The sequence below is a fragment of the Melospiza melodia genome, chromosome 4, assembly GCF_035770615.1.
Source record: "Melospiza melodia melodia isolate bMelMel2 chromosome 4, bMelMel2.pri, whole genome shotgun sequence".
NCBI classification, from domain to species: domain Eukaryota; kingdom Metazoa; phylum Chordata; class Aves; order Passeriformes; family Passerellidae; genus Melospiza; species Melospiza melodia.
Genome location: NC_086197.1, coordinates 17,153,527 through 17,403,288, shown reverse-complemented (window position 1 = coordinate 17,403,288; position 249,762 = coordinate 17,153,527). Strand labels below are relative to the sequence as shown.

The window sequence follows — 249,762 nt, the reverse complement described above, 5'->3', positions numbered from 1 at the left end:
GAAGCACACTTGACAAGTACATCTGCCTCACATGTCCAAAAAACTACAGCAAATAACTTGCATATCATTTCTTATCATGCTGCTCAGCCACAAAGAGGAGGGGCAGGAAAGAAAGTTGCTGAAAAAAATTTTGCCAAGCATCAGCAGTCACCAAGGGATTCAGAGGGCATTCAGCAAGCTCTTGGAGCAGTTTCTGAAGGTGAAGTGTTAAGTTGCACAGACCCAGGGAAAATGAGAAGTGCATTACTGTGGGGTTGGGTTTTTTGCTTGGGGTTTTTTTGCCTTTTTTTTTTTTTTTTTTTAATTTTAAGAGCATCTATTGCCATGGAAGCAGAAAGCAAAAGTGAGTTTTAGAAAGGTTTCACTACCCAGCAAAAGTAACCACACTGCAGATATGAAAAGCACAGTGCAGGAATTACAGCAAAATCACTACAAGGTTAAGGATATTTTACCTTTTATCCATTTCCATAGGCAATTTATCCTCAATTCCAGATTTTCATCATTGATCTCCAGCCCACAAGTAACCACTCTCAAGGAAAGAAATATGCAGGTAAATTGCTGTTTTCATACTAGAATTTGAAATAAGAATGAAAAACTATCATGCTGAGCCAATTGTAACCATTTAACAATTAATCACAGATTAATCTGTGAAAGAGTAACCTTTGAATTAAATCTGTGGGAAACAAGCCTTTGCTCTACATGTTCATATTTCCTTCACCTGATCATAAAAAGAGCAGGTCTGATTTTATGCAAATATGCAACAGGTCAGAAATCCCTTCACCTTTCATGTGACATGGCCAATTTACTCAGCACAACCATTTGTATTGAATTTCAGCAGTATCAGGGACAGCATATTTGCAAACAATTCACAGTTAAACCCAACCTTAGAAAAATTAAACCTGATTTACTGGCTGTAGGTCAGTACTCAAGATTTTCAAAGAGTTCAAAAAAGTTCAGTGTGTGAAAATGCATAAAATTATAGAATGGTTTGGGCTGGAAAGGACCTTAAAGATCATTTCATTCCAAGCCCTCCCCATGGGCAGGTACAATTTCCACCAGAGCAGGTTCCCCACAGCCCCAACCAAACTGGCCTTGAGCACAACTTCTCCAGGCAACCTGTGCCAGTGCCTCACCACCCTGTGAGTAAAAAATGTGTTCCTAACATCTCATCTAAATCTCTCCCTTTTTTATTAAAAACTGCTCCCCTTGTCCTATCCCCATCAGTTTCTGTATTAAGTTCCCTTCCATACAAGTCAGCTTGTTGTTTTGTTAAAAAATACGCTAGAACGAGGACCTCCATCTGAAGATACATATAAATAAGATAGAGGGAACCATATGTAACTAATGCTGTTATCAGTTTGCCTTTTCCCCCCGAATATGAAAGCTCAGAACCTCTAAGGAGTTTAATATCACACCCCTAAACACTGTTAAACACTGTCTGTAGCCCAAGCCCACCACTGCCAGTGCAGGAAGGGAAACCAGAGCAGCTTTGCTGAGCCAGCTGGAAATGGAGCAGCAGCCCCTGGTGCCAGAACCCAGCACTGCCCCAGCCCCAGCCCAGCCCAGGGGTGGCAGCAGGATGGGGAACTCTGCCAGAACCCAGCCCCAAATCCTGCCATCATCCCCCTGCTGCTGCGGCGAGCACGCGGCATCCTCCCCTCCCTGGCAATTTGTTACGCTTTTCTGAGTAAAGGCTGGTGGAGAATTCAGTGAGATGCCATAAGGAAAATACGATTTTAAATTCAATTACAAAGTAAAAAAAAAAAATTACTGCATTTACTTTGCCTGCCTGATTTGAGCCTAATAAGTGCAGGATCACTATTCAGGTCTGTGTACAAACATGGAGTTAAATATTCATGTGTCAGGACTTGCCTACATGTTGTTTTATTGATATTTGTCAATAAAGAGCAATATGCAGCTGCTCATATCTTAAATTTACATAGGCATCATGTACTAAGACTGAATTTTCACATTTTCAACACAGGGCACAATTCTGTGAGTAAACCCAATGTAGTACAGGATCCAGCATTTTGGCTTACAATTTGACAAAACAATCCTAAAAATCATTTGTTCTTATTTAAATGGAAGCACACTTGACAAGTACATCTGTCAACATGACTAATGTTTTGAAAGACACTAAAGTAGAATAAACTTATTAAACATAAATTACCTTATTAACTCTCTATTAGAATTACCTTAACAGAAGTAAAATAAAATTCTGCATTAGATTTCAAAACTCAGATTCTTGTCATAGATATAATGTTGTTAAAGTTACCTTCCTTTTAATCTCTGAGGAGCTGAAAAATACAGGTGTGCTTTTATCTTATTTTTTTAATTCAAACACCTGAATTAGAATTAATAGAAAGAATTCACACCTGCTTCCTTTTTAATATGAAATAAATCAGAATAAATAAATAAATCAGAGAAGACATGCAGTCATTCCCCACAATCCACTAATCAGGAAACAAACATTATGCATCTTTTCAGAAAGTTATTTTGCCTGCATAATCCTAAATGTATCTGCTAAGTCCTAATTAGGGAACAGAATAGTATTTAAAAATAACAAACAAAAAAAAAAAAAATCCACCCCACAAACCCAAAATCCCACACTGCCACATTAATAAGTAGAAAAGAGTAAAAGAGTTGATTTTCTACACTCACCAAATAATTAATTACACAATCATAATTTAAACTGCAGATTGTTCAAAGTTATAACATCCACATATAGAAAAAAAAAAGGATAGGGGGAGAAGCATACATTCCACACATAATTTGGTTCTGAATTGGCACACAGGTCATTCAAAAGCTCATGGTAAAAATGGAGGTTCTTCTTCATGATCAGAGTTTCGTTATCTCTATATTATTATATATTATCTTTATGTGGTTTGCTAGCAGACCCTGTAATGCAGTTCAGAAGTTTTCACTTAGAGTTTAACATGCTTAATAATTATCAGAGTTCTCCTTCCTTCTTTCAATACTTGCCCATGCACCAAGAAAAAAAAAAAAAAGAAAAAAAATGAAATCCTTAGGAACTGAGTCCTTTCAGCACCATGCAGTCCTCTCTATAGTTACTAAATAGCTTCTGCTTTTCTAATCCCTTGTATAGTATACCTGAAAAAAACTCCTTATCAGAAAGCTGATCCTGCTTCTATATCCTGTGCCACAGCAAATATTGTATTTTAAGTTCAAACAACCTTCTCTCCCACACATAGCAAAACAAAACCAAAAAAAAAAAAAAGGAATCCAACTGCAGGATTTAAGATCCCCCAGTTCTGTGTACTTCAGTTTCCAGCTCTGCCAGCCTTACTCACATTTAGTGTTGCCTGCCAGCTCACTGAATATAATAAGCATGTAGTCCTTGTCAGTCTCAGGAAGGATAATATATTCTCACTTCTCATATTGAAAAAGCATTTTTCCTTCCTGAAACTGAGGCTAACATTTGACAGCAAGCAGCTACTTTGTTTGACTTCCTGAAGGAGGAAAAGTACTCGGAGAAATTCCTCCATTTCCAGCCCAAACTATAGATTCAGGGTGGGGCAGGGGCACGAAGAACCCCCTGAGAATGAGTGCATGGGAAGCAGAGAGGGGCAGGAGTGGCTCTTTTCTTCCCTAAGTGCTTTTGTACAAGCAAACAGAGCTCAGTGGAGCACTGTGGAAAATGATGATTACTAAATATATGCACTCTTGTGGTGTCCAGAGAGAACAATTCATCTACTTCTGCAGTGAGAGGAAGGAAAGAGTGAAAAAATTTTTATTTTGTTTTCTGTTAAGCCAGCAATGGTGTGAGCAATAGCACTTGCACACCACAGGGCAGCAGACTGAACAGAATTCTTCTTCCTGCAGAAAACTCTCTCCAAAAACACACTCTAACTCAGAATTCTGGAATTTTTTCCCCTAATCTATCAAACCACCTCCACCTCTAGGCAAAAGGAAACAATTGGAAAGGCTGGTGCTGCAAAGGAGCACTTGTGACACTTTATGGGTGCCAGCAGAGTAACTGGAGTTTTCACTTGCATTGCTCTGGAGTCACCAAGTGAGGGTTTGGGTTCTGTAACTTCACCATATTTGAGTATTCCTAATATCACACCTAAACAAATGAACAGGAAAATTGTTACAAACTGTTGTGCCCTGGAGCTGTTCCCCGTTGCAGGTACTTCAGCAGCATTACCAACCCACATTTATAGACACCAGTCATTTCCTCTATGTCCAATTTAAAACCTCTTTGTTATTTGAAAGGACTACATTAATATTTTCTCAGAAAGCCATAGTGAAAATAATGAGTTTTTTGAGAAGAAGACTCTGAAATATCTGGATCAAAGTAGTTTTAGAAGACTCTGAAGACTTTCTGAAGACTTTTTGATGTCTCCTATACCAGAATCCTGTCCACTGACATATACTGCATGCTACTTCAGATAAATGCTGGTCACAGGTGCCTTGACCCCAGCAGAACACAAGCAATCAGTAAAGGGCTTGGCACATGCCTTTAATCAACACTGTTTAACCCTGTGGGGGGGGAAAAGTAATGTGACAGTTTGAGATGCACACAACACCCCTAAAACACTCCTGTTTTCTAAGGCTTTAAATCAACAAATCATAAAACATGCATGGTGAAACTACTTAATCCCTTTTTCCTTTAGAACCTACCACTGTCCTATCTCAACATTTTCTGTAAGCTACAAGAGGCAAAAAAACTCAATTAAGATTCATTTTAATCAGGATCCAGTCCCATACAAGACCTAAATGGCACTTGGCACCTAGCAAAGAGGGCACAATATTCACAGTGATAAGGTACATGAAATATACCACATTACAACATCCTGATATTGCTCAGGTTTTAAAAAGGAAGACCTACTTCTCTCCAGCAGCTCAACTGCATTTGGTGACAACAGCCCCAAAAAATCCCATAAAAAACTAGTGAACTTGACAGTTGGCATTGGCCACCTGGGAAAATTAACCATAACAGTGTTAAAAGGTAACAGTTGTTAAAACCAGGAAGCAATAATTCTCCACAGTTATGATGAACAGACAACTTGTTTGTTTGAGCTCCACGAAAATCCTTTGAAGAGGTAACTCTCTTGGGTTTTGAAGTTCCTTTAAGTTCCTTATTAACACACACAATGTTGATATTGTTCTCATTTCTATGAACAGAAAAGCTTTTCATATATCCAGTGCACAAGCAGCCCTTATACAGAAAAGAAGTAAAAGGAACAGTTAAAAGGGGCAATTCTGCAGGCTGAAGTTGAAGACCAAGGTTAGCCCACACCAGAGCCAGCCAGATCTCCTGCTGGGTATCCACAGCACTTGGGTATTTCTCTCACCCTCGACTGCATGTCAGGAATGTTGCTCTAAGGACACCCTCTATGCTTGATCCAGGACAGGGAAAGGATGTAGGGAAGTTTTTAGAAGCATGTGCACAACCCATCTCTTGGGCTGCTGTGTTTGGACCCCTCCACAAACACAAAAGCCAGGGCAATGTCCCCTGCAGCCTCACCTACCTTGGCAGGCTTAAACATCCAGCCCAGGCACCTGCCTGCCCTTGACTTGCAGGTCTGGTGAGCCTCTTTGCCCCCTGGATCAGTTACAGATTAATAAATTATGAGGAACACTGTTTCCTGCATTATCATGCATAACTCAAGAGGTAATTACAGAGCAACAGTCAGCTCAGATTACCAGAACATGGTCAGCTCAAGCTGCTGCACTCCAACCACTCTGCTTTCTAAAATGGAAAATGATTTTTAGCAGCAGATTGGTGCAACTTGGTCTCAAGTTTAAAGTACACCTTAATAGAATTCACACTGTTCTATATTTGGAATTAAAATAAGCCAAAACACAAATGCCAAATAATTTTATGCACTGATAACAATTCTGATTTTATTGTACATACCACAAAAAATAGGTGTTTTGCAAAGCCTTCCCTAAAACCACATTTTCACCCAAAAATTTCCAAGCTTTTGTTATAAAGACATAAAAGCCCTCTTTTAAAGTTTCAAGAATTAAGAATTTTCAGGCTTTTGAAAGCCATCCCCAGGTGTCACATCTCACATTACTTTCTTGAATGCTCTAGTACCACTAATCCATAGGAGAATAATTCAAGTACAAAAGGATTCTACCCTCACAGATTAAATGCAACCACTTATTAAGGAGAGTTAGTGTCAGACTGAATAAAAAGCAATGTACACTATGTTTGCATTAAGACAGGGACACTTTGGCAAGAGTCAGCTGAAGAAAAGGCTGATAGCAGTGTAATTGCATAAAACTGATAAAAAATTCAATTCTATCAAAAACAATTGACTTTTTCTGTATCAGTGACTTTGCTTTGATTCTTAACTCACCAATTCTGAAGAGAGACCTAATTAGTCAGTAAGTTTAATTTCCTGACTCAGTTACTGATGTTAATATAAATAATGCATATATACTAGTATTCAATTAAGGAAATGAAGTATCACAGACAAGATAGCAAATGATGGTAAGTGATGGCAAAAAGGAAAAACATTCTAATAACTCACTACAACAAGTTGTCATCAGACCCTTGTGATACAGGACAAAATACTTAAAAAGCAACCTTCCTTCAAATATTGTTTGCTTTAAAGATTTTACAATTCAGGGAATAGGTCTCTTCCAACCTAGAAATTCTGTGATTCTGTGAATAGATGGAGTTGGGAGTTCTTTAAGTCTGCTGTAGACACTAACTTAGATTTTTGATTTAAAGTACCTGTTTCATGGGAGAAGAGCAACCAGGAGCCTGCTCTCCTGTGAGCTGGCAATACTACAGCATTCAAGACAGTCATGTGGCATATGACAGACTCCTGAGCATAACCAACCAAATGTCTCAGCCTAGTAGGAGGATGAAGCCTTAAGTAAAAATAAAAAATAAAATAATAAAATAAAATAAAATAAAATAAAATAAAATAAAATAAAATAAAATAAAACAAAATAAAATAAAATAAAATAAAATAAAATAAAATAAAATAAAATAAAATAAAATAAAATAAAATAAAATAAAATAAAATAAAATAAAATAAAATAAAATAAAATAAAATGTTTCCCTGGTCCAGCTTTCTAGCTGGAGCTTAAAGGCTGGACAGTCCCCAAAAGGAACAGCAGCTGGTCAGGTCAGGATGCTGAGCCAGCAGCAGAGGCAGTGCCAGGGAGCTCTGCACTCTACCCTAGGTCTTCCACCTTGAGAAGCCATAGGAATGGGCAGGGGGATCTACCCTCAGGTTTTCCAGGTTGAGGCCTCTCATGCTTCACAGAAACAGAAGACACCCTAAAGATGCAGTCGAAACTTCTCTGCTGACTTCTGCTTCTCAAGTGCCACAAAGTCCCCAGCGGTGACCAGCAGTGCCAAAAGCCTGGCACAGAAACATCAAATGCTCAGCTAATAAAGAGCCAAACCTTTAAAAGGGCCAGAAGAAATTCAGCCACTGAACCAGTGACTTTTAATCGTTGTTCACCATTGTCCCTCTCCCAGCCTCATCCAATTCTGGCCATACCAGCATCTATGTGTGCCTGCAGTTACCCATGGGGGGAAGGCTGCACCTCTAAGCTACATTGTCACCTGTGCTGCAAGACATTAGTTCAGAAGTCATTAACAGATCACAGAATTTCCCATGCCACAGTTCAGTTCCACCACATTTTTCCTTCTTTCCAGGCTATTTCACTTGTTTCACACTAACATCTGACATACTTAGCACTAATACTTATAATGAATGCTATTTCATTGCTCTGTCCTCCCTTCCACTCAGTGTCTTTTGCCTCTAATTTTAACACATTTTATGCTCCATTTTATTAAGTTTCAGTGCAATCAGAGATGTTCAATTGCTCTGAAACTCATTAGAAATACATTTCTTTACGTATCTAGTTTTGCAGACTACTGTAGCAGTAATTTTCCTTCTCTCCTGTTTTTACTCAATTCTCCTCATATTCTGATATTACCTTACTGCTGTGTATCTGCACCCTGGGACCACACCTGATTTCTACATGGCTTGCCAACATCTCAACAGAACCCCATCCTCCCTTCCCTACATTTACTTCAAAAGTCTTTTCTTCTGCTAAAGGCTTATCTCTGTTAAAATGCTATTTCCAAGGCAGCTGGGTGAAGAAACCATTAAAAATTCCTTTCAGTTTCCTCCTTTATGCTCAGGTTATTTACACAACCTGGTGCTCTGGGGACACACTCCCTAAGCAGCATTCTCTCTCCCTTTGTCAGGAGGAGTTTGTTGACAATGGGGTGAATCTATCGAGCTGTCCTCTGCTATGCATTTGATTAAAATGTTTTGACCACCAATAGCTGGAGGCAAAGTTTATTCACAGATTTAACACAGATGAAAAGGATCATTCTCATTATCTGAGTGTAAACATTCATCCCAGATCCCCTTATATTTAGGGCAGCTAATATACACAGCATCCCATTCTGGAACAGAAAGATTTTTTCCTCTCATAGAAACAGAGTTTCAGCTACAAAATTCACAGGCAGTAATTTGACTAAAATACTGAATTGACAGAAATGTTTTGAAGAAAATCCACCCAATATTAAGAGAACTGGAGGAAAAAAGCCCACAAGTGCCTCATTTTAAAATTTCCTTGCTTCATATTTTTCCTTTCCCTCTGACAAATCCTTCATCCTGGGAAGACAACTTATCTATCAAATGCATAACACTGCTTTAAGACACAACGGTGCAAAACAGAGCAGTTGGAGGGTTTTACCACAGATCTGACTGTACCCAAGACATACTGACAAACACTGCCCAGTTATGAGCAGGATTTTTCCTGCAATGCTGGGAGATGAGATAGTCTCTCACTGGTACTTAGAAGTGGGGGAAAGTCTGATAACTGCAGTTTCAAGCAGATTGGGTGTTGACAGAAAGAGGAACAAAATAATAGCCAAGGGCAAACCACTGGGTTTTGGGTTTTTTTGTTATTAACAGCTTCCTTTGTCAATATCTGATTTTACTTGTTACCCAAAAGTAACACATTCCCTGAACAAGCTCTCCTCTTCCAATCTAGAAATCTCCCAACCACATGCATTAAATTATCTACAAAAGAAATCAGCTTTATGATCCTGTACAACAAACTAATTTGTACTGGGTGTGCAAATTATTACTTTCAGTTTCAGCAATGCCTAGAAGCATTCCAGCAATGTTACTTACCAGAACCTTACCTGACTTTGGCCTCTCAGGCTACATTGAAAAGAAGCTTCTAGAGAAAGGAGCAGGCAAGTTTCAGCAAACCCATGTCAACTGCAACTCTCCTTTGAAATCTTTTGTGTACTGTCACTTGAAAGCCAATCAGTGAATACAAGTTTTAATTAATTTCAGGAAATCAACACTCAGATCACCAGGAAGTCAATATTACAGGGCAAACAAGAATTATTGGGTAAAGTTGACGTTGTCAGACAAGAATTAAATAGAAACATCAAAGCAACCCAAAATACACACAGACATGACTGGACAGTGTATGAACTAAACAGTACACTCTTACTGGCTTTAAGGGGATGATTTTGATCCTAAATGTTTGGAGGAGAAGAAATGGTAAAAGCAAAGTTCCATTTCTTGTCTCTTCCCCACCTTTGCTTCAATAAGAGGCAGAGGTGATTAGTTTGGCTTAAAACAGGAAGCTCTCTAGTGAGAGGAAAATGTATTTTCATGCAAGTTCTGCATAAAACAATTTGTTATGCTTTACTTTCCCTCATTTCTGAGGAGAGAGGAATGTTTGGAAGCAATTTCCTCATATTCACCTTCCTCGCCCAACATTTTAAAGTATCAACACTCCTTGATAAAGCTCAGCTTTAGAAAAATGTCAAAAAGCCTCTAATCCCCAGGAAAGCTTGTAAAGCAGCTATTTTTCTTTGTCAGTGGTCCCTAACATACCTAGAGATGCAAATCACTGCTAAGATTAGCCCTAATGATTGTATAGGCTTTCCCTGAACACACTGCATAGCAAATTTCCAGTCACTGTAGACCAGTTAACAAAATGCAGTGGGTTATACAAAGCCAGGAACAAGCAGAATCAAAATCCAATGTTCATTGCTGTATTTTCAAAGGTAAAACAACAACAATGAGAAACTGTCAGGCAGGGCAGAGTCATCCTTCCAGCATTTAAAAAATAAACAACAAAGACATTTTTCATAGACTAGAGCAGCATGCTATTAGAGTCTCATTTATTTATCTCCCACTGCAAGGTGGAAACCCAAAAGATTACTGAAGTTTCTTTAACATAATCCCATCATTTCATACCCATTTACATTTACAGGCAGAGCTACAACAGCAGCAGCAGCAGGGAACTATTTTTTTTTGCTGTCAGTGTTAGAAGACACCTTGCTGCAGTGAATGCTGTCCTGAATGCAGATTACCTCAGCTCCCCACAGGGCACTCTGCAATGTCTGAGACTGCCAACAAACAGCACACAGCCAGCAGATGTACAGTCAGAAGTCAGTAGTCAGAGGAAAACTTTCCAGAAAGGGTGAAAATTTGCACTGCAGTGGGCAAAGCCATGGAAGCAGTGCAGGATTTGGATGCCACCACAGTTAATCTGGTTTATGTGCAGCGAGGCCAGAGGTGACTGTGCTGAGGACAGGAGTGAGCTGTTTCTTGCTATGACAGTGAGTTACTGTGTCCCTGCATCCTGAGTGATGGCCTCACTCCTGGATTAAGTGTGCTGTGTGGAGATAGAACCTCCCAGGACAGCTGGATCCTCTGCAGAATCCAAGGGGTGCCACTCTCACACCTTGCAGGGCTCTTGGCTTGTGGAAGTGCTGAACAAGCAAGCTGTGAAACACCTGTTTCCTGGTGGGAGGCTCATTTTGAGTTAACATGCACACACACATTTCAAGTAAAGCTTCACTCAAGTCACACAAAATCTGAATTATAATGCAGCATGGAAAAAGGCACCAAATCCACAACAGCTATTCCCTTCAAAAAGAGATTGTTAATCATGTTACTCCACACAACACCCCTTTCTAAACAGTTTCCAGATACCTAGTTTGGCATTTTCCATCCATTTTAAAGTATCTCTGAAGATTCAAATACTCTTTTGTCTAAACTTTTAAATTAATGTCAACTTCTACTGACAGATAAATTTTGCTTTGTCCTTCGGCAGTTAAACACACTAAACCTTTTCAAACTCACAGGTTAATAAAACATAATTGCCACTCTGCACACGACAATGAAGGTGAATTTGGGCTATAGGAAGTAGAAGGACAGAAAGATTTTTCTGTTGCATGTCAGACACTTTGATTGCAGTGCACAACAAAAGGCTGATGCTGTAACAGAAAACTTCAGTAGCTCGTATCAGCATCAGAAATGTTTTCAAGCAACACCAAGAATGGAAATACTCCTTGATCTTCTGGCTCCCAGCACATAAAAGCTGCACATACCCTCTTTCATCAGCCCAATGTCAAAAGCTGTGAGGCAATATTGAGTGTACAGGAGTTACAATAGTCTTTATTATGTCATTGCACTAATTAACACACAATTTACTAGTTTGAGAAGTGTTCTGATATGCTTGCCATGTGCATCATCCAGAACTGTTTCAAATGCATTTACAGCTCATAAAACAGATCTACTTTCTCAGTTCCTTTCCAGATACAGATCTGAGGGAATTGCCTGAGAACTGTCCCTCAGGCAGCAATGTCAGTAACTCTCATATTGCACAACTTTGGCAGAGACAAGGATTGGGGATGGACTACACTAACTCCTTTCCTGTAAGATTTTCAAGCATGGTGCTGCATTAGAAAACCCTTTTCACATCCAGTTAGTATTTTATAAGCCAGAAAAGCATAAACACCTGCCTTTCTTATTCTTTTTAATAGAAGAAGTAACACATCTAGCTTCATGTTGCAACTGTGAATTAATTTTATTGCAGAATCAAGGCAGTCTGGTGAGCTCTTGTCAGCCACACTGCACAGAATGTGCAGTCACATTCTGACTACAGAGAGGGAAGCTACAAAGCTATCCTGGGTTTGTGGGATGCTGAAGCACTGGCTCCAGCAGCTTCTGCAACAGGAAGAGCAGACAGGGGGCCAAAGTTCTCCTCTGAGAATAGAAGTCCTGTTCAGAAGGTTTCTTCATCTCATTTTCTGGGAGAAATGGATTATGAATGGGGAAAAAAAGAGAGCCTTTATGCACTTACACGGAGAAATCATCACCAAATCTCCCTTTTACTCCCCACATATTTGAAATTCATTTCCTCATCTTAATTTGTGAGGTTTTCATACTTAGAAGTCACAATACAGGAAACTGCTGTGAGTTTGGTTGTTGTAGTGCAAGGACATTTGATTAGCAGGATATTGCTCCTATCATGACCCTCACAACCTTCCTGCAGCCCAGCAGCTGACGAGAGCAGTCACACTGAAAGGCTGCATCCTGCGCAAATGTTTAGTGGATAAATCACCTGGTGGAGCTGGTGTGAGTAAAGATGAAAAGAACAACAATGAATAGATTGTAGATGAGTAAAAATACACTGCCCAGGAGTCTAAGGTAACAGACAGCCACTGCAGAAAACTAAAGAAACTAAATTGCAAACTAACAGAAAACACAGAGTCCTGGCTGTAAGTATACCTCTGTTTGAGGAGATGAAAAATCCAAGTCTACATGCTGCAAACACAATTACCATTTCCTCTTTCCCAACCTAAATGAACACATAAAGCCTTGAGAAAAAAAAAAACAAAAACAAACACCACCAGTACAAAATTGTGGTTTCCTGCACAAATCCAAAGTCACTACACATTAAAGCTAAAATAAAGGATCCTGAACAGCATTGTGGTAGTCTGTTCTTCTCTGTGCATACTCATTGTTTAATTAAGCAGGCCCCTTGCCCAGGAAGTCATGGGATGACTGTGCCCAAGCAAAATACCCCATCCTAGTATTTGACATGTCATGATTCCCAACATTTTAACAACCATATGGCTGAGATCACAAGCTTTATTTGACCCACTTTGCCCTTACACACCCATAAAACCAAGAGGCTGTGACACCACAAGCATGGGGACAGCACAATCGCGCTTGCTGTCACATCACAGAGTTCAGACCTGGAAATGCGCCTGTGTGTTAACTTGCTGATAAAGAACACCCTTCTGAAGCTCAATTTTACTTTTTCAGGGTGGCCAAGGCAACACAGGTAACCAGCCTGAGTCTGCCTGTCCCTTTCCACATTATGCAGCTGCCTCCTGAAGTGTAACGTGCCAAACAAGTCCAGCACAGGTTCCTGCTGCAGGGGGAAAAGAGGGAGGCACTGGGCAGGTGCCAGACACGGTCTGCGACATGGGGGACATTGCTTTCCTGCCATCCTAAGAACTGCCAGCACAAAACTCTTAAAGATATATATGTTACAACAGTCTCATATGTAACAGTGTAAATGGATATGAATAAAAAGTACAACTTGAATAAAACGTACAACTCGAGTAGGTTTCGTGCTGCAGGTGTGAGCTCCGAAGGCCCGGGGGGTCTCTCCTGATGAGCCCCCGAGTTCAGCGGCCCCACGCCGGCCACCAGCCCCGCACGGCAAAGCCGACAGGGGAATCTCCCCGGCTCTGGCCGGTGAACAGCACCCTCAGTTCGTGCAGGAGGAGGAAGGGGGAAGGCAGGGAGCCCAGGGGAGCCCCCCGGTGCAGAGCGATGCTCCCGCTGCGCTGCGCTCTCACCTGCGGCCGCGCTCCGGGCCCCGGCGGGCGCTGCTGCTGCGGCTCCGGGAGAGGCGCTGGATTTCCTGCGGATCGCCACCCTGCTGAAGTGCGCTCCCTCCGCTCCGCTGCTCCTCGGGGCGGCCGAGAAGCGGAGAAAGGCGGACTGGGGCAGGGGCCGGGGGCTCCGCAGGGCCCCCCGCGCTGCCCCGAGGGCCGCGCCGCCCTCAGCGCCCGCCTGCATCGCTCGGGCCTCACCTGCGGCCGCTCCCGCCCGGCCTGCCCGCAGCGCACCTGCCCGCAGCGGCACCGCCTCCGAGCCCTGCCCTCGCTACCTGCCCCGGGACAGCTTCCCCGCCTGCATGGCGAGACACAGCCCTGCTGTGGTCACGGTCCCGGCCCGGAATGAGCGGTGGCTTTGTCCCGGCCGGGTGCCCACGGCGCAAGTTCCCCCTGCGGGCACCGCACCCGCTCCGCTTCCTCCGGAGCCGCGCCGGGAGACCCCGGCCCCGCTCCCCTTCCCCTTCCCGTTCCCGTTCCTGCGGCCGGCCGCGCTCTGCCCCCGCTCACCTCCGCAATGCCGGCCCAGCTCCTCCAGGGCTGTCAGACACCGTACCTGACATCAAAGGAGCTGCCCTGACTGCAACACAGTCCCCCGTGCCCAGCGAGAACATTGGTGTCTCAGTGGTGGTGGAACTCAAAGGTATCTCTGAGTCCCAGCACTTAAAAGTGAGTTTCGATGCCAGGGACGGAGCTGCAATTCTTTCATCAGTAATAATTCCATCCAGGCCAAAGCTCTTGCCTCTTTGCCAAAGTCGCTAAATTTTCATCAATGGGAAAGGCAATCAGCAGGCTGTGCTGCTTTGAGAAATAGTTCTACAGCAGCAGTGTCTGAGAGCAGCTGTTTACCTGGTTAGCCAAAAAACGATGTTCAGAGGAAGAACATCTCCACCTGTGCCACTGTGAGAGCAAGCCTGTTAAGAGCTTTGAAGTCTGTCAGGGAGCTTGATGTGGTGCAGTTTGGGGCAAAGCAGTTAAGAAACAGTGCTCCCACTACACAGGGATTTCCTCACCTTTGGAAACCCAAGGTTTTAGGGCTTCCCTAAAGGTGGCCTCCTGTTTTGGAGCATGCTGGCTCATTTGCCGTCAGCTGCAGCTGGAGGATTTCTTCATGAAAGAGGAGTGCAGCTACACTCCAGGAATGGCATCCCTTTGGCAGCAGTCCCACACAACCTTTAGTTACCAGGAAAACATGGATTGCTGGGGCTTGAGAGAATATTCTGGGGAAGTTCCCCTCTGTACTTACCCTGCTCTTACATCTCTTTTTGATCACTGTCAGAGATAGGAAGTGGGCAGACAAGACCTTTCATTTGACACATACAGCCACTCTTAGGCTTTTATATATTCCAAAATGAGATTTTATGGACTGCTCAGGCAAGCTGCTGACTTCACAACTCCCTTGAGTCCCAAGGGACAAGAATACCTTTTGTCATCACCCACAGAGCCATGTGTACAGCACAGCCACATCTGCAGGGGGGAACCATGAGATGGGGCATCAAAGTCCTGTGCTACAGGGTGAGGATCCTGCTGAGTCTTTTCCAGGAGGCTTTCTTGGCAGGCAGGACAGCTGTGTGAAGCTGTCAGCTTCACTGTCAGCTGTGTGAAGCACCAGCAGTGTGTGACCCCTGGGAGGCACGGCAGGAGAGAGGACGTGGTGGTTTTCCCATACCACACATGAAGTAGTGAAGGACCATGAGGCAGAAGCCAAGTGAGTGAACCTTCTGCTTTCAGTGTCAGCAGTGAGCAGGAGGGGAAGAACTGGTGCAGCTGGGACGTCTGCCACCATCTCACTCTTTTGGTCTCTGTAGTCATTCTCTGCCAGAAGAGGCTTGATCACTTACAGCCATCCCCTTCAGTTCCTGATAAAAATGAAGCAGCCAGATCACCTCCTGGATCCTTTTCGTGTGCTTGCAATTGCAAACATTAGGTTTGACTTATGCAAACACTGAAAAAAAAAAAGCAGTGGCTCAGAGATAAAAGACTGATTTATGTCCTGACTTCAGTCACCTGACTAGGGCTGGGCATATGGACATGTATGAATCACTTATTACTGAACTTTGTACTTACCTCTTTAAACACAGAGCTTTGCTCCTAGAAGGAAAGCAGCTAAGGAAACAAGGGCAAACACACCCTACAAATGGTAGGAACTGTGCTAATTTTGCTCGATGTTATCAGTGAGTGGAAGCTTATTACAGTGTCACTCTGGAAAATAAAGGTCACCTCAGAAAAGAAACTCGTGCCAACTCCGTGGCATTGGGAAATCAGTCACAAAAGCTCCTTTTCTTGAGAAAATCCCCCTGAAGCACACTGACATATTTAAAGCAGTGAGGTGACAGCCTGTGATAGAAGAAATCCAGGCAGACAGCAAATTCCCAGTAATTGCAAAGCATTTTTGCACTGCAGTGTGGTGCAGGTTCCCAGAGCAGCTTACTGTCTCTCTTCTTTTCAGCTAGTTACACACAGACCTGGAGCAGCTGGTTCAAGCTGGCTCTGAGCTGCTGTACACCAGCAGCTGCTCTGTTCCGCCTGCTTTGACAGGGCAAAAAACTTCCGCCGCTCTTGGCACGACCTTCCTCCTTCTCTGTGCTCTCAATCCCTCTTGTTCTCCATCTCCGGGCACACACAGAGTCCTTTGGCAACGTCAGCAAAAGGAAAAACACTTCAAGTGTAAAAGGTCAGTCAGAGATAAGTATTATCTTGGAAATCATCACCCTAAATGATTAAAAGATTAGTGTAATAACTGGAGAAGGGATCTGAGAACAGAAAAATAAGCTTACATGTAGACAGTATTGTGAATGCTGCTTAAAATATATCAAGGTCAGAAAATGGCACTGCTTGGCCAAGAGCCTTGCAGCACATCTCCCAGCCCAGGAAAAGGGCAGGAGGAGTCACACACCCCTCTGGTGCCTGGTCACCAGCAAGGCACAGCCAACCCAGCGTGGGCCATAGCTGGGCCATCCAGCTCCAAGGCTTTTGTGGCAGCAGTGAGAAATGCAGTGGGGCAGACTTGATTTATCTGTACCTTATCTGCATGAGGGAGCAACAACAGAAACCCTGCAGAAGCCACAGAGGTGGTGAAGGAGAGCAAGGGCAGCTGCAAGACAGCCTCAAGCAAAAGTTGAAAGAGCGCTTCTGGTGTGTGAAAGTCATGGAAGCATTCAGCTTGTGCTGCTGGAGACCCAAAGCATTCAGGGAAACAGGACTTTATAGGCAATCTTGGTTCTGTTTGTGAGAAAACAAATGCATCACTTTGCATGTAAACCATTGTTCTTCCAGTAAACCTCTTTGGATTAATATTTTACTAATGGAAACAACCTTCAGAAGACTTGATTTTCACTAACTCCTCAAGTGAGACCATTTCTGTTGTTGCCATTGGTCAAGATTCTTTTTTTTCTGCTGGAATTTAACTTTACTTTCTCCATAGTTGCACTATAAATCTGTTCCATGATTCAGTTCAAGGCATCTAGCTTTGATTTTTCTGAGTACTATCTTGTGCTGTATCCCACAGAAAATCTGTTTAGTAACATATTTTTAGAGCATTAATCCACAGGACCCTGAGAGAGAAGATGCATGAACTCAGCACCTAACACAAGAAGATTTCTGAAACTTTCTAAACATTAAAAACATCAACTTGTTTTATAGTTTATTTTGAACTGATTTAGACAGTAACTTCTCAGAAGTCTGAGAAAATGCTGCCTTTCTGTTAGATATAAAACTCCAAATAAAAACTAAATTAGAATATAGGCTATAATATAGAAAATTCCTATTAGATACATAGCTAACCAAGCCAAGTCCTGCCTAAGCTATTCTTTAATTCATCAGACAGTTTGAATCTTCTGTGAACTGCATTTAAGCCACCAAACCAGTTCTGCCAGCAGGGAAGTATAATGAAGAACAAGAACTGGTAGAGCAGAAGATTGAGTAGGATACTAATTAGAGAAGAATTTCACTCATCTCAGACCCTCATGCACATTCCAGATGAAAAGTCTCTTCCAGTGGCACCAGCAGCCACTGCAGTGTGTGACACTGCAGTGTGTGACACTGATACACAGGTTAAGCAAGAGAATTTGAGGCAGATACTCAGCCTCCCCCAAATTGTGATGCGGGCAAAAGCAGCACCCAGCACCCAGAGCCACAGCTTCTAATAAATATAATACAATACAAATCTCTGTTCTGCCTTGCTTGACTGGGTAAAAGGGAACAATATTGTGTTTAATCTCTTTCTCCCTGTTATCATTTTGAGCCCCATTGAAGATAATGATGGGGACTATCCAGCAGCAGGTTTTGTCCACTTTCAGCTACTGCAGTAAAGAATGCTATTTATAGCCCCCTAGAGCCAAGATTTTTCCCTCTATCACACAGATGGGTGCTAACATGTAGCTTTGCAAGAACAGCAGTATGATAATTAAAGGAAGAAACATCCCTGCTACATATTGCTTTGTTGATAATTTTGTCTCACCCCTTTTTTGCAGCACAGAAGCATTCAGTATATTGCAAGCAAATTCTTGGAATTGACTGGAAATAGGTTGAGATAAAGGTACCAAACACATCCCTTAGTTTTACTGAAGGATTGCTGCTTAGAGGGAATAATTACTCCCTCTAATCAGTTTTGTTAGGTAAGTCTTGCAGAGCAGCACTCATTTAACAGAGACTGATTGCTTTTAGAAGTTGGAATATTCCTCATTATCATCGCCACGGATTAATGAACTGTGTCTCACTATCCAATTGATGTCAGTCATTTAGGTTCCATTAGCAACAGGGCTTTAGCTTTGACTTGCATTAACTACAGGCAAAAACAAACTTCCATAAGGTCATGTTGGCAAGAAAGGAGAGAGAAAGCAAGCTATACTCCAGAAAATGTTCTACTTCTCCATTCCATCTTTTATTCTGTAATGACAATCAACAGCCAGGTTGGAAATTAAAAAAAAGAAAAAAAAAATTAAAAGACCTGGTAATTTAAGACACTAAGTTGGGTTTAGTGGGAAGATGCTCTAGGATTTCCTTGGAGCCCTCTCTCCTCCAGGTGAACAACCCCAACTCTGTCTGTCTCCATAGAAGAGGTGTTTTTTTTGAAGAGTCATGTACTGCTAAAGTGCTGGATACATCAAATATTAACCACTGTCCCTCTGTGAATGCTTACCTAAACAGTAAAGCAAAATGTTTTGGTTCTCTGCTTAACAAACCAACACAGGTAGAGCATATGGCTGATAAAACATGTTGTGAAAATAAAAGCCTAATTATAACTTCCAGCTCTGGAAGAAAATATACGAGTCAATACTGTCCTAACTTTTGGTTTTTCCTTGTTGTAAAAACCAAGCTGTCAGGTACTTCAAATTACTTCTAAAAAGGCATATGGTACATGCACAGGAGTTTCAGCATACTTCTTAATAATTTATGGTGACTTAAAACAGAAAGACTTCAAAGCTGTTGCTGCATTTGCAAACTCCTCTTAAGTTTTCCTCCCTTGTTTTCCTCCATTCTGTTCTGCATTCCACAGACTCCCTTGCGTATTTCTGGGATAAAATGTTATTATATGACTGTGAAAAGAATATAAATGTTGCTTGTATTCAACTTCAACTCGCTGTTTTATCCTGAATCTAAAAAAATAACATTCTATTCATAATTTTTTTCAACTTATTTTTACCCCCAGATATCTAACATTGTCTAATTTTGGAACTTAGTACTTCAAACTATCTTTACAGTGTATATCTATGCTAGGCTTTATGCACTGCAAATGGCTGTACCTTTCCATAATGAAATCTGCCATGTGTTTATATTCCAGCAGAGATAAAATAAGCACATTTGCACAGATGAGGAGTCTGAAACTCCAGAACCTCCAGAATCTCCATTTGTGCTTTGTCACAGATTTATATTCATGGTTTTGAACACCCTTTTAATGGGCTTGAGTCACTTAAAAGAAAATTAATGTTCTTTACCACAATAAGAGCATCTATATTTTACTGAGCTATCATTGTTGGGGAAAGAAAAGTTTTCCCATGTTCAGGCATCATTTTTGTCTTGGGTCTGGTGACTCAAATGGCCATTCTGGTTTACAAGCCTGGCAGACAGTCAGAAGGAGGGCATAGGTCTACAGAAATGAAACCAGCAAGAGAATGTTAAACTCCAGCTATTTATAGTGAATCTCTTTCCATACTAAGCACTGCAGAAATAGGAAAAAAAGCTCTGAGCCAACTCCAGCCCTTGAGCAATGCAGGTTCTGGGGCAGTGTATGTACCACATGGAGTAAATAACTCACCTTCCTGCCCACATCTAAAACCACTTTGGTATTTAACATGTGCAGGTATGTGGAGAGGTGAAGGATTGCACGTAATCACTTCACTCAGTGTTGGTGTTTTCCCATCACACACTCTTCATTTGCCTATCTGCAGGTGAGACATAACAGCACCCAACTCACAGAAGTGTTGTGGGAAAGAATTAATATGCATAGAGTGCTCTGAAGATAAAAAGAGTTACCCTGCATTTGTCTAAGATAACAAAAACCTTTGAAAGCCATGGTGGCTTCACAGAGGCATTTTCCTTTTCAGTAGTGTAGGAATTTGAGATTGTTGGTATTTTTATTGAGTGCATTTATGTAAATTCTGATGTTATGGTTTGCAAGGCTGAAGTTGAATCACAAACTGGTCACCAGATATTGGGCTCACATCCTCTACATTCAGAATTTGCTCTTCAAGGAAGCTCTGCACTCAATGTCGCTTTCCATAACATGTTTCCAATCTGAGTAAATAGCTTCAGTTTTAATACTTCAACCAATATGACAGCATTGAATAACAAAAATCAATTTCCTTGAGAGACATAATCAATGCTTAAAAATATTAAAACCCTCCACAGGTAGGAAATCCTATGAAATAACATAAATGGAAACAACTGTCTCATTATTTATTTCCAAAGTTTCCTGATAACTCAGTTAAAGGATATGAAAATTCTTCTTTCCCCCCTCATATAGAGCTTTCTCACAAATAATATTTTCTCAATCATAAATTGTTATTACAATAAATTAAACTTTTTTTTTCTCTAAAACCAACCAAGAAATCATATTCCTCAAGCTGGATACTTCCACTGTGATACAAGAGAATATATAAATAATAATGAAGGAAATATGTGTTTTCTAATATACCACTCTAGTCAAGAAGGAAGGAAAATCCATCTTGCAAAGGTCAATATTTTTTACTGGTTTATTAAGCTTCTGCTGAGTTGACAACTATAGCACTGAGCCTTATTTTTGTGCAAAGTTAAGACCTTCTTCTTCCATCCGGGCAATCACTCAAACCTTCTACTGAAAAGAAAGCAGTTGTGGCTGTGCCTTTACCATAAACAAACAGATGAGAACTGGCTTTATTCCAAATAATTTTTCCCAGGATGCACATAATTATGACTATCTATTTTAGCTCCATTTTCCCCCTCTGTCTTGTTCTATATAAAAAATCTTCCATGTTTGTCATTCATGGGCTGCTAGAAGATGTGGCTGCCAGGCCCTCTCCATAATTACTATTTCTGTTCTTATTATTGGTAAAATCAACCCAAGGTTTCAACATTGTTGAATACCTCATTTGCCAGTGCCCTGTCAGTGTTTATTTATAGTGTTAGGAGAGTTAAACCACAGCTCCTGCTGCATTTAGGTACAACTGGAAGTGCTTTGCATTTCTTTATGCATAACTGCAGGATTTATTAAGGGAGGTAGCTAGAAACCAAGAATTGCTGCCACAGTCACTGAAAACTTCAGCTTCAGGATCTTTCCCATTAAAATCTGGTGTGTATACAGCAGAAAACCAAGAGTACAATGGTCAGAAGTTACCTCCTGCTCCAGAATGTGGAGTAATGCTTCTTCCCAAGGCAGAAATTACATAGACATTTTCTTTGGAAACAAAAGTTATATTTTTGAGGGGTTTTTCAGTTTGTTGGGTTTTTTCCCCCAGTTTATTTCGGTGACCTTTCTCATACCATTGCCTCTCAGAGCCCTGCACAGGACCAGCTGAAGGGATGACACAGAAAAAGGGGAAGAAGGAATATGGGTTAGAAGTTTCTGAAACCATCTTTGAAATCAGAACATTCCCACAAGGGGTAATCCTCTGTGAAATTGCTTTCAAAACACACTGAAGAAGAGAAGTCTGCTTCAACTCACAGAAACCCTTAACTCAAAATTGAAAAAGAGGAGTAGCCAGTGTGAAAAATTCTAGCAGTCACAGTTCTGCTAAATCATAGTGGAACCTGCTGCCCAAGGCACTTCTGCAATGAGAAAAGGTAATGTGGGAGAGCAACCCCTGCTAGGTGAGAAAAAGGAAGCGACAAGTGGGAAGAACCCAGCCAAACACAGCTCTCAGACTCCATTTCTGTCACCATGCACAATTTGTGTTTCTATCCAAAGCACCTCCCCAGCCAGCCAAAAACCAGCCCAGCTGTCCAACTGTTCCCATTGAGTCAAACACCACAGCAAGCTTGGAGATGCAATCCTTCCCCCAGAATCCTCCTGGCCTATTTCTAAAAGCTGGACATTGTCTACCCCTCAGGGACCCTAAGAGCAGCAAGGTTCACAGAGGAGCTGCAGCAGCACTTTCCTGCCAGGGCTGAGCTCCTGGATCAATGTGGGGGGATTTTCACCTCTCTGCTTTCAGAGCATGACTCTTCTGCAAGGAAAAAGGATGTTCCTTACTGTAAAAAAGCAGGTATGGTACAGCATTGCCAAGCCAAATTTATCTTGATTCAGCTCTTTTGCTTCTACATCCCCTGAGGATGGAGATCTGCATCCTGCAGAGCGTCCTTGTGCTGAAAGTTTGTGCAGATGTTGCAGCATTTCAGAGATCACTCAAATCTGCTGGAAACACTATATGGGGAAACTGTATTTTAGTATCTGCCTCAAACTCAGAAAACAGAGGAAGCATCTTGGCTTTAATTCTGATTCCCTTTCCTCTAATGTTGATTTCCCTTCTTAATTTCCTCTTTGATACCTTTGATTGATCTCTAAGAATGAAATGATTGTGAAAGTCTAAGCACTGCAAACTGCTGTAAATAGAAGCAGACCAGACAGAATGGTGTTAAATGAACAAAAATGGCCAGTTTATTCACTGGAACAGTTATGCATTACACTGTAATTTTAATTGGAACATAAAGATGTAAGAATCAGTATATCAGCTTCTTTAAATTATTTTCTTCAGCACTAGAGTGTTTTTCCCAACCATTTGACTGCATGATCATATTACACATGTACAAGCACAGACTTTATGAATCCCTCACAAGGTATTAATCTAGGATTGTCTACAAGGACAAGGAAAAGTTAACATGAGAATTACTTCAATTTTAAAAATAAATGATGCATTTTTGGAAACAAGAATTATTTAACTTTTTTTGCTTTTAGCATAAAGTAGCAACAAGAAGAGTTTCCAATATTCAGTCTTTAGCAAATGAACATATATACTTTTATATTCTTCACCACCTAGAAACACTTCATCATTTAACCCCAAGAAGGCAGGACAACATAATGTCAATTCAACATAGGAGTAGCTGAGTTATTACAGCAGTAAACATACAGTATACAAATTTGTGTTTGTCACAAACTCCACCAATGCTAAAACTCTTTTGAAAGGAACACAGCAATCTGTATGGTTCATTAAATACAGAACATCATGCAAATGGAAACATTCAATAGATTACAAAAATCACAAAACATCAGTTTTCTTTTTTTTTAAATTGTTTACAAAGGATCAAGTTAATTAACCCTTTAACAGTCAAACCACAGGGCTGAAAATCAATAGGGAAATAAGTAATAAAATGGACTTAATTTAACCACTGGCATAGCACACATAGCCATATCTGTGAACAGGAGAAATAATAATAAAATAAGCTAGATCACTCTTATTTCTTGTTCATAGCTGATAAAATACCAACTAGCTAGCAAGCCAGTTTACTTGAAACTTTTATCAAATTCTTCTTTACTGATTTTCCAAAATATTTTTGAAATCAAGCAACCACCTATTCAATAAAAACTCAGATTACTAACACTGAGAAAAAACATACACTCTTATCCACTCTTTTACAGCTAATCATGATAATCTAAACAAATAGCTTTGTAGAAAGACACTTTTGAAATACAAGGCTCTATCACCCAGAGTCTGCCCACACGTTAACTCCAGTAATGAAATATTGGATTTTTCCTTTACCTTTTGTCACTTTGTCACTTGGGTGCCATTACAGTTCACAAAGGGGATTTTCAAGAACTCCACGGGAAACAGATTAAAAACCAATAAGGATTTAAACTGTGCACCTCCAAATGAAAGATACAGACTCTCTGTGATAGTTCTCTTGCCCTCCTAGCAAGAGGAATATGCATATCACACAAGAAATAAGAATTTTCTAGCTTAGTTATGGACATGGAGAAGCTACACGATGTTAACAATGTCATGCACAGATTTTCCATTGCATATTTTGATGTATTTGTGCCTGAAGGCGAAAGGCAATTGCTTTTTTATTTCTTTTCCACAGGATGCTTAATTACACTAAAAAAAAACCCCTTAATGGTTAAAAAAGTCTGAATAGTATCTATCCCTTTCAGACTCACTGCACACACAGCAAAGGAAAACTGAAGAAGAAGTGATGACTGGAATTTTTAAAGAGGTAACTATAGCAATTATCATACTTCAAAGGTAAAACATCAGTCCCTGCCATTCTCAAACAAAGATTTCCGAGGAACAAAAGAAAGAAATTTACTGTAACTTCAGTGGATATGCATCTTCTGCCAAAGAAAGGAACAGACCTCAGAAAGGCTGATGTAATTTATACCTTATGATGCTGATGGTCAGTCCAGCTGTAAGTGGAGCTGGCAGCACAGCTACTGACTTTGGCAATGCAGGATGAACCACAAGGTTGGTACCAAAATTAGGGCCTGGACTCTTGAGTGTCATTCCCAGTGGGATAAGGTCAGATTTTACTGACAGCTTACTTAAGTAATTCCAACATAATTATGGTGAGCAGCCTTCATAGGTGAGGTCGTATTTCGTAAGTGAGGTTATATTTCATAACATAATCTCCTTTATGTACACACATTAATATGGTAAATGGCTTAAACAACTTTGTCATTGTTTTTAAAATAAAAAACAAACTGAAAATCCACTTGGCATTAAAACTTGCAGCGTTAATTACAGTTTCATTCTACAAACTCTGCTGTATAGCTATGATTACATTAATTTACTATGAAAAATGTGGATAGAGAAAGCACAGAGATGCCAACCTGTCAATCAGATCAATCAGAAAGAATATCACTATTGCCCCCATTTAGAAGGCAGAAAATCCTATACAATTAGCATGAAAAACAGTTATGTCCTCTTTCTTTAAAACCTCCACATATGTTCTGACTGATAGAAAATATATTTTTCCATACTATTACATTTTACAATTTATTTTTCATATTTTTCTCTTTTTATATTTGTTTTTTTTCCTATTTCTTTCCTTTTCTTCTTTTCCTCACACGTTTCCTATAAACTGGATTTCCACAAGCAGATCATTTCACTGAACAAGGAATAATTTTTCACTACATCAGAAAATAAAACCCAAACCAAAATGCTCCTGTTTTGACCTAAATGACCCTATTTTGAGTAGGCTATTTCAAATCCAAAGAAATTTCAAGGCCATCACAGAAAACAAAAGCTGTGTTTCAGACACAAAAGTCAGAGCAGGATTTGAATTGCCTTCTTACTGAGTAGAACACATAGCTGTGTTTCTAAGTATACTCAACCATTACAAATATATCTATAATTTTTTCTTAATCCTTAAAAATCAGAATAGATATCAACACAATGTAAATTAATTTTAAATGGGCAAAATTTTGCAACCCTTAAAAAACCCCAGGCTTTTGTTTCTGGTTTTGTCTGCATGTAAATATTCCCTACAAAATCTCAAAGTTTTATATTATCAATCAATATATAACAAAGAAGAGGTTTTCATCTTAAGTTCAAGGTATGTATTTTATTTTATTTTATTTTATTTTATTTTATACTGGTTAACTGACAAAAGTTGTCCCAGAGACCTACAGAGTTTTTTAACTTACAATGCAATAACTACAACCATTTGTACATCAAAGTTGATTTGTTTCTAGTTTTCTCACATTTCCAACAATTACATTTTATTACATATAAAAAAATGTAAATTGAAAACTTAGGAATTAAAAATTTAAAACTTAAGAGAATAAAAACATTTATTTCTATAAAACAGGGCCACAACTTCTATACCACTGGATGTTCTTTCATAACTCTTGATCCACATGGACATGCATATGTTTCTAAACTTTTTGATAACCTTTTTTTTCCCCAATAAATTTGTATCTATATAGAAAGGAAACATATTTCACTGAACTACTGCTTAACTAAAGTTTAGGAAAATGCCTTTGATTTGGATAAGAAAATAGGAAAAACTATTCCAAGTGCAGTCAGTGGTAACTGCATTCAAAGTGCTATGCAAACTCCTTCTCCTATTAACAATATACAGTAGCTGTCTTTGTTGGACACAGATATTCTTACACCAGTCAGACAAGGTCAGGAACCTAGAGATGCTTTTTGAAACCTGAATTTGCCTCAGACAAAATACTGTGGGGATTTTTTAAAAAATCAAAATAGCAGCTAAACTCAGTGTCAGACACCATGATGGAGCTGAACAAGTTTCACTTGACCTTTCTATAACAAGACAACAAGCAGCTTAATTATGATACTGAATAGTGATGTAAAGGTATATGAGAAAAATCATGTGAACCCCATGGAAACCAAAGTCACAACACTGCCAAGTGTTATCTGTTTGATCTGATCAGGACTGGGTATCAGTTTGTTCCTATTTTCTCTATCTCTGAGTGTTTTGTTACTACAGCTCAGCTGCTTTGCCAAGGTTACACGACAGACGTTGTTGATGACATAAAATATTTCTATTTACAGCACCTTTGTTCTTGGTACTATGGTAATAATGATTTGTTAGGCACACTGAGTGGTCACCGATTCTTTCCTCTGCTGATGTTTTCTGTATTGTAACATTTGGTAAGCACTGTTACTAAAAAATCTGACTTCATTTTCTCAGATTCAGGCAGAATTGGAAAGAATTGTTCCAGCCACACTTGCAGCAATTTTTTTCCCCAGCTGCCCCGTACCTTAGGCTGTACTGTGTTTCCCACTTGTTGGTCAAACATGTGCTGCAGAGAAGGAATAAAGACATGTGGAAATATCCAAGCCTCTCTTCTGTAAATAAATTAAGGCCACCTAACCAAACAAGGAGCCTGCTAGTTACCAACAAGTAGGCAGCACTGCAGACTTGTTGCTCCACCTGATGACTGGATGGGAAACCCACAGATGCTGAACCCTCTGTTTAGCAATTTCCCTTGCTGCCAAGTACTGTGCAAAATAAATTCCTCTATCCTTGATTTTGTTCTGAAACTCACTGCTTTTAAGAAAAAAAAACAGGCTTACTCAGCTTTTGCAGGAAAGAATCTTTAACTAGGAACACTGTGCACTGTTGCGATAGAGTCTGCGTAGTGTTGATCACCTGAGTATTTGTCATAAACTGACATGAGCTAAGGTTCTGTGTCTGTTGATTTTTGGCAAGGAAAAAATGCACTACAGTAAAGTCCTGCTGACTTTGATCCACACCATCAACCCTACGTGCATGAGCTCTTTCTCCACAGAATACTTCACACGAAACGCACACGACTTCCCCACTCAAACCAGCCTTTCCTGGTAAGGCCTTGAGCTAGGATCCTGAATATGGGAGTGGGAGGAAAGAATGTTCTCAATTAGCACACAGCATTTTACTTATTTTAGATTTTCTTTCTCAGATACCAAATAGAAAGTAATCCCAAAAAACAGCACCAATTCATGATGCGAGAAGTATAATTACAATGCAAGCAAACAACTGAAAACAAATCAGTACATTATCCTTTCATCTCCTTCTTAGGCTTAATAATTATCTTTCAGTGAAGAGCTAGAACAAAACCAGAAGGTAGTGTCATAGGAATTAAAAAAAACAAGTGCATAAACAATATCAGTGCAGCAGCAAAATATACAGTCATTGTTAACATTCCAATTCAACCCATTTCCAACATTTTTGTGCAATAAAAATTGGCCATATGCTGGCCAATGCAACAAGCCTTTTTTTTTTAATATTAACACAGTCATTCTTCACTGAAGCTATTTCTGCTTGGATTTAAAAAATAAAATTAGTTAAATACAACTCTCACCAAAAAAAAAAAAAAAAGGATTGTATTTTATAAACACAAAATTCTGGTGCAAATAAAGTAAGAAATAAATATCACACCCTTGAAGACAAAAAGAAATTTGAACTGGTTCCTATGGCTGAACTTAGAGGATGTGAGGGTAGGATTTTTGTAACATATTTTTTTAACATTGGCTTAAGTCTCTCATCATTTCAGAGGTAAAGCCAAGCAGCTGGGAGGAACATTTTTTTTGTTGAGATGTTAAATTTCACTACACTTCAGTTGTGATAGCACAGTTTGAGTACAATCAGAGGAACCATAAAAGAGTCTTCTTGATAGGTTGGGCTCTGTGCTTTGTGGTGTTCTTCTCAACCTTCCCTCAGTTGCCAGAGCAGGGGATATGAATCCAGACTTGCCAATGCAGCAACAAGGCAGGATTGTCCACCCACTTGCTGGGAACAACCCCAACCTTTGTTGCATGAGCTCCACTCTGTTTGCATTCTCTCTTACGTTGCATATGAAGATTAGGGGTAAGGAGGAGGCTTAGAGAGACAGTTGAGAGGGGCACACTGAGAGCTGGAATGTGGCTGCTCTTCTGGAAGAGCATTAGGACTGAAAATTAAAAAGAAAAGAGAAAAAGTGCTTAAAATACAAGGCAAAATTTTACAAGCATGTAAATAGTACAGGGCTGGAAATGAACTTTAAAAGGGGGTGAAGCCTCATCTCTAAATCCATATCCTCAGACACACAGTATACATGCAGAAAACTCTCAGTGCACAGCAAGTCAGTGAGACTTGGATGTGTTTGTGAGGTGGACCAGATATCCCACTTCACAATTCCTGAACACAATTGCTGTTTGCATGCTGGGATGACAAAGACTGTGTGGAGAAAGAAATGCATCTGTGAAATGAGAGCAAATTTGAAGGACAAGATGCAGGTGCCATCTTTAGGTGAGTATTAAAGATTGCCTATTTGTAGCTGATTCCCTTTTTGAAATGAAGGCTGGAAATCAGGTTTCATAGCTCTATAAAAATGTAATGCCTCCTGAATTTGACCTATTTACTAGTTCATTTGTATAAATACAGTGTAGCCTTCTTCATCAGGCCCCTTAACCATTACACGTTATGTAATTTACACTCCCGAAGTGTGGGGATTTCTTATGTTTGGGGTTTTTTTGGGGTTTTATGCTGCTCAAACCCTTTTTGTTCTGTCGTATATTTCTGTCATTTTACTGTTTCTCATGTACAATTTGTCTGATAACATCATTCACCTGTTAATTCACCTGTCTGGAGTGCATTTATAGCACTCACTGGCACATAGAACAGAGAGGTCTGAACCAGCTCACAGGGGCTGGAGTAGCAACAAAGAAAAGGGGCAGCTAACACAAACACACCCCACTTCTTGGTGCAGAGCTGTAGAAAAACAAGATACCAAAACAAAATGCAAGAAAATTTCATTTATAAAGAGAAGCAAAAGGGAAAAAAAGGAGAAAAATACCAAAACCCCCAGTTCTTTAATGGGTCTGGGAAGAGTTTTTCCCCTTAATGCTTCAAATGTTCTACAGTGTTGAAGTTATTCCAAGCTCAGCACTGTGATGTATGATAAAGCACCATCATTTATGTCTCTGTCTTCAAGAGAATTTGCCTTCTCTGTTTTCCTCCTTTAGAAACTGCACTTTTACATATTATCTCTGCAGCACAGACTATTGGAGTTCTGGCTGAAGGAATGCAATTAGCCTATTGCTGGAAATGAATCAATTTGAAATGCCAGAGGTGTTTGGAAAAATGCTACTGGAAATGCCAGCAGTACTGAAAATGTCTTTGGTTTCCACACACAGCATTTACTTAAGGAAACAAAGAGATGACATTGTGTTTGACTGAAGAAAGAAAGAAGTGTGCACCACCACCATTAAGTAACTTGATGGCAATGTCCACATTTTCAAATCAGAAAATCTGAGAGGCTTTAACCCCAAACACACAATTCTACAGGAGCTACAGTCCTTGCACCTCTGGGCTTTTTGAAGATCATAAAATTGCATGTTTTAAGTTAGATCCTGTTTCCCAGTAATGCTCCTGAAGATGAGTTTCCTGATAGCAAAATGGGTGATGAGAGGGGGGTTATAGAAGCTCAGGATCCCACAAGCTTTGTTTTATGCTCAGCTGTCTAACAGTTCAGGCCCAAAGTGTGTAGTGTTATGGACTATGACCCCTCAGAAGAAGTATTTCTTTCCATGGCTATATCCATCCTTTCCTCCTGTCATATTCTGCCACATGCAGATGCAGATACAGCATCCACAAAGAGATCTCATTAAGATCTTGATCTGCTCCACATCAATGACTGTGTCAGAAGTGACTGCAGATTGACACAAAAGCTTTGTATTTACTCTCAAACTTATCCACTCATCCAGAGCCAGCTCCTGGCTTCAGCACCTCCCAAGTTTTCAAGAAAGGCTTAGGAGAAGCACTACCCTTAATTCCTTCAGAGACAGAAAACTGAATTAGAATCTTAACATCCCATTTAGGGAAGACAAACAAGGAGGTGATTACACAACCCTACAAAGACTGGCTTACTCTTCTCCCTTGCTGCCTTGTTTCTTTTTAAACAGGACTCCTGTAATTGCCAGAGAGGAACAGAAACTCAGCACACACATTCCTTGCTCGTTAGCAGAGATGTGTTTGCCTTTTGGGGCTTCCTTCCTAACTTTAAAATAAGCAACAAAAGATGCTCATGCTCTGAGGGAGAGGACTAGTGAGGAAATGGCTGTAGCTGCAACTAGTTATGTACAGCGTCAGTGGCCTGAAAGAACCTCCTTGAGACACATAAGATTCTCCTCTACACAAATATAAACAACTTTATGGCATGACCTTCAGTACAAAGCCAGCCATGACTGTAAAAACTGTACTACAGACTATCCCAGGCTATGATCAGATTAGCAATTTTAAGCACTGTTCCCTGAGTTACATTAATTTTCTTTTCCTGGTAACTCTGCATTGCTTCTTACTTTGAGATACAAGCACACTTTGTGCAGAGAAGAAATAGAAAAATTTGTCTTGCTATCTCCTTTTCAATCAATAATAAACATTCAGGGCACTAGGAAGAGAAAAAATTTCAAGGCTATCAGGCACCTCTATAGCAGCATACATAACCACATCACCTGCAGCTCAAATAGATTCAATCTTTTTCTAAAACTCTGCTGTTATACCTTCCTCTCTTCAGAAACACAATTCATCCAGTTCATTAATGCAGATTGCTGTAGCAGTACATAAACTAAAAATACATCAGAATCAGCAAGTGACACGAGGCATTCAATGTGCTTTTTATGGCAGTAGAGGTGCTGGTAGCAGCAGGTCCTGGAGCTGAGCTATCAGACACACTGGCAGTCACAGACAGCAGAGGATGGCAGGGCATATTAATAACACAAAGCAGGACAGAGACATGGAAGAACTTGAGTTTTTGACTATAAACAGAGAATAAGGAACAATAATGTTACATTCACCCAATGGGATATGTGTGGTTTTAAAAACATTTGGGTTTTACAGACTTTTTGTGAACATATCTTTAAATGCTGGTATTATTTGGGGATGTATTCATTCAATTGACGAATAAAGTCTGTGCAATTTTTTTGTGTTAGTAGTATTGTCTGGCTTTATGCAGCTCTTCTATTTTATTTTCCTGGCACTCAAAATACTAATCATGTATTTCTAAAATTAACTGGGAAATTATGTGCAAAGCCCTTCAGTGTTTGTAAGTGCTCTGCTCTGGCTTAGAGATGCCATTCACATGCAACATTGTCTGGCATTGATTGCAACTGTAACAAACCAGCAAAGGAAAATATAAACAGACCAATTATATTTTCAGAATGCAGAAATTTTGCATGTGTTAAGTTGCACATTTTACCCTTTAAAAATTTTATTTCTTACTTTATATAAATAAGCATTATTTTAATATTTATTTATAATATATTATTATAGTAAATAATATACATATATTCATATTTATTTATTATATATACATAAAAAGCATTTTTTCATATTAAAAGGCAATATTAATTTAATTTGAGGTACTGGGGAGCTGTGGTTTGTTTTTTTTTTTATTAATAAATAATTTGGGCCTAGAGTTTTGGCCTCTGATAATGAAAATGAGGTTTTCAGTGCATTCAACAGAAACCTGAACACAATCCAAACATGGGCATGCTATTTTTAATATTGGATAATGGTAATATTTTAGTCTTGTCCAATATAGTCCATCAGACAGGTAGTTACAGGTGCTGAGAAGGGGGAACAGCACCCAGTAATTGTCAGGGCAGGCCTGGATTTGGGTGCTTGCCCCACATCCCTAGACCTAGAAACTGAGGTGATGTATGGAAGGCAGTGAGACTTTTGGGCACTGCTGCATCAGTTTAATTTAAAAAAAAATCTCTTAAGAATAGTTCTCACAGATCCTCCAATCAAGTTTCAATTGAAACATGCCGATTCAAGCAAAAAGACCAATGTAAAGCTAAAATGAATTGACTAGATCTGCCCTGGAGTCTCATTGGCTTGAAACTGCCTTGCTTATCTAGTGAGATTTACCAAAGCCTCTGTGCTGGAATCACATTTACTAAAGATGCCAGAGTTATAAAGTCCCAGTTAAAAACCACAGTATAGCTAATGAATGAGGGAAAGCTCTCTGTGCATCTCCCTATGCTATGGTCAGGTGTATTAACTGGTTTGAACACAATTAGACACTGCAGGATGTGGAAAACATCTGTGTGAAGCACAAGCTTTAACCAGCTATTTAGTCCTGGCTGAAATGCCATTCAGAGGTCACATTATATTGCAAGAATTGTGTTGGAGACTTTAGAAAACAAGCACAGCTTTCTGTCAAAATGGGTGACTTCAAGGACAGTCAGAGGACAAGGAATGGTGGGACAAGCTCCTGGCTTCCTTCTGTGCTGCATTTAGAAAATCCAAACCTCAGTAAGTCTAATTGGTCCTTAAATGCCCTCAAATTTTACTCCAGATTCCAATTACTTTATATAAACAGCTCAACAATTTATGTCATCATGCTGACTTGCATTAAATCTGTTGTTATGCTTCACTGCTTTACAGGGCTGGGCAGGTAATGTGGCAGAGGCAAGCAAGGCAGCAATGTGAATCTATCAAAATCAGTGCTGTTTTGACTTCACCAGACAAGTACAAATCTAGTGGTAAAAAAAAAAATAGTCACCTGAAAGTCAGTTTTTCAGCTAAGTATGTAAGGTGTATGCTGTTTGTAAGATGACTGATCTGAAGTTTTTCAAATATTAACCATATTTTAAATTATCAGAACAAGGTAATGTTTGCAGATTTTTGAGAAGATAATTTGAAATTACAGAAGGAATTCTTGATTTGCATGTAGAGAGGGATGGTATTTGAGCATATTCATCACTAGGAGAGTAGCTCTGGAAGGAACAGCCTTTAATTAAATTAAATAGGGTTTAAATTGTTGATGTTAACCTTCCATGTGTACAAAAGCACCTATTGCTAATCTCAAATTGCTCTAACATCTAAAATACAGCAGCATCACTTTACTGGCATATTAAGGATTTTAAATGTAACTTGTAATTTTTTTCAGTGAGCTGTAGAACTGCAAACTGCAAATCAGTAAATTATTCTTTCCAGTTATAACGACTTTACACCAACTTCTCAGGAAAATTTTCATATTGCTCTTACATAGTAAAGAAGAGAATAGTACCTCCACTTTGTAGGCAATAAAAGAGAGGCACTAACTTGGTCACTGCAGTTCAGGCAAAGGCCCAAAAACAGTGTAAACTATTTCAAATGAGTGCAGAGACATAAGTGAATATTAGCATAGAATGTGCCATGAACAGATAAAATCATTGTAATGTCCTTTTGCTTTGCTTAGGTTTGGGGTTGTGCCTTGATTAACCCAGCCATCCCAGAAACATGATGTGGCCTTTGCACCACCTATGAGCAAGGACACCAGGAGTTTACTTTTAAAAACAAGATCAAAAGCTGATTGCCTTAGGTCTGAATTTCCAAGTCAGGGAGAACTTTGAAGTGTCTGCTAAAATCTCACCAATGCCTTTGAAATCCCACCTTACAAAAGAGAAGCCTGCACCTACCCCTGAAATTAAAAGTCCCCCATTTCAGTAAATCTTTCTAGCAACAAAATAAATTCATTACTACTTTGGCATCATCGAGAAACTGCATCAAAATATCAAATGAGGGCTGCAAGATCCAGCTTGGCATTTTTTCCATATTTTTACAGGGAAGCAAGTGCACGAATGCTGTGACTCATGTTGGTGCTGTCACTGCAGAAATTACCACTGTTCCTCAAGCTGTTAAAGGTTTGCTGTTAGAGAAAAAGTGAAGAGCTTTTGTCTGAGGAGGAGGAGGAGGAGGAGGAGGGGGGGGGGGTGGCAGGCATGCATGCAGCTCTGTGCAAAGACAGGAGAGTTAGTGGAGTTTACCTGACAGTCTGGCAATCTGGCCCCCTGGCTAGTTGTGAGCCGTGTGGCGGTATGGAGGCAGCAGGCTGCTGACAATCTACAAGAAACTGATAAATTAGACATATATACAGAGAGATTACAGAGCAAGGGTTAGTAACAGCACTACACAGGCTAGGCATCTCAGGGAGAGATTTAGTGAGGAATGTGCTCTTGGTGCCTTATCTGACAAAAACACCTTTTTTCTGATAGCAGTGACATTGGCTGTTGCATTTTTCTCCTTTTCAGAAGGAGCATTGGAAACATTTTTGTTTGTTTTCCCTTAGCACTGACAAATTTTTGTTTAAGCAGACAGCAGTAATGGGCTGTATTCAGGATCTGGGTTTAAACCTTGTACTTATCATTCTTCTGCTCATCATCTGGTTTTGCTCACATCTAATATGAAAAGTGTCAATAAAGCTACTCAAAATTTATCCAAAAAACTCATATCCATATGAAAACAATTATGTCATCTCATTACAACATACAACAAAGAGCTGTAAGAAAGTCTTTTCAATTTCTGAACAATGCTTGTGAGATTGGGGTTTTTTTGTAGGAAAAAGGGAGAAAGTCAGTTTCACTGTTTTGTCTCAACTATTTTATCAATTCCCTGTCAAAGAAGTGTCCACATTAATCACTTGCAAAGCTGTATTATGGTTCCTTATTTATTAAATAACGTAAAGCCAAATAATGCTTCATTGCTATGTTTTCCTGTGACATTCAAAATATGAAGACAGCTTTAGACTGGAAAATACTTGTGGGGCTTCATGGAAGTAGTTGAACAAGGCAACCCTGCTTTCTAAGTCAGTAGTGTTTACTGAGATTTCCAGATCTCAAGATTTGCTCTTTTTCCCTGCAGCATTCTGGCCTTTCATTCCACTGCCTGTGTGATTCAGATTGTCACACATCAGGATCTTTTCAAACATTAGAATCTATGGCTGAAATTCTGAGCCTATGAAAAATTACTGGAGATTATTTTTTGTCTCCAGCAGGATTTGCAGACCTATCATCCTTCCTGCCTGCTCAACCTGATTCTCAACCTCTTTGATGGACCAGGGTTATTTTCCCCTAAACCTTAAAAGCAAGACAAGGGAACTCCACATACTTGGAAAAAATTTTATTTTTTTTTTTCAATTGGTTGCTACTTTAAGCTCAGTGCCAATATTCATTTCTCTTCACGATCTAGATGTGTTTCAAAACCCCTTTCTATTCCTTGCCTCAATCAATGGAAGAACACGCAAGTAACTTGCTGTCAAGAGTGTTGAGTTGACATCAGGTGCCGCAGAGCAACACATCTTCATAGCATACTGAGCATCATATCCACTGTTATAACATTTCCCTGCCATTCCAGCCCACAGGGCCTCTCCCTAGCTCCTGTGCAGATCTGTGCTGACCTCCAGTGGGTAAGAAGCAAGTGTACCCAAAGCACTGGTTTCTTCCTGCTTCAGCACAGAGAAGAAGAGTTTGGAGCTATTTTCTAGAAAAATAACTGCAGAGTTTGTGCTGGCACCAGAAATGGAGTAAGAAAGAATACTCTGGCACTCTCATTTACCAGGACTGTCACTCCAGTCCTCACTGCATCTTTTAGCAGAGGAGTGCAAGAGTTAGCGATGTATTTGAGTCATGAATTTGTTGTTTGTCATTTCAGCACAAAGCTCAATTAAAATAAGTGGTGTCTCAGAAACTGACAGATCAGGCTATCTGCAGAGAGAAAATGATGGCAAAAAAAATTAATGCTTTATTCTAAATAAAATAGTTTGCAGAAGTCCAAAGTAAAGTCATGCCTGACAGGGTATACAAGGTCATCAGTGAGGAAAGAAATACAGAATAGAATGCTGTGTGATGAAAAGGTGCAGAAAGGTTTCACTAATACAGAAGAAATTGTTCTGACAGGCTTTCCCAGAACAACACAAATGTCTGATATATGATCCTGTTCTAATATCTCAAACATGGTGCAAATATTTTATGATGCATCTTGATCTGCTGCATTTGGCAGAATGCTTGAATAGTGAGCCAGGTTCTGGGAGGATTATGCAAGCTGGATAATAATATTTCAGTGAGCATACTCCTTTGACTTTGTGTGAAACACTTTTCTAGCTGGTGTCAGCAAAGCTCTTGCAGTCTGGCTCACGTTCACATCAGGACCAGATCTGGTGATCCACATGTCTTAAGATGACTGAATCGTCCTCCCACATCCTCCAGGAGTGAAGTTTCTGAGGATTATGCTAGGAAAGAGCTAAGCAGAATGCATGTGGCTTACATAGACACATTTCAAATTCAAAGGAGCTTCTTATCTACTTATGTCCAAGGAGCTGTGCGAGAGCTAACTTTATTCCTTCTATATTTAATCCTTTTAAGTATTTTGGAGGATTTATAACACCCTTCTCTAATGTCATGACAATCATAAAATGACTTCTTTCTACTAAGGAATTCCTGCCTGTATTAAGGAAATGTTTGTTTCTTTCTGAAATACTCTAAAGGTTAAAACTCTCAAAAAAGTCTTGACTAATTCTAATGTCACATGCCATAAAGACAAGGTAAGAAAGACTTGTTCGTTTTTACTGAAAAAAAGTAAAAATATATTTTTAAAATCACATTGAAAGAACCCTGTTACTTGTGTTTTTTAAATACCAGGGCCTGTCAGTCAAGCTACAGAGTGAAAGGACAGTCTGTCATCTATGCAGAAGGTACTTGGGGTGCAGACACAGATTACACTTTTTGCTGTGTCTTCTGACACTCCAAGAAAATCATCAATAAAGTTATTAAATACAGACTATCTTATTTCTCCATCATCTTCACTTGCTGTTAGGAAATAAACGACTTTGGGGCAGGGGATGACTTGGCTGATCTCAAGCCCTTTTTCAATGCCATGAACCTATAACAAAGAAATTAATTTTAGTGCTCATTTCAACCAGAGATGGCAAAGAGCAGCAGTTGTACACAGAAATTCACATGCCAGTTTTCACTGAATTCAGCAGGACCTGTGCCTGCAGAGTCTTGTGACAATTTTCAACAACTCCTACCACGGTCTCTATTGGAAATGTGAGCTTTGACTTGTGCTATATGTCAGTCCTGTTTCAATTTTTCAGTTCCTGACATTCTAGCCACTTGCACAAAGATGATGTAAAGGGCTCAGAGATTTCCCCTCTCACAGATTAGCCACTGCTGATTTTCCTTTGGAACCTAATGCCCAGTCCTAATCAGGCTAATCAGCTCCTAGTGTAAGAGCATTTAAAAAAAACCACCAGGCTCAGAGAAACTACATCTGTTCACATGAGCACTGAATGTGCTGCTATAAATTATCTGCTGAGAGCAAATCTCACCAAAAATAGAGTATTTTCCTGTGCTTCCCTTTGGCTCAGCCACAAAAACAACACATTTCCCTGGTGTCACAAGATGTGCTCTGCCCTCCGGTGTGTGAACTGGGTGACTCTAACCAACACAGGTCTGCTTTACTGGGTTATTTGTGTCTGAGATGGGTTTGCCTTCTGTTGACATCAGCAATGTCCTCAGTGAAAAATCTACATGCAAGCATTTCCAGTCCCACCTGCTCAGGACCCAGCACACTGCAATGAACATTTCAGCACATTCTGACTCTCAGTAAATTCCTAATCTCTACAGTGCTCTCAAACAGCAAGACTACTCAGAATCCCAAGATAAGCAAAAAAGACTTTTAACTGCAGTTTGTTCAGTTAATAATTGAAATTTTTTCCCTCTTTTATCTGAAAGGGCAAAATTGAGAGCCAAACAGCAAACCAATCAACAGGTACTGTTACATATTTTGCATTTCTGATATGAAAACATTGGGAAAAATCTGTTCTTGATAAATGAAAATCTGTCAATAAATGTTTATGACCAAATGTGAGACTGAGGCTTTTTCAGTCTGTTAAAACAAACCTTTCCTAGCATCCCATTGATCACTTCAGGCCAACAGAAACTCCTTTCCTAGGTAAAAGTTTTCAGGCTATCTGACTTTGTGTTAGGCTACCCAATGTCAATTGAACTTGCTCCACCAAGTCTGAGAAATTTGATAACATGTCTATGAAGCTGTTATTGAAAATCTACTTGCAAAGAGAAGCTGTATCCATTAATATGGTCACAAATTGTTTTCATCCCTGAAATGTCAATTTAATGGGAAAGAATGAAGGGGTAATAGCATAAGTTCAAAGTACTGGGCAAAGAAGAAATCAGTAGCCTTCTAGATGTGCAGATGTAAAAACATGTCACATCACACAGCAAGACCTACAAAGACAATAAATCAATCCTCTCTGCTCAAAGGTGAGAAACAAGGAAAACATCCAAACCAAAAGACAAATGTGAGATGTCAAGAAGAATGGGGCAGAGGGTACTAAGATGCTTGCCCTCTTTGCAGATTTGTAGAGATGCTTTCAAGCCGCAACCTGACAGGATGAGAAAAGTCCTCAAACTTTTTATCTACAGGAGTGACAAGGACATAAGTTTATACCATTATTTGACAGCTGTTTTCACTTATAATTTATCTTCATATTTTTCTAATGAATGCCAAGAAATCTTTGACCTTCCTCAAGGCCAAGAGGAACTTTAAGAGGCAATAGTTATCAAAGAATAAGAGGGACCTTTAAGAGGCAATAGCTATCACAAAGAACAGCTGGTGAGAGGACAGCTGTGACTTACCTTCAGAAAAAGCCACAAACAATGGCACAGGTCAAAGATTAGAAGTGTGTCTCCCTTCTCCTGCTCCCAGGGTCAGTTTGAGTTTGTAAATAACACAGTTACCTCTGCCCTACACACAGCCCCAGCAGATCAGTCTGTCAGAAAACTGGACACAGCTCCATGTTTCTGCAGGAGGGAGAGGGCTCTGGTGGAGCAGCTACATCTGGAGCCTGGCTGGCCTAACTAACTCCAGCTTGCTCAGACCAGGATTGATTCAGCTTGTCCTGTGAGCCAAAGGAGCAGAGCAGGAGGACTGGCCCTTGTGCAAAGCCATTCTACCACTCCATGAGGGCCAGCCCCATCCTGGCATTGCTGTACACCAGGTGCTGCTTAGCTCCTGCACACTTTCCAGCACCCACATTATCTGTGATTTCCCACTGTCTCAATTCTACCTCAGTTTCATTAAACTGAATAATGGATCACTGCTTGGAGATAGAGAAATGTGTCAACCAAGTGTGTCTTTCAGCTTTCTTCATGGCAAAGATAATCTACTATGAAATTCCTGTGTTGAGAGTGCAAGTACACAGGTAACCCACATCCTAAGCTTGCTATGCAGGAAACCTAATAGCTTAGATTACTTCTAATTGGAGAAGTTGCAACAACAATTAATTCTCCCACTACTTATTTCTTAGTCTTCTTAAAAACTATTTGAAGAATAGGAGATGTGAGCAGGCTGCTGAACTCCCATTAATACCAATATCTATACATTGCCCTAAGATGCAGCAGGATGCATGTAAAATCCTCATCTCCTGTCATCTCCCCATGCTCATCTTCTTTTTCTTGCAAAGCAGGCTCAGGAATGTCCCACTGTTTCTACAATCACAAGCTCCTGACACAGGCCCTCCTTCTGCTCCTCCTCTGAGCACTTTAGGACAAGGTCAGGCAGAGTTAACCTAACAGAGGCTTGCTGTTAAATATTCTCAAGAGTAAGAGCAGGTAGGGAGTTGAACTGCTATTTTCTTCTGGAATTTAGGTAAAGGCTGTCTATCTTGGTGATTTCCTCAGGCAGACTCCTGGAGCATCACTAACCACTTCAGGCCCTGCCTGGCACACAGCACAGACAGCTCTGGTTTAGTAGGTCACTGATTCAGGGGCTTTCCAGAACATGTCACGTTCCTTGGCTATGTCCTAGTGAGTTCTTTCATCTACACAGCAGCTCTGCTATATAGAGTGCTTTTACCCTTAATTTCCTTATTCTGCTTGACTTCACTTGTATTTTCTTTTTAGACCTGAATTATCCAAAATCCAGAGAGCTGTTCCCCTATCAGTTCACTTGTTTCAGTGGTAATGTGCCTGCTAGCTCAAAGTATAATGACAAAGCCATATCCTGGCCTTGCCTTTTTCTGTAGCTCATATAAAGAATAGCTTTTAAAAAAGAAATAATACCTCATTGTTAACAAAATTAGTGAAATGCATTTTTCTCCAGTTACAGGCTGAGAACATTAAGAGGTTCCTTGTCAGCTCTGTAGCCTTTTTCACACTTTCTATATCACGACGTGCTTGTGTTATTTCTCAAATGGTTTCTGTGAATGCTTTAAATAATTCCTCATTAAATCTACTGAGAAGCTAAATAATGGGTTAGTAAAACAGCAGAAATGGAAATGGCATAAGCTGAAAGATATATCTTCAGTTCCTTTCTTTCATATACAGTTCATAAAAAGCACATTTAGAAAGGTCTGATGATTCATGAAATACTAAAAGACACACACATTTTAAACATTTCAAAAGAGGAAAAGAAAGGTCTTAAAATTACATAAATCATCACATTTCAATCTTGTTGTTTACCATGGAAACATAAGGATACCTTTCAGGTCACAAAATCATCCAGAGCACAAATACTTGCACTATTATATGGACAAAGAAGGGCCTGATGCAAAGTTTGAAGTCAGTGGGAACAGTAACTTTAGTAGGCTTTGGAAGAAACAACATAAGTTACAATTATAAGGTTCTTACACCTCTAAAAAATGCAGACAGGGGGATACTTACAATCTAGGACACTAGTCTGGTTTAAAGAATTGCTGTGAGCTTCCTCCAAACACCACAATATCCCAAGGAATGCTCTATTACAGAGCTAAAATGTCAGCATGTCTAATTTAAACAGAGACTCACTTCCCTTTTGCCTAATTTATGAGGCAAAAGGCACAATATTGAATACTCCTGTGTATTTGATGGCAAAAATCAGCAAGTCATGAAACCACTTCAAACCTTGTCATAAAAGAGGATAGAGATGGATGACTTTTGACACCAACATGGTAAGGATATTTTAATCTCTGTTTTACTTAGTTGATAGGACTGGATTCCAAAGCCTAAAATTTTCAGAGAAAGCAACAAATATCTGGTAAAATGCCTTAAAGATTTGATGTGTCATCTGTGTACTTGTTTAGCTAGATAAAAAAAAAAAACAAACCAAACAAACAGAAGTCTAAATAAGACTTCACTGGAGAACTTCAACAAATGATGCTAATGTAAACCATTCCATCCAGCAATGATGTCATAGCTTAGATAGAGAGAGAAATGTCAATAACCTTTTAATGAAAATATACAGCAGTAAGGCATGGATTTCACTGCAGTCTTTTTTTATTATTATTATTTAATGTCTCATCAAACAAATTAGGGCTTCTATGAAAAGCAGATTTTATTTCAGGATTGCTTTCTTTATAAAGTGAAAAAACGGAAATAAAAATTAAACTAAACTTGTAGAACTGCAGTGAATTCATGCCATAATAGCTAAATCATATTGAAGTAGCTAAATTATGTTGATCAGCGTGAAATGTATGGGTTTGGTCGCATCAGTGGCAACTGGAAAGCTAAATGCAAGAGAGGAAAAGCACAGAGTGAAAAGGTCCTGTTCACAGTGGCACCAAGAGGTAAAAGTACATTTAGCCAGCTGAATTCTTCATCAGTTACAGCCAACCAATGTCCTTGGCAAGGACACTGTTCCTCAAATTCAAAATGGCCTCCACAGGGACAACACACCATGCTTGGAGTGCCATAAATATGCACTGCTCATTAAGCTGAGCTAAATGAGCATTATCAGATGCAGGACATGGCCCTGAGAGCAGGAAGATATATACATGGATCTGTATATATGCACTGACACTGCTCATCAAACAGTGAACACACACAGACACAAATATGGCATGTTTACAGAACCCACAGAAAACAGGGCAATGCAGAACAAAAAAAGAGAACACAGATAATAAGTAAATGATTGAATTATCCCTTTTGTGAAGAGCATCATATTCAGGTTTAAAAAAAAAAAAAAAACCTTACACATGACTTTTTAAAAAATCTACTAAAAACACAAAAAATCCATTTTTCATGAAGAACAGAGACAGATTAAACCAATATTGCATGAGTCTCACAATAGCCAGTGGCATGTCTGATTGCACAAGCTCAGAGACATCTTGCAGGTACAGGATCATCATCAACACAAGTACATTTCCAGCAGATAAAAATACAACATACTTTCGTAGGAGAATCATCCATGGATCTCTAATGAAGGAAAGGGCAATTTGTACTCAGATTAAATTCGTGTTACCAGAATAAAGCTGTGAGTTCTTTAAAAAAATAATGGTTCTGAAGAACTTCCATGCTTTGGATTGCTTGGATGAAGGAAATCAAACTTTCCTGAGTGAACAATTCAGAACAGACCAGCCTGACTAGTTAAATATTATATGGCTGCATATTTAATATAATAGTAGGGGCTTAGTTAACCACCTGTCCTGCTTTTCAAGAATAAACTCTTTCACTTAATGTACAGAAAAATCCACATTCTTAAGAGCTCAGTATAAAATTATCTGACTTAAAATCAGCACAGAAAGGAGTATCTAGATCCTAATCATGTTGATTTTCCTCTTCATCAATCTATAAAATTCATTCCCAAAAAAGAAATAAGAAATATTTAAAACTCCTCACTGTGTGACCTGAGCAATCACAAAGATCTACAAAGCACCCCCCTGGCAAAATTAATTTCTGAGCTGAGAGTGCTCCTCAAAGGACTTCCTCCACAGCCATTTATAAAAGAAGCTGTGCTTTCTGTGTGCAAATTTTTGACAGTCCTGCTGTTTCAAAATTGAGACATGCATAAAAAAGCAAAGTAGAGATATTGGAGCAATGCCTACATCAGCAAGGCTTAGAAATCTGTGAGGCACTTTCATTGCTGCTTCAGCTCAAAAGCGAAGCTGAAACTGGTTTTGGTAAAATATTCCTAAACAAACAAAAAATATGCGCAGCTAAAGACCTTGAATGTAAACCATTTTCACCACTCAAGGAAAGTACACAGAAACCTGCTATCAAAAATGTATTTCTCTGACCTTTACACAGGCACACCTCTCCAGACAGCCTCCTCCTCTGCAGAGAGGTGTCAGCCTGAAAATCTCTGCTCGTTTTCCCAACCTCTGCATCCAAATGGGAGGGAAAGGGAGCTTCTACTCACAACACACCTTTTGAAGAGGATTTCCCATCTCTTCACACTACTTAAACAAGATGAAGGGACAAAACCAACAATCTTGCACCACATGCCAAGTTCCACTCTAAGGTTATTTAAATAAAAATACAGAAGGAACATAAGCTTCTGATTACACAGAGAATGGTCTTTTATAGAATATTTTGGAAAGTCAAATCTAAAACACTGTACTTTAAAAAAGCTCAAAATCTAGTAAGAATAAATACTTTAAAATAGCATGAGAGTATATTCCTCATCTCTTGAGCCAAGAGAGGTTACTCAACACCTCATATGGCAAATCAAAAGCCCTTAATTCCCTATCAGAGAAGATCCTCTGATCCTTGTGTTAAATATTTTTTGTGCTACATCAAACAGCTCACTGCACTCCCAGGTTTCTTATCTATTCTTCACATTTTAAACCACTCTCAGTGTAAAGTGAAGTAGCAAAGACAACTCTTAAGCAATTTCCCTTGAGCTCCAGCTTAAAGATTTCATTATAAGACTTCCTAGGACCTCAGCATTTGGGTCATTGAGATTTTTTATTTTCATTTTCCTTGCTAGCTTTAAAAAATACTTTCCACCTACATATGCTGTAAGTTAGTTCTTGGTCACACTCTAGGAATTGCCTTTGGGATAGGATTTTACAAAAGAAGTTACATTTTATGGTAAGAATGCAAACCAACAAACAAGAGCTAGTTATTTGTATCAAATTGTGATTCATATTTGATTTGCTGTAAGTATAGAGCTACATCAGAAATTAATCTTGGATTATTTTTTCAGTAAGAGCAACTATTATATACCCTTAATTATGTATGGTAGGTGGTAAGCTCAGTGCCTGAGCAGTTGCTATACTATTATGTGGCACTCTTTGTGCTGTCTCTATCTTCCACATCAGTCTCTTCTTGTGGGAATTAAATGCCAGGTTGTAAATCACTCTTGAAAGACAGCTGAAAAGCAAGCATGCTTTCAGGTTTAATGTGCTTTCAGAAATGAGTGACCCAACAAAACCACCTAATTTTGCAGATTTGTTCTTTTTTGGGTTTTTTTAAAAGGTTTTTAGAAGAACCATTTTATGAAATGGTTTGTAACAATGAAGAACAATTAATCTAAGCACTACAAAAAATACACAAATTTGATCATAGAAAACTAGCATAGTTCTGTTGAAATCCATGGGTCTATCCTAGCTTGGGTCAACCAAATATCTGACCTCATCTGGGCTTGGAATTTGAGGGAAATGTGTTACATTTAAGGCTGCTACTTTCCTTTTTCTATTGTGATAAAACAAAATGGATACAACCATACAGATTTCTCTAAAAGGAAGGTTTGCTCATTATGATCTCATGATCTGTACTCCTTCAAAATATGAAACACTTTTTTACGGTGTTTTCCTGTGTGGGATTTTAAATACTAAGCATAAACAATAGGGGAAAGAAGCATCCACCACATTTTGTTTGGACAGCTCTCCAACAAAGGAGACTCTCAGGTGGTTTGTTGTTGACCCTGAGTGAGAACTGCAGCCATTGGTAACTGTCCTTCTCATAACCTGTGAGGAAACCTTTCACTTCAGGTACATCTTCTACATAAGGATCTTGATTCGAATTTAAGCTAAAATAGCAGAACTTTATATTCAACTTTTGGAACTTCCATGCTAAAGTATCTGACAGAGAAAAGAGTACTGGTCAAGGCAGATACTACAGGAGGCCTTTTTAGTCTTGTTCTTTCCTTGAAGATGTTGAGAGAACCATATTTCATATTTGGAACTGTGGTATATTAAGAGGCACCTAGTGACTTCATATTCTAGGAGTTTGAACACAACTGCAAAGGAAAGGTCATTTTTCAGTGTTACACACTGCCAAACCTAGCACTAGGCTTTCTATATGCCCTGACTTTTTCGTATAGTTAAGAAAACAAATACAATCCAAAGGTGGGCTGGAATTGTGCTGGGCACATATTGGCTGTAATCAGAAGAATAAAGTCTTGAAAGTAAAAATACAAGTCAGCAGAACAGAAGCAAAGAAGAAACTAACAACCAAGTTAAATGCATGCCATTACCTAGGAGCAAGGGAACACGATACTTTGGAAAAGCACTGAGTGGTATTTTTAGCCCCTGCGGGCAGTTAAGAGCCATTAGTGCAATTAGAAAGCCCAGATCAGGTCGTGCTGTCTCAGCTTTGTGTCAGAGGTACCTGTATGCTGATCTAAAGCCGAAGGCATTCAAGTGGAAACGGAGCAGGACGTGACAATCTCTTGCTTAAGAGGTCTTCAGCTCAGCTGGTCTTCCCCTGCCAAAATCATCTTTCCCTCTCCAGGTATCCAGCGGCAAAGCAAGGGCAGCCTCTTGTGCCGAGCACCAAGTCCAGCAGAAGGAGCAAGAGAAACAGAGGCACAGCTCGCTGCTGCACGGGGCTCATGGGGCAGAGGAACCTGTCCTGTTTGTGCTGCCACCAACTGCAGCTACTTTGGCTCTTGGTCTCCATCTCCAACCAAACAAATTAAAGGCCAGTTAAAGCCTTCCAGTCCCCACATCCCTGGGAGCTCATGAAAGGGCTCTCACAGCACACAGGTGAAAAATTCTTCTGAAGGAAATAATTCACAAATTTAAAAGACCAAAACCAAAACGTGCTTGTTTAATGTAAGTTTGATTAATTCTCACTCTGCTCCTGGGGACTCAGCCTCAAACCAAGCTAGACTTTGCTCCACGGCGTTTGACTTTGCATGCTACTTTTTTGCACTCTCTCTGATGAAGAAACAGGTGTGGGCTGCTACACTTTTTGCTGTCTTGCTTGACTGCAAAAATCGTCTAAGAACAGAAGCTCTTTGTGAGACAAGACTTTTAAACATTCTCAATAAAAGCAGCAGAATAACATTCTTCCCTGTTCCTTACTTTCAGGAAACAGATAATTAGACAGATGGCGAAAAAATCCTATTTGGTGCATCATTCCTTTCATCTGTTAACAACAGTAAGAAATCTTCCAGAAACTGGTAAAAACAATGATGAATAATTCCCTGCTTAATCCTGAACTAACCCTGTCCTGCCAACACTGGAATCTGAATGCTCAGAAAAATCTCAGGTTTGGACCTGTCAGTCTCACAGGCTGAGATTAAAGCATGTGATGGTATAAAATTCTGACAAATGCATTCACAAAGCTGAGATTGTTGCAGATTCATAAGGACAACTGCAACATAAATCACTGACCTGTCTCAAGACCCTTACACTTTAAATATGTAGAGATGTACCTAAAGTGACAGGTAAGAATCCAGATAAAGAACTTTCTGGACAATTCTACCATTCAGGCTGCTTAATCCTTTGGTCTCTGTTACTGGACAAAAAGAGTGTGTCAGCTTTTCTCAGTCTGTGGTCCACACATCTGAGATGTTCCATGAGATATCAGATGCTCCTTTCCCCCCATTCACTTTTTCTTCTCAGGAGACAGCTCTTTGATTTATCTACTGCAACACACCCTAGGAGAATGTCTTGTTTAGACTCTGCAGTTTTACACTTGCACTCTGAGTACATGCTACTTGCATGGCACTACTCAAAGGCAGTTCTGACACTGATGGTACTAAGTAAGAAATATAACCTACTACAGGGTACTGCTCAGCTTCCCAGAATAAAATTTACTCGAGCAGAAACTACTTTTATAGGTTTTAGCTTTCATATTTTCTACTTATGCTTTTTGTGTATAACATATTTCAAAACAAAGAATTAACAAAATTACCACCAGACAAGACTGTGCCCAGTTAAAGGCTAAAGGTCCTGCTCAGGTGTAGAAGATAAGAAATTATTAGCTGTTCTCTCAGGAGAGAGAAAGCTATCACACCTTTAAAATGTCATCCCGGTTTGCATTTTTTCTGTGCCTCATTCGAAGCAGATGCTACATTTTGGCAGGAAATTAAGAGCAAAACCTTCCTGCACAGATTAATTTCATGACTCAATTTGTACAAAATAAGCCTTCTGTGAGTTGAACACCACCCTTTGGAAAAACCTGACTGGGTGCTCCAGGCTGAGAAGAGGGGTGCTGTGGAGGCTCCTGCACACTGCCAGCCGCTCCCTCGCTGGTCCTCACACCTCTGACTCCTCTGTCCAGTGGGATTTGTGTCTTCCCGGGGGAACTACCAATGCCACCAGCAGGCTAAGCTCCACCCAGGCACAGGGGTGCAGCCTCTGTGGATGCCAGTGGGACTGCACCCACATGCACCACAGCAGGACTTTCCACACTGCATCTGAAACCAGTTTGGGCCGCTGCCGGCACAACGTCATCTCCTGCCACCCATGACACAGGAGGAGACATTTTGCTTTTCAACAAGGCGCCCAAATTAAATTGCATCTGCAGTGTTGGGAGGGTCCCCTGCTCTGCTAACCACTCAGCACCACATGCACCCAAGGAAAAAATGTTTACCTGGTATGGCCACGGTTAACCTTTTTTCCTTGCTGAGACGGTGCCCATGGATGAATTCACTCATGGAAGGGGGGCCCCGCAGAAGATATGATTCTGTGGAGGCGGGATGAGGGGGGGCTCTTATTAATTTCTGGAGGTAGGTCCCTGAAGTCCTGGGATGGCTCTGATCACAAAGGGAAGGTGAGAATAGTCTTGCAGGAGATCCAAGAAAAATACATATGGAAACAAAAGAGTTTTACTTTAATTATCTTTCAAAGCCTCATGAATGACAGTATCATCTTAACTTGCTTAACAGGTAAAAATCAACTATCGTTGACACCCCATGTAATTTCCAGAGCAGGACACCATGCTTGCATTGGAGATCAACATGAGGTTGGGTTGTATCTCAGCATCCTCAAGTCACCTTGTACAAGGTTCCCTGATTGTTCTCTTGGTTTTGCATTGTGATTAGAGCATACAAGAAAAGGAGATGATTATCTAGGACTTCTCTAACAGAGTCCGCTTCATCTTCAAAACCATGGAGATGCCCACACCTACAGAGTTTTGGCAGGGGCAGGCACAAGACGTGAGCTCACTGCTTGAACAGCAAAATATTTGCATTAGGTTATGAATGGCAGCCATCCCCTTCAAAAGATTTCTTGCACCCATGTAGAAAAATTGATCTGAGTGAACACATCCATATTGTTTTCACACAGATAAAGAACAAGTGAGCACCAGAGCTTAACAAAGAAATGCAGCTTCTTCCATGTGAAGCACTAAAATGCTCATAGAGCACAATCCTTCTTTTATTTCAGATGCTCATTATGGAAAACCACAGGGAAAACTTAAAGAAAACTTGTTAAAGAAAATACATTCACACTTAATATTAAAGACATACAAGATGCACCGAGACACTGACAGAATATAGTTCAAAACACTGCATTCAGAAGGAGGAAATAACAGTGAGTAGGTGGATCAGAACCACATGTTGCCAGGCTTTGAATTTCATACTCATATCCTCCCCGCCTCCTTCTCCCCAGTCAAAGGACAGAAAGAAAAAAATTAAAAATAAAGAAAGGAATCATTATGTTTATAATTCAGTGAACGACTTTAATGCAAGTCTGGCTACTGCACTGTACTGTAAAGATCACTGCATGCATACCTTTTCCTCTGAGTGCCACTGCTGACCAGTAAGTTTGGTTGCTGTGGGCCCTGACTATGCAGGAGGAAAGTGTCTATGCTTGGCACGGTGGCTGATGCCTCCTCACTTACTTTAGGGCTGCCGATCTTGCTCTTTCCCAGCTTGCCTTTGCTGCGCCGCGACTGCTCGTGGTCGAACTCTAAATCCTCCAGGCGCTGGGTCAGGGCAAGCTTTTGCTGGATAGCCATGCGCAGCAGAGAGTTCAGGGTCTTCTTCTCATCCTCTGCAGCTGCCAGCTGCCTCTGCATCTCATCCAGCTGTGTGACGTACTCATCACACCTGCAGAAAAACAGGGCAGAGATCTGGGGAAGCAGCCCAAGAACTGACCCTACCAGTGAGCACATTCCCGGGCTTCTGTTACAGAGCCAGACTCAGATCCCAGCTTTTGCTGCCCCTAATCGTGGCAGCTGGCAGCCTGAATTCTTCTGTTCCCCTCTGAATCAATTTGGACTTGGATCTGAATGTTCCATTCAGCAAGAATGGAACTTCCCATTCAGCAAGACAACCTGTGCCTATATCAACATAGTCTATGACAACGTAATGTGTTTCTGATGCAATTGGAGGGGAGGTATGGGATTATTTCCAGTTCAGACCACAAATAACAATTTTGGGTGTTGCTTCTACCAGTAAGTCACCATGATAAAAAATGCTACCAATTAGAAAATACTATTTTCCACAGGCAGTCATATCCATTTCAAGGGAGTATTACAAAAAAAAGTGCAAGTAGTTTGAACACTTGACACATCACATTTTGTGAAATGAGAAACCTTCCATTATTTACCCTTGTTAATCACTTACTACCATGACTACCATTAGTTACCATTGATTAAAGGGATACTATTAGGAAGCCCCACACCTGGAAGATATTTCACATTTACTGTTGAATTTCTTGAAGGTGTGTTCATCACTACTCCTTTTTAATCCTTTTTTACCCACATGAAAAATTATCTTTTCATTTGCTTTAGATCTCTGAGAATTAAAACCACCTTTCTTACGATTTTGTTCGATTTAAGACCAAGTTCAATTTATTTCTGCTTCTAGCAAAACTTTCCAAAGTTAACAGGAAAAGCAAGGCATTTCAAAATTGTCTTAAAACACTTTTTGAAGTGAAATAGCTTCAGTTTGATAGCAATAGACCATCTAATCAGTAAGAACCAAGAGCAATAAAAATAAATGTAACCCAGCACTGAGATGCTTCACAAACAGCAGTACTGCCTGACCATCAGACATTTGTAGAAACACCCAAGGATTTTTCATGTTGAATGATGCAGCTTTCACCAGATCTCATTCCCACAAGATCTGGGTGAATCTAAGCAGTTTTGCTGTGTAATTACAATTGTGTAATGGATGAGTATGTAATTCTATCAGTATCACTTACAGAAAGCAAGCACAGAAAACTATTTTAGTCTTCCTTATCAAAATGGATGATGCAATAAACGCTTGAATTATTGTAAACTGAGGGATGAACGTAATTTCTCTGAAATTTTAATCTTGCCCTTGGGAAACAGAATCAAAGTATACTTGAAAATGTGTAGTTAGTTATTCTTCACACACAAATACTTATATATATATTGCACTTCCCTTTTGAACAATTCAGGCACTGCAAGCAAAATTACTGTGTCAGATACAGCTTCATCTACAGTTTCAGTATTATCTTTCTTCTGCAGGACCTTAATAAGCATGATTGCTGCTACCCAAGCCTTGAGGAAAAGAGGAACTTATGAAATGCCAGCTGGCTTAAAGCCAACATGCACACCTATTTCTGCTCCAAGCTGTGAGATGCATGTTGATGCTTAAGTCAGTTTCCTTGACAGACATGAAATCAGCATTCTGAATATTATAGTAATTCCTACTTAAAATTAATTTACTTTAATGTCTACGTTATCAGAGTTTTAAAGCCTCATTCTTGTAACCAGATGGGTCTTGTGTCCTTGTCTTTTATTCTCTCCTGCTTTCCACTTTGTCCAAGAGACCTCATTTGTTTCCAAACATGTTTCCTGTTGAAAATTTTTAGCTGCAACACCTGCAGCAACTCCTGTGGCACACTGCCACTAGAGGAATGGATTGCCTTCCATTAATATGCCAATACATCAATTTTGATTTTGGAAAAAGTTTGATTTTTCTCAGGTATTAGAAGATGTTTTTGGTATTTGCACATCTGATTTGTAAAACAGCCCAAGTGAACAGTTAAGAAACATGTGCCATGAAGGTGGATATTACTAATGCAGTCTTAGATGAACTTGCTATAAACTATATCAAGCTCTCTTGAGAAATCTGCATATACTAGATCCTATTAGCTGTTGTTCAAACAAAACCAATCTCATTAATACATTTTCCAGAGCAAGCCCACTTTTTTTTTTTTTTTTTTTAGAAAGTTTAAAAGAAAGGTTAAACCTAAATCATGCAAGTAGAAGCCTCTATTAACTTCTGCTGAATTAACAGCCTCCTGCAATCTGGCAGCAGAGAAGGTTACTCTGTGTAGTGGGAGGTAACAACTGCCTCCAGCCATAGCTTTTCCTTTCACTGAGATATTCCCAGCTATGTGCAAGTGTGGGATAAAAGGAGAAGTGTTTCCAATTAAAAAATAAAAAAGCATTGCACACATCTATATTGCCTTTCACCCACACATTTGATAAACATTCATCAAGTCTCACAGAAGCAAGAGAAAGGTTAATGATCTCCTAAGAGAAAAGGGTAAAGAGCTCCTAGGAAAGAGGACTTCTGGCACGGCAGAGACCATTGCAGGGCTGCAGGATACTCCAGGGCTCTGAATGAGTGTTTCAGGAGAATTCAAATAGTGATAGCAAAAGTCAGGTTATGTCCTCCTGAATCAGAACTCTCCTCAGTTTCCCTCTTGCCCCAGGACAGGTTGTAAGCTGCAAGCCACTATTAAATAAGCAGCACTGTTTTCTTGCTGTCTGCTGGAGTACTTAGAGCAAAAGTCAAGGTTTCACCTATTTTTCATTCCTCTCATCTCAGAATGGAAGCAGACACATAAGCCCACTTATTTTTTATGAACTGATCCAAGAAGCTTATATAGGATTTTAAGGGATTTCTGGTTCCATCTATCCCTCTCGTCTAGGAACATAAACCAAATACCAAATCAGGCTTATGTGTAATTTAGGTAACATAAATCATAGCAGAGCTTGAGCTAAAACCCAGTGACACTGACAGTGACAGGTCCCTGCTCTAACTAGATAATCATAATTCTCTTCTGTTCAAAAATGTTTTCTCAGCTCCAGGATCTGTTCAATCTTCCTACTCAGTCTGTTCAGCACACATTTTTCTTTTAAAATTATCATAAGAAAATATTTTGATGGATAAAGAATAAAATCCATGCATGCAGTGTCAGGACTATGGCAATATTTCCTGCTCTCTCCAATTACACATCTCAGTTTAGGCTGGCAAAGCAAGCAGACTCGGTGAAGTTTGCTTCCTGAATAGCTTAAGGATCCTGTTCAAAAGTAGTTCCTTCTCTCCTTCAGCTCAGGACTTCCTCTCTCAGGACAACACCTACTCTAGATTGGAAAACTAATGTTTTAAATAATTATTTATTGTTCCTCTGGATGAGTGCTGCTCGTCACTTCACAAACACAGACCACCCTTACCCTGGGTCAGAACTCAGGGTGAGAGTGAGGGGAAACAACAGGAGGGGCAGGAAAGGTTTCTTTGGGAATTCCTCATTTTCTCTGGGAATACCAGAAGCAGCCCATGACAAAATAAGCAGGTTAAAGGCTGCACATGGCACTGGCATCTAACAGAAACTTCAGCTCTGTTTTGCCAACCTTTTGAATCCCACAAAAGTGGTTTACATGCTGTAGCTTTCTTTTTTTAAGAGAGGCATTCCAGGAAATATTCTTGACAAGTCTGAAGCACATAAATCCCAGAAAAGGGATACACAGCTAATGAAAAGGGAAGGAGGAAGCTGTAGAGATCAGAATCTCAGAGATTTTTGGGTCAAATAAGCTGCTCCAGAAGGAAAAAGGGCAAAAGTAGAGTGACAAGCAGGACAGAAAGACTTTTGAGACAAAGAACTGCAAAAAGAGCTTAAGCAGTGAAGGATGAACAAGTGTGAGGAAAAACACAGAAAAGAAGGCTCCTGCTTTCTGCACAGGGGAGCTTTGGAGGAAAGTGTCAACTTTGCTGCTCAGACCAGAAACAGAAGTGCTGTGCTCTCCTTAGGACGTGTGCTATGACCTTTATCTGGTGTATTTGAGGAAGGAAACACACAGTCCCATACAGCACCAGATGAACATCCACCTGGGGGCCAAAGTGATGCTTTATGGAAAGAGAAAGGATATTGTTCCATCCAACAGTCTAAGCAACCATTTTCAGATCTATAATACAATTCTGCTATCAGAAGGATGATCTTCCTATGGTACAAATTCAGGAGTAAGTACCATGTGATGCACTATAACCATGGAAACCACTGTTTTATTCAACTAAAGACTAAACAATTGCTTTTTTATGCTGAGGGCTGCTACTGCATCTAATGTTACTGCACAAAAATCTTAGAGCCTTGTATTTTCAAACAGATTTCTCCTCTTCAAAAGACTTGTAGAATATATCAACTCTCTGTCATTTAAACAAATGCTCTTCCAAATGGACTATTTGGAATGAGTCAATGATTTGACCATTTAGAAAGATTGATTTAATTATAAAGGCCATTAAACTCCATGCTAGGGAAGAAAAATGAATATTTTACAACAGAAAAATCTATAGGAGTATAATGATGTGGAAGACCTTGTAGTGAATCATTTTTTATAACTGTGCTCAGAGAATACTGGGCAAAAACTTAGGATGTCAAGGGCAGGGATATGTCCCATATATTGAGTGTTTAATCACTACTACATGGAGTTTACCAACAGCAGTAAATTCTTGGGGTGGGATTTATCACTGCTAACACTAGAAATTTTTTTAAACTAAAAATGTGTAACTCAGCAGGTCACACAGACTCCTTTTATAGCTCATGGAAGAGCAACAGAAGTTTCTTTACATCCTACACACAAGGCATCTAGATAAGACACCTGGATGAGTGGCATCACTGAAGCCTAATTCTCATGGAGGGGATGCTGCTGCCTCCCATCAGCTCCAGGATATGCCTTGAACCCAACCAAAGTCTGCACTCAGGATGCCCTAATTGAGTAAGGAGCATTCAGTACACCAACAATCTAACATTCCCTCTAAAGCTTTGAAAACCACTTTTACCTCATATGTTGATGATTTATGGCCCATTCAAGACCCTTGTTTTGCTTTATGCTCACGATGCCACTCCTCTGCTCCAGAGTGACTTGCCTTCCATAAGCTCTTCCAGAGTTAGAACATTCCTGCATCTCCTAGAGCAAGGAGCTTGCACAGAAAGGTAAACACATGCATTTCCAACACACACACACACACACAACTCTCCTTTGTGGAAGAAAGCCTTTAGATGCCAATGAAATCAATGAGGCTACCTTGGTTCACACCACCTGCTGAGCTGGGTCTTCGTTTCCATTATGTCGCTACACGCGCTCCTCTGGCGAAGGACCTATGATGAATTTGTACACAGCACCAATGTCACGACATATAAATGGCCCTTTTCTCCTTCCTTCCCACTTCTCCCAGCTGCTGCTGCCACTGTCACTAAGCAAAAAAGCACCTTAGAAGGCTGAAGTGGTGAGATGTCACTGCCAGCAGCACTGAAGAGATGTTGGCTGAAGGCACAAAGATGTCTTATCATTTATGGACTAAAGCACAAACAAGAAATCTGAACTGTGTTTGACCAGAAGAGGGGGGAAAAAAGTCTTTTTGTATTTCCAAAATAAGAATTTATTGATGAAAAAGCTGGAGCTTAAAAAAAAAAAAAAGATTTTTAGGTAACCTTTTAAAAAGCAGCTAAGATGAAAAGACACAGGCTTAAGCTGTGCCAGGGGAGGTCTAGGTGGTCATCAGGAAGAATTTCTTCACAAAAAGGGCTATCAGACATTGAAGTGAACTGCCCAGGGACGTGGTGCAGTCACATCCCTGGGGGTGTTTAAGGAAAGCCTGGACTTGACTCAGTGCCATGGTCTGGATCACAGGTGGTGTTGGGTCATAGGCTGGACTCAATCTCAGAAGTATTTTCCAACCTAGTTGATTCTGTGATTCTGTGTAAAACCAAAAGGTCTTCTGAAGAAGATGTGAGAGAAGGAAAGATGAAAGTTGATTAATTAGTGTCCTGCCAGCAGGAACTATGTTACAGAAGGTAAGTGAAGCTTTTATCCTGTGAAGGAGAAGATAATAAATTGAGTATCACAGTGGAAGAAAATAAGAATTTATGCTGGAGTGGGAAATTACAGTAGCCTTACAATTATTAGCACTGGATTATAGCATAGGTTGGTTGATTAAATAGATTTTACAACTGGTAAGTAATAAATCTCACTGTAATGAAAATGTGGGGTTCTGAAGATCATCATTAACCATACGATAGCTTTACACGACAGAATCACTGCGTACTTCTGAATGGGAAAATCAGCCACATAAACCCTTTATTTGATTTCCACTTTAAAAAACCCTATAAATGCAAATATTCTGTAGCTATATACTGCCATTTATAACACTTTACTCAAGGTTGTATTGACATTGCTATTCTTCAGCTTTATTCTCCAAGACACACGTCTCAGCAGCACTTGAAAGCCTGCAAGTTCTGCACAGTGTGCATTCTAGGACTCATTCACCTTCATCCAAGAAACCCCTGACCACGCAGAAAATAATTTCTCTATCCTCCTAAGCACCCAACATGCACAGCAAAGTGTGTTCTCACATAGCACACACATGTTTGCAGTGCTGAGCCAGGTGGTGACACCTTTCCCTTACCTGGTTGCAAACATTGCTCTCAAGGATGAGAAGGTTGCTGCATCTTCCTTCAGAGCCTTTAGTTCGTTCCGTAGCTTGGTCATGGTCTCAGTCACCATTGCTTTTTCATTTTCATATTTGTTCTTCAAATTGGCCAGAGCCACTTCAGCTGTCTGAAAACAAAAACAAGGATATGTCCTTATGAGACAAAGATCTGAGAACAACTAAAATCCCATGCCTGATTTTGGGTTTGATGTCCTTCATTCACAAGTAAAAGAAATCAAACCTGATCTTCACTGGACTGCACAGTTTAACTTCTTCTTTTAAGTTGTACTCCATGAAAGCAGGAAAAGGAGAAAGCAGCTGAAAGGACAAAGCCCATTTCAATGGCAACTGGCAACAACTCAGCACCTCAAGTATCTCTGCAAAAAGATACAGCTCTATGTGGAGGGCTCAGGCAAGGGAGTAAAGTTACTACAGCAGCTGCTGCCACCTTGTTTGAGCTGCAATAAACACCCAAGTGTGTCCCCTGGCACTTTGCAAACAGGACACAGAGCACATGAGGCTCAGCCTCTGCAGCCAAGTTGTGAATCACCGTGTTTGGCCTCAAGCCTCCTGCCGGCTGAGGCTTTCCTTGGGCACAGGGATGGCCAGGATCTGGCAGCTTGATTTATGCCTGAAAACTGGCAATGTTCACTGCTGTGCAAACCAGCATTATTTCAGCAGTTTTAACCACTAAAAAAAAAAGTGTAAATTACAATTTTCATTTAACAGGAAAGCAAAGCTTTGTATTTGTCCCTTTCCTAAATTTTTGCTGCTCCCTTCTTTCTGTTTTCAATTTCATCCATTAAATTCCTTTAATTTACTACTGTACTGTTTTTAATAGTTACATTTGTCTTATATCTGCAAGACTTGAACATTCTTGAACATTACTTATGAATTTAGTATAATTTTGAAGTTATTCAAAATATATAGTTTTATAGAGGCTTTATACCTGCTGCTGCTTGAGACATTTAAAAATATTGCCTTTGAATGAATTGAAGAAAAATTTGCTTCCTTTTACATTTATTTAGAGGGTGTTATGGTTGTATTTTGCACTTCATTTAGTGCATAATAAGTTGCAGCAATTCATACAGGAAATCAATTTCCTCTGTTGATCTTATGGGCTCTTGAGCCAGCACCACGGGAGAGAAGGTTAGAAGAACATTAGGTTGGAGCAACTAGCAAGAGAACAGGACAAAAGATGGTAATGACCAACCAGCTGGAAACCTATTTCAAACCCAGTTTTCCAAAACTCAATACATTTCTCACTAACGATGTCTCTTAACAAAAGGGCACATTAGAATCTCCTATAAATTACAACTTTATTCACTTGTGTCTTGTTAAATAACAATGTTAAAATAATTAATTTTTAAATTGCATTACTCACCAATAATATTTTCTTCCTTTCACACCAATTTACAATAAGAGAGCAGATTTTTAAAGGGCAGTAGTAACCACCTATCATTTTAAATAGATGTGTTTTTCCAATCCAGATTTGAAATCATCAGCAATACATGTTAAAATTATCAATCACTTAGGGATCTATTTAAATCAATTCTGCTTTTTTCAGCCTTGCTGATATATGCTTTGGTGCAGTGTAGGATGGTGGACACCAGCTTATGTCTTGGCAGGATAAAGCAGAAATAATCAGCTTTTTATCTGTTTTCAGCTGTGACCAAAATGTGCACTCATAAATTACATTAATTTACACATCACTGAAACTGTGCACAATGATCAGACAGACCATGATCCCCATGATTTAGTTTGGATGTCAGGGTAAGTTAATGGATGTGCAACACTAAAGGATGAAATATAGTTTACTTGGTGAATAAAAGTAACAGAGGAAGGAAGGACTGAGTCAAATCTTCAAACATTTTTTTCTTCCTAATAAAGTTTCCTATAAAACAACATAGAAAAAACAAAGCATAAGTTTCAAATCCTATGGGAAATACTTCATGTCTCTCCTTGCACCAGCTAAGCTGCTGAGGATCTCCCTCCTGAAAATCTCCTAAGTGAAGAACAAATGGGAAATGGGCACAAGGACTCTGCTAGAGAAGCAAATTAAATAAACAAAAAAACCCCAAAAAAACAAACGAAAAAAAACTATAAGAAAAAAGTGGATTTAGTTGCAAAAGAAAGAAGGGGAGCACAAACTGAGGAAGCTTCTCTTGGAAATTTGGGGAGCCTGAAGAGACAGGAAAATTGCCTGAATTCTGAGAACACTCTGAAGGCTGAATGTGTAATGGAGAGGGAGACAGGGGCAGAAGAGGATCTCAGCCTCCATCTATCAGAGTGCCTGGTCACCTCAGCTGGACTGTCACACTGTGCCAAACTAACAGGGACAAAATGAACTGAAGACACAGCTTCAAGTTACTCCTCCTCCAGTGCCAGCTCTTGTTGAAATTATTTCTATTTGATCTCCATCTCAGTCAATCCCCAAAATTGTACCCATATGCCTGGTTATGCCCAGTGCCAGTTCCATAGCATAATCTAGATTTTGGTAATCTAGAATAGTGTATACAGAGCATTCTCTGAAAGGAAGGATGGAACAAATAAAAGCCTTCATTTCCAAGCAGTGGGAGCCACAATGAAGCAGGTGCCAGGACCTGGCATTTTTTTAAAGCTGCAGTTAAAGGAAAAAAATTGAATCAGAAAATCAGAGAATTTTTTCCACATAAAAATGCAATCTCACAACACACAAGTAGATGGGAGCACAAGAAAAAAGATGAAAACACAGAAAAAAAAGCATAACTATTCTTCAGTGAAGTAAATAATCCAATAAGACACCAGAGGTGCTCATGACACTGTCTTGTCAGACCAGTCATGCTGAGGAACTGGGCAAGCGAAGCACCCAGGCTCCCAGCCAGGCACCTGCAGACATGGGATTGAGACTGATGGCTCACTGTGCATTTACTGTGGAGCAGAAGTCACCTGGAATTGATGGCTCACTGTGCATTTACTGTGGAGCAGAAGTCACCTGGAATTGACAGCAATGCCAGGAGGGAGCAGAGAGCTCCAAGGCCTGGACTCCAGCAGGGTGTGAAATATCAGTGAGGAAAAGAGAGCTGGGGACATGAGGAGCACAGGTCCCCAGCCCCAAAGCCCAGCCCTGGAGGTGAATAGGCTGAGGTCAGCACACACCTGAGCCCAGGACCTCAAGCACTGGCACAACTAACAGGGTTCTTTTCCACCTTCCTCTGTATCCTTACAGAAGAGAGGTTTGCCTAAACTCAGCCCAAAGGTTGCCATCTTCATCCTGAAATCTGTGAACAAACCTCATTTTCTAAGACAGCTTTGTATCCCATTTACTTTTTATCAGCAGTGTGAGAAGCAGCCCATTTAAAATAATTGTTAATAAATACTAAATAATCCTACTCTGGTGGGATTTTTATGTCACACAAAAAGCAGAAAACTAGCCTGTATTTTTAGAGCAGAAGTTGTACCTTGACTTTTCATCAAGCCTCTCTTTCACAGCAGAAATTCTCCTGTGTTCTGTCCATATAGTATCAGCATTAGTTTATAGATAAAATTTTGTATGTCTGGGTTATCAAGGTATTTTTTCTGAAAGACTTTCATGGGTATTTCAATCATGGAAGCTGCAGACACTACAGTTAATAGCTAATGCAGACATGAAGGTCTTGCTGACTCAATTCTGCCTCATTGAACTATTTACCTATGAAAACAACTGATCAGCTTTCCATCAGGACTTCAGGGTATTAAATTTCCCTCATAGGCAGCTTTGCTTTCTGATTAGAAATCAAAATCAAACCCATTATTGAACCAGTCACAAAAATTACTGCATCATTAATTTGATTTTACATTCCCATTTATGCTACTTGTTAATGTTTATTCCACCAATCAGGTGCAGACACAGTAATTTGGGCTATGAACAAATGGATACATAAATCAAGGCAAGGTAAGCAAGCAAGCCAGCAAGATCTACGTGCCTTGCTTTCTTGAGCTATTGATTTAATAATCCATTTTCATGGACTTAAGTTTGCATTTTCTTACACCAAACCTTGCTCTCTTTTTCCTGCAAGAGCTTTGTGAAAATAAAATAATACTTATAAATAATATTTATTAATAAAATAAAAATGCTTATATGAAATACTACTGACCAACACTACATAGCAACTGTGCTTCCCTAGTTAAGGATGATTTTTCACTTAAGAACAGTCCAAAAGACCAGACCTAAGGAAGGGAAAAGAATCCCCAGTCTTCTGCTGCTTAGAATCTTACTCTTTTGAAGGGGAGAAAAAAGAATAAATTTTAACTCCTGTTTTTTAGAACATGAATCAAAACATGAATTTGGGTTCTGGGATACACCCAGATACACTTGAGGCTGGCACATAATGAACAACTCTTCCCCTCTCCAACATTAAATTTCTCCTTATCTTTACATTATTGTCTTTTAGCTTGAAAGTTTGAGGAAGCTGATATCAGGCTTGCATGGACAAGTATTGCAAATTTCTGTACCAAGTTTTACAGTTACCAATATCTATGCTGCTATCTAATAAATAAAAGATTAGTTAATAGCAGCTCCTTAGTCAGCTAATCTATCTTTTCCATTTCAGTGAGCATGCCTTAGGATAATGCATTATTTCTGACACCAATAAAAGAGAGAGACTGAGATAGATCTTCTGGTAGCAGCAAAAAACAAATGATAGCTCTATGCTAATGGGAAAAATCTTTAATTTGGAATCACAGAATGTACACCCACATACATCAATTCCATCTAAATTACATTTTAATTACATGTAAAATCTACATATAATTGCTTAGAGCTATTATTGCTTAGCTAGAGATGGTATTTAATTACTTGACTTAATATTTAACATGTGTTGTATCAGGGAGAGGGGGAAATGCTATAAAAGACTCAATGTATGTTGAAATATTGCTGCAATTTAAAAATCCCCAGTATCCTTTGCAGCTACAGATACAATTTCAAGTTTAATTGATTGGTGTAACTTCAGAATAGTTGACTATTGGGAATTTTAACACTGAAATCCCATCACTGTCAGCAGAGTGCCAAGCTGTTAACCAGGATTCAAGCCCCCATGTGGTGATCCCTGCACTGTTTTGAGATGGGGAAAGTGCCAGGCAACTTAGAATGAAACCACTGCCACTGCAGCCTTCTGCACTCAGATTTAATTCTGGGCAAAAGGAAATGCATCAAAATAAATAAAACTATTTACGTGTTTAAATTTAGATTTTTTTAGTGTTTTCAAACCTGGAATCTAATGGATGCCAAGGGCTTGGGAGGTATACTATGCAAAGAAAAATTGACAGCACTCTTGAAAAACATAGCAATGAGATGGATTTCTTATCTAGATGGATTTAATATCAAGTACTACAATTTTTGGCTTCTTTTCATTGGTGAAACATCAAAAATAAAGTGGCTGGATGAATTCCTCTTAAAATTAAAAAAAAAAAACCCTCAAAATCATTCCCTGAAGATTTTTATTTCCCCAAATAGAAGAGTATACCACTGACAGCCTCTTCATGGGTTTTCTATTTTGTTTTCCAACCAACAGTTTGTGATAATACCAGCAACATGCCTGGGCTGGTCCCTGCTTACACCTCTGGCCGTCCCTGCCTACACCTCTGATGAGTGAATGGTGGGTGCTGAGAAAAGCAGAACTGAAGTGTTTAAAGAAGAGACTGGGAGGGGAGGGAAGGATGGTGTGCCCTTGCTGTGACTGAGGGAGAGGCTAAATAACCTGTGAGTAAAACCTCTCCTCCAAAACACCCCTGTGAAAGCTTGTAAGTGATCTGTATAAATAACTGACTTTCCTGAGTGCTTTAGGAGCCCCTTACCTGCTTGTTGGCTTTCAGCACCGCCCTCAAGGTCGCGATCTGCTCTCTCTTTGTACTCAGGAGCGACTTGAGCTTCAGGATCTCCTCCATTAAGGCCTCCTTGTCCTTGTCGATCATGGGCGCCAGCTCGCGGGCCGCGGCCCGCTGGCGCGACAGCTGCAGCGACCGGTCCACAGCCTTCTGCAAGTGCTTGATTTGGTCCCTTATTATGGCATTGAGGTTGTAGATGTTCATAGGCTCCTTGCGGATGTCACTGGTGTCAGAGACGGGGGAGGAAGGAGGGGCTGTGATGACAGGAGAAATGGAAGGTGTTTTTGTGGGGCTCTGCTCCTTGCCGGGCTCTGCGGCCTCCTTCGTCACCTGCTCGGTCGGGGTCCTGGCTTCGACGGGCGATGCCACCCCCCGCCTGGCCAGTCGTGGGGAAAGGAGACCTCGAGGGTCATCGGGCCCCTTGAGGCTCCCGCTGCGGGTGACCCTGCTCTGCCTGTAATAGTCCAACATGACCCTGTTGGGCGTCTCGTTGTTGCACAGGCAGACGTGGTGGTAGAGCTGAGCCAGCTCCTCACTAAACGTCACCAGCTCATCCTGGGCAGTGTTAAGGGTATTGTGGTTTTCGTTTGCTATGCTTGTCATCCTTTGTAACTCCTTCTCCATGTGCACCATTTTTTCCTGGCTTTCCTTGGTCGACTTCTCCAGGCTTGTCACCTGCTCATCATACGTCTGGATTCGGCTCTCATACTTGGCCTTCTCTTCAGTGTAGTTTTCCACATACTTATTATATTTCTCCTTTAAGGCTTTGATTTCTGCTTTAAGGTCTATCACCTCAGTAACAGCTACTTTGTATTTACATTCCAGGATCTCCAAGCCGTTGATGTCCACCTCGTAGTCGTGCGCCTCCTCGCCGGAATCTCGGCCCTTCTCACAGTCGAGCTCAACCTTCAGCTCCTTGTTGCTCTGCAGGCCCCTCATGGCATTGACGTGCTCCGTGAGCCTGTGCACACGCTCGTGCTGCTCCGTCAGGGCTCCCTTGGTGTGCTCCAGCTGTGTCTGAGACTCCTGGAGGTTGGCCAGGAGAATGGCCTTCTCCCTCTCCACCTGCAACAGAGTCACAGTGAGAAACCCAGGATCTCATCCCACCCATGCTGAGCACCAAACCCATGCAGTCCCGGTCACCTCTTCCACCCCACCACTGCCTGCAGCTTGAGGGCTTCTGAGAGACTTTAGCCATGTACACCTAAACCACAAAATTAATTTATAGAGCACCTCTCTGTAACTCTCAGAGGTTTAGGAAGTTCCAAGCTCTGTTACAACTTCCAATACCACTAGATCACAATTTTATATTTTGCCCACTGAAGAATTACCAAGTGCCCAAGCACTGTCTCATCAGCTAGAGTGATGATACAGGATTTATTAGGACATATGTTCCCTGAACACAGAAACTGCATCACTGTCAGCTCTAAGACATTTCTCAATAGAGCTTGAATTTATATTTCCCTTTAACAGTTCTACCAATCTTTCACAATATTCATTTATATCTTTGAACTGCTGCACACTTTCATTAAGGCAAATGCAGTAAAAAACTAGCTGTGTACATTTCCACAGATTGAATAACCAATCTTGTGGAAATGTAGCACATATCACACAGTTAACACTGAGCACAGGCAACTCCCAGGACTGTCCATCCCCAGCACTTATCTGTAACCAAAATCCATCTGTTTAAATTCAAGCCAGAAAAAGTAGGACTTGTAGTGTAACTAACAACCCACGGGTTGTGACCTAGTAAGTTTCTTACCAAATATCCACATAGAAAATTGGACACTGAACAACAGAAGACATCATGAAGGACACCTCTAAAAGTTTTAATGCACAGCAATGTTAAAGCAAGTGAACAACACAGACTTACAAGTTTGATCTGCTCAGGTATTTGCTACTCATCATAACACCCCTGAAAGACTTCCAAGTTTAAAGTGTAATGCTCCAACTTTTTCCTGTTCTGAGGAGTTAATTGGGAAGCAGAGGAATGCTTACAGAGATAAGATCCTTCTTCTTGTCCTGAATTCTACAATAAGACCCTGATCCTACCAGGTTTACTGATCTTCTCTCCCCCTGTTGCAGTATCTCAGCACATGCAGTGAAAATGGCACTTCCCTTCATAAGTGCTGCAATTATTAATTCTGAGAATTTAAAGTTTTCAGTTATGAAGAAACCTTAAAAAAAATAAAGCAAACACAAACTTTCCTTTCCTATCAGTAGTATGTGGAAGAGAATCAAATTAGCCACCACAAATCTTAGTAAAGGAAAAGAAAAGCCTTTGAGAAACCAAGAAGGTATTAATATCATCTCACAAAATGTTCTGAGCAGTGCTTCAAACTCTTGTTTTCCTCTTAACCAGGCTTTTGAGCCATGGCTGGTGCTCAGAAGCACTAAGACACTGGAGCACACAGTGATCCCTTGGTTTCACAGACAAGCTCTCAAAACATGGCCTCCACTAGGATCTGCAATCAATTGCAGGCAGAAATGTACAAATAAAAATAGAAGCCATGATAAAACATCTTAAAAAAATCCTACTTTTATTGTATACAGGGGACTGATGCCTTAAGAAATAAAAAAACAGTGCCAAACCTCATCATTATTTTATGATCCAGGAAGAGATTCTCTCTTTAGATACGAAGTGTTCCACTTTTAGCACTACATCATCAGTGCAGAAGAGGACAGCCAAGAACCACAGGTATTTTGGTATCCTCCTCCATTTTTCCTTCCCTCAGTATGTCTACCAACCTCATTGTTGCTCAGCCCCCATGTCAGCCTACTCTTGTAGAGAAACCCCAAAACAGGGTAAAGTTCACTTTTGCCAAGCGCATCTTCTTAAAGGCAACCACTTTCTACAGATCTCCTGGTCAGGTCTGTCCTGGGGACCCTCAGAGATCAACTCAACAGGAGTCTCTTCACCAGCTTTCCTCTTTTTTTTCACCAAGCTGCCTGCCCCAGGTCTGCTTTCCCTAGAAACCTTCAGCTTCACCTCCAGTTGTGACCAATTGGTATCTCAGGCTTCAGTGTTAGCTACACTGCCCTCAGCAGATGAAGGTATTTATTCCTTCAGGCTGGTACAGTGAGCTATGCAAATGCACAAAAAAAATCAGGAAATCAGGTTTTTGGCTAATGAAAGGATCTTCTCACCTTATAGTGAGAAATGGTAGTGATAATAAAGAACCACATATTACACACCAAGGGCAGTTGGATTATTAAAGTCTATGGGTCCACTGTGGGCATGTTCACAACAAAGAAGCCAATTCACTGTATATTGTACCCATGTAAAGATAAATATTTATTTTTAATAATATTTATTATAATAAAGCCTTTCCTTTGAGAAAACACCTGTGTGTTAAAGCAGCACAGTGATTCAGTGCCTGCTTAAATTAATCAGACAGAATTGATCCTGCAGGACTACTGATCTGAGCCATTATACCCTATCAGGAAGAAAAACTGTGGCAGAGCTAATTTGGATCTTGATGATAATTTCTCTTCTGAACATAAATGGGTTCTGGAAACACTCATTTCAAACAGAAAGAATTCTTTCCAAAGAAAACATTTTAAACTTTTAAAACCCATATATCAACTTGCACAGCAAGCAAAAGGAAATACACAGATCTCTCAATTTTATTCATTCTGGACCAGCAATAATGGATTCAGCTAATCCCCTTCTGTTTAAAACCATAAATACATGCTCCTACTGCCAAGGGAAAAACCCCAAAGCTCCAGCTCAGTCCTGAGCACACCTTTTGCATATTAATGACTCTGCTGTTCCCAAATGCAGCAATAATATTTCCTGTTCTAGACAGTACTATATTCTTATTTCCACCACAGCAAACTTATGGCAATTCCAGGTATTTTTCAGCCCAGTTGGTGCATTTTTTTGACACTGGAATTGATAGTTGCAGTAAGGATTTTTATCATCTTAAAATGAAAATAAAAGCAATTCAAAAGTAGCTGTCTCCTATTTTGCAACGCATCCTTCCCTTCAGAGATTTCAGCTTGAGGAGATTTCCTTCCCAATTTGCATCTATAGCTTGCAATTATGGAAAGCAATTTAACCATACCCACTCATGTCCTCACCTTTTTCTTTTCCTTTTTTTTCAACAACATCAGAATTTCAGTGAACAATTCCTGGGGGAGACTGGAACAAATTAACAGGAGAACTCATCTCAAGAACCCTGAATCTCAGCTATAGCATATTTGCCACAAAAGTACAAGGCAGCTGAAGAAGTGTGTCAGAAACTGAGCTGCAGGGACTTTTAATTTTTCTGCCTTTTTAAAGAGAATTTTATCTAAGTTTTCCAAATATGATACTGGCCTCAGAAAAAGGGAAAGCACGACCATGGGAAGAAAAGAAGTCCTAGACTTAAAGGATGAGACAAAGAACTTTTTCTCAACTGCACAACAAACAGGAAGGAAGAGCACAAAGCCCTGATTTTTTCTAAGAAAATCTCAGAAAATGAAATTTTTCAGCAGGACATTTGTTACACAGCAGATATATCTATGGAACAGGAATAGGTGCAATTAAATCTCTCCAAGGACCAGCACAGCCCATGAAACAGCAGCATTCAAAAGCTGTAGAAAGAATTCTATTTGTCATGCTGTTTCAGTGAAGTCTTCTTTATGAGATAGAGGAGCAAAAACAATCTGCCAGACACCCTTACAAAATGGCAAATCTGAAGGTTACTTTTATCCTAAAAAGGAACCTGATGTCCTATAGCCAAAATAGTTCCCAATATATGATCAGTTCCTTCAGAAACTCTGTCCTAGTGCAGCCCCTTCACAAAAAACAGGAGGCACTCACACCAAATACTGAGATACAGCTGAATGAACACCATATGGCAAAGACACTGCAGAGGGGGAAAAAAATCCAATTTTGCTGATGATTTACCTTTAAAACCTGATTAAGTCTCACATCTACCACACAAAAAATTTTTGGCAGAATTTTTCACATTTAATTTGTATGATCCAAATTTAATTTGTGTGATGTGAACTGATGTAACTCAACAGAGAAGGAGATCACTTTGTAAAACATCAGCATTTGCAGTGACCCTTTGTGGTATCTAAAGGAATCAGGCTTTCACTGAGGTCTAGTGTGTCTTTCTAAACCATGAACCTTTTAACGGGACGTAAATGCCAAACAGTGGTGGCCACCATTGGCACAGATGTGCTGGGGCCCAGCACCAAAAAATGCTACAACCAAAAATAGTTATAATTTCTTTCACAGGCTCCTAAGTTTGTTCCTAGTGACTGTGAGAAGGTTGCTTCTTTGTTTAAAAGATATAAGTTTTTAACTCAGAGAAGATAAAGACAATTGCAGTATCCTTCAAGCAGAAGTTTGCTAACTCATCATGCTCAGCACTTAATTTAATAAAATCAAGAAAAAGCATACTCAAAGCAACCCTTCTTCAATTTCTAAGCAACTTTCACTCAAAATTTATATTGCATATATTTCATTGTAAATTATGGTTTAAAACAGTGTATTTTGAAGTGTGAACACTTCAAAGTGTTTCTTTTGAAACTGTTTTTTAATTCTTAACACTGTATTTCTGAATCAAATTAGAAGCTGTGTATAATATATATATATGTATACATACATACATATATAAGGTACGCATATTCTCTGAACAGAGAGAGACACAATTCTCTCTCCCAGGATTTTTCCTGGGGAAGGCAGTGAGAAGCTCAGAGAAGAAGAGGAAACAATTCTTACCTCTATTTGCTGTTCCTGTTGTTTGGCACATGTGGAATGTGTTATGGAGATTATTTACCAAGAATGATTTGTTAATTGGATTCTGCTGATGGTTGTTTGGATTGATTGGCTAATTATGTCAAAGCTGTGTCGTGCCTGTCTGGAGACAGTCACGGGTTTTTCTCTAGTATCTCTTTAGTATAGTAACTCTTTAATATAGTATAGTATTAGTGTAATATCGTATAGCTTAATAAACAATTGTTCAGCCTTCTGGAGTCAGAGAACATTATTCCCTACATTGGGGTCACCCTGCATCAATGCATACATATATATATATATATATATATATAAATATATATATAATGTATGTGTTACATATATTCATGTATATGTTCTTCCAGGTGCATATATATACAATATACACTCTGTTCGCTTTAAAATTGGAAGAGTTTAACTGAATTTGTCATGTAAATAAAATCCTGTAGTTGAAGCTTTCACACCCAAATGATGTATGCTTTGTGTCAAAGTTATTGGTGCAAAGAACTAGATATCATCCATGTTCACCCTGTCACAGCTCAGATCAAAACATCCCACAGTGAATTTGGCAATGAGATAAATAAAACAATTAACTCTTCTTGAAACAGGACAGACCACATAGGGATTTGTTGTTCCCTAGCAAGCATTGAAAACTGGTTTTGCTCTACTTCACTTCCAAACAACCTTCCACATTTCAAGCAGTAAAGGGCTGATATTTCCCCTCTTTAGAAGAGGTGCTTTTCAGAAGCCTGAAGCTGGAAGATGCTGGGCGTTTCCCTGATGGTGCCAAAACCTTTCAAGCTGCTGTGGCAGACAAGATGCTCACCAGCTTGGGCAGCAGGACCCTCTCTCTGCGTGGCACCGCACCCCTTCTGAGACGATGGCAACGCTGGGGCTGCCAGCTTGTGCTTTCCTCTGGCTCACATCCCAGGCTCCTGCTCTAGCTGGGCACGGATGAGCAGGGAACAAGCACTGAATGAACAGGGAACAAGCGCTGGCTGTCCCAGCCCCCGGCACCCCCTGCAGCCGCGCATCCGCCGGGGCTGCCAGCGGGACAAGGGTGCTCTGTGACAGCCCACACGCCACATGCTCCCGGAGCACGGCTGTGGAGAGCAGCCCTCCCCTCCTTTTGTTCTCCCTGACCGCCTGCCAAACCTTGCTCAGGCTGAATTCAACGGCAGAAACTCCCTCTGACTTGCAAGGGACCATGATCAAATCTGTAGATGCAGGTATTGTAATGAGGTTTTTTTCCAGATAGCTTATTCATATTGAAGAATGCCTTATTTCATTTGCAATTTCAGGGACATTCACCACTATGAAAGCAGGAAAAAAGGTATCCAACCTTCTGTAACCCCAGCATCTATGTCCCTTTCTCCCCTTCGTACTAAATATCTGCTCAGGTCACACTGACTTTTATGCAGGGGTACCCCTAGTAAACTCTAGGGGTAGAGTTTACTAGGGGTATTTACAATGTTTACTAGGGATATTTCTGGCAAAACCGGGATATTAAAAAACCACCAAAGACAAAGTCTGGAAAATGGACACACATGGTCAAGAACATCACCACTGCAAAACTGGCACGAGGGTTCATAGGACATGTCTGAACACTCCAAGAATGTTAAATTCAGGCCTTACCTGCATGAGCTGCTGCTTCAGTTTCTGTATCTCTGATATGTTGAGCTCACTGAAGAGGTCAGAGACGGGGTGCAGAGATTCTCCTTTCCTACTCGTGGGAGTTCTGTAGTCACCATTGAGTTTCACCAGGGGCCCGTGGATGTGTCCGTTCATTTTGTCGTCATTGTTGGGCTCACCCCCGTCCTCTGAAAACTTCAACCCATCTACTGATATATTAATATGGTTATTATACATACTATCATTGAGGTTGATATACTGGGCCAGTTCCTTTCTCAGATTGTTCTTTTGCTCTCTTTCATTTTTTAAAGTTTCCAGAGCTTCCTCCAGCTGATGCTCAGCAATCTCCTTCAGCCGAATGGCATCTTCTAGCTGGCTATTAAGCAACACTGTCTCCTCCTCAAATCGTTTAATCTCATGCTTTAAGCCTTCGTATTCAACCTGAATTAGACAAGACAAAGAACATTCATAATACTAAAACTTGAGTTGTGGAAACCTGCCATTCATCAGCCCTGTTGAGATAAGTGTTAGAGAAACTGTGGCTTGGAACACCAGACATTGCCTGCTGCTGCAAAGAACTGACGGAGCAAAAAGTGCAAGTGGAGCTCTCTCTGTTACATACTCCAGTGCTCACTTTTTCAGCAGGTGAGACTCAAGAAATAGAAAACCTCTTTCAGAATAACTTATGATAAGCAATGAAATTTCATGGGAAGAAGGCTGTTTATTAGCAAATGTCCTGGTAATAGCAGATTTACCAGGAATTGCCATAAGCAATGTTGGTATATCATGGTATTCAGAGATCTTAGGTTAATATAGCCTGATATCTTATTTATATATTATTTATATAAATATTCTGAAGATGACCTCGTATCTCAGTTCCTACTGGATGTAAAGTCCCTCAGGCACAGATACTCTCAAGTATCTTGGTAGAGTTCAAAAATATGGATGGAAGGTACAAAACCAGTAGAAGGGTCTCAACTCTCTTCTCTGTACTTTACAAGGCTCTCCATTACCCCAGAGGCATTTAATTTTAAAAATTAAACAGGAATCTATTTGTACAGTCAGTTTAAACTCTAAGATGCCCCAAAATTGCTAGAGATTTTTAAACTGCCAGAGGAATGCTGCAAACAGCTCATGCAGCTCCCCACAGTCCCTGGACAGTGTGTAGGGCTGTCCCTCTGGAGCACACAGGAACCTGCTGCTCCAACCACAGTGCCTGGAATGTGTCCCAGTGACACCCCCTGGCAGCACTGGAGGGGCTCACTGTTCTGTCCTGCCCCACAGAAATATATATTAAAAATACCACCAAGGTGTGATATTTTATCAAGGTATTTATGGGCATTGTGAGCAGAGCTAAACAGCAGCTTCTTCTCTGTCCTTTACAGGCAGCTCCCTTGTTCAGGCCTCTCCATTTCACCTCACAAGAAACCAAGCCTGGAAAAACCCAGCCTAGCTCAAAACCAGTTGATCAACAATACCTAGACAGTGCAGGAGATCCCCACAGCAGAATGCTTCCCCTTTGCTGTCCTTCCTCATCTTCCTTTTCACTGCTCTTGGAAAAACCCCACAGAAATGAGAAGGAAGAGCTTTGTTTGTCAAGGTCCATGCCTACACTTGACAAGCATTCCTGGTAAAAATGATGACACTTTGTTGGGTTTTTTTTTATTTAATGCTAATCATGTTAGTAATCTGCATCTTAATTTCAAAATGGAAAAAAAAATAACATTATCAGGTGAAATAATTTAATAGCTTGGTGAAAGAGGGAAAAAATGCCAAATTTTCATGTTTCCATAAAAAGCCCCAGTTTTTTGCAGTTGATCCTTTTATAGTTCAAACACATTACTATCTGCTAGCTTAATGCCTTGTATGTAATTTTATTATACTTGACATATATGGATTTTTAATCAAACTAAAATAAAGTTCTGGCAAAAAAAAATATGCACCATTCCTATTGAAGTAGAATATTTATCAACCTGTCAAAAGTCTTTGACTCATAAACCTTTGGGAAGGCAAACTCAAAAACCAAAGCACTAATCTTCAAACCCAGAAACTGGAAACATATCAAACAACAAAGTCCTAAAGTCATAGTGGGCATTCTTAAATAGAAAAGGAAAATCCATGAGAGTTTCAAATCTACATTTGGCAATTTAATATCTTTCCTTACTGGAGAAACAGATCCATCTGGAAAAACTGTGAAATGCAATCAAGTACCTATATTTATAACTTAAGTACATGAAAAAAAGCCACACCAAACAAAACAACCAACACTTTTTCAATTTTAAATACACATAAAAGCTAAAGGTCTATATCTCTATGGTTACCTTCTCATTGACTCTAAAAAGCTACAAAAAACCCCAAGATGTAGATAATGACATTTTAGCACCAAGATTTATAACATATGGTTTTGTAAATTCAACCATTAAAGTATAAAGTGCTCTTAAAATTTTATCTTGTAGATTAAAGTAATTTTAGGAATCACAAGTGCATGGATCTGTGATGGAAAATGACTGATTTTTAAAGCCCTTCAAAATGTGGCAATGCTTTTTCTCTCCACAGACTGTTGGCATTTGGTTTAAGTTAGAATGAATTATTATGACAAATATAAACACCTGCAAACAGATTTCATTTTGGGGGGGAAACTAAAACAGTCCATAAAGGAGTCGTTTACTTCCTGAAAATGTGAAAATGTCTCTTATGAGGTTAATGAGAAAAAAATCCATGCCTCAAAGGAGGAATTTGCTATCTGGGTAAATAACTCTGGCAACAAAGATGATCTGCTGTGAATTCCATTTCAGGAGTGTGAAGGACTAGGCATCTTCATAAATAAGGAAATTATGCACCCATTTCTATTACATGTGTATTCCCTGCAGCACAGTTCTGTTGTTTTAAGTGTTTCAATCACATTTGTGCTGCAGCAGTTAAAAAAGCAGTAAAAGAGAGCTGAAATAGCACTGCTTAATCCTGCAGGAATAAGGCAGCTTTGTTCCCAGGCTGCCAGCAGAAACTGTGACAGGGCTGGCTCTTCCACAGAAGCCCCAAGAGCACCAGGCAATAGGTCAGGACACAACCAGGAGCTGCAGAGCAGAGCTGTGACCCTCTGAGGGCAGGTGAGGAGAGGAGCAATGTTATGATGGCCTAGACAGCATCTAAAAGGCAGGAAGTGTTATACCATCCAACATGGATATTCTAATTTTCATCACCACAAGTTAACTCTTCTGACAGGAGACCAAAGCTCTTTTGCTCACTTTAATGGACAGCTGGCTGCTGGGCATTGAGTTCCTGAGGGACAGGAAAAGCATGAAGTAAAAATATCTCTCTTTTAATAATTCCTCTGTGATTCCATAGTTCTGCAATGAAGTATTCCAATTTTTCACAATTTTTCAAAACTGAGATAAGAGCCTGCCCATATTTAAAAAATGGGCACTAACACCATTTTAGAACAAGTGATTAGCAAAAACCCAACTGGAAAAGAAACCCCCAAACATAAAAAGGAACTCCTATCAAACTGCTCTACAGGATCACATAATGGAAATTGGAGAAAATAGTGACAATTTACAGCACAGTGCCTTGAATCTTTCCAGGCTTACTTGATTCTGCTTCAGTGTGGACACCAGTTTCTGTAAAGTGATGTTTTCCTCTTCCAGCTCAGTGTAGTCCTGCAGCAGCCTCGCCTCTCGGAACTTGTACTCTCGAATCTCATCTTTCATCCGTATCCTCTGCAGCTCCACCATCTCGTTATTCTGGCAGGAGAGAACACAAGGACATTACAATCCACACACAGCCACGTTAATGCTGAACACTGCCTTCAGGAAAGGCCAAACAGAAATTAATCCTGAAAGAGAAATGATTTAATGGTGCACATCAAAACACCATCACCTATTAACTTGAGGCCAAGCAATCATTTCAGGTGGGTGCTGGCAATGCAGAAATGACAACATCTGATAGAGAAGCCTGATTAAAACAGTTTCAAAATTAGAGGCTTATTGAAATGGAAACCCTAGAAAGGCTGTAGCATATCTCATTAGTTTCATTCCTCTCCAATACAGCAGGATTTAAATAAAATTACCACCTGTTTTCCACTGCAGGATGCATTTTACATTCATACAGAAAAGCGGTGAGCATTGACATCTGCTCTCCAAAGACATCTGCTAGGGAGCAAGGTGCACTCACATTTGCATCTGCAGGCACCAGAGAGGCTCACAGGCAGGCACAGGGTGGGAAGCACTTGCCAAAAGCCTGACAAACACCTGGCTGTGCTGAGCAGGATCACACCCAGCACTCCAGAACTCACAAGGTCACCATTTTATTTACCCCATTAGCACATACACAGCCCAGACAGCCTTATCAGAGGGAACATGAGGGATCAGTTTCACCAAAAATCAATTCCATCACATTCCAGCTCTGAGTTTGCCATCAAAGGTCAGGTTATTCTGGAAAGACTCTGCTGGCATAACCACGGTGTAAAAGGCACTACAGGAAGGTGGAGTTAACACACAGCTGGAAGAGAACAGTGATCAACACAGCTGGTTGAGAGGAACGACCTCCTGCCCTGCTTTGAAGGGAAGCTTGCATTTTTCTGATTAAGAGAAATGGGCATGGTCAATGACATCTCCTTTCCTGCAGAAGGATCCTGAGCATTGCCACAGCAGAGAGACTTTACTGGCGGGGCAGAGTCCCCTCACTGCTGGGATGTCAGAGAGAGCACACCTGGGAAGCAGTAATGAGTTTCTGTAAAAGATTCCAGTGTGGAGGGGGGAACCCCTGGCCTGACAGATACCCGAAAAAAGTGAAATGTTTAAGGAGAAATTCATCAGGGAGCTCTAAATCAATCAATCTGCACCACTCACTCTGTGGTACATGAAGGATAAATCCCCACATTCAAGGATAAACAAAACTTCACTTTAGCATCTTGGTTAAATAAGTACAAACCCCTGGAAAAGAACTCCACAAAGCATGAAAAAAAAATGTTTTGATGCAAGACTTGACAAAAGAGTTTTCAAAACCAAAAACTTTTTGTTAGAGAAAACTAAAAACCATCACCCTCCTCCTAGCAGCTGATTAAGAAGTAAAGAAACTACCTGATTTCTGAACTGAAAACACCTGAAAAGATTCCCAGCAGAAGAGTCACAGAGCATTAGCTAAAAGTAAATATTCCTGCATCGATCACTGCCTAATAAACCTCTGAACAAAAAGTAAGAGCAACACCACAAAAGGTGAAGGCATTTTATACCCCCAGGCTGTCTTTACACCTTTTGTTTCTGCCAGCCCAGCTAACCTAACCCTCCCCAAAAAGCCAGGCTGGATGGAGCCTTGAGCATTCTGGTCCAGCAGGTGTCCCTGTCCATGGTGGGAAGGGTGGAACTACAAAATCTTTAAGGTCCTTTTTAACACAATCCACTTTCTGATTCTGTGATTCTAAAAGGGAAGAATGAAAGAGGTGGCCAGAAATGGAGGATATGAACAAGGAATTTTTACAGAATCCTGACAGAGCAGTTCCCTGATAGACTACAAGGCTTGAAAGAGCCTTGAAAATGAATTCTGTAAGAAGGACTACTCCTTTGTCCCTCCTGTCACAGCAAACTGCAACAGAAAACATGAGCTATCACCTTGCTGGAGCGCACCACTATTTCTTTAAAAGAGACACCATGTTTCTCCACCATTTATAACTGCTGCTTCCTACAAAACCTTGGAGATAAAAACAGAACCTTCTATCGCTCTCCTCTTCTTACACACAGAGAAACTCTGCAGTGCAGGCTCCATTTGTCCTCACTCATGGCATTTCATCAAGGAAGAAACACAGGAAAAAGGAAGACTTGCCTGTTGGAGCATCCCACGTGCCATGTTCTGCCCAAACACTGCCTGCTACACTTCCCATGGCCAGGGCCTCTACTGGAAGCCATCCCACTGCTCTGACACGGGGACAAACAAAATCAGCACATTACAGAACAGGGCATCACCTTTTCAGAGCAAAATAAAAATGTGTGTTTTGTCACTGCAAACACCCAGGAGTAATTCTTCATGCTTCAGATCCCTCTCCCTACTTGCTAACACCTGCATTATGCTGGCAAACACCCAACTGCAAAGCACTCCAGTGCTCTCTATACCTGCCAGGAAAGGCAATTCCACTCCACAGGCCCAAAACCCAGTGTTTGTGATGTTTACAAGTGAGTAGCCACAGGACATGTGGAGGGCCATTCTGCTTTCCTTTATGAAGACCTCTGTGTATTTTCTGGAAGTGAACTAGTCCTGAACCTATTTTTAAAAAAAATCATGTTGAGTTTATTCTCTTTTACTGTTGGTATGAAGGATATATTGGTTTTCATCAAATGCTTTAACTATATTAACTTTTCACAATCTTATTGTTATTTTGAACAATTCAAAATACACATTTATTAAGTAAAATACCTGCAGTTTTAGAGGAGAGATCTTGCTGCACTGATAAAATGGCAAGAAGAAGCAAATTGTTTTTTGGTGGGCTTGTATGAAAAGAATATGAAAGGATTTAAAAACACAAGGCAAAATGATTTTGCCAGCAGGGCTGTTATCTACATGAGCCACTAGAGGACAATGTAACCCAAGTTATTAGCAAAGGAATTTGCAATTAAACTTTGCTACTCATCAAGCACTGAACTTGCAGGACAAAGCATTTGAGCCAGATGCTTTTACTAGGGCACTGCCTCAGGACTTTTTACATTCCCAGAGAGAATTCCCCTATGAACTATGTACTGGGTCTGCAAAAGCCAATTTAATTCAAGAGGTGGAGCTGATGACACACGAGCAAAGTTTTAATGGCTGAAAATTATTTTCAATCCCAGCCACCCAGCTGAACATGGTGCAACAGCTTTAATGGACTGGTGCCAAAGCAGAAGGAAAAGGCCTCTCAGTGAAACTATAGAAAACAAGAGAGTCCTTGTCAGCAATGCATCTCATTATACATGAGCACTAATTGTGGAAGATGTCAGCCCCACAGCACCTCTAATGAACGTACACATCACAGAGCAGACCATGGCAAAGGAAAAACAGGAGGCTCAGTGGAGACAAAGTCTGTTCAGGTCACCTATTTACTGCTACTCAGATATATTTTCAGAATTGCAATATATGAAAAGTGAAAGACACCTCTAGGTTTTGCAGAGGCAAGGACCATGTCCATATACTACCAGCCATCAATCCTGACAGGTCTCTGAGTATCAGTGGAATATTAAATAATACAAGTTCGTACTTCTTAGCAAATTAAATATCATATATGCTCAGAGAATATTAAATAACAGAAGTTTGTACTTCTTAGCCAATTAAATGTACTATATATTAATATATTATTCATTTTTGATTCAGCCTAGACTTTCAAAATGCTTTATTTCATATGCCACATACAGAGCACATTGGATTAATCATGTGTGGATACATTGCAATACATTGTGTAATATCAATTAATTGCAAGTGAGAAGGTACTTTAAAATGAAGGAACGGAAGTTGCTAATGTTGAACAGCATGAAAAAATACACAATTTTCATGTCAGAAATTCCCAAGTGCTGCCCTAGGAACCAACTGGTTGTGCTCCTGTGGCCTATCAATTCACCTTATAAAACCAAACTGGGCAAGGAAGGAAGCCCTAAAGCTAAGTACTCTCATCTCCAAGGTGAGAAGGGAATTGTGAGTTCCAATGGCTTCTGGCTTCCTGAACTGTGAAAAAATAGACTGAATTTCTTGGGAAAGTGGCAGCCTTTTTCTTTTCTTTTTTTTTCCTTTTTTTCAAGTGAATGCGTTCTCATTAACAATATTGGTCCCCCTAATGCTGAAGTACATAAAGGACTTTTTAAAAATTATTTTTGTATTTTGTCTACTGCTTTTACAGCCCATAAAAAATTGTGGAACTAGTGTTTGGGCTTTTTCCATCCACTCTGTTCAAACAAATGTTCAGAGCCTCCAGGTCCTTACTGCAGTAAAACATACTATTTTCCACACTGAAAAACAGCCTTATAAATCATCAATTAATTATACACCCTGAACTACCCAGACTAAATCCCTAATTATATGTTGGAACATGCAATCCATAGCAGGATGCAGTACAGAGCTTTTTAATTTTCATAACTCACAAGAGAGCAAAAGAACAATGATATATGGTATAAACCAAAATTGTACCCTTCCAATTTAATGGCATTGTTTTCTAGCTGATGCAGGATAAAACCCCACTCTATCTGATGACAGTTTTATTGCACCAAGAAATTGAATATAAGAGAATAAGAATAGTAAATTGAATATAAGAGAAAGTTTATGCTCAGCCTAATATCCATGATCTTATGTGATTGTTGACAAGTCTCACTGTAAATTTCTCTGCCATGTTTACTTTATTCTGCAGAGGAAAATAAAATATGTATTTTTTATGAAGAACAGCAATAGTGATAGAAAATTTAATCTACCAGGGGTTGAGAGGAGAATGAAAGTGACAACAGAAGAGCAAAAACATTTTCTTTTTTTGTCATCAAGCATTTTAAGTCCCCAGAGTCCTCTACACTAGCCTTAAAGTCTCCCTCCTGCATATACAGCAACACTCAACTTGAAGACAAAGAATGGCATTTTCCATGCTTCCACGTATATTTAAAAACATAAAGAGATTTTATGGAGGACCTAAAGTGGCCTTATCTGACCCTTTTGAAGAATTTGCACCCCAATCCTCCTGATTCATACATGCAGATTTCCAGTTAAGCAGGGCTGGACCATCTCTTACAGAACTAACTTTGCTATTTTAATACATAGATATCTCTACCTCCCAAAATAAATTATTTTAAAGATATTTTCATGACTGTCAGAAGTCTGCATCCTCCTTTTTAACCTGAATTTTTCTGGTCTCATCCTTCAAAAAGCTTCATTCGGGTGGCTTTGTTACACCTCATGATATTGTATCTGCTCTAAGCAGCTGTATTGGCATCCTACTTTAAGAACAGAAATTGAGCCCCTATTGTCCAAACCCAGAAATCACTAACTTTTGAAATGATGTACAATTCTGCCATTCCTTGCCTTTAAATACATCACTCACTGTCTAAAAACCAGGAAACAAAAATGCTATTGTGCACAAGATATTTCTGAAGATGTATCTTTGGTATAGCATAAGTACTTACAATCTTTCCATTCTGTGAATATTCTTACAGAATAACAGCAGTATCAAAGGGAAGGATGAAAAAAAGCCATATATGTGTTGGCTATAGCATACAGATTAGAAGCCAGATTATGATAATGTATGTTTCAAGTTCCCTCACCAGCAACAGATCTCAAATAAAGCTTTTACAATACATCTAATAATTTAATCATCTGAAATGCTGAGTTCATTTAATTGGAATAGCTAAATCTAAAGAAGTAGGGTGAATTTGTATCAAGGGCAATTAAATGGCCCATTTATGTACTTATCACAGAGTTTGAAACCCATCATATTTAACATTGTAAATCCTGCCCCATATAAATCCCTACAAAGTAGCTATTTTATTGACTTTCATGTACAATTATATATAAAAAGATAGCAATGCTCTGGTGGTTCAGGTATTAAATTTTCCTGCTGAGTATCATGGCCACATTAAATTATGATGACTTCTTCATAAGATGGTATGAACCACAAATTATGCATATTATATGAAAAATAATGGTTTGATTTGACTGCATTTATAGCAATTAATGCACTACTATTAGTGCATTAATTATACAAAAATTATCTCTTAATGTATTAATTATACTTATTTATAATTAATATCAGCATTCTGTTACAAACACTGCTATAATATTCTTCATTCCTTCAAAGAATGAGAAATTCCACCAAATTACATTTTATTAAAACAGTATGAGAGAAAAATCAGACTCCAGGGTTATAGCACTGTTCAGTTAATATGACTCTTCTAAATCTCTGTGGAATGGATGAATATGTTCATGCATAACAAAAATATGATCATGGCAAATAGCAAAATATCAATTAGCTGGAACAAATTCTGCCATGAGGAGGACATTGTGGATGCTATGTGAGCATCCAGACAGGTCCTCCTGCAATTCCCACCTGGTGTACTCATCTTAGGATAAACCACATTGCCTGTCAGGGATGGCAAGGGAGACAGTGTGCTGGAGGAGGGAGGATGCACATGAAGACCAAAGATGTGACAAGATCGTGTTCCATCACCATCACATCAAGCACTGCCAAGGCCTCTGCTAAACCACCTCCATAAGTGCAACACTCACAGATCTTTTAATTACCTCCACCATTTATGACTCAACAGAAGAGCAAAGTAGAAGAGCAACAACTTCCCTAAGCAGCATGTTCCACTGCTTGACAACCCTTTGGGTGACAAAAATTTTCCTAATATCAAATCTAAAGTGGTGCAACTTGAGGTCATTTCTTCTTATCCTATCAATCTTTACTTGGGAGATGAACCTGATCCTCACCTGGCTGCAATCTCCTTTCAGGTAGTTCTGGAGAGTCATGAGGTCTCCCCTGAGCCTCCTTTTCTTCAGGTCTGCACTCTCTGAAGCAGGGTTGTTGCTCACTCCACAGCACCTTACAGCGGCAGGATAGTAGTAGAATAAAAATACCAAACCTAAATTGCTCCTCACAGATTAGTTAAGGGAAAAAAAAAAAAAAAAAAAAAAAAAAAGAAGGGGTGGATCTGGGGCATTTTGGACTGAATGGATTTTTTCTTTCCCCCAGTTATAACCTTTCCTATTATGTTGTCACTTTCTATATACAATTTAAGAGGCCAACAGCAGTGATTCTACATGACAATGCCTCAAGGCAGGCTTTTTGATGGAGAAGCTGCACGGGCCTTTTCAAGCTCATCAAGAGGCCAAGAGCTGGTTTCAAAGCCTAACTGATCACTTAGGAGAAGCATCTGCCAGTTCCATGTATCTCTTTGAGAAGCCATCTGTCAGGTCCAAAACGCCAAATCTCCTTCCCGACCCAAAAGGGGCACTGGCTAACCAACAAAAGAGAAGTTGTGCTAACGGAGTGTGGGGCTGTGATCAGTTTAAGCTCATCAGTGCCACAGCTGCTGTTCCCAGGTCCTGACCCTCCCTTAGGCCAGTGCTACCTTCCACATCACCAGCCAGATCAAGGGCAGCAAGGCACTCCAGAAAACAAACAAAGATAGTTTTAATGGTGCTTATACTCCCTGACTCTGCTGACAGGCTGGATACACAGGCACTGGTGCTAGCAGGAGGTAGGGAATAGGAAAACATGTCATTTCTAATTTGGGTATGCTTGCTGCTCTGCAATAACTGTATGACCTACCCCAAGTTCCAGAGGTGGAAACCCACCCCTATTGCTATAGATTATAAAATTAAATATAGCTTTCAGAAGGACTAAGATTTCACTGCATGCACTGAAACATTGAGGAGCCAGGAGCAGTAAAGTGAATGCCTGAAGGTGGAAAGGAGGAAAGAGACAAAACACCAAAGCACCCAAAGAAGAGGAGTGAGCTCTACTATTTTAGGCTTCATTATGCTTGGCTGGTATGGAAAAATACATCCTAGTTTATTGGCTCCTTGCTCTCACGTTGCTTTCCTCTGTCTTTCCCTAACTTTTGCTGTCAGGATGGTCTCAGAGCTCCTGTGGCAACCTGTCTCCACATGTGAGAAACAAAGCTCACTCTTTAAAAGTTTCAAAAGCTTAATAAGGTATAAAAGGGACAGTAAACAGCATGCCAGGTGCATGGAAACTGCCAGAGGCATGTCACTTTGTTCTTCTATGCCTTCTGATGTTTACATTCTTGTAATGAACTTTCTCACACAGTTTTATGTAAATAATTATTGGTTTACATTCTTTTCTGAGGAGGAGAATTTTGATGGACTGTTAGTTTGTCCAGTGTCATTGGAGAAGTGGCAAGTCATCCTCCAATCCACTGTCACTTTTGAAAATCTATAAATGTTGGAGTCAGAAATTAAACTTCCCTTTTTTTTTACCTTGGAGGTTCCAGTGTCTGCATGGTTTTATTTCATGTCCTACAGCAACACCAGCACATCAGTTAGCTTAAAACAATTTTTCGTACATATTTTTCTATTGTATTGGTTTAATTCCTATTTATGCAGTTTATACAAATTCAAACATTCTTTTGAGTTTATATGTTCTGGGAATTCTTTTGCTTGGTTCAGCCTTTGATTTGTCTTCTTAAAGGACGTGCCATTCTGCAGATGAAATTTATATATTTTATTTCTTCATGAGGCCCTGTTGTGTGGTTTGACAGTTCTTGATAACCAGAAGGAAGGTGATAAATTTCTACTTGCATTCTTTCTTTGGAAGTTTATTTTCCTGGTTCTGGTCAATGTTATCTTATCATACAGATAAGATACTTCACAAGTATATTTAATCAATATTATCTAATTTATTCCTACCATTGTCAGTTAGTTACACAAATAAAAGCACTACCTACTTCTGCAAAAGTTAACATTACAATGCACAGCACATTGTCTCTATTTTAGTATTTTGCAAAAGCCTAAACTGTAATACACGCTTATCACACTAATACATTGGCCACAAAAGCTGACTAATTATACTATATTAAAGCAGTTAAAAGTGATTACAAACTGTACTATATCAAAATTATTGTGATTAATAATAATTTCCAAAAGCCAATACATAACAGCAAAAGTCAAAAACTCCAGAGTTATTTATTTATAACACAGGCATGCTGGGCAGCAGCTCCACTATCCCATTTTTCAGACACAGAGCTCTGCTCCTTGAAAGGTTTCCATTCCCCACAGTGACTGCCTCTCCTCCTCAGGACTTGGAGCTATTTTAGTTCCAGTGGCTGCCAGCTCAGTGCTGCCTTCCCTCTATTCCTCACACCAGCAATCAGGCTGTGCTGCTGAGGGATGCACATGCCAGGCCAGGGCTGTCAGCTCCCCAACCTGCCACGCCTTGAACTACCACCCAAGATCAGCTTTTCCCAATTTACACACCAAACCAATCTTTGGTCTCATAAACACCAGCTAGGCATTGCAACATCCATGTCTGAGAGCAAGTGTGTGGAAACCCAGGGCATTGGGAATATTACTCTGTCTGCTCTGGGGTGCCCTGACCCCCAGGGGAGCACTGACTGACCCTCATTCATGGAGAAAGTTTCCTACACTTCAAGATAGACTGGAATCCACAAAAGAGTGAAATAGATTATAGAGAGTAGTGTAGGTGTTTCACTTGGTGAGAAATTTAGGTTTGGGGATGTTTAGTATGTTGTGGATGGAAGCAAGATGGAGGGCACAGGGTGTTGTCCTGAGCTGCTTCTTCCTCCTTCTTCTCAGGGTGGCACTCGGCAGTTGGGCAGAAAAGTCCACATTGCAGCTCTTTGGGATCAGTTATTGGGTTAAAAGGGAAAATAATCGGGGTGTCAGTTCTTAATTGGATAGTTTAGTCCTAAAAGACCTTGTAACAAGAGGTTGTTGGCCATTTTGTGCCTTCTAATGAAAAGCTGCCAAACTCATGGTTGTGAGACTGTTTCACTGATAAGAAATAATCAACACCTGAGTCTGAACATGAATTACTGTCTCAAGTGCCTTCAATCCAGACCCAGAGAAACCCACAACTGGTATCCCCACACAAGTGCCTCTGCTCTGCCCTGCTGTGGGCAGGCTGTGCTGCAGGACTGGGTGAGAGCACAGGAAGATGACACAGGTGACATGCAGAGCCAGGGCTGGCCAGCAGTAACAATAAATCTGGACCCTGGGTCAGTGCAGTTAAATTAGCAGAGGGCTGAGTTCAAATTAATCAGACATGGAACTAGTCCTGATCCTCAGCTTACCAAAGATCATAAAAGTAATAAAAACTTGATCTCAAAGGGGCCCCTGGGCAGCATCTAGTAGTCCATTTACCTTTCCCAGGATAAGAGCAACTGCATCTATACAATTCCTGGTAGCTATCTAATCTCTTGTTAAAGACTTCCAACAATCCCATCAGCTTTCCCAGACACTTGCCTCCTGGCTTTACTTTTGCATTTGTCACAGATCTATTTTGAATGTTGAATCTGAAGTGGAGTCTTTCACAGTGAAAGACAAAAACAATATTTCTCCTACCCATGGAAGGCAAGAAACAAATGCATCTGTTCCTCTCTGCATGAGACTTCCATTTACCTACTCTATTCATCTTCAGCATCTCTGTCCTCTCCAACCAGAATATCAGGTAAGAAATGAGGATTGCAGATAGTTCCCACCACAGAGCAAACTCTTTAGATGCCCTTGCATGACATGCAGGGAGATAGGCAATCATCTACAACAAAAAGTAGATATTGGAGGGGGAAAAAAAATAGGAGACCCCAAATAACAGAGTGTTCCTTCACTGTTCCTCACACTGGAGGAGAAATGCATTGAAAGAAAGAAGAAATCTTCAATACTTTCTAGAAAGTGGAGTGGAAAAGTGGCTAAAGGAGATAAAAAACCTCTTCACAGGTACAAATCTATTTCAAGGGGTCATCTGCTGGCATATTCTCTATTGTGCTGCAGAGGAGCTGTGAGAGCTCAACATCAAAGGAGCTCTGTAAGCCTGTGCTCATAGCAGAGCATCCCTCAAAATTATTCCTTCAGATCATCATCTGCAGAGGTGTTTTAAAAGCTCTGTGAACCAAACACCCACCACCCTCCCAATGACAACAGGCTCTTTCAAGTTCCCCTTGAAAAAATATCAATACAGTATAAAGGGTTGCTATAAAAACAGGAACAAGAAAGTTAAACTTCACTAATTATTCTCCTCCAGATGGGCAAAGACATGGCATCTTTAAACAAACACATCTGAGCCACAAAATTTAAATATAATTAGGTGGCCAAATCTGTCATTATTAAGGGAGAGTACTTGCTCAAAGTCAGGAGCAATTGCAGTAATTAAAGCCCATGTAACGTTACCCATCTGCTGCAAAAAGCAGCACAGCATTCTGCAGCCTGTTTGACCTTGTGTGCAGAGCACCCACCCACCCCCACTGATTCTTCTGTGGCATGAGCAGAAACATCAATTCAGAAACAGCAGCTGATTAATATTAAGAAGATGAACATGGCTTGATGACGAATGGCTTTTTTCCATCAGAGGCTTAGGGTTTTTATTGCAGAGCAAATATTTGAATGACCTAGGTAGCAAATAAAATCAAAGGTAAGTACCTCATCTGTCTGTAAACCACAACTTTTAGGACTGAATTTTACACATAATTTTTACTCATTACAACACACATGGTGATTCATGAATACAAATGCCCACATAAAAGATATGGTAAAGTAAATTGCACTGAAGGTTACTTGAATTTATTTATGGTCAGTAAAAATACCTGTACTCAGGAAGGGTGGCTGTAACAGTGTAGTACTCTTCACTGTTCAATATAAATTGGTTTGAAACCCGATCTTGGCTTTTATAATCTGCCCTTTTTTTATTCTAATACAGACCATAAGTTTCACACACTTATTTATACGTATGTGTATGTAAGTATATCTTACAGTCAACAGTAATAATTTTCATGCTGACAGTTTTCTATCTTTTCCTTTAAGGGCTGCACAAAGAAGATTCTTGCTTTTTCCTGCTCAGCATGCAGGACAAATACAGATGTAATACATGCCATAAGAACACAGTGCAAGGACTGACTATTAATGCTGCTGCAGTTCTCACACAGATTATTGAAGCATGTTGCCTATGGCTGCACAGCCTTAGAATCAAATCATTCCTCTGGGAATTGAATAAACACTGAGTATCATTAACTGCCTGCAATGCATCAAAATGGGGAAAAAAAAGCCATAAATTCTGTATTTGCTCAGGGAGTAAAATATCAAGCAAGTTACGGGATTGTTTAGCAATGGGTATAAAAATTATGCTTAAATCTATTTTTTTTCTACTCTCTTGTGCTCCCCCTTAAAACCACTGCTGTTTTCCTTTCACCATTTGTTTCTACTGGACTTTCACCCAGCTTACAATGGGTGCTAGTCTGATAGCAGAAGCCTTCTGCTAAAACAGATCATTGATACAGTAATAAAATACAGATAAAAGAACTAACTGGGAACACCCACAAAAAAACCCTGCAAACAGCCCTTCAGAAATCTAATGATAAATCCACCTAAAGCACTGATCATTTTCTATAAACACTTCATGGCATGAGGAGGACAGTGACAAATAATCAAGTTATCTTGATGATCATTATAGCACACGTGAGCAAAGGGACTCAGCAGCTCTGGGGGCTCAGCTGCACAAAGAAAATGAAAGAGTTTTCTTGTCCTTGCTGAAGCTGTGCTCAAGGACCTTGATAAATGAAGGACTACTTTCTTTCCAGATTTATGGAAATGTAGAAAAACACATCCATGTGAAAAGTAGAGGGTAAAACACTGAATTTCAAAGACACGTTCACCTAAACCTCATCTATGTCAATATCAGTGTTTCCAAATTGTGAACTGAGCCTTCCAGCCTGTCAGTGACAGCTGGGTGAAATGGGGGTGTCAGACTGGCCCCGCTGGTGGCCCTGGCAGCTCGGTGGCCTGGGGGATGAGGGCAGTGTGACAGCTTGATCCAACCCCAGCCATGCCCCTGAGGTGCAAGGGCACCCATGGATAACAGGGGAGTGATGGACTGTAAATCTCCAGGGACTGCTCAGAAACTTCCTTTGCAGTCCAAAACCTTAATGACTCCCTCTGCTTCCTACCCTCCCATTAGACCACTGCTGATTGAAAGCTTATGCTCTCTTTGTTTTTTTCTAACTTATTTTTAATATACAACACAACAAAACAATAGAGGATGGCTCCAAATTCATCAGTGCTCTTAAATTTTCTCTGAGTTCTTAAAGCTCTCAGCCATGGCCTCAACATACCATCATTACTAATGAAATTCAGTACCAGTTTCAGCAAATAACTATTTACATGCAAGTTTTTTAATTCTGATTCTGTTGAATGCCCAACGGCCTGATATGGCACAACTGAACTCAGTTACACCAAAAAAATGCAGCAGAATAATCAATCTTAAAATGACAGCCAACCTCAGGGAGAAAAAACAATATCACACTTGAACCAGGTCAGAATTCAGACAAGCAACAGGAATAAGATGAAATTTATGAACTCTCCTTTGTTAACTGATCAATATATTCTATGTCATACCTACAGAACTGTGGACTATGGTCAGGTTTTTCATCACTGAAATACTGCTACCAGTGTCTATAGGGAAAACAATCCAGGCTGCAACAATTCCTTGGGCTCTTAATTATTATATTGAAGGTGAGTTTACCCAGCATATCAATCAGAGAGAATTGCCTTGGCATCTTCCTGACCCCGTGTGCCTCCCTACAAAAGTGTGTATGGATCATGGGATGTACAGCACACCTGCGCCATGCTCTCTGGGCAAGGTAATGTAGGACATGGCCAAATATAAGGGTAGAATGGGAAAAATCCCCCAAACTCCTCAAGTAATCACAGTTTTTGGCAATGTATTACCCCTTGTTTTATAGTCTCTGCCTTTGATCACATCAGAACTTCCATAACAGGTATTTTTCTTCAGCCTGTACAGTACCTCTTGTGAAAGACAGAAACAACAAGGAGAAATTAATCCTGCAGCCACATCTATCTGTTCTTTTCCCTCGTCCTCCCTCAATTAATGGAGGCTCCTTAAGATCAAGTGGCCAAACTGCCCCAGTATATGAAAATAAAGTGCCACCCATTGTAATATTCCAGAGTAGGGTGGCCATTGCTGTGCAGCAGTTTAGTGTCTGCTGCAGGAGTGCTGTAGCTGCAGCAAGCACAGGGAAGAAAGCTGAACTGCTCTAAGAAAAGAAAATCCCCACGACAAATCAGAGACATTGATTATGCACCTTGAGAGGTACCAAGTCAAAATCCCTGCATTTCCATAAAGTAAGGAATTCTTTCAATGTGCACTTCAAAGCTTCAAGTTTAAGTTAAAAATCCATTTCTGGCCTTGGTCCTCAGAGAGTGGGAACCATCACTTTCCTTGAGGACCTTCCCAGCAATCATCACTAAATGGGAAGCTTTTGAAGACAGCTCTCACAGAGCAACAAAAGGATAAGATATGAGCCTTTGAATCCTAAATGATTCCACGCCACACTCTTGAGTCCCTCAGAGATCAGCTGAGATTCAGGAGCATCTAGACAGAATGCAGATGTGCTCTTGTTAATTGGCCCAGCACACTATGGTATCACAAACCCTTCTACCAGGACCATTTTTGTAAAGAAATGCAGCAGAAAGCCTGACTATTTTCCTCAGTCCACCCCATTCAGAGATTGGAGCTGCTGTTCTGGCTTCCACTTTCTTTTTTCTCATTCTCTCAGGGATGTGTCTGGGTGACGCAGAGAAATTCCAGTAAACCTTTTCTTAAATCTAAACATTGTACTGAAACCTTTTCCTGCCCTGATTTGTTCTAAACTAAGTAATAAAAACCTACCACCCCGTCTAACATCACTACCAATTCCATTTTTGCTCTCACTACCATTTCTGGTCCTTTTGCTTCCAACTAAAGACTGTCAAACTGTTTTCTTCTTTTGCCCCTCCAACCTTTACTTTTTACTCACCATTTTTTCAACATCAATGTGCTGAACTTGCATCAAATACTAATTTCTCCTCAATATCTGAAATTTGGGTTAAACGGGTGTTTAGTGGAAAACGTACAAATAATGTTAAAAAGCTACATTCAAAGTTGCAAGCAAATAAAAAAAGATTGCTAATCTTGCAAGCTGATCCTTTGTCAAACCTGATTAACAAAATGCATTCATATCTCAATCTTGACAAATGTTTTTAAGCTGTTTATTCATTTGCTAAAACAGAAGAAAATATCATGCCCTAATAATAAAGATCAATAGCAGCAGTCTCTGTCACTGTTGTCTGTCTCATGGGCAGAGAGACAAATCAGTCTCTAATAATCTTAGTGAGCCTCAGGATATCTTGGGGCAATCAAATGCCTTTTTTTTATTAAAATTTTCTCCCAAGTTCTCCCTTCATTTTAAGATCATGGGTGAGAATACATATTTTTACATATACCAGCCACAGCGTGTTAATCAATCCACATTAAAAGCATACAATGGAAACAGTCAATCATAATATCATATATATGACCTATGATAGATAATCCTGTTATATATATTATAATAGGGTTGGGGTTTTTTACAAGGCTCTGAATGTTTGCTTGAGATGAAGGGTAATAAAACTAGTCAGAACTTGACTAATGACAAACAAATCTAATTTTCCCTTTATTACAGAGCTCCCTTCACACACTTCGCTTCAGTGTAACCAACTGGACTAAGAGATACCCCATGCCACAAGCCCCAGCATCATTCCCTTTCTTCTGTACAGAAATCCTAAGTCTTATCCAAATTCAGGACAATCAGGAGAGGAATTCAAATAGGAAACTTTGACACACTGTTGTTCTTCTAAGTTCTTCTAAAACTTCTGATGTTTCCATTTTTGTAATGGAGTTTCTCACACACTTTTCATGCAAATAATGATTGTTTTGTGTTCCTTTCTGGAGGAGGAGGGAATTGATGGACTGTTGGTTTGACCACTGTGGTTGGAGAGGTGGCAATTTCATCCTTCAATCCATGGTCACTTTTGGAATTCTATAAATATTAGAGTTGGGAAATAAACTACCCCTTTTTTGCCTTAAACATCTCAGAGTGTGAGTATCGTTCATTTTGTGTCGTATTGTGACATCTGGATTACAAAAATGTGAACATGAGAAGGCTTAGAAGAGCTCAGAAGAACAGGGTGACACACTGTCAGTACGGTGAACTTTGAACAGGATCCTGTGTTTCTGAAGAGTGAAAGACTGGAAGGGAAGGGTAAAGAGGGCAGCAGGTCTCAAAGCCTCCACCAGCCCAGGCACAGCAATTTTCCTTCTCTGGCCCAGAGGTCAAGCACCAACTCTGTGCCAGGCTCTGCACAAAGCCCAAGGGCTTCTCCCAGCCCTGGCCAGTGGCTCAGAGACAGCTCCACTGACGGCAGTGCCATTTATTTCATCACCACAACACCGGTGCTGAGTGTGAATCATGCTGATAAGGACAGTCAAGGCTCTGGACAAAGCTCAGCTCTTTGAAAATACCGAAATGCCACAGTACTTGTTTCAGACAGGAACTCTTCTTTGTTTTCCAAGGTGAAAGGGGACTGTTTTATATAAGGCAGTTTCCATTAGTATGGGCTGTCACAGGAGAACAAAAGCCAATGACGCAACTTTTCCAGCTCAGAATCTCAATTAGAAACTTGGATTTAGCACGGGTACACAGCTTTGGAAGTAAATTGGAAAAGGAACAGAAGAGTTTATGCAGAAGGGTTTTCTTAAAATGAAAAAAACCTTTCTTTAAAAAGAAGAACACTAATAATAACCTGTAATTGAATAACAAACCAAAAAGATGGGAGATTCTTTAAATACTCCATCAGGGAAAGTGTTGAGTGTTGCGAGTGATTTCCATGTTTACGCACATAAAATACACATGAAAGAAAGTTGCTACATGACAGAGTCTGGGTCCTCTTTTCAATACATAAAGAAGAAAGAAACAGATTGATACTAGCTCTGCCAAAAGCTCTTCAGTATTGGAAACACTGGAAAGAAGATTACAGTTTTTGAACTTTGGGTAGGGTAAGCGGCACACTTCAGTTAGTGTTAGGGGTACAAGAATCCCAGGAATTTCTGAGCTTTAGGGTGCAACCAGCATCCTCTTCATCCAAGCTTCCTCCCTCATCTCACATAGATCACTAAGTGTCAAAGAAACCAAAGATGTAAGAGGGCAGCCAGTTACTAAAAATGGAGATCTAGGCCTCAGTGCTTCAACATCCCATTAAAGGAAAAAAAATCACCTCATTATAAAAAAATCAATACAAATTAAACATCTTAAATTAAAACACTCTCAAAACAATACACATTCTCTATTAGCAGTCAAAACAACCTCTCATTTATATAGAGAGGTGGGAAATTGGCAAAACATGTCCTGGTTAAAATAAAATAGTATTATTTCAAACAGAATTTATTTCCACAGTATTTTATCCCTCATATGAATAAGTGTGTGCTATAGGAACAGATTGGTAAAATTATCTCACCAAGTAGGCAGGGAGCTGAACAGATGGCAGCACCAGGCATCACTAGACCTCACTTATAGAGATCTTTATCACTTCCATAAGATTAGAAAATTACAATCCTATGAAATACAACATTCTGAGGGTGAGGCAGAAATATTTTTTTGTTTCCCATGGAATCAAAGGTTATGGACTGTCCACCATGATGTTAGTGGTTCTAATAGGAAATCCCATACTGAGACAGCTCATTTCTGCTAATTTGTCTGCTGGGAGCGACTTGGAGTTTGCTTTCTTTGTAGGCAGGGTGTTCTTTTGGAGAAGATTATATTGAACTGCATATACACCCTAATCACCCATAAAAAAAGACAAGTTTAGAGCATGCTCAGCATGCCCAGCCACAACATGTGTGACAGCATTCACAGGGAGCAAACCTCTTAGTCACAGAAGGCAAACCGTGGCTGGTTTGGGCACTTCTTGAATTTATAAAATTGCTTCTCTCTCCGACCAAAGCACTTTTTCCCACTGTCTGTTTTATACAAAGCTTCCTTCTTCCTGCCTGTTCATCCCATCCTGCCATATGTTGCAAAGGAGAAAGGTTTTAATTACAGCAGCTACTGAAGCACTTCCCTGCCTACAAAGCACTGCAGAGCCTTTTCAGAAAAAAAAAAAAATTGGTTTTATCACTATTATCATTAACAGCTAAAAACTCAATTTTTGAGCTCTAAATGAAGTGTTGCACACAGATGACAAAAAAATAATTCAGTTCTACAGAATGGAAAGGAGAAGCACGGAGGGTTTGTGTGGCTGTATTTTCCTTTGACTCAGCAAGCCATCATGAAAGTGGTTAAACAGCAACACAGAGCAATTTTCAGTAGCAATTTTCAAACAATGAGGCAAACATATGCTAGATATGGTTCAGCTGATGCCAAAGAGGAAGGGAAAAAAAAGCACAAAGACTTAAAGTCTCAAAAACTTATCCCTCACATAAACAATAGAAAAGTAGAAGTCAAATAAGACCACAGATTGCAGCAGAGCTTCTCAAGTCTGGTCTGGCACCAAGATGCTTCCTCTAGCCAGCGGGCTGAACCTTAAAGGGAAAAACACCTTCTGGGGTAACTCTCCCAATGTAAGGAGGTTGGAAATGTTTTCTGTGCTGCAGAACTTTAGACCAGTGCAAATCTTGCATTGATTTTTTGACAATAACTGTGAGGTTTAACACCCTTGAATCAGGGGAAGTGCACAAAGCTGAGGGATGGTGATTTTTCTGTAATGGCACAGTGCTGGAGGGCATAACCACTGCACTCCCAGAATAAGGAGATTCTTAAGGAAGTTGAAGATGCAGTACATGCCCAAGTCTACCTTCAGGCTATTTTTACACCAAAAATAGTTGAAATGCACTTATCTGGCCTGAGTAAGGCATGAAATTATTAAAAGTATAAGGCTGTAAAATACACTGAAAGTCAATCATGCACAGGTAAAGAAAGGAAGAGAGTCCTCCTGGGAGGGGATGCACAGAACAAATGTCTGAGTTCACAAGGGAAGGCATACCTATATTTCTCCCTTTACTCAGAAACAACAGCAAGTGACATCTGCAAAAGCCATCTCCTGGCTTAAAAAAATACCTGGAATCAGCTCCGAATGTTGTTTGTTTTTTCCATTAGCTCCCCCTAAGACACCAGCTCCACTCCTACTCACCTTACACAGCAGCAATCTTGACAAACAAACAAAAGCCTAGCATCCCATCAGTCCAGATACAACCTCTTCATGTTCATTATCTTCATCAGCAAAGATGCTCTGTTAGTGCTTTTGGTTTTCCTTCACATCCATGTCCACTCATAAGTCAACTGCTGTTCTGCTTATCCACTCCCAGAAAAGCCACTCTGGAGCATCAGGAAATTCATCCATCTCCTCTGGGAGAAAAATCCTCTTCAAATAAGCCCCAGGTGCTGCCAGACAGCCACTCAACAGCACAGGAAACCTCTGCTAGCACCACATTTCTGGCAATCAGTGCCCTCTGAAAGCCCAGCCATGCCCAAGGGAGCTCAGCACACCCAGCCACATCTCCATCATCACAGGTAAACCTCCCAGGACTGCTACATCTTAAATCTGGCTGGATTTAAGGGGTGAGACATGGCTTGGACTGTGTGAGAATATGTCATGAACAATTTGCTTTAAAGGCAGTTTGGGCCTCTTTTGAGAAAAATTAAGTAGGTAAGCACAGAGAAAATGTTCACCTTGGGAAAACTCTCTCTGTTATTACAAGAATTTGCTTATTCTTTATCTAGCTGCAGAAGTTCTTGAAAGAAGTTATATTGTTATCTTTCAGCAAAGCCTCTCTCTCGAAGGTATGTGAAAGTTCTGGATACTGGTACTGCAATGGACTTGCTGCTCAGCTGGCCCAATGCATGAACATCACACACGTGAGCAGGAGCTGCAGCACAGGAGGAAAGCTGAGGGTGAGAGACACTTCATATTGCACATGAACTTTGCTGATGGGTCAAATTACTGCTTCAGTGCTTACTGGTATTTTCTAAATGAAAAGTAGTTAACCCTCTGTAAAAAAAATGCTAATTTTTTAAGTCTGTCTTCTGGAGAACAAGAAAGTGCTTCCTAAAACCAAAATCAAAATTTCTACTTCATATACAACCTCTCTCAGACCAAATTAATTTTCCTCACTCTTGATGGAACAATAATAGGCTATCAAGGCTGTGCAATAATACCCCACTTGATAAATTGAAAATTACAGCAAGAAAAAAAAAAATCACAATCTAGCTGGAGAATATCCTCGCTGAAAAAAAGAGATTCCATCTTTGTATTCATGAGAGAAGGCAGCAATAAATCATGTTTAGAAGTTAACCCTAATCATGCTGAAATAATGGAAGTCTCTAATGGATTACAGACAGGACATGGAAAGAGAAAGCCAGAAGAGGAGAAGGCACATGGCTCCTCACCCCAGCAGACCCTGAATTATGTGCTTCAGTGGAGGAAGTGACATGTGTGTATTTTACTTTGCTGTTGTTTTCACAACCCATTTTACCATCCCATTGAATTACACCTTTGCAGGGCCTGAACTGTTTTTCAGCTGCAGCACCAGATTTAAAAACAACCAGACCTTCCAGCCCTCAGATGGGAATGCTGCTTGGAGCTGCCTCCACTATTACAAGCCACAGCTTAGAGAAGTGATTCCCTCATAAAAATCAGCATTAAAAAAAGAAACTGTTAAAGAAAAGTGCTTAAACACATGGTACAAAAACTGACTGTGGTTTTAGGTTTCAGTAATAAGACAAGTATTGCAAGATGGTGTAGCTTACAAGCTTTGCTGCAGTGCTGGACAGAAAAGGAAGAGTCATGGCTAAATTTCCTTAAGCAGGGGCATGTAATAAAGAAGAAACCAGCCCATTTTGGTTTCAATGTCCTGGAATTGCTCACAATCCCTGAGGAAGAGGTCAGTGCAGTATGATATGAAATACAGAATGATAAACCAGACCTTGCATTTGCTGCTTGACAGAAAGAAAGATTACCTCTCCAGCTCACTCTGAGTTATTGCCAAGATTTTTAATGAAATGACAACAGAGATGAAAACAATCTCCAATACATTTGCAACCTTGCAAAGGAGCTTTCCAGTTGCAATCAAAACATTTTTTGCTAACTATCCTGTCTTTAAATAGGTGATCATGGCTCTTTCTGCCTCAAGGCACAGAATTACAGAGGCTGCAGAAGTTGTTCTGACTGTGCCAAGAATCAGTATTTTTGATATTTCTGAATGCAGCTAAGAACAAAAATACAAACTTTGGTAGGGTAACTCAGTATTTCACTTTGCAACATGCAATTAGTGGGCATGAAAAGGAAATATGATTCCCCAAAGTACATGGTAAAAGAATGATTAATTTACATAAATGCTGTTGAAGCTGAGCTGATGGTGGATTTGCCTTGCCTTTCTGATAGCTGCAGTGAGAAGCTGGGTAATAGCTTACATTGAATTCCTGAAAATTGGTGCTTAGCACACCCAGGCAATCCACAGCCTGAGCTCAGCACAAGGCAGGTGATGCAGCTGCCCTGTGTTAGAGCTGCCCACAAAATAAGAGTCCATTACTCTTGATAACATGCTAAAAGGTGGAGGTTTTCTTAAACAGAAACATTCCCAAGGCTGTGCATTTCTCATTTTAAGTTTAAAGACTCACCTAGTTTTATTTTTCCTTTCTAATACTCTAAAATTTTTCACTTTTTGAACTTCAAAACATGTATAGTCACTTCTTTCCCTTGGAAATGTCAATACAATTTCAAGTGGACTAACAATACTGAAATGTTCTTAAACTCTATTAGCAATTTCGGATTAAATTTCTCTTATAGCAAATGAAGTGATTTATTTTATAACAGAGTTATGGCAGTTATGACTTTGGCATAAAGCTCCATCTCACAATACCTTTGTTTGGAAGAAATTAGGTAGGTTAAGAGGAAGAAAGACTAAGTCAAATTCTAGAAGGCAAGAAAAGTGGCGATGCAAAACTCATAATTGGCTTTTTTAAAGTATTTATGATGGGTAAAAATATAACAATGCAAACAGAATACATGAAAGCTGTCAGGGGGCTGAATTCAAATCACCACTGACATTTACAGAGCACTGGCAAACCAAGTTGCGTAAAAAACAGCTGTATATCCTAGCCTCCAAAATTCAAATATTCTGATAATGACTCAAAAATCTTCAATAAAATTAATCTCAAGAACATACCAATCATATACATCTACATCTCTGGCTATATCTTATCTGCTTAGCAACTTACTGTGCAGTAAAATAGCAATGGGAATTGCTGCCAAAATAAGGCAAGCTCCAGCCCTACAAAGTGCCTACGAACATCTTGCAAAGGGATCTGCAGATTCAGTGCTTCTTCCTCACTGCATTTCTGTCTTAGATAACAAACCAAGGATATAATTTTCCTCTCACATTCGTGGAGCACACTGATGGAGTGAGCACACCAGCAGAATGACTTGACATAGAACAAAATATCAAGTTTTCCCTTTAATATATTCCCATTTATTTGACAACTAACCCCCATCCATACCTATTTTCTTGAATTTTTTACTCTTTCTTCCCTGCTTTTCTCATGCATCTCTGTGTGCCTTGTTATAGATGGATGAGATGATTAGCTCTCACAATTAAAAGATAACTATTGTGTGAATATTAAGAAAAGCTTCAGTGCTGTACAGTTATGTTATTGTAGTTTAGATGCCCTCTGTTCTCCCCACAGTTCCCTTTCCCCCCTGTATTGCTGCCATCACACAGCCTGGGCTGTCCAGGACAGGTACAAAGAAGCTGCACAGGTGTCCCTGGCACGGGGCAGGGGGGAATGGGAAAGCTTGGGGGTGCTCAGGGGGGCAGCATGGCAACACCTGACCTCCAATCCAGTGACAAGAAAGCATCTCCACTGATAAATGGCAAAGAAGAGCTGACTGACAGGCTTTGGGATGGGCCAGGGCTGGCTGATGCAACCCCAGGGGTATAAAAGACTGAGCATCCATCTTGAAGATGAACTGGCTGCATGGTGTGCATGAGGGCAGTTCCCAGCACTGTGAATTTTTCCTTATGTAGTCCTTTGTTGTATTTTTGTTAAGGTTTAATAAACCTTTTTAATTTTTCAAAGTGAGCAGTTGTTTCTCACAGCCTTATTTGGGAAGGGCAGATAGTCATGGCATATGAGAGAAGCTGCTTGTGAAAGAAGTCCTTTCCTCCCTCCACACTGACCCAGAATTTTGCCCTTGCCACTTTAATCACATCCAGCTACTAAGCAAAGAACCAGAATCCTGTATCTTCTCACTGCTGTTGTGTTGCCACTTCCCTTGGGAAAACAGACACAAGGGACCCAGAGAAACAAGCGCAAAAACCTCTGTACCATGAGCCAAACCTCACAGCACTGCACTAATGAAGAAGAGCATTGCCTCTGGATGCCCTTGTCGTGACTAGGTGTGCAGGACTGGAGGGAAATGACCCATTTTTAACCCACCTCACTCTGAGCTGACTCTGTAATGCCACAGCCACTCTTCAGGCAGAGTTCACAGCGAGTGTCAGAGCAGACAGCCTGACCATTTCACTGAAGTGAAAAATCACAGCTCTATGATGATGATGCCTTCAAGGCACATTTAGCTGAAAGAGCCAACACTGTGCTTCAGGAGGAGAGGAAAGGCCACAAAGGCAGAATGAAAGAGCAGTGAAGGCAAAAATTGCATTCATATCTAGTCCTACCTATTTGATGGGGATTTTTTTAACAATAACATCATAGAAGCAGACAAGCTCTGATTATGTATGAGCATCTGCACGTACACATCTAAAACATTTGCCAGCAAAAGTGCATTTCTCTCAATCATGAAGCTTAAGAGTGGATTTGACCATCACAATGAAAGGGTGATAACACTGTCTGACCTCTGCCTGACTTGCTGCCCACCTCCTGGATGCTGACTGGCACTGACTGTTGAGAAAAACTAAAAACAGCCAGCTTGTGTCATATATTGTAATAAGGGCAAAGGGAGAAAAAGAGGTGGCATACTTGAGGCTCTTGCTGTTCACCCTTCTGTCACCTTCCTCTTATAAATTTTCCCCTTGAGAACAGAGTTTGTTGTAGAAAGCACAATTAGTACAGATGATGGGAGCCAAAAACTTATTAATGATTTCATACCAATGACAAACTGGTAATGAGTTTGAGGTTTGGAGGTAGAAATGGGAAACTGAAGAGAAGAACCTGCCCCACAGAGGGCCACATTTAAAGACAGCCTCAGGCTGCAACACAGAACAGACTTCAGTTTTGTAAGATGTACTCTGAATGAATCCAAATGAGAAAACACCAGCATAAAGAGCACAAAAATGTAAACCCCACAGATGCTGACTTTCCCCATATTTTTCAGGGTTTCATAGGTTTTGATTCTACATGATTTCTTTTTGTTGGTGGAGGATTTTTGCCAAAAGTCACTTGAATAGTTGCTTATAGCCTAAAGGCATAATTTAGATGTGTTTTGCTCCATCTCACTCTGATAGCACCTCACAAATCATGCACTTCTGGGGTCAGGTCACAGGCAATGCTCCATGTCCTGACAGTGAAGACATATCCCCAGGAAAAGGTAAATCCTGTTTCCCAAAATTACCCACTAAAATCCCAGGACAAGCCCTTAAAAATAAATCAGTATTGATTAAAAGACAAGAAAAGAGAAATAGACTGAAAATAAACATGGGTTTAAACAAACCAGAGCAGATGATGAAGCTTGAGCACCTTGGCTGGTAATTAATGTTCACATGGGATTAGCACCCATGAGTTTCCCTAAGGTCCAAGTAAATAATCACAGCTCCAGCAGAGATCATTGGGTTTTTCAGTTTTGGTTGGTGGAGCTCATCTCTGAACCAATGACCAGTCAGTGCCATCCTTTCTGTACTGCTTAAAAATGAGCCAAAAAGTTTAGGAGGAAGGAAAATAGGCAGTGATGCATCCATATGCAAGGAACAGGGGAAAGTCAGCAACAGAAGGTACAACCATGCAGGGCTACAGTGCATGTGTGGATTACCCAGGCACATTCTGACACTGAATGACTGGGAAGAAGTTAAAGCTTCTTAGGGAAGCGTTAACTTTTTTTTTTTTAAACTGAAAACTGCTCAGGATTTTAATAAAAAAATCAAAGGAAACTAATTAGAACGGGGCAACAAACTTCAAACTTCATTTTTTCAAACAAACTTCATTTGTTGTTTAATATTCTTTATCAGCGACACATGTAATCACAATTTATGCCCTATTTGCTTATGCACTCAGGCAGTGAGGACTTCCAGCAAAAATTTCTCCTTTTCCTTATGCCTTTACTTTACCTGGAAGGCTGCTTAAGCTTTTGGACTCAAGTTTCAGAAAGTCTGGCACCCAGGGTATTTTTCCTTTCTCACTTAATCCTGGGCTAATGAATGAAATCACAAGGTACAAGTCAACACAGCTCCTGAGAGTCCAGATCACACTGCAAGGATTCTGTAAAAACTGGCAACACAGCTAATCCCAGCAATGCCAAAACCCATCTTACTCCACACCACTTGAATAGACAAAAGCTCAAGTTATTTTTAACCAGCAAATTAGTACTGAAAAGAATGAGTCAGCACAAGAAGTTCTGAAGAGGGCTTCCTCATCCAGAAACAAAAGCCAGGCAGGAAAGTTATGCATTTTAAAAATGTTCAAGGAAAAACAAAATAATGTTTTGACAAGTTCAGAGAGCTGCTAGTCCAATATCCAAGCAGCCACTGGTGTGGGATCCCTGGGAAACAGAGATATCATATGAAGATGCTTTCCCCTGGCATCCCCTACCAGTCCTGGCAGTGGGACTAGATCTTCAGGTGGCAGCAGCACCGATGGCCCAACCCTGCATGAAATGTGCCTCACTCCTCTTTACGCCCAGGTAACACCTCTGGCTTCCAGAGCTGCCCTCTCAGCACGTGCTCACTCAACACCCTGCACAAAGGGGGACACAAAGGCCTTGGAAACACCACCAAGGCACAAATAAGGGGTCATTCTTGAAAAGAACTTATGTAAGATCCAGCACTGCCAGATCCCGATTTGATTAATTACTGCCCAAAGATTACCAAGGGCAGCTGAAAGTGCACCCTCTTTCATTTGCTATTTGAGGCCCCTGTTCTCAAAGAGGGAGCTGGGAATTTGAGTATTTTTAATAAGGCACTCTGTATTTATGCAACAGTCCCTTAGTTATGCTCCATTATCCCACTTGGCCTTTTTTTGACCTCCCTAGTGTCCATTGTTTGACTCTGCTATTCCCAGCAGAGCTAAATCCCTGAGCCTTGCCAAAGAAAACAGTGTCATGAATGTGTCAAATCCCAAATTTGTATCCAAAATCCTTGTTTGGGCTCATTAACGGGAAACACAACCACTCAAAGATGCTTTTGGTGGCTTGCAAGTATATTTGAGGGTAAGAGCAGCAAAACAACAAGCTGGTTACCCTAAGAAAACAGTGCCACAGGAAAATGTATTTATCCTGAACTCTTGACCTTCCTATTCTATTACAGTTGGTGTTTATGAGGAGTATGACCTCAGAAACACAATCACCTTATGAGTGATTATAGCAATTTAGGATCACAAACCACATTTCAGGAAACAAAAAGGTGAATCTCACCATAGCCACCTTGAGTTTCACCTGAGTGGTTTGTCAGCCAAACTGTGAAGCAGGAACCCAAAGAAAGCAGTTGGTGGTAACTAAGTCAGAAGATAGAGCTGAATGGCAGATCTGTAATTAAATCTTTGTTAACAGGAACACTCAGAAGCAGTCTGCAGTGGTCTTGCTGCCTATACTCAAAGCTCTTTCTCTCACAGAGAGACAGCATCAGTCTATTAGTATACCCTATTAATTTCACAGCATGAAGAGAGATTTGGTAGGATTACAAGTCACAGCTTGCTGTATTTTTTTTGTCTCCGAGGCAAAGAAAATTATTTTGTTTCTTTTCAGAAATCCTGTGAACAGGGAAAGTACATGCACAGAGCAGAGGAAACCATTTAACAACCTTTCAGAAAAAAGGTTAAGCTCCATCTGAAATTTTTCCTGAAAGCAGATGGAAACAATGCATTTTTTAGCAAATTTTCAGCCTTTTAAGGCAAAAATATCACCTATTTACACTATCAGCAAAGAAGAAAGAAACATTTATGAGGGTGGCCTGGCAGAATCTCCCTATGGCAGGAGAGAGAAAATAAGAACAACTCTCAGTGGGCAAAATAACACACTATAAGCCTACTTTAGAGCTGGTTCTAACCAGTTGACAGTAACTTCCAAAACAAAGGAATGTAAATATTGTTAACTCCATTGATTATGCTGAAAACACCCTAAATTGAGACATGAGCACTCTCCTGACAGGAGGAACAGTTCTGCCACCTCTCTATCACACCCAGCTGCACTTTGTTTCTCAGACACCTGACACCCACCCCTCAGTCATGTCCATGGGCTGCTGTAGCAGCACTAGAGCTCACTCTGTCTCACTCCTACAGCTTCTTTTCAAAAAGTAGTGCTTGCATTAAGGTCCATTAGGATCAAAACACCATTAAAAATGTCCATATTTAACCTTTCAGCATATTTTCTTAATTATTCTCCCTCTAAAAATCATAGAATCATTCAGGTTAGAAAATACCTCTAAGATCATCAAATCCAACCATTAACCCAGCATGTCCAGTGCACCATTACACCACATCCACAAATAACACATCTATGTGTCTTTTAAATGCCACCAGGGTTGGTAACTTTACCACCTCCCTGGGCAGCCTGTTCCAATGCTTGAGCACTCTTGTGCTGAAGAATTTTTTTCTTAGTGTTCAATCTAAACTCCTCTGGCTGTTTCCTCTTGTCCTTCCTACTGCTTGTTACTTAGGAGAAGAGATCCATCCCCCCTCACTACAACTTATTTTTAAGAAGTTGCAAACAGTGATAAAGGCTCCTCTGAGCCTCCTTTTATCCACACTAAATACCCCCAGCTCCCTTAGCTGCTCCTCATAGCACTTGTGCTCCAGACCCTTTATCCATTGCCCTTCTCTGGACTTGCTCCAGCACCTCAATGTCCTTCTTGTCATGTCCTTCATGCCACAAAACTGGACACAGGAACAGAGGTGTGGCCTCACAAGTGCTGAGTACCAGGGGACAATCACTGCCCTGCTCCTGCTGGCCACACTGTTGCGGACACAGGCCAGGTGCCATTGGCCTTCTTGACCACTTGGACAGAGCTGGTTCTTGTTTAGCTGCTCTCAACCAGCACCCCCAGGTCCTTTTCCACCAGGCAGCTTCTTCCAAGTCTGTGGTGATGCATGGGGTTGTTGTGGCCCAAGTGCAGGACTTTGCCTTGTTGAACCTCATTCTGTTGGACTCAGCCCCCCAGTCCAGCCTGTCAAGATCACTCTGCAGAGCCTTTCTCCCCTCCAACAGAGCAACGTTTCTGCCCAACTTGGTGTTGTCTGCAAACTGGCTGAGGGTGCATCTGATCCTCTTTTCCAGGTCATGATACAAGGTCCTTGCTGCAAGTGCCACCACAATATTAACAAGCAGATAAATATTTACAATGCAAGCTTTCTTTAAATGGTGTAGATGCCAAAGCAAACTTCCACTCTGGAGTAGATTGAGTGGGATAAGGCTGTGGATGGAAAGCACAGGACAACATCACAAGGGAGCAGATGAGATCATGTAAGGAACAGAGTCAACACTGCAGTCACTTAAATCACTCCACTGGGGTAACCACCAGACCAGAGCACAGTCACAGGCTCCCTGTTCTATGCATGAAGGAAATTAGACAACTACTTATTACCATGATATTTTCTGAAAAATCCCTTTACCAGGATGTCTTCTCCTGGGAAGCTGAGAGGCCTCAGAAAATGGAAACAATAATTATCTGATTGTTTGGGAGTGTGGTCTGGAGATCGTTCACCAACAGGTGCAGCTTTGATTGGTTCCATGTGAATTGTTTTTAATTAATGACCAATTACCATCAACTGTGTCAGACTCTGAGGAGTCAGCCACGAGCTTTCATTATTCTTGCTAAGAATATTCTTGTATCCTTTCTCTTTCTTTAGTATAGTTTTAGTGTATCACTTCTTTTAATATAATATCATAAAATATTAAGTCAGCCTTCTGAGAACATGGAGTCAAATTCTCATCTCTCACCTCATCCTGGGGACCTCACAACACCACAACTACTAGAAAAGCAAGCTAACAAAAAGTGAAGAGAGTTCACTAGCTTTGTCACTACACCCAAGCACGCAGCTGCAGGTGCTTCCTGCGGTACATAATTCCTACCAGTGACTCCTCTCCCAGACTTAGCTTTTCTGTCCTTTTTTCAATGCAGAGTTGGTAAAGTCACCTCACTTGGTTGCCCAGAGTTTCCTCCCTCCAGGAGCTCAGCAGTGAGGCCACCGGCCATGGGAGAGCCAGGCTGCAGGCCACGCTCGCTCTGAGGGACAGAGACAGCCTCTGCTGAGGGCTGCCACCTCACACAGGAGAGGCTGGGCTTCTGCTCTCTGACCCAATTAATATATTTAAGTATTTTTTATCCAACATTAATTGAAATAAGGACTAGAACTTGTTCCCTATTCCCATCTGAGTGGTTGAGCCTTTAGGCTAGAGTCATTCTCATCAGCTGGCTCAGTCCCACTCTCTCTGGCCCTCAAAACACCACCTCCCAACAATGTGGAGCTGCTTCATCTGCAGGAACAAAGAGCCTGCCAACCAACTGCTAGGGCTCTTCCTTCAGAGAAAGAAGCAGATTCATAAATCCTAGGACAGTGAATAAACTGGAGCCCCAAACCTCACCACAATCACAGAATCTGAGAGTAGAAGGACATCACTGGATGAGGTGGCCAGCTGGGAAACATGTCCTTGGAAGACCCCAGTAGCTCCTACAGCAGCGCCCAACATGCAGCAACAGACCTCAGGCCAAGCCAGACCTTTAGATGAACAGAAACTTTTAAAAAAGGTAGAAATCGAAACACAATGTGTGCAGAAGCTTCCAGCAGTAGATGACAATTGAATGTACAAAGGATCTGAGGACAACTGTGGCATTCACATTCTCTGAAAAAGTTCCTTTGCCCAGGGTTTTCTCCTGGGAAGCTGAAAGGCAGTGAGAGAGGCCTCAGAGAAAAATGAAAACAATTCTTATCTCATTTGCTTCTCCTCTGTTTTGCTCATGTGGAATGTGTTTGGAGATTGTTTACCCACAGGTGGTTGTTTCATTGGATTCTGCTGTGAGTTGTTTTCACTCATGGGCCAATCAGGGTCAAGCTGTTTGAGGACTCTGGAGAAGAGTCACGAGTTTTCACTATTATCTTTTAGCATTCAGTAAGTATCTTTTCTATATTCTTTAGTATAGTATAGCATTCTTTAATATAATATAGTATATTAAAGTAATTAATTAGCCTTCTGATAACATGGAGTCAGATGCATCATTCTCTCCCCTCGTCAGTGGGCCTGCATTTACTATAGACTACCTACATTATACAGATGCACTATGTACCCAAATCTAAACCCAAAGCAGCAAAACAAGAATCTGAAATTAATTGGTGTGTTTGCCCTGGTTACACTGTGACAGGCCTTTGACTACAGGTGTCCACATTTAAAAGTTTTAGGTTTTACTCAAAATTGTAAAAGAGTAAAAAGCCCAATTTTTCAGATGGAAAAAAATATTATTTCTAAATAGGAAACAGCAGATTTTGAATTAAGCCATGTCTAACATAGAAAATCCAGTTCTTAAGATATAACTTTTTAGATGAAAGCCAGCTTGAAGACAATGATTGTAAATTTTTTTCTGTTTTCCAACATTAGCTCTCCTCAAAAAAATCCAAGCTACCATGCCCACACATTTTCTAATTAGCATGAAGTGCAAGATTTTTGTACTGCTGAAGCAAATAATTGTATATCTATTGATTTCAAGGGCAGCACAACTTCACCTTAGACATTTTTTTCACCTGCTTTCAGCAAATACTACATCACAAATTTCTATTTTTCTCTCCCCCTACCCTTCCACTGCCCTCTTTCCTGTTTTTGCCCTCCAGAAACCCAGGTGTGTGCTGTTTCCATGGCCCATTAATATTGCCATCACATGAACACCCCTGTTCATCTGTTATCTCATGGGCTGCAGGTACCCAGGTGCTGATTTCTCTGTGCAATCCTCACAGCTGCTGCAGTGGCTTTTTAGTGGACAGCCTATGAGTTTTAACCCCTTTCCTCCTGGCTTTCTCCTTTTCACTACTTTTAATGGGAAGAAAGAGCTGATCCATTCCTGCCAGCCCCTTCAGACACCAAGACCATTCACCCATCCACCCCAAACAACTCATCAGCCTGGTCTTGTAATACATACAAATCTTGAACCATCACTCATCTCCATTTTCTACACTGTCACCTGCTTCAATCTTTGCCTCATTCTCTTTCCCCTCCAGTTGCCACCTGTTTTGAGTCAGGTGCCCAGCCTTCCCATGATGGAGGAATATATACAGACATCACCTCTATATGGAGATTTCCTGTCTGTGGGCATAGAAAACTTTCTCCATCTTCTGAGAGAAGCTTCATCTGGGCTTTCATAACCACCTCTGCCAGTTATCAGCTTCTCAAAGTGGTGATTACATCTCTCTACACCAAAAAATACTTATGGTTATCATGAGAAGAGATTGTCTCTACTGGTACAAATGAGAAAAAGTTACCTCCCAACTGTAAGTGAACAGTGCTTTTAAATAGGCAAAAACCAGACTCCAGAACATTAGAAAAGGATAAAAGATTGTGTTTTAAAAAGATGTTTTTTTAAAAGAAAAGTATTTTAAATATTTATAATATATTAGGGCAATTTATACATTGTTAGAGAAGGTTATATGATCTAATAACCATAATGATCTCTCCATACAGAGAGGCTACCACCTTAAACTGTGTGATGCCTAACATACAGATTTTGTAAATCTAGTCTCTGACTGCAAAATATTATCTCTCTGGTCTCAGTTTTAAAATCTGTGTAGTTTTGGTTCAAATTAAACAGCCTACATTCCCTGTCTGAGGTCTTAGTGGGAGAAAAAATCTACCAGCTTTTCAAAATGTATATTTTATTTAGTTAGGTGATAGTTAACAAGATTCCTATCCAATGCTCTAGGGATTTTTATTACATCAAAAATAAAGCTGGTGGTGTTTTACTCCTTTAATCATTTTAACATGAAGTAGAAAGCTGTCTATGTTGAGAGATTCCTGGTTCATTAATGCCCATCAGGGTGAAGCACATGAGCAAGTTCTCAGAAAACCTCTTTTCCAAGACATGGGTACTGAAATCAGTTTGTTTGTTTTTGCAGTCTGAGATGCATAATTCTCCAGAGACCTGAGCCTGATAAATTCCCTTTTATAGAAAGGGAGATCCAGGTCAAGCTGCCCTGCAGACATCAGCTGTGACTGCAGGGCAGATACTTGCTAAAAGGTATGAATTTTTAAACTCCAGGACTATGGAATTCCCAGGATTGCTAAAAGCCATCAGCATTCATGGGAGTGTATTCTGCTGGTTCAGAAAATGCTCATACACATTCATAGGACTATGGATTTCTGTGCAAATTCAGAGAGCACAATGAATTCATCAGATAACTCCCAGGACAGGCTGGAGAGTGGAGAAGCACTGAGTGTACTATTTAGCAGTGTGATACCAATAACAAGGGTCGTTTTTTGAAAACTCCCCTATCAGTCTTCAGTATCCTAAGTGGATGAGTGCATGGAGAAATTACCACACATTTGTGTCATCCATGCAAAAACACTATTCCCAGAATCACACAGCAGCTATTCAAACCTTTCTATTAAGACTGAAGATGAAAGGAATTTTTTTTGCTTGTTTGTTTAGTTTATAAAATATCTTATTAAGGCTAAAAAACAGCCATAAAACATGTTTTTCTTGAGGGGAAGAGGTAAAGAGCAGGGAGGGGAAAAGACAGGATACAATCAGGTAACTTCTGTCTAGAATCTACCCATCTATCTTTGCATCCTTCAGTACAGAGGCCCACATAAAAATGACATTTTTTCTTTCATTTTTTTTCTCTAATTAGATTTCCAGATTTACTGCTTGAAGAGACAAATTGCTTCCTCATTGTAGCAATCCACCCACACAGCACCTAATTCTGGCTTTACCCCAAAACATACCAGACACTTCATACTTTTTTCCCCCTCACCTTTGTAGCTGTCAAAATTTGGAGTAAGTTTAGTCTGCTTTTTCCTGCTTGCAGGAGGCAGAACCAAGCAGACAAATTCATAAACACTTTCAGGAGAAGGTCATGTCCTTTCAGCAGGCACTTGGATATCACAGCCACAGGACCAAGGGATATCAGGCTGAGCACAAGTGAGATTCCTTTGAGCACAAGGTGAAATATCAGCGTAATTCAGTGTGAAAAGATCACAAAGAAACTGAAGTAATTGCCAATCACCCCCTATCTCTTCTTATTATTCAAGTAATTAATCATAATAATGTGTGCTGTAATCAACTGACTGCACTAATTCCATTTATGCTTCATACATTGATTGCAGTAACACAAAATGAAAGTTCCACTTAGTCAAAGACTTGATACTTGGGGTACAACATCCTCTCAGTAATAACAATCAGTTTATCAGCCTAATTTTTATTCAAGTAAATTCCTTTATTGCACTTTAATTAACTACTATGGCTTGATTCTATTTAGCATTAGAGTAGGAAATAATTGCAGCTAGCTTCACATTAGGAGTTACTATTATCACCAAGGAAACGAGGACAATCAATATTCCAGGGAGGACAGGTACTGAAACTGCCTCCTGAACAAACTGCAGATCAATAACCATGATGGAAAATGGAAGGGAGATTTGCATTTGAAGGAGTCCCAGAGGAAAAGTATGGAGTACAAAGATAAATGTGCATTTTTTCTAACTTGGTTGTTCATTTGTGTCTGAACCCCAAGTCATCAGGGCCTGTGAGCTAAACCAAATAGGTAGGGCTGTCAGCAGCTGGTTGTCTGCCACCATGAAGATTTTAGGATAGGATTTTAGGACAAGTAGATCACAAATAATTAAAAATAGATTTGATTTTCTTTTGTTAACAACTGCAACAGCAATCACAATCACATATTTTAATTGGAATATGGGAACAGCTGGCATGTGTGTACTACTTCTTCCTGAAACCTGATCTGTATTATGGGCAAGTGTACAATAAAAATGCTCAATGGGAGTAAAGGCTCAATTCCAGGGATACCCTGTTCCAGGGCTTTCTGCAGGATAAAAGGATGCTATTCCATCCAGCTACAGAAAACATGGCAGCTGTTAATATTAACAAATTAATGCATTAAGCAATCACTTTCCAGATTCACATAGGAAATATCTCCTTCAGAAGCTGGACAGTGGGGAGAATCCCTATGTCTAAGCATTCCCAGGGAATGCAGGCAAGATGTGGGCTCATTTCCAAATGCTGCCTTCCCCTGCATGTAGTTGCTCTGCTGCATTCCATAATTTTCAGATTCCAATAGGAAAAAAGATAAGTTATTAAATACTACTTAATTCTCCATCAAAATTATTCAATGTCTCATATGGTCAATAATCTGGCTTCCTTACTGTTACCCATTTTCTAAATAAGAGCATGCATTTTAATTTTGCTTTACAGTAAAAGAAAACCAGCAAAAGTTTCATCTAATTCTAGGCAGTCTAGAATACCTGAGAAATTACGTAAATGCTGAGAAAGAGAAGAGATGCATGAATATCAGAACAGTGCAGAAAATGTGTTTATGTAAAATTTAGTACTATAAAACATAATGCAAAATGCTAAGGGTGCTTAGGAATTACAGCTTCTTGAATTGGGTTTTATTATAGTTTTAAGGTGGTGATGTTGTTTAAACCCAACTAAAGTTATGTTTTATGCCATGTGGTTTCTGGGAATATCACAGACTGGGAGGTGAGCATTTTCACTTCCTGTAATATTTTGTTTACTCAGAGCCACGTTATCCATGATACCCTGAAGAAATTCAGCCCCATTTACCTCTTTCAAGTCTTGGACAATAGCAGTGAGCCTCTCATTCTCTGCCTGAACATTGGTGACCACAGCCCTGCTCTGCTTGAGCTCGTTCTGCATCTCCAGAATCTTGCCCAGGTAGTAGGCTTCCTTGGATGCAGACTCCTGGAGAAGGGTCTCTTCGCGCGTCTCGCCATCTTCGGCCACTTTGCGGTGCACGGAGAAGGACTGGCCAAAAGCCTGCAAGGGGAAAACAGAGCACAGTAAAAACCTACTGAAGCAACAATTACCAACAGTAGAACAATCAGAACAATTATCAACAGTACAGAGCAGCTGCACAGCCAGCAGGAATGGGATAGATCTGTAAATCCCAAACTCTGACCTATTAAACGCTGTCCCAGCAGCTGAGGGCCACCATGCCACTTGGCTGGAATGAAGCATCTTGAGAGTGCTCCTGTTTGCAGTCTGGATTTATGGCCCCCATCCAGTTCACCACCACTGAGATCAAGATGGTGCTCTGCTAACTGGCCATTAATTAGTGCCAGTGTTTAATCCTCCTGCACGAGGCCAGCCCATAATTCATCAACTCCTTTCTTCTCTGGTTCCGCAAAATAAATGTGTTTGTTTTGGCTTAAAGAGCACAAATAGCTGATAAATCTCACTGAATTGCTTTCCATTTCCAACAACCCTTCCCCCTACAGGAGCTCATCTCCCGGTATGGAAAAATGTTCCTATAGCCTGGAAGAAAATATATGAGCTGAGAACCAAGCAGTGGCCATCTACACCTCTGGGAAGCTGAAAACAGACTGTGTGAGCCCTTTCATTTCATTTATACTCAGTGTTTTTTGCTTCTGTTGGATATTTAACTGTTTGAGAAATGTTTAAGTAGTGAAAGAATTTCAATGCTTGTCTCCTTTTTACTGGCTTACACTGATCAATTTAATAAGGCAGTATTCCTCAGTGACAATTTCTGATGTTATTTTTGACAGCTCTGGAGTAACCTGGAAGAAAGCTAACTACAAGACAGAATAGTAGACATGATGGAGAGATCATTTAACTATAAAAAACGGGGGAAAAACCCAGCATAAATATAATAAATAAAATATAATAACATAAAAAAATATAATAAAATAATAGACACAAAAATAAAAATAGCAATAAAATATAAAATAAAAGCAAAACCTGATTTGAGTGTATTACCTTTTAAGAAAAGACACTTAGTTGAAAATGACATGACCTGATTCTGGAGAATGACAAAAGAGGGCTTCTAATGGGAAGACTATTTAGCCTAACACAGGCAGAAGTTCTCTCATGTATCTTAAATCCAAGTGAACACATCTGAAACAACATCTTTTTTTTTTTCTCTCTCCTAACACATGAGAGAAATTTGAGTCATGGTAACATGCTATTTCAGTAAAAAATTATTCCTAAAAGCCTAATTTCTACCCAGTTCTGCAAAACCACAGCACACATTTGTACCCACTGTAAGCTGTGGCCTCCTTTGCCTTGCCAAATTAAATCCATTGCTTCACTGCTGCTATTTATAGCCTTCCAGAACATGTTCTAAGCTTTACTGGCACTAGAACTGAAGCAACCCTGAGAAACTTCAAAGTAAAACTCTCTTCTAAAACTTCTCAGCTTTTAAGTCTACTTCACTTGGAGAATCCTGTGAACTCAGCATTAAAGGATTCTAAAAATATTCAATAATGTATTAACCCAGCTGTCTTCTCAAAAAGCTGTAAGTTACTGAAATAGCAAGCATCAGCAACTTCCAAATAGGATTTTCCAAATAACAAGAAATTCAATTTAATGAAACTTAAGCACTGATATCTGTGAATCTAAGACAAATGTTTTGGGAACACTGCTAATAAATTATCTTCCTCTACATACTTATGGCTCACTTTTCCCAGTTTGAGACTGAGCAAAAAGCAGCAGTCAAATAAAGCAGTCAATAAAGTCAAATAATACAAATATTCCAATTTGTATTTACAAATTGTAAATAGATTTATAAGACAAATGTAAAGGGGTAAAACCAAAACACAGCAAAAGAGCAGGCAGGACTTGCAGGGGTGGAGAAGCTCATGAATAAATGTTACCTGGAGCCCTCTCTCTATCAGAGAACTACAGTTCAACACCAGTACAAGTGATGGCAGCCTTCCAGATGCATACCAGGTTTTCCCTAATGTACTTTGAAGGTGCACTTTTAGCATGTGTGATGTTTGAGAACAGCTATGAATATAGATTTTGGGGAGGGTGCACATCATAGTGGAAAATTACTGTGTACTTGTCACATTCACATTCTCTGAAAAATTCCTTCACCCAGGATTTTTCTCCTGGGAAGCTGAAAAGCCTCAGAGAAAAATGGAAACAATGATTACCTCATTTGCTTCTCCTCTGTTTTGCTCATGTGGAATGTGTTTGGAGATGGTTTCATTGGTTTCTGTTGTGAGTTTTTTTCACTCTTTGGCCAATTGGGCCCAAGCTGTGTCAGGACTCTGGAGAGAGTCACGAGTTTTCATTATTATCTTGTTAGCATTCAGTAAGTATCCTTTCTGTATTTTTAGCATAGTTCAGTTTAGTATTCTTTAATATATTATAGTATCACAAAATAATAAATTAGCTTTCTGAGAACATGGAGTCAGATTCATCATTCTCTCCCCTCCATCTGGGGGTGACCCAAATACAATATGTACTCCACATTTCCTTGTACCCATGACCACACAAAATATATAAACTGGTTTTTTCCTATGAAACCAGTTTGAGCATTACTATACCACAGAACAGATCAGCTTAGGAGGGACCAGTGGGTCATCTAGTCCAACCACAGGGTCATCCCTGAGCACATGGCACTGGATTGTATCCCAATAGTTCCTGAATAGCTCCAGTGAGGGAGACTCCATAAACTCTGGGCAATCTGTCCCAGTGATAAGTAACCTGTATAGCAGAATTTCTTCCTTAAACTGCTACCAAGATGTTAAAATGAGGGGAAGGAAAGCAAGCAAGCATAGTTCACTTAGGACATTGATGGTAATTATGCAGATCAATGCAACAAGGAGATGAACATGAAATACGTCTTAATTCTAAGCAAGGAAAAAGTTCTGCTTCTCTATTTCATAGCCTGTACAGAACACCAAAAGGTTTCAACTTTCCAGACATGGCCACTTAAAGTCTTCCATGAGATTGATCACTTGTAAATTAAATCACATATCAATACTTTTCAGCTGGTAGCCAAATATTTGTTCTATTTTGATTTTATCTTTTAATAATTTGCTTAATACATTTACTTATCTGTAAGATCTTAAAACCTGGCTATGATATGAAATATTTCAAGTAACTGTGCTCACATGAGAAGGTGATGACCAGGACTGCAAGTTAAAGGAAGTTCACTTGCAATTGGGTAATTGGGTCATGTGCTGTATACAAACTGGTTTGCTGAATACCTTGTGGTGCTGCATATGTGGGAACACCAGCCTGCCATGGAAGTCTGAGTGAATAAACAGCTTTCCTGTGACATGACCCCAAGGGAGAGGAAAAACAATGCAAAAGCAAAGCAGAGGTTCCCTTATTCATTAATAATGTCTTGGTATTTTCATGGAATGGACTCAGGTATTCTGAGTAGATGATGTACTGTACTGTGCAGATCTATCAGTTAATTACCACTGCTTTTTTCAGCATGGTACTGCTTTCTGGGACTCCTCATTAAAACCACTTAGAAATCACTATTGGTCCCTTGTTGGCTCTTGGTTTCAGTAATCACAGTGTGGGGATTTCCTGACATCTTCCAGATTCAAGTTTGGACCCAGAAGGGGCTGTGTAGTCCTTCAGGGCTTCTGTTTCCTTGAGAAATCCCCTCCCAGAGTGGGCACAATAGCTCAGATCAGTCACAAAGACTGAGGCAAGTTTACTGCTTCAACAAAGACTGTCCTAACAGAGAGCAGTCAGATTTTCACCTTACACTGGTCCCATCACTTCTCTCAAGGTTTTTGTTTGGAAGGACGCTCTTGATTGAGTTAGAAGATGCTTTTTTAAATAAATTGGTTGTAAAACTCAAGTAACAAGACACCATTAAACAATGTATACACATGTCTCTCCTGAAACCTCAGAACTGTGTAACACTACCATGATTTTTCAAAGGCATCTTAATATTGGAACTTTGAGAACAATAAAATAGTGATCGCTATTTGAGGTCATGATAAAGGATGGTAAAAGTGAATGCGCACAAGGAAGAGATCAAATCTGATCATGCAGAAAGATGTGAACTTTGGAGGAAAATCACCATTTTCTGTTGAACTCTAAGTAACCCCAGATGGAAATTCCAGTGTGAGAAGCAAACAAGTATGACAGAAATAATGCTGTGAACAAAATGGGCACAGATCTACAAAGGAAAAATAGAAAACTGACTGCTCCAGACATGTCATAGTTAAATGATAAATATAAATGGCAGTATAAAGCTAATGTGCAGTGACATAAAATGATGTCTAAAACAAAAATTGTATTTACCACTTCAAGAAAGAAACTAAAAAGAAGCTAGATTTCTAATTTAGGTGTAGAAAGCAGCACACATGCAAAAGATTAGTTTAAAACTTAAGTAGGTAATGAAGGCTGCTATTTCTGAATTTCACTTTTATTTTTACTAATAACCTTCTGGGTCTGGAATTTGGAAATGCTTCACAGAAATTCATTCTTCTACCCAGGGATAATTAATAAGCAGTAAACACAACCTGACTGCTATCAGGACCAGCAGGCAGCCTACCTTTATGGCTTTGACACTGGCTGTAGTTTTTTCTGATGCATAATGCTACAGCACTGAACTTGTTCCAATGATTACCTATTTGGGTTGCTAACTTGCAGCAAAGCAGAATCATGTATTTATTATGTATTGGTTACCTCCACATTCATAGCACAAAAGCAGGGAGAAAAGAGCCTGGATTATCCAAGAGGGTAGCATGTTTCCTAGTCAAATGTCAGTATGGCACCACAGATGGAAATCTTTGCTCATAGCATAGGATGCTATGGGTTGGTTCTAGGAACAAGCCTTATTTTGTTGCACAACTGGAATATCCATTTTCACCAAATATTCCTTTAGTCATTTGCAATCCTGTGTCCCTATGCTAAGAGTTTTCTTAAAGTTTATTATATATGAGTATTTTTCTAGTTTGGTTTTTTTTTTCCAAAATTCATTGACAAAAAGCTCCGAGTTCTTTGAATTTTTTCTGCTAAGGACCATCAGTGGCAGACAGGTCTGTGAGAAAATCCCCTCTAGGGAAGGCTGAGCAGGATCTGCTCCTTCCCTCAAACTCACTTGGTACAAAGCTGCTTCCTCCATAACTTGTGATGTGGCACTGAATCTAAACCCAACACGTTTCTCAGCAGTGCAACAGCAAAAAACACCACTGCAGAGGTGACTGATGGGTTCTAGCCACACACAAGATTATATCTGCTTTCTTAAAACTTTACCAAGTTTTAGACCTCTCAATTTTGTCACAACATGGGCTAAATCTTTATGCAGCTGGCATGACCTTCTCATGTTCATTTAAGATGGCTGAGACAGGTCAATAGTTTCCTTTTGGAAGTCAATACTCAAGTTATTAAAGCCCTCAAATGCAAATGCTTGGCATATTGCAATGAAAACACAGGCAGATGCATGCTTAATGATGACAGAAGAAAAAAATTAATAGGCATTGTGTGGATAGTGCATGTGAGATGGACAGCACATGCAGGGAAGCAGATTGAAAACTCAAAACCAGATTGCAAACACAGCCTGAATCAGCATGGGTTTATAAGCAAGAAAACTAGATCACAAACCTCTAGGTTGACAGGCTAGCTGAAAACAGCTGATTGTCTGATTGCTCCTGTGTTCAGCAAAGCAGGATGCTGAACTCTTCTGCTGAGGCAGAAGATTGAGCATCCATCTCATCACTAATTTACCTTTCAGTGCAGAACATGAAACAAGGCTCCTAGATTTACCTGTTCCCCAATCAAAAGGAATGAGACAATTAATCAAAATTCCATTGTACCCAAGCACCTGGCTAAGCATTGGTAGTTTCAAGATTTCCAGATCAAGATAATCAGTTTTATGCTCTATGGAACAAAAGATGAATGGGATTTTTTGTATGTTTGAGTTTTACTTTTTTTAATGTAACAACATACCTTTTACTTCATAAGGCCCCATTTCTCAAAAAAAAAAAAAAAAGTTAAATATTTTGCAGTCAATATGAAGCAAGCTAACAAATGGGGGGCTTCTTATCTGTTCTCATGCAAGTAGTCTGCCTTTTGAAAATGGTGAAAATTAAACTTTAAAGGACATGTTTTTTTTCAATTCATGCTTTGCTACAGATAATTGAGGATGCTCAACTTCCCATATGAAAAATGTAGAGGAGAGTATCTGCTGCTGAGTGAAAAGGATGTTAGAACAGTTCCATCCATGATCTGAAATAAAAAATACTTTGGTTATGACAGGACAAGGGGAAATCCCCCCAGGCTGTGCCAGGGGAGGTTCAGATTGAACATCAAGAATTTATTCACTGAAAGGGTGCTCAGGCATTGGAACAGGCTGCCCAGGGAGGCTGTGGAATCACCACCCCTGGAAGTGCTTAAGAAATGACTGGACATGGCACTCAGTGCTATGGTTTAGTTGACATGGTGGTGTTTGGTCAAAGTCTGGATTTTACCTTAGAGATCTTCTCCAACCTTACTCACATGGTACAGGCAACTGAGAAATCTATAAAGGACACTTGCAAAAGCTACCACCTAAAGGCAAAAAGCATTTAGCTTTATCTCCAAATACCAGCTTATTAATTCAACTGTCTCCAATAAAAATGCAAATGCTGTTGCAGTGATAGAGTCACACAAGTCAATATCTGCATAAGAGATTTCACTTGCAAAAGGGACTCGCAAGCCAAGGTGATGGAGGTTTTACCCCTGCCAGAAATGTTAAGGAGATCAGCTACATGGAAAACATAACTAATCCTGAGTCTATTTGCTGATGTAGAGCAGTAGGACAAATGTCAACAATTCACAGGCTTCTCCCCAAGGACAATTTGGGTAAAAGAGTGAACAACGCAGCTGCTTCTGTTTGTTCTCAGTGGATCCCTTCAGTATCCACAGTCCTCTTGAAATTCTTATATCAGATGCTAATCAACAAAGCCTTCAGAAAACACAGATTTATATTCAGCTCAGCTACAGACACAGCCATGCTTCTGCAGTTCCAGTACAGAGTGTGCTGATTTCCATCAATATGTGAGGCCTCAGGCAACCACTCTGCCTTTTTATAAATGAGAACAAAACCACTCCTAAATGTGATGGTTAGGAAATATTTATAGAGAAGAAGAAAGCACTACCATGAAAATGAGCATTCAATGCCAACAGCCATTGTTCACCTGCAATCCAGCAAAAGGGGGAGTGAATGAGAATTTCCATTTAATTGCCTTTAACTGCACTCTAGATGGGGATTTCAATTCCCCAGCCCTAAGCATTCCCTCCAGGCACAGAAAACACAAGAAGGGGGAAGCTTGTAACAAAGAGCACCACTTATCTACAATGCAACAAATTAGTTTCATGCTGGTAATTCTAAAGCAGCTCTGCTCAAAATTGTATGGCCAGTAATTAAATTATTTCTATAAACAAAATAATTCATATCTTGTTAATGAAACATAAGGAGGCTTACAATTTTGCACAAATTACTAGCAGACCAACATCCAGCTATTACAAAATTTCAATTAAAACCAATAGAAGCGCTACCAGAACAAGCATGTAAGACTATCAAGAGATTTTTAACTTTTTTTAAACAAAATGTGCCCAAAGGCAGAGATGGAAAGAAGCCTTCTACTGAGGCCCTATTACATTTGCACTGAGCACCAAAACCCCCTTTTTACAAAAACTTAATTTTTTCTTTTCTAACTGATTTTCTTCTCTTTTTCTAACTATGAAATGGGTGAAATAATTGCAGTTCTCTCTCCTATGCTTGCTTGAATAAAGCAGCAAAGAATCAATGCCAAAATCCAGTTCTTTAGGAGCTGCCAGCCTGCTGGGACATTCTAGTTATTTCACATTAGCTCCCCATATGTAAACTCACATTCCATAGTCAGACCCCATTTACAGAGCATTTTAGGAATGGTCTAAGGAAAGTCATGCTGGTAGTGAATAATAAAAATACCCCAGCTGCTTAGTGAATCACTTGAAGGGGGACAGAGCAAAGAGTCAGATCCTTCTCAGCACTGCATAGGAAAAGAGCAAGATACAAGACCACAAACTGAAACCAAGGAAACACACACAAAACAAAGGAAAATCCACCCTGAGAGTGGCATGGCAGCAAAATAAGCGCCCAGAGTGGCTGTGTACCCTCCATCCTTGGAGATTTCCAAACTCAGGGTCTAGGACAAGACCCTGAACAACACTTAACTTTGAACCTTGGTCAGGTGATGGACAAGATCACCTTCAGGAACCTCTTGCAAACTCAGGGAGCAACTCTGTGCTGGAAGGACTGATAGACACCACACTTCCCATGGACCATGCAGCTCTAAGAGCCACGACTCACAGTTGGCCATTTCCTTAGGTATCTTCAACACCAGCCTAAAACTGGAGATGACCAAAGCAAGACCAATGTGGTTTTACTGCAATAAACAAATCTGATTATTTAAATTATTTAAGCATACAGAGACATGAAGTTTTAATGCCAAGAGCACAAAGAGATCTGGAGTTTTAACTAGTGCCACCAGCACCCTCAACCAGTTTTATTGCAGCCGTCATAAAAAATCTGACCCTGAGAGTAAGGCTCCATCCAAGCCAAAGTCATAGTAACAAGGGAAGATGAGTCTTGGGCCTATAGCAGTCAGGGCAGAAAAAGGTCTGATAAAGTTCTTCAAAATAAGAATTTCATTAACAACTATACTTACAGAATACATGTTTTCTGTATATCCTACTAAAGTAATCACACTCATTAAATTTAAAGCCTTAATTTGCTTGGATACACTTACACTCCTATTCTCTGCAGTTCTTTATGTGAATTGCCAGCACAGCAGTTCTGATTACTCCATAGGTAATTAGTAAGAATTAACTCTCTCCTTGACACATGACTCAATGTCAGCATGTGAAAACCAGAGTTGTGCTTAGCAAGTGCCTTGGACAATGGAACACAGGGAAAGAGCTCCACATTCCAGTTCCTGGAGATAGAGTATAAGCTGGCAGGAGGCACACATTAACTTTTAGAACAATACTTTTAAAATCAAACATTTGAAAGGAGAAAGATTATCCAGAGATTTCCGCTGCTTCAGGCATTTACAGAAAATCCTAAAAAGTTAAGTTGAAAAAACCTCTAAATAAAAGCATGTCATTCAGAACAAGAGGCCAAAATTACAGATCTTATTTTCAAAGGGAGGTTTGATTAGAGTGCTGCCATCCACAGAATTACCACGGGGAACCTTATGCTTCCATTGGTATTGATCAGTGCAGTGCACACAGCTGTTTCAGAGAATGCTCTTGCAGCTGGGTGCTCACTGCAAATGCTGGATAATCTCATGTCTCCAGAGCAAGTGAGTTTTTAAGGTATATGGTGGTACTGGTAATCATGTTACAGCAACAATAGTTTGCTTACTCAACCCCCTCAAAAAAGTGAGACTCAAAGAATGGGATTGCCATAAATTGTGCCACTGTAACCCTCAGACAGCTTTAATTCACTTAGCATATACTAATAAGAAAAAATACCAAACAAACACAAAATACTTTATTAAAAAAACCGTGTCCATTTATCCAACCAAAGCAGAGACAGTGATGAAAGGAACTTGGTGTATTTGCTGGCCAGAAGATCTGTTCAGGAGGAGAGAGGGATGTGTCTGACACAGGAGGCTGCGTGAGAAGGTGGAATGCCTGGCACTGCTCCAGGCACTGCTGCATCCACACTTGTCTGTCTCAAGCCAACCCAACGGGAAATTGAAGAAGACAGACCATGCCCCATGCTGTGCATTTGTGAACCTACATGTCCAACTGCAGCAGGGCTCCAGGCTGATCCCATTTGTCACCCCAACAGAAGCAAAAGGCAGTCATCCAACAAAGACTTGGCTTCACAAGTAAGAAATCTGCAACCCAAGCCATGTGTCCAGCCACAGCTTCCCCACACTTTTGCTCAAGGGCTCAGCTCTGCCTCCACTACTTGCCTTTTCTGGCATGAACACAGAGGAAGTCAACTGCAGAGAGGATGGGATGTGAAAACCACACACAAAACAATGAGACCAGGATCAGAGGCAACATCCAGGCTTGCAGGCATCGTTATAAGATGGACCTGTCTTAGGTCAACCAAATCTTAAGTAGTTGCCAGCCTTGTTCCCTGACAGTGTCAAATGCATAACACTGCCTGATGATGAAAACTCTTGTTTGTGAAATATATTGTCTCCCAGTGAGCAATTTGCAAAGGATAACAAGTTTAAGAGGATAATATGCTTTTGCTTTTTCAGCAGCTTTGTCTCAGGGTGACCCATCTTCCCAACTGTAAGATAACCGCAGAAACCTATGCAAGCTGAGCTTCCATGACTTATCTAGTTCTACTGAAAGAGTGACCAGAGATTTCACTGGCTTCAGTGAAGCCCAGATTTTCCCTTTGGGTATTTATTTCTGGATTCTGTATTTAATTCTGACACTGTATTGTGGCTCTTGATTCACTGTATTTGCTCACGTGGAAGTCGCCAGCAAATTACAAACCGTTTAAACAACAAACTTTTGAAAAACAGCAAAACCTGTCACTGAGCTCTTTCAGCAACCACTTCATGTTCACAGAGGCTTTCAAAGCACTTCAGCATCACCAGGATTCTCCCTCTAGCATCTTGCTTTTCACAGCAGCAGTTTCCATTAAACAGGAAGTCTTCTTTCCTCCCTTGACACCCATCCACATGGATGGGTGGCCCACAGAGCAGAGGATCAGCAGCACAGCCAGGAAAACACCTCAGTCAGCAGCCAGCCAGGGAGTGCTTAGCTGGCTGCCTAAATGCCTAAATCTGTCCCGGCACCGGATGCAGGAGCTGTCCCTTTCTTTTCCAGAAAGGAAAGCTCTCACACATCCCTGAACTTGATACTTAGCAAGCTGTCACAGAATGCATCACAGCACAGGGTGATGGCCATTTGCACAACTGCAGCAGCAGAACACAAATATCAACGCCCCCTACAAATGGAGGTGGATGGTTTCCTGCTTTTCTAAAGAGATTTAAAGCAAAACAATTCACATCAGCACCAATGAAGTACAAAGATATTTCTATGTGTCTGCACATGTGCTCACACACACCAAAGGAAACAGCAGAACAGAGGTTAAAAGGAAGCTTGCAGTTATTTGCTACAGTATCATAGATGTGATTTCATGTAAAAGAAAAGGATGAACAAGCTGACCCAAAGATAAGGTGCTAAGATAATAAAGAACAGGAGTGAAACCATGAAATACCCAGATAAAGACAACTGTGAAATTCACCCTTCTGAAGGAATGAAATAAAATATAATGCACAATATTAAACCTGCCATCCACTCCTAATCCACAAAACTAGTTTGCCATAACCACTCAGTAAGACACATGCTAAGGACCTGATGTCCCCGGTCCCTTATCACACAAATGCTCCTGATGTGACCACGTGTGTGCACACACACATCTTGAGAGTTAAGAATGCATAAGAGTGTGAAAGAATGATATCTGTAAAAAAAGGACTGCGGGTAGGTGGAAGTCAGACATCTGATTCATTCTGCAAAATCAGCAACACCTACATTGTGAAATACAAAGCTGTGTTTTGTGTCAGGTACATACAAGCAACACGTGTTTGTGATTGTGATATGTGTGGAAACCAACCATGGGACAGTTTTAAAGATGAATTCTAATAAATAACTGAGGAAGTAAAGCATGGAAGAAGGCCTTTGAACCTATATTTTATTCACAATTAACCTAAGTCTTAAGTTGATTTAGGAGCATTTGAATTAAAGCATTAAGGATGTTGCTTTTTGACAGGAACTTTCTGCTTGTAGTTAAGCCTTAAAGAGTTTTGCAATAATAACCTTTTGAAGTATAATTTTAGAATATTGCTTGTAGTAAGGATCTTTGAAACTATAGCTTTAGAATATATAAAAAGGAAGCATGCTTATCTCAAGGCCCTAACGAAGCAGAGAAAAGCAGCTTGAGAGAGGAAGATGAACATCAACTCAAGGATTTATAGTTTCGACTAAGGGAAGCTGGACATCACTGTTATGAGATTTATAGTCCTTGCAATTAAAAGGTGGACCCACATCTGGGGAGCTGGACCTTACCAGATAGGATACATCCTCCTTCTATCAGAAACCAGACCACCACCACCTGGGATACTCCTTTTGGATACATCCCGAGAAAAACTAAATCACAATAGTGTATAGAATTGTGACATGAAAATTGGGAATAGAAACTGCTGATGAGTAAAAACTGGGAATAGAAACTGCTGAGAAAGCTGATGAGTACCCCTGTAAATACCTGTAAGCCCCAACTATCAGTGTGTAGTTGGAGGGAAAACTTCCTCCAATGCACCCAGCGCTGTATTGTTCATACTTGACCATATTAATGAATAAATTGATTGCTGCTTGAATATTGGCCTAGTCAAGCTTCTCATTTATAACATACACACTCCATAAGGTCTCCAGAAGGACAAACAGTTTGCGCCTCACTTGGGATCTGACTTTTTTTAAGTTTAAAAAAAGTCTACCTCTCTAACCATAAAGACCCACTGTAAGACCTCCTCATATTACCAGAAGTACACTGGCTCACCAGGCAGGTAACACAGTGAGTACTTTCCCAAAAATCACACCTCACAATTCACAAGTTTTAATTCATTCTGCAATGTTGTAGTGAGTGGTGAAGCTGCAAAACTGCAGTCTGGAGTCAGTGACACACAACTTTCCTTCCTTTTCATGTGTGTGGTCCCTGTGATACATCACACCAGCCTGCCATGGCAGAGCAACCACCACTGCTGCTCCTGTGCATGCCTCAGATACTGAGGGGCTGCTCTACACAATATTATAATTAGGGCATGCAAAATCAACGTGCGCATGTACAATATATACTCAATTTTAAGTCCATGTAAATGCAATGTCACATTCCTGAAATATTATATGCACCCTGTACAAGAGCTATCATTCTATTGAGAGAAAATAGTGGAGCAAATCATCCAAGAGAATTTTCAGAGCAAAGCCCATCTTCCAAACTTGACCACTATCAGTGATTGATGAACATTTCTTATGATTAAGACCCTCTAAGAATTCCAGGTGAGCAGAAAGGCTGGTGACAATGACCATGGATAGAACGGACACAGGATACTCTGTGCCATCCTGGGCTCACCCAGTGCCACAGCAGGCAGGGTCCCAGCGTCAGAAGGGATGCAAGATTCCTATCTCTCACTAAAATTCCCCATCTGTCATTGGAGAACTTAGATACCCAATGGCTATTTATATTTCTTACCTGGATCCCAAAAGAACCAGGATCACCTCAGTGCAAAACAAGCTGTAAGTAATTTCCATTATTGTTAGCCTCTCATACCCTGCGTTATGAAACACTTCTATTACTGAAAAAGCATTTCTAATCTACATGTGTAATTTATACTGTACCATATCTGATAACTCTTTAGATTAAAAAATACTATTAAAACATAACACCTGACAGGGATGCAGCTTGCTATATAGGGATGCTCATTTTCAATCCATTGCTTTACAAAGAGCTTTCTGAGTGCCAGACAAATCCACATTGGAAAGATATGTCAGTTAATTGAAGTATTTCACATATGAGGGGGACAAAGATTTCCCTATTGACTCCCACTTTGAGGCAATTCCTGAGACATTTGATGGTTTCTTTTCTGTTTGTCTTAAACTTGAACCTCTGAACTGCCACACATCTATGAGTTAATTTGTAGGGAGCACACATCACTGGAAAAAGAAGCACTAAGTGAAAATACAGTGTCGTCAAACAACTTATTTCTTTTGCATTCATAGATATGAGTGGATTTTTTGGATTCGCAGATAGTCCCTTGGGTCAAAATATCATTGCAACCACCTTTACTATTGGGAATTCTTAAGCCAGACTTCTAAGAACAGTGGTAACTTCATACAAAATCTGTGTAGATGACATTTCAGTCAAACTTCAATCAGCATAGCTAAGAAGGAAAAATCAAGGAATGAAGAACAGAATGAATTATGTTTCATAAATTTCAAGTATAAAGTTAGCATACATTTCTGCTCTAATGCAAATTTAAAAGGCTGTCATTATGGAGAACTCAGACTTACACTGCTAGATCTCTGAAAAGAAATCAATTAGAACAGAATTCCAAGGAAAAAAATGAACTTAACACATCATGATTCTGTTGCTTAAGACAGAAATAGCACAAAGACACTGCTTGGTAATTACCTGCACATACACCTAACTGCACACCAGTGTTGCTGATTCCAGAACACTCCAAGATGGAGAATGATTTTTTGTCAGATGAAGAATTGTTTGCACCTGGTGGGTTAATACAACAATCATTTTGCAAAATCATTAGCCTGTGGAACCATACAACCAAAGCTATGATAAACATTGACCAAGGAAAGGGGTAAAACTACACTTCACTGATCTAAGGACCCACAAATTAATGAATTACACCAATTATGTCAACTTTTTTCCTAATTTGGAAAGCAGCACTGTGTTCATGTGGATGTCAGAGTATAAACTGAAGGTTACCAGTCACCAGGAACCACTGGAGAGATCCCTGGGAAAAGGAACACATGTGCCAATGGGAGGAAATATATGCTAATGACTCCGGGGAAATGATTATCATAGGAACGTTTCTTCTGGAAAAACCTACTGTGAAAAACGCCAATCACTGGTTTTTAAAAATTTTAAAATTTAATAGTAATAAAATAGTTATAAAAATAGTATAATAAAAATTAGAGCAATAGGAATTTGGACAATCAGAGTTGGGACAATAAAAGACAATAAAAAGCAAAGAATTACAGATGTCCAGGTGTCTGGCAGTCTGCCACAGAAACACATTTTGCTAACAAAGGATTAACCCTTAAAAGCAATAGCCTGTTGCATATTCATATATCTTACACATGATGCAAACATTCTTTTCAAATTAGGGATTTTTCTGTTTATAGTCAACTTCTCCTCCTCATCTCGTAAATCAATCACCGTGGTCCCCATGAAGTCTGGCTTTTGCTGATAAGGAGGCAATAATTCCTCTCTTGAGATCTTGGTGTCTTGTTGCTGTTATCTCTGTGTGAAGAATTTCTTGGTTATCTTATCCATTCCTTGGGCTAGTTACAAAAAGTATCTTACATCACATAGTTTCTATTTTAATATTATGCTATAGCCTAAAAACTATATTTACCACACTGCTTATAAAGATTAATACAACCTAACTTTCCAACATAACACATACAGTAATCATTTTAATATTTGCAAAGAGCCAATTAGATAATATGCATTTTTCACACCTATGAATATATATGTAAAAAACAGTAGAGGAACAGAAGCCCTTTCTGTCCTCAGCATGCACAATATTACAGAGGAAATATTCCCTTGTACATCCAGCATTGAATAAAGAAATCCTGCTTCTTAATGCTACATTGGTGTTAAGGAGTTCTTTTCAACAATTTTTGGTAACTATTTTCTTTTTATTTAGAAGACTGTCCAAGACTCTAAAACTGCTTTGAAAATAGCAACTCATTGGGGTTTTTTTAGGGTTACTCTATCCATTTTTACTAACATGCTCCAAGTAAATTCATACAGGTCTGTTTGGTAGCAGCATGTTCCAGCACTGTCCTCTCACAGCTGAGAAACACAGGCACGTGATGAAACCATGCCCAGAGACATCACAGGAACAGTCACAAAGGGGAGAGAAATCAAAAATCCAGAACCTCCTCACAGGCCATGCCTAGGGTAAAACCCACCACATATTCTAATTACAGAGAGATGATAAAGATAAAGGAAAATGGGCCAAAAATCACAAAAACCAACCATGTAATATAGTAGAAAATATTTGAACTCCTGCCTTTAAAAATTCTTCCAGACAATACCTGGCATGCTGCAATTTATGACTCTAAAACTTATGTAGATACTAAAACTCAAACTGAGCACATACTATGTTTAACAGGCTGTGCTCAAAAAAATCCCCATCATGTGGGGGGATTAAAAGAAGAGCAAAATGTTCAAGTGTTTAAAACATCTGACTTCTTGGAAATACAGCAAACAATTGAGACTGTTCTGCTGTCCTAGCAGTATATTTATTATGAGGCTAGTCCCAAGGGGGTGAAAAGGTTAAATGTCTGAGCCACAGTGAGAATTACAGGAGGCAGGAAACTATTTCATTAGATCCCAAGATAATCATGTTTCATTGCTGACCCTGGCAATGCAGCACAGAACACAAATATTAGAATGACAGCACACAGCAACCCTCACTGACAAATAGGTACATTTGGAGAAAAACAGGGATTTGAGCTCTGAACTTCAGTGAAATGTAAGAGAGGAAGGTCTAGGGTTTTGTCAAGGTCAGAGTAAGAAGACAACATACTTTGTGTAGAAATACTATAATGTCATTTGTTGAATGCTCTGTTGGGCTGGGCTTCATGTAACAAAAACCACTGAAAATCACAGAAAAAGTGGCAAGATTTCATCTTGTGATAACAGCATAAAATTTGCTTCTATTCAGGCAGAGATCACAAGCTCAGCATAGAGCAAGGTTTTATATGACCCACGCTATGCAGAAGATTAGACCAAACTTTTGTAACAATTATTAAAAACTGAATGATTCTCAGTCATAACCTACATTGCTGGAAGCATTTCCCACATACAAGATTTCAAATGGTGGCACAGAGAAATGCATTTCTAATTAAAAAGCAATTTATTAGCTTTCTTTTAGAGACGTCACCAATGACAGCAAGCCTGTCTAGCAACACTAACTCCTTACTGTGGAAGAAGGTAAGTTAAATAGCTGGGAACACATTACTCAATCTAAGAAACAGCAGCACTGCACATGAATTACCAGCCTGCTTCAGCAGGAACCTGGCCAAATCCCTTAAATGGACTGAAGAGGTCACTCAGGTCCTGATGGCCACCTTCTTTGTCCATCACAGCTCTGAGAGAAACCCAAACTTTTCACCTGTATCGTGACTACCACTGCATCAAAAAAGGAATGGAAAAAATAAAAACAAAGAAACAAATTAAGAAAAGTCCAATTTTCCTTTCTGCTTTGATAGAAGTAACTAGTTATAAACTTTAGCTTTCACTGTTTCACTGCAAGGTAGTTGGAAACATTCAAGTCATCTACATCATTGAGTGCTACAAAATTACCCAGGGGATGGTGGCTGACCAGTAATACCTGAAAACACAGATTGAAAGTCTCCATCCTTCCTCTTCTTGCCTCAGAAAACAGGCAAAATAAATCCTCAGTTGGAAGCACAGCCACAGAAGTTGAAGGAAATTCAAAGAGCTAGAATAGCAACACCTGTACATCACATCTTGTAGCACTTTACAGGATAATTTATAGTTTATGCTTCTTTTTTGCTGAACTTGTAACTCCTGTTCTCCCCACACACCACTGGAACAAATAATCCAGAAGCAAAAACTATGTAACAGAGCATATTATTAAATACAGAGAGCCAGGGATCATGAACAAAGCAGAAACAAGCAAATTACTACTGAAATAAGATTAGATGCCAATCCAGTTAAAACTATACCAAATTTTGTTAAGTGTTTAAACAGGAAGACATGAGTGATTTGCAATGGAAGGGTAAAATACAGATCAAAATCAAATTTCTCAAGGAACCAGAATAACTGATGACAGGGTTGGGCTCAATTCAGAAATGCAAGCTAATCTAATAACTAAAAATGAGCTAATAAGATGGACTTGAGGAGTCCTGCAGTGCTTTAAAGGCTTGGCTATAATATCAAGATTGCCTTAATCTGTCCATCCCTCAGATCTCACATTTTCTTACTGCTTTTCACACAAAAGTGACTGCTGGGGACTGTAGCTGCATTTGTGCTCAAGAACAAGAGGGAACATAATTAAAATGAAGACAGCTTCATACTAACAGTGTAAGAAGGATGAAGTCACCTTTTAAAGGTGACCATTACCCCAGCAGATATAAGGAGCTCTCTTGGGTGAATTTGCAGATAATTTCTCAAAGATTGAAATATTTTACAGGAAGACTGAGATGAATTTTTGTATGCTTTTTTCAAAAGGATGAAGAAGAGCCTGTTCAAGTGATAATGCATTATAATAGATACAACAGATTCTGTTATTTACTCAAATTGGGCAATAATAGTGCCCAACTCAAAATAAACAGAAAGGTGGGAGTGTCCCAGTGGATATATACTTATCACTGGTCCAGCCCCACAGTGCCACTACAGATACCTGACAGAGCTGGAGGGACTGCAGTTCAGTACAAAAGCAGCTCACTCCGGCAGCAGCTCTGCATCACACACAGCTCTGCAGTCTGGTCAGGGCTGCAGCAGGCAGGAGATTGAATCCTGAATACACAGAATAGTCCCAAATCCAATAGAACAAGCCCTAAACCTTTCCACTTCACAAACAGCTTGACTTGCAGCTAAATCACTGTGACAACATTAGCCAGACATAAGCTTTTAAATGCAATAGAAAAAAATTACTATGAAATTTTATTGCCTATATTTGATAGCAAATTGAGAAAATTGATACAACAGTCTCTTCCAGCCTACAGACTGCTTCATCTCTGAGCAGTCATGACCTTTTAAAAACATACCTGTATAAAGCTCATTAACCTTTCTCTTTTTATAAATTTAACACTGAAGAACCTACACTGGTAGCTACTGAGTTGATTCCAGTTAACTGAAAGTAACAATCTAATATAATTATTCTGACACTGATGCTATCCAAAAAAGCCAATCTTAGCTGAGATATTAAGATAATTCAACAGCAAAGAATGCTTTCCATGTAGAAATCAGTTGTCTATGAGTTTCACAGAGGAGAGCTAAAAGTTAGACAAGAGTTACAAGTTCAGCAAAAAAGAAGTATAAACTATATTATGAATGCAGGAAAACTTTCTCTGTAACCACACTCATTTTTCATCACCTCTGCGTGCATCAGTCCTCTCCACTACTTGACTAAGTTAATTATTCATTAACTAACAAAAATTCTTCTTCCTCTTCAGATAGCTGAAACTTACAGATACCGGTTCAGTATGAATAAATGATAAGATATTGACAGGAATGTGGTGTTCACAGGGTCAGGAGGATGGTGGAGATCGACCAGTGCTAATTTATACACTAAGTAGGTACCACAGCAATCCTGGCTTTATACATCACCACATCATTTTGATAATGGCTTTCAGTACAGAAGTGAAGGCAATACCAAACATTTCCCAAAGAGCAGCAAGTATCTACTTTGTGCCTCAAAGGCCTTTGAATTTTAAAAGCCAGGCAGTCAGTGCTTTCTAAATATCAAATCCCCTGGAACCTGGTTTCAAACTGGGCACTCATAAGTAATTCATTGCTGTTGTTATTTTGGAAGCTTCCTGGAAAGGTTAATGCTAGTTAATATTTCCCCTCAAAAAATGGAGCAGAAATCCTTCTCTATCTAGGCCACCTCATGCTTTTGAATGTGAAAAAACACATTAACCTTTCAGTTTGAAGAGTCTGGGATCTGATAAAGGGGAAAAAAATCCAAATCCTTTCCCCACACTCATTTTGTCAATCTGTGGCCGTGTAAACATTTCCTTAGTTCTCAAAAGAGGTGACACCATTATCATATACTTGGATTTTGTTGTTCAAATTATCAAAAATAATATGGCAGGGTTAATGTTTTCAACCTGGTTGCTTAATTTGCTATGGAACTTCTGTTAAGGGCAGTCCCAAACCAGAAGTTTTTTGCCTGTTTTTCACTAGACACGTGCTGTAAAGATTATTAACAGCAGTGACAGCAAATTAGAAATGTTTACACACTAAAGGTATAGCTATATTCTCTTTTTAAATGAGATAGCAAAAACCCTTTTGCTTAAAAAAAAATAAGCCACAAACTCTATGTTCCTTCTAATTACAAAAAAAAAATTTTACTTTGTAAGTATTTAGTGTGTATGCCATCAGTTGATGCTGCAATTGTGTATTTTTACTGACTTATCAAAATGCTACAGGAAAATCCACAAATCTTTTAGGGTAAATCACATATCAAGAAAGACAGAAATGCTATTGAGAGTCTCTGTTGAAACAGCTGTGGTCCCAATAGGCAAAAAACAAAACAAAACAAAAAAAAACCCAGTAAAATTATACAGCCAATTTTAATGCTGCTGAAATAGCCTCACAATTTGCAGAAAATATCCCTGATTTTTCCCCAAAGTACTGTGCATGTCATCTGTGACTATTACTCAAACCATAAGGGTTGCTGCATTTCTGTACAGAGAACTCAAATTGGCAAACCCCTACTACAGAGAACAATTCTGAGACAAACTAATTAGATTTTAAGCTGTTAAAACACAGACAGTGAGTGATGGCTGGGTGCTTGCCCTATTATTTCTGCTGAACCAGAAAGAAACCCTTATGTTAATAACAGCACATTACTACAAGTGTTTTGAGATAAGACACTGCCTGCAATAAGGAGGTCCCATTAGAGCAATCTCAAAGTGCTTTACAAAGGTCCCTGAAAGATCAGGAGGTGACAGTGGGTGTTAAAAGCCATCACTGGTGACATTCACTCAGCTTATTGTGAAGGACAGCGCTGAAATTACAAAGCTTCCCAAAAACTAGGTAGAAACAGGTACAAGCAGAAATCGGTTTCCATCACTGATCTTTGGACATCATTCTATAAAATAACACAGTATCTTTTCCACTAAATTTCTCTTGCATTAGACTGTTTTATTTTCATTTCAAGTAGTTCACCAAGAAGGCAATACATTACACAGTCATGAGGAAAGCAGAACGGGGAAAAAATAAATTCTATTTCATACTTAAGTATTTTATCACAAGTCTTTGCCATATCTTCAGTAGTCACATAATTAGAGCCTAAAAAACCATCATTAGTTTAAATACTAGATAATGCTACTACAACTTGTATTTATATACACACACCCACATGTAAATATATTTCTAGAAGGCAAAAAAGATGTTAATGCCAAAAGCCTGAACCTATTAACAGGACAGAGTTCTAGGGGTGCCAGCTATAGATGTGCCTCACTTTCTTCACTAGGATTGCAATTTTTGTTTTTAATAGGCTGTTTGGCTGAATATATACATTTTGACTGTTAGTTTCAATCTCTTCATGGACAAGGATCAACAGCTTTGGCCCAAATTTTTTCCCAGCACATAAATTTCCCAGAAATTTTCTCTTGCCATGTGACCACGGCAAGAGAACCCAGATCTCCTGATCCCATGGGAAATTATCTGTATCAGTTGTAAGGTAGCAGGAAGGATAACAGAAAAATCAGCAGGAAATGCTATGGGAGATGAGAGAGAAGAGAAGAAATGAACCTCAGCACTGCAAGACAAATCCTCTCAGACCCTTACCTTTCCCACTCTTGTGATACCTGCTCTGAGCAAGACTAATCCTGATTTTGGAGTCCCAAGATACACAGTGTTGTTAGAACCCCAACTGAGCTTTGACTTCAAAAGCAAGGTGCACTGAATTGGCCAGATATTTTCCCCATTTTCTCACTAACAGCACATCTAACAACCATTTTGTGAGAAGAGCAAGCTGCTTTGTCCAGGATGCACAGGCTCTTCCCTGGCAATAGCAATTAATCTCCTGACATGGCAGAGACAGCAGCATATTTGTGCATCCTAACAGCCTGATCAATGCTATTGAACAAAGCTGCTGCCCCTTCCAAAACTGCATCTGAAGGAAGTATCCTGCACTGCTTCTTCACACCAGATCCCTCTTTAGCATGGGTCACTCGTGATTTTTGAGGAAAATAAGGAAGGAGGCTCAAACATTTAAGGTCACATTTCTTCATCCACAAAAGCATCTCAACACTTTAGAGAGATGGGGAAATAGGCAGCTTCTTATAAGCACACAAGGTGCTGACAGAGACAGCTAAAGGAAATTCAGTTTCAAGGCTGGTTAGGTTTCAACTTTGAAAAGTACTGCAGAACCACATTTCTGAAAACACCAGAAGAAAAAAAAATAATGAGAAAAATACTCAGTAATTCTAAGCACATTTCCAACAATTGCAGACCAATTCTCTGCTTTTACTGATCAAATGCCACTCAATTCCTGCATGCCAAGGACTTTGTATGAAGCTGAAACTTCAGTCTGGAATCTCACAGCACACTAGGTAAAATGAAAAGCTCCTACAAAAATAATCATTCCCCTACATTAAAACTGCACCTGATGTCTGGGTCAGATGGAAAACACATGCCCACAGTGTAGCATGGTGGGCAAGTGAGCCTGTAATCTGTCATTTTTAAATCTAATTAGTTTATCTCAGAACTGTTCTCTGTAGTAAGAGTTTGCCAATTTGAGTTCTAAGTACAGAAATGCAGCAACCCTTATGGTTTGAGTAATAGTCACAGATGACATGCACATTACTTTGGGGAAAAATCAGGGATATTTTCTGCAAATTGTGAGGCTATTTCAGCAGCATTAAAATTGGCTGTGTAATTTTAATGTTGTGTTGTTTGGGTTTGTTTTGCTTATTGGGACCACAGCTGTTTCAACAGAGACTCACAATAGCATTTCTGTCTTCCTTGATATGTGATTTACCCTGAAAGAAAAATGACTAAAAATCAAAACATCTTAAAAAAAAAAAGAAAAAGAAAATCAGGTATTTTGGTATTTTGTTCTCCATTTACTGTCCCTTCTTTCCTTGCAAGGAGCCAGTCAGAGACTCATCAATCATTTTCAAGCTGCTTTGTGATGTGTCTACTTTCACACCTAATTACTCTGCTTACTCTATCAGCCAGAAAACATCTCATTTCCTTTTGCAGGTACCCTCTGGGTTTATTCACAGTATCTTCTATAATGGTCTGGGACTGAGTTTATCTTCCCTGACTAAACAAGCTGCTTTGAATCACCTATCCCTTTCTACCTATTATTCCAAAATGTTTTTCTTATTATTCCATGGAGGTTTCATGCCTGCACAGCCTGTATTTTCTGAGCATCAAATTGACAGCATTAGATTCTTCAAGGTTTAAGAGTATTTTTTGGTTTCCCTGTATACATCAGCAGCATCCAAAAAAAAAAAAAAAACCCAAAAAACCAACCAAGCAGAAATGCCATAGTTGCTTTATGACAATGGTAATGAAAACTTTTCAATATTCATAGATAGTGTTATGCATGGATATGTATGCACATGCAGCAATTATAAATAAGGATATTTACTGCAGTGAGAGCATGCAAGCACATTTAGAGTAGTTGGATCTTGGAGGGGAGGGAGGCAGGGGAAGGGCTGCTTTTAAGAACTCCCCTCCCTGCTTGGATTTTGTCCAAGTTGACAGCCTGTAATATAAAGCAGCCTAATGAAATACTAAAGGTTATTTTCCATGCATATATTGAGCACAGATAGCTTTTAACTTCTTTTGGAAAAGAAAAAAAAAATCATATGGCTTATCTACAGAACAACCATAATTGGATATTCCATCCTGCACATTTCAAGCCCATTCTGTAGTTGGTGCTGCTCACTTCCATAGCTATTTGCTTTGCTAGTTTAAAGAATACATTTTTCATTAAAAAAAAAAAAAAAGCCACAACAAAGAAGTGTTTTCCCTCCCACTCACTTCCCTACACAATTTATTCATTCAGCAGTCCTGGAAATTCAGTGGGGAATTGTCAGCCTTCTGTTCAGCTACAGACCAGCTCTAGGGACACAAGTAGGAGGGGGGAAAAAAAAATGCATTTGTGAATTGTGGCTGCCATCAACACCAAACCTGAATGACCTTTCTGACAAATTGCAGAAAAGAAGATAAGACAAAGAAAATTCTTTTCTTTACTGATAGATGCTAAAGCAATAAGATGGCAAAAACAACCTGATACTTCAGTGAATTAGGCAATTTAATAAAAAGGAGCCCTGTATGAGTTAGGAAATCCAACCAATTGTTCTGAATGCAGAATGCTACAAGTAACTACTGTACACACCTCTGTGCTAAAGGAAGGGAGGGCACAGCCTCACATCTGCCAGGGCAGGAAGGCCAGCCTGTGATACCTGCCAGTCCCTGCTGCTCAGCTGCTGCCTTGGCCATGGGGCAAGGAGCCCACACTAGGGGGGTACTGGCTGCACTGCTTACATTCCAACAAGAACGTTTCTAGGAAGAACCAGTGACTGAGCCTGAAGGAGCTCAGAGAGGTGCCTCCTCCTCAGGAGACCCATGGCCCAAGGAGCAGACTGACCCCTGCACTGGCAAGAGCTGCAGCCCCCAAGAACATTCTCCAGGCTCCAAGGGAAGAGTGAGCATCAAGTGCCACCCACAGATAAAAATCTGGCACAACATCAATGTGCTCAAAGTACAGTTTCTTAGCTAGAAGAAAAGAGTCTGGGCAAAAAACACTTGCCTTTTTCTGCTTTGGGTTGGGTGTTTCATTTGCTGTTGGTTCTGAGATTTTGTATTTTTTTACATTATCCCAGAGATAAGAAGATAAAAGCTACCTTGTGAAAGACACAAAGGCCTCTCTTACAGCTCAAAGAGACATGCCCTCCTTCTATCAGCCTCCACCGGGAGGTTGGGGTCCATGAGAATATCACTGATAGCACACAGCAAACTGAGATATAAAACACTGCCCAGTGTTTTAGATGCACCCAGTTAGCTGGGAATGAGCCAGCCCAGGCACCAAACTGAGTGTGAGCTCTGCTTGGTGTCCTGCTCCCCCTCCAACTCCCAAACATTTCCAGGTTCCTGGGTTCAAGTAAAAGATAAATAGAAAAGTAAAAAATAGAAAAGTAAAAAGATAAAGTAGGTTTCAAGTAAAAGATAAATCCTACAGTTTTTCATACCTACAGCCTGCATTTAGAGGGCTCAGGGTAAGGAGTACATGGATTTTGAGATTCCTAACCTTAGAACAGGAAATGCATCTGCCCACCTCAAGTCATCAATGCTACAGAGCAGCTGAAGGTAATGGCAAGGAAAGAAGATGATTTCTAATGATGTCTCTAACAAAGATTTTCCAAGTCATTCCAGAAAGCCATGACAGGAGGTGAGAATTAAGCTAGGCAACTGTTGTTCCTATATGAGAAAACATCCCTGCCAAAAAATGCATTTCATAGTCACATGAACTTTATCTAACATGAGAAACTAGAATAGCTGCCCATGTTATATCTTCATTGCTTATTCCATTTTTTTTACCATCCCTCATATATTGATATCTTGGAATAGAGACTTACCCATATGGTTCTGAGATTAAAGAGAACCAGTTTAGATAAGTACTTTCCTGCATTTCTCTTCTTCCAGGTACCTGTAAGAACTTTGCTGTGGAGTGAATTTAAATCAATTGAGAACAAGACTGTATTTAGGTTAGTTACTCACTCACCCCTTAAGAGAAGTAATCTCAGAGCTGTGAGGCATCCCTACATCATGCACTCAGAGCCACTCAGAAGCTCTCATTAGGCAGTTGAATTATGTGAAACATCATTACACAAGTCTTTAAGAGTTACTGTGACCCACAGATTTACCTTGCTATGTTTTCCTTTAGGTCATGAAAAAAGCTTGGTTGCCTAATTGCTAAGGTCAGGTAACACAGCTTAAATAATGATTAATTCTGTTCCAGAAGCAGGGTCTCTCGGCAGGTAAAGATCACCTTTACCTCACCCCTTCCAAAAAACCTCCAACCACAAACACACCTTCCTATCATACAACTTTCCATTAAAGATGTTCCTTCTGTATTACAGAAACTGCTAACAGCCTCTATTCTATAGGTATGATTTACAGATACATTTTTTGTGATACAAAAACCTCATTCCTAAAGCAAGCCAGATGCAGCAATTACTGCACCCACTTACATAAACACATTGATCAAAGTCTTTAGAGAAAACTGGATTCAGCCCACTGCCTTGGGCCCAGCATTAATCACAGGTGAGGTCACATACACTGTTCAGAAATCCTGACTAGAAACTCTACTTATGCTTTGAATTTGAATAATGAAACAGTTGTTCAAGTCACTAGCAGCTCAAGATGTAAGAATAAGTTTATACACATAAAATGCTGTCCTTAAGAAGCACATTAGGAAACTTAGAATATTCCTTCTTATCATCTGTCCCCCCTTTTCCTCTGCCCCAAATACAACTAATGTTTCTTTCAAATATTATTTTTATCTTAACCTGGACCTAGAGAATGACAACTATCCTGAAGCATCTCAGGACTAAAATGGATTTCAGAAATTTCAGCCCTATCAAATTTAAATGGAAGCTTAAAACATCTCAGCTAATGTTTTAAGATGTAGATTTACTCTCCTACCTGACAAAATATACAAACTTAATGGCTATATGAAGTGGTAGTGACTTTATTCATGTGTTTACATTCATGTAAGATGAAAGTAAACATCACAAAAGTTTCCTGCACTGACATTGTCAGCAATATCATTGTTCTTTAAGTGTAAGCAAAGCATGCCACCCTAAAAGGATTGAAAAAAATAGGAATCAGGTTCACTTCAAGTCAAAAAGAACAATAAAAGCAGTGCAAAAAATATTCAGCATTAGTAGAGCAAAAGCAGCAGCACTGCAAAATCTGTTTTAGGAGCCAAAATGGCAACAAGATTGATCCAGTTGTTTTTTAAGTGGATTTTGAATAAAGATACAAAAGAATTTTCAATCCAGGAAAGCACTTAACACATGATAACCTAAGCATGTAAATAGGCCTCCAGGCTTCCATGGCACTATCAACAAAGATGATGTTTCATTGGACTGGGACAGAACTCCTTATTTTCTCCTTGCAGTTACTCAAGTAATTATTTCAGGCTGAATGAGATCTGGGCTATTCACAGAGAGATTCACTATTACTTGATAAAAACATCAGTCAGATACACCTACCAGTATATTATTCTGGGTGTTTTTCACAACTCTAAAACTGAAAATTTCTTAGTTATTACAGGGGATAACCAGGGAAACTCACATCACCTCTAAATACACCAGTAATGCAGTATCATCTATAAATGATCTTCTTTTTTAGACATTTTAATAAAGGTGATGTAACACAATTCTGAGTACTTCTAGTATATTTAGTCTACCCTAGCAGTATTTTGGAAGAATCAGATAATGGGTCACTACTTTCAAAACAGCCAATCCTCTAGCTATGTTTTAGAGACAGTAATATGCTGAAATGACTATCTCACAGAAGAAATGAGGTTTGGTGTGTTTCCCCAAATGAAGCTTAAGGTTCAGTTTAATACAGAGAAACAAATGCATGACTGCTTTGTAACAAAACCCCATGCCATTAACAAATTAGGGAACCATCTCAAAAGATTATGGTATCTTTTTAGACTAATTGAGTTTTATTTGCCATCTGCAGCAGTAACAAAAGCATAACTTAGCACAGCTCCAATGAAAGAAAGAGCTGAAGCCATGCAAGCATAAAAATTCAAAACAAGCTAATTTGTTTTCCTCCAACAGCAGCCACAAATTTAGGAAACACATAATCCTGAGCAAAACATGCACTCAAGTTTCTACCCACTCTGTCCTACTGTGCAATCACAGCCAATGCCAAGCCCTATTTCAGGGTCCTCACTCTGTCAACCAGCTCCAAATAATTTCCCTCATGCAGTTCTCTCCCCAAAAAAACACCCAGGTAGTTTTTATTTCCATTTAGCATATCTGCCAAATGGAAATAAAAGTGAAACAAACTTTCTTTAAAAACTTTATCATGAACTCTGCTTAATTAGTTAAGTAATGTTTGACTGTTATTTTAGCTGGCTTTGATTTAGATCTGTGTTTGCCAAGTGTCAGTAGAAAACCCTGAGAAATTGCCTCACTGTGCCTGCAGAAAGGAACTCCATGGACCCAGACCCCTTAGAGAACTTAAAAGCCAAAGAACAAAATTCAATAAAGAATTGTTTCATGGTTGGCATGTAACTAGAGAAGAATGAGATATCATAGAACAAGAGAGATATCTGGAGACAGTTGGAGTCACAGGTCCATACACCCAGAAAGCTTGATTAATACACTGCAGGTACAGCAAGGGAGCCATTTCATAGGCCTGCACACCTCAGAAAACGTAATCAATAGTAATTGTCTAACCAGGACAGCAAATTTAATAAAGCACTGTTCAGCTGGATAAAACGTGGGCCATCCATTAAACAAAGACAGATGAGATATTCTGGTAGTAACTAAAACAAACACCTACACCATGGTGCAATAAACTGCATGGACTTTTGGGAGTGTCTACTAAAAATTCTTGGCTGTTACAATTTATATAAATACCTGTAAATTGTTGTTTCTTTGAACATGGCAAATAAATTCCTGTTATGTTCCCAATCTTGACTCAAAATTGTTATTAGGAATGTTCATCTGACAGATTTGTGCTGTTGGATTTAATCTACACCAACTTGTCTTCAAATTCACAAAAGGTTATTTAAACCTCTGTACTTTGCTCTCAATAAAAGACAGAACAGCATAGGAGTTCCTCTATGGCTTCTTCCAGTGAAAGCAACAAACAAAATAAAGTATTTTGAAGCACTGTATATAACAGAAACAACTCCAAACATTTATCAAGAAAATATCTTAATGCATTATGCATTTACTGAGGGGATCCAAAATAAACCCCTAGAATAAAGCCACATCAATATAGCCAATGAATGTTTTATATTTCTGATGCAATCCAAGCTTGTTTATCTCAGTGAAACTTCCTGTTTTCCCTGCATAATCTCAAATCACTTCTGTAAAAAAGATACAAAATAAAACACATCAAGTTCCTTATTTTGGTACATGCATCTATTTACTCTTCCTACAGGCCAAACTACAGCAGATTCAAAGTGAGCAATGTGGAAAATGTAATAGCTCTGTGAATCAATAAAGGGTGAGTATAAAGGACAGCCACTGCCTGGAGATCGTGCTCCAAGGATTCTTTCTGCTGCACCTCTCATTTATCTAACACCTACCTGTGATGAGAGCTTTTCCCTGGGCCTATTTATTCTTTTGTAATTTCTCTGGTGTTACAGTCAGCTAAACTACAGAAATGGAGGCTACAAGAGAGAATTGCATGAGAAATGTATTTGCATTGATTTTGCTAATACACATCCAGCAGGATCAGAGAAAGCCTCTGCTCAGCTGGCAGGATGCTTCACTCAACTTGCATACTTTTGGCACATGGCTACAATTCCCCTTCTCCCTCCTTGATTAAAAATGCAGCAAAATACACGAGCAAATTTTGTTTGCAACTTCCTTCAGGAGAGACACAATATGTTTGACAGTTGCCTAATCTGAAAAGTTTTCTCTTCAGAAAACACTTAATGAATCACCATCCCTCAATATTTCTAAGGAGGCATATGCAGAATAATTTGCATCTTTAATTCAGATGCAAATTAAAAAAGGGTAGAGCAAGTAACAGGAGAGTTGCAGTTGCTGCCTATGCACCCATTTCTCTTATTTAGAAGTCACATGTACTCAAAAAGCATCTATTACCTTTCAAATACTCCTGTATACTTCACCACAAGAATCAGGTTAATCTGACTGCAAACATTTTATGCCTTTATTAACATAGCTAATATTCATTGTATTACTGCTATGGCTCATGGAAGGGAATAAAAGTCTATACTGCTGTTCCTAACCCATCTTTGAATTCTGACCAAATGTTACAGCCAGCCAGCTCCAGCAAAGATATTGGGTTGGCCCCCAAGCCTGGCCACAGCCAACAGCTGTAGCATGACATTGTTGAGACATAGGAGCAACTGAGATCCCTCTATTTGCTAGTAAGCAAAAGAGAAGTTTGGGGGTTTTAGGGGGTAGAATTCATTTCAAACTCAAGAACACAAGTTTTTTTATTAACTCAAACTTGTTACATGTTTATAAGGAACTAAAATCTTGTGTATTTCAATGCAATACACATCTGTATCAATAGCCAGTTTAAGAAGCAAAAGAAAATTATATCCAGGTAATCTCTGGAGGAAGATGCTAGTAACATGAGATTATATAAAAGCACCACAAAAGAACCCCCCCAGTGCCTACAGTCTGTTTGTGGAGATACCATCCATGAGACACACTCAGTATGACACCTGTTGTTTACAAGGAGCACAGGTTCTTTTCCATCAGTTACTTCATAAGGACACAATTCAATTACAGCCAGAAAAACACAGCAGCAAAGTGCCCTCTGCCTGTCAGCTTCTTTCTGTGACAAGTCTAAGCACTAGACAAGAATAAGGATGGAAATAGAATTCATTCTCGTGAAGAAAAAGGATTCCATTACAGCACCCAGAGCCCTGTACCAGCTGTACACATAAACCTTGATTTAACTGGCAGAAGTGGAAGATTTCAGAAGTCATAATGGTAAGTACAGAGACATGAAACAAGAAACTCCTAGGCACTGTTTCTGTCTGGAAGAAAAAGGAGATAATGAGCAGAATTATGAGCTTTTCTGTTACCAAGGTTTTGATGGTGAGATCACCAAGGTTATTGCCCTGTCAGGTATTTAACAAATTTAAGTGTCCAAACCCACAGACAGCACACAGGAGGGAAGCAGAGCAGTAAAGGTTTTACAGCCCAGGTGAAGACCCTTGGGTTAGCCTGAGCTAGCACAAAAGTGAGTATGCAAGGAAGAAGCCTTGCAGTCCTTGTCCAGGGCACAGACCTGCCACAGCTGCTGGAGTGGCTGATCAATATTCCCTCCTATAACTGGGATTCACATCTGTAAGGACAGCACTGATGGGCTCATCTCACACACTGTCTTGCATAAACACCTGCTTTGAGTGGGCTGCAGCCCAATCTGTCATGAAGTTGGAAGACACTCCTTGAATACTAAAGTTTGGAGTAACATAGATGAAAAAATAAAACAAGCTATTACTTTTTTGCACAAAAATCCCCCAAGTTACTCTTATTGCAGTTAGTTTATGGATGAGGAGCTGAGTATTTCATTCTTCCCTCTTCTACATGCTACAGGGGGTCATGACAATGGAATACAGCTGAAGTTATTCTCAAAGCCTGTTGTTTTCTCAAACTGATTCTTTCCATCATAACACAGACATGTTTTCAGTCTGCTGAACATGGAGCCCTCTCCCATATCACTACCCTCTTATGTCTAAACTCTCGGCTAATAAAAAATGCATAAACTATACTATCTGCAGCTCTGACAGCTCTGCTTTTCTCTCACCCTAAAGACAAAATTCATATTTCCTTTTTATCCTGAAGATCCCCTCAGAACTGGTATTTCCAGTACCTTGACTGAGACACTCAAAGGCTTCAGCAGAAGTTGCATGATTTTTCCATCTTGCAAACAGAGCTGATAAAAATCACATTTAGTCAGAAGAGCCACAGCACACGGATCATATCGGATGGATAACTCCCAGCATGACTAGAGTTTTCAGTAAACACAGCAAATTATATACTAATAAAGCAGATGATAGATTTGGCACTCAGAGGCCTTTTTGGGTTTTTTTAAGTCCCTTCTTGTTCTACTGGAAATCTTTTCTTCTACAGCATATAGAAATCAGACTAAGGAAAGATAAAAGGCCCTGCCAAGGACTGTTCAATGACATGGGCAGGCTTCCACCTGGCTCTTCACTGATCCCTCAGCTAAAAACATTAATTACTTCCAAACACCATCATGGAAAACCATCTTGAAGTCCAACCTAAAATCCAGCCATTTTGTTCTTTAGGAAGTATTTTTATTTTCTCCTGCACATCCTCCACATCCCAAGTCCCAGCCATCTTCACATTCATAAGGACTGCAACCCTGCAATAGCACTAAAGACAAAATGCCAGTCCAATTTCAGCTCCTGAGGCTCTGCAGTGATGGCTTATGACAAAGTAATCCAGGCATGGTATGATCTCTGGACTTAGATGTGAGCTGGCAGCCCTGGGTGATGTTAGCTCTGCTGATCCAAGCATCTCCAGACAGAAGGACACAAGCATCCCTTGGGTCCTTCCAGTCCTGCACTGCCTTCCCCTGCCCTTACCCTTCCTGGAGCTGCCAATATCCCTTGATTGCTCTGTTTGCAGATCTGTCTTTAGCTCCTGCCTGAGTTTGAACCCTGCCCTGCAAGATTCCCAACCCTCAGGACTTGCCTGGTCACAAGAGCACCTCAAGTGCTGCTGCTGCTTCAGGGATTGCTCCCCATGACACTCTCAGTCCTCTGTCCTCAGCCTGACCCTTTTGTCCTTCCTTTTGTAAAAGTGTCTCTGACTGAACTCAAGCAAAAACAATTTTGATTTTAAAAGGCGGGAGAGATGAAAATCAGCTCTTTGTACTCGCTCATTATGGGATTTTGATGATAATCTGTTTGCTTCTCTTTAGATCAAGAGATTACTTTTTCCTTTTCAGGCCATGGTAGTGAAAATATTTTCTCTTTCTTTTAACCATTTGAAAAGCACTAGTAAAATTTAAAATAAGGACTCAGCTACAGAACTTGTCTGTTCAATTTAAAAGCATTTTTAATGGGACCAAGATTCTTCAGTTTAAACAGTATTGAGACGTGCAACAGTATCTGTGCACATGTACACAAAAATGACAAATTTCAGCCATACAGAATAAGGTGCACTCCAAAATGCCACTGAAACCACTGATTTCACCTAAATCTAGAGTGCCTCATACATCACCACCATTTGCATTTACCCTGATGAAGAGATTGTGGGTGCCAGCATTACTTTGGAGGATTTTAACTCAGGCCTCAGTGTTGTCCTTGCAAATATCCTCATTTGCTGGCTCTGGCCAGCAGGGGAGCTTGAAATGCAGATATCTGGATATCAGATGACAGATGAAAACATCTATTCAGAATACACCCAAAAAAAAAGGAATTTATTATGTTTAAAGAACATATACATGCAAAATGTATATTCACCTACAGTTGGTCTCCTGTAACTCCCAGCTTCCCCTGAAAGAATAATTTCCATCTGCTTTGACAATGTCTGAGATCAAAGCCTGGCTTGATTGCATCTTCTCAGCATGAGAACATTGTGACACACACAAGAAAGAGTCAGAAAGTCAAATCTGGATTTTTTAGCTCAAAACAACTGTCAAACCACTAAATCCTGAAAGGCAGCCTTTACCTCAGTCCCATCACCTGAGGCTGTCCTCAGGGGCAGAGCCAATGACAGTGGTGGGTGGACAAAGTTCAGCCAAGCACTCCCACAGATAAGAGGAAGGGAGACAAGAATTTTGTTTCCCTGCTTGACAGTAACTTACCTGAAGGATGGGATAGCACTGTTATTGACTGTCCCAAAAGATAAACCATTCCACCTTGGACAGAAGGAACGAATTCCCATTAATTTTTTATTTGCCATTACAGTTTTAAATCTAGGACTGTGTCATGGTTTAACCCCAGACAGCAACAAAATCCCAAACTGCAGCTGTCTCACTGCCCTCCAGTGGCATGAGGGAGAGAATCTGAAGGGTAAAAAGGGAAAAAAACCTCATTGAGATTGAGACAAACAACAGTTTAACAACTAAAGCAGTATCCATACACACAAGCAAAGCAGAACAAGGAATTCATTCATCACTTCCCAAGGATGGCAGGTGCTCAGCCATGCTGAGGACAGCAGGGCTCCATCATACCTGACTGGCTTGGGAAGACAAATGTCATCACTGTGAACATCCTCCCCTTCACACTGCTGCTGCTCCCCCCTAGTTTATACACTGAGTTTGATTCCATATGGTCTGGAATATCCCTTGGGTCAGTTGGGCTCAGCTGTCCCAGCTGTGTCCACTCCCAACTCCTTGTGCAGCCCAGCCCACTCACCAGTGAGGGTGGGCAAGAAGCAAAAAGGCTTTGACTGTCTGTCAGTGTAGGGGGATAGAATATAAGAAAATAAAGACAGTGCAGAAAGCAATCTTACCCCTAACGAGTTGCAGCTGGGCCAATTATCAAAGATTAAGAATAGGCCTGACTTTAACAGCCACAGCTGTGAGCAATGAGAAGAAGATGCTATAAAAGAGTGGGGTGGCTGGGTGAGAAGGGAACTGGAGTCAGTGGCTGCTTTGTGAAGGAGAAAGAGTCAGTGCTCTGAGGAGATGCCCACGAGGAACACCAAGAAGGTATGGAACCCCGTGATAAAATGACAACATGTCAGCCCTGCTCAGCAGTAACCAAAACATCCCTGAGTTGCCATCACTGCTTCAGTCACAAACCCAAACAGGCCCAAATCAGCTGCTCTGAAGAAAAAAAACTCTGTCCCAACCCAAACCAGGACATTCTGTTTCTGCTTAAAAGGGAATTAAGGACATGCATTAAGCTTACTAATAAAACAGTTATTTACCAAGAATGATGCTAATGAACTTTACTACAGAGGAAAGAGGAGAAAAACACAGAAGATTAACATTTTAAACCTTATAATTGCAAGAAGAACAAATTCTCATGTTTAACTGAGGATATAAGGTTTGAAGTAGCAGTAGAACATCTGAAGTAGAAATAACAGCCAGACTTCCTCCAACCACATGGTAAAGCAGAGTGATTATATCATAGATGGCAGAAAACCAAGAAGCTGTACCTCACCAGCAACACTTAGACAGATCCTTAAACAGGCTGAATTTCTCATTCTACCTCTCCCATTAATTGTATTGCCCCATCTTTCCAAAGGACTCAAAGTACTACTTTAGGAAATGTATCAAACAGATCCTGACATTAAGTTCTTCATAACTTTCTTCCTGAACATGCTTGCCAAAATCAATTATCAATAAAAGTCAAGAAGGTGCAAACACAGACATTTTCTGCTTATGAGATTCATTCTCCACTTGCTTTAGAGGATGCAGAACCAGAACCTTATTTTCCAGGAATCTCTTGCATCATTACAGTGAAGAAGTTACAGATACGTAGTACTGAAAACAAGCTGATCAATTTTTCTTTAATGATTTGCAGAACCATGTAGAAGCATGCAAACCTTCAAAGTGCATGCTCCCAAGACCTATTAGAATGCTAAACTCAGATCTCTGCCAGTTCTGCATCTGCTTTTCCTCATCTTGCAGCATGTTACTTTTTTGCTGGTAGAAGATCAATAAGAGAATTATTAGATCAACATTGTATTTCCTACATTATTTCTCTTCTGTACTATTTCAACAGAGAAAGTGCTAGACAGTGTCTTAAATGGGAGATTACTCAACTACCTAGATCTTGCCTCAGAAAACCTGTAGGATTGGCCATTAGGACAGTGTTATCCCCAAATTCCTATCAAAAATTTGCCCTGTAGCCCTAATTAGGCAGGGGGGAAGTTAAATACACCTTTTTCCTTTCCACAACCTCCTCTTGCCTTCTCAAGAAGCAGCTTTCTTTTACAGACCTTAAACAAAACAACACACCTTTTCTCTGCCTCAAAATCCCCCATTCATATCAGTGAGGCCTAAAAAGATGTGGTCAAAGAAAATCAAAGAGTGCAATCAGGAGCAGCAGACAACAGGCTCTGTTTCCCTTGACACGGCACTTGCTGCACTGAGGATCATCTTTAGAAACACAGATCAAAGAGCAAGGAAAAATCTGCAAAAGCCTTCAGTTTTACCCCCCAAACTCACATAAACTCTGAGATATCATGATGTTTTTAAAGTCTTATGCAAATTCCCTTTTTTACTGCAGTAGAAGCAGAAACAATAAAAGGGAGAAAAGCATACTGGTATCTTCCAGAAAACATTATTTTCAATATGCCAAGTAAAAGTTTATCCAGCTGCTGAACACAGCATTACATCCTCTGCATCAATGAACTCCAATTTAACTTTTGCTCCATGTCTAACCAAGGAAGCAGAGCAAGACCACAGCATCTTAGGTTCTTAGCTAATGCATGCAGGGAGCTGTAATAGCCACAATCATCTGAGAACTGAAGAGTGGAAACTCCTACTAAAGCTGTCACTGGAGCACAATATATTAGGTGCTACCATGAATGGAGTGTACATCAAGAGAGAGTTTCATTTTATATGACATGATAAACATCCATCCTAGTGAATTAATATAGTGTTAAAGAAGGTGTTATAGAGCTCCTGCATCTGAACCTTTCCACAGGAAATTCATTTACAAAACCATCTGTATATCATCTGTACCTAAGAAAAGAAGAATGAAAAAATATTCCAGCAAATAAAGTTGCAGGCTTAGCAAAAGCAAAGTATGAAGCTTGCATTTATTAAAAGGAAACAGCTTTTCTTTCTAATATTTACATTTCATCTGCTTCAATTCTGCATCTCAGAGAGCAATAAAACAGAAACCAAGTATTTTCATTTTACCTGCTACCCATAGTTATATGTAGTAAGTGAAATGAAACTTCATTAACATTAAAAATTGCTCTTAATTAAATATAAGCTTAGAGATGTTGATACAAAATTTATCTTTAAATTAACCACATCTTGGTATACAGGGGTGGAGTTGAGTTGCTTCACAGCAGCACAGATGCTGCTGGGTTTTGTATCTGTATTTTAGTCTGTGACTAAAACACAGTCAGTAATTCACCAATGTTTTGGCAAACACTGAGCAGTGCTTGGAGAGCATCAAGGCTGCCTTTTCTTCCCCAATTTCCTCCTCAGTAGAGGGGTGGGCAAGAAGCTGGGAGGGAATACAGCTGGGACAGGTGACCCCAAACACCCAAAGCAGTAACCACAGAACACCAAACTGGGATTGAACTGAGGACAGGCTGCCTCAGGTAGCCATTGCTTATCAGTCTGATGGTGGGAGGTAGTGAGTGATTTCCTTTGCATTCCAGGTTTATTCTTCTCTTACTAATCAGAATTCAGTAAATCAGCATTCCTTTTCAGTTTCCTGTCTGGTTTAGTTCTTGTGGCAATGCACAAGAAGCCACAGAATTTTGCTGTGCCATGGAATGGAAGAAACTCAAAGGGCAGTCAAACAGAAGCATCTCCTAACAATTTCTAAAACCATGCCCTAGGAAGTCAGGGAACATCCATTTCAGGAAACAAGGCCTGTAATTTAAATCAGAGGAGCCAGCAGCTCATCAGCAGACAGACTGAGCAGGGCTGCTGCAGCTCAGCAGTCACAGCCCAGGCTCTCCTGACACACATCATGCCAAACCAAAGAGAATTTGCCCTCATCAAACTTGAGATTCCTAAGTGAATGAGACTGAAAATTCAGTTTCCTTCCCAGCTCTGCCTCTGATCTGATCTAGACATAAACTGAAATGCAATTAGCAGAGGAGTGTGCACTGCCACAGCCTCACTGCTGGGTTCCACCTCCAGCACTGCTCCACCCCTGATGCAGGTGTGAAACTGCCTGGGCAGGCTTGAGGTCTCTGCTTGGCTACTACCACCCATCAGATCCCCAAAGCATGACATAATTCCCACTGATTTAATCTTTAAAGCCAGAAGTAGCAGGGTAACACATACTGCTCTCCAAAACCACAAGATAAGGGGTTTTTTTCTTTACTGACAGGCAATTTAAAACAAACGAACATTCCTTTTACTACAACAGGAAAATGTTAGCAAACAATTGTTACCTCATGTCAACATATTATGTTTTATCCTGATTTTGGGAAGCTAATGCTTTTACCTACAAAAACAAGTAGCTATAAGCAAAGAACAGCAGAGTCCAGGTCCTCCATCGCTACTTCTCCTCTACCTTCAATTCACCTTGTTTATTCCATTTCTGTCTTGAAGAGATTACTATCTACTTTATACAGCAGCATAAACTTGCACAGAGATTCCAGGACCCAACAAAAAAATAAATGCATTATTAATAATAAAATAATAACTTCTATCATAGTCAGAACAAGTCTTCATCTGAGCAGCTTTTTAAACCTCTTCTGCACAGGAATAAAACCTATTTATTTATATACAGCTTATGTATATACATATTTGCATAACTATGCATCTATATAAAAACTTGTATATATACACCCCATACACATTTGACATATATATAACCTATAGCTTTATAAATATTGCATATTACAACTTATAAAATTTACATAGATATACATATGCTTCATATATATTCTAGCATATATAACGGTGACTGGTCACCTGCTTCCTCCAGACTGTTAAATCCATTTCTCCGTAGAGAAGCAATTCCTTTTTCCAAAGGAAAAACCCCTGAGGGTGGTGCCAAAAGCAGAAAGTGACAGCAAAGTCCAAGAGGTGAGAAGACAAACAAGCACACTTGCCAGCAGGAGGGCAGGAGCAGAGGCCCAGAGCAGTGGGAATTCCGTGTGGATGCCGCCACTGCACCTGGGAGCCCCACACACTCCCTGTGGAGGATGACAGTAGTGATGGGAAGCCCATAGAGAATGCTCCAAACACAACAGCAGGAAAGAGTCCAATATGGACTGTTCCAGAAAGGAAGTTCTACCCTAATAACTTTTCCGCCAGCCTTATTGCCTCCCTTTTCAACTTGCTGCTTTGTAAGCCACGGATGAGGCACTAAAATGGTGCATTTATGGACTTGGTGGTGCTGCATAAGCTTATAACTCAGCAGACTTTATGACTGCAAGCCATTTGTATTGATTTATTTACTTCATTAGTGAGGGGAAGATGTAATTCTGCATTGATGGAGTATCAAATTGAAGGAAGAATAGCTGATGAGGCATTTTAAAATCACATTTCGTAGTCAAGTTTTATAATGGTGCATCCAAAATTAAATACTCAGAGTATAAACAATCTAAATCTAAAGTCAGAAACTTAAATCACTGATCTGATCTGTAAACTAAAGAGTTATGCAGCTGCTTTACAAAGTCTCACCTCACCTCCCCTACTTGACCAAGTTTTTCAAGATGTGCTAATGTAATTATGAAACTCTTTAATTACATGAACAACACTGCAAATTTTAGCTCCTGAGCTTTGAAGGTACTTTGTTGATGGAGACTAACAGTTTCCTACAAACATAGCTGGGAAGTCCCTTCCTACCAGCCACTGTACACAATACAGTAAAAAACATTGTGCCTTTTAATCCCAAACCCATTTTGGCATTTTCCTTTGATGCATGTTGGAATAATTACCATTAAAGCAATAATTTGCCAAGCATGAAACATCACCTTTAGGTGGAGAATTCATCTTCCCAGACTAGGACATGTAAATATTTAATTCTAAGCAGCAAAAGTTAATACAAGAAGTTGGAAAAAGATGAGAGTCTGTGAGTAACAATACCCAGCACCTTTCCGTTGGGCACCTCAAAGCAGCATAAGAGGATAAATGTGATGGTGTTCACACAGGTCTTAGGATGAGGGAAGAGACAAGGATCTGACTTCATGTTTCAGAAGGTTTGACTTATTATTTTATGATATATATTATAGTAAAACTATACTAAAAGAATAGAAGAAAGGATTTCATTAGAAGGCTAGCTAAGCTAAGAATAGAAAAACAAGGAATGATAACAAAGGCTTGTGGCTCGGACTCTCTGTCTGAGCCAGCTGACTGATTGGCCATTAATTAGAAACATCCAGCATGGGCCAATCACAGATGCACCTGCTGCATTCCACAGCAGCAGACAATCATTGTTTGCGTTTTGTTCCTGAGGCCTCTCAGCTTCTCAGGAGGAAAATTCCTGAGGAAAGGATTTTTCATAAAATATATCTGTAACAGATGAAGAAGCATTATTTTCTTGATTTACCTATGAGGAGAGTTGGGTGAAAATTGCTCAAGGCCACAGACAGACAAATGTAACTAAGGAGCAAAGCTGAGGCCCTTCAGTCCCACTCCAGTACCCTGCTATTGCACACCTCACCATGCAAATAACAGAGGCAACCACAGAGAAATCCCTTCCTTGATCTCCCCAGCATCACCCTTCCTCTGCTGGCTCTCTACAGACCTCATCCCACCTACCTACCCATTTTTAGCTCACTCAGCCATCTGGCAACGTTGTCATCTTATTGCAAAGCTCCCATACCTTCTTGGTGATTTCTCATGGCCAATTCCTCACTGTACTGACTCCTTCACAGCACAGCCAACAAACTCCAGCACTCTCCTCACCCAGCTAACCCACTCTTTTATAGCACTCATCCTCATTGGACCCAGCTGTGGCCTGTTCCTAATCTTTGGTAATTAGTGCAGCTGCAACTCCTCAGGGGTGAGCACTATCTTTATTTTCTTACATTCTATCCCCGTACCCAGGCAGCACCATTGCCAGCAGGCAGCAGTGCCAGGACATCCCCATGGCTGCAGCCTCCACCAGGCAACAGCACTGTGGCAGGAGATCTCCTGAGAGACTGAGCTTCTCAGGAGGGCTGAGTCAGCCCCACCACTCCCTCCAGGAATGGACACCACAAAACATGATGTCAGCACTCAGAGAAAATAATCTGTCACACCAACCTAATGCAGCCTGAATCTTTAATGGGGTATTGATTTCGCTAATGTTCCTCCATGCTGCCATCTGGAAGAAAAATACCTCTTTGTTACTCAGGGTCATGCAGGACAACAACCATCATCATTATGAAGGTTCTGTTTTGCTGCTGGGGTTTTTTGAATTTTGTTGTTGCCTTTTTTTTTTTTTTGAAGGAGCAAAGATATTTTAAATCCTGCATTCAAAGGCTATCACTAATAGTACTGGCTAAGAAGAAAGCTGGTCATGCCCAATTCCAGTCATTTGCACTTCCATCGTCAAAGGAAAAGACATCTCCACATGTAAGGCATGGCATGTCCTAAGAAGGAGGGCAAGGAAGGCTGGCAGAGCTGCAGGAGTTACAGAACAAGGTGCTAAAATACTAAATCAATATTTCAGTTCTCACTTCAAAGGCTCTTGTGGTCAGAATATTTGTTCTTTTCTTCCATCTCTTCTCACTATGCAAGTTAAATATTATTTTTTCCATCAAATGGCTAGTCTTACATTTTAAGCTTGCCCAATTTAAATATGCTGAACATTTACCACTTGCCACTGATTTGGGGAGAGGTGAGTTATTTCTGTCACCACACTGCAGACACAGGAAACTCAGAACTAACTGCAGAGATCCAGCAAATTCTGATGGCAAAAGGTTTTGCTACTAAACTCCTTCAGCAAAACCCAAACCTTTCTCTTCCCAATCCCCTGTAGGACCAGGACAAATTTTAGCACAATTCCTTTCCCTCCCTCAAATCACAGCCAACTCTCAGTCACCTTTTACCATCATTATTAAACAGAATTGTTTCTAATAAGGAAAAGAGAGGTTAAACCTTTTTTGGATGCAACCCTATCAGGTGTCTAAATCACTGTATTTTGCCTAGGTCTCAAAGACAGCAGCATTTCTTGTTATTAATCTTTGCCGCCTTTGCTGTAAGTGCAGGCAAATGAGTTCATTATTCATCTATTTTCTGCTAAGTCCCACCCATCTCACTATGATGTATTTGGGGCTGTTCCCTCCTTCCTTCCCCACATTTGATACCCCTCTCATTGACCTTCTCAGCAAGCAGCAGAGGCCACAGCAGGCTTGGAGCTATAACAAGGCACCCATGCTCCACCTGCCTCTTTTTCTGAAACCCAGAGCAGGATCCCACTTAAACTGGGACAACTATTCCTTTAAGTGCTGGGAAAAATCTTCATCTGGCAGACAGCTGTGATAACTCCTGTCAGTGAATAAATTATGAAATGCCTCTCAGAAAAGTGTTATAACTATAGTTAGAACATACAAGATGACTCAATGCTGAAAAATGATACCCCCATCTGTCAGAGTCAAAAAGCCAGGAAACTTCATTTAGAAATCATACAACTTTTCTCTCCTGCCAAATCTCTTCTAAAATTGTAACCTGCCTCGTTCTACAGCTCAGAACACTATCTTTGGATGATGCCTCACTACAAATTCAGATTACTTTGTTTCTTTCTGCTTTACCTGGCTGCACACATGTAAAAGCCTGGGGGATAAAAGTAATTATTAGTCATCAGTAAAGAGACTTCTGCCAGATGGCCAAAATGAAGGATGCAGTGGGTTAAACACATTTCACCTCTGAGGAAAGTTAACTATGTTACTGCTCTTCTACTACTACTTCTGTGTACTTCAAAAAATTATGGCATTCATAAGCTGTCCTATTTTCTTCAGAAATGCATGCAGAAAAATAATTTTGAATAATAATGATCAGGTACAGTTAAATTTTAACATGTTCTCACAGAGGACATGGATTTTTGGCTAAGCATAGGGAAGTTTTGGAGGGTTTTTTTGCTTGTTTTTAAAGGTAGCAAATGCTCTTAAGCAAAGAAATCCTTATGGACATCAAAGTCTCATTGCTCCCAAGAGTTCCTGCTGTAAAAGTATTGATATTGATACAGTAAACCTTAGGAAAGACTTCAAAAATAGCTACTTTGCTGTTTAAATGCTATACAAATAGTTACATTATCACTGAACTGAAGATGCATTTGAAAAAGGTTTATGCTGCAAGCATAAGACCTGCAGTCTTAGGTATGACAACCACAGATCCTCTGTGACTTTATTGAACCATTTTACTCTTTTTTTTCTCCCTTAGAAGAAACATTTAAATCTCAAAAACATCCTAATATTCACCAAGTACCATCTCTGCTTCCAGGATCTGTGGTGACCTGAGAACAGTTTAGTGCTTTGATTTGGGCTGGGTTTTGTCACAGCTGTGCAGGAGGCAGCACCAGTGAGTCCTCAGATGCCCTCCACCTCTCCATTTTCATTAGACCAGTCAGATTTGCTCCTCCTTTGTATCACAACTCAAGTGTTTCAGAGTCCATTTCTTTTTCACTGAAGTGAGCACAGAAAAAGAAAAATAATTGGAATATTTTGTACAAAGGATTGTCTGGGTCATGAGAGCAGCACACCTAGATGAAAATAAAGTCACTTATGAAAGAGAACCTTTTTTCAAGAAGATTCTATAAACAAATTCAATCCTTAATGAAGCTGAGTCACAGCATTTCTCTAGTAAAGGAAGTTTAAGTCTAACTTAAAAAATAATAATAAAAAAAAATCCCTCTACTGCAGTACCAGCCTTCACTCCTGCTTTTTAACTCCTCAGAGCTTCCATTGCTTCCAACCTTTCAAGGGATCAGCTAGTTGCTGCCACACTGTACTTAGATTTTTTTTCCCCATTTTACATGCACCCAGACTAATAATATTTTTTTTAAAAAAATCACAATTTCAAGGGGAAGCAAAAAGCAAAACTTGAAAACGTTTCTAGCAGTTTCACAGGACAACCTGAAAGGAGCAAGAGAGCTTAGATAGGCAGAAATGTCAGCAGTGTAATTTAATCAAGATGTACTTTGCAGCACAAGTAAAGTGTTTCAGGGCACCTTGCAGTAGTAAAGGAAAGCATGAGTTTATGGAAAGGGAAAAGTCTCCCTCACATTCCAGCTCAACAATGTAAAGAGCTTCACAGACCTTTGCCATGGGTAGAGTTGATAAAAGAAATTGAATTAGATTAGCCATGTTAGCTCAATTAAACATACACAGAATTAGGCTAGAAGAAGTAGTGAAAAACCACTACAAAGCTGATAATATGTCAAGCATTAGCTACTAAGAACATTAACATCATGAATTACTATAATGATTATTTTAAATCTGGACAATTAATATTTCCTTCTGTAGGTCTCCATTACTGGCACTACCTTTAAGTAAATGCTATTGGCATTTACACATTACTTTGAAAGTTCTGCTTTTGAAGAGATACATATTATTTTGATTATGGTGATGAATTTAGCTCAAAAATAGGGTTTTCAACATGTCCATTTTGCACATACATACCCTTGTAACAGGCCACTTTCCAGCACCTAAATTCCCAAGTGCCATATGAGCAGGATCAAACTTCTACCACATGTTTGAGGGATGACAACTTGCTTTTCAATGCTGTACTGGAAAACACTTTGCTATAAAAACAGGATTTCATACAGCACCATTCCTAATGAGCTGCTGGCAATATTTGCATTATTTAATGCAAATTATTTAATGCTAAGCACTATGAGGTTCAGCAAATCACGCAACTTTGGGAGGAGGGGGCTGACAGCTGGTCTGGTGAGCCAAATTAGCAGAAGATGAGATAGATAAAAACTCATGTTTACCACTGAAAGGAAGATAAAAACTCATGTTTACCATTCACATGGGAACCAAGAGAACAGAGATAAGCAAGGGATATTTGCAGTTAGGGAGACAAAACTAACTCATGCCTTCAGGATTTTTGTAAATGCTTGCCCAATACGTTCATGCAGATTGCTTTGTACCAATGAACACAATGAGTTTTTTATTGACCAAAGATTTAATTGCACACTTTGTCAAGAAACACATTTAGGTAAGGAACGTATAAAAAAGGAGAAGAGGCAGCAATAAAAAAGCCTTTGCTACGTTGCTCAGTGTGTCATTTCTGTCCATCTTGACTATGACACAACTTTTCTTTTAGCTCACCACTGAGCTCCCATTACCCAGTACCCATCCTCAGATGAGCTTCTCTGCTTCCCAGCCACTTCACTGTCACTCACATATGTCATGAAAAATCCTTTTGCCAGGATCTTTGCTCCTGAGAAGCTTCAGCTTCTCCATGTTCTGCTACTTTGGAATGTGATTTGGAGAACTGTTTACCCAGCATGTGAATTGTTTTTACTTGATGACCAATGACAGCCACCTGTGTCGAGGCTGTGAGCAGTCACAAGATTTTATTATTGATTCCTTTCTTTGCTACCTTTCTGATGTCTCCTTTCTCTAGTGTAGTTTTAATATATCATTTTTTTTTTAAATAATACATATTATAAAATAATAAATCAGCCTTCTGAAACATGGAGTGAAGATTCTCATCTCTTCCCTCATCCTGGGGACCCTCAAACACCTCCACACCTCACTCTCTGGGAGATGCACATTTCACACCCTCATCCTCCCTGCAGCTGATATTCTGGGGCACCCAGAGTTACCCCAGGGCAGTGGGGAACACTGACCGATTCTGTATGAAGTAAAGGGCCTGTCTCTTCCTATATTTCCTGGTACCAGCCTTATTCTTCTGTTCTGCTCTGCAAACACCCAAAATAGAAATAATTTTAAGAATCCAGCTCTTTAAATGGTTGCTAGGTCACATTCTCAAAGAAAGGGCATAAAAGATTTCTAAAGAAGTTTTTCTGAAGCTTCTGAGCCCTGTGGCAATACAGACAAAGTGTTTGCAACCTAACAAAAAAGTTACTCTTTTTAAAAGCTCCCAAGTAAAGCTTCTTGCCGTTAATTATAATTTGGGGGGTTTTTTAGCCATGTTTTAGAGATATTATTTGCTAATGTAAGCTAAGCCAGTAGCCAATAGGTTTACATTGGTTTAAGAAACGCTGCTTGTTATTTCATACCAGTTTTCAAAAAAATCAAAGCAATTTTAATTGAATAAATACAACTTCTGAGCAAAGATTGTGTTTGTACCTTCCATAAGCAAGCCAAGGGGTGCAGCTTAACAGAATAAGCCAAGCTCAAGCTGCTTTCATGAAGACCCTTCCCTGGTTCCCTCCTTTCTCTTCCCCCTGCCTCCCACAGCCCCATCGTCAGTGGGATGCATGGAATTGTGCTGTCAGATCAGGGATTCCAAAAAGCCAACCTAGTACACAACTCAAAAAAACCCAAAAGAAAGAAGACTTAAATTCCCTTTTCAGTCACCACTGATCCTGTCTACTGTTTGCTGAGGCCAAATAAGCTGGATGCAGAGCCCTACCTGCTTTATCTATAAAAAAGCAGAGCTCTCCCCTGCTTCTTTCAAGGCAGCAGCTCTAAAAGTAGCCCTAGAAATGTAAGGGATGGCAAGAGGATTTGTTGGCAATTACTACTGTAAACCACAAGGTCTACAGAACAGCAGTGTAATTCAAGGTATTTGTCATACATTCCCTTGTTTTCTGTTTTCAGTGAGGTATGAAAGGCTGTACAAGCCAGGCAAGAGCCCTCTTTTGCTCTCCAACAGCCAGCAACAGCAGAGCCCCAGGCAATCTGCTCACGAAGAGGCAAAGCAGGCAGTACCAGGTCCTCAGAACACACTCTAGCTCTGAGCCAGAAATACCCTTTCCCTATTTAAGAGCCCTCAGTAGATGTTCCTGAAACCAATTCTGTCACTGTGTGAAGCAGTGCAGAGGGCCATGTGACAGCTACACAGCCCAACTACCCCGTGCAGTGCAGAAAAGCCTTTCTTCCCTGAGCTTCAAACCTGCAGCCAAGCAGCTACACTGGATGCTGCCAGTCCTGTGCTGGAGAGCACAGCAGCACCCACTCCCCAGGCATCCCCTGCCTGGCAGCCACAGACCTCCATCACATCTGTCACTGCAGCTCCTGTCCAGCCTGGGACAGGAATTTCCAGAAAAATCATACTGTAGTTCATCCTGGGACTTTCAGGAGCCATTCTTTGCTTTAATCTCCCCTGTTGCTCATGTCCACACCTCCTCCAGTTAGACTCCAGTGTCATTTTAGAGATGACCACCCTTGATTTCAGCTTTGGGGTGGGGTTTTGCCCACTACTGAGAGGCTGTTTTCATAGGAATGTCTCTTACAATCTTAAGGCATTACTGCTGAAGGTAAACTGGCAGTTTAATCAATACATTGATTTTCCTGTGACCTTCTGCTGCCCAGTTGCTCAGCCTCATAAAGCCTGTCTGCAATTTCTCAGACAGGTCCCATCTGACTGCCCTGCATGCTTGGATATCATCAGCAGCTCTTTCACTTCACTGTTCCCTGTCTTTTCCAAGTTATCCATCAATACATCGAGCTGCACACGCTCCAGCACAGACCTCTGCAGCCCTTCACTGGGGCTTGATTTCCACCATGAGATTTGCCCATTTTACTGATACCTACATTCTGTCTTTCTTCATCCATTATTAATTCATTTGAAGATTTACCTTGCTGGTTCATTGTAATGTTGGGGTTTTTTTAATTTTTTATTTTTATGAAGTGTGGTGGGTGATTTTGTGAACTACCTATGGAAAATCCCAATATATCACCTCAGCTGACAATTACCTTTGTTCACATGTGCACCACATGCTTCAAAGAACTCCAATAAATAAATAGGGCAAGCCTTGCTGTTGCAAAAGCCATACTGACTATTCTGCCATCTATTATGTTCACCCAAAGGTGAATTCTGTAATTAAAAGTAAACTCTACCTCCCAGATAAGAACAATGGCCTTTCTGGGCTCCCTGGAAACTGCCTCCCTCTTGCCCTTTACCATCCTTTCAGTCTTCTGAAAGTGCAAAATCATATTAAATGAATCATATTAAAGTGAGCAGTTACATATCACAAGTCATTTTTTCTGTCCTTCAAGGCACACCACACTAAAGTGATGACATGTGATAATCTATTTTAGTTATGTTATTCCTCCAGTCACCTTTTCTACAGGCACCAAGTCAAATCCTTTGGTACCTGCCTCCCTCACATAGGGGAGATTTCAGGGCATTTAAAACTCCCACATTCTCCACTGGGATGGCAAAAAGGATAAAATAATTTGTTTTTACTGTTGTAACTTACTTCTTTGGATCTGTTTGAAAAAACAACAGATATGCACATGACAGAAAAGGGTCTGTTAGATAAAGTATTTTCCTTGGAGGCTCCTGCTCTGTCTTTAAACCACTACAAAGATTTGACCCTTAACTACTCTTTCAGTATTTGTTTAGAAAAACCAAAACAACCAACCAAAAAACAAACACCACTAACCAAAAATCAACCCCCACAGCAAATATTCTCCTTTTCTGCTCTCTCAGAGTTGCCTTCACCTTCTGGTGGGGAGTCTTCTCACTTCTGTTGCCCCTGCAGAGATGCTGAATTTATGCACCCTGTAGCTGCTACCACAGGGCAGCTTTACTGTGACATTTTGAAATTGCTCTGCATGCTCAGGAACCAGAAGCTGTCTCTCCCCTTTCAAATCCCCTCCCTAGTTCATCTGTGCAGCTGCCACTGACAGTGTTTAAAGCCTATTTGCAGCATCTCATTCCAATATGACACAGCTGTTGTGCCCCAACCCTTCACAGTCTCCCACATTTTCCTCCACAGCACTAATGGTAATGACACAATCCTATTACCAAGTTTTTTCTTTTCTATGCCTGAACTCACTGGGATTTTTTTCTGTTACCTATAGCAGGCTGCTGATCTGATTTGACTTTAAACTTCAAAATACAGCACAGCTTCACTGCCAGCTCAACCTACTCCAGCTCTCTCTGTACTTTGACATGGCATTATCCCAGCATTTGTCACCCTCCTGCTACATTTAAGATGCATTTTATATCAGTATCCTCTTTTAAGGAAAAGCATTTAGTTGTGCATTTTAGTACTTTTTTGCCGGGATTAATGCAGAAATGTATCAAAATAAGTTGATTTTGTTTGCCTCTGTGCATGTTTAAGTAGCACTTCATTGGGTTCCATCCTTCCCTTCTGTTTCCTACCTAGTTCCTGATAAGGGACAACACAGGAGCTACACAGAGCAGGGCTGAGGGTTTGTTTCCAGAATCTCTGGATTCACTGCACCATGAACACAGGCAAGATGCCTCTACCACTGAGTGCTCCTCTTCCCTTCCCAGGAACCTGTCCAAACACCTTGTCATGCCCACCATCACCCCAATGCATCTCACTAGTCAGTCCTTACTTGAGTAACACAAGCTGGCTTTAATATTTTCCCTTTAATTTAATATTTCCTCCTACTTCCAAAAGGCTGGGAATACATTTTCAGTGCAATGGCGCATGTTACAAGGAGAAGAGCTCATGATCACACTCAACTGCCTCACCACCAAGTCACCACCCTCCTGCTGCTTTAGAGATAGGACTGGCATCCCTCAGCCTGAATTGTTCCTAAATGAGTTTCTCTGCTTCCTTTCCCCTTCCCTCAGGAACACCAGCACTGCTGACCCAAAAGCAAGCTCCCCCCAGAAGCAGCAGTGTCAGTGAGTCCCTCCATTCCCCAGAATTCCTTCACATCAGCCACCCTTGGCTTAGGAGAGCTTTGGCTCCCACAGCCCTGAGCTGTTCTGAGCAGCAAAGATAAACCATGTTTTGCAAAGTCAGAGCGGGAAATTGAGAAGCACAAACATGAAAGTGATTAAATATCCCTACTTCTGCCTGGCAGCAGAGACTCCTAAATCCCCAATGACATCCTATACTGAACCTTTCCTAAAAATTACAGTGGCATTCCATCGTTGTGAACAACATAAAACCACCCTAAAAGCACACAGCAACACATCCTCTGCACATCATTCAGGGCAGCAGTGTACAGACAAGGTGCTGTGAGAGAAGCCACAACTCTCCACTGGCACCAAAATTTGGAGGAATAGGGATGGGAGTGGACTTTGCTGCCACTGGACTTCTTCCACCACAACACTGGCTCTGCAATGGTGCCACCAGGAAACAAAGAATCACCTGTATGTAAATCCTTTTGGGGGGCAGGAGGAAAGCCCAGGTACCAAGAGTAGAAAGTGAATGTAAAGGAATCTTTGAAAGCAGTTCTTACTGACATTTACAAATAACTCAATTATTCATGCTACTGAGTGCAGGAAGAGGTGCTGACACAGGTGATTGCTTGGATGAGACATTTTCCAGTCTCCACTGAACCTCTGCTTTTAGACCCATGCAAGAGGCCTTACCCTTGGATAGATGGTACACGAAATGATTACTTATCTATTCTATATCTAAATTGCTTAAATTTTTTTCACTCCTCCATGACTCTTGTGTGCTTATCTGATAAAAACAGCAGATTGCCAGTTGTTAGAGAGCTCTTTAGTTCATCTCTGATCCTCAGTAACATCCCTCCAGGTACCAGCAGACACATGAATTCTGAAGGAGAAGTTTCCTTATTGATTTATCCCAGACCTCTGATCCAATAAGCCATTTATCACTGCCAAAAGGACAGGACAGATACATTTAACATGATGTGTTAAACACAAAGGCTATAAAATGATTGAACCTCATTTTCCAAGAGGCTTCTGCTCAACCTAAGAAATGTGGAAGCATAAGCTGCACCTCTATGACAGTCATACTACAGTTGCACCTATCACTTCTCCATACAGGAAAAAGTTACAGGCACAGTACCAAAAATTTATTAAAAAAAATAAAAGGGTTAAAGTCCCTTGGTAATGTGCTTCCAGTGTTGACATAAAGCCATTTTTTCTGAGGTATACAGCTCTTTTGCAGGTGGCTGTGATACCCTTGGAAAGCCTAGGAACAGACCTAGTGACAAATTTGGAATTTCACGAATTGTGTGTATTTGTGGCAGAAATGTAAACTAAAGGAATTCTAAGATATCTCTAAAGAAAAAATAACCAAACCAGAATACTAAAAAAAACACACCCAGAACACAAACTATGCTTTGCTCTCTGCCCAGGCTTTATCATATACTTGTAAGCAAGAATGTTTTATCCTAGAAGCCCATTTTAAAAAGTCCCTATTCAGACAAATCATGGGGTTCCCCAATTAACTGCATGTCTAAGCATAACATTATCCAATTCATCTATGGACATGACAAAAAGTGCAACAAATCAAAAACTCTGAGACTTCCTAGGTATATTAGAATATTTAATTTTATTAAATGAATGCAATTTAATAAATTAACCTATTCTTATAAAGATATTACATGGATTTCAGGTAACATCAAATTCAAGGCCACACAAAGGCAGTCTACAGTAAAGACTACAGCACAGCTCCTGATTTTGCCAGAGCACTACAAAATCTTGCCAGATGAACCAAGCATCTTCCTTGCCTTGGAAAGCTTCTTTACTTTTCACCATTTGTTCTTCTACTCTTCCTAGTTATCACATTTCCTTGCTCACCTCATTTCTTACAGCCTTACTAACACAACCATTACTTTGAAAACCTACTAGAAGTTCTAAGCTTTTTTCTGCAGCTTGCAAATCCAATAATGCTGCTGTGGTCAGGATATAGAGTGCACACATGGCAAATGCCAGAAGCATAAGCATCCCTCACTGTGGAATTACTTATTTTTTAAGACTACTTATAAAGTTTAGCTTCTTAGTAGGAATTTCTTTGCCACACTTCCTGAAAAACAGAGGAATTATAAGAAGCTGCCTTCAGCTATTACAATTCTTAAATAAATAATTGAACAGATGCACAAACAGATCACATCACCTGCTGAGTATCAACACTGCAGCAGGATGCTCTGCAATTCAGATTAACATACTTTAGTCTAATCACTATCATACTCAATTAAAATAATTTGTATTAATGTATTTGATTTGCCATCCTCAATCCTGCAGGACAAACTTGTATAAAGGTTCAATTATACTGCACAACTCCTCAGATACAAACATTGACTCAGTCTGGGGCTAGGACTGGATCCAGCTGCACCCAGGCTGCTCTGTGAGGAGGAGGTGTTGGGAAGGAAGAGGGTCCTTCTGCACCTCATGACTCTCCCTGAGGAACTTGTGAAGTTTCCACTCTGCCTGCCACACATCCATCCCCCAAAAAAGCTTTTGGGGTTCCACACCCAGCTGCATTGAATGCAAACCATCAAACCTCAGCCAGTTTGGAACAAGGCCTCTGTCCCTGACACAAAATTACCCAATTCCATCTTAACTGGAAAAAAACCACAACCACTTTCAAGAAACAGGGAATAAGAAGCAGAGAAAATTTTGCCATGGAAGGGTTTTTTGGCTGGTAACACGGAAAGTAGTGCATTTGGGAAAGTCAATGCACAACTAAAAGTATATTAGGTCTGCCAAATCACAATACAAAGCTTTAATTATTGTTTACAAATATTTTTTGCCCTTCAAATGCTGTAAAGGTCACTTCACAATAACCCAAACATGCACAACTTGGATGGATTAGTCACAGCAGTGTGCTTCAGATTTAGCATTAATTAGATTCTCCCTCTTAGTTGCTCATCATGTTTTCTGTCTTTTCGTTTAAAAGTTGCTCATCATATTTTCTGTCTTTTAGTTTAAAGGTGTATATCAAACCTTGAAATTCAAACTCCCAAATATTGCAGATATTCCTATTTAAACAGTAAACTAAATCCCACCCCCAAGGTTCCTGGCTTGCTCTTTTCTGATGGACAGGTATTCCATATTCCAGTTCAGAGAAGCAAAATCACTTATCCAAGAGGAGCCAAGTGCAGATCAACAATTCAAGAATTGTTTCATCAGTTTATTTTATAGCCACAACAACAACAATTTACTCGTTGAAAAGCACATTATATTAAGAATTATGGAAGAAGGAGCCATAAATGAGTTTTTTAAAGGCTCAATGTCTCAGGGCATTTGGAAGGAGGAGCTGGGAAAAACCTCAGGAAGTTTTATTGATTGTTACTAGCTGGATCACTGCAACACAAAAGCTCTTGCTATAGTAGATACTCTTTAAAAATACTAAGCTACAAAGCGTCCGGTGTTTCATTATGAATTATCAAAAGATATAGGCTGACAGAGAGAATAAAGCAACAATATTACATCCAAGCAGGATCATTAAATGTGTTTAAAATCAAAAAGTTTTCTGATCACTGAAGCCCACAGTTCTCCTTACTGCAATAGAACAATACCCCAATTTCAGACAGGCTGTTTCCTGACCATGAAAGTGCCCAAGAGCAAACCTGCTCTGCAAGAGCTGAGGTTTAACTATGGACAGAACAATTAGAGTGGAAACATCTTGATGTGGCAATTCCTGGAGATTTCTAAGAGATTTTTCCAAAAGGCAAAGGTTTCCCTGACAGCCAGCATTCTCAAAGATGCATTTTCTAAATTAATTCACTGACTGAGCTCTATCTTGCCCCTCTCTGTCCTTTCAGCAAGGTTTGCAGGCTAAGAGCACAAAGGCAGTAAAAGCACTAAGCAATCAAAATCCTTTTCAGAGCTAACAAGCATTACCAGAGACCCTCAGAGCCTTCAGAACTGCTGAGTTCAGCTGAAGGTGGTTCAGCAGGGTTTATTTTAGCACAGCTGAGATTGCTGTGGAGCAGACTGAGCTGAAGAAGTCCACAGGAGCAGCTCAGACACACTCCAGCACCTCCTCTGCAGCACCAGGCTCATCCAGGCACCACACACAAGGAAACCCCAGCTCAGGAGGAGATCACACAATGCAAGTATCTGGAGTTTTCCAGAGAACACAGGTGCTGTGCTGCCTGTGGCATGCTGAGGTTCTCCAGCTGTTCTCTCCCTTTACATGTGTTATTTACAGGTAACAGCCCTAGGACAGGACTGGGAGGCAGAGAACCAAATTTCATACAGCTTTTTGCACTAGAGCTTTTAAATTTACAATTACAATCCTTGTGAACAACTCCAACACGATTTAAACATACACTGTGGATAAGATTGGGATCAAATTTTCAGCTCAACCTTCAGATACCAAGACCTGGTTTCCTTTTTCCAAAACCCTTATCAGAAAATTCCTGCAGCAATCAGGTGTTACTTCCAAACAACTTGGATTTCACCTCCAGATCAGCCTGGAAGATACAGGTGTTAACAACTGTGGGTACAAATCATCATTATCTATCCCCCAGATCAGATACACAACAAAGCATCTTAGAGGGTGACTAGAATGCAAACTATCCAGTATAACAGATGAGATATCATTTGTGGAGGGTATAAATTAGAAGTGAGGATGAGCCATTAAATTCTGATATTGCTTAAAATTCTCCTAAAATATCACACAGTAAAGAACTCCTTATTGTAATGGCTGATGCTGGAAAGTTATCCAGCACTGTGGAAGAGCCAAAACTACTGAACAACAAGCTACAGAAAACCACAGCTAATTAAGATGCTTCCTCTCTAGCTTGTGCTTCCCATTCAACCCTCCCAAAAGCATTGATCTCCAGAAATAATATTTCCCATCACTTCAAGGTACTCACTCTTGACTCTCTGTGCATCTGTCTCATGAGGTCTTGGCACACTTGTCCCTTAGCCTCTTATTTGGGAACGAGCAGCAAGTGCACACATCACCCGTGCTGCCACAAGCATTCCTTTTTTTGCATTGAGGTAAAAACCAGAAAGCAAGAAGCTTTGCCTCTTCAGGGGGCTTTAGTGCAGAGAGCCAGGCTAGGAAGCAACAGCCCTTGCTCCCAGCCACCCTCCTCCAGGCTTGTGGGGGCTCTGTCCCCAGAGCCCATTTCTCCCTTCTGGGATCTGGCTATCAACAAATTCCAACAGACACTCCCTGGCGTTTCCCTCTGCCTCCATAAGGGCAGACAATTGGTTACAGCAGCAGCAACTGCTCTGATGGACACTGGGATTTTACTGTCATCCTTTGTGACCAAACATTCACTGGCATAACTACTTCTGGCAGAGTTTTAAAGATTGATAGGTCAAACCTTTAGCTGAGCCCCTAAGATATTTACAAGTGCCCAAGTCTGCTGCTGCAAACAAGTACTTGCAGATATATCCTGGCTGTATCTTCAAGGCTCAGGCTTAAGAAGTTGTGTTTTGTCATTAAAACCAGGGTAAAGACTCAGTTTAAAAGTAATAAATGAAAAAAAACCTTCACTATTGCAAGATGGGGAATATGTAAAAAGTTTTTCTTAAGAAAAGATGTTCTTTGATGTTTGATTGTTGCATACTTTCAAGCCTGATCAACAAGAATGGAGATCTAATCCATGAAACAGCAGCTAACAAGCAAGCTCTAAGTGACTTCCAAGTGTGAGAAAAACAGATTACTTGTTTGAAGACTTGCCTTGGTACAGTTCAGGGCTTGATATGCTTCAGTGCTCTCAGGCCTAGGGGTAGGTTAGCAAACCTTGGGAAGAAGGATGCCCACTGATAGCAGACAGGAAGAATGCAGAATTTATGGGCCACAAAGTCTTCAGGCAGAATTCTCAAGATAAGGAAGAAATTGATAAACCCAAGAAAGCAATTGTCCTGAAATCAGCTTCAACTGGATAAAAGGTAATTCCAGCAGGGGGAGATTGGAACCACCAACCCAAGGGGAGTGAAAGACTGAGCATGTGGACTAACCAACATGAGAAGCAAGAGAATCATTAACTGATAAAAGACTCTTCACTGGCTACAAGTTACATAGCTCTCCTAATAATTACTGGGTTTTCCTTGCTAAAATGCAGAAGTAGTAAAACATGTTGATAGCTGATGTGCTTCATTTGTGGAATTCCACCAAGCACCTTGAATTGCACAACTCTGAAATAAATAATCCATGTTCCTCTCCAGTGTGTAATTATTGGCTTGTTCCACACCACAGAAAAATCAGATTTTTGCAGACAGCATCATCACTTAAGACTTTAAACACTTTTGATAGTATCCTTAATTTTAAACAAACATGTTATTTTCCCACTTGTCAATCAGAAGTCACATCCTAGTATCTACTGCCTAAGAACTAATTACTAATTAAGTTGCATAAGGTTTTTTATTCCTTCTTATGTGGATAAAGACACTGGAAATAGTGAAGAGAAAATCAAGTATTCTGATAGACATGCACCAAAATCTCATTATTTCCCAAAATGACATGAATAAAGTGAATTTTACACATGGATTTATATAAGGACTTATGAGCTTCAGAAGTCTGCTGACTCCTCATTGGTATTCCAGCAATGCTGCATTGTCTGAAGACAGAAATACTAACACTTCAAGATAGCAGCAGAAAATAATGTTGACATTTCAGCATGGTAAACAAGATTCAGCTGGACAGTGTGGTTTGCATACATTCATCATCCTCCTTCAAGCAACTCATCCACCAGATTGAGTCTAAATGGCTTTAAAAAGTGGATACACAAATACTTTTTGGTAAACAAGGCAGTCATTGCTGAATTCTCCTTCTTTCCACAAGCCAGCCTGTAAAAAAGCAGAAGGCACGTGCTTCATGGAACATGAGCTGCTGCCATGAGACAGAATTTTTTTCCTTCATGTAACCCTGTGACTGGCTCAGCTGGCATCACAGGACCAGAGTGACTGCTCTGTTCCAGACTGCAGCTTGGATCTGCTCTGCAGTGTTATGGAGCCATCCCTTTGTCTGGCAAAGGCCTGCTGAAAGTGTGGGAAGCAAGGAGTCATCACTGAGGACTCCAATGCCAGCAGGAAGCCACCACCACCACTCTGGTTAATTCTAAAGAGCTTGCTTAGGGTAGGGCTCCTTTCCAGAAACATCTCAGCAAGAGAGAGCTGGAGGTGGCTGGAACAAAACTGGAAGCATTTTCAGGAAATCAGCTGTTTGGATGATGAGCAAAGAGATCCAGGCAGAGCTAGTTAATTATGTAGGAAAAACAAAAATTGAAAACTACTGCCAGGGTAGGCTGCCATAGCTGCTTTACCTTTCTCCTTTTCCTCATGCAGACACACAGAACCACTGGCTCCAGCACCACACAACATCTGCTGTTTGATTAAAGGAGTTGTAAGCAGATTTGTTCTCCCATGAATTCAGGCATTCCTCCAGTATCATTTGCATGGCTACAGATAGAAAGGGGGTGCTTCCACAGAGGAGATGGGAGAGAGCAACAGTCTTGGGGAGGAAGTGGAAGAGTGCAGCTACGCTGGAGAAATAAACCATCCTTTGAAAGGTGATCAAGGCAGAATAAGCTACAATGAGGGATGAGATTTAACAGGCAGGGATTGATTCTACACATTCTTTTCTTCATCTCTTTCATATCTTGCTGGAAGGAAAAATAATATTTCAAAGAACAGCTGTTACAGATTCTGCCTTATCCATAAGAAATCTGAAGCACTCAATTCCCATTACAATCCATTAAGGCAGTGTCTGACTGGAGATGTACTCATTAGAGCCCATTTCCTCTGCCTGGATGCATGAGGATTTCCAGCACAGAAATGATACAATATCACCCACACACAAAAAAGAGCATCTTGATCATCTGTCTTGATTAAAGAAAAAAATAATGAGCTAGTTAAAGGATTTATCACTCAGCCCTGTTATCTTTCACACCACCCTTCAAAACAGAGTCACTGCACAGCCTCACAGACCTGAGTCTTTCCTGGTGCTGACAAAGACTCTCACCTAAATGATGATGGCATGGTCCTCAGGGGCTAAAAGCTTTGAGTTTGGCCAAAGCCTGAAGAAGGAAGGTCTGGAGTTATGTACAAACCTGCTTATTTAGGTGCTGCCACCACCACCACACCTATGTGTGATTCTCTCCTTCCATAATACTAAAATCTCCACTTGCTCTGCAGATTCTTTTTTTATTAACTTACAATGTACAATCTGGCATGCAGCTGCTTTAATACTTTATTTTTATAACAGTTTATAGTCTGCCTCAAGTACATCCACCACAGATTTCAATAACAGCCTACCTTTAAGCAGATAAACAGTCCCAACAGAAGAGCTTGCAGCTCTTTGTGGAGGTTTTGGCAACGCTACTGAATTCATTTGGTCAAAGCAGGGTTGCAAGAATAAGCTCACAGTAGTTCTGCCTAACAAGTATTTATAACATCAGCCTTGCTGATACAAACCTGGCAAATAATCAAGTTCTGTACTTAACTGCATAGTGGATTGTTTAATAAGCAACATATGTCTCCATAAAAGAAAATTGAAAGGAAAAATAATTATAAACAAAAACATTGGAACTGCAGAAGAAAAAAACGTAATCACATGGTGCAGTGTTATCACTCTAATAGACTGTGCAATGGTATTAGTCATTGAAATAACCATGTTATTTTAAGGGCACTACAGAAAGCTGTTTGTTACTACTGGCAAACCATTCCATCTCCTAAAATAAAAACCAAATTAAAATATTCTGAAGTTTTAAACCAGCCAAGGTGAAACCCCCTTTTGCTGCAGCTGAACCAAACAAAAACAGCAAATGTGCTACTTCCATTTGAGATAATCTCAACTGAAGAAGCTAATGCACCTCTTGTTTGTCACAACAAAGGAGTCAAGGTTTGAGTGGTCAGTGAAGTCCTTTGAAGCTTTGTGGTACATCCAACCTAATCACCAAAACTCACATACACAAAGAGTACTTTTCCACTCAACATAATTTTTTTTATTAATGTATGTATGCAGCATTCACCTGTAAAAGATATTTTAGAAACAATGGACACATTAAGATCTACTGGTGCAAAAAGGTGTACCCTGGGTCACCTGCATTTAATCTCCAGGACATCAGGGAGCAACCAAAATGTAGAGAAATAGCAGCACTTGGATTGCCAACTGATCAACACATCACACCAGAAACCAGTAACTAATTAGTTTCCAATTAGATTGTTTACATCCTTACTGAAGCAAAACAATTGCAATATTTTATCTTGTTTTAGCAAATAACCACCTACAGGCTATACAGAGCAGTGTTCCAGTTAACACGCTGTGCTTAAATTAATGACAGATTTGAATGCTAGGTTTAAAAAAACAAACAAACAAAAAAAAATCCCACAAAAATACCCACAAGATAACATATTTATGTGATTTAAATTATGGTCTGATTGCAAAGCTCATTAGCTACAGAGCTCAAAACATACCAGGGTTTCCACACATTTGTGTTGAATTTGTTAACACACATTTGTGTTAACAAATCAGGCAGTTATCTTTAGACTCACAGGCTAAACTGCACCTGCATATAAATTTAATGGCTTGCACTGTCAAAGCTGAGCTATCCCAGTACAGAACTACCAGTACTCAAAGGGGTAAACAATCAGGGGGTTCATAAACCCAGCAGATTTATTCCTCTTTCTACAGCTCAGGCAGGGAAGCAATTGCTCCTGTGCAAACAGTCGCTTGGAAAAGAGCTTCCCAAAGGGCTCTTGGCACTTTCCAATTAATTTTTCCATCTCAAGCCCCTTAAAGGAAAATTCCCCTGGAATCTGAGCCAAATTATTCCTGTCATTCCTTTCCAGCTGTGCAGTCCCTTGACAGAAAGCACAATGGAGTTGTTATCCCTTCATTATATCCAAATGGGAATTCCATGAATACTGAGCTTGCTGTTCCCTTTTCCAAGTACACTTACACCTTGAGTAATGATGGCCACAGGCCTTTTGCCCCAAAAAATTGTCTTCTAAACTTACACAAGATTCTTCCTCTCTCTCTTCTTCCTTCTGCATCAGATTGCACAGCACATTCTTTTATTTGAAAGTTTTCTAAGTAGCAAAATAGATAGTACAAACTTACACATCCCTCTCTGGACAAACTTTTGTGAAACAGGAGAGATGCCTTGATGAAATTCTTGTGATAGCAAAATAAAATCTACTTTCTGATGAACTGTGAGGTCAGATGATTCTCTGTAGCCCTTCATTTACTTTGTGGGAGAAAACAGTAAGACTAGGGAAAGTGATGCTGGTGATAGGTAAGCAGTGACAATGCAACTAAAGAATCAGTTTGAAAAAGGTTTTTCAACAGAATTCCAACACCTGGGTGCCTGCCTGTAAAAACATATTTCTTCTGCCGCTAAATCAAATGTATACTAGAATTTGTTTCCAAATAAATTTTTTTTTTTTTTTTAAGTGAGACTCCTCTCAGCTTCCAGTTTATCCAACATTACAAAAACTACTTCAACAAAATTTAAGTGTTTCCATACAAAAAACCTGAGCCATTAACAGTTTCACCATTGGTTCACAGTCTGAAGAGCCACCCTGGTGAGGCCCCAGGTGGGACACTGCATCCAGCCTAAGACAGACCTGGACCTGCTGGAGCAAATCCAGAGGAGACCACAAAGGTGCTCAGAGGGCCGGAGCAGCTCTGCTATGGAGCCAGGCTGAGAGCTGGGGGTGTTCAGCCTGGAGAAGGGAAGGCTCTGGGGAGATCTCAGAGCACCTTCCTGTTGTGGTGTTGGGTCCCCAGGATGAGTTGAGAGATGAGAATTTGACTCCATGTTCTCAGAAGGCCGATTTATTATTTTATGATATTATATTAAAAGATAATTATATACTAAAACTATAGAGCAAGGATACAGATAGAAGGCTGGAAAAGAATTAATAATAAAAACCTGTGACCGACCAGACACAATTGGACTGGGATTGGCCATTAAGTCAAAACAATTCACATGCTGGGTAAACAATTCCCCAAATCACACTCCAAAGCAGCAAAACAGGGAGAAGCTGAAGCTTCCCAGGAGAAGAAATCCTGGTAAAAATACCACAGTGACACCTTCCAGTGCCTAAAGGAGCTACAAAAGCTGGAGAGGGAATTCTTACAAGGGCTTGGAGTGACAGGACAAGGTTGACTGCTTTCAACAGAAGGGAGGGTTGGATTGGATGCTAGGAAATTCTTTCCTGTGAGGGTGGTGAGGGCCTGGCACAGGTTGACCAGAGAAGCTGTGAATGCCCCATCCCTGGAATTATATTTTAGGCTGCAAAGGGCTTTAAACAACCCAACCCAGTGGGAGTTGGAACTGGGCGATCTCTAAAGTCCCAACCCAAACCATTCTATGATTTCAAGGACATGAATGATCTCCTAGCCCTGTGCAGGGTTTAGATCATTGAGGTGTTACTCACCCTCTGGTAGAACCCTGACAATCACCTGAGTTACCATAACCATTGATCTGAAGTACCCAAGCTGGCTGGGGGTAAAATTAGAGGAAGCTGAAAAGTTAAATTGCACCAAAGGAGCTCAGTGCAAATACAACACAAGTTGCGCTCCTGCTCATTTCTTCTCAGAAAAAGAGAAAACTGCTGCTTAAGAAAGTGTGATTCAATTATCACCATTTCTACCTTGGCAGGCTTTATTTGAAACAGATATGGTGCCAATGAAAAATGACTTTTGCATCTTAAGAGCACTGAGACATCTGCTCCTCACAACGTTGCTCATTAAAGAGCTGCCAGAACTTCTTTCAACCCTCAGCCCTTCTCTCCTCCTCCTCAGTAAAAGGTGATTCCCACCCCCAAAAAACCACAAAAACAATACAAAACAACAAACAAACAAAGAAAATAAAAGAGGATTGCAATGTTACTTTGCTTAGTTTTGAAGTATAGATAGCACTCCAGACCTTTCACATCACCTGGGAGTGATGAAGCCATGACAGCATTGGCTCATTTGACATTTTCTCTCCCAGATGAATAAACTGAACTGCTCAGAAAACTCAGATTTGTTCTGATTTAAGCTTCAGCGTTCCCAAAATGGAATCCTTCTGTCCAAACAGCCCCAGATAATGTTCATTATTTTAGATTGACATTCAAAGACATAACATGAACACAGATTTAGATACACACCACCACCCTCATCTTAAAGGGATTTGGTTTAGAAGTACATTAGTACCCAAAAAGTTGTTTCCCTTCTTAGCTTAGTTAATTAATTTAGTGTGATACACTATCAGGGATATAATGGTGTAGATAAATGCACCACTATTTTGGAGGAGGTTACAGGTTTGGTTTGCGGCTTTTTGGGGGTTTTTAACTCATTGTGATGCTTTACAAAAGAAACTCTGCAGCCTTGGAATTCTCTACAACATATAACCTTTTTACAATACTATTGAAAAAATTCTAAGAATCATTATCTGCAGCTATGGAATGAGGAAGAATGACGATGTTAATCAGTATTTTTCATGCTACTCTTTGAAAGATTTTACTATAAGATTCATACCATTATATCTCAGATATGAAGCAGTTTCTTTTCTTCATAATTCAGTCTTTTGAAAAACATAAAGATCTTGGAAATTAGCTATCAAAAATTTTCATTTTCCCTCAATTTTACATTATTATCCAGGGAAAATTGCATAACTGCAGGCAGATGATATACAAGAGATGAAACACAGGGTCAGACATGCTTTTTCATTAAAGTTTCACCATTTCCTATTGAAGGCTACAGGCTGCAGAGACTGTTCCTAATTAACAAAGCACAGGTCTGGAGCTATTCTGTATTTTTATGAATAATGTCAGCAGCTGCAAAAGCTCTGAAGAGGAATGAGACATAGCAGAGGATGAGCAAGTCAGTACAAGTCTCTATAAGATTCTTTGTCAGGAAAGAGCAAACATAATCCTCAGATGTATAGAAAGGAATTAGGAAGCAAGAATGCAATTTTTCTCCCCTAGTAAGGTATTAGCTGCACAGATGTAGGATTAACTAAGAGTTCCAATAACTCACTTAAAAAGGACACCAAAATCAGGAGATGATGCAGAGAATTACAATTCTGTCTCAAGGTTATATGAAACCTCAGCATTGAGTGTAAGAGCTCACTCTGTTTTGGAGATGAAAGCCAATAGCTGGGTGACATGACTACAACATCTGGTAAAAAGAAAAAGGAATGAAGAAAATCACCTTGGGCAGAAATTTAAATGTCCTTGAGGCTTTTTACTCAAGCAAAGAAAAGCATATAGAAAGGAAATTTTCATCTATAATTTAAATTTAAAACCAAACACAATTAGATACAGAGTTTTTAATCAGAGGCAATGAACTACTAAAATTAATTGTGAAGGAAACAGTCAAGTCTGCCTTTCAATTTCTTCACATGCACACTGGATGCCTTTTCACAAGATGCCCACAAGACAAATGCAAAGCATAGGGTTCAGCACAAAGCTAAAGCAGAGTTACACTCCAGCTCTTACTCCCCAGGCTACACAAGCCCTAAGCACTTTTTAACCCTTGCACTCCATGAATTTGTTCACCCAGACAAGAGCAAATCTGAATGGTGCAGCTGTAGGTACTTCAGGTGGGATTTATCTTCCCCAACATGAACTCCTCTCAGAGTTTGCTGCCCACCCCAAACAAGGCAGGAGCACTTCCAGAAGTGATCTCTTGTCTGTCCCTCCATTAGTTAAGGGGGCAGCTCCAAAGGCTACTCACGTAACATTTGGGTGGAAGAAGGTGAGCAAGGTGAACAGAAGCTCTCATGACAGGATGTGATGTAACACTATTAAAGACAAATCCATTAACTGGTTACTCATTTCAATCAAACACAAAAATTCAAATACCCCTTTAATAAGTACAATTAGCTAATGAAGAAACATTTCCTCTTCTAAAACAATCCCATTAATTTATTTGCCACTTAAATAGTCTCTGAATCCAAGCCAAAGAAATATTTTGGAAAATCTAAATAGCTGTGCATGATGCGGTTTTCCAGAGATTTACTCCAGGCACTTGAGAGAGAAAATCCTAGTAATTGGAAAAAGAAGATAAAGCCACTAAAGAACAGGAAATTAGAGAGACTAAACTGGTACAGCAGGAAGGATGGACAGATAACACACATGCATCAAAAATTATTTGTGATTTAAAACCATGCAAGAAGCATGTTTTGTATGATCCTTAGAGATTATTTCAAAGGACAGACACAGGGTATTACAAGTTTGAAAAAGAGCATGCTAGAGGTCTCTTTTTGGCCAGAGAAAGTCACAAAAAGCAAGGCTTGAAACATGAAAATTACAGTTATCCATTAAGCCCAGTTCTGTTAGCAGTGCCCTGGTTTTGAGGGCACATTTCTGCACCTATGCAGGGAAGGCTCTTGAATTCCACTCCCTGAGCTTTGGAACACAGCTACAATTAAGGCAGGAAAAAAAAAAACCAAACCCAGACGATCTCACACCCACAAAAATCCACACATTCCTCAGAGTCCTTGAAAATACATTTGTAGCTTGAAAAGAATGACAAGATGATAAGCTGACACTAAGCACACAAACTCTCATCTTTTGAGAGGCAGTAAAAAATTCAGACAATGCAGTAAACAACACTGAAATACTGTCACGCCCATGACTAGAAAAATTGCCTGCTAGTTGGTATTTAGAAAAACCTGCTACAATAGAAATTAAACCAGTATGATTTTACATTTAATTCATACCTCCAGTATTAGTGGCCTCCATAGTGGCCCCTGATATTTAAACATACACAATAATTTGGAACAACAATCACATTTTAGGTTTCCATTAGCAGTTTGATCCACCCAGGCAAATAGTAAGGACAAGACTAGAATTTCAAGCTTCCCTATAGACTCTCCTAAAACACAGGTCTAATTAATGGAAAATAAAGCAAAACCATAACCTGGCAGTATAGTTTCTGCTAGGGATGACCTGCCTAATCAAGAATTCTTTTAATAAAGAACTCTTGTATTAATGTGACTGTAGCAAAATCATTCTTTTCAGCACAATTTCCATTTAATCAGAGCCACTAGCACAGAGACTTGCTGCTGGGCAATAACCCTAAATACATGTAAGCATCCAGCCCTGCTTTATTTCACAGAAATCATAACAAACTTAACAGCCTATGCTATCCTTAAGGCAAACCTTACATATTTAATATATACATGTTCCTTGTCATCTTATTGCAGGGGCTCCATATTGTTATCTCCTTATCACAAAAGTTCCATACCTTCTTGGTGTTTCTCGTGGGCACCTCCTCAGAGCACTGACTCATTCTTCTTCACCAATCAGCCACTGACTCCAGTTCCCCTCTCACTCAGCCACCCCACTCTTTTATAGCACTCTTCTTCTCACTGGTTACAGCTGTGGCTGTTAAAGTCAGGCTGTTCCTAATCTTTGATAATTGACCCAGCTGCAACTCCTTAGGGGTAAGATTGCTTTCTGCACTGTCTTTATTTTCTTATATTCTATCCCCCCTACACAGGTAGGCAGAAACAAATGGCACAGAACATAAAAAGCTGAGGCCTACAAACCAGCCTATATGATGTCTGTAACAAATTTTGCACCCGAAATTATCAGTTAAAATCCCTTTGAAGACCATCCATGATGAACTGAGGCCGCATCCAGCAACTTCTTCAGGCAAGGGGAGGTACAAAACACAAAACCCTTAACACGGAACTCGAGTCCTTTGACCAAGCCATCCAGCACCTTACAGAACACAGAAGCCTCATCCATCAGGTTAAGGCAGGAGAGAAAAGAAACGCCATCAAAATATTTCAATATATTTCTCCACTCCTGTAGACCAGATTACAAATGTTCACATTTATGCACTGCCTGACACAGAAACATCACTAAATTGTCAGCTAACCAGCAGGAAAGTCAATCTCTATTTCAATTCTATCACATATCTGGCACTTAGTTAGCCCAGAGGATCAACTCAAACTGCAGCCAAAATAAAAGCACAGTTTTGTGCTGAAATTACCAAGTCTTCTCTTCCACTGTTGTCTTTCTTTCCCTCAGAAAAGAGGACAAAAACTTTGACATTTTAGGATTCTATGCTTAGAATTTTATGGGAGAGCTAACAAGAAAAAAAATTACTTCTCTAAATACCATTCCCAACCACTCAGCAACAAATAAGAAAGTCACAGAGTTCAACCCTTCCCACACAGCCCCCACAAAAAAAGGATTCCAGAAGCTCAGTTACCACCCCCAAGTTACAACTCCACTGCTGAGCTACTAAAGCTGTAACACAGAAGAAATAACACTATTTAAGCCCTTACTTACCCAATCAGGGCTGAGAATACTCTGATGCTTTTCAGGAGGCACCAGCAGAAGTAGCACATTTTACACAGTCAAAAAAATCATACAGCAAAGAGAAAGGTTACACATGACCAGGCAGCTCCCAGAGCCAGCATTCCTGACCACACAGGAAACAGTGCAAACCAGGTAAATATACACTGATAAAAATGCAGAATCTCCTCCCAAGGTAAGCAGGACTCACAGCCCTGAGGAGACTCCCCAGATGTCCCAGCACAGCCAAACCCCACTGCTCTGACACTGCCCCAACTGGCAAGCTTTGCCAGGCCAGCACCTCTCCTTGGGTGCTCTCCCTCCTTCTCTGGTGTGGCATTCACATTTTCTGAAAAATCCCTTCACCCAGGATTTTTCTCCTGAGAAGAGAAAAATGAAAACAACTCTTATCTCATTTGCTTCTCCTCTGTTTTGCTCATGTGGAATGTGTTTGGAGATTGTTTACCCACAGGTGATTGTTTCATTGGATTCTGCTGTGAGTTGTTTTCACTCAATGGCCAATCAGGGCCAAGCTGTGTCAGGACTCTGGAGAGAGTCACGGGTTTTCATTATTTTTTTAGCCTTCTGTAAATATCCTTTCTGTATTCTTCAGTATAGCATAGTATTCTTTAATATAATATAGTATCATAAAATAATAAATTAGCCTTCTGAGAACATGGAGTCAGATTCATCATTCCTGCCTTTATCTGGTGGAACACAAATACAGTACTCTGGCAGGGAAATAAGTCTCCATAGGACAGGCACAGCCAACCAACAGAACCTCCCCAAAAGCCCCAGGAGCCCTGTCCCAGGACAGCAGAAGGCACAGCCCCCTTGGTCTGTGTGAACCCACCAGGAGTGCTGCTCCCTGCCCCAGCAGCATCACCCCAGCACCAGGAGGCTGAAGCCAAGCAGAGCAGGCAGCTGGGGAGATGGTCCATCTCATTTCTTCACTGCAAACACGGCAAAGTTGTTTATTTATTTGTTTCAATCTCCCTGAAGCATCAGAAACCTTCAGAATAAGCACAGCAGACCCTAAGCCAAAGCTTAATCACAGCTCCTGTGCTGTCAGCTGGCCCTTATTGAGCTGGCCCAGCCTTCAGGGACACACAGCTGAAGCAGACAGACTGCCTGAAGCTTTCAAACCCAGCTGCTCTCTAATTTGCATGGCACTGAAAACATACAGATCAAAGCACTAGTTACCAACTCTGGTGTGAAAACTAAGGCAGGGAAATAGTTCCTTGAATATTCCTTAGGATCAGTCTGTAGCTTTTTAATCAGACTCCCCATGACTTCTCTGTTGTAACCACAGGACATCTCTGCCCCTCGAGACCTACCTCTTTTCCCTCCTCCTTTATAGCCTATTTTATTTTGCAGCTGATCCTGTTGCTAAGCCATGTACAAAAAAAAATTTTAAAATTCCCTACATACTACTTTTATACGCAATATTACTGAAATTTTTTAGTTAAGGACTGGAGACTTTCCTTTTCACACGATGTTTCCAGAATTGCATTAAAGAACAATCAGCAGTGGGCAATGAGGAAGAGCTCCATAGGTAAGGGTGAGTAAGTAAAGGCAGTAATCCCTTACTTTGGCAAAACAACAGCAGGAATAATGTGTATGACTGCAGGCCTAATTATTCCTGTGCTCTCATGGTGGGACTTGAGGGAGAGTGAGACTACCTGGTCTCTTTGAATTACTGTAAATTCATTCCTGTAAATGCCAAATGTGCAGAAAAACTGGGTCAGCCTGGTTTTCTTCAAACACTCCAAAGCAGCCTCTTATCCTGAGGTGCTCTCCCTGGAAGAAATGCTGTCAAAATTCAACATCTCTTTAGTTATTTCTGCATGCAGAAGATGGGGGACCCAGCCCTAGCAGCACACAAATGGCTTCACCTCCAGTAAGGCACCAGCAATGCAGCAGAAGCCCCCAGCAGATTTCATGTACCCATGTACAGAAATTCTCCTGTTTCATGGCACGTTTGGCACTAAAACTGTCACCTCACTCAGTACTGAATCCCTGTGAATTCAGAATGAGCTCCTTCGTGCCTGTGTACAGCTCAAATCAAAGATGTTATCACTCAGAACCTGTGGGAATGTCTGTGTCATTCATAAATTATGAACTAGACTTCTTTAAGCCATGGTAATTACTACAGGTATGCAGCACTGCTCAGAAATGTGATGTTTACAGAGCAATGCTTCACTAAAATGTCAATATTATAAAGCCTGTAACTGATTAAATTATTCTGGATGAGAACTGCAGCAGATATGAAACAAACCAGCTTCTTTTGATGCTGACAGAGGCAGCACAATTTACCAGCTGTAAATTGCAACTGTTTTTCTGCTGCTTTCTTGCCCTCTGTTGCATCCATTACAGAGCACCTGCACATCTGATGAAGTTAGAAAATGGTCTTGCAATGCAGTTCACTTTCCTTCACAATTCTCTAAAGGCAGGAGAAATATTTTGGGAATGTGTTACATTATTATGGCCAGAAAAAACCCAAACAAACAAATAAAAACTATTGCAGAAGATAAAAATAATAGTTTCATTTTCAGAAGAAATATTTTGGGAATGTGTTACACTATTATGGCCAGAAAAAAACCCAAACAAACAAATAAAAACTACTGCAGAAGATACAAATAATAGTTTAATTTGAAATTAATATCTACTGCAACCTTTTCCCCATGTCATATTTTTTCAAACTACTTTATACTGCTATTGCAAAGAAGGTAAAAACCCACCAAATGACAAATATATGTGCACAAAATTCATACAGCCTGGGAAATAAAAAAGGCTTCCTTTGGAATTGAAAGGCAAAACCACAATTTATTTTAAATTGCTTTAAGCTTAATTTTGAAACTGTTTCATTTCAGTCACAGATGCAAGCCTAACTTGTAAATTACGGCCAAAGTTATTGTGACCACAAATACAACAGCAATTGCTGCAAATGAAGATCTTTCCATTTGTTTGAGATGCCATCTCATTCCAGCTCCTGCTGGCATTTATATACTTCCACAAATTAGTGTGGATAGAGACAGAGAGGATAGGGGAGTTGCTGCTTATTTACTGTTGTTTGTTAAGGGAAGAAGAACCAATTTTCTCTCATTTTCTCTCCTGGGAGTGGTGGTTCACACAACAACCCAAATTACAGCCACAGTAGATCCAGCCCTGTGTATCTCAGGGGGAAGGATGGACATTTCATCTGGTCCATGAGTATCCATCTGCCCTCTGAATGCTGTTTGTTCCTGGAGGATAAGAGGCCTGCAAGATACATCCAAGTTTCATATTTAGATTACACTTATTTCTGCAAAATGAGGAAAAATGACACCCCCAGCACTTTCCATCAAGACATGGTTAAACAAACCTTTAGCAATGAGTTCATAAAAACAAAACCAATTCATTTACTGTGCTCACCTAACACCAGTATCCCAGTTTCAGCTAGTTCAGGAGGTCTTCCACAGGTATTAAAAGTTAATTCTGCTAGGGACAATCCAGTGTGCAGCCTTGTGTGGTGAGATGCTCCTTTTGTAAATCTGACCTCTTGCTCTACATTCCTTTACTTCCCCTTTCTGGATGGATGAGGGAATTCAAACAGAGAATCAAAGATCCTCCATAGATTTCACATGTAGACAGAGAGTTTTGAAGCCACTTTTAAGAACTCCTTCACTGAGACTCACACCTTGAAGAGGAAAGGACATGTGAAGGTCATCTGCATTTTAGTATGGAAGGTGAGCCAAGTTCAGGAACACAAATTTAGGCCTAACTATCCAGGGCAAACAAGGAACAATTCTTACCCTGTTTCCTATGGAGTAACTTGAAACATCTTGATGGCAAATTATGACCAAATTTGACTAAAGGACACAGATTGCAAAGGGGATTAATCTCTCCTACCAGCTCTGTAAAAACAGGCAGCCAGTGGTAGCTATCTTGATATTAAAAAAAAAAAAAAAAAAAAAAAGCAAGAATATTAATTTTTAATTTTCCTTTTCAAAAAGTAATATGCAATAATTTCATGAAAACAGAGGGGCTTATATCTCATAAAAACAACAAGAAAACCAAACTACAAACTGCAGTGCCAGGATACCAGGTCATTTTTGACTCAGAAGGCAGAGCACTGAGTCACCAGTGCTTCCAGTCTGCTGCCAAGTCCTCCCATCCAAACACCTTATAGTTCTGGGAATGCCATAATGAAGTCACTGTCAGAGCTGTGTGATGTGACACTATGAAGAACCAAGTTCTTTGCCAGCATAATTCTGTTGATTTCAGGAGAGGTGCTGCAGCAGATCATAATTCACAGTGCTGTCATGGAGTCCAATACTTTTATTGAAAAAAGCAACCTGAAAAAATACTCACTGTAACTGGCTCTGCATACCTAGTGAGAACAGATAGAAGTCACATTCTGTATTAGCACCAGTGCTTTTGGCTGCAGGCCACAACATGACCTTTATAAAAATAAACTGACCACCAGAAGAGATTTTGGGCATGAATATGTTAAAACACAAAATTCCAGTGTAATTACTATGGTTACCAGAGTAGAAAGAGAACATTAACTTAAAAAAGCAATTCAGGGATGAATATCCTCCTCATTAGATACAACATACCAAGGATACTTGCATTCTTGCATGACTTAGAGGGAGCCCCGTACTCTAAACCCCTGGATCATGACTGACATTGTGAGATTCTCAGTCAGTCATCTTCACCATCATGGCACCAGCTGTCAGCTTCCTGAAAATGTCAGCTTTGTGCTCACTGAAGGAAGAACATTCTTTTCAGTCATAGTAAAAAATTTGGAGGAATAACATACCCTTGGATACCTAAGTTTAAATTTCAGAGTCATTGCCATTTTTTTGGCAGAGGTCTGGCAAAGAACAAAAAGAAAGTTGTGAAAGAGGCTTCTGAAGGCCTCTACAGTTCAGCTTCCTTGACATCTGGGTATTGTATCTGTGTTCCCCCCAGATGAAGGGAGGAATGATGAATCTGACTCCATGGTCTCAGAAGGCTAATTTATTATTTTATGATACTATATTGTATCAAAGAATGCTATACTAAAGAATACAGAAAGGATACTTACAGAAGGCTGAAAAGATAATAATGAAAACTCGTGACTCTCTCCAGAGTCCTGACACAGCTTGGCCCTGATTGGCCATTGAGTGAAAACAACTCACAGCAGAATCCAATGAAACAATCACCTGTGGGTAAACATCTCCAAACACATTCCAGAAGAGCAAAACACAGGAGAAGCAAATGAGATAAGGATTGTTTTCATTTTTCTCTGAGGCTTCTCACCTTCCCAGGAGAAAAATCCTGAGCAAAAGGATTTTTCAGAAAATTTGAATGTGACACCTGGGAAAGAAGATGGACAAGAGGAGCTTTCAGAGCTGGATGAGGCATGTGGACAGGAGGATCTGTGTCACACTGTTCCTGGCACTGTGCTGCCACCACTCACAGCCCATCTCCATGGGCAGATGCCACCCCTGCTGCCAAGGGGATGAGGAACAGCTGTTGAAGGACTGTGATGTGACAAAGCAACCAAATGCTTTATCCACCTCTGGGCCCCGGTGGCACGTGGGTGAAGGCAGGGCTCAGATCCCCCACACCTGGGAACAAGAGCCTACCTCTGGCAGCTGCAGCAGCTGGATCACCCTGATCCAGCACAGCACAGCTGATTCTGTGTGTGCCACACATGAATTGAGTGAAGGACAACCAGGAGATCAGTAGTTTGCTTTGCTTCCTTTCACCTTATTAAAAATCTGGACAGTTGAAACCCACTTTTTGTGAGAAGAGTCTTTAATCAAACAGGGCTCCATTGCATAAGAGCTTGATGTTACAACAAAAGATGCACAAACCAGTGAACCATCCAACAATTTAGTTTTGTGATTTTCCACCACTGCCTAAACAAACAGAGCTAAAGGTTTGTGACAGCTGCTTGTGTTTCCACTATCCCTTTCAGGATCTCAAAGTTCAAAACCACATTCTAGAGAAGCAACTGGCAGAAGGAAATTATTTCTAACAGCCCATCCACAGAAGAGGCCCCATGTTATTATTAATTACTCATATTGCCATAAAACCTAATTGTCCCAGCCAAGAATAGAGGCTCACTGTGTTCATTCAGCACAAACAGGAGGGCAAGGGCAGGCCTTGCCCCAAGGACCTTGCCCTCTACAAACTCCTGCTCCAAGCTCCACATTAACCACTGCCAGCTCTGCAAGAAGCCTCATCTAGTGCGCAACACACCCCATGAGATTTTAGCTGGCCTGAATTCCCAAGGAACTGCAAAAGCCTCCCCTCACAGATTTAAATGAAGATTTCTCACATATTCCCATCGTAAAGGTCATCCCAAATGCTGGATCTCACTACAGTAAAGCCTGTCACTTAACTTTTCCCCATGCAGCAATAGGAACAAGGGGTACTTTGTGGGGTGAGGCTACCCACAGACAGCAGGCAAGGAGAGGCATTCCTTGCAGGGACAGGTGGCTGGAATTTGGTTTCTCCCACCAGCAATGAACAACTAGATGTATGGAAAAAGCAAAGGAAAAATTAAGGGTGTCAACCAGCTGCTGGGATTAGTAAATGCTGATGTGAAAATCTCAGTCCCAGCAGAGAAGAGTTGTGGTTCAGGAGGAGATAAGTGGGAAGGAGTAGGAAGACTGTAACAAATTGTGGGATGGCAGCCAGGAGCAGCTTCCAAAGGGGGAAAGAGCAAAGCAGAAAGGGCAGCTGTGGGTGAGAGATGGGGATGTATTCTGGGACCCCAGTTACTCTACAGGTACTCTGGATCAGCAGAGCATGTGGGAGGGACCACAAAGGGACCCTACAGCCCACAGGGGACAGGGTGCTCTGATGAGGTGCTGATGATCTCTGAGGACAAGGGCTTTTGCCACTGAAACACAGCCAAATAATGAACTGAGAAACCAAAGAGGTTCATCTGATTTTTTTTTTCATCCTCGTTTTTCCTTTAGCTTTGTTTGTGATAAAGTAGCAAAACTACCTTAACACCATTCCTAAATGGCCTTACTGGTCACCCTGGCACCAGTGGGAGACACTGCCAGTCAGTGAGCACAGGGCACTTGACTGCTCTTGCTTTCTGGCTGACTGGCTTTTTTAAATGGAAGGATTTGGAAGATAAATGATTGGAATGAATCTGAGAAAATCTGTGTTCTCCTTGTGGTTTAGTCAGAGATTTTCTCTGAAAATATGGCTGAACAACCTATCCCACCACAGCTTCTGGACCTCTATCACTTGTCTGTAAATCCCCCTTATTATTCCTTAATACCAAAACCCTGACTACTTCCACAGTAGTGTAAAGTCCTACTTCCACAGTAAAATCTCTATTCTTCTATTTATACACCTGCAACTCCTTGTGCCAGGCATTGCAGAATCCCCAGGTGTTACTGTCATGCAATAAATAACATTTATCCCACCCTGCTGGGACTCAGTGTGCCAAACTGCAGCTCACTGAATGAGCAGCACTCCAAATTTTCAGGCTGTTTCTGCTTTCCCTGAGTGCAGCCTGTGCTGCCATAGGGTAACAAAGAACTAGACCTGCTTACCAACAAAACCACCTTTGAATAACTACAGCTGGCTTAAGTTGATGGTTTTTTTGCATAGTATTCTGTGTGAAAGTGGCATTTTTCAGACACACACATGTGGCATTCACATTCTCTGAAAAAAATCCCTTCGCCCAGGATTTTTCTCCTGGGAAGCTGAGAAGCCTCAGAGAAAAGGAAAACAATAATTATCTCATTTTGCGTCTCCTCTGTTTTGTTCATGGGGAATGTGTTTGGAGATTGTTTACCCACAGGTGATTGATCCATTGGATTCTGCTGTGAGTTGTTTTCACTCCTTGGCCAGTTGGTGCCAAGCTGTGTCAAGAATCTGGAACGAATCAGAGTTTTCATAATCATCTCTTTAGCATTCAGTAAGTATCTTTTCTGTATTCTTTAGTATAATATAGTATTCTTTAATATAATATAGTATTATAAATAATAAATGAGCCTTCTGAGAACATGGAGTCAGATGCATCATTCCTGCCCTTGTTGGGGCATTCCCTGCAAATACAATACACACAAGCAGTGGTTAAATATTGCAGTGGACTTTATTTCTCCTTCCACTAAAGACCCCAACCAATGTCAGTGTCCCTGGAGGGCTGGATGTGATACTCTGGCAGCAGCCAAGGTCATGCTGACTCACTCCCTCTGGCTTTTCCCTGCATCCATCCAGTGCCAGTGCTCTGCTAAGTGCTTGACTATTCATTACACTGCCACTTGCAAAGCTGCAATTCCTTTCTCCACAGACAGCACAAACCATCGGACTGCAGGCTCCTAAAAGTGTTGCTTATCAGATTTTGGATGCCTTTTCAAGGGGTAGATTACTTTCTGCTACAAAAATAACTGATGGCAGGAGAAGAATCTCTGCTCCTGGGTTTTGGGGCAGAATTCAGGATCCCCTTTCCCCAACTCACTTCTTCACTGGAATATTTGACAAGCACATCCTTGAGTGATGGCAACGAAGCAGCAGCTCTCAGTACCCAGCCCAGCATCACCTGGGGGTGCCAACCTCAGACTCTCACTGGTTCAGAAACCAGGGCCCACATTTCAGGAAACATCTTCCAACTGAGAGACTTTTATAGAATAAAAAGTGAGCACAGCATGGTCTCCACCTGCAACTCTGCCTGTTATACCCAGGGAAATGGTTATGTATACCCAAACAAGGCTCATTTTAGGTTTAAGTTATTGTACTTGCAAGGAATGCCCTGACAAAGGCAGGAATGATGCATCTGACTCCATGTTCTTAGGAGGCTAATTTACTACTTTATAATACTATATTATATTAAAGAATACTATGGTATACTATACTAAAGAATACAGAAAGGATACTTACTGAATGCTAAAAAGATAATAATTGAAAACTTGTGACTCTCCAGAGTCCCAACACAGCTTGGCCCCAAGTGGCCAAAGAGTAAAAACAACTCACACCATAATCCAATGAAACAATCACCTGTGGGTAAACAATCTCCAAACACATTCCACATGAGCAAAACAGAGGAGAAGCAAAACAGAGGAGAAGCAAATGAGATAATTAGTGTTTTCCTTTTCTCTGAGGCTTCTCAGCTTCCTAAGAGAAAAATTGTGGATGAAAGGATTTTTTCAGAGAATGTGAATGCCACATTAAGTGTCCTCCCATCAGTCTAATCTGCTACAAAAGCAAATTCAACAACCATAAAAACACAGGCATGACTCTGAGTGTCTCTAACATCAGCCCAGGGAACTATGAGTAAAGTACTTTTCAATCACTAAAACTATAATCAAGGTATCACTGCATTTTCTGTTCTTGAATAAATATCTTTCCACAAGCAATTACACAGAAAATACTTTAAATTACAAATCACAACGAAGTATTAAATAACTACAAAAATATTTAAACCAAAATTTTTAAAGCCAGGAGCCTATGCATATATCACAACAATCACTCAGGTATGTGATCTGTAATTTCAAAGTATGTGGGCAAAAAGAAGTCTAGAAATACAGGTTTCACTGCAAAGCTGCTCAGCCTGCTTCATAAAGCAAACCCAATGTTTTCCAATACAAATGAAAAATACAGACTTTGGGGACAAATTTCCAAATCTTATCTAAACTTGATAATTCAGTTCTGTTACTTTAATGTGGATTTTATTTTGTGAATATAAAGCACCTAAGAACCTAAAGCACCACTGTGACATTAAATTCAGCACATATGGAAAAAATGTTGTCCCTCAACTATGTTGTTCCAGATTTGCTACTATTTTTACACAGCTGAGCTTACAGCATCTTTAGTGAAAGTTTTGTTATTACCAGATGGCAACCATCAGCCCTTATCTGGCAGAGAAATGAAAAGCTTACCTAATGCCCAAGAAATGGAATTACCTAATGCCCAAAGTAATGTACTCCTGACAATGCCACAAGACTCCATCTCCCTTATTGGTATACACAGACAATTATTTTCCATCTAAATTCTGTTCTTCTTCTCTAATGTTATATATCACACTGTTTATCTCACAGAGTCCTTGGTACCATATCCTTACAATTTACTTGAAAATTTGTCACCAAGGACCCAGATTTATGACTGAGATTTTATGGATTAGTAATTGATCTAGTGCACATTTTTAGCTTACTGCAGATGGAAGATCCATGTCAGCTGAAAACTCTTTCCTTCAGATTTCTGCTGTGCTCTGTGTTTGGCTGTGGGGGTTTTTTCACCTTGTTCTCACACATTTGGGGCTGGTCAAGTGCATGCACACGAGCAGCCACAGAAGCTCAGCAGACTTATGACAACTCACTGAACTGCAAGAACAAGGTCACATGCTTGAGACACAATAATTATAATTATGCCAGTTCTTCCCACTTTGATGGGAAAAAAATCTGAATTCTCAGTTTGTAACACATTTTATCCCTTGCATCGTGATGACAGTGCTGTTTGCCAGCAGGTGGTAGGCAGAGATTCAACAATAAATCATTGTTCCCTTTTATCTTTGACTTACCCATGGAGGCAGGACTTCAGCACTGGTCTTTGAGTCATACCTGCTATAAATGACCCTTGGGCAGAGCCCTGAATAGAGGGTATATTGTTAGAGATAGCATTCTTCACATGGGATGATTAAATCCAACCTTTCCTAACTGTCTGTAGGTGGGAAGTACAAGCAGTTATCAAAGAAACAAAGAACAATACAAATGTTGCCTTCAACTAAACTCAGGTGAGCTCTGCATGTCTGCCATTGCTGTGCAGTCACCTGGAATTATCCAGAACCAAGCAAACTTTTAACGCTTTGTAAAAACTCTATGAGGTATTCAGGGTATGAGCAAAACTCTTCCTACTCACCTAAAAATAAAATAAATTTAAAAAAAACCAAAAAAACACACACAAAAAAATTTAAAAAACCAAGCCCCACAAGCTTGTCTTTATTAATACCATTTATTATAGGAACTACAAGCTACTGAGAGCCCATATTTAATAAAAAGAATCACAGATTCTAGTGGCTTAGCCATCAAATAGAGAACCATAGAGAACCAGAGGCAATGACTACAGAGGCACTTTAACCCAACTCAAATGTGAACTCTCCATCTGCCTCCAGACCAAATGCTCCAGCTCTCTTAACACCCAAATGCCAAAAGGTTGAGAGTTGGACCTTTCTGGGCAGGGCCAGGATGCAGTGCAGTTTGGCATCCTGCACCTTGCCTTTTGAGTAGACAATACTCCAGTCCTGAGAACACAAAATCCAAGTCATACTGTGCTCATGTTTGGCTAAGAGCCAAGCTTTTATAAATTAATTGTTTCACCAAGCCACCTGTTCCATTTGCCTGACCCAAATTCCTATCTTTATCCTTAAAAGTCTGCTTTTGTCTTCATCCTATCTGAGCTTTACAACTACTAGGAGCTGGGTTTCCCCCTCTAATTATCCAAAACAGAAGTTAAAACTGCAGATATTATCAGCTTCCAGCTTCCTCAGTGGGAATCAGTCATTAGGCAGTGATGACAAAGAGCAGCACTGTGCAGCTCATTCTCAGTACACTGACATTTAAATCCATCCAGAGTGACTAAAGCATCCAAGGAAAGCCCCTTTGGTGCTGACAGACTACAAGATTTGTACTTGACAGAGTACAAATCAAGTGCACAGCACTGCCCCTGCCACCTGTGTGTCACCTGTGAGCTCTGAGAGATCACAGAATTTAAAAAAAAACAAACAAACAAACACAGACTGAAAAAACCCAAACCACCAGGAAGTAAAGTTCATATAACTTAGCTGAAACATCCCCAGAGGTGACTGACTGAAGTGAAAGGTGACCAGCTCTGCTGACTGAGGATGTCTTTGATGCTTCTTGGCTCAGCACAGTGCTGTCTCCATCAGCTGGAGAAATACTGGGTGTGTAGAAGGGTTGAAACAGTGCAGGGGTAACTCAGGTGTGATTGAGGGCAGCAAGGGTGTAGAGAAGGTATGGCAGCACCATGTGGATAATGGGCCCCATTCCAGTGCTGATCAAAAGGTCTGAGTGGGTTATTTAAACTCACTGGGCATCAGCTGTCTTGTATGGGCTTAAACAAATAATTCCAGAAACCATACAATTATTTTTTTAAAGGGGGTTGAGTTTCCTAAGGCCTTATGGAAAGGTGTCTCCTTCCTTTTCATCCACACAGCCAATCTGATTTTAAAGCTGCCCTAAAAGTGATCTTTTCAAGCATGATTCTAATAGTGAGGTGTTACTATGATATTTTCTGAAAAATTCCCTTTGCCCAGTATCTTCTGCTGGGAAGCTAAGAGGCCTCAGAAAAGAATGAAAACAATAATTATCTGATTGCTTCAGAATGTGGTCTGGAAATCATTTACCAACAGGTGCATCTTTGATTGGTTCCATGTGAATTGTTTTTAATTAATGACCAATCACAGCCAGCTGTGTTGAACTCTAAGCTTTCATGATCATTCTTGCTAAGTCTTCTGATGTATCCTCTTTTTTTAGTACAGTTTTAGTATAGAATTTCTTTTAATATAATATCATAAAATAATAAATCAGCCTTCTGAAAACACAGAGTCAAATTCTCATCTCTCACCTCATCCTGGAGACCTCACAACACCACAGTGAGGCGGCTACAAAGCAGAGTGGACAAATCCTTGGCTGTTTCATTTTCAGTTCATGCTAAAACAACCTTTCAAAGTATTTTGAAACAACATTTCTAGGAGTCCTTCATGTCCTTACAATATCTGAGCATAGTATGGAAGGTCTAATCTGCCAAAAATTGTCAGATTTCTTACATTCACACAATGACAAAAAGGCTCTTTAATATAAAACAACCAGTTCCACATCTTAGAGAGCAGCAAATGAATACCAAGGAAGATATAGGGCAAAGACTGAAAAAAAAAGTCAAAGTACATAAACCATCACGAGCAGGAGACAAGAACTGCACAAGAATGAGAATCAGGCTGCAAACAGAGAGGGAGGAACCCCAAGAGAGATGAAGAAAATGGGACTGGACACATTTCAGTCTTAGTGAAAGCCTTTTGGTGTCTCATAGGTCTGTCCCAAAACCATAGATTTAGGACAGTGGCCTGCTCCTTCTTTTAACTACCAAGTTAATTAAACTTTGATAGAGAAAGAAATTCAGAAGCATAAATGTTATAATCTCAAAATTATTTTTAATACTACTCTCTGCAGAGAAGTAGAGATACCAACAAAACACTAATCTGCAACCTAGCTTAATTTCTACCTGCCTAATTCAGCTTTAGGCTCCTGCCCTTGCTCAGGCACATTTTTCACCTTCTGACTAGTTCCAGCTACTTCCATCCGTAGCTGGTCTGTACTCACAGTCTGCATTCACAGTACAGTACAAAAAATTGCTGGTTTCTCCTCATAATTATGTGCTGTGAGAGATGCAAGTGATAAAGGGACAAAGGGCACATTCATGTCTCTACATGCTATATCAATTCCTCTAAATTAGGCAAATACTCTCTCTCCTCCCACATCAAATGAGTGGTTTTGATTTCTCAAGGAAATGAGGAAAGAAGAAGGCTGTGGAAGTCACAGAAGGAATGTAAGACAATTCAGCAGAAATGAAAACATGCTTTTCAGTCTCTGTCATTATAATTTAAAATCATCACTCCCCCCAAAAAAACAGTACAGTGCAGAATTGTGCTGAATTAAACATTACCCCCTCAGGTATCAGACAAAGGGAAGGGAAATTTATAACAGAGGCAAAAGGGAGGCAGGAGCAAGTGGTGATTTGGATTTTACTCTCATTGTCCATGTGGAGAAAACACTGATGCAGAAACGTAAGAGAATGAGGTACTGAAGAAAAACCACATTCAATCTCAAGAAGAAAGCTCTTCTTCTAGAAGCCCTCAATACAAAACACATGATTCTGCATGTATTTTCCTCCCACTACCAACTGCATAAGGTATATAAAAGTTGCCCAGGTGCAAATTCACTCTGACTTTGAGAATGCTCCTCATTTTACCATGATGAATGCTCACAAATTACTGTTTTATGCCAAATCCCATTTTCTCCACCACTGTTTTGCCCCTCTTGCACTTTCAATAAAGCCAGGTGTTCACCCTGAATGCTGTTGTGCACACGGACTGCACACACACACACCCTGAAAAAGAAAATCCACTAGGCAACACAGAAGGAAAGGAAAAAGTATTTCACCTCAAGGAAGGTCAATAGATGCTAGCAAATTATTTCTTCTCTAATCCACTATAAAAAGGCCTAATTCCAAACAGATGGGGACCTTCAGATTAAAATCTGTCCTGTGACCCCCAATTTTACATTCGTAGGCCTTACACAAGAAGTAGTTCATAATGATAATGTGTGACTCACCCATTAACACCTCAATCAGTCATGTTAGATTTGGTACTAATCCGGTATTTCCTAGAAAATCTATGGAAAATTTACTTTTCCATGACATAAAATCCAGTTGTTACTTCCATTTATCTCTGAGGAGTTCAACCCAGATGACTGATTCAATCAGAATTGCTCAGATTAGAAAGAGATTTATTTGAAAGAATAAAATGAAAAAAATAATTTAAGTATTGGGAGAAAACAAACTGAAGATTTGGATTTATTTTGTGAATATGTGAGCCCCCAAAGCTGAAAGCTTACCATCCCTGCTAAAGGGCTGGCTACCACAGGAGGACTAATACTGCATGTTCATCTGTACTGGCTGCTAAGGATAAAACACAATTAACTGAGAGCAACTGGGAATACAGGTTCCTGTATACAGGTTCCTGGAAAAAAACCCAAAAGCTTCATCTACATTTTTCTTTGCATGCTGCCAAAGCTCCAGCAATAGTTCTAATTTCCCCTAACATGATTCCAGCTGCTTATGTTTTCTGTAGGCTAATGCACAGGATTCATTTCCTCTTGGAGGAAGCAATCCTGATGTAATTTGATGAGCATCTCCCTTAACACCAGTATCCCCCTCTTCCCTCTGCATTCACTCTTCTCCTCATGCTAACCTTTAGGCAAAGGTAAAACAGTTTTTGGGAGGCATTGGGAATCAGATGATGAAACCAATCTGGGTTACAGACAGCAAGAACCCCTCCTCAGTTATTTTTAACTAAGGCTAGTTTCCCACCCTGCTGTGACAGTATGAACAGTTGCACAGCTGAGAGCCAGAACAGGGGCAGGAATGGCAGAAGGAGATGTAGGATTGTCTTGCTGAGAGATGAGCACATCCAACTCCACCCTTAGTAACCCCAGCTCACTGCAGACTTAGTGACAAGCAGGAGAAAATGAAATTCAGGCACAAAGTGAGGCTGTGGGCCTGCTGACAGTCACTATTTCCAGGCAGGACTCACAGCAACATGCCCCTCGAATTTAGCTGTGCACAGTGGGCACCCTTAAGAGACTTTGCACTGCTCAAAGCCCCTTGCTGTTTGCCCCCTTTCCCCCTAGGGCAACCTCCTCTCACAGCAGGACCAGCTCTGCACTCACACCAGGTTCCTGAGGGCTGTGTCCAGCTGGGCCTTGAGAAGTTCCATGGAAAAAGACTGCATGACCTCTCTGGGCACCCTGTGGGACTGCCCATGCTCACAGGGAAACAGATCTACCTTAAATTCAGTCTGAACCTCTGCAGTTTCAATTCATGTCAGTTATCTCTTGTCTTCCCACCCTTCACAGAATCACAGGATGGCTGCAGTTGGAAGGCACAACTGGAGGTCAGCTACTCCAATCTCCCTTCCTCCAGGGAAGGAGATTCCACAACCACTGGGCAACCTCTTCCAGTGCTAAGTGACCCACACAGCGAAGAAGTTCTCCCTCATGTTAAGGTAGAACTAGCTGTGCAACAATTTCTGCCCATTGCCTCTTGTCCTATCACTCAGGACCACCAGGAAGAGCCCGGTCCATCCTCTTGACACCCTCCCTTTAGATACTAGTGACATTGATAAGGTCCCCTCTCCTTTGTCTCTTCTCAAGGCTGAACAGCTCCAGCTCCCTCAGCCTGGCCTTGTAAGAGAGATGCTCCAGTCCTTTCATCATCTTCGTCACCCTCTGCTGGAGCTGCTCCAGGAGCTCCCTGTCTTGTCCTGAGGATCCCAGAACTGGACACTGTATTCCAGATGTGCCTCCCAGGGCTGAGCAGAGGGGCAGGATCCATCCCTCCCCCTCAACCTGCTGGCAATGCTCTTCCCAATGCACCCCAGGACACCACTGGCCTTCTTTGCCACAAGGACACTTGTCTGGCTCATGGACAGCTTGTTGTCCAGCAGGACCCCCAGGTCCTTCTCTACAGAGCTGCTTCCCAGCAGGCCAGCACACAGCCAGGTGCATGGGTTATCCCTCCCCACGTACATGATCCTTCACTTGCCTTTTCTGAATTTCAGGAGGTTCTCCTGTGCCCATCTGTCCCATCTCTGTCGAGGTCCTTCTGGAGGACTCACAGCCCTCTGGGGTATCAGCCACTCCTCCCAGCTTTGTGTCAGCAGTGAATTTGCTGAGGAAGTATCTGCCCCTTCATCTGAGTCACTGATGAGTTAAAACAATACTGGACCCAATACCAACCCCTGGGGGACACCACTAGTGAGAGGTCTCCAACTAGAGGTAGAGGGCACTTCCACAAAATGCCTGGCTCTGACATCTCAATACACTTTGAGGTGGACATGGACATGCTGATGCTGAGTCCCTCACAGCCCTCTCTTCTCCAGGCTGAAGAAGCTCAGCCCCCTCAGCCTCTCCTCACAGGGCAAGCTCCTGGCTGCTACAACTCCTGGCCATCTTGGTTGTCCTCGGCTGAATGCAGTCCAGTTTATCCATGTCTTTCTTGTATTAAGGGTGCCCAAACTGGATGCTGTTTTTTAGAAGTGGTTTAACAACTGCCAGTCTGGAAGCGATAACCACTTCTCCCAATTTACCAGCTCTGCTTCTGCCACTAAAGGTCCAGGATGCTGACAGAATTCTCAGTGTCAGGACACACATCACTGTCCAACATTCAGCTTGCTGTCCTCGAGAATTCCCAAATCCTTTGCCACAGACCTGGCCCCCAGTCAGTCAGTCAGTCTGTCCCCAGCCTGTAATAACTGAATGTGCTCCTCTCTGAGCTGGGTGCTGGGCAGCACAGCCCTCCTGAGTGACACAACCTGAGCAGGCACCAAGGACAAAGTGGTGAGATCAGGATGAGATGCATAAAATGTTTCGCCTCATCCAACACAAGCCCACAGAGCTGCCACTGGCAGGAGGTGTAAAGATATACTGAGATGGCAGCAGTTCACAGCTCCCAAGCTCCATATTTGGAACACATTCAGCTGTGGGGAGAATTTAGAACATCTCAGTGCAATTTATGAGCTGCTTCACACTTTCCTAAGCATCCTGTGATGTAGATGGGTGTGTATAAGAATCCACATTTAAGAGGGCTATATTTGGGATACTTTTTGGGAGGAGCCTCCCTCTCCTCCAGCCTTTTTGGATCCAGAGAAGTCCCACCAAATGTACACTTCAAAGATGGAAGAGGCAGAGGTGATGCAAGCAGCAGGAGGGCGAGAGGTTTTGGAGAGCAGTGGGGGAGCTGGAGAGGCAGGGTCACTTCAGTAGAGGAGATGGAGCTTGAGTCACCTGTGCTGAATCAGTGTGAGGAAGAGCAGAACACAAAAGAAGCAGCCAGAGAGACCTTCAGCTCTACTCCTCAAAAAATCCTTTCAGACTAAGGATTACTCCTGGAAGCCCTATTAGTAAACCAAGTACTTCATGATCATTGATACAACATTTCTGAGGTAAAGAAAACAAACACCTGCCAAGGACAGGGCTACTCACCACTAGTCTGGTTTCCAAGCATTTACCATGGATAATTTGCTTTTAAGTAAAGCAAGCACCAAACTGCCTGGAAATCAGATATCCAGTGCCCTGTGCAGCCCAGAAGAGTTTGTCTCCATAGAATGAAAGAAATGAAAAAGCCAAGAAGCCAAGAGAGATATTGCCTAAATTAGTCAGTCAAGGAGAGGAACAGCTGCCATGTTCATGATTTGATTCCCAAAGAGAAATCTCCGCTAGGATTTCCCAGGCCTAACTCTTGCAGACTTGGATACCAAAGCTTTCCATCCCCATTTAATCATGAGAAAATGTGACTGATAATTCTCTGCTTTAAAAACTTTATGCACCACCAGTGTCCAGTGGCTGATCAGAGAATCATGGAATGGCTGAGGCTGGAAGGGACCCCCATGCTAAAGCAGGGACAGCTACAGTAAACAGGCAGGAAGATCAGTATGAAGCCATTTTACACTTCCATTAAAAGAAACAGAACTAACAACACACATTACTCTTACAGCAAATGCAATCTGAACATGTAAGAGCAGATATAATAAAACCACTGAAAGATGCTGTACATAAAATATGATGATAAACTCCCAGCTCAGCAAGACAATGAAAACAAGCTACCTTCAATCCCATGGCAAATAGCAAGTTCTTGACTCTGAATTTTTATGGACTGTAGAATAAAAGGCACATCAGCTAAAGTAACATTGGTAAGAGAGGCCCTGAGATGACAGTGTTTCACCAAACATCCAAAATTCTACTAGACTGAGATGTAATTGACTAGAGAAACATCATTTTCAGACTGAGAAAAAAAAAAAAAAAACAACCCAAACCCTATGAAAATTAATAAAGCTTTAAGTAATAATAGTGGTTTTGCAACATGAATTTATCTCATAGCCCAAAACATCAAAATCTTGGGCTAAAGCAGAGACCTCTGAACTCAGCAGAAGAAACATCAGAGGTTACCAAAACAATTCATACTGCAGGGTGGACAGCATATATCCTGTATACAAGTATTAATATTTAATGTAATATATTGTAATTTGCTTTTACTTCAACATCCTATAATGGCCTTAGTTTCCCATTTCACTCTCCAATGATGGAAATTATTGTACAGCAGAGGTATTGCCATTTATATGGAAAAGGACTGCTCAAGTCCACTGGAGGTCTGGATTGCCAAGGAGGATAGGAGAAATCCTCAGATCCCAGTCTGCCAAAGCATGGCTGAGTAAAGTTAAAGATAGGCAGCTGTTCAACTGAGTAATAAATACAATGAGGTCCTAACAACAGAACACCAGCAATCAATAATAAAACTGTTAAAAAATTAAGACTTGTCTCAAAAACAGTCAATCCCAGTAAGTGAATCTGTTCAGAGAAGGTCTGCAGAAGGAGAGGAAATTGTCCTAACATGTCCTGGCCACCCTCCTGCACCTGCTATTCCTTGGGAATGGACAAACTGCTTATTCTAGCACAAATCTGAGGCCTAGCTTCCATGCCCCAATATGGCCTCAAAGAGGATGCAAATGCAGTGAAGTAAGAGCACAGCACGGATTCCTGTCTGTGTGTCTGTCTGTCAGTCTTGGCAATGTCCTACCACTGGGCAGCACGTTCTTGCAAGGGCCTGCTGGAGGAAGGACACAAAGACCTCCTCCACACATTTTGGATGGTGCTTTACTAAACCAAAAACGTGTCTTCGGACTTCTCTGCCCCCTTGAGAGCTTTCATTCAGAACCCTACAGCCCCACATCTACACTCCACAGGACAATTTGCCTGAACTACCTGAATTCTGCCTCACTGGCGTGGCTGGAGGCACCATTTGCTTGTGTCTCACCAGTACAGGTCTGGCTTGTGCTGAGGGAGCTGTCATCATGGAGGTGCTAACACAGAAGCAGAAAACAGATTACAGCAACAGCAAGGGCTAAGAGAAAATTCTCCTTTGCAGAGTGCATGTGCAGTAAGAATCAGTGTGGTTTCTGCTCTGAAGGTTAAAAGAATAAAACAATTGCTTGCAGCCTAGGTGGGGGATAGAAAGGCCCCACCTGGTGCTAAGGAGAGCTCTGGAATTGAGAGCCCTGGGTCTGGATTGGAAACTGGAGAAGCTCCACTCTTGCCTGGCATCAGGCAAGCCATGGGATTTCTCCTGTCCCTCCCTCTGTGAACATCCCCTGAGTATCCATGCTGGGGCTGGCACAGCATGAAGGCCTGGCCCCACAGGAGATATTCTGGGCTGCAGGGCATGCGCTGACTTCAAGAGGTAAACAGGAAGAGAGTCCGTGCCCATCTTTGATTTCAATTAATTGCATTGGTTGACTAATCCCTCTAGTTTCATAATTTCAAGTCAATTCCTTGCACTGTCTCTCCTATCCATGGCCATGTGCCATCCTGGCTTCTCATCAGTCTTCTTTTGTACAAGATCATGGTGGGATAACAGTTACCTGCAGCTTGCTTATCTCCTTCTTCATCTTCTTCTTCTTTCTTTCCCTAGAAACTGCATTGCACTGTCCCCTTTTAATTCTGTTCCTCTGCTACTGTCAGGTCATTTCAAACAGCACTGCCTTCATGCCAGTGACAAGTTATCTATCTCTATCCCTCACTTTGTAATTACTAGTTTCAAAAGTCCTGAGCCTACTCCATAGGCTCAGGGGGGCAAGGAGGCAGAGATCAGGTTTAAGGAGACCAATAGGTTTTTCTGAAAAACAGCTTTATTGTCATATTGAAAATAAAATGTTCTCAACTCTTCTGGACACTGAACCAAGTCTGTGGCATAAGTCACTTACCTGCAAGTAAAATGAAACCCTTATTTTATTAAAAACACTTTCAAAAGGGCATCAGTTAGTACTCTAGAGAAGAATATAACGAGAAATAACCTGAGTTTTTAAGTGTATTTCCTCTGTATGGAATACGTTCATGGTTCCCAATAGAAATGTCATTAATTCTAACAGAATTTCCACACATTCTGGGGAATTCTGAATAACGCAGGGGGCTTTTTGTTTTCTTTTGGGGTTTTTTGTAGAACAAAAAGATACATTGTAAATTAGGAAGAATATCTGTCCGATGCTTTACCTTCTGTTTACAAAACCTAGTCAGTTACATTCTGAGACGGCACAAAAACAGCATGAGGTGCGGAGCTGTGGGTGCTGCATACGTGTGCACACACAGCCCTGCCGTAGCTCCCACGTACACGCACTGTTACCAGCCTCAAGTTACTTCCCTTAAGGATGAACATAGGGACGGTGATGATTTTTTGGAGCCAGTCATGTTTAGCAGAGCTGACAGGCAAGGTGTAACACCCACCTACTTCATACTTGGAGTGTTACAAAAACACATTCGAAAGATAACCCCAAATCACTCCTCCAGTCAAACATTTCACCCTTTCAGCATGACGCAGAAGTTTAAATTCCACTGATGGGTGACCTCGAGAGTGCTGTATATCTGTATATCCGCCCCCCCTCCCAATGGCAGCGGTTCCCCTCGCTGGCAGACTAAAGCGGGTCTATAAATAACTTCAAAAGGAATTGTCTCTCTCCTCACGCACTGCAGACAGCTGTTTACAGAGATCCCGACTCCTTATGCACTGCGTTGGCCCAGCTCTCATTCCACTCTTTCCTCTGCTCTTCCTAAAAAACCCTTGGGCGATGCGGCGCAGGTAGGACGGGGGACCCTCCCCTGCCGCAAACGCCAGTTCCCACAACTTGAGGGAGGCTGCGGGAGCCAGAGCGCGGCCCGGGGGAAATGTCTCAGGGCAAGGGGGTTGCGCTCTCGTGTAATCCGTCCTTAAGCTCCACGGTCCCGGCTGATCCCCGGCCCCGGGAATCCCCTCCTCCCCGGCCCGGAGCGGAGCCCGCAGCCGCTCGGGGCCCGCGCAGCGCCCACCTGCAGGGCCGGGCAGGGACACGCGTGGGGCGCCCGCACCTGCCCGCAGCCCCCGGACGAGACAAAAGCCCGGGCTGCCTCACCTCCTTCAGCTGCTCCAGCTCCTGCTTGAGGCCGTCATACTCCGCCTCCAGCTCATCGTACTGCTGCTTGAGGGTGAGCTTCTCCTCCAGCACCACCAGCCCATACTCCGCCGCCTGGATCTTCTCGTGGGTCGTCTCGGAGAGCTCCCGGGTCAGCCGCTCGATCTCGCTCTTGTAGTGGTCGGCGCCCTGCAGCACCTCCTCCGCAGCCATAGCCCCGCCGGCACTGCCGCGCCGCCGAGCAGGCAGCCAGGGGGCGGGCGCGGCCGAGGGGCGGCACCGGCACGGCCGGCCCGGCCCGGGGATGGGGGTCGGGGCCGCCTGCGGCAGCCGCCGCCGCCGAGCGCGTCCGCCCCGCCGCAGCCGCGGCCCCCTCCTCCCCCGCCGGCCGCCCGGGACGCGCCGAGGCCGCGCTCGCCTCCCCCGGCCCTTCGGCGGCCCCGGCGGCGGGCACGCCTGGGCTGGCGAGCGGGCGGGCGAGCCCCGCTGCCCGGGGAGGCGGCGGCGCGCTGGAGGCCGGGGCGGCGAGCGGGGCGGCCGGGAGCGCGCCTTCGTGAGGCGGCTCCCGCGGAGATGCTGCTACTGCTGCCGCTGCCGGCGCCCGCCTCCTCCCTTGCACACGGACCCTCCCCTGCGCTCTTTAAGATGACAGCGTCCTCGGCTCTGGCATCGCCGCCGGGCGGGCGGGGAGGCGGCGCGGCAGCGGCGGCGGAGCGGCCGGGATGTGGGCGCTGCGCCTGAGGGGCTGCTCCCGCCGGGCCCCCTCCGTGCCGCTCCCCTCACGGCCGGGCCCCCTCCCTGCGCTCCCCTCCTGCCCTCCGCCGCCGTGTCAGCGCCTCTCGGTGCTGCCCGCCGTGATGCTGCTGCAGCGGCGGCGGTGCGGGTATAAGTAGACAGGGAGATGCAGCCCAGCAAACTGCGGGAGCGAGGGGGCGGCAGGAGTATTCCCCTGCTATTTCGGGAAACTGGGAAAGCAGAGTTAGCTCTGCTCCATTCCCTGCCCCCGGTGAATGAGTGCGTTTGGTTCTGGTCAAGGCAACCTGAATGCGAAACAGCAGCGGGGTCGGGGCATTGGGCTGGGGCTGCTCTTCCATCACCATTAGCGCAAGGTCTCAGTGCCACTGATTAGACAGCAGGACAAAACTGATTCAGCTCCGATGCGGTCACACCATTGTTTCCCTGTCAAATTAACCGGGGGACCTGATGCATAGATTATGTCAGTTTTATGCCGGCTTTATGCTGACTGCAGAAAGACAGATGCTACTTGTCCAGCATAAAACTGGAGTGGTGCAGACAGACAGGAACTGATCTCTTACAAAGCCTGCCAGTAAAAAGTTAACACACCAGATTAGGCGCATTTTACATATTTGAACTGGAAGAGTGAGTTCATCCTGGATCAATGTCATAGCCCATTTTTTTATACTCAGAGTCTTAGACTCCAATTTACTGTTCCTTCAAACTATGGCCTGCAAATAGACTTGAATTGATATTGGTCAATTTTTGCTCTAAGTACTAGCAGGACCTGTTTTTCACGTTTTACAGACTTATTTTACTTTTACATTTACTCCTTTAAAGGTTGACAACTGAGTTAGAATTTCCAAATTGAGGTGTTTGTTCTAAATAGAAGTTACCTGTAGGAAGATGGATGTCACTACCCACCAATGCAGCACTGTATTGGAAATCAAAGACAGAGATTTCCTTTCTTGCTGACCTGATAATGTTGTTTTCAACAAATCACATTCCCTTTCTACCATGACTTCCCCATGACTAAGAAATAGGTAAAAATTATTAGACTGCTCAGCAAAGTTCTTTGAGATCTGCAAATGGAAGCACTAACACTAGTTATACAATTTATGCATACAGTATTTGGCACATATCAATTTTATAAATATGTGTGCATGCATACATAACTAATACATTGTAGTCCAGTCTGCATAAACACTTCTTATTGCCTAGAGAGCATTTGTGGAAGAAGCAAGCAAAGTAATGGGAGTTCTGTCAATTTTTAGCTTGAAAACCGCTTCCAAAATGCACATTTTTAATAAATTCTACTGTAGAAGCAAGTGTGAATACTAATAGGAAAGAAACAAGTGTGAATATTAATATATGAGAAGAGTGAGTGGCTCTTATTGATGAGTGGATGTCTAAAGAGAGGAAAACACCAGTATTCCAACTGTAATTCCTGTGATACAGCTAACCTCAACACCCATTTCTTAAAAGACAAAGAAAGATTCCACAAATCAGAAGGGGGAAAAAAAGCCCAAATTTCAAAGGAGAAGCAAAATGTTGTCCCAAGAGGTTTTACAAGTTCTAGTCCAGTTGCCTTTTTTAACTTTGCACCTGTGATGGCCACTGTGCATGGAAATGTTTATTGAGCATGGGAATGGATCAGAAAACAAACATCTTTGAGACCAGTGCTAAAAATGAGTGGTTGGGTGAAGGATATGTGGAAACTGGCTGAAGCACAGGATGCCTACAGCTAATCAAGCCTTGGTGTAACTCCACTTAATGTAACTTGGTTGACACTCTGTCTCACAAGCCAAGGGCAGTCTCACCTCTTCTGAACATCTGCACCCCAGAGGAGAAATCTGGAGTTTTACAGTGTGTCAGGTTTTCTGCAACACCCCAAAAGAAAGTGCAGTGTGAGAGGCAGGTGTGGTTCCCTGTGCAGCAGTGTGTGGCATTCACATTCTCTGAAAAAATCTCTTTGCCCAGGATTTTTCTCCTGGGAAGCTGAGAAGCCTCAGAGAAAAGGAAAACAATTCTTATCTCATTTGCTTCTCCTATGTTTTGCTCATGTGGAATGTGTTTGGAGATTGTTTACCACAGGTGATTGTTTCATTGGATTCTGCTGTGAGTTGTTTTCACTCATTGGCCAGTTGGGGCCAAGTTATGTCAAGACTCTGGAGACAGTCACGAGTTTTCATTATTATCTTTTTAGCATTCAGTAAGTATCCTTTCTGTATTCTTTAGTATAGTAGTATAGTATTTTTTGATATAATATAGTATTATAAAGTAATAAATTAGCCTTCTGAGACCATGGAGTCAGATTCATCATTCCTGCCTTCGTCAGAGCATTCCCAGCAAATACAATAGCAGTGCACAGTGGCTGTGAGATCCTCAAGCTCCTCTGAATTGAGAACACCAAGATGCCCATGATTTTCTGTGACTAGTGCCCATTTACCCCTCTTCTTACCTTCTAAATGTAAACAATATCAAACCTGGATTCTTTGGTGATATTTGTCTTTGTTTTAAAAATCTACTTCTTTAAAAGTCTTCTCTGAAAAGTCCCCAGTTGTCAGGGGACTTTTGTTGTCAGTTTCTCTGCACTGACTGGGCTGGGCAGCACACGCATGGATACCTTCAGACATTCATATTTAATTGAGTGAATCCCACCTTTCACTTCTCTGTCTTTTCTTAGGCCTAAAAACCAGCACCTGCATTCTGTTGTCAAGATCCTCCATCTGTATTTATAATGGACTGCTAAGGTCACTGATGGACCTGGAAAATATTCAAGCTCCTTTCCCTGTTACCAGGAGCTCTGGTTTTGCCTCATTCCTGACCCTGTGGAGATAAGAAAAGATAGATGATCTTACAATATAAATAGCATCTAAGTTTTAGCCAAAATCTTCATTAAAGAAGGAGGTGCTGCAGCATGACCCAAAGGCAGTCATTCCCTAGGGATTATCCCATAACAGAGGCAGTGGGACCTCCTCTGATGGAGATCTCTGGCTTTCTGGGGTGCCTGTGATAAACTATGGATTCAAATTATGGATTCAGTGGTGCCAGCAAAGCTCTGGTCTCAATCACAGTTCTGGTACCTTTAGGAGCTCACTCATCAGTGCAGATAGCCCTAAAATAATGATATTGGCATTTCAAATAATTCCACTGCCCTGGTGTGATCACTTCACATTGGTTTAAGTCCTGCTGCAATGCTCTTAGGTTTTCTGCCTCCCCAGGTTCAAAAAGCATACCCTGGTCTTATTAAAGGTTGGCATATCACCCTGCATTGTTATCTCTCCTTCATTTTGCCCTGTGCACCACCTTCACATGAATATTTCAAACAAGTCTCAAGTAATTTTGTCTACATGTCATTCCACATACTTTAATAAAACAAGCTTCCTTCTGACTGCAGCCATTTCACGGGCATGAAACTGAAATCCTTTGAATTCCTGACATGTGATACCACTGGATTCCTAAACCAAGGATAATAGGTTCCAGTACTGATTACACATTTTTTTAACCAATCAGGTATTCAAGGACAGGGAAAATTATACAATTCAAATCTTACTCAAGAGATTATTAAATTTCAGATCATTTAAGAAGCATTCAATGGCCTCCATGAAATTAATGATTGGTTCTGTGCCTTAGTGACAGTGCAGCTGTAAAAGCAGCCTGCACTGCATGGCACAAGGCTGGATCTGCACCTGCAGCATGCACAGACATCCCTGTGAGTCCATTTGTATGGAGCATCTCAGAGCAGCAGAGCCCAAACCAACTGAGAACTGCTAATTAGCAGTGTTTGGCAGGCACACCAGAGTGGCCAAAGGGGGAGAAAAAAAAACAACAAGAAAAAGAAAGGTATGAGGACCAATCTGTCATTGTTAATGAAAATGGCATTGATTTCCTGAATGGGAAAAAAGGGAAAAGCACTGAGAGAAGTCTCTATGGGAACTGTGCTGGGTCTGGTTTGGAAATAAACAAGTGACTGTTACACTGCCAAAGCTTTATTTTTCTCCAGCACTGAATATAAACATCACCTTTGTAATGAATGGTCAGCCTAGAGATAAAAGGGAGACGCTGGGAAGAAAATGAAATTTAAAAAGATATTATGAGATCCTAGTCCAATAGAAATGGTAATAGGTTTTAAGAAAATTAGTTTATGGAGAATGTTAAGAGAAACTAAATCCAGGAGCTAAGAAACAATAATGCATATAATAAAAAGTAATGATGTTTCTCTGATTAATGAGTGTCAGCATTCAGAAGAGAGGCTTTCAAACAGCTGTGTCCTTATGTGAGTCCTCTGTGAACTGCCTTTAAAGGATCTGCAAAGGTAAATAATTTTAATATTTGTAAGCCTGTTTTCAGGTGGAGTTAAATGTGATATACAGGAAACTGTAATTTCACCAGATAATCATTTTGGGCTCCAAAAAGCTGGAGATTGAAAACCACTTTTGTAGAACTTATGGAACCTGAAAGGAAAATGGAGTAAAACAGAACACTTCAACAAAGAAACCAGGGAAAAGGGCTGCACAGAAATGGTTGTCAGGATGCTTTGTGTGTTATGAGCAGGGATTAGTTTTACAAGAAAACTACAAAAAATTAAGTGTAAGAACATTTAGAAATACAGTCAGCAATAACTAAGCAGCCAACTGATACTTGCATATAGAAAACTTAGAGACTGCAGCAAAGAATGTGAGCTATGACTGTTGTACTGAATAAACCATTTCAGCCTGAAAGGGTGTTGCTTTCAGGGAGTGTTGCACATGGGTCTTGGTTCAGCTCCACCACTGTAAGCTGAGTCTTTTAATTGACAGCATTGCCCTCAGGCTCAAGATCCAGGACACTGCTCTTCCACTCTATGCAGAGACCCAGAACACAAATAAAAAATGGCTGAAAGGAGCACAGAAAGGATTATTATGCCTATTTAAACCGCCATGCACTTCCCTGTGACACAAGGAAGACCTGCCCACTAAGAATCCTTTGTCCAAGCAACTTGTCAGCAACTCAGCCTAGATAAATCAGTGTCACCGTGTTCCTTGCTGAACAGCTGGGAGGAGGAGGGAGGACAGAGGCAGGCACAGCACCTGTGGGGATGACCAAGGGAGTTTCTGTCTGGAACACCTGGTCTCTCCACAGAGCAGAGGCTTTTTGCTGCAGCAGAGATGCCCAAAGCCCCTCCTGGCTGCTTGCACCCCCAGCCAGCTGCTGTCCTCAATGCCAAAAGGAACAGGACAATGCCCTCTTTTCTTGGCAGCTCCGTTCTGGCACTTTTCAAACCCTCTGGTTTGTTGTGTTTTTTTCCAGACTCTCACAAATCAATTTCTCAGTCATCTTTTAGTGTGTTTCTGGGAAGTGAAATGAGGTTATACATTATTCCTCCAGTCTCCTTCTTCCTTTTATTATGTCAAGTCAGAGCCAACAGCTTTGGAGTGAGTGGATGTGCAGAGCTGCTCAGCTCCTCTGCTTCCTCCTATCACCACAGCATGGGCAAAAGCAGCTGGCAAAACCAGAATAATAGGTAGATCCCACACTTGAAATGTGATCTGACTGTAAAATAAGAGCCAGACTGCAGGTGATGATCCCATTTTGACTAGTTTTTCTCCTCACAAGTCATTAGAGTGGGAGAACAAATTTCTGTATAACAATGTGCCTTGTCTTGAATTTGACAGCCTAGAATCTGCAGTGCACCTATTAAATATAGCTTCAAAAGGCACTTAGTTCTGCTAAAGCAGGCATTTGCCTTACATTCCTTATTGTGCATCAATGACTAAAAACATTTACAGACAGTGATCGCTGCGAGAGAAACTGAAATTTTTATGTGGAATCTAACTGTAATGCTGTGTTGATAATGTGAAGAAAATTTGATTCAGATACTATAAAAAGCATATGATTTAGTGATTTTTTTTTCAAGAGCTCTAAGCTAATATTTCATCACTCAGCTTCTAAAAACACATTACAATGAATGCAGAACACACAACACAAAGAAAATTACATTACATTTCTATTAAGTGAGTGTGGCATTTGGGAAGGGTGCCAGGTTTATGACACTGTCCTATAAACTTGGACTTTGTTAGGTTTTTATCAAAGTACCTAATACAGAATGCGTGGTGTGTATTCAAAGCACTAAAACAATGGATTACAAAGAAGGCATCTGGATCAAAGCTACAATTATTTTCCTCAGCTAAGAGAGGAGTCAAAGTCCAATTAAGAGATTAAGATCTTGAACTGGAGACTGACTTCCGTGGGAATTTTCCCAATCACTTTTGGTACATCTTGGATTAAATGATTGTTCTATCACAAAGCAGGATACTGCAAACTTAACTGCTTTAAAATCCTCTCTAGAACTTTTTTCAATAATTGCATTTATGCTATAAATGCTTCTTCTTATAATAATCACATTATTCAACCTACAAACACAGATTGCAATAGCTAAAAGAGGTACTACATAAAATTATCTCATGTGAATTCTGTATTGTGAAATCTAACCCTTTAAAAAAAATTAAAACCCATAAAACTTTCAAGGGTATTTTCTTCATGGCTTGTTTTGCTGTAATATTTTGGGCTAGTATCATTTGCCTTAGGCTTTCTGAGCTAGATCAAGACTGGCTGGTACTTTGTTCCAGATTTCCTTACAATCAAGAGCTTTATTCTTACAATACAAAAAAAACCAAAACAACAACAACAAAAATTAAAAACACAAACAAACAAAAAAATAAACCACCTCCAACAGATTGTTGAATGAACTTATGAACTTTTGAGGTCCAGGAGAGATGGACTCTAACTAAACCCGCAAATTAGAAAAATATCATGAGCATGGAGCAGTTTCCAGTCCTCACCTTACAGTCCCCAGAACATGACTGAATTCCCAGAGGCCTCTTGGAGGAGAACATGGGAAGGTTTTCTTGGGTGAATCATTTTTCTTTCAAAAGAAACTCTCATCAATGCAGATATGTAGGAAAGTTGTGTTGTACTTTAACAATAGCTATCTGAATGTATCTAGCTATATTAATACAGTGTAAGATGAGAGTAAACCAATCCTATAATGCCAGAGCCTTTTTCTGATATGTGCTACCATTTGGGAGGGGGATAAAGTTAATTGGGAGTTTCTGTGAGGTTATCTTGCTAGGCTTTTTTTATTCCTTCTCAATGATCAGGAGTTTCTGAAGGCACAGCAGATGGAGCTCAGCATGGGGAGCATTTGAAGTGGGGATACAGCCACCTTTGGGTGCTGGGTGCTACCCTTGCTGCCAGCAGTTCCTGGTACAAGCAGAGGAAAAGGCAAGAGGGATGCTGCTCCTTGCTTACCTTTGTTTGCCCAGCTGGGCAGAGGATCAAGGGAGAATAGGAGAAGCAGTCAAATTCTTGCCACCAGTGCACGAAATTGAGAAGAGGAATAACAGATGGCAATTCCTTTGATGCAAGGAACCCATCTGCTACTGCTCCCCCTTATGAGCTGCTGGAGACACTGTGTGGAAAACTTCAGAAAGGCTGTGAGTGGCAAATGTGAGTGTGGGTTGCATGGGAGAAGATGGAAGAGAGAGTAACTCTGCTTGTGGAAGGGGACATTACTAGAAGAGAGCTGTCCTTCTGCTCAGCTCTTGGTAAGTCCCAAAATAGGCTTGTGAGAAGTTGGAGCAACTGAGTTATGTAGGACAACATGCAAAGCAGCTGCTCCCTGATGTCCCACATTGAATACAGGAGTGGGAATAGCTTGTGAGAACCTGGCTGCAAGGGAAGGCCACACAAAACTCAGGCAGTAGCTGTGGTAGCTGGGTGCACAGTCCTGCAGAGCAGCTCACTTCTGCTGCTGACATCTTCTCTGATCACCTCTCACTCTTTGATGAGCAGAGGTAATATATCTTGATATTACATAACACTGATGCCTGACAACTACCATTTATTATTCCTTTTAAAATTAACAAGTTTATGGATCTTTCTGCTTTTCAGGCTGTCTGAGAACACAGGCAGCTGCTCTCATCACATTTATCTATGTGTGGGATATGAATGGAACAATGTCTGCAAATAAGGGGACGTCAACTTCCCTGTAAGAGATATGGTCATCTGGAGCATTCAGTACAACCACAGAAAAATAAATGTGGGCACCTGATTGCCTTCCTGCTTCTTCCTGACTGACTGCTGCTGTGCTGTCAGATCACCCAAAGCTGTCACTGACAGGCACTGAAGAAATAGGAAACACCTTCCATAAAACTCACCACTATAGAGAAGACAACACAAGTGCCTGCCTAAAAGGAGAAAATCAAATACTAACCCTCCTCTCCTTACTTTTCTTTAAAAGCAATCCCTTAATATTGTGAGAAAATGGCAGCTGCTACATTTTAAGGGATTTGACAATGTACTGATAGATGCAGAGGGGAAGCTTGATTTGCAAGCTTGTCACAGATTCTCTCTGCAAGAGAGAGAGTCATGTCAGAGTAGAAACATGTTGTGAAAGTGAATGAGCAGGATGAGGGAATTGTTTTGAACATTGAAATGGTCAGGGCAGTCAAGTCTCTTGAATGACTTCTGTGGCCCATATCTGGCATCCTTGGACACCAATCCACAGAAAGCTGGAACAGACAGCTTTCCCTGACATACACTTCAGGGTTATCCAAAGAAAAGGGCAAGCAAAATATTATTTTCATTGTCTTTTACAGAAAGCAGCTGAGATGTGGTGTAAAGTAAATATAAAACAAGACTTAAACACCCACAGAGAAACATTTATTTATACGCTTGTTTAGAAATACTGATATTACAGGAGAATCATGACTTTGCCTAGATCAAGGGCTGAGTTACTGAGCATCATGGTTGGTAGGACAGTACAAATATTGTGAGGTGAGCCTTGTAATTGGCCATGGATCAAAAAGCCACTGAAGAGCAGTATCTGAAACTGCTGGGAAGGTGGTATCATGGAGAGATTTTCTGGTGGCCTATGTTGACATCCAGCCAGAAGTCCCTGAGTAGTGCAGATTTCATTGCTCTGAAAACATCCAACATCTCATGGAAGGGGATTTCTTCGGGTGGAACCATCACATGCTGGCACTGAGTTGCTGCTGTCCATTGCCCAACACAGAGGCAGATTGGGCAGAGCAATTTCATGTTTCTCCAGGACTGGCTGTGCCAGCTCACTCTGCATGGTGAAGATCCCAGATAATTCTGATGTGTTGTGGTATTTTCTGGGTTCCCCAGATGGAGGAGGAATTGAGAATCTGACTCCATGTTCTTAGAAGGCTAATTTATTATTTTATGATCTATATTATATTAAAGAATGCCATACTAAACTATACTAAAGAATAGAGAAAGGATACAGAGAGAAGGCTAAAAGATAATAATGAAAAATTCATGACTCTCCAGAGCCCCGACACAGTTGGCTGTGATTGCTCATTAAGCCAAAACAATTCACATGAAACCAATGAAACAATGACCAGTTGGTAAACAATGCCCAACCACATTCCAAAGCAGCAAAACACAGGAGAAGCAATCAGATAATTATTGTTTTCATTTTTCCCTGAGGCTCTTCACCTTCCCAGGAGAAGAAATCCTAGTGAGGGGATTTTTCAGAAAATATGATGGTGACAATGTTAGAGCCCTGTATGTGCAGTTTTCCCCTGTGCAGCCTGTCCCTTGCTTGGGGAAATAAGTAGGTTGAGCTTGACAGTGTCACATTGGTGTTTTTCTTACACCTGGGGTAGATGGGAACTAGAAAATCAGGGCTAGGGAGAGGAAAGAGGGATGGAAGGATGTCTTTGTCAACATGAAAATAAGAAAAAAACCAAAATCATAAAGTGTATGGGAAAAGTGTGAGGCTTCAGTGACTGGCTGAGAATTGTCAGTGGATCAGAGACAGAACCAAGGGTGAAAGGAATTGTCCTCAGAGATGGCAATCTGCCATCTGATCCTTGTCAGTAATGTCTGGGGATATGACCACACACTGAAATAGGTCCTCCCTTCCTGTCCCTTCAGAAAACAAGGCCAACATTCCTTGCTGCTGCCATTCTCATGGGAAACAGATGTCAGGGAAGGAGCTGCTAGGGATGACAAGCCAGCTGCCTGCTCCCCTGTGCAGCTCTCTCTTCAGTCTGGGTTTCTGTGTGCTCCAGATTCTGCTGTCTTGATGGAGGAGCTTGAACAAAAATATCAGAAGAAAACTTACTTGGGTGACTAAGCACTAAAAAATGAAGTAAAAGACTTATTATAGCCAGCCTGATAGATGAAATTATGTTGAAAAATTAGATTATATACAGGAAAGCTATTGGCAGCCTAAGGGAAAAAGAAACCTCACTATTAAGCAAAGTTTCTTTTCAATTATTGCTATTAATAAGCTGTGGTTGTAATGATTGGATACAATAAATGTAGGTAGAGGTTACATTAGCTGCTCTGAGACTCCTGATTTTCCTTCTAACCAGTGATCTGCTTAAAGAGAAAAGCAAAATGTATTACAGGTCCCCAAAATTTGCTGGTGGATTGCTTCCCTGACCCTGTTCAGTGCATTCACAGCATCCCAGCTGCCAGGCTGGCTCAGGTTGCTGGGAGCATGGGGATGTGCATCAGGCAGTGCCTGAGGCACAGCTCCCCAGACAGCCTCCCACCTAAACTGACAGGCTGTCCCAATTCTGGATCAGTCTGAGCATGGCTGAACTGCTTCCTCTGACTGCAGTTAACCTCTACATGAACAAATGCTTCAATCTTTGGAGCGTGAGGTACCGACTGTCAGTGGGAATTTAAAAAAACCCTTCAAAGATAAAGGTCTCTGCAGCCTTTTGTTTCATTTCCTGCACATCACGCAGATCTGATGTTTTCAGTGAATGCCTCTGAATTAATGGTGTTTAGTCCTTGAGTTAGGAATGAGATCTGCAATAAATGAGAATGTCTCTAAACCATCCTTCATGCTGAATGTTGCAGACCTGCCAATACATGTGGAAAATCACATTTACCTGCTCCACACAGCTCCACAGTGACATGCAGGGACAGCAGAGCTGTGCAATGCCCAGGGTGTTTGGTCTCTCAAAGGGCCAGGGCAGGTTCCTGTGGTACATTCCAGATGTGTTCCCACTGCATCACTTGCAGACATTTCTGAACAGCAGGGAACAGCAGGAAGGGCCAGCTCATGCCTACTACAAGAATTATTTGCCATAGGCATGGATGTTCTACATTCCTGCTCTCTGTTCTTCCTTACAGATTTATATGTCAGTAGTTCCCAAGAAGTTTCAATTGGTTCCCTGGGAGTCCAAAAATCTTTTTTGATCTTTGAGTAGCTTTATTTTTCTTAAATCCACCTTCAACACTATGTAGCAGTCTGTTCTGCATATTCCTCTTCTGTTTTTCCTCTCTCCATTCCCCTTTATATTCTCTGCTTTCCTCAGGTTTCTCCTGACCCCCTACCACTGGTACTATGAAGGTGCACAACAAAAGCTACACTTCTTTATATTATTTAATTTCATATTTATACTGCATAGAAGACAAGAAGTCCTGCAAAGCCATTAATAAAGTGAAAATTCACAGCATATCTATATATAAACCCTAATCTAAATAATTCTGTCATTGCTGCTGGGCTCAGCTGCCATGTGCTGACAGGGCACTGATAAAATACACATGTGATGTATCTCCATCCTTAAAAACACATATAAAAGAACTATATACCAATGAGACCAATTATTGTTCACTCTGTATAATGAAATGTGCCAAAGCCAGCAAGGATCATTGTGAACAAATCGATCCCCTGTCTCAGGCTTTTCTGGTTGCAGCATTAGAGGAGTTCTCAGACAGACCTCCCACTCCCAGCAGTTATTCTGCCACTCCTTGCAGCTGCCTTTATAGCCTGGTCTTGAAAATTTTGCTCATGTAGACTCCACAATTAGACCAGGGAATCTACCTGTAGGCTCTGCCTTCAGTTCATAACTGAAGGAAATGGTTTGCCTGAAAATTTGGAAGGCAAAGTATGCTGGGAAAAAACATACTTTGTTTATTTTTGTTTCTTTCACTCTAGGGTGCTGAGCAACTGGAAGCAAACAGAAGGGGAGCAAAAAAACCTTCAAAGAGATGTGGCTTGTAAACCTCTATCATTTCTGGGTTTGGGGTTTTTTTCATCCAAGAGGGCTAATGCTTCAGAAAACAGCATTTAACTTGCTGGCCAGGAGTTAGAGAATGATCTGGCAGGACTGCCCAGCTAACAGAGCAGCAAGAGAAAAGCAGCACAGATGAATGCAGAGCAGTGCACACGGTGAAGTGACCTTAATTCTACGTTTTCAACAGCTTTTGTCACCAGGCATTCTCCCACGTCACAGCAGACAGTGCTTGCAGGATGAACCTTCTATCCCCTGAGCAGCAAAAACACCAGCAAGGGAATATATGGGTTAACTATCTTACATATATGGATATATGGATAAACTTTTGGTACTTTTGGTACTATGGATAAACTCAGGCTTCTGAGAGGCTCTGGCCACTGCAAAAATGAGATTTTTCCAACTGGAAAGGGTACAGATAAGGGGAGTCAGATTGTTTCCTATTTCTGACTCATCTCTGCTATAGAAGAAACCAAAAAGATTTGGTTTCCTCATTTTGAAAAAAGAGATTAACTGAGGACATGGTAGAGGTCTAGAAAAACATAACTGACATGGGGCAGGTAGTGAGGGAATGATTAGTCATTATTTTTCATTAGATAGAACCATGGGGTACTCAATGAAACCATCCAGCAGCAGGTCACAGACAAACGAAAAGAAAAACACTGGTACATGTAGTGCCTAATTGTACGGCAGGACATAACATCCTGTTGTTTTATAAAATCCTGATTTGTTTGGATGCCCAAAGCATAAATAAATTCTGAAAGCTGCTAGATGGCTTCCTAGAAGGAAAGGTCTGTTAAGGACAGTTAGACAACATTACACAGATACAATTTCTAAATGAGAAAGTTTCTAAACTAAAACTTGCTGGAAATTGGAGAAGTATCTTGGAAAAAATATGAATCCAAGATTGGTTTGATGACTTTTTCTTGACTACCAGTGCTGTAGTAGAAAGACATCAGATATGGTATATGTATATAGTACAGCTGTTTGTCTTCTATTTCATCAGAATGACTATTTACAAAAGCTATATATAGTCAGAAATGGGAAATTATATTAGAGTAATTGGCACTGATTGTTTCCATGAGAACATCAAACACTCAAAACCAACACTACTTCTCCCTTAAAGGAAATCTAATTGTAAAGAAAGTTCAAAGTTTTAAAGTTGGAGGAGTGGAGACATGAGAATGACAGAAATTTATACAAGTCAGAAGAAAAACAGAGAACACAATGAAGTAGCCCTCCTGTGAGGTTGATATCTGATCTCCAGTAAAGTTGTGAGCTTTTCTGTTTGCAGCATTGTTTCCATGTGCAGGGTTAAATTTTGCAAGGAGTCCATAGGGCAAAATGATATTTTCATATCTGTCATTTTTCTCCATCATGAGGGGTAGGAGGAAAAATTAGATGTTTTTTTCTGATTGAACTCAGAATTTGGTAGTCAAATCATATAAACTCAAGAAATGCAGAGAAATAAGAAGAATAAAGAATGGAGCACTCATGTACAACCAAGCATTTTTCTCCACATTGTTTCTAAAGGTGATGCCAAGAAATTTAAGACAGGCTTAAATCAAAGTATTGCCTTAAGCATCAGCATTTAATTTCCTTCCAGCTCACATCCCAGCCAGTGCCAAAGATAGATTAGGAATTTGATCAACAAGAGACCTGATTTCCATTTTGATAAGGAACTATAATTACTAGAACCATCTTGACAGATAGGTACTGTAAGAAATTAGTATTGCTGGAAGAGAAATTTGTTTCTTCAGCTACAATAATGAACTGGTTTTACTGGTTATAGAGGCACTGGTTACCTCAGTGGCTCTTTAACAGAGTTTGAGAAAAGACTCTTCAAATTGTACAAACCCAGGAAAGATGATAATGTTCATCTCCAATCACAGGACAACTAGATTAATGATTTCAACCTAAAAATTATTGCAGATTATTCAGGTGCATATTAGAGATTTTTTATATCCCCACTGAGTCTTGCAGTTTTCGAATGTTGTTTAAAGGTGGCGATTATTTGTAATTTTTGGTATCACGCATCTTACTGAAATTTAAATCACATTACCAGATATGAAGATCTAATTAGTGTCTCAATACAATGCAACATCAAGTTAATTGCCCAGATACAAAGGACAGTTTTGCTTCCATTTCATGGCTGTATACCTTTAAATCTTTTCAGAGTCTAAAACTTAGGCGTAGGAGTAGATATTGTGTTTGGGTTTCTTTCAGCATATTTCAACTGAAATGTTTCAGATTTTTTTTCTTGAGAGGATGGGCCATGTATACTTGGTTTTTTGTTTGTTTTTTTTTTTTTTTTTCCTAGGAGGGAATCCTAATAAATTCCATCAGCTTTTTCTCATGGGTTTTTTTTTTGCCCCCAAAGACCTGTATCCTGGTGCCTGTGCCCAGACAGAATGGTGTATGTATATACTCATTGGAAAAGGAAGAAGTTCTTCTAAAATAATTTTTTTCAGCTGCATTTCTCTATACTCCTGTGATTTGCATTGTTATCAGGCCTCACTCCTGTCAGAAAAGCAGCAGGAATAGCTTTTATTTTCCAGCAGAAATTTCCATATGGGTCAGCCTTTTTGATCTTGTAATATTCTGCAGCACTGGAGAACAAACTCAGACAAATTATCATCAACAATGGAAGCTGGAGATAGATGACTGGAAGTTTTTTGGCCCCATTTTTTCTCTTATTCAGCCCAAACTACTTTATTTTTAGATTATGCTACTTTGTACCCCTTCCATAAATACTCCACTCTTCCCTTTGATTGCAAGTTCATAATTAATTTATATTAACACATTTAAATCCAGAACAGGCACTCATATAATCATTTGCACATTTTAATAGTTCTTTGCCATCTCCTGTCTCTTCCTCCATTGATCATCTACCCCACTATTTCTTACCAGAATTAATAAACTTTAACCCAATTGGTAAAGCCCAAATTGGATAAGCTTCATGTGCAAAAGTTACAGTGTTGAGCCCAAATTTGCTTTTTCTTCTATCTTGTGCTAACAGATACAAGAAAATAATAACTCCTGAATAAGGGTTGTTCATGAGTTATTATTATTGTTCATGAGTCCTGTGTCCTTCAGATTGAGTGCTCCCAGTTCCTCTCCATTTATTCCAAATAAATGCTCTGTAGCCACCAATTTGATGTATTTTATTTGCCTGACCTAGAAAACAACTCCTGGCTCATCCATATCCTACCTGCAGTTTCTGCACAGCCCAAGGGTGTTCCAGGATGTGAACACTCCAGGTTGGGTTCAGCTTTCTTGTTCAGGAAGGATGTGATAGAGAAAGTTGCTCACAGAGCCTTCAGAAGAGTGTCTAAACACCAGATTTACTCTAAAAACTGATCAGAAAATTATACAAAGCTAAGGCTTGCTATCAGCAAGGACTGAAAGCAGTTCCTCCTCTCAGCATTTTTCCACGTTCCACCCCTCCAGTCCTCAACTTCTGGGCAGGCAGCTTCAGCTTTGTTCCACCCAGTTCCAGGCTGGATCTTCACCTTCTCACTCTCTCCAGAAACTCCTCATCAAACAACTCCTTTTTAAAAAACCCTGCTTGCTTCTACCCCATGGCTTTCCTTGAGGACTTCCATGCCTTGCCAGATAATGCAAGGCTTATTACCTGCTCCTCAGACAGGAGACAGAGTTATTCAGATTACTTTAACTAGAGCTTTGTTCCTTTTCTCCACAGAAAATATTAAAGCAACACCCAAAGATCCAAGGTTCCAGTCAAAAGTAATTTATTACAACCCTTTCTGCTTTTGCAGGTATGTATTTTTCATCAAGCACCGTCAAAGTGGCAATTAATGCATTTCTGCCCTTTTTTTGGCCCATCAGAGCAGCACAGTTACCACATGCTTAGTTTCCAAACCCGGCTGCATCACTTTGTCATACCAACCTTACTTTGATTTTTCCAGCTCACATGAAGAAGGAGCTCTTGATAACTGGGTCAACAGGAGGACAACATTTAATTACAGTTCAGAGTAGTCTTGATCATATGTTTCCTTCTCTTTGATGAAACCCAAATAAGATCAAAGACTACAGGTCTTCTTTTCTGCCATATGGACCCTGCACTGAACAGTTGATTAAAAGTGTTTTTGGCATTAAACAGTTGGCTCCTTTCCGAACATAAAAACAACTTTTGCAGAATCAAAATTTTCCACTAAGAAAACTTTCTGTTTACAATTAGAACAATTGAAATATTATTTTCCTTGTACTCAATGAAGAATATACTGAAGTTCAACTTCAACTTCTTCCAAGTTACCCAAAATGTTTCATTCTGAAGGACTTCTACAATTAACTGCAAATGCCAATTGCCGTGTGTTGTATGATAGAAATTAGAGTGTCAATCTCCATTCTTCCTTAATGTCTTGGTATCTGTGACACAATTCTGTGCATTCTTTATTTAAAAAACATAAATGTTTCATTGTGGGAGCCATAGGATTTTCATAGCGTTATGGAAAATGTGCCTGACCAGAAAATTCTGCTTTATAGTGAGTATTCAAAAGTAACATCCAAGATGCAATGCACAGTGTTGAAAAAGCTTCATGTGACAATCACTCTAAAGTCTTTTTAAAATTAAGAATTATTTTTCAGATAATATGACTTGGTCCTATGAAGTTATTAATATGATTATTGCACAGTGGAGCAGCATTCACTGGTTATAGAATCAAGTTCTGTTAGCAGTCACAACAAATTGACTCCAAGTGGGACTGCACTACCTCATTTAAACCCAAAATACGATCTGTGTTACTGTAGTTTCACGAGAAGTTAGAGCAAACTGTGTTTCCCTTGCTCAATGTCAGCTGCTTTGTTTTCACACAAATTTTTAGCACTTTCAGAACAAAATCTTAGAGGGAAAACACTTCATATTTGTATTTTTAAAAGTGCCTAAAACTTGTATAAAGATCTGAGGTATATTTAATATGAATATTTTTCTCTGAGAAGAAGATGCAAAATGAGATATTTATTTCAAAATCAGGATTTTTTCCTGGTTACTTATTTAACTCTTTGTTCTGCTGGCCAATTACAAATGGTTTTGGCAGCATCACACAGTCAAGTATTTGTAAGTTTATACTGCATCACAGTACAAGGAGGTTTTTTGTGCAAGTACCCAAATTAAGCACTTGCACATTCAGGAAGTACTTACCATGGTAATTCTTAATCCATAAGTACCAAGAGATTTTACATCATGGAATTTTCTTCTGTTAAAGGGTCAGATTCTGTCCCTGCCTACAAACCACTGAGGTATGTGTGAAACCAAGCTTGGCCCAGCTGAGCTGCTGTGACTGATGCACTGAAAAATAAAAGCAGATAAATTTGATTATCAAGGTGATGAGATGTTTTTCTGATCCCTGGGCAGGTGAGTTTTGCCCTTGACTTTAGGAACAGGCTACCCAAGGAAGTGGCTGGGTCACCATCCCTGGAGATATTTAAAAGATGTGTAGATGTGACACCTGGGGACGTAGTTTTGTGGTGGGCTGGAAGTGCTGGGTAAATCATTGGAGGCCATGATCTTAAAGGGCTTTTCCAACCTAAATGATGCCATAATTCTCAGATCAGATTGTACTTCAGATCTCTGATGTACACCACCCCTGCTCTGTGCCCAGCACAATTTTAAATGTCTCCCTCATGGCATCCCTCAATTTCTACTTCACCAAGGTAGGACCAGGCTAGCTGGGAGAAGACAAACATTTTTCCTGAAGTATCCACCATAACCTCATCCTCTCCAATGAGGACTTTCACCATCACTTCAGCTGTGACATCTTGTAAAGCTGCTACATAGTTTTATGCAACAGGCAAAGAGACTCACATGCATCACTGGGAGCATCAGCAATGGCTTTCCTGGGGCCTGACACCTTCCCTGTGCACTCCACTGACAAAATGAATTTACAGCAGACATCTCCCTGGAAAATTAGGAGAAGGGAGCCAGCCATGTGACAAAGCCATCAGAGAAGCTGCCCCAGTGCCAGGCTGTCCATCACCCCTTCCAGAAGGAAGCAGTGCCACTCCAGAGGATTGTTTCTGGCTCTGTTGGGCTGCCGTCAGAAGCTCCCCGCCCTTCTGAGTTTAAGGGTTGCAGAAGCAAAGCCCAAACGTTTGACAATTTATAAAAACAAGGTTACTTTGTTTCCCATCCTAATTTTTCATTGCCTCGGCTGCTCTGCTGGCAGGCAATTCCATGAAGATACGGTCTGATAAACTGACTTTGAACACTGAATCAATTGTGTGATTTAAAGCAAGAGCCCAAACTCAGCCAGCAAGTCATAAAGCAAAAAATTCATTAGAAAGGGAGCTGCAGCAAGCCACTCTAATAAGGGGCATCCTAATAGTTTTATGTTCAAAGCAGCCTTTAATGATAAATAATACTGTGTTTGAGAAGTAAAGAGACTGAAATAATTGTTTATGAAATTGCAATATATGGTTAATTTAGAAGAAAAGAAAGATTCACAGACATGCAGATTTTTAAATCCTTTTCCACAGAGCTGCCTGATACAAAGGCCATGAAAGACTGGTTGTTATTAAGTGAGATCACTCATGGCATTTCTTTTCCTCTTTCTAGCCACAGAAAAGGCAGTAAGGAAAATTAGACTGACAAATCTTCCCCTAGATGGAAAGAAAAAGCAGAGCAAAAGAAAATCCATCTGTTCTCCCTTGTGGAATTTCATGTTATCCCATATAAGGCCAAGTTTATGCAGCATATGCATCAAAAACCCTAAAACCCTGAGTGTTATAAAATCACCAGGACAACTGCCAAATGCCAGTTTCAAGGCATCTGTAAGAGGCTAAGACAAAATTCAGGGCACTTTGGGATTCCAGTGCATGGTAAGCTGCACTAGAATAAATGGCACAACAGATGAATATTTCATGTCTCTCAAACTAAGGCATCTTTTTTAATAGGGGAGAGACCCAGCAGAAGGGAAGGGCTGATCAGCTGAGCCTCACTGCCAGCAATGGGATGGTTCAGTGTGTGTCCCCAAACATTCCTGCTCTGGGAAGGCCACCACATGAAGACCAGGAGACTCAGAGCCCCATCCAACCTGGCCTTGAATGTTTCCAAGGATGGGGCATTCACCACCTCTTTGAGCAACCCATGCAAGTGTCTCACCACCCTTATATTCTCCTTTTATCTTGTCTGACTATTTTAAACCCATTGTCCCTTGTCCTTTCACAACAGGCTCTGCTAAAAGTCTGTCCCCCTCCCTGCCTGGCTGCAAGGCAGAGCAGAGAGGTGGCAGGTGTCCCTCCATCCCTCAGGCCACTTTCCATTGCTACTCCCCAAATCCAAGTCCCCAGACCTCTAGGCTTTGGAAAGAACAGCCAGTGCCAGAGAAATGATGATCAATTCTTTGATGCCAGTGTTATAGTCCTGACCAAGACAACCTTCTCTCTGCTGACAGGGCTGAAGCCCCTAGCTGGGAGCAGAGGCACACGGCAAATTTTGGGTTTCTAGCAGCAAGGCAATGGCCACAGGCCCTTAAAGAACTGACAGATGTTGTAGTGCCGAATGCAGTCTCCACACTGTCATCTAGTGGATTTCGTGGTGATAGCCAGAGCTCAGTTTAATACCACACTAATTTCACTGAACGTAACTGCAGCTTAAATCTTTTTTTTCCTGTACTTTCTGCTTTTTCTCATCCAGTTCTCCTTGGATTTCTCCTTTCTGAATCCTCCTTTTACAGTAATTTTATTCTCATTGTTTTAAACCTTTACTAAAACAATGCCTTTTTCTTTGGGTTTCTGTAATTCCCAGGCAGGCTATTTCCCCACTGCTAGCCAGTGACTGCAGAATGTATTTCCCTTTCTTTTAGGAGACTCTATCTTTTCCTTAAATTAGGGTAGAAATAAATTATGTGTGCAGGGCAGCATAAATGCCCTTAGAGGTTTATTATGAGTGATGCAAGTGCCCTCTGTTACTCCTCCAGGCTTCAAATTCAGCTTTACAGGCTGAGCACACTGGGTGTCTGTAGTTACACAGTGCCTCTGCCTCCCCAGGCTGCAGCCCCACAGCTTGCAGGCTCCTGCTCTGAAAAAGTGCCAGATAAATTCAAGTACTACACACACAAGGAAAACAAAATTATGCCAGTTATGTTTGCCTAACCCTAACAAGTATGGAACTATGATAAACCTAGTAGTGTGCAGGTATGATAAATATTAGCAAAGTGGAGTATGACAGGCACCCCAAAATTCTGAGTTCTCCCAGTTCAAGAAGGTCTGCAGGGTGCAGCTGTTGGGTCCATGCCCATGGTGGTGTGGAGGTGTTTGTCTTTGTAGCTGTGGACTCCCAGACAGTGGGGTTTTCAATGCTGATCCTATTTTGCTAAGCCTGCCTCTTGGTATTTGATTTTCCCCTTCATCCTCTAGGTTGTAGTGACCTGTGACCTTCTGTATTGCTCACTGATGGAGCCAGATTGTTCCACATTCCTGGGAAGTCAGCTCTGAATCTGTCCCAGAGACAGCCCACTATCAGATAAGCAGAGCTCCTGATGCAGGGAAGAATGATGAGGACTTTATAGTATCAGAAGGTTAATTAATTACTTTATTATGCTATATTATCCTATACTATATTACACTACCTCTAAAGGAAATTGCACAAGCACTCAACAAAATTTCTTGACTGTCTCCTGACCAACAGTCAGGACACAGTTTGTAGAGATTGGTTAGGAAAATAAAATACTTACACTAGAATTTAATTAAGTAAATTCTTTTAGGCAAATAATTTTCTAACATGCTGTGATTACATTGCAAAGGTTCCATACTGTTGTCTCCTTATCACAAAAGTTCCATACCTTCTTGGTGTTTCTCGTGGACAGCTCCTCAGAGCACTGACTCTTTCTCCTTCACAAAGCAGCCACTGACTCCCGTTCCCTTCTCACCCAGCCACCCCACTCTTTTATAGCATCTTCTTCTCACTGGTTACAGCTGTGGCTGTTAAAGTCAGGCCTGTTCCTAATCTTTGATAATTGGCCCAGCTGCAACTCCTTAGGGGTAAGATTGCTTTCTGCACTGTCTTTATTTTCTTACATTCTATCCCCCTACACTAACACATCCTACATGTTTCAAAACACAGGAGCAGTAAATGAGATAAGAATTTTTTTGATCTCTGCTCCTCTCATGCTCAGAGAATGTGAATCCCACAGCCCACCACTCCGTCCCCATCTCACAGCTGCTTTCCTGAGGAGTCAGCTCCCCAGGCTCACCCAGAGACAACTGATCCCTTCTCTCTCTCTCTGCAGCTGGTTCAAGCACTGGGATTTTGCAACATCAACCCTATGGTCTTACCAGATGTTAAATCAGCAATTAGCTAAATATATTACCTCCAGGTCAGCAATTCTCTGACTGTTTTGCAGTTATAGTAAGTCTGTTATTTGGCCAGTCTCTGTCCTACAGAAGAAATGCTAAATATGTTTGTGCTGCTTTGGCAATTTTGTCACTGGCCCATCTCAGCTCAATGGTACCTTTTCTGTGACTCTCCACTGCCTGCAGCTTCTCTTACAAAACTGAGAGAAAGGGAAAAGGATTTGTCAGAAGTTGTAAACAAAGGATATGAAGCCATTGACGTGCAGCAAAAAGGAGAAATGCAACTTTAAACATTCAGTCTAACAGTTTACAAACCATGCTCCAGAGCAGCTTTTCTTCTCTGCATCTGTGCTTCTGCTTTCTATCAAAAACCTCCTGGATGAGAGAGGTTATTTTTAATTTAAAAAATCAGTTTAATAATCATTTTAATGACCCTCTGAAAAAAAAAAAAAAAAAAAAAAAGAGAGGCATCCTCCACTGGCCACAGTATTGATCTATTTGATCCATCAGGGAAAGTAAGCAATTGCTACATTCATGGCTGACTCCTAAATAAAAGCCGTGAGTGCAGGAATCAGTCAACCTCCTCTAGAGAAATCTGGATTGGCTTCTTCAGCAATTAATTTTCAAGAAGTGAGATTGACTCAAATGATGATAAGCAAATGAAGAAGGACATGACACATAAAGACAAAGAATTGGGAGCTAACAACAACTGCTGGAAATCAAGTCTGTGTTAGACCTTGCTAACAGGCAGCCACTCTCTGGGACATGACAGCTAATCCACCCTGTCACCAAGCCTTTAACAGAAACTGTCCCTGCTGAAAGGGCCACTGCAGTAACAGAAGCCAGGAGGAGAACAGTTATTTCAGAACAGAATTCCTCTTCTGTATCTTATCATGAACACACAGACTAAGTGTCCCGAGTAAGGCAAGTAGATATACTTACCGTGGTACTGGTGCTTCAGCTCATTTTTGGGGGTAAGCAATGTGACACCCTGCTCTGCATTCACCACTCAGAGCTCTCCAAACAGCTTTGAGTTGTTTTAACCCCACTCCAGGCAGAGCATCCTGCTACAGGATGAGACTTGCCTCCAGGAATTTTTAAGTTAATTAGTTTCCAATTATTAAAAAGATTTGAGTTGTGATTTGGATTTTTCTTTTGGGAAAAAAAAAGAAATATTTATGCATAGGTAAGCCTTTGATATTTAGTATTAATTTAATGTTTATGACAGGTTACCCCCATTCCAGGCCCAGCTTCTCTCCATCACCCCAGGCACCTCTCCTCCCCCTCTTGCAATCACTGCAGGGTACAACACACTCAGTTCTTTGTGCCTATAAAGTTCTTTGCCTCACTCTCATTGAGGCAAAGGACAGAGCAGGGCTACAAAAACACAACAGGGATTCCTTCTGCTGGAATCCCAGAAGACCTCTGGCCAGCTCCATATAGAAAACAGCACTCGCAGGTATAAGTAGCATCCATGTCTAGTGCTCATTAACTCTGAATTTGGCCCTTCTGTTCCAAACACACAGAACAATGGAGTGAGTGAGGTTCTCATCAAAACACTGCAGAACAGCTCTCTGCAGTTGCTTTTCTCCCTTGCCACAAAGCCTCCCAGGAGTACAGAACATCTGAAAGCCCCTTGCACTTACCCAGAAGAGTGCTTCCCCCCCAGGCAGCAGTGGGCTTCTCATCTTACTGCACTTCCTAATCCCTGAGAGACTTTCTCTATGCTGTGTATGGAAACTTACCATCACAGTACTAAATGAGTACAAGGCCACAAAACCAGTGAAATTTACAGAGCCATTAAACCCTAAGAATTTACCATGTGTGTTGAATAGTCACCTCCAAATATTAAACATGTCCATTTCGTCCTGTGCTCTTTTTACGATATTCTTTCTACAGAAAGTGTATTTTTGTAATAATGTTTTAAAATTTAAGGTTTAGGGACTCATGCATCTTGTCTGTAGCTGTTTAAGGTCTTATCAGGGGAGAAATATGGATTGGATGTACTTGCACAGAAAGGTTCAACCATAGTAAGCTGCATGAGATGAAGAGCAGAAGCGCTGAGAAGCAGCATCAGGCTTCCCTATGGAAAGTTCTACTTGGCTCCTGTGGCTGCCCATTTATCTTGTAGCAGCTGGAGATGCCCACAGGGGAGACAGGCAGTGTTAGAGGCAATTGTGTCTGCTCTGTATCTGTCTGTCAAGCCAGCATGATCACAGTAAGGTCTGGTGTTTACACGTGACATTTATGCACACGTCCACAGTGCGCATTCAGTGGAGCAGATGGGTCTCCAGGCTTTTCTCTGTAGCTACTCCTTGCAGCCCTACCACTGCTCCTTACAGATGTTTTCCTTCCAGCAGCTGTCTGAATGGATAGTGGCCAACTTATGAGCCATAGCAATTTATCAGAGAGATTCCAGTATCAGCAAGAAAGATCCCAGCCATACCAGATTAGTGCAGGCACAAGTCACCATGTAAACACTGTCACACAGCCAAGATGCGCTTCTTGGTGTAATGGAGGAAGGAGACACAGCTGCATCCACTGGGACTCAAAAACTGGCATTCCTGCTCATTGGGTGCACAAGATCAGTGAGAAGACTTCTCCAAATATTTAGAAGATAAACATCATGGGTCAATGGATCATATAATTTCCTACTGAAAAGAATTCACTCAAGCATTTATGTCAGCTTCACGTATCATTGTGCAGAACAAAACTCAGATTAAATTCCTGATAAGAACTCTGTTTTGTTTGTACTGGGTACACTGAAGGCTGCAATAACTCTTCCTTCATGCAGGCAGTATAATGCAGGTAATTAAACTCTCAAGAAAATGAAAAACCTTTTCAGAGTTGACAACATTACTACAAAATCCTCCAGTGGCAACATTCCCCACAGACTAATAGTTTGACATCCAGAGAGAGAAACAAACTAATAAACTTGCAACTACAACAAGGAAGATCCATCACTTATTTTAAAGCTGCATTTCATCTGCAGGAATATCTTCAATTTCTATATAACTGCAATAAGCACAACTTCATATTGTTAGGAAAAAAAAGACAAGGTGTAGTCCTCAAAAGTTTATTTCAAGTATAAAAATTGTTCAGTAAGGTATCTACAGGTTTTTTGTTCAGCATAAAGGTTTAATAAGATAGAAAGAACCAAGTACCAAATCTCTGTAAAAATACGATTTGATTTTAAACTTTGAGTAACAGTGAAAAGGCACTTCAACAAAAGATAGCCAATGACAAATACAACTGTTATGTCACAGTGAATGTGTAAGCAAACATAATCTAACACTTTATAAACAAAGAAATTAATCACAGTCTAGCTGAACTCAGCAACATAATCCAGACAAGAGTGAATCTGAACTTCCTGCACTTCAACAAAAGAAGTGCAAAGAAAGAGAAAGAAAAGCAAGAGAAGTCTCCAGTAAACTAAGGGTCTGCAGCACTGTGCTCAAACTGTGAACTCAGAGCTCAGTTCACACAAGCTCCACAAAAAGAAATGTAACAAAACTAGGTAGCAGCATAAATACTTCATAAATGCCCCTGACCTGTAGGCTTGCATTGAGGGGTTTATGTTTCTAGTCCCAGTTTAGAAAAAAAAAGTTTCTACAAAAACCATCAGACTACCCTAAGTGGGAAGGAAACAGAAGTGTAATGCTTGGGAATCCACTGCAGTCCCTTTGCAGCAGAAATATTCTTCCACTGCCAGCAATGGAAAGTATAGTAAGTAGAAGTTTTTGAGAATCAGGAAAGAAAACAGGCTATGACAGTATAAATAAGTTTGTTATTTTTTGGTCAAAATTCAATGAGCTACTCTATCTTAGAAAAAACAAAGAACCAAAAATGCCAAAAGAAACAACGTTTAAAACAGCATTTACAGCACCAAAGAATATCTGGACAATAAATACAGAATAAGATGGTAATTATTCACAAATATGAAGAAATGGGGAAGGAAATCTTCAACACCCACCAGAAAACTGTGGGCTTTTAAAATTATTCAGCAACATGAAGTAAACAGAAAAAAATCATCTTAGTGTTGGCATTTTTTTCTCAGTAAGACCTTTGATACAAGAGTGCTATCAAGACTTTTGCATCTTTTTTTCCAGATACATTTTCCTGTAGGTCTGAAACATCTCTTTTGAGTCTTTGACAGGAATGTGAAGAGTCTCTCCTTCTCCTTCCAGGATCTGTATAGCTGTATCAAGGGGAATACTGTCCTCAGCTGCAAGACAGACAAGCATGTTAAAGCAAGAGTCTCACAGGACTCCTCTCCTTACACATGTGGTACCCAAGACTTTCCAGGGTCAAAAAAAGGATGCCACAAACTTCATTCCTCTAAAGCACTTCAGATTTAAAACAATCTCCAATGCATCTTTAAGCACAAAATGGCTATTTGGGTGTCTTCACAAGAGAGATTTCTGGAGAGTATTAAGAGAGGTATGACAGAAAACATGCATTTGTGCAAGGAAGAGAAGGAGCAAGAGGAAGGGCTAAAACGATGGCAGACACCAAAGCCCAAGGACACAGGCAACAGCAACAAAAGATGCACAAGATGCAAACTATGTTACTTGCAACACCACAACACAAGAACCAGCATGCAAGCTCTCTGTTCTAAAGCTAAGAAGCAGATGGCAAGAAGGCCACAGAATGCATTCTGTTTCCTGATGGACCACTAGAAAAACAAATTAGAGCTGGAGAGGCACCTAAAGCAAAGAAACAAGGACAGCTGGGAGCAACCTCACCCAAGATTTACAAAGGATGGAACAAACAAGATCCTGAGATGAAAGTTGCCACTGTTGTGACAGTTGATTCCTAGAGGGTGTTAAAGACCATCCAAAAAGCAATTTGCCATTCAAGAGAAATGAGGAAGATGTCATAGTGGCCCCACTTTTCCTCTGGGTGTCACACAGATTATCTTGTCCAGACTACTGGGACACACAGTTCCTGGAACTTGTGAGCACAGGTGTTATGTGTGGACAGCAGCAAAGTACTGTGAAAGCCAGATTTATTTTAAAAATCACTTTCTGTTTTTGCACTAGATTCTGCTACATCACTTTCTATATTTTAAAGCATGAAAGAGTCTTTATATACAATTGAAAACTGTATTTAAATGTTACTAGTGCTACATCCAAGTTAATGGCACAGGAAAATTTCAACATTTCCAACAACATATTCATAAAGCAATAAAAAGCTATACAAATCTTTGAGACTTTTAAGTCTATTCTGTGGTATCCATTTAATCAGGAGAATGGGTAAATTATAATTTTAAATACTTTATTAAGGTTTACTACTGTAAAGGAACTTTTAAAACCAAGCAAAGAGGATTTAACTTGTATTTCAAATGGGACATTCAGAAGTCACTTCACCTGTAGAGATATCTTCCAGTTTCTTTTGCTTCACTGGTTCACATTTTAACCAATCTTCTTTTTTACTCTTGACACCTAAAAAGAAATTTTCACAAGATGTTTCTGAGGTTCCCTTATCACAAGTTTTGGCCTCTATTCAGCATTAAATTCTAACACATATACTAGCACATGCAAAAGGAAATTTCCTTTGGGTATGAAAATGACTCCAAGTGCTGACATATACAGCTTGAGAAAAATAAAATAAAAAAAAATAAAAACATTTGACATAAATATGCTTCAGAATGCACCATGTAAAAGGTTGAAAAATGGGGTAGGGGAGAAGAGAAGGAAAAATGGATGTTTAAAGCAAAGATGGCAAAGATTATGGGGACTATGGGCAGGATACACCTGGCCTAAGCCCACTCTATTCCTCAGTGTCACAGAAGATCTCTCCCTCCTCTGCCCAGCCAGACTGATGCACAAGCAGGTGAACAGGGAATACAGATGATATCACCTCTGATAAGATCAGTTTTGACCAGATCACCCGCACTATGCCAAGGGAATCTACTTTCTACAACTTCTACTTTAGAAAGAACTTTAGAAAGCCTTCCCCCAAAGTTACTTGAAACTGCAATGCTTTCAAGTATTCTAATTTCATTCTCTAAGACTTACAGAAAATTGAAGGAAAACTCCCATGTTCTTTTTCAGCTGAAGACACAGCTGTGGTCTGTCAGAGAGCAAGTTAGGATATCTCATCCTTCAGCCTCTACAGTCCCATGTTTTCACTGTCTGCAGCTTTGTGCAACATTAATTTAAAAATGAACACATAGCTTTTATTTACAAATGAGTATTTAAGAGAACATCATACCTTCTACAACGACTTTATCTCTTTCTGGAGAATTCTTTGCAGCTAAGCTTTCTTCACCAGGGGCTGGATTCCTGAACAGTATCTCTGGACACAGCTTGAACTCAAGGACTTCCTGCTTGCATGATTTCTCAACTGTCGAGACAGACACATCTTTTTTTGAGTTGCTGCCTTTTGACACTTTGGTGGTTCTATGCCAGACAGGTCTGACAGGTGATGTCTCTAATTTTGTCAGATAGATGCGCTCCTGTGCCGTACGTTTAAACGCCACTCTGTTCAGGTAGTGTTTTTTGGGTTCCTTTTGAAGATGCAGCTTTAGTCTGTTATTTCTTCTGTTTAGGTATAGAAGATTTTTATCAGGAAACATCTTCTCAGAGCACTTGTCTTTGTTTTGACCATCGAGATGCCTTTCTTTGCTAGAAAAGAAGCTTTTAGACATGCTAGAAGATCGAGCCCTTTTTCTCTGCAGTTTAAGCACAGAGCAATCCGCTAAGGAACTCCTTGGTTTCCAACCATTTTCTCCATTCAGTTTTTTAGCTTTGTCAGCATTTAGCAAACAATTGTGCGCAAGCTGCTTAGAACTCTTTCCTTCAGATTGTTTCAATCCTTCCTCTTCCAGCTTTGCTTTTTTAAATTCTCTCTTCCCAACCATATTTTCCTTCATCTTCCGCTTGTATGGCTGCTCTTGCAAAGAATGAACTTTCACAGATTTATGCTGAGAATATTTTGTGTGTCTTGATTTGAAGTCCACAGTGCTACTATCTGAGAATTTTACAGCATCAGCTCGGTAACTACTCAATTTTTTATGTTTCATTTCGGCTGGTAATTTTGTTTGCACTTTGACACTAATTCCTACGTCTTGCTTAAGCACCTCCTTTTTTTCCCTACAGTTTTGTTCTTCAGCTGATTTCTCTTCACAAGTTTTCAATTTTTGTCCTTGACTGACTTCAGAAAGCTTAATTTCAACCGTTTCTGACTTCACAGACTGGTGAATGTCTGTTTTGGGTTTCATGGTCAGATCTGGTTTGGTTATATCTTTTGAAAGGGACTCAGTTATGAAAACTCTCTCCTTCTTTACGGACAACTTTGCCATGTTGTCTGCATATGTATGATCAGTTTTTTCTTGCTCTTTTTTGAAAGAACTTAATTCTTTACTTGACACTTGGGTTCCTTTGTCAATTTGCAGACGTTCCTTCAAACTGCTGCTTTTGCATTTATCAGCATTCTGCTTTTCAAAAGAATTAACTGGTCCAGTCTTTTCCTGCTGTGTTGTAGGCAGTTTGTATTCATTATCCACCTTCAGCCTAGGTTTTTTGTTCATTTCAGAAGTGTATTTGCAAATATCTTTATTTTTGCTAATACTGTCTGGGATTATTTCAGAAATTGTCAGGCCTCCTCCCGCTGCACAGTTTTCCTTTTTCAAGGCATCAGACTGACTTTTTTTTTCTTCTGTCTCCGCAGAGTCAGTATTTTCAGCTTTTGAAAGCTGACAATCATTTTTCTCTGAACCAGGTGTTTCTAATTGAGAGGGACAATGTGGTGTTTTATATGCTACAGCTACACCACCCATTAAAGAGCGATCTTCACTTTTTTCACTGGGCTTGGAAGTTTCTTGTGGGGTTTTTTCCTTCTCACATGGATCCTGACTAGGCTGGACACTGCCTTCAAGCTTGTCCCTGTCAGCTGAAGCCTTTTCTGACTGCTGACTCACTTCTCCCTTGCTGTCACTAGAGGGACACTGGCTGTGCCCAGGAGACAGTTCTTGGATCTGATCAGATCTTAACACTGCAGTTTTAGTCTGATTTACTGGGTCCTTCAAATAAGAGTTCTTCTCACAAATTTTAACTTCCTTTTGAGACTGGTTCTCTGCCCCTTCAGCCACTGAACGATTTTGTGTTGCTTCTTTTGTTAGCATATCAGCACCTTCAATGCCATATGGAAACTCCATCACCAGAGCAAGCAGCTGGTCTTTTAGATATTTACTAGGTTTTGCTCCAAAAAAGTTCACATCCTTTTCCATGCTATTTTTACTGGGCATGGAATTTTGTTTACTGTGGTCTCCTGGAACAGTGGGTGCATTTGTTTTAGCAGTTATGCTGACAGAGAAATCCAGTGAATTTTGAGCTAACTTCTGATTTATATTAGCAAGACTTTCTAAGGAATTTTCAGGATGCTTGGAAGATGCCTTGAATGATGTGCTTTGTTCAGAGGTAGAAACTGCTTTAGGAGGATTGCCACTGCTTTCCTTCTCCAAATGACTTGGTGATTTTTCCAACATTTTTAGCAGCAAGCTCTCTCTTTGGGCAGTGTTATTGCTCAGCTCAGTTTTATTCAAGTCCAGATGTTGCTCCTTTTGCCTTGCACCAGATGTGTTTCCCTCTGATGGCTGTTTCTCATAGAGTGACTTGAACATGCCTGCTATTTGTGGGTTATAAAATTTATCACCTTCAACAAGAGAGCACACACTAGAAATACAAAACATGTTATTTTCCAGCAGAGATGTGGATGTATCCCCTGCCTCTAACACAGCTTGCTTGTCTTCATGGTCTCTTGTACCTTCTTGAGAGATTTGACTACAAAAATTTGTGCCTGATTCAGGAAGAGAAGCCTTGTTTTGTAATCCAAGCTGCCCATTTTGTCTTGCATCTTGTGCAGATTGACTAACTTTCCTTTGATTTTCATCAGCTGCTTTGACCTCTTGCAAATGTGAGTCCACTATTTGTTCCAGAACACCATCACTGGGTGATGACCAACCATTTTCTATAGTTCTTTTGACAGTACTTGCCACACTTAAACCATTTTCCCCCTCTTCTTGCAAGCTACATATGCTCTCTGAGTTGATCACTGGATAGGTTTTACCTTCAGGTGTTGGGATCTTGCCTGCCTGCTCACTTAGTGCTCTTTGTTCACTAAGTACTAAAGGAGAGACAACTGCAACTTGAGGCTCAAAATTTTTTATCAAACTGGAAGTCAGTGTATCAAGCTTTTGTCCCACAGAGGTAGTTGTTACAGGCAAAACAGCCTCATCCATGCTATCCAGCACATTATTTTTTTCTCCCTTCTTTGCATTTTGGTCAGAGGGTGAAGCCTGATTAGCTGTGGGGCTTTCATTTGACTGTTTATTTTCCACACTTACAGATTCTGGTGAATACTTCCCCCACAGGCGCAGACACGCAACCACCTCTTCCATAGAGTAACTACAATTGCTCTGGCTGCAGGTTGCATTTTCAGTGAATGGTGTTTTTTTCTGAGCGACCTCAGTCTGCAGCTGAGCATCACCAGATGCAATTGTTTCTGATGCAGCAGAGTTTGTGTGAGCCTCAGATGCCTGCTCACCTTTCAGACTTTCTACGTTCTTCTCACTGCTGTCTTTTACCAAGCTTCCACCCCAGGCAGAGGTATCAAGCAGTGGTTTTTCACTACACAGGAGATTGGTCAGTATTTTATCAGCAGTAGCACCAGCTGTCTTCTCTTTGAGTGCATTTGTGCTGCTCAGCGCAAACTGAAGAAATGATGAGTTGGCAGGGCCAATTTGCAGAGTCTTTGATGCAGCCCTGACAGAGCTCCCTGCTGGAGCAAAACACGAAGCACTGCTCGAGGAAGTCACAGCTCCTGGAGAAGAGGCCAAGGCATGCACATCCCTTTGTTCCAAGGTGCTCTCAGGATTATTAAACTGAGCTGGGACTTTGCTCTGAGAGGGAATAGGAGTGAAGCTTGATGAAAGAGTTCCCTGCTTCACCTGAGGGCTACTTTGAGTCACCTCCAATCTTCTGCTATCAGCACTGGCTAGGTTTTTGTCATTTCTTTCCTCATGTGGAACCATGAATGTGGGCCTCTCTGTCCTCACTGCTTCAGGTGGGGGAGGCTGTACATTTTGTTTGGGCACACATGGAAGACAATTAGAAGGAGAACAGGGATAAGCAGGTGGAAGAGAATGAGTATTTTTTTCATTATAGATTCTTTTTTTATAATTATGAACCGTTTCAAGCAGGACAACCCTTTTTTTAAGACATTTCAGCTTTTCAGCTTCCCAAGCTAGTCTCTCCTTTGTAATTCCTCCATGTGTTGCTGCTGCTGAGGCAATCTGAGCATTAATAGGCCCATTTATCAAACCACTAGTCTGGCTCTCTGGAACTGAAGCAGGATCACTCAGTGGCTTTGAAGAAAGAGCTTCTATTTCTTTCACAACATCAATCAGTTCTTTGGGAGTGCCAGGGGATGACACAGAACTTTCACTAAAAGACCGATTTGCTGTCACACTTCCACTTGGATTACAGACATTCCTAATGGACTGACTGACTTCTCCAGGTTGCTGCTTCTGACAGTGTTGCTGAATACTGTTAAACCCAGGAGCATTTTTTGGATCCAGTGGGTACCTCTGCTGGTTAATGTTGTATCCATTGGGTACATTTTGCATTTCCTGTGGTACACCCATTGAAGAATGTGCTACAGGCCTTGGAACACAGTTGGCAGGCAACAAAGATGGTGCAGAACATCCTCTGGGAGCTTCTGATGCCATCTGACTCTGCTGAAATTGTGTCAGCTGTACGTTTGTCCCAGTATTTTGATTCACCGAATACAAAACTTTACACTGATTATTGGCATTAAATATTTGGGGTTGGACGTGTTGCCCGGAAGCAGGAAGAGGAAAAGAATTATTCTGGGGATGAATGCCACCTTGATGTAGTGTTGCAAGTCTCAGGGAATTATGCTGCAGCATTTCTGGCTGCGCCGTGTAAGCGTTGGTGTTGGCGTACTGGGGCTCCCCAAGCACGCTCCTTACATTATTCCCTGTGTTCACCTGGGAGGACAGGGGGGGCACATTCCTGCAGGGAAAACTGTAGGGATTAGACACTGGCCAAGAAGTCGGAGTCATCTCTGGCCGCAAAGGGGAGTTCTGAAGGGGAGGTTTCAGACCTGGTCCGTACATCTGCTGATGTCTTTTAACTGAGTATTTTGACATAAAGAAATTATTACCAGTTACAGATGCTCCTGGTGAGGTTTGGTCTGAAGTTTTGAATCCTTCAGCATTTACAGCAGGGAAAGGAACATTCATAGCTGGCATATACACGATTTGGTTATTTTCAGCATGAGTGCAGGCATTTTTAGAGGAGTTGGCATTTGTCTGAGGAAAGCCATGTCCATTAGGAAGTATCTGAGTGAAACATGCTCCTTCATTTTGCAGGTTTGTATTTGCATCAGCATTCTGGACTGGCCTTACGTTCCAGTCCATCTTTTCTTGTTTTCTTTTTCTTCACGCAAAACCAAAATGCTAAAAAAAAAAAAAAATTACAGAAATTACAACCTTTTGATCAAGACCTATTTCAGTTACTAAGAAGTGATTTAGAATACATCATGAACAGAACTGTTGAACCTAAATTGCTGGGTAGGAGAGCAACCCCAGTAGCAAAATCTGTGGACTGTCAACGTCAAGTTGCATAAATTGTTTTCCAGAACATAGTAAAGGATAAAAAGAGAAGCAACTAACAATTCTATTGACAATCTAATGACTAACAAAACCTTCACATTATTCTGTTAATTCTATTATCTATCAACCTTTTAATTTAACAACAGATTGCTGTATTTGCCTTCTTCATCCAAAAACAATGGGAAAAAAACCCCAAGGCACATGTATAACACAATACAATAAACAATATTTAAGAGCTGAACATAAGAAACAACTAGAGAATAAAATACAGACCAGGGTTTTCAGACAATAAGATCCAGTCTCAATTGCACCTTTAAATGCAACAAAATAAATGGAAAAATTAAATTTGGTTTAGTAAAAATCTCTCAAAATAATGTGGCCCACTAATTTAATCTTGAGAAAGTGCCTCTAGTGAGCTACAAGCAATGAGCCCCTAATTCTGTTGGCAGCATTAACTTGCTCAGGTAAGAGAAGGCATGGAGAAGCATGGAGGTGACAGCAACACTTCTGGAGCTGACAAAGTCACATATCCCTAAGCCTTCATGTGCCATATTCCAGAGTGCACATGGATTACCAGCTGTGGGATATGGGGTTATAATCAGAGTGGTTAAGGTTTATGCTCACCAGAAGGCCCTGGGGAGAGGCAAAGCTACAGGACCGACAGCTGGAAATGGAGGAAGGAGAGGAAGTTAGGAGTGAGGAGAGAGCCAATGGCAGTTGGGAGTGGGATTGGGATTGGCTGGAGGAACACGTGGACAGCACATGAGCAGGAAGCTGATTGGCTGGAGGAATGCATGGACAGCACATGAGCAGGAAGCTGATTGGATGGTAGGGCACATGGACAGCAGCACAGCAGCTGAGCCAGCCAATGGGTGCCTTCTTTCTGTTAATTTCTGTTAGGTCTCCTTTGGTTTCAGTTATGTCAGGTAGAGGTTAAGGGTATAAAAAGGGTGCAATCTCCACGATAAACTGATCTCCTTCAGATGCATAAGGGACTCTGCGTTGCTTAGCTCCCCACTGCTACAAATGGCTGCCCAAATTGGGACATACAGGGTGGTGCAGGGTGTGTGGACTGCTCCGGTAGCAACTCCCACTAGCTCAGGAACTGGCCAGGAAGAGTCCGGAAAAGGACGCGGGGAAGGACCCAGGAAGAGTTCAGGAAGGAACTGAGGAATTTAAAAGCGCGCACACCTCATCTGGAAGGTGAATAGACCACTGGGAGCAAACGTGGGAGGTGGAATATCCCTGGAACAAAGCAGGAGCTTGGGCCAGGTATGGTGGCTCCTACATCAGCAGTCTGTTAAAGTAAGCACCCTGGTGGGAGAGTGTCTAATGATGTAAAGATTTTCCTTTTGATGAACCCCTTCAATCAGAAACCTGGCAAGCAGCAGGACAGTGACTTTTCACTACATGGGGAACAATCACGGCATGCATTAAAGGAAGTCACATGAACCTTGGCTATTACAAGGCTTCAGAAGCTGAGTCCCCTGAGCCCTCAGGGCCACCAGAACCTGTATACAACCCCGAGATTGACCCAAACTCTGCAGAATTGCCTTATCCTGAGATTAACCCAAGCCCTGCAGAACTGCCTTACTCTGATAAAAATCCCTGCATAGGTGGCCCCCTCAGTGCAGAACTGCCACATTGCAAGCAGGCAGCAGGCTCATTCCCTGCCCAAGACAGCGACGATGTAGTCCAGCAATGGCAAAAATGCAGGAAAGCCACAATGAAGGAGGCAGAATTGGCCTCCTTTGTTACAGCCTGCCCAGTAATTTATGTGCCAAACCAACACCCAGCATACTAAGAGCTGGACTATAAGGTAATTAAAGAACTGAGGGTGCTGGTAAAATAAAGCAGTTTATCCTCTGATCCATCATGCTAAACCGCCTAGAATCCATCGGCACTGCATACGTCCTCACACCCCACAACTGGAAGAGCACAATGAAACTGTGATAAATGGATGTGATTCATGCTTACAAAATTGTAATTATATCAATATTTTGGGAAAATAATTGGAAAAGTACATGTGGCTAGTGAAGCAGAAGGATTTCTTTGTAGATTAGAGATGTGGGAAACAGGATATAAGGGTTGGATTTGGCCTTGGGAATGGATGAAGTCAGGAAGACTCCCAAACCAAAATTGGCATCAACTGAAGTTAAGACAACTGACCCTGAAGAGCAGGGACCAACCATGAGTATGAATAAAGCTGGGACAATTCCAGACAGGGAGTCTAAAATAGTGGTCTTGTCTATGAAATAAATAAGGTTTAATTGGAACATAGTGCTTGCTTATGCAACACCAAACTTAATGTGCATGCGGCACCTGCCAGGTTATTTAAAGGACAGTGAAGAAGATGATGGGCATTCCTCACCAAAGAGCCAGAAGACCCCTTAGAAACAAGTGGAGCATGCACTGTATAGTATAGTGACATAGATATTAGGAACTGAAAATAGGAGGAGATTTACAGGAAGTATTAATTAATATGTATTAGCATACAGTATATAAGCTGTGTTTGGATCCTTTTGCACCTGAGGCAGGGTGGGAAGCCCTCCCCGTACCCGGATTGATTGGTTTTGCTTATGCTTTATCCAAACCACTGCCAAATTTCTTTTTGTAACTACTGGATTATATTTGATCGTATTACTTTATCTCAATTAAAACTGCTGCTAAATTTTAAGTTTGTAGTTTATTAAATTAGACATAGGGGACCTCATTCTTAACAAAACTGATTCTAACAGCAAGGCAGTTTGCAGTCTGGCTAACCAATTACTGAGAGCTGTGTACAGCCCAGGCAGAAGTGCAGGACAGAAATCCATCAATTACCATTGCACAGCTGACCACAGAGGGTCCCTCTGCAGTCCCTGCAGCGCAGGCAGGCTGCCTGCATGGTGCATGTGATATCATCACTCACCCAGCCCTGCAGGCCCTGTGGTGACTCCTAGGAATGGGTATCAATCCTAATTTTCTTTTGCTAAGATCCTGCAGGGTCCAGCACAGTCATTTGTGCAGTTCCTGGACAGACTGCAAGCCACACTCTCCCGATAAGTTGACAATGATGAGGCCAGAACTATTCTGTTGCAACAGCTAGCTTTTATAAACACAAATGAAGACTGTAGACAAGCATTGCTTGCTGTTTGTAACCCACATCCTTGTGACACAGCAGATATTGGTTAGAGCATGCCAAAATGTGGGAACAGCTGCTTATAACACTAACTCTCTCTTTAGCCTTGCTCTTCCAGGTTCCAGACATGCATGCAAGAGATATCACTACCAGGGCAGCTGAGTGACAGCGGGGAGAGTGTCCTTGGCTGGAGGAGTGCCATGGACAGCATTGTAGGATGTGCCCCCTGTTGATGGAGTGACAAAACTATCCTTTGTCCCCTCAAAAAGGAAAGAAGCCCAGAAGTTTCTCTCCTCAATTAGGTGAAGAAAGGCACCTCATTGACCTAGAAAACTTCACCTCAAACTTAGGGATAGCTAATTGGACAGGAGCCAAAAAGTCTCACCTGGGCAATTTAGTAGAAAAAGAAGTGAACAAAAACTAATCACTTTTGTACACTGTTTGGTTTTTCTGTTTGTTGTTTTGCCTTTTATTCAACCTTTTTGTTTCCAACACTGCAACAGAAGCCATCCTGCTGATTTGTATGCCTCCAAGAGTAGCCGAGCTATCTTGGGTGTGTTATAAACCTCCGAGAGCTTATTAGACCTGGCTCCAGGAGGTTACTATAACACAGCATTAGAGCAGGACGCTGATTGGCTGATAGGACGCATGGGCAGCACAAGCAGGAAGCTGATTGGATGATAGGACGCATGGACAGCACATAAGCAGAAGCTGATTGGATGACAGAACACACGGACAGCAGCATGGCAGCTGAGCCAGCCAATGGGTGCCTTCTTTCTGTTAGGTTCTGTTAGGTCTCGGTTTCATTTTATTTATGTCAGGTGGAGATTAAAGGTATAAAAAGTGTGTGATTTCTGCAATAAACTGATCACCCACGGGTGCATAAGGCAGTCTGTGTCGCTTTGTCCCCCATTGCTACAACCAACAAACCCAAATGGGTGAGCATGTTACCCTGTAAAGTTTTTAGAGGCAATGTTTTCAAAGCCAAACACTATTTCAGCCTCCAAAAATGCACAAAAAGGCCCAAAAGTGCCCATGACAAAATACAAGAATGAATGTTTGCCTGCATCTCGACAAGCTCTTCTCAGTATGGTGACAGCCAGCTAGCACAGAACAAACACCTCGCTTTGTGCAGGGTGTTAGTCTCTAAACAGAATGTTTCATGCCATTTCTCCCAAACCACCAAGGCTCCTGACTTTCCTTCATGGGCTCTTTTTTGATTTCATGGGCTTCTTCTGATTTCAAATTTGAGAATGAAAAGAAACACTCATATCTAGCCTATAAAAAAATAAAAGACCCCGTGTTATAATTTTATAGGTGTTATTTTCAAGATTCAAATACAGCTCTATCTTTCTTCACTCTTTTACTTTCTCTGCTCTCATAAGACACCAATAACAAGACAGGAGAACAAAGTGGCATATGAAATTCCTAAAAAACATAAATCAGTGTCCAGGCAATACTTACAGTGATGCAGGAATCTTAGCAAAGAAAACAGACTTTTGCATCCAAGGGAAACCTTTCAGGCTGCTGATGTTGCACTGGGTATTTCCTGAAAAATGATTGGGGATAAAACAAAATCACATCCTTGAATTAGACAAATGCTGAGGAAACTTAAGATATTTACATTTTTCTGGGAACATAACTGTGAGAGAGGCAAACAAGACTAAGATACCAACCATTAGTAACTGTAAAATCCTTGCTAGAGGAGGAACTTTGCCTACATGCAGCACAAAACTTCAATAAGAGTAAAATCCAACCACTGTCACTGTCAAGACCAAAAGAAATTAGGAAGCCCTTGCTGAAGCCAGGCTGGAGACAAGGGGAGGGGTTCATTGCCATGTTAAGTCCTATAACTTATAATGGATATACCTTGAGGTTCTTTTAAGCCATTATTTGAGTTGTATGTTACAGGAATTATTATTAGAAGAACCACACAGGACCATCCCCAAGAATCACCTGTTGTTTTGAGATACACTACCCTAACATATGCTCAAAGATAAAGGCCTTGAGATGACCAAGGTCCCCTGACTATTTCCTGGGGCAGTCCCAGAAATTTGGGATTAAACAGAAGTGGGCTGGTTATCAATCATTCCTTAGGTGTTGCCCGTGTGCCAGATAAAGTCTTATCAGTTTGTCTTCCATCTGAGGCCCAGCAGCACCCACTAGTTAAAGAGTCCACTCAGAGCCCACTAACATGGTGCCCAGCAACACACAGTCCCAGCTATGGCCTCGAGTTAGAGACAGGAATGAGACAGATAAGACACTCATTTCTTCAAGCAGAATGGCTGAATCTTGATTGCACACAGCTCATTTTATCTGGTACCAGCAGGTGCCATGTTGGAATCCAATATGTCAGGAAATCATTGAAACTCAGTTCATTGCTTGGTAATGGCGAGGGTATGTGTCCATCAAGCGTTTTTCTTTCTAGGTATGTTTACATTTTTTCTTCACGGACTCTCACGGGATAGACTCCTTATTTTTGCAGGTGCAAACTGTTTTCTCACAACAATAGATTGTTATGCAAAAAGATTCTCATTCTTATGATTCTTTTCTCATGAGAACTCAACAGGCCAGCTTAGCCAGAATAGCAAGGCCTAAACCATGTTTTACAACCTTTTATAAGGTTTTACCTATATGTACCACCAACTATTTTCTGCTATGCTTGTTCTGTCATCCTGCCTCCTCTGTCAGGATGCAGCCACAGTTACCACTAAACCCCTTGTGTCAGGGTAGTTAAAAACCCCCTTAAGCCTGTGCTAAAGGGTCCTGAGCCAAGGAATAGTGAAAGCCTCTTTAGACCCAGGTATTCCAACCAGGCAGCACAGAGCCCCAACACAAAGAGCAGGCAAGTAACAGCCTCTGCTGAGCTGAACCTTGCCCAGCCAGGTCAGTGACAGAGTTTATATTTATGTACCTCTGTGTTACATGCTTTGTCTTTCACAGGACTACAGGTACATAAGCAAGATACAGGGAGCTACCAGAAAGAATGGTAATATAGAGATTGCTTCAGGTACGCTCCAGACAGTACATTCTTTTACAAGTATTCCACCCCAATAATTTGGCCACTCTTACTCAGTGAGGCCATGCTGCAGATATTTCTAACTAGAAAGGCCTACAAAGGCATTAGCTTTTTTACTTCCACAGACAGAACCACAGAACCTCATAGACCAGACCTTCCATGATGCTCCAGGGAAGCATCACAGTACAATCCCCTGGTACTTCTGTATCAAACTCCCCCTACTTTGGGGACTCTGAGAAGCACCTCCCCTACCTCCAATGACCCATGCTGTTAACACCCTGTGATCCTGCAAGCCCCAAAATTCATCATGTCTCTGTAGAAGGATTCTTAGCAGAACAAGGCCATTCTCCTACAGGAATTGGACAACCCTGACTTGCAGATTACAGAGTTACTTTGAAGACCATGTACTGTCCTCGAATAGATACTACAAGGAAGAATGAGCATTGTGCCAAGACAAGACCAGATGCCAGGCACGTTATAGGAACTGGTAATTTGGCACACCTTGGCTAAAAATGCTTATAGCATGACAACCAATCAGAAATTAACAGGTATGTATGAATACAGCTACTTAACCAACGAGCAATAAGCATTAGTGGCCTGAGAGTGTATAGAGAAGGATAAATATGCCAGAAATGAAGGATAAATATGCCTACTTTATGAATAAAGTAGGATGACATGTAGCCACATTGGGTGTGTTTGTCTTGGCCAACTCTCCGGTCGGGACTTCATGTCTCTTTTCAGAGCACTGAAAAAACAGTGAGCATTCACTTGCACCCACTTCCCCTTTCAACAGCCAGTCAGCTCCCAAGTCCAGTGGATCCTGGCATCTGACCAGGGCTACTGGAGCAGGACACTCTGCCTCCATGGGGGTCAAGCAGCTTGAACAATACCCTGATTGTAAAAGCTGTCCTGTCAGTGATGGATGGAGAAGGGGGATCATGCTGCACTTGGTGTAGAACAATGCTGAGACCAGCCTGACTCAATAATCTCAAAGTTCAATATTCTGAGGATGTGAGGAACAATGTTTCCTGGCAGAAACTGGCACAGGTGAGAATGTAAAAAAGTTCCTGATAAAGCAACAAAGAAGTGACAGTATTGATAATTTACCTGACACTGCTGAGCTGGAACAGTTAGCCCAGAAACATCTGACTGACAGTGGATCACTATAAAAACCCAGTCCCAATTTTTAACAGCAGAGACTTGCTACAAATACACAACTAAAGGCCTAGCACTGGGCGCTCCAATAGTCTATTTGCATTCAAAAGAACCAGCCAGGTTCCCAAGTACTGTGGTTTACTAAATGCAACAGACATGGCTCTTTTGGAGTGCCAGCAGTATCTGCATAAACTGCAGAGAAGCTAAATATAGCCCTGACAATACAATGGCAATCACAAGCTCAATTTCTCACGTCACAACACTCAGCACAGCCGAGGAGACAAATCTTACCAAAAGGTGCCCCTTCTGCAGAGGGCAAGGAAAATGTGTCCCTACAATTTTCATGGCAAATTCTCATCCCCCAGTTGAACACAAAATCAGGGTCCTTTTATACCTTATTAGCCATTATTGTGCAAAGTGCTGTGGGTGGTCAAATTTTCTGTTCTTAGTGGTCGTGTCATATGCAGTATTTCTTGGTAGGGATATACCTGGTAGCAGTTGTACAAAACATTTCCTGGTATTGACACTGCACTGCTCCTTTCCCACGTAACATTCCCACCCAATGCCATGGCAACAAAAATCTCCATCAGGTTTCCATGTCTGCTCTGATCACTGATGCTCTGATGTGTGGGGCCCATCTCATATTGAGCTTGGCTATTTTCTTCATTGTTTCATGCTTCCCACAGTCTTAACACACCCCCTTCTAGAAGTGTGTGTGGAGATTCCTCCTTTGAGTGGGGACACCTCCAAGGCTATTTCCTGAGGCTGAGTTAAAGAGTTATACCCACAGACATTGGTATAAGTGAGCAACATCAATCTCTACTTAATTATTTTATCAGCTTTACTGTCACTGTAATTATAGTTAACTATCTATATTGTGTAGTAATTAATTCCGATTGAGGTCTTTTAGTCTAACTAGTATTATGATCAAGATCATCAGTATTAGCACATCATATAAACGAATAATTTTTTCATATTGGTTTGCCTTCCTTTATCCAGTGGGATGAAGTTGTGTAAAGATTCAACTACACGTGTGGAATTCTTTACACATAAACCTTTGAGTAAGTCTGGAGCCAGGACTGGATCCAGCCACACCCAGACTCCTCCCTGAGGAGGAGTTTAGAAAACAATGGGATCCTTTCCATGCCCTGTGACTCAACAGGAAGGTACATGTGATAAACCTTGGGTGAAGCTTCCATTCTGCCTGTGACAGCTACCTAGCCATAAATTTTGCCCCCTCTCTGCCTCATACTGCAGTCACAAAAGCTGCCAAAACCATTAATGCCATTTATCTTTCCTCTTATCTACGCACAATCAGTTTGGACATTAAAGACATGACACCAGTGTCCCACCCACCAGGCCTATCAAGCTCACTTTGCTTGTACTTGGAATGGCATCAATTATACCTTACTCATTACCTGCATTAATTATACCTTTACTCATTTACCTGCAGGCTATGGCTATAGTCTTGCCATTGATGCTTAGGTAGCTTGAGCAGTATTAGCTGAAATTTCTCCCACTCCTGCTGTCTCTCATCCCCATAATCTTGCTGACTTTCCTATCACATATAGAGGGGAATCTTACACAAGAAATTATTCCAAATTTCAGCCCTTAAAGAACACCAGGAACTTTTTATATTCCTGGTAAATGCCAGGGTCCTGCCCAGAATGTGAAGTGTTGGGGTAATTTTTAAAGGAATCTTTTTGCATGCCAGTACCAAAGGTATTTCTGAAAGTATCTTGCAGTCTTTTTTCTCTACCCAATCTACTCCCTCTTCCAAATGCTAATGCCAAGTCTTCTAGGTTCTAAATTTTTGTCATGAAAGGCCCAGGTTTTAGTCAGCTGGGCTACTCTCTTTTCCTTGCTGCGCACACATTGCACCTGGGACTGGAGTATGAGCCACAAACACTTCCAACCCTTCTCCTAAAAATATTCCATTATATCAGTGTCTGTTTGTGCAATGGTATATAATAAGCATTAATTATAATTATTAAGCTAAGCAACTCATCAAATAACTGTACCCTCACCACTTATGTGCAGTGCAACACACACTGATGACAGAGGCAAGAGGTAACTGTACTGCCAGTCTTAGAGTCAATAAAGTGGATTGACTGTAGTCATAAGAATGAGCTCAACTCCTTGACCAAATTATTGACAGTTTGGCTCAGGCTCACAAGGAGGCAAAGGCCTAGGCCATGACCAGGTCAAGCACTTTTCTAGTTCCAACCAATTCTTTGAAAGCCCACATAGGAACAGGGAGACACAAAGAGCTTTGACGCATGAAAGGTGGGAACACCAGCCAAGGGAATAAAACATCAATAGCAGGTAGTTCTTCCAGAACTAACTAGGAAGGAACAAATGAAGTTGTGGGTACAAGGAATTTCATGGAAATTCCATGATATTTAATTTGACTGCAAGCCAACCATTTTATTCCACAAATGAAAGCTCAGTTGAGCTTTTTTTGATCTCACTCAGCTGCACCATTGTAACCTCTCCTTGAGCTGGTTTCTCACCTCTAAGAGAAACTTAGATCTCAGGTGATTGCTATTGTGCACAACTTTGTATCATAGAGCATTAAGATGATGTATTAATACTTTTGAATTATTATTGTTACTGTATTTGTACAGTAAGATTAAACCTCACCAGGGCACTTTCTTAAGCCTCGCTTTTACATCATTTTACTTCAATAAAACCACTTTTCCAGCTATCTGTGCCAGTGGTTCTTTAAGTGGTCTAAATCTCCTCTGCAACAAGTGTAACTGAGGCACTCACAATAGCTCTAAAATATTCTTATTTATTGCTAAAAGCTCCCTTTAATAGAGTCAAAACCCTCTAAAATGTGCATTTCAGTGCTAGCCACTGTGATCACAGCTATTTTGTACCTCTGCAGAACACAGTTCAGCAAACAAAAAATTCTAAGAACTGAAAGGACAAAAGTTCAGCTGCAGGCCAGCAAAATTTTGCTCTCCTGTTTCTGCTTCTGGACTTGTAGTGGCATGTCTCATTTAACCTAAAGTAATTAAATCTAATTCAGCATGTCTGATTTATGGCATTATACAGCAACAGCCTGAATCAACTAAACACACACAAAGAAAGGAGTACATAAACATCCACAATTCTCATTTTCCTCTCTTTATAACTGTATTTTAGATACACTTTAGATGTGACATTTTAGATGTCACAACAGCACCAGCACACAGGAGTTTTCCTACCCCAAAATTCTTTGCAGTTACATAGGAGATAATTTGTTGGAAATTGCCTTAATCTTTGATTGCCAATAATCACTATAATGTTTACAGTAAACTTAAGCACATGTAGACCAGTAGTCACTTCTCTTTGCAAATTCCCATTCCACCACTTCCAACTGTGTATTTCCCCCTTTTACCTACTGACTTCTGACAAATCCTGGTGGGACTCATCCAATAGTCTTTAAAGAGCTGCTGATATCATCACAAAGTCTCTCTTGATGGTTTTTGAATGATCCTGGGAGTCTGGAGAAGTCCCAGCTGACTGGAAGCTGGCGAACGTTGCCCCAGTTCTCAGGAAGGAGGACCCTGGAAAGCAGAGACCTGTCAGTGTCACTTCAGGGTCTGGTAAAATCATGGAAAACATTTTTCTGAAGGATACTGAAAAACACTCAGAGGACAACAATCATCAGTCACAGCCAGCACGGCTTCATGAAGGGAAAGTCAGCTTGTCACCCCTGGCTTCCTTCTACAACAGGGTAGCCCACCTAGCTGATCTAGGAAAGCCAGTACATTAATCTTTTTGGACTTCAGTAAAATGTTTATAGGATGGTTATGTTTTACTCCTGTAGCCTCCATGTTGCATCAGGCCATCCTTCCCGGCCTTCCTTTTTGTTTTTCGCATTGTCTCCTCCCAGGAGGAGACACCAGGACTCTTAATGTGATTGTATTCAGTGTTATCCAATACTGAATAAACAGTATTTCTCAGTTTGCTAGTGGGGTTTTTTGTTTGGAGATGAAGTGAGCACACTTCATTCCCAGAGTCTTTAAAAGTGCAGGTGCTCAGGTGGAGCTTTCTCTTGCCTTTGGTACACCCTTTGGCTCTACTGGCAACTCGAGAAGCTGCATTTCCCAATCAAAAACTATTTCAGAGCTGATTTTGCAACACCTGCCTGCAGCCACGCTGTTGAGCTCAGAGAAGCAGAGCAGCCCAGCTCCCTGTTTGTGCAGGATGCCCCTCCCTACCACAGATGGCTGGTGCACATGGAAGAGACAACCCAGGCAAGGCCAAAGGCCTGGCAGAGGTCATCACTGCCAGAAGGGCTGAGACCCCCAACTGAAAACCAACATCTTGGTCTGGAGAGATGTGGGAAGAGATTAGGAAAGTAAAAGTAAATGCCACTAACCAAGACACTGCTCTTTACAACTATGAAAGCCACACTAATTCTTAGAGATGGAAACCTCTCACACATTCCCTGGAAATGTGTAGGGTGGCTTCTCCTATGAAGCTTGGGCATATCTTTGTAGATACTTTTCCAGAAATTGAGAAGAAAGATTTGACGTAAGATTCAATGTATCTTACCATCCAATCCATCAGCAATTGGATGGTAAAACACATTGAATCCTAATCTATATTATTTCTTTGCTAGCTGTAATATAGGTACCTCAATCACACAGCATTGTCTATCTACTAGTAATGTCTCTTGTTTATCCTGTGTGGTAACAAGTCTGGTTTAAGTTTTATGTCTGCTTTCCTTGGTCTATTCAACAAATCATTCATTTTGTAATAGACCTATTGGCCATTTTTAAGAACTTGCAAAATGAGAATGAGTTTTGGGGTGTTGGCCACCTCAATTAAGTTACTGTCGACTGTCAAGGGCCCAGGCAGAGGCAGGGCCTGGTTTTAAGTCCCCTCTCCATTGGTGTGGAGAGGGTGCTCCAGCATGGTGACCCCAGCCCACCAAGGCCAGAAGGCTCCAAGTCACACCAGCCCAGAGGCTATGCCTTGCTGTCTTCTGCCCAGGAGAAGGCAAAGTTCCCCCACAAGTTCCAGCCCTTGACTGAGTTCAGCCACCAGGGAGATAAAGGGAAAGGAGGGCACTGCTGCCATTTTCCCTTTGTCTCCCCCATGGCAGGCACCATCTTGGGAAGCCATCACTTTGCCATTTTGAGTTTCTCTTTGTTCCCTGGGGGATTTCAGCAATTTCCTAAAAAACTGGTGCTCTTACTGATGTTTTGCCTGTTACTATTTTGGGGTTTTTTTGGTAAACTTATTTTTCCACTTATATCTCCTCTACTTGTTTCTCCTTATTGGTGGAAAGGGATCGGTTAAAACTAAGGCAAAGTAATGTTACAGTGTTCCCCTAAATTGTCTTAAACCAAGGTTGGTCAAGCAGGACCTCCCTTTCACAAGCTCATATGGCTGGGTCTGATTCCCTGGCTGTCCTACAGGTGCCATGTGATGGCATTCAAGATGATCTGCTCCATGACCTTCCTCAGTACAAAAGGCTGTAACTGCTATTGTAGCGCACTATTTATTAAATTGGCATTATCAAAACTGGCTTAATAATTGTCAAGAAGAGATTGGTTTTGGTCACTCACCAAAACCAATGACCACGGACAAATTTCTTTCACTCAGCCTCAAGGAGTTACCACAAGAAGCATCCCCACTTAAAAGGATGAATCTCCCTACACATTCTCCTAAAAGGAATGTGCTAGAAATCCCTACTATAAAAAAGAGCTTGGGCTTTTATACGATAATGTGGTTGACTGTCATAACCTACATTGCTAGGCTAGCTCAGGAGAACATAATTCATTTTAAATACATGATTAGTACTACCACTCATTGGTTCCTTCTATCAGGAAACATCTGTCTCCCACATCCATGCCAGTGCCAGCTCCCATCAGGAAACACCACTCTCTTAACATCCTCACATTGTTGAACTTTGAGGTGTTTCAGTCAGGCTGATACCAGCATTCTTCAACATCAAAAACAACATGGTCACCATCCCTCCATCACTGGTGATTTCTGCAAGTAGGGTGAAGTTCAAGCTGTTTCACCCCCACTTAAACAAAAAGAACATCCTGTTATGCTCACAAATTTTCAATTTTAGAATTTACATCAAAAAGTTTTGAAATTCTGTTTCAATAAGGATGTTTGATGCAGGACTACAGCTGCAGATTTCTACTTATTACACTTCACAGTAACAACAGCAAAATGTTAAAGTACTAAGGCCTGAACAACAGACCTTGGGCCAAAGCTGACCTCTAGATGAACCTTCCAACCAAATGTTAAATGTATCTGCTCATTGGCAAAACATGGTTTCAGCATTTAGAACCCAGGCAAGGCCAAATCTAGCCTTGGTTGGGAGCGTTGGATTAAAGACAACGCCCTTGGTTTGTCCTTGAGCCCTGGCCAGCCTTTGGAAGAAAGCCAGCAGGAGAAAGAAAAAAGCAGATGTTCCCCCACTGGAAGTTATGGTAGCTTGTTCATTTAGCAGAATAAAAATGGGACTCTCTCACAGCTAAGTCGGAAGCCTCATTTCCTGTGGGTGGAAGCACCTGCAGGATTTCCCAGTTACCAGGAGGGTTCTCCAGTCCTCTGCTGTGCCAGCAGCTTCCCCCAGCTGATGCTTAAATTATCTCATATGTTTGTAATTCTCTGCAGTTTCATATTATATTAAATTACCCTCATTCCTTAAGTTGGTGTCTGTGTCTTTTCTGACCCTGCCCACAGCAAAACAAATTTAGAAACACAACTAAACGAGCAATCTCTGAATGTGCCTTAAATCTTAGTGGGAACTCAGAAATTCTGCAGTTGATGAATTACAATTTTGTACTTGCATTTTAGGACTTTTTCAGGGGATAGTACAAAAATCAAGGAAAAGGAATGCCATGGCATCTGGCAATGGTCCCAATCCACAGTCCTAAAGCCACTAACTGCACCCAGCAACACTGTCATAAGTGTCATGGGAACTGTGGTCATAGTCAACGGGTCAAGAATAAAGAAGTCATTCTTCTCACCACAAACGAGCTAATGGAGATAAACACCATTCCACATATCAACAACCAGAAGCACTAGATACAGAAAAACCTGAATTTGTCATAAGCAACTGTTGCATTTACATTGCTGTACAATTATATTTCCTGAGCCTCGTACCTTCTCTCGATGGTTTTCTCATGGCAGATCTTCACAGCAGTGGTGTTGCTGCTTCTCGGTCAGGGCTCCTCTCCAGGCTCTCCCTGACCACCCCGCCCCCTTTTATCTCGGTTACCTGCATGGGCTACAGCTGCTGCCCAATCAAGGACATCACAGCTGCAGCCCATTTACAATGACTAGAACCAGGGCGGGGTCACTAATACAATAGAGAGATCTTCAACTGCCATACATACAATACATAAGTTAACTCAGGCCCCCAGATACACATTCACTCAGCCCCCTACATTTCCCCCTTTACTTTTACTTACTTTACAATTACAATATGTATATCTGTCCCAGCTCCCAGGCTGCCACAGCTCGCAGCTGTCTTTTCTTCTGTTCCAGCTCTCAGGCTGCCAGCTCTCAGCTGTCCTATCTTCTGTTCCAGCTCTCAGGCTGCCACAGCTCGCAGCTGTCTAGTCCCAGCTCTCTGGCTGCTACAGCTCATACATAGAATATATACATATTCCCCTTTTTTTTTTCCTTTTTTTTCTTTTTTTCTTTTTTTTTCTCTTTTTTTCTTTTTTTTTTCTTTTTTTTTTTACTTTTTTTTTTTTTTTTTTTCTCTTTTTTTTTTCTTTACTTCTAGCAACTTTACAACTACAATACACATATTTATTTTAGCTCTCAAGCTGCTACAGCTCGCAGCTGTCTTTAAACACACACACAAATCCCTAGATGTTCTATATTTTAGAGTCCCAGCTCTCAGCTGTCCTGAATACATACTTTACAGTCCCAGCTCTCGGCTGTCCTTTCTTCTGGAGTCTCAGCTCTCGGCTGTCCTTTCTTCTGTCCCAGCTCTCTGGCTGCCACAGCTCGCAGCTGTCTTCACTTCTCGAGTCCCAGCTCTCTGCTGTCCTTTCTTCTGTCCCAGCTCTCTGCTGTCCTTTCTTCTGTCCCAGCTCTCTGGCTGCCACAGCTCGCAGCTGTCCTATCTTCTGTCCCAGCTCTCTGGCTGCCACAGCTTGCAGCTGTCCGGGGGATTCCATACCTTCTTTCCTTGGCTGCATGTTCGAATCACGTCGGGGTCACCAGAATGTTGTATTCACATTGCTGTACAATTATATTTCCTGAGCCTCGTACCTTCTCTCGATGGTTTTCTCATGGCAGATCTTCACAGCAGTGGTGTTGCTGCTTCTCGGTCAGGGCTCCTCTCCAGGCTCTCCCTGACCACCCCGCCCCCTTTTATCTCGGTTACCTGCATGGGCTACAGCTGCTGCCCAATCAAGGACATCACAGCTGCAGCCCATTTACAATGACTAGAACCAGGGCGGGGTCACTAATACAATAGAGAGATCTTCAACTGCCATACATACAATACATAAGTTAACTCAGGCCCCCAGATACACATTCACTCAGCCCCCTACAAGCAACATCTAAACTGAGCTCCAAGAGGTTATTCTGAAAGGTAAAAAGGACCCTTCTGCAAGCATCAGGCATTTGGAGGAACCATGCTTCACAAGGAATTCTAACATTCTAGTTCTCCATGGTACCAAGCAACACACCAGCAAAAGCACTGCCATTGTTCAGAGCAAAATTAAATATTCAAGATTGTATTTGATTGCTTCATTGTATTGACCAAGCATTTATAGCTTTTGAGTAATAGCTGTAAGCCTCAGAAAGCAATTTTCAACAAAAAAGATTTGTGGGAAAAGGCATTAATAACAGGGACTGGATTCATCAGACAAACTGATATCACCAAATATTCCATTCAGAATCCTGCAGATGAGAGCTTTCCTAATGGTAGCGTCAGACTCCTTTGTACAGGAATATCCTTGCCTCTGCAGAAAACTTCATGTATATAACTGAAACACACGGCTGTAAGAATTACCTATAGCTCATGCTTTCCTGGTTGTGAATATTACTATGATGGAAGATGATTGAAGAAGATTACTATGATGGAAGCTAAAGATGAAGCAGAGTCCTAAGCTGCCTTGTCTTGGATGGAATTACATTTTTAGAAAATACCTACACCCCTACACTCCAGCTGCAAATTTCTATATACCATCACACTGGTCTGCCAGTGGACATGGTCAGCACAAAAGACACAAGCACCAACTTTAAGAAATAAGTGTAATTTACTATAGTTTAAAACAGCAAAGAATTACAAAAACATAAGCTAAGCAATGCACATAATCACTACTACAGAAGATTGCCTATAGTAATTAAGAAATGTACATCACCTAATACTTTATTATCATCCAGATCTGCACTTCATTTGGGGAGCTCCAGCCACAGCAAGGACTGGAGAGCCACTGCTGGTAACTGGGAAATTCTTCAGGCACATCCACCTGCAGGCAAGGCTCCATCTTTGCTGTGAGAGGGTCCAGCTTCTATGCTGGTGAATAAACAAGCTTCCATACCTTCTCTGCAGAAACATCTGGTTTCATTCTCCTCCTGAGTGCCACCCAAAGCCTGGCCAGGGCTAAAGGGGAAACCAAGGGATTTGGTTTTGACTGTGTACCTCCAAACAAGGCCAGGTATCTGATTTCATGGCCACTGAACACAGAAAAAACACATTGTTATCACACTTCATGTTTCACTAGTGATGATGCACCATCCAGTAATACATGGATACAAATATTATCCAGTGTTTGGTTGGAAGGTTCACTGAGAGTCAACTTCAGCTCAAGGCCTATTGCTCAGGCCTCGGTGCTTCACAGAAACGGGTGAAATGCAGAGAAACCATGAACATGCTTCAGCCTCTGAGGAATTTCCAAACTCCTTTCAAGTTTCAATGGACATTTAAAGAACCATCTTACATTCCCAGTAGTTGCAGACATTCCCTTCTAGAAGCATTGTTCCCTAATCATCCAAGGCCTAATGGCCACTCATCGGGAGACAAGCTTGCAATCTATGCACAGGATTCTGACTGAAGTGCAAATTAAGTTAATTGAATTTCAGTCATTGAACTCTTACACAAGCACATACTTACTAGAAGAGCTCTTTTTTGCATTTGCATAAAATTTGCATTTTATGGAGACCATTGCTATCCAGCATGAAGGCACAGCACTACCATCAAGGTCACAAGAGTACTTTTAAAATCTTTCTAAAAATCTTCTGATTGGTGAAGTTTCCTACCTGCTATAAGTTATCATATCCTCCCATTAAATTATCTTCCTTGAAATTCCTCCAATTCACATAGCATTTTTGCCCTACACTACCACTGCCCTATGCAATTTTGAAACTCCTGAGAACTCGAATTGCTTGTGTTTATCAGAAAGACAAATAATAGTCAGAAACATGATAGCAATGTCTAGCAATCAAATAGGCAAAAAAATAAAAATCCATTCCCTGTCAGCGATGGGAAATTACTGCAGTTCTTTGAAAAACTGCATGTAATAGTATTGAATATGGCTTAGAAGTGCTTTGACTAACTAACAAAGACAGGCTGGTAAGTTTGTATTTTCCCTAACCATATTTTCTTCCCCATTTCCATCTCTTCAGTTGCACTGATGCTGCCACTTGTGGTGCTTCAGGATGAACCAAACCAGACAATAAAATGGCATCCACAATTTCACTTCTAAAAGCAAAATAAAATCACTTCAGCAACCTTGTGTGTCTCTTCAGACAGATGTGGAGGAACAGGAGATCCTCACTGGTCTTGGCTCCCAGAAGGGAGGGAATTAATAAACTTCAAGTGCTGCCTTCACCAAAGCAGCAGTGACCCATACCAACAATACCACCAGAGTCTCCTATGTCCTGATTACCAGTGATATAGCAAAAGATTCCCTGGCAGATTTTGAATTTCAATCTCCTGTGCAGCACCAGTCTCCTTTCATCAGTGCACTTTAACAGTTTAAAAAGGCAAAGATTAGCATTACCTAATGTGAAAAACCATAATGGGTATTTTCACCATTTTTCCTTGCTCTTCTTTTTTCTTTCCTTAAGTCACCAGCAGGCTCTAAGGTTTTCCACAAGCTCTCATAGCTATGCTCAGCAAAGCAGGAGCTCCTCTAGGAATCAAGAAATCTGAACTGCACATTCTTGGCTTTCTGCTCCCTTTTACTCCTTTTGCTGTGTCTTCATCCATGCCTTTTAATTTATGGGGTGGGGAATACTGCTCTGCCTCTGACAACTGTTAATCTTCAACACAAAGAAGAAAGGCTCAACATCAATGTAACAGGTTAATTATTACAAGATCACAAATGCTACGACAGTCTCACATCCCCAACCACTGATAAGACATTCATGGCTGCAGCAAATGAAACTGAACAAAAAAAGGCAAATAAAACAGTTGGGAAAGGCTGATTTGTGTAAGTTTTAGAAACGCATAAAAATATTCTCCTACTGAAACACCTTAGCCTGCAGAAAACAATGTCAGTCAGCAATTTGTTGGCTTCTAAAGAGTCTGTGTTTGAGTGACAGCCTCCTGCAAATCAGAGTATTTTACTGATTTACAACTATTTTTTTTAAGATTAGTAGGAAGGGGGAAGAGTGAAAAAGCATCTGTGTTTTAAACAGAAATCAGAACCATAACAAAAATAATAAAATTACTAAAAATTCTAGCAGACCAATGAACTGCAGATAGTTTTAGCTTTTACTTAGAAGGAATCCAAAACACCCCATAACAGACTTGACATAAAGCATGCTGTAATGTTTTTTGTCTTCTGCCAAAACATCAGACAATATATTATTTCCAGGGGAAAAGATACTGTTTAAGCTTAAACTACAAAGAGATCTGGATCCTTGAACTCTGCCTCCCAAATCACTTCAGTGAGCCACACAAACACACTGAACTAATGGGTCCTGGTAAACATCTTGGGAACCACAGCAGTAAATTTTCCAAGACCTTGCACCTTGAGACCCAGGGGAACTTCTATGCTGGCACAGGCATCAAGAGTAAAGGATTTAATTTTGCAGACAGTAATAAAAAAAGCAATCATTATCACAAGTCTGTTTTCTCTGCCAGGAGTATCTGTTTGAATGTTTTGGGACATCAGTTGGCCAGTTCAAGGGAACGGGGTGATAAGAGCCCAGTAGGAGTTTTTGATGTTTGTAACAAGTTTTACTCCCATCATTCTCAGACAAATATTTTCTCAGGAGAAAATATTTACCAGGAGTAGTCATGACAAGCTGGGTTTGTCTTATTCTATTTTTAAGCCCTCCCAGGAGGCTAGTTAAGAGCAGGGAAATGCCCAAAGTTACCATGGAGCTCCTAGAAAGAGTTGAGTCAGCCTCTCACAACTTCTAGGAAAACAACTGCCAGCATTCCTATAGGCTTCTGAAACACATCCAGTGCTCCGGCAGAAAATCCACCCATGTTCTACCTGATGCTTCTGGTTCTCATTGATTCCATGGACAAACAAAGCACAGGAAGCAAGCTGCTACACATTGATAGGGTACTTGCACTTGTTTCTTACATGGAATAAATGAGTTAATTCTATCAGCTACACTACTCAGCCAACCCAAAGCAGAAATAACGAGCCTATACCTCTTTAAATACGTTCTGCTTTTTCTTTTTTTTTTTTTTTCTTTAATAGTATAAACAGTTTTATCACCATACACACGACTGCAGGTGTCCCTCTTACATAAAGCAGAGCAGCGGCTCCTTACCGCACATCTTGCGATGCCTATCGGAGAGGCTGAAGCACAGAAATCACTAACGCTGGACTTTCATGGCAGAATTTAAACACAGGACACTGGAAACAGCCAATCTTCAACCCTGACGGCGATTACTTTCTCTTGTCAGTTTTATTTGGTAGGAGAGAGAGAGAGAGGGGGAGGGATTTCCTCGTTTCTTATTGTTTTGGGCGTTTTCAGTATCTTTCAACCACATCTCCCTGCACTGTCATACCCTACGGAGAAACACAGCAAAAACAAACCTCTGCCTCCTTAAGGTGCTCGGGGCGGAGGATGCGTTCCGGAGCCTGCGCATCGCATTGTCCTTGTTCAGGCAGGACTCTCTCGCTAATTGACGGTAATTGGTGCTGCGGTACCAGCAGCGGACCAGCCGTAGGGCCCCTCCGAGCCCGCGGCCCCCGCTCGCTGCTGCTGCGGCCTCCCCGCTGCCGGGCCCGGCCACCCACAGGGCTCCGCCCGCCCCGAGCCCTCCGCAGGGCCGGCAGCTCCCGGGGAGCGGCTCCTGGCAGCGCCGGGGGCCGGAGGGGAAGGGAAGGGGGACAGCACGGCCCGGCCCCACCGCCCCGCTCCGCTCCCTCCCTCCTCACCGCCGCACGTCCTCACCGAGCGCAGGCAGCGACTCGTCCGGAGCCCCGAGTGCCAGCCCCGATGTGAGACGGAAGGAGAGCCCGGCTGGGCAGCGGGGGCGGCGCGTCCTGCCCGGCCCGGCCCTGCTGTGCGGGATCGGGGCCGCGCTGCCCAGGGCTCACCCGGCGATAGATTGAGCCTCCTGCTCCTCGGATCCCTCCAGGCTAAGCCCCTCCTCCCTGCCCCTTTCCCTGCCTCCCTTCCTGCCTCCTCGGCTCTCCAGAGAGCTCCCACAGCTCCCCGCTTCCAGCGCGTCACGGTTTTTTTTTTTTTTTTTTAAGAAAAATAGAGTGGTTCTTTCGCATTCCCCCACGGACTGAGGGCCAATTGAGACCTCAGTTAGAAGAAGTGTTATAAAATAATCTATTTAATAATATAAAAGAGGAGCACCTCTTTTGTGCTTACAAGTAGAAAATTGTGAAGTGTAAGGTATAGGAATGTCAGGAGTGCTGTGTTTAAAACATGCAGCAGAAACCTCGCCAAGAAGCTAATGAATATCTTATGTTTGCTGGAGACCATCCTGCAGAGCAGTTCTGCTGCTTGGAAACCCCCTACCCTTCCCACCTTGATTGGAATAGCAAGGATTCCAATCACTAGAGCTCAGAAGAGATGCCCCAATTGTCTTAAAGTAGGAATATTGATGAAGTTTTTTATTTAACTAGCAGAACGAGTTATGGTGAAGGTTAAATTTCAGAGCAGGCGTATTATGCATAAAATGTAAAAACACTTACATAACCATGACCCAGCATCAAAAGGATGGATTTTGTTTACGAAGTAGAACATGCTGGGAGGAGTAATTCCCTGTTTTCCTGGCATCAAAATAAAGAAGCTTCTGCTTATTCACATTGTGTGGGAAAATCAGTGTCTGTAAAGAAGAGAGAGGAGTCCAGCAAATTCCAATACAGGGAGAGAGCACACTGGGCAATACCCCTGTGAAGTGTCCCGAGGTTTTGGAGGGCACAGCCTCCTTTTATCCTAAACTCCTGACTGTGTGTTGCTGT

At 40.8% G+C, this 249,762-nt stretch overlaps 2 protein-coding genes across 15 annotated transcripts; both read right to left on the bottom strand.

Moving 5' to 3' along the window:
* Positions 1 to 22,728: 22,728 nt before the first annotated feature.
* On the bottom strand, positions 22,729 to 194,605 carry BICD1 (BICD cargo adaptor 1). Of its 8 annotated transcripts, XM_063154065.1 has the most exons (10): positions 194,358 to 194,605; positions 107,614 to 107,826; positions 72,716 to 72,868; positions 69,132 to 69,569; positions 61,736 to 62,830; positions 55,898 to 56,049; positions 49,025 to 49,342; positions 47,884 to 48,074; positions 34,330 to 34,405; positions 28,267 to 28,487 (listed from the first exon to the last, which is right to left on the bottom strand). In XM_063154065.1, exons 1-10 carry the CDS (start codon positions 194,568 to 194,570, stop codon positions 28,400 to 28,402), a joined length of 2,937 nt encoding a protein of 978 aa, XP_063010135.1. In that variant the 5' UTR covers positions 194,571 to 194,605; the 3' UTR covers positions 28,267 to 28,399. The 8 variants fall into 8 exon arrangements, with proteins under 8 accessions (XP_063010134.1, XP_063010135.1, XP_063010137.1 ...); XM_063154064.1 differs by lacking the exon at positions 34,330 to 34,405 and having other exon boundaries at positions 22,729 to 28,487; XM_063154067.1 differs by lacking the exon at positions 47,884 to 48,074 and having other exon boundaries at positions 34,330 to 34,415; positions 49,135 to 49,342.
* Positions 194,606 to 212,102: 17,497 nt separating this feature from the next.
* RESF1 (retroelement silencing factor 1) lies at positions 212,103 to 248,895 on the bottom strand. 7 transcript variants are annotated; one of them, XM_063154063.1, is made up of 6 exons: positions 248,738 to 248,895; positions 238,773 to 238,941; positions 232,678 to 232,762; positions 222,668 to 227,936; positions 221,821 to 221,895; positions 212,103 to 212,447 (listed from the first exon to the last, which is right to left on the bottom strand). In XM_063154063.1, exons 4-6 carry the CDS (start codon positions 227,895 to 227,897, stop codon positions 212,359 to 212,361), a joined length of 5,394 nt encoding a protein of 1,797 aa, XP_063010133.1. In that variant the 5' UTR covers positions 227,898 to 227,936; positions 232,678 to 232,762; positions 238,773 to 238,941; positions 248,738 to 248,895; the 3' UTR covers positions 212,103 to 212,358. The 7 variants fall into 7 exon arrangements, with proteins under 7 accessions (XP_063010133.1, XP_063010126.1, XP_063010130.1 ...); XM_063154056.1 differs by lacking the exon at positions 212,103 to 212,447 and adding an exon at positions 219,514 to 220,676 and having other exon boundaries at positions 248,738 to 248,894; XM_063154060.1 differs by lacking the exon at positions 212,103 to 212,447 and adding an exon at positions 219,514 to 220,676 and having other exon boundaries at positions 238,777 to 238,941; positions 248,738 to 248,894.
* Between the last annotated feature and the right edge of the window lie 867 nt (positions 248,896 to 249,762).

Excerpts from the sequence above, each read along its gene's own strand:
- BICD1 (XM_063154064.1), bottom strand. The coding sequence starts at position 194,570 with ATGGCTGCGGAGGAGGTGCTGCAGGGCGCCGACCACTACAAGAGCGAG. Across the intron at positions 62,831-69,131 it reads TGAAGCAGCAGCTCATGCAG|GTGGAGAGGGAGAAGGCCAT; the intron begins GTAAGGCCTGAA and ends ACTCTGTTGCAG. Across the intron at positions 49,343-55,897 it reads AGAGCAATGTTTGCAACCAG|GTGTGATGAGTACGTCACAC; the intron begins GTAAGGGAAAGG and ends GTTTTTCTGCAG.
- RESF1 (XM_063154056.1), bottom strand. The coding sequence starts at position 227,897 with ATGGACTGGAACGTAAGGCCAGTCCAGAATGCTGATGCAAATACAAAC. Across the intron at positions 221,896-222,667 it reads AGATAAAGTCGTTGTAGAAG|GTGTCAAGAGTAAAAAAGAA; the intron begins GTATGATGTTCT and ends ATTTCTTTTTAG. Across the intron at positions 220,677-221,820 it reads ACTGGAAGATATCTCTACAG|CTGAGGACAGTATTCCCCTT; the intron begins GTGAAGTGACTT and ends TCTGTCTTGCAG.